The 281,610-nt window shown below is 44.6% G+C and overlaps 15 protein-coding genes and 2 long non-coding RNA genes across 28 annotated transcripts in view; 9 read left to right on the plus strand and 8 right to left on the minus strand.

Annotated features, from left to right (window-relative positions):
- Positions 1-8,538: 8,538 nt before the first annotated feature.
- On the plus strand, positions 8,539-10,602 carry LOC107381474 (uncharacterized). Its single transcript, XR_001572466.3, has 3 exons — positions 8,539-8,650; positions 9,494-9,596; positions 10,043-10,602. It is a non-coding gene; the product is annotated as an uncharacterized lncRNA (long non-coding RNA).
- Positions 10,603-11,167: 565 nt separating this feature from the next.
- On the minus strand, positions 11,168-29,193 carry LOC107381475 (ZP domain-containing protein). The gene is made up of 11 exons (XM_015953169.3): positions 28,166-29,193; positions 27,930-28,047; positions 27,315-27,501; positions 24,645-24,786; positions 24,401-24,556; positions 24,008-24,063; positions 13,303-13,478; positions 12,825-13,225; positions 12,642-12,738; positions 12,174-12,402; positions 11,168-12,083 (listed from the first exon to the last, which is right to left on the minus strand). The coding sequence occupies exons 3-11, from the start codon at positions 27,334-27,336 to the stop codon at positions 11,875-11,877; spliced, it is 1,488 nt and encodes a 495-aa protein (XP_015808655.3). The 5' UTR covers positions 27,337-27,501; positions 27,930-28,047; positions 28,166-29,193; the 3' UTR covers positions 11,168-11,874.
- Positions 29,194-34,672: 5,479 nt separating this feature from the next.
- On the plus strand, positions 34,673-47,269 carry arfgap2 (ADP-ribosylation factor GTPase activating protein 2). Its single transcript, XM_015953171.3, has 16 exons — positions 34,673-34,795; positions 36,371-36,489; positions 36,609-36,681; positions 36,781-36,912; positions 38,929-39,012; positions 40,331-40,436; positions 40,677-40,733; positions 42,380-42,432; positions 42,711-42,847; positions 42,934-43,065; positions 43,146-43,274; positions 43,403-43,555; positions 43,628-43,751; positions 44,120-44,204; positions 46,328-46,452; positions 46,548-47,269. The coding sequence occupies exons 1-16, from the start codon at positions 34,724-34,726 to the stop codon at positions 46,566-46,568; spliced, it is 1,602 nt and encodes a 533-aa protein (XP_015808657.3). The 5' UTR covers positions 34,673-34,723; the 3' UTR covers positions 46,569-47,269.
- pex16 (peroxisomal biogenesis factor 16) lies at positions 47,195-51,958 on the minus strand. Of its 4 annotated transcripts, none has more exons than XM_015953173.3 (11): positions 51,517-51,958; positions 51,100-51,135; positions 50,369-50,445; positions 50,141-50,274; positions 49,780-49,874; positions 49,600-49,680; positions 49,117-49,260; positions 48,641-48,713; positions 48,260-48,379; positions 47,579-47,643; positions 47,195-47,510 (listed from the first exon to the last, which is right to left on the minus strand). In XM_015953173.3, the coding sequence occupies exons 1-11, from the start codon at positions 51,647-51,649 to the stop codon at positions 47,452-47,454; spliced, it is 1,017 nt and encodes a 338-aa protein (XP_015808659.3). In that variant the 5' UTR covers positions 51,650-51,958; the 3' UTR covers positions 47,195-47,451. The 4 variants fall into 4 exon arrangements, with proteins under 4 accessions (XP_015808659.3, XP_015808658.3, XP_054587972.2 ...); XM_015953172.3 differs by having other exon boundaries at positions 49,774-49,874; XM_054731997.2 differs by having other exon boundaries at positions 51,100-51,195.
- Positions 51,959-52,012: 54 nt separating this feature from the next.
- Positions 52,013-81,132, plus strand: cars1 (cysteinyl-tRNA synthetase 1). 2 transcript variants are annotated; one of them, XM_054731994.2, is made up of 23 exons: positions 52,037-52,133; positions 53,366-53,593; positions 56,712-56,803; positions 57,039-57,127; positions 58,650-58,746; positions 58,822-58,920; positions 61,089-61,238; positions 61,808-61,948; positions 62,020-62,108; positions 62,181-62,302; positions 67,143-67,255; positions 67,327-67,455; positions 67,697-67,826; positions 67,913-68,016; positions 68,091-68,188; positions 71,571-71,760; positions 76,567-76,635; positions 76,755-76,836; positions 76,917-76,997; positions 77,348-77,415; positions 77,513-77,572; positions 77,641-77,724; positions 79,927-81,132. In XM_054731994.2, exons 1-23 carry the CDS (start codon positions 52,112-52,114, stop codon positions 80,053-80,055), a joined length of 2,466 nt encoding a protein of 821 aa, XP_054587969.2. In that variant the 5' UTR covers positions 52,037-52,111; the 3' UTR covers positions 80,056-81,132. The 2 variants fall into 2 exon arrangements, with proteins under 2 accessions (XP_054587970.1, XP_054587969.2); XM_054731995.2 differs by lacking the exon at positions 53,366-53,593 and having other exon boundaries at positions 52,013-52,133.
- LOC139071841 (uncharacterized) lies at positions 78,464-78,906 on the minus strand. Its single transcript, XR_011521652.1, has 2 exons — positions 78,814-78,906; positions 78,464-78,691 (listed from the first exon to the last, which is right to left on the minus strand). It is a non-coding gene; the product is annotated as an uncharacterized lncRNA (long non-coding RNA).
- A 1,765-nt stretch (positions 81,133-82,897) lies between the features above and the next one.
- ccnb2 (cyclin B2) lies at positions 82,898-85,157 on the plus strand. Of its 2 annotated transcripts, none has more exons than XM_015953174.3 (8): positions 82,898-83,056; positions 83,160-83,282; positions 83,461-83,724; positions 83,792-83,950; positions 84,025-84,261; positions 84,460-84,600; positions 84,670-84,780; positions 84,855-85,157. In XM_015953174.3, the coding sequence occupies exons 1-8, from the start codon at positions 83,033-83,035 to the stop codon at positions 84,960-84,962; spliced, it is 1,167 nt and encodes a 388-aa protein (XP_015808660.1). In that variant the 5' UTR covers positions 82,898-83,032; the 3' UTR covers positions 84,963-85,157. The 2 variants fall into 2 exon arrangements, with proteins under 2 accessions (XP_015808660.1, XP_015808662.1); XM_015953176.3 differs by having other exon boundaries at positions 83,464-83,724.
- A 1,010-nt stretch (positions 85,158-86,167) lies between these two features.
- Positions 86,168-108,330, plus strand: LOC107381481 (CD82 antigen). 2 transcript variants are annotated; one of them, XM_015953177.3, is made up of 9 exons: positions 86,168-86,331; positions 96,000-96,072; positions 96,641-96,713; positions 97,876-97,997; positions 99,601-99,675; positions 100,050-100,148; positions 103,129-103,299; positions 103,375-103,458; positions 107,423-108,330. In XM_015953177.3, the coding sequence occupies exons 2-9, from the start codon at positions 96,010-96,012 to the stop codon at positions 107,507-107,509; spliced, it is 774 nt and encodes a 257-aa protein (XP_015808663.3). In that variant the 5' UTR covers positions 86,168-86,331; positions 96,000-96,009; the 3' UTR covers positions 107,510-108,330. The 2 variants fall into 2 exon arrangements, with proteins under 2 accessions (XP_015808663.3, XP_070411196.1); XM_070555095.1 differs by lacking the exon at positions 86,168-86,331 and adding an exon at positions 94,695-94,952.
- A 4,158-nt stretch (positions 108,331-112,488) lies between these two features.
- LOC107381482 (tetraspanin-18B) lies at positions 112,489-144,501 on the plus strand. 2 transcript variants are annotated; one of them, XR_008559298.2, is made up of 10 exons: positions 112,489-112,661; positions 126,095-126,166; positions 137,803-137,898; positions 138,122-138,316; positions 139,599-139,673; positions 139,809-139,907; positions 139,976-140,143; positions 140,529-140,612; positions 140,744-140,848; positions 141,039-144,501. XR_008559298.2 is itself a non-coding variant. In XM_054731993.2 (9 exons), the coding sequence occupies exons 3-9, from the start codon at positions 137,836-137,838 to the stop codon at positions 140,789-140,791; spliced, it is 732 nt and encodes a 243-aa protein (XP_054587968.2). In that variant the 5' UTR covers positions 112,489-112,661; positions 126,095-126,166; positions 137,803-137,835; the 3' UTR covers positions 140,792-144,501. The 2 variants fall into 2 exon arrangements, 1 of the variants encoding a protein (XP_054587968.2); XM_054731993.2 differs by having other exon boundaries at positions 140,744-144,501.
- Positions 144,502-144,635: 134 nt separating this feature from the next.
- Positions 144,636-157,871, plus strand: LOC129153102 (uncharacterized). The gene is made up of 4 exons (XM_070554557.1): positions 144,636-145,100; positions 145,695-146,006; positions 157,529-157,570; positions 157,709-157,871. The coding sequence occupies exons 1-4, from the start codon at positions 145,022-145,024 to the stop codon at positions 157,762-157,764; spliced, it is 489 nt and encodes a 162-aa protein (XP_070410658.1). The 5' UTR covers positions 144,636-145,021; the 3' UTR covers positions 157,765-157,871.
- A 2,490-nt stretch (positions 157,872-160,361) lies between these two features.
- Positions 160,362-174,342, minus strand: LOC139071837 (ras-specific guanine nucleotide-releasing factor 1-like). Its single transcript, XM_070555092.1, has 10 exons — positions 171,577-174,342; positions 171,341-171,453; positions 171,142-171,202; positions 170,950-171,056; positions 170,798-170,882; positions 170,523-170,720; positions 165,523-165,627; positions 165,220-165,309; positions 165,055-165,147; positions 160,362-160,576 (listed from the first exon to the last, which is right to left on the minus strand). The coding sequence occupies exons 2-10, from the start codon at positions 171,424-171,426 to the stop codon at positions 160,445-160,447; spliced, it is 957 nt and encodes a 318-aa protein (XP_070411193.1). The 5' UTR covers positions 171,427-171,453; positions 171,577-174,342; the 3' UTR covers positions 160,362-160,444.
- Positions 174,343-174,863: 521 nt separating this feature from the next.
- wdr76 (WD repeat domain 76) lies at positions 174,864-193,343 on the minus strand. Its single transcript, XM_070555083.1, has 15 exons — positions 193,161-193,343; positions 192,892-192,996; positions 192,373-192,462; positions 192,208-192,300; positions 182,712-182,767; positions 182,190-182,307; positions 180,874-180,975; positions 180,693-180,730; positions 180,443-180,596; positions 180,133-180,291; positions 176,154-176,269; positions 175,985-176,083; positions 175,761-175,913; positions 175,631-175,684; positions 174,864-175,551 (listed from the first exon to the last, which is right to left on the minus strand). The coding sequence occupies exons 1-15, from the start codon at positions 193,197-193,199 to the stop codon at positions 175,299-175,301; spliced, it is 1,629 nt and encodes a 542-aa protein (XP_070411184.1). The 5' UTR covers positions 193,200-193,343; the 3' UTR covers positions 174,864-175,298.
- Positions 193,344-196,644: 3,301 nt separating this feature from the next.
- Positions 196,645-231,391, minus strand: LOC139071832 (ras-specific guanine nucleotide-releasing factor 1-like). 2 transcript variants are annotated; one of them, XM_070555061.1, is made up of 27 exons: positions 230,463-231,391; positions 225,741-225,847; positions 222,558-222,705; positions 221,144-221,236; positions 220,372-220,625; positions 220,215-220,294; positions 219,937-220,130; positions 219,392-219,501; positions 211,142-211,260; positions 210,774-210,934; positions 210,562-210,625; positions 209,645-209,787; positions 209,470-209,552; positions 208,590-208,838; positions 207,047-207,420; positions 206,791-206,907; positions 205,813-205,983; positions 204,082-204,188; positions 203,846-203,958; positions 203,647-203,707; positions 203,455-203,561; positions 203,303-203,387; positions 203,028-203,225; positions 200,379-200,458; positions 200,179-200,296; positions 200,034-200,102; positions 196,645-199,466 (listed from the first exon to the last, which is right to left on the minus strand). In XM_070555061.1, the coding sequence occupies exons 1-27, from the start codon at positions 230,853-230,855 to the stop codon at positions 199,374-199,376; spliced, it is 3,891 nt and encodes a 1,296-aa protein (XP_070411162.1). In that variant the 5' UTR covers positions 230,856-231,391; the 3' UTR covers positions 196,645-199,373. The 2 variants fall into 2 exon arrangements, with proteins under 2 accessions (XP_070411162.1, XP_070411161.1); XM_070555060.1 differs by having other exon boundaries at positions 209,645-209,790.
- A 13,864-nt stretch (positions 231,392-245,255) lies between these two features.
- LOC139061622 (retinol dehydrogenase 13-like) lies at positions 245,256-263,835 on the minus strand. Of its 2 annotated transcripts, XM_070555091.1 has the most exons (8): positions 263,561-263,820; positions 262,584-262,724; positions 262,278-262,469; positions 262,005-262,166; positions 261,799-261,915; positions 261,471-261,675; positions 261,273-261,378; positions 245,256-258,532 (listed from the first exon to the last, which is right to left on the minus strand). In XM_070555091.1, exons 1-7 carry the CDS (start codon positions 263,634-263,636, stop codon positions 261,282-261,284), a joined length of 990 nt encoding a protein of 329 aa, XP_070411192.1. In that variant the 5' UTR covers positions 263,637-263,820; the 3' UTR covers positions 245,256-258,532; positions 261,273-261,281. The 2 variants fall into 2 exon arrangements, with proteins under 2 accessions (XP_070411192.1, XP_070411191.1); XM_070555090.1 differs by lacking the exon at positions 245,256-258,532 and having other exon boundaries at positions 261,196-261,378; positions 263,561-263,835.
- A 478-nt stretch (positions 263,836-264,313) lies between these two features.
- tmed3 (transmembrane p24 trafficking protein 3) lies at positions 264,314-266,218 on the plus strand. The gene is made up of 3 exons (XM_070555096.1): positions 264,314-264,555; positions 264,833-265,078; positions 265,503-266,218. The coding sequence occupies exons 1-3, from the start codon at positions 264,412-264,414 to the stop codon at positions 265,734-265,736; spliced, it is 624 nt and encodes a 207-aa protein (XP_070411197.1). The 5' UTR covers positions 264,314-264,411; the 3' UTR covers positions 265,737-266,218.
- Positions 266,219-267,002: 784 nt separating this feature from the next.
- On the plus strand, positions 267,003-271,785 carry LOC139071835 (isocitrate dehydrogenase [NADP], mitochondrial-like). Its single transcript, XM_070555087.1, has 11 exons — positions 267,003-267,455; positions 267,975-268,066; positions 268,194-268,359; positions 269,241-269,401; positions 269,493-269,636; positions 270,268-270,404; positions 270,487-270,638; positions 270,873-270,985; positions 271,078-271,175; positions 271,247-271,339; positions 271,424-271,785. Exons 1-11 carry the CDS (start codon positions 267,347-267,349, stop codon positions 271,503-271,505), a joined length of 1,347 nt encoding a protein of 448 aa, XP_070411188.1. The 5' UTR covers positions 267,003-267,346; the 3' UTR covers positions 271,506-271,785.
- Positions 271,786-273,222: 1,437 nt separating this feature from the next.
- The window catches only part of znf710b (zinc finger protein 710b), a 31,313-nt gene continuing 22,925 nt past the window's right edge, over positions 273,223-281,610 (minus strand). For all 3 annotated transcript variants that reach the window (XM_070555080.1, XM_070555081.1, XM_070555079.1), the window contains exons 2-5: positions 281,195-281,610; positions 278,952-279,143; positions 278,663-278,834; positions 273,223-274,608 (exon numbers count right to left, since the gene is read on the minus strand). The exon at positions 281,195-281,610 is cut by the window's right edge and continues 1,156 nt beyond it. In XM_070555080.1, the coding sequence (XP_070411181.1) occupies positions 274,427-274,608; positions 278,663-278,834; positions 278,952-279,143; positions 281,195-281,610 (962 nt within the window). In that variant the 3' untranslated portion in view covers positions 273,223-274,426. The remainder of the gene's footprint in view (positions 274,609-278,662; positions 278,835-278,951; positions 279,144-281,194) is intronic.

The following is a 281,610-nucleotide window of genomic DNA, read 5'->3' on the forward strand; positions in this document are numbered from 1 at the left end:
GATCGTTGTCGCTGGTTTCATCATCACCCAGTTACCCATCACATTTAGTGAAGTGGACCCAAGCTTTAGCGTGCGTTCTTTCTACCATGCTGCTCTGTTTACAACTCGCTCGCAGCGACCGATGACATAACGCTGTTGTGCATGCACGGCTGTCTAGGCAAGTTCTCGTTGTGAAGGACGGGTACCGAAACGAGGCATCGTTTCAAATGAAGTGAATCGGTGCTCGGTCGGTACTGTCGAATTCGGTCGGTACCTTAAAAAGTACCGAATTCAGTACCCATCCCTACAAAACGAGCTAGGTGCCATGTTTCATGTTTGTTGCAGTTGAGCAGGAAGAAGAAATTAATAGAATTCAGGGAAACTACTGCCACCTACAGGTCTGGCATGACTATGAAAGCGCTTAACAATGCAGTAATGCAGTTACATGTGGATGATTTTTTCTAAAAACGAGGGGGTGTGGACGCTATTTTTTGGGAGGGCTGATATTCGTTTTTAAAAAACCCGGCTGTGTGGACAAGGCCTTAGAAACCAAAACCGTGAAGAGGACAACTTGGTTCTGTTCAGTAAATGAAACCATTAAGAAAACAAAACATCATTTGTTAAATTAGCCTGTTTGTGTAACGAGCAGCTAATGTATCTCGGATCTTGTCGGGTTCCTCAAGGACAAACCTTCTAGCCTCTGGATGAACTTCCACTTTTCTAAAAGTTGGCACCAGTTAACAAATCTAAAGACCAAATTGTGAGAGCTCATCTGTAAATGTTTGGTTTCCAGGATTAGCAAACACGAGTGAAAGAACATGAAAACATTCTTCTCATAGCTGGCTTTTGTTTAGTTTGTTATCTCAGACATCACTAACCAATCAGCAAGAATCGTCTTTAATGTGGTGAGTTTGGACCAAAGCCCATTACTGAACTTTGGTTGTTCTCCAAAATAAACTATCTGACAGTAAAAGAATCATTAAAACCAGCTTTTCACAGCATGGGGCTTGAAACCTGTTTGACTAAGTATAAATATAGTAGATTTAGTGTGAGAGTTGAAAAGGTCAATACACATACACACACACACAGAGGCGGTTTTACCATTAGGCATAGGTAGGCAGCCACCTGGGGCCCCCTTGTGTTGGGAGGCCCCCTAGCCCTGACCGCCGGCACCCCTCTGTTAATGCCACAATATTCTTAATACCAACCGGTGGCCGCAGATGGGATTGGACATGCGCACTTCTCATTACCATAATTGCTGAACCATTCAAGATATCATTAAAATTCCAAAAGTGCTGAAAAGATTAAACATGGGGCTTTTTGTGCATATACAATACATTACGGTAGCCACCGGCATTCCCTGTCTTGAGCGCAACGAATCACAACACAGATTCAGAGACGTGCTGAGTTTGTCATCCAAAATGCTCCATTTTATAACTTTTGAATGGCTGGGAACTTTCTTCAGCTGAATGAAGATAAGACTGAGATCCTCATCTGTGCCCCAGACAAGCTGGTTCCCAAAGTCAGAGACTCTCTTGGTCAGCTTGCTTCCCACACCAAACCTTCCATCAGGAATTTTGGGGTGACCTTTGACCCAGCTCTCACCCTGGATTCTCATGTCAGTTCTCTTGTTCGCTCTTCCTTCTTCCATCTCAGGAACATTGCTAAGCTGAGTCCCATTCTGTCCCGCTCTGAACTTGAGACAGTTATCCACACCTTCATCTCCTCACGCTTAGACTACTGTAACTCTCTTTTCACGTGTCTGAGCAGAACCTCCCTTAACCATCTACAGGTGGTTCAGAACGCCTGTGCTCGGCTTCTGACCAAGTCCTCCAAACACACCCACATCACCCCGCTTCTCCTCCAGCTTCACTGGCTGCCAGTCAACTTCAGGGTTCATTTCAAGGTCCTGGTTCTGGTCTATAGGGCCCTACACGGACAAGCACCATCTTACATTGGTGATCTTCTTAGTCCTCACACCCCCAGCAAGTCCCTGAGGTCCAGTGATCAAAGCCTACTGGTTGTGCAGCACCAGGCTAAAGACCAAAGGTGACAGATCATTTGCTGCTGTGGCCCCCAGACTCTGGAACTCTCTCCCCCTGAGCCTGAGATCAGTGGACTCAGTGGTCTCCTTCAAAAAGCAGCTGAAGACTCACTTGTTCAAGCTGGCTTTTGTATGACCTTCTTCACCACTCTCTCTTTATTCTGCTCTCCCCACCTATTCCACCTTCCTCAGGATCCACTGATTTCCCTCTTTCCTATTCACTCTCTCTCTTTCTTAACATTTTTTCTTTTAAATCGCAACTGCTTATTTTTTCTCATTTTAAATATATTTTTAAACATTTTCTAAATGCTTTTTTATATTTTTACATTTTTTTATATTTTGTTTTTGTTTTTGTGAAGCTCCTCGCGATTTTTATCTTGAGAGGCGCTATAGAAATGATATTTTCTTCTTCTTCTTCTTCTCTATATTTTGCTCTCCCCACCTATTCCACCTTCCTCAGGATCCACTGACTTCCCTCTTTCTTAGTCACTCTCTGTCTTTCTTAACGTTTATTTTTTTTAATCACAATAGTCTATTTTTTGCTCATTTTAAATATATTTTTAACCCTTGTCATCGTCGTCGTCTTCCTCCACGTATCCGGGTCCGGGTCGCAGGGGCAGCATCCCAACTAGGGAGCTCCAGACCGTCCTCTCCCCGGCCACCTCCACCAGCTCCTCTGGCAGGACCCCAAGGCGTTCCCGGACCAGATTGGAGATGTAACCTCTCCAACATGCCCTGGGTCGACCCGGGGGCCTCCTGCCGGCAGGACATGCCCAAAACACCTCCCCAGAGAGGCGTCCAGGAGGCATCCTGACCAGATGCCCAAACCACCTCAACTGACTCCTTTCGATCCGGAGGAGCAGCGGTTCTACTCCGAGTCCCTCCCGAATGTCCGAGCTCCTCACCCTATCTATAAGGCTGAGCCCGGCCACCCTACGGAGGAAACTCATTTCGGCCGCTTGTATCCGCTATCTCGTTCTTTCGGTCATTACCCAAAGCTCATGACCATAGGTGAGGATTGGGACGTAGATTGACCGGTAAATCGAGAGCCTGGCTTTCTGGCTCAGCTCCCTCTTCACCATGACAGATCGGATCAGATCGGCTGCAACTACTAAGCAACTAACCAACCATAGATAACTTCTTTGGATCTAAAAAAAACATTTTAAATTAGCTGACTTACTTTTAAACTTGAAAATTGTCCCAAAGTAGCTGCCGGCTTCTGATCCGCCGTCCTTTTGAAAATACCGCAGTGTATTCTGGGTAATTTTTGGCCAAGGCTAGGCTACAAGACACCTCCTGTGTCCTTGCTCAGCTAGCTAAACGGCTAGCAAACGAAGAACACATGCCTCGGTAGAACATGCACACTGGAACCGATTGGAACACATCTTGGCGGCTCCTGGTGACGTATCTCTTAGGCAACCACGGTGGGGCCAAGACATCAAGGCAAGGCGCCTTGACATTGAGAAACACCCTAATTCTCTGGGCGATGCCATATTAGAAGCCACGTTTCCTTCTACGGGAGCCCATGAGGACAAAATTAATTTACTGATTTGTAGCGAATTGTTACAAAACTTTCACCATTCTTAAATGTTGTTTTACATATTTAACTCTTCACTTGTTGCCAGTTATGAAAGGGAGTCTGATGTGCTCGTTATTTTGCTAACGTTTGCACTCTCCAGAGTTTTTTTGACCCCAATAGGCATCAGTTGGTAAGGTCTTACTCCAACACAAAAATCCTGCTTGTTTGCAGTTATTTAGGTATCTACTGCCCCCTATCGCCAGGAAAAATACACACAGTCACTTTAAGTTTCTCGGGGTTTTGTTCACGAATGAAGGGAAGCTGGAGCGTAAGATCGATAGGCAGATTGGTGCTGCATCTGCACTGATGCAGGAGTTGTATCCTTCTGTTGTGATGAGCCAGAAAGCGAAGCTCTCGATTTACCAGCCGATCTACATTCTTACCCTCACCAGCTTTGAATAGTGACCGAAAGAACGAGATTGTGGCCACAAATGGCCAAAACGAGTTTTCTCTGCAGGGTGGCTGTTCCCCAAGTGGCTGGGGAGAGGAAAGTCTGGGCCTCTCGACTAAAGCCGGGCATACACTGTGCTACTTTTTCACTTTTTTGAGCCGATTTTCCAGTCGTGCGAGAATCCACGAGATTGGGGCGAGTTTTGCGCCGAGCGGTCATGTAGTATACAGGGGGTTACGAGAGGCGATTAACACCACGTGACCAGCTATCGATCGGCAGTCGTGAGGTCGCACGGACTTCTGGCGTGTTTAATATTTCGCTCGTCCCTCGTGAGGGTATCGCACTGTTGAAGCGGCGCTGCGAACAGCTGCGACCCAAAAAGTATCAGAACCGCTCACGGCGCATGCGCAATCCTGCATCAACGCCGCTCGCTCGCTATTTCCCTAATAACACACGTTGTTCATTTTTGTTGCTACACGTTTTTTTACTCACAAAGATTGTCAAGAAAGCATGTTTGTCGTGTTCATGTCAAATTAAACTGATCACTAAACACAGATTTACTTTCTTTATTTCGTTTTCCTCACCCAACCCCCATAAATCCCTGTGTGTCGTCCTGCAGCACTCCCGAAGAACAACAGGCAAAACAAGACAAAAAGTCTGACGTGTTGAGTAAAAACTGCTATTTTTAGCAGATTTTTAGGGCCGACGTGTTGCTACCAGACTTACAGTGTGAGCTGTCAGGTCGCATCCGAGAACTGGGACGTACAGTGTGAGCACATGACTCGTGAGATCTGCCCTGCGAGGAAGTCGTACAGTTTGAGCTGAAGCTGAGTCATATGAGTGAAAAAGTCACACAGTGTACGCCCGGCTTAAGGCTGCTGCCCTTGCAACCTGACTCTGTATAAGAATAAGAGAATGGATGGATGCAGTGGCTCAAAAAGTGGGTATGCAATGTATGCAACGCATAGGGGCGCCAGGCTGGAGGGGGTGCAAAATATTTTTGTCAGCATTTCCTGTGTTTAATAACAGCTGTGTTTCTGTCCGTTTGTGTGTTGGCTAATTTTTTAATTAATAACAGAGAAGCATATGTGATTAGGCGCCCCTCCGTGTCTTAACAACCCCCACCCCCCCATCCACCCCCTAACGCGCAGCTAATTTCTGGTCATTTTTCATGTCACTACATGACCTTTGGGTATGCTACATGTACATACATATGTATATATGTTAATGTCAGAACAATCAGCAGGGCACCACAGGGAATCAAACCCTGTCTCATTGAGAGTACCATTACCAGTGCCTTTTACTTTTATTTTTGACTAGGAAAAGCAAAACCTGCATCAAGAAATCCAGAAATGACCTCAAAATGCAGGAAAAACAAACCTTTACTAATCAGTTTAGGCCTGATTCAAAATGAGTAACTTTTTGTGGTTTGTTACATTGTTTCATTTTTTTATTAGGTGATTTCACTTGAATTCAATTTAGTATTTTTGTTTAGTGGGAATTCACAACTCAAATAATCTCAAAGCACTTTACAAAGCAAACATTCCAGTTGAACCTGCTTATTAAACAGTGCATTGAGTTCAGTTCATGATGCTAATTAGTTAAAAGGTTCCTAACTAATGGCGCTTACACATTAGCATCGGCACGGTCGAGGTTTGGTCGGGCTGCATAGCGCGAGTTCAGTCTCGAACGGGCAGTGTAGTGTTCACAGATGAACTGTATTGATAACTTCATGGAGGTTGGTTTTGTTCTCCATAATTTTCATCGTGGCCATTAGATCACGATGGACGCTGACCGTGTTCCTGCCTTGGGCGAGCGCTGTTTGCAGACAGAGACTTGTCATTTGTTCTTCCGTGATTGAAGTCTCGGCTTTTGTTCGTAGATGAAATTCTTCTCAAGGTTTTCACAAACTGAATTCTTTTCCTGGAGCTGCTTTTTGAAATTGTCCTGCTGAGGGAGACCACAGAAACTCCACAGTTCTGTGAATTGACACATGCTTAACGTTAGAGTCACTAAACCGCATTTTTTTGGTTAAAAGCACCTGCAAACCTCCATTAGCTTTGGTTAGCTTAGTTAGCTTGTACCTGTGAGCAATGGTGGAATGAGATCCTCAAAATTCTGCTCTCAGCTCCACCTCTTTGTCTATTTTTCTATTGTCCAGGAATGTCAAAACGTGTGACGCGGCCAAGTTGGCAGTGACTGTAACCGCCCACTTGGCTCCAAGTCGAAGCCTGAGAAACCTATGGGTGACATCACTGAGGGTTTGTGCATTATTTTAACAGTCAATGGGTACACCTAAGTTCCATATTAGTGTACGTGCCCAAGACTTTAGCTGTGCCAATGACCGGATTCGCTCTCTGCACCTGTTGTTCGTTCCTGTAAAGTGAAACAATGCACTATACAAACACTCCTTCTGCTAAACAGCACAAAGAAGATGCTGTGTTGAACTTGCTTTGTTGTATTATGGGATGGGCTACACAAAAATGTTTGATGAGAAACCCAAGAGAGAAATAGCAACTCTTACAGGAAATCAGCTCAATAATTCACATGACAACACTTTTTACAATAATCGTGACATCGCGCCGGTCAGCCAGAGTTACAGCAACAAAAGCTGCAGCTACAACTTTAACTTTAACAAACACACAAGGTTACACAAAACACAAATAACTTTATAAATCACAACATAAAGACAAACAACCGATGTAATCATATGAATATGTTGATGCCCCATTGGGCACTGAAGAGCGTAACAACTTTACCACCATATTGGATGGGTTCCTGACTCTCCAAACCACAGGTGTTAAACTCCGGTTCTCTAGGTCCACTATCCCACATGTTTTTGTGTTTTCCCTGTTTCAACACAACTGATTTCAATCAGCAGGTGATTAACAGACTTCTGGAGAGCTTGATGAGCTACTACACAGGTGAATCAACTGTGTTGGAACAGGGAAACGACAAAAACATGCAGGATACCGGCCCTTGATGACTGGAGTTTGGCGGTCCTGCTCCAAACCCAACTGGAGTCATTGCAGAGAGAGCAACAATGCCTGCTTTTTGGGCAGCCTATTGTTGGAACAACCGGTATACTACCAAAAACAGATCACATGGGAATGTTATTGACTTTTCTAGCCTACCTTTTGGGATTTTATACTTTAATTTATTCTGTTTAATTAAATAAATATTTTAATTATCATTCCATAAGTTTGATTTTGGGAAAAAGTTGAATAAAATGTGTTTTTAGTTGGTAAACATCTTCCTCAGTAGACATGAATGCCCTCGGGGCAAATGGAGACCCATCCAAGATTGCGACCAGCCACTAGAGCAGCTTCCATAGGCAGCGCCAGTCCACGGGGCGTCTACGTTTATAATGTATGTGGATGTCATGCCTAGCCGAGATTCATCATAGGACTCCTCTTAAAGGTTCCATAAGTAAGAATTCTACTGTGAAATAATCACTAACAGCCTAATGTCTCAATCATGTTGGAAGGAATGCCACAGAAACAGATTTCTTTCTCATTCGGGTGGGGGGTTGTCATGTTTTATGCCTTCTTTGTCAACAATCTGTGAGCCTGTGGGGTTGCTGAGTCTCTTCTGCTACATCAGCATTTGTAGATTTCTGTAGAAAAAAAATGTCTTCGCCTGAAAATAAAACCAATTAGATGTGAAAATTAACTTTATTGACAGTGAAAGGGCATGAATGACTCTTCTGGTCCTTGCTAGTTTATTTTGGACCATTTCCAGTGAATTTTTGTAACATATTTTGTGTCAGCTGTTAATCTTCTGAGCAGTCACTCATGCAACTCTGGATTGTTCCGGCTGCTTTCAGATTCATCTTCCAGTAATTCAGACTTTCATCATCAGCTGGCATCTTTCAGCCTTGTTCTTCACATGGATGAGTCAAGAGCAGTCACAAGACCAGGACCTGTTCGGTCGGAAACATCATCACTGCTTTTGTTATCGGAACTAAAACACAGCTAAGACCATCGTCACCATCTGTTTTTATAAAGCGCTGCTTCCATCAGCAGAGAATGTCTGAAGTGAGAACACATTAAAAAGAAGTGGTTGAAGTCAAGTGATGTCAACATCAGGAAAAAGGAACATGAGAAACTAGAGAAGTACCAGGGCCTCAAAGAAGAACTTGAGAAAGCATGGAGAGTGAAGACATTGGTGGTGCCCGTGGTCATAGGGCCAGTAAGCCCCAGACTGGAGGAGTGGCTAAAGCAAATCCCAGGAAAAACTACTGCAGAACCCTCAAATTCCCAGGCTTCTGGTAGAGGACCCTCCTAGAGTCCACTGAAAAGACACAGACAGGGTATATATACACCAGGCACATGCAGAAGGGGGGGCGGAGGGTGCTTGAGGCCCTGCCCCTTTTGTCCCATGTGCCCAAAGTGCCCTTTTTGAGGTTTAATGATTTTTTTTAAAGAATTTTCTGTTTGTGCCCCCTCAACAATAACAAAAATAATAATTAATAAAATTTCTGTTTAATAAAGTTATATAGCTGGCGTGAGTCACGTGACCATACCGTTTCTTCCTCACGCCAGAGCGCACAGCCGGTCACAACAAGCTGCGAGCACCCACATTTTCTTCATGGCCGAGCGAGCGGTGCAGAGCTTTTAGGACATACATATTGATTGGGAGAAACGGACTAACACCGGTAAGTAGGATGCACACTACTATACACAGTTATTAGATTATTTTGTACATTATTAAGTTGTTTTGTGGCACTAGGTGTGTGTGATATATTACTAGCTGGGTGTGTCTGTGGCTGGGTACCGATTCTGAACCTCAGTAGATTTAGGAGTAACAAAAAACATTCTGTACATAAGTACTTGTACGAAAATATTTTTTCAATCTTAAATATTGGGAATTTGCCAATAAAATGTTGTTGTTGTTAACTAGGTACCGCAAAGTTGCATTCCTATCGCTGCTGCGTGTCACGTGACTGGGGTCTGGCACAGCCCTGCTTCTTGTTTACAGACTCACTTCCTGGTTCGCAGACTAATAAAACTTGAACGAATTTAAAATTTAGCTACCTTTTAAGAAAGGAAATTAGAAAAATACTAAAGGTAACATCCGTCACAAGTTTTGTGTTACAAAATATTATGTCCTTATCTGTAAATTCGGTCCAGCGTTTTAGGGAACATAGTTTTGTTTTAGATTTTAAGGTTTCTCAGCCCTTCTGGTGGGTTTTACAGTTCACTAATACTATGCGTATTCTCAAAATTTTGGAGTTTATATTTGCTCTCTTTTTGAATGCATTGTATTACAAAACATTATGTTTTAAAGATGTACATTTAAAAAAAACTACAGTTTTCACAGCAAAATTATTTTATCTGTACAGTTCTCTGTTTAGTTCAGCATCATGAAGCAAATTTGTGGCCAAATTATATGCAGTTAGTTTTCTGGAAAAGGAATGAAATGTCCCAGTATGTGTATGCATGAGTTTTATATGCATGAAAAAATATTTGTAAATTAATTATGATATATCATTGTGCAGACATGCCTCGTAAGGAGAGGAGGCGGAAGCAGCGACAGAAAGAGCTATGTGAGGCAGCTAAAGGCAGTGGGTCCCTCACCAGCTGGATAAAAAAAGAGTACAGGTAAGTTGCATCACAGCAACAAGTGTAGAAACAATAATATACACAACTGCAATGTTTTGATGCCAGAAAATGTTTTTGTTAGCCTCTTGATCATGGATTAGGTGCAAGACCTGTTAAATGTGAATAACTACATAATTCATTCATACAATAGCTAATTTTGCCTTGTTCTCAGATGGACAGCAAGTGGAGAGTGATAGATCACATGAGGAGATTGAAGACACACACAACTCTTTCTGTTTATATTTCGGTCACATTCTTATTTCTGACATAAACTCCTCTATTATCCACTAATGTTTAGATTTCCATTTATTTACCACAGGTTTCGTCTCAGATATTTCTGTCTTACAGTTCTAAGTATTTTCACCAATTTTTGCCATTTTTTTATTATCTTACATTAATTTTGTAATTGACTAACATTTCTCCTCTGTTGGTTTTACTACCTACAGTCTGAGATCAACACAGCCTTGCCCTCCAGCATCATCAGCAGCGGCAAGAGGAGCAACCCTGCAACAGCTACATTGTACCCCATCATCAGGTAAAATAGGACAGCAATAGATCAGGAGGTGGAGCAGGTTGTCCAGTAATAAGAAGGTTGCAGGTTTGATCCTGACTTTAATCAGAGATTGATGCTGTTGTGTCCTTGGGCAAGACACTTAACCTGCTTTGCCTCCTGGTGGTGGTCGGAGGGACTGGTGGCGCCTGTGCTCAGCAGCTTCGCCTCTGTCAGTGCGCTCCAGAGCAGCTATGGCTACATCATAGCTCATCACCATCAGTGTGTTAATGTGTGTGTGTGAATGACTGATTGTGTTGTAATGTGCCTTGGGGGGTTGTAGAACCCTAAGAAGGCATTATACAATTACAGACCATTTACCAAAACAAGTTACTTTTGCTTTACATTGTCCTTATGGTGTATATAATGATTCGCTTCCATTTTGAATTTCTAATAAATATGATTTGTTATTCAGCCGGGTATACTGTGGTTATGTCATGGTGTTTGGAAAATATTATTCTGTGCACCCCTTTTTAAATTTGAGCACCCGCCCCTTCAAAGGTCTCTGCACAGCCCTGATATACACAGAGGGAAACAATCAGGGAAACAGGTGACAGATGTGAGTAGAGAGATCTGGAGGGAAGGCAGGTGCATACAATAATCTAATTGAGGGGGAAGGAAACAAGCAGGATGACAGAACCTTAACCTATAACACAATGATAAAACTAAACCTAAAGACTGAGGGCCAAAAATAAACAACTAATAACTAGACGGATAAGGAGGACTAAAAAAGATTGATTAGGAATGGGGAATGATAGAAGGACACCTGAGGGAAGTCTACAGAGGGATGGGGATAATAATGGGACACAAGAGGAAAACCTGGAGTGGGAACTGGAGGGGCTGGGGAACAAAGGGATACAGAACATGACACCGAGAATGTGTTTGTCGTCTGTAGATCCTTCTGATTGTCAGAGTAAATATCATTTCATCTTCTGGCCAAATTATCCCATCAATATTAGACACAAACATATCTGAATATGAAAAACAAACTGAGCCACGTAAAAGAAACAAGTGCACCCCACAGTGTCCTAGACATGTTTTATTATAGAATATGAGCAGAAAGCCCATCCCACTTTTCATTTTGAAAATACACCACTTCCCATATAGTAATGAGAATACATCAAAAGGCCGAATAATGGTTCATAACAGGATTAAAACTGAAGGTATTTGTTTTATTGTTACAAAGAAGCTGTCTGCACCTCTGAATATTGCTGAGATCTGGAGCAGCAGAACCGGTCTGAGCAGAACTTTGCTCCCACAGGTTCTAAGGAATAATGAAGGTGTGGAAAAGGTCAGGTGAGGTCTTTAGGCATGCCGCCTTTGCTTTTATCATTGGAAAGTTTACCAGAAAGAGAAAGTGAACTTCACAGGAGATTATCTGATTAGCAGAAACATGTTTAAATAACCCCTGACCCTTGACTCCTGACTCCTCCCCCTCCTAGGTTACATTCAAGGGTTCTCTAAAGTAGATATGTCCAATTTAATGTTCTAACCGGTATTCGTTTGCTGTAAACTACAAATAATCATCGAACGTTAAGTAACTGATCCGACTTTATCAAGAGTAATTATTTGATTTCATTCTTTCATCTAGTTATAAGCCAAGGATTAGCTGAAACCATCACCTGCAGAAATAAAACCACATAACACTAACCCTAACCCAGCTACAGAGAAGAAAGCTGAAGAGGACCTTGGTACTGTGATCCTGTTTGGGTCGGATCAAGAATCCGTTTACTGGTCAACGTCTGAGTCGATGAGAACATTCTGGTCTTCAGACTTCCTCCTCCTCCTGAAGCGGTAAAGAACCACAGCCAACAGTATGAGGGAAACAGCGAAGCCTCCAGCAAACACCAGGGTGGAGAAGCTGACGGAGAACACATTCCTGATCCCCCAGCTCCGGTTAGACGAGCAGGTTTCAGGAGTCGCTGTTGGAGGATTCCCTGAAAAACAACAGGATGCGGTTTAGGATTCTACTCAGTTCATTTGGTTCTGACCCATTTCTGACCCCAACAGGTTGTTCATGTTCTGACCTTCAGCAGATGGGTCCATCCTCGGCTTTCCAGCTGACTTTTCTTCTTTGGGTGGAATGGGCGGAGCTAAGTCCACAAACTGCAGGGGACCCTGGGTAATGTAGTGTCCGGTGGTCTCCTTGCTCAGCCCTCGTCTCCGTCGGCGGGATGGGTTACTCAGACATCCCTGAGAGCATCTGGAAAACGGACTTCCGGGTTCACACAGGATGACGGAGCAAGTGATGTACACCTGCGGGATGTGAGATTTGGTTTGGATCAAACGTAAATAAGTTATTAGTTTTCTTAAGTTTAATCTGATCTGATCTGAATTTGGTCCAATGGTGCCAAAGTCATCCTGGTTCTGGTTCTGCTGGAGGCTGTATCCTGTCACCCATGCTAAACTCCAGTGATCTTATCCAGTGAGGCAGGAACGGCGGATCTTCCATATTTGATTCTTCCGTTTTGGAATTCAGATGATTTCTTGGTTACCTGGTCAAACTCTCCATTGAACTTGAAGGCTTGAAGCTCGAAGTTGAAGGAAGTCTGATTGGACGGGTGGATTTTAACCGTCTCGTCCTTCAGACACCTGGAAGACAACAATTGTTAAAGTGAGCAAACACAAGCAACAGCTTCCTGGGAAGTTCCTCTGAGATTCCGGCGTTCACCACCTACCCGTTTTGGATGAGGTAATAAAAGAGGGAGTTCTTTGGGTTCTCATCAGGAGTTGCTTTACACGATTCAACAAACAGAGATACGCTCGGGAGCTCTGAGTTGGCTTGGATGCCCATGTAGATCGTCTCCATCAGCTTGACCTGCACTGGGTACGCGTCCGACGCCACCTTCTGTGTGAAGTTACCATCACGGAAAATTTCAAACGTGTAACCGAAGCTGCCGAAGTTGGACTCGGTGAAGATGTAGTCGGACTGGTGGAGATTATAGTAGCTGGAGATGGTGACGGTTTTAGGAAACTCACAAGAGAAGTCAATCTGAACAGTCTTTCTCCGGGTGATGACTTCAGTGGGACGCTCGAAGGAGTGGATCTCATTCTTAAAGACGATGTAGTCTCCTTTATCCTGTTTCATGGAAATGAAAACATGAAAAATGTGGAAGAAAGACAAAAACTCTGCCACAAGAACATGCTGGCTCATACCTCCAGTGTGGTTCCACAGGTGCTGAAGGACATGGTGCCCATGATGTAGGTGTCATTAGAAACCAGCGAACAGGACGGGTCTTTAAGTTTGAGGTAGTGTTCATCGATGTCCGGCATGGACGCCTTCTCCAGCATCACCGTCATCTTGTTAGGGGAGCAAGCGACGGTGGCGTTGCCTGTCAATCACAACATCCTGATCGTCGTCTCAGACGGTTTGGTTTCAGAGGACAAAACAGACTAATACGACTGATCCTGGAACATCTAAATGATTCCTGTCTTCCTGGGTCTGGATCTAATGCAGACGCGCTTCCTCCAACACAAAGTCAGTCAGAAAAATCAGGATTTAAACAAACAAAAGGTTTGTTAAAGGGATCGCTGTGTGTGTGTGTGTCTGTGTGTGTGTGTGTGCGTGCGTGCGTGCGTGCGTGCGTGTGTGTGTGTGTGTGTGTGTGTGTGTGTGTGTGTGCGTGCGTGTGTGTGTGTGTGTGTGTGTTGTCATGTTGTGGGGCAAGAGTCTAACCCAAGACATGCAGAATCAGAGTCAGAGTCGGGTTGTTTGAAAAAATAATAATATTTATTGACAAAACGATGAACTAAGAGCGCACTGGAAAACCAGCGGGTGCAGAAACGGGAAGCAGCGTGGCTTAGAGAGACGAGACGTGTGTGGGAGGGGTGAGCCGGGGTAAATCCAGGGAATGAATGTAGAGCGGTTGAGGTGAATGGTGAAATTGGATCCGGACCGGGGTGGTTCTGGAGAGGGAGCGAGAGGTGGAGGAGATTGGGTCGGCACTTGGAGGAGGGTGAACCGGGAGACGAACCAGAGAATAATCCAAAACGGCGTCGGGAAAATCCTGATGGTAATCCAGATGTGAGGTGAGTAAATCCATAAAAAGTATCAATCCAAGTCACGAGAGAAAAACACACTAGAGAAACCAGAGCTAGAGATAAGCGAGGGCTAGAAACTACCAGTCAGTGGCAATCATCCGGCGTCAAGTCATGTCCACCTTCCTCCTTATAAACCGGCCCGCTGATCAACTGATTAGAAACAGCTGTTGCTCCCTCTCCTGAAACCAAGCACTCAGAGATCGTGAGAAGATGAAAAGAGTACTCACCCCGGCTCATGACAGTACCCCCCCCCCCCCCCCCCACCACCACCACCACCAACGGACGCCCCCTGGCGTCCCAGCCGAGGCAGCCTCGAACTCCCGGATGAGGGATGGGTCCTCAATGAACGAACGCGGCTCCCATGACCGCTCTTCGGGAATGTAGCCCTCCCACTCAACGAGGTACTGGACTCCTCTGCCCCGACGACGAGAGTCTAGGATCTTGTTGACCGTGTAGACCAGACCACCCTTGTATAGTCGAGCAGGAGGAGGAGGAGCTGGAGCAGGACAGAGAGGACTGGAGACCACAGGCTTGACCAGCGACACATGAAAAACCGGATGCACACGCAGGGAGAGGGGAAGATCCAGACGAACCGTAGTGGGAGAGGGTACGTCCAAAACCTTGAAGGGGCCAATGAAACGAGGAGATAACTTGCGGGATGAAGCCTTTAAAGGGATGTCCTTAGAAGAAAGCCAGACCCTCTGTCCAGGTGTGTAAACCAGAGCCGGACGCCGCCGGCGGTCTGCCAACTGTTTATTCCTGAGAGCTGTTCGGTCCAGTGCTGCCCTGGTGGAGGCCCAGGCGCGCCTGGCACTGCGGAGGAATTGAGGTACGGAGGAAACAGAGGTTTGCTGGGGAAAAAGTGAAGGTTGGTATCCGAGAGATGACTCAAAAGGTGACTGACCTGTGGTGGAGGATATATGACTATTGTGCGTAGGGTTGTCACGGTATGAAAATTTAACCTCACGGTTATTGTGACTAAAATTATCACGGTTTTCGGTATTATCGCGGTATTTTTTAAGCGGTGTTGCATATGTTCAGAAAGCATTGATAGTCCTGTTCTACACAAACTGAAATAGTTTTGAAAAGGTTTAACAGTGTTTATTAAACCTAAAATAACACAAAGCCTTAGCAAAAGTGCAAATTTTCCACAAGTAAAGGAACAAATAGCTTCTTTTTCTGGAACATGTTACAGTAGTCAGTGCAGGTTTAAATTATACAAATCCAAACATTCAAAACATAAACAATATGTAAACAAATCAAAGAAACACCACTTGTTTTCTCATATACTTGTTTTCTTCATTATCAAAATGAAAATCTAAAACTCCAGTCCACACTTGACTTGAGCACTGTACAAGTCAACCTTAAAAAAATATGTATTTAAAATAAATAGCCACTTTAAACAAATAACTAAAATAACTACTACACTATGTAATCAAATCCAAATGTTCAAGTATAGATGGCATTGAATAAGTAAACAAATCAATGACAAGGAGCTAATTGTATATTTCTCTTCATCAACAAATAAGATGCTTCATCCAGCAACAGGGTGTCCGTGACACGGTTTAAATGCTGGCAGAGGACGCTGCGGCTGCAGTATATAGTGTCTCGTTGCATTCTCCCTCAACCAAAAGTCCTCACATCATGTATTTAAGCTAAAATGCTAATGTTAGCTTACCTTGCACTGGCTGTAGAGACGTGGGTGATGGTCACGCAGATGTGCCATTAGATTCGAAGTGTTGCTGCCTTCTGCAGACACTTGTTTCCTGCACGTTCTGCAAACAGGATAGCCGTCTTCTATTAACTGTCCCTCAGCATTTTTCAGAAATCCAAAATATGCCCATACTTCCGATTTAGTCTTCTTTGAGGGATGATGGATGTCCTGGGCGCTGCCGTCTCCTCCTTCGGCCATTATTTCAGCTTCAAAGTTTTGGTGCCGTTGCAAACTAAAAAGTGCGTGTGCGCGCCGCGGGAACTTCAGCTGAAGCGACGGTGGCTGGTAAGGGTCACCGCGCCGAAACCGCGGCCACGGTAAACCCACCGAGATCATTTAGTTTTTAAAAAAACTGGACGGTTATCTTTATTGTCGACTTTTTTACCGGGGTTTACCGCTATACCGGTTACCGTGACAACCCTAATTGTGCGCATATTCAACCCAAGGAAGGTGAGTACTCCAGGAGGATGGATGAGACGAGCAGACACAGCGCAGCATGGCACCCAGCTCCTGGTTCATCCGCTCACACTGTCCATTGGTCTGGGGGTGATGTCCCGAGGTGAGAGCCACCTTAGCTCCTAGGGCCTCCGCAAATTCCTTCCACACCCTGGAGACAAATTGCGGACCACGGTCGGACAGGATTTCCTCTGGGATGCCATGGAGACAGAGGACGTGCTTTACCAGGAGCTGCGCTGTGTCTGCGGAGGAGGGAAGAGATTTGAGTGGGACCAGGTGACAAGCTTTAGAAAATCGGTCGACAATGGTGAGACTCGTGGTGAAACCTTTAGAACTAGGCAGACCACATACGAAGTCCAAGGCTATGTGAGACCAGGGGCGAGATGGAGTGGGTAGTGGATGGAGAAGACCGGCTGGGAGGTGATGGTCACCCTTTTGTTGTGAGCAGGTATGACAGTCTGAGATATAGCTCTTGGTGTCTTTGAAGATGGAGGGCCACCAGAAGGTCCGTCTTTTGAGTGCCACGGTTCGACCTACTCCTGGATGTAAGGAAAATTTGCCAGTGTGTGCCCAGTGTATTACCTTACTCCGCATGGACTGAGGTATGAACAGCTTCCGTGGAGGACCGTGGTTGGGACCGGGGTCCCTCCTTTGAGCCTCCAAAACCTGGTCTCTGATCTCCCACGTAACACTTCCGAGGATACAGTCAGGAGGTAGAATGGTAGCAGGCTCGGCTTCCTGATCAGGAGCGTATTGTCTGGACAGGGCGTCTGGCTTGGTGTTCTTGTAACCGGGGCGATAAGAGATCTGGAAGTTGAATCGTGAGAATAAAAGGGACCAATGGTGCTGGCGTGGATTTAATTGTTTGGCTTCTTTAAGATAAACCAAGTTCTTGTGGTCGGTCCAGATGATAAATGGGTTCTCCGCCCCCTCCAACCAATGCCTCCATTCCTCAATTGCAAGTTTTACCTCCAGTAATTCACGATCACCCACATCGTAGCGACTTTTAGCTGGGGTAAGGCGCCACGAGAAGAAGGCACATGGGTGGAGGCGTTGATCCTTCTCCGATACTTGAGATAACACAGCACCCACTCCTGTGTCTGAAGCATCCACTTCCAGTGTGAATTGTCGCTGAGGGTCCGGAGGGTGCAGGATGGGGGCGTTGGAGAACTTCTCCTTCAGAGTTCGGAAAGCAGATTTGGCTTTTGAGGACCATACAAAAGGCTTATTTACTGAGGTGAGACTGGTAAGTGGGGCTGCAGTCTGACTATAGTTTCTTATAAATCTACGATAAAAATTAGCAAAGCCCAAAAACCTCTGAAGTTGTTTTCTGGTCGATGGAGTGGGCCATTCCTTTACTGCTTTGACCTTCTCTGGATCTGCCTTCAAACGCCCGCTCTCAATGACGTAACCTAAAAATGTAACTGTGGTGACATGAAACTCGCATTTCTCAGCTTTAACATAAAGTCTGTTTTCGAGGAGACGCTGAAGTACAGCTCTCACGTGTTGGTTGTGCTCTTTCATGGTCTTTAAGAAGATCAAAATGTCATCCAGATAAACTGTAACAAACTTGTTAATAAAATCGACCAGAACCGAGTTCACTAGAGCTTGAAATACAGCGGGAGAGTTTGTTATTCCGAATGGCATTACCAGGTATTCAAAATGTCCCAATGGAGTCTTGAATGCTGTTCTCCACTCGTCCCCCTCCCTCAACCTCACCAGGTAATAGGTGTTCCTGAGATCGAGCCGGCTGAAAATGGCTGTGTCCTGGATAGGTTCAAAAGTGGAGGAGAGTAGAGGCAGTGGATATTTATTGCGAATGGTGATCTGGTTCAAACCTCTATAGTCTACGCAGGGTCTCAGTGTTCCTTCCTTCTTAGGCACAAAAAAGAACCCAGCACCTAGGGGGGAAGAGGAAGGTTGAATGGTTCCTGCGGCAAGACAATCCTGGATATACTTCTCCATGCTCTCCCTCTCAGGCTTGGAGAGATTATAGAGACGGCTAGATGGTAGTGGAGCCCAGGTAACAAGTTGATGGCGCAATCGAAGGGCCTGTGTGGAGGCAGAGAAGCGCGATCTTTACTAAATACCAGCTTGAGGTTGTGGTAGATCTGAGGGACAGAAGATAGATCAAGATCAATATCCTCCATAGGAGGAGCAGGAGGACTGCGTGTGAGCAAGGTGGCAGATTTTAAACATGTTTGGGAACATTCAGGACTCCATCCTAAAATCTTGTTGTCTCTCCAGTCCAGGATGGGGTTGTGGCGAACCAACCACGAATGTCCCAAAACTAGTGGTGACTGGGGAGAGGGAAACACATAAAAACTCAATGTCTCTGAGTGATTTCCTGACACCAACAGGCGGATGGGTACGGTCTGGTGGGTGATTGTGGACAGACCTCGGTTATCCAGTGAGGAGACAGATAGTGGTTTAGACAACCTGGTAGTGGGAATCCTCCACTTTGTCACCAGCTGATGGTCTAAAAGCAAGGGCGTCAGTTTGTTTTCAGAATTGCTGGGGACAATAACCATACACTTGAGTGGGGTTTAAAAATTGCTGGGGACAATAAAGTAGGCTAGCACAGGGGTCGGCAATCCGCGGCTCTGGAGCCGCATGCGGCTCTTCCATCCATCTGATGCAACTCTCTGTGCTTGTAAAATAATAAATGGATATTTAAATAAAATGCTTTATATTTTACTGCATTAATTTTACATCTGTATGCCAATTCTAAATGTAGATTGTCTGCGTAAACCTGAACAGGTCCAACCCGGTCTGCGGTGGTTGACCGGTCACGCTTGTGCGTAATCATATGGGCACTTTATGAGCTGAAGAGGATGTGAGATTCTGGGCTTCTCCTCAGACGGCTCCTGGATGTGTCGCCACATTGGAGCCAGGAACAAGCACTATTCAGCCAAAGTTTCATAATCAGGGAACATTTTCTAAGTGACAAGTCTCTCTGAGAGACAGGGTTTGGAAAACACTCGCTTCAGTGGGAGGAATCTTCCCGCATGCGCACTGCATGGTTCTCTGCGTGGCTCTAGGGTTAATCAAGTTTAATTGTTTCTCTTTGCAACAATCTTCACAAGAAGGCAAAACAGTTAAACGGCAGGTTTCAGATATTTCCATTTGACTGTTTATTTTGACAGATGAACTCAAGGATGTTGCTTGGTTTGAAAAAATTACCCCGACGCACACGGATGCTCATGGATGAGCTGACATTTTAATCGTTAACGCACACGCGGAGGTAAAATATTCCCATCAGAACATCAGAGCTCTTTATACTGGACACTGTGTTCAGCGCGGCTCGGAGCGCCCCCGGTGGACAGTGAGCTGAAGATCTGAGGTTCCAGCGCAGTGCAGAACCACGCGCATGCGATGATTTCCTCCCACTGAAGCGTTCTGGAAACCCGGTCTCTCTGAGGGATGTGTCACTTGGAAAATGTTCTTTTTATGAAATTATGAAACTTTGGCTGAACAGCGCTTGTTCCCGTCTAGTTCCGCATGAAGCGTAGAGACATTTGATCACGCACAAAGTTTATGTGGAGCAGAAGCGGTCGGGCCACGGCAGATGAAACGTTCCTAGCCTACATGAAGTGAAACTGTCTAATTGTAACATTAATATGTTACTGGACACGCTGGTCTGGTTGTTTAGACCAGTGTTTGAAGTGGAAAACACACACACACCAATTAAAATATAAAATAATGCTGATAGCGTGGACTAGAAGACAGGTGATGGTTTACGTATTTAAATGATGATCAGGCTGCTGTAAAATGTAATCTCCATCCACATCCAGACACAATTATCCTCTATTCTTTCTCTATTTGCTCTGCTCTTGTCTGGGCTGACGTAGCTGACGGTGCGCGCGCGCCTAACTAGCGGCTGATGCACATTTTACGCATTTGGAGAGGTGGACTGGATGCTGTGCGTTTACTGGAAGATGGTCCACTTAACGCACGGGTGTAGACTACATATTAATGACAAATGAATGAAAATTAAATTGTGAGTTTTTACTTCATATTTTAGTAATAAAAATGACGGGGGAACACATTTATGACATCTTTTTAAACGAAATTTTCTAGCGTGACCTGCCTGCTTCACTTAAGTCACTGCTTATTAAGGTCCGTCCAAAATTACCGTGGGAAACGGGTAATAATGGTTCTTTGATGGGAACAGGGTGCCGACCCCTGGATAAGATCTGAGCTGGTAAAACAAAAATCCTCATCAGCAGGCGTTTTTGAAAGTGGGGGGGACACAGCTGCCAATCACAAATTTTGCCGGGGACATGTCCCCGGCGTCCCCGGTTAAAATGACGCCTATGTCTAAAAGGGACTGCTCACATCCAGAGTCCAGGAGAGCCTCGATAGATATCTGTCTAGAGTCATTTATCAACATACAAGGGAAAGAACACCGAGAGCTAGCATAGTCTGAATTTCCACCCACCAGTAGTCCCGGCTTTACCGGTGGGCTCCCCCTTTTGACAGAGCGGGGCAATTGCTTCGAAAATGTCCAGACATTCCACAGTACAAGCACAGACCTGACCTGATCCGATGCTCTCTCTCCTCCCGAGAAAGACGAGTTCTCCCCGTCTGCATAGGTTCCTCTGCTGATGGTGAGTCCATTTGTACCCGCCCTCTGGCTCCTAACGCTCTCTCATGCGAAGAGGGAACCATGGGCGTCGACTCACGTCTTCTCAGCTCACTGTGCCGTTTGTCGATGGAAGTTGCCAGCCGAATGAGCTCCTCCAGAGAAGTGGGTTCCTGGCATAAAGCCAGCTGGTCTCAAACTCGGTCATTTAGGGGCTCGGTAATTGCTCCAATGAGGGCGTCCTCATTCCAAGTGGTCCGAGCTGCTAGGATCCTGAATTCCAACGCCAAGTCCGCCACCGCTCTCCTGCCTTGTGATAGAAGCCATAATTCTTTCTAATGTCAGATACAGACTCAAAACTCCCCAAAGTCATTTTTAAATCAGACAAAAAATCACAGAAAGGACCATCCAAAAAAGAGTGATTATGGCTTTTTGCCTCGCCCAACGTAGGGCTCTTCCTCTCAATAATCCTACTATGTAGGAGATTTTAGCAGAGTCTGAGGAAAAAGCTGTAGGGCAACGTTGGAACGCTAGTTGGCACTGTAATAAAAAACTGTGGCATTCCTCAAACTCACCATCGAAAGTGACGGATGGCGGTGATGGAGCAACATGGAAGTGGGTCTCGTTCCAGGACCTTGCTGCTTCCGGTCCAGGACTACCGGTGGCAACCTGACCTGCTGCTGAAGGTTCCGCTGAAGGGGGTGGCTGATGTGTGTGGGACAAGGTTTCTTGAATGTGCCGAACCATATTTTCTAAGTGCTGATAACGTTGGTTAGCTGCAGTAAATTGTTCCATAAGTAAAGGGAGAGTTTGTTCCTGCTGAGATAAGCGGTGTGAGATGTTTGAGAGAACTGATTCCGCGGGGTTAGTGTTTTGGCCGGATGATTCTGTCATGTTGTGGGGCAAGAGTCTAACCCAAGACATGCAGAATCAGAGTCAGAGTCGGGTTGTTTGAAAAAATAATAATATTTATTGACAAAACGATGAACTAAGAGCGCACTGGAAAACCAGCGGGTGCAGAAACGGGAAGCAGCATGGCTTAGAGAGACGAGACGTGTGTGGGAAGGGTGAGCTGGGGTAAATCCAGAGAATGAATGTAGAGCGGTTGAGGTGAATGGTGAAATTGGATCTGGACCGGGGTGGTTCTGGAGAGGGAGCGAGAGGTGGAGGAGATCAGGTCGGCACTTGGAGGAGGGTGAACCGGGAGACGAACCAGAGAATAATCCAAAACGGCGTCGGGAAAATCCTGATGGTAATCCAGATGTGAGGTGAGTAAATCCATAAAAAGTATCAATCCAAGTCACGAGAGAAAAACACACTAGAGAAACCAGAGCTAGAGATAAGCGAGGGCTAGAAACTACCAGTCAGTGGCAATCATCCGGCGTCGAGTCATGTCCGCCTTCCTCCTTATAAACCGGCTCGCTGATCAGCTGATTGGAAACAGCGGTTGCTCCCTCTCCTGAAACCAAGCACTCAGAGATCGTGAGAAGATGAGAAGAGTACTCACCCCGGCTCATGACGTGTGTGTGTGTGTGTGTGTGTGTGTGTGTGTGTGTGTGTGTGTGTGTGTGTGTGTGTGTGTGTGTGTGTGTGTGTGTGTCTGTGTCTGTGTCTGTGTGTGTGTGTGTGTGTGTGTGTGTGTGTGTGTGTGTGTGTGTGTGTGTGTGTGTGTGTGTGTGTGTGTGTGTGTGTGACAAACACTACACAGATGTTAATTATTATCACAGGTCAACTCTTTTAAAGAGGATTTCTGAAATGTTAAAAAATGATGTTTTATACTCATGTTAAGACATTATATACTTTTGAAATTTAAGATTTTCAAATAAAGTTAAGTTACTAATTTACTTACTTCAACTTTTCAAATTTTGAAAAGTTTCAGGTTTAGGATTAAAATCAAGGTTCATAGCAGAAATTAGAATTTAACCCTCCCACTGTCCTAATGGGTGTGACCCCGTGAGGAAGGTTGACCATTGAGCAGGGTTGATGATTTATCCCATGTGGCATGGGTGAGGAGTGAGCACCACCTCACCCCTGCCACGTCGACCTCGAGGGATAAACCATCAATCCTGCTCAATGGTTAACTTTCCTCGCGGGGTCACACCCATTAGGACAGTGGGAGGGTTAAAATGTCCTAAAATAAAAGAAAATATCCATCAATCCTCTTCCGCTTATCTGGAGTCGGGTCGCGGGGGGCAGCAGCCTAAGCAGGGATGCCCAGACTTCCCTCTCCCCAGCCACTTGGGCCAGCTCCTCCGGGTATATCCCAAGGCATTCCCTGGACAGCCGATACTCCAGCATGTCCTGTGTCTTCCTTTAGGTCTCCTCCCGGTTGGACGTTCCTGGTAAACCTCACAGGGAGGCATCCTGACCAGATGCCCGAGCCATCTCAACTGTCTCTTCTCAATGTGGAGGAGCAGCGGGTCTACTCCGAGCCTCTCCCGGATGACCGAGTTTCTCACCCTATCCCTAAGGGAGAACCCAGCCTCCTGGAGGAGAAAACTCATTTTTGGCAGCTTGTATCCGCGATCTCATTCTTTCGGTCACTACCCAAAGCTCGTGGCCATAATGGTAGGAACGTAGATCGACCAGTAAATCAAGAGCTTTGCCTTCCGGCTCAGCTCTCTCTTCACTACAACAGATTGGTACAACGCCCGCATCACTGCAGACGCAGCACCAATCCAGCTGTCTCGCGCTCCATCTTTTCTTCACTCGTGAGCAAGACCCAGAGAAACATGAACTCCTCCACTTGAGGCAGGACCTCGTCCCTGACCCGGAGAAGGCCTTCTACCCTTTTCCAACTCAAGATTATGGTCTCGGGTTTAGAGGAATCAGCTTCTCTAAAAAATATTTAAATGAATTATTTCCATCATCCATCCATCCATCCATCCATCCACACAATCGTGCTCTAAAGAATGTAGCATCAGTTTACATCAAATCCAAACTGTTCGGGGTTCATTTCACGAAAACACAATTTAACTGTTTAAACATTGTTAACTAAACCTAAAACAAACTAGTTTATATTAATGTCTATGGTTTGTTTACAGATTGTAAAAAAGGTAACAAACCTTGGGTGCTAATTGCACGGGTCACCATGACAACGACACATCTCATCTCTGATTGGCTGCAGGATACAAATGAACAAACAAGTAACAACCACAAAAAACATGGAGACAATAAACGAAATAACAGATTTTAACATTTTGTCTGGAGCTGATGCTGAAATTTGAAATTTGAGTAAAGAGAACTTAAATGAAAAATCTCATTAGTCAGAGCATCATGTTTGACTTGAAACTGTCCTGATTAGATTCAGTTGCTTTGAGGTTTCTTTGCGCATTTGAAGGAAGGAAAAAAGTCATGAAGACGCTTTTTTACTGTAAATTTTGCGGAGCCTGTACAAACAAAAGAAAGGAGGAAATAAAAGTGTTTGTTTTGCTGGTTCTGGTAGAGAAAAACCTCACGTTTGTGTTGTTTCAGCTGTGAAGCAGACTGGTACCAGTCTCTTCAGGTCACGCCGCTGTGGAGTCCAGCTAAGAATCACCTCGGCCTTCCCAGTCAAGTCAGTGCTGAACTCCCGGGTCATGTTCCCAGGTCCGCTCACCTGGAAGCTTCGGATCCTTCAAACAAGTCAAATCAGACAGAACCAAACGGAGGGATGTGTGTTTAGCTACAAAACAACACCAGATAGAAGTTAGCGGTCCGTACTGGGAGTTCTGGGCCTGAGCCTGGGCGTAGAGCTGGAACGTCTGGCCCGGAGAGGCATGAAGAACCTCTCTGTGTGATGGGGTTCTGGACAGGAACATGGGCAGCATAGAACCGGCTACACAGGTCGAGATGGGAGGAAGAACTGGAACATAAGCAATAAAAAAAACCTTAATCTGCTTTTTGTCTTTAGTTTGGATTTGTAATAAAAACTCAGACATGAATCTGCATGTCAGAGTTAATATTTGATTTTAAATGTCTTTAATTTTTGGTTACTATTTGGATTATATTTGTGTTAATCATAGTTTAGTTTTTAGTTATTTCCTAGCTTTTCAATACATATATAAAAAATAAATACATTCTCATTTCACCCTCCGCGGGTGGTCTCCTCGTTCCAAGCTCGGATCTTCTACCAGAAGCCTGGAAGCTTAAGGGTTCCTCAGTATCTTAGGTGTTCCTAGAGCTGCACTTTTCTGGACTGGGATGTCTGATGTTTTTCCGGGTATCTGCTTTAGCCACTCCTCCAGTCTGGGGCTTACTGCCCCAAGTGCTTCGATGACCACGGGCAAACTGATGTCTTCACTCTCCAGGCTTTCTCAGGTTCTTCTTTGGGGCCCTGGTACTTCTCTAGTTTCTCGTGCTCCTTTTTCCTGATGTTGCATCACTTGGTTTAGCCACATCAACCACAACGGCTGTACTCAGTTGTTTGTCTACCACCACAATGTTCGGTTGGTTCACCATCACCATTTTGTCAGCCTGGATCTGGAAGTCCCGCAGGAGCTTGGCTCTCGTTTTCAACCACCTTAGGAGGTGTTACCCACTTTGACCTTGGGGCTTCCAGTCCATACTCTGCATAGATGTTTCTGTACACGGTGCCAGCCCCTTAGTTGTGGCGTTCCACGTATGCTTTCCCTGCCAGCATCTTACACCCTGCAGTTATGTGGTGGATTGTCTCAGGGGCCTACACCTTGGGTCTTGTCTGGTGTGATAGATCTTGGCCTCTGTTGCTCTGGTGTTCAGGACCTGTTCCTCTGCAGACATATTCAGTGCCTCTGTGCTGTCCTTCAGACCAGCTCTTTCTAGCCGTTGGTAGGATTTCTTGATATCCGCCACTTTAATTATCTGTCGGTGGTACATCCCTTGTGGTAGTGGTAGTGTGCAGTCTCAGTGTGCTGGATTTTAGATGGAACCCTCCATGCATGGTTAGGAGCTTCCGTGTCTTGACATCTGTGGTCTGTATTTCTTCCTTTGGCCAGCTTATTGTTCCAGCAGGATATCTGTAGCTGTGGGTTGCCCAGGTCTTGTCCTTGCCATTGAGCTGACTTCTTAGGACTCGCCTTACTTGTTGTAGGTATATGGCTGTGGCTCCTTTCCTTGCGGCTTCATCAAAGTTGCATTGTTCCTTCTAGGAGTGAGACCCCTTCTGAGTGGACTATCTTCCCTTTCTTTGTCACCACTTCTCAAGTCTGAATGACATTCTGACATCAGTGCTGTAGATCCTGGTGGTGTGGATCACTGAGTCGATTTCTCGTTCACTCTTAGGGTACAGCTTTATGTCATCCATGTACAGGAGGTGGCTGATTGTGGTGCTATTCTTGAGTCGGTATCCATAGCCAGTCTTGTTGATTATTTGGCAGAGGGGGTTTAGACCTAGAACAGCAGTGGGGACAGGGCGTCTCCTTGGTATACGGCACATTTGATGTAGATTGTGCAGTTGGCCTCAAGAGTGGTTTTCCACGGCCCCACTGAGTTTACAACGAAGGCTCTCAGAGTTCTGTTGATGTTGTACAGCTCCAAGCATTCAATGTTTATGTATTTAGCAGACTCTTTTGTCCAGAGCGACTTACAAGTGATAATCGGCATGTTGCCCTTGAGGCTAACAACAACAATAACAACAACTTGACATCAATCATGGAGAGGAGGGAACAAAGGAGTGGACGGTAGAGAGGGGGGTAGGGTGCAGGGAAGGTGCTGGTTAAGAAGATGCTCTCTGAAGAGCAGGGTCTTCTAGCCTAGTGAACTAGACCAAATTCTAATAAATAATAAATTTATTTAGTCTGGCTTGCCAGGCTAGGGTCTTCAGGAGTTTCTTGAAAATTGAAAAGGAAGCCGCAGTTCTGGTAGTGCTTGGAAGGTCATTCCACATTTGTGGAACGATGCATGAGAAGAGTCTGGATTGTCCTGAGCGTGGTGTAGGCACTGCTAGCCGACGATCCTGTGATGACCGGAGCGGCCGGGCCGAGACGTAAGCCTTTGCAAGAGGATTCAGGTAGATGGGAGCCGTACCGTCTCGGACTTTGTATGCTACTGTTAGCAATTTGAATTTGATGCGTGCTGCTAGCAATGGTAGCCAGTGGAGCTCAATGAACAGAGGGGTGACGTGTGCTCTTTTTGGCTGATTGAAGACCAGACGCGCCACTGCGTTCTGGACCATTTGAAGAGGTCTCACAGTACAGGCTGGAAGACCAGTTAGAAAGGCAATGAGTCAACGATCCATGAATGCAGCATTGAGTCATAGGCTTTCTTGTAATAAATCCAGGCCGTACACAGGTTAGTGTGTTGGACTTTGCACTATATACTGTGTGTGTGTGTGTGTGTGCGTGTGCGTGTGCGTGTGCGTGTGCGTGTGTGTGTGTGTGTGTGTGTGTGCGTGTGCGTGCCTAAAGGACTCACCTTCAACAGAGAACTGCAGCATTACGCTACAGAGAGGAGGTGAGTTGGTGTTGAAGGTTCCTCGGGACGCAGACGTTCCGTCTGAGTAGGTCAGAGAGATGTTTGATGAGGGAAAGTCCTCCAGGAGCAGCTCGAACACATGCACCCCACTTTGGACTGTCCCTGCGTTTCCTAACGTGCACGCAGACTGAGAGGAAGCAAGACATTTAAAATGTTAAAATAATCTGTATAAGTACATAAACTTAGTCCAGATCCTTAATCACACTGACAAAAGTTAATATTTCAAATAAATTATACATTCTGGAGACACTGGGGAGGAAAACATTTCTACTTTATTCATAAGTTCCATTTTAAAGGTTTCGCTCCTATTGGAAAGGTTTGCAACTTTTATTTATAATAATTAAGTTTTTGTCTGTTATTCAATAATGTAATTTTACTGATGAAAGTTTAATTTCATATTTTAACTGATTTTCTTCTGTCTGAGTTTATTTTTCTCCAAAAACGTATGAATAATAAAGTGACTGGAAGCAAACAGGAAGACAAGCCTCTCTCCTGCAGAAAGGAAACGTCTCCGTGATAGAGGGGAAGTCATTTTCTCTGTAGATGTTTCATCACCTGGTCCAGGGTGAAGTTGGCAGGAACTGAAGCTTCTGAAGTGAAGCGACATCTCACCACGTCTCCATCCGGATCATGAGCCAGAAGACGAATTCTGGTGAAACAGTTCTGGGGAATCCTGGAGTCGAAGATCGGTTTAATAATGCTGCTCAAAAATCCGTTGTCTGGGTATTTTAACACAAACGTTTGTTTTAAATGGACATGCAAATAAATCTGAACAGCGGTGACTTTCGTACCGTAGAGAAGGCACTGTTGTGGATACAGGACAGCTGTTCAGGTTGAGGGAATCAGATCGGGTTCCCAGATCCAGGTCTACCCGACTGGTCCAGCTGGTTTTTCCTTCTACGTTGGACGTCCAGCAGCATCCCGACTCCCTCGGAACAACCAGGACCAGAAACACAACTGTCAATAAATGTTAATGTTATATCAACAAGCCAATTTTCTTGTTTCAGAAGATTTTTTAAAGTATATTTAAAACAAGAAAAAGTTTCTTAAATATTAAATATGAAAAATTAAGTAATCAGGTAGTTCAGTAGTAAAATTTGAAGGAGATTAAACTTCAGGAGGAATCTGTCTAAACTGGGTCCACATCCGAACCTCTGATCCAGATGTAGACCTGCTTGTAACGTGTGAAATGAGTCAATGTTGCCATGGAAACATTTATTCTTGTGTTGCAGACAGTAGAAAGGGTGTAAGCCTCAGTGTGGGGTTTGTTCCTGTTGGACCCCGCAGAAATGAACCGGACTGGTTTTTGTGCAGCCTGGACTCTCCAACACCTACAAGAACCCTATAAAGCAGAGGTAGGCAATCCCGGTCTTGGAATGCTGCTATCCAGCATGTTTTAGTGTTGTCCCTGTTCCAGCAGACCTGGTTTAAATCAGTAGGTGATTAGCATGCTTCTGCAGAGCCCGATAACTTGTTAAACGGGTGAATCAACATTAAATTAGGTGTTGGAGCTCAAACATGGTGAATAGCAGCAGCACTCCGGGACCAGGATTGCCTTCCTCTGTTGAAAAGTTTTCTGGTTCTCACTTAACAAATGTTTCAATTAAATTCCTATTCATCTTCATTGTGTTAATTTCATTATTTCCTCTCATTTTATACATTTATTAAACAGCAATGAAGAAGCATCAGATTTCAAAAATAATACAGAAATGTTCTGTAGGCCTGGGGCTGCAAACAACGTTAGAGGAGCATGCTGCCATCTCCTGTTTTAACTTTTGTAACCCCAGTCCTTTTGTGGACAATGTAAAGTCAATTTAACCCTCCCACTGTCCTAATGGGTGTGACCCCGCGAGGAAAGTTGACTACTGAGCAGGATTGATGGTTTATCCCTTGGGTCCATGTGGCAGGAGTGAGCACCACCTCACCACCCCTGCCACGTGGACCTCAAGGGATTAACCATCAATCCTGCTCAGTGGTCAACTTTCCTCGCGGGGTCACACCCGTTAGGACAGTGGACGGGTTAAATGGAACTTAGTGTAGCAGCCAATCCAATTTCAAGGGTGGAATGTGCTACCCCAGGCAGGGCCGGCGCCTGGGGCGCCATCTGATGGTCAGGGCGCAAAATAAAAATTTTTTAAAAATACACAAATGTATTAAATTTATGTTTGTAATATGAAATGCACCCTGTACATATTCAAAATTTCCCTCTGAAATGACATGAAATTAAAACATCAATATTTAAATTCAAATGATCTGGCCTGCATGACGAGCTCCCGCTTGGGCCCCCGCTCCGATGCTTTTGACCGTTTAGGGTGCCGTAGATCACGTGCGTGGGTAGCACTGTAGAAGGACATGGTGTTGTCGTCGTGTTTAAACTTTTGATATCTTTTGCGATGAATAGAACACCCAAGCCATCGGGATGAGCATTCCGAAAGCCAAGGAAGGAGGAAGAAAAAAAACAGGCCCAAAGCAGAGGTATGTAGACTTTATAAATTTAGGGGTCCCCAGGCCACTCCCTGGATACGCCCCTGTTCCTTTTCAATCCCTTTCTTTTTTGATTTATTGTTTTTTTTTATTTGACTCTTTTCCTGTCCTCTTGTCTCTCATCTTCCTGCATCTCCTCTCCATCCTCCAGAAAAACTGATTCCTGGCTTCCTACGTTTTCACCTCATGAGTTACTTTTGAACTACGCAGATCAACGGGACCTACCGACCACAGACCGCGCCAGTGAGCTGAAGTCACCGGAGCACGGGTGATGAGCCCGCAGCAGCAGAGCACGTCATGCATGAATGGAAGACAGAAAGTACCAGAGAACACGAGTGGACATAAACGATTGTGTGGCGTCATATTTAGAATTGTTACTGTGGCCGTGTGGAGGATGCAGCTGCCTGGTGTGCATCAGCAAACAGCGCTCTGCTGCTCAAAAGAATACCTGTAACGCTGAGAGTCCATAAAAATAACGCAATATAGGCAGAAACAGGATCTTTTTCAGTTTCCTCCTGCTGTTGAGGGCTTCTAGGGGAGCCTGTCATCCTTTCTGGGCAGCCAGGCTCCCCTTAGCTCCCCCGTAATTCGAACCTGCATGGGATATGACAGAAACTGTGTTTGGAGCCAAAGCTGGTGTGATTTCTGTTTGGTGCTGATGCGAAAGATCGGAATGTTCCTCTGAAGCTCAGTCACAAATGATTCATCAGACACGTAACAATGAGGAAATGTTTGTCGCCTTTTATTCTCTTTGTTGTTTTTAATGCTCCACTTGGTTTAAACTTTCTTTTTATAACGTCAGACACGAACAGCAGCGATGACGCTTGCCACAAAAGCACCAGAAAATAAAAGTTCATCGTTTAAATCACATTCAACTTTATTAATTCTATTCTATTTTAGGGTTCCAAAAAACTGCGTCAAGTTTTCAATACAATCATCATTATTCATTTATATAATCACCTTCTTAAAACTATTTTAATGTGTTAAACTTCTAAATGACCGCCAGATCATTCATTTCTTTTTAAACGATGTTTTTGAGTCAACTTGTATCCATCGTCTTCAGAAATGTTAAACGTTCACTTTTATGGCTTCTTGTCTGACCTCTGACCTCCACGGTCATCAACAGGATAGATTTTTAATCTTTATGTGTCCCAAAGTAAATAAAAACAAATTTCATTCCCAGTTTATGTTTTTTTTTTATTTAATCTCAGTAATTCATGTTTTTGTGTTTATTTATTATTTTGTAATTTTTAGAAATAAAAAACACAGAAGCATAAAAAAATCACACTCAGGGATAAATATTCGACAATCAAATTGGTTTAGAAATAAAATAAATGTAAAAATAATACGTTGATTTCTTTTATGTATTTCTTTTGTTTGAATTTCAATTGAGATTTTATTCAAATAAATAGAGATAAATATTCTATTCTGTTAGAATTAAACTGATCTGATAGATTTTAACTTTCAGCCATTTTAACAGGGAATTAAAGTAGCTTTCCGGAGTTTTCTCCTTTCAGAAATTGTGTATGAGTTTTCAGAAATCCGTAAAAGTGATTATCTCATCGTGTACTGTGATATAATGTAAGCAATACGTCTTTCATTTATTTACAATTTTTTGCTAAGCACGCCCCCTACCCCACAGAGCTCCGTGCAATAGGAAACTGAGCGCAGACCAGAACTAACCAATAGCGTTAGACTACCGCTGAGATGCTTCAAATTTAAGGAATACCTCGGCTGATGCAGAGTTGGTGAACTTTTCACGGACAAGTAAGTCTTTAAAATATAAATATATGAAAACACAGCATGACATGAGAATTATACTTGTAAAACGTGTTTTAGCTCTGTTTGTCAGCTACAGAAGGACATAAATAAACAGGAAACGTGAAGTCGCCATCTCAATAAAACGGGTCGACAGACTTTTTGTGTGATATGCTTGTCAGCCACTAGATGGTGCCATCGGATAAAAGAAATACTCCAGAAAAATACTTTAAGTTATTCGTTAAATTAAAAGCATCTTAATTCCGTCAAATAAAAAATAAAGTGACTTTGGATCAGAACCAGTCAGGCCCGACCAAAACCAGAAAACATTCTGCTGAATGACGAGTTTTATTAAGTTAATGCAGATTAATTCTTGTTTCAGAAACATCAGATTCGGCTGAGATCCTGAGTTCTGTCTCCGTGACTTGGACTGACCTCAGCGTGAATGTGGTTCTATTGGGTTGAACGGTTTCTGTTGTGAGTCCTTCAGACTGGCACCACCGGCCCTGATCCGAGTTGTCCCAGTCCATTTGCAGAACTTCTGATTGGACAAAGTCTGAACACGTTCCTCCTTCACAGAAAAACGACGTCTGGTTCTGACAGTCGCTTCTGCCGTTCTGTCTGTGATAGAAGGTCACCTGCAGGGTCAAAACACATCAGAACCCAAACCAGAACTCATGATCCAGACTTTCTAAAGGTCTGAGGGAGGTTTTAGAGAAAGTGTTTCCTATCTGATCTTTGACCTTTAAATAATCCAGTCAGACAATGGCTCCTAACTCAAGGGATGAGCAGAGTTGAGTCAATTTAAAACATCTGAAATTATTTAATGAAGATGTTAACATAAATGATAACACCAATATAAAAAACATATAATAAAATAACAGAAGACGTTCATAAACATTGAATGTAGGTTTATGGATGTTAGAGGTTATAATGTTTCTATTTCTCTGCACTGAGGTTGTTCAAACAGCTTTCAATAACATTCATTCATCATAAATCTCTCCACAGAACTCTGTTTAAATATGACCAGACCATTTAAAGCAGGTTTACATGTGGCTATTCTATAAAATTCCATAAAATCAGTAAAATATGGTTAAAAACAACAGAAATGTAGTCGTGGTCCTGGTTTTGGTTCTGGTCTGATGGTTCAACTAGAATAGTCACATGTAATCCTGCTTTAAATGGTCTGGTCATATTTAAACAGAGTTCTGTGGAGAGATTTATGATGAATGAATGTTAGACTGACTGCTGATATTTAAATGTTTCCACCTGATCAAGAAGACGTTAGGATTGGAATGATATAAACAGTGATCCATTGAGTTTGTCTTGGAAACATCCTCCTTTATTCCTAATTTCCACTAACAGATTAAGAATTTCTTGAGATCAGATCGAGGTTATTTTGGTTTCAGTTGTGTTATAATTTTCTTACGAATGTTTTTTCACTTAGAACTCTTTTAAGTTGAAAATTTGCTTCCTGTAAATCACAGAAAGTTCTAACAGCAGCTTTGGGTGACTAGCAGCCTTGTAACACGCCAAGAATCTCTCCTCCAGACTGGTTTGGTCTGCTTCTTCTAAAATCATGATTTTCAGCTCCTACAATCCTGTTTCTGAACATCGGGTTCAGGTATTAGACAGTAAAACTGTTGTTTCTGTCTTTTGCTTGATTCCATTTTAGTAAAATAAATATTCATTCCAGGTATGAAGTTGTTTAAATTCATACCTTCAATGTTCCATCTGAGTTCTTCTGTAGAGGCATGACACTGATGCTGTCTCCATAAAAGCTCAGAGTCCAGCTTCGCCCCAGCAGAGAGGACAGCAGCAGGAGGATGACACCTGCCTCCATGATGGCTCCTGGTCGCTTCACAACAAACTGCTCTGCTGCTGCTGCAGAAGGAGGAGGAGGTTCTCTCCTCCAGCAGGTTAAACCAGATCTGAGCTCACGCTGAACTGTGAGGTAATGACGTCTCTGACTCGTTTCAATTATATTCTGAGAAAATGAAAAGAATATAAATGATCAAAGCAGTGGAACATCACACATAACAAACTGAATAGAAATTTGAATTCAATTCAAATTCAAAGATACTTTATTAATCCCAGAGGGAAATTAGAGTAAAAGGAAATTTGTATTGTTGCATTTATTCCAACTACAACTTTTGAACAACATTCTGCAACACGAAGTTCAAAGTTAAATACAAAATAATTAAAATAATTAGACAAAATACTTAAAGAGCAAGACCAGAGTATTACTCCACTCCCACTTCCTGTTTGAAAAATGCAGCAAATACTGTTGCCTAGCAGACCGAGAGGGCGGAGCTGCTAACAAATACACACACAGGCTCACAATGACATTGTGACATCATATGGTACCAGCTAATGTCCTAGGGTACCTCTTAGCCAGTAGTGATGGCAGAATTAAATTCAAATGCAGTGCAGAGTTTTTACCTGACTACGGCACAACACTGACAGTTTTAGGCAGAAAGTTTAAATTTCAACTAAAATGCACTTATGTGCAAAACTATTGACTACACGTGTCTGCAGCACGATTAGACACACATTTATATAGTTTATCAGGAAAAAAAAGTTGATTTGGGGGTGACTTGCTATTTAAAAGGCAAAGTAAAAAAATTATAATGATAAAATGATAAATGGCCCGCACTTGTAAAGCGTCTTTCAGAATAAAAGCACTTTACACTACAGTGTATCATTCAACAATTCACACACACACATTAACAGCTGCCCTGGGGCGCACTGACACTGACAAATGTTAAAAAACAATTTTAGTTGTGTAGCTTTATTTTACCAAATAAATCGTTGTAGTCATCATCATGGGAGCCTTTTGGTCATTTTGGTATCTCTCACCTGACCCTGAGTGAAAGCTCTAATCTGATTGGTTGAAGAGGGAAAGGTGGCACAGTTGTTTAACTGTGAATAATTTAGATTTTTTTTTCATGTACATTAAAACACACCATTTTGTACTGCGTGCGCAGGTATTTCCCGTTAATCAAATTATCTTTTTAATTTTTTTTAAAAAGCTTTCGCTTTTTCGAGCTCCCACTAACCGACGTTCCGTAGTGACGTCAGCTTATGGAAAGTGTCATTTCGGCAAGATGGCAACGGAACCAAATAAGACCGAAATTCTTACAATTTTCAAAAGATTGAGATCAATTCCTACGAACAAGGTACCCAAATATGAGGCTGTTGGTTGTGATGTGTCTTCGTGGAGTTATGTTTTTACCTGGCATTCGTTTGTTAGCTTGATATGTTTATGTAGGGACTGTTAGCACCGACTGCTAACTGGAGCTAACAGCTGCTAGCCTGCCGGTGCGGCAGGAAAACCAAAGGCCACGTAAACGGTTCGTGTTTGCTGGGGGGAGACGAAAGATTAAAGCAACGGTGCTTTCGAGGAACCGAACCAGTATTATTTAATAGAGCAAATTCACGATTAAATATCAATTATGTAATTCATCGAATCACGTTAAATTATGGAAGGTTCACTGACTTGTTTGTTGGTAGATTATACTTGAAATACGTGTCAGTTCTCAGTGTTATTTCATCAGACATTCTACCCAGTTCGGCGCTAATAAAGTCGTTTTTATGTGTTGATTTAGGTGTAACGTGATTCCACTCGTGTTAACTGCCTGCTTGGGAAGATTTTGGCTTCATCAAGTTTAACTGTTTAAGTTTTACCAGCGAAAGCTTCACAGATCTGAGAACTGCCACATAAAAATGTCTCAAGTCACCCAAATTTGTTTGACTGCAAATAAAATCACCTAACACATTATTAAAAATAAGTAATTGTACCAAGATAATTACTGGCTTAACGTTAGAACAGTCGATCTACGTTCCTACCCTCACCTATGGTGACGAGCTTTGGTAGTGAATAAAAGAACAGATCACGAGTACTAGGCTCTCCCTTAGAGATAGGGTGAGAGGCTCGGTCGTCCAGGAGGGGCTCGGAGTAGATCCGCTGCTCGGGCGTCTGGTTAGGGTGCCTCCTGGACTCCTCCACGGTGAGGTTTTCCAGTCACATCCAACAAGGAGGAGACCTAAAGGGAGACCAGGACACGCTGGAGGGATTATGTCTTTCGGCTGGTCAGGGAATGCCGTGGGATATTCTCTGGAGGATCTAGAGCAAGTGGCTGGGGATAGGGAAGTCTGGGCCTCTCAACTTAAGCTGCTGCCCCCGCGACCCGACTCCAGATAAGCAGAAGAAAATGGATGGATGGAACTTTATAACAGGTCTTCATTTATAAAGTCTCACATCCTTCCTGATATTATAAATACAGATTTTAATGTAAGCAATTAAAGTCACGATTCTGATGTATTTTCTCAGTTTATTGTTTTTCATGTAGAAGTGGTAACTTTCAATTGTCATTAATATTTCAAAAAAAGTAGACTGGAAATTAACCCAAACATTTATTTGCTTTTTAGTCTATAAATGAAATTTGATGCAGTGAAATAAATGAAGCCAGGATTTGACCGATGCTTTGTTTTAAACTCAGCGAGTGAGATAAATGAGCTCAGGCTTAAATAATTAATTTAAGAACCAGCTGTATTTTAGCTGAGCAGTAGTGAGACGCTTGAAACGTTTTTTTTATTTTCAGTGTACGCTCCACGACCTCATTATGCTAGACCTGGTCAGGCCTCATTTCACCATCAGAACTACTTTAATTCTTAGGCTCGTGAATCCAAAAAGGTGTTTGAATTGTTCTGCATAGTGTCTGGTCCACGTTGACGTGATGATGTGTGTGCAGGTGTGTTTTGACTGTGCTGCCAAAAACCCGAGCTGGGCAAGCATCTCGTACGGTGTGTTTCTGTGCATTGACTGCTCTGGCATCCACCGCTCACTGGGGGTTCACCTCAGCTTCATCAGGTGAGCCTCAGAGATCTTCGTGACGACCAGAGCTGTCGCCTTGTTTCGCAGGTTTAGCTCGACCTCCCATCAGCGTTCCCCTGATCGCAGGTGGTAAATTATTTCTTGTTTCTCTTCAGATCCACTGAGTTGGACTCAAACTGGAACTGGTTTCAGCTCAGATGTATGCAGGTTGGCGGCAACAGCAATGCAGTAAGTTATCATCTGACGGTGTTTATTAGAGTCAGCTGTGATTTGGTGTTCAGGGTCAGCCCGACACAAAGCGATAACAAATTCTGTTTCTGTCTGAAGACGGCCTTCTTCCGCCAACATGGCTGCTCCACAAATGACACCAATGCTAAGTATAACAGCCGTGCTGCCCAGATGTACAGAGAGAAGATTCGGCAGCTGGCCAACGCCGCTTTGTCTAAATACGGCACAGACGTGAGTTCTGAGTGAATGGGAGGGTTTGGAGAAGTAATGGAGACACACAAGGTTGATATTAGCTAAAGAGACACGAGTAAGACGGGGTATCAGGTGGTTGACAGCAGGATGTTTAAATCTGTAGAGCTTATTTAGTTCAGAATGAAAAATGTGGAAGTCTAAGATTTTAAAGCAGTTAATGACTTTATACAGATAAACCAAACTAGTGAATAAACTTTATTTATAAAGCACCCACGACAGGACACACAAAAGAGTAAATCAGACGGCCCCTTCTGGTTAACTCAGTTTAATAATCGGCGCCTTCTAGAGTCCTGAAACCCCCCAAGGCGCTTTACAACACAATCAGTCATTCACCCACACATTCACACACTGGTGGGGATGAGCTACAATGTAGCCACAGCTGCCCTGGGGCGCACTGACAGAGGCGAGGCTGCCGAGCACTGGCGCCACCGGTCCCTCCGACCACCATCAGCAGGCAACGTGGGTTAAGTGTCTTGCCCAAGGACACAACGACAGCGACAGACTGAGCGGGGCTCGAACCTGCAACCTTCCGATTACGGGGCGAGCACTTAACTCCTGTGCCACCATCGCCCCAATAATAAACTTGGAATTACGTCTTTGGTATGTTCTTATTGTGTTGCTTTTCTAACTGCATTGTTGGTTCTTTTTTAAAACACAGAAAAGGTTTCTTTTTTACCTTGCTGACAGTTTCGTTCGCGGCTGCAAAATTCCTCAGAGCTGACGCTGATGGTGGCGTTAGTCATCAGAACATCATGTCACCGAGCAAACATGATAACGGAAGAGATCATAAACAAGAGGACAAACACGTACAACACGCTTTAAAGACCTGCAGATACCCGACATGGGCAATAAACGAAGGAAAAAACAAACAACAACAGAAAGAAAAGAACAACCAAAGCAAAGAACCAAAAACCCAGAAAGACAAGAACCAAAACCAATGATAACACTACCATACATCAAAGGCATAACAGAAAAAATAATAACAGCAACGATGAAAAAACACAACATAAACACACCAACAAAACCATACACAACAGTTAGAAACAGACTAGTACACCCAAAAGATAAGATACCAGCTGGACTTAAATGTGGAGTCGTTTACAAAATCCCATTCAAACTCTGCAATAAAACATACGCAGGAGAAACCGGACGCCAACTCAACACACGAACAATAGAACATAGAAAGAAGTGCGAGAAAGAAACAAGTCGAAAACACACGAGCAGCATAACAAGAAGCAGAAAGCACAATAAAGAAGTCAGCCGTAACAGATCACTGCACAAGAGAAAACCATGTAACGGACTGGGACGACACAAGGATCATAAACAGCGAACAACAAAAATACAAAAGATGAATAAAGGAAGCTATCGAGATAAGGAGACGTGGATGTGGGACCATGAACAGAGATGATGGAGTTTACACATTGGATCGTGCATGGGACTGCATCATCAGAGAGGGGAGAGCGGGTAAACGGAGTAGGAATTGACGCCACCATCAGCGTCAGCTCTGACGATGTTTTGCAGTCGGCAAACGAAACTGTCAGCAAGGTAAAGAGAAACCTTTCCTGTGTTTTAAAAAATAACCAACAATGCAGTTGGAATTACATCATCATAAAAACATGCGGCACCACCTGTGTGTGCACGTCTGTCTATTAAACACAAGATTCTTAAATCATCTGGATCAGCCGTGTCACACATTCAGCCTGGTTGATCACTTTGTAGAACTTTAGAACACAGAAGTTAAATTTGTTGCTTCCGGCTGGTTTCCGGACTCTCCTGTTATTCCTGGTGACCTCATCCTTCCTAAGGCTCAAAGGTGTGACTGGTTGTGTCTGAAGTTCAGAGTTCATAGGGTTTTTAGAATTAGAATGAAACAACCAGAGCAGGAGTAAAGGCTTCTACAATAAAATCGGTTCAAAAGAAAATACTTCAAACTCCCAGGTTACATTAATACCAGATTAATACCTGAATAATAAGCTCCTCCTGTCTCCGTTTCAGATGTGGATCGACTCCTCTGCAGGAGGAACTCCTGCTCCTGAGAAGAAAGAGGCTGACTTTTTTGCAGAACACACACAAGCTCAGGTTGGTTTAGTGACCAGGGCTCTCATTTATCAATCGTACTTTCGAACAGATCTGCGCTTATTTCGTGCGTGGGAACGATTTTACGCATTGTGTGGTATTTACCAATTTGTAGGAACACCATCTAGTGGTAGAACAGGGGAAGAGCAGTACTGAAGGTCTCCATCATCCACGCGTGTCCCTCATCCACAAATTATATTTACCCTGTATGTAGTTATGTCGGTGGAAAAACGGCTACTTCACATAAATGGTGCTAAAATCAACAAAAGACACACGGGACCCACGGGAATCTGACATTATCTCATGGCTGTTCTGTGTTAGTGGAGGATTTAACAAAGTGTGCTCTCTGGAGGGAACATAAATTATTTCCCGGAACTGCGCTGCTCTGGGTGGCTGCATGTTGGAGTAGCTCTGTTGACTATATGTAAGTTTTGCCTTTTCTTGGGCATTTTTTCTTCTAGTTTCTCAAGAAAAACTGTATTTTTTTGGACACTTTACTTTTCTGTTTCTGGTGTTGTGAAGCTTAGAGGATTTTTACTGCTATTTTTTTAGCTTTTTTTTCACTTTTTGAGCATTTGTTATGATGCGTAACCATGGCAACAAGCTGGTTTACAATCGGGAGCAGCTGATTAACATTGGAAAGGCTGAAATAATACCTCAACTGAAGCCACAAATCCCAAATGAGCTAAAACCCAAGAAGCGTGGGTGCAGAGCGGGAGCAAAATGGAGACAGAGAAAGAGGAAATTCAAACCATCTCTTCCATCGATCATAATGGGCAATGTGAGATCACTGGACAACAAGATGGAGGAACTCCAAGCCCTTTCAAGGACTCAGCCAGAGTTTCGGCAGTTTCGGAACCGCTGGAGGAGATAATGCAAAGAAGGATTCTCCAGAGAATCAAGAAAATGATGGACAACCCTGAGCATTCTCTTCACAAGACTGTCCGACAACGGAAGAGTGTCTTCAGTCAGAGGCTTCTTCAGTTTGGCTGCAACACTGACCGCTACTGGAGATCCTTCCTGCCAACAGCCATCGTAATATACAATAACTCTTTGATGACTTGATTATTATTATTATTATTATACTGAGCTACTACAGCAATCAATTTCCCTCTCTTAATAAAGTATTTATGAATTGAATTGAATATAAATATTAATATAGATTTATGTTCTATAATTGTTTCTTACTGTGTGTGATGGTGGAAAGTGGTCGTCGTCTCTGCTGTGGGTCAGCTGAGTTTCAATAAACTCATTAAAAAGTCTAAACTGATGTTTTTCTCCTAACTGAACATGTGAAGACTTAAATTAGTTATTTTTTTAGGATGCTATTGATTGGAACATGGCTCCATCCTCTGTGAGCGAGCAGAACGGCGCCACCCTGACCCAACAGCTGACGGACACAACGCCTAAAAGTCTGGATGACAACCGTAAGCAGAACCAAGCACTTAGTTAACTGTTATAAATGTAATCTATAGAAAGACACAGATTCCCCAAACATCTGATCTGAGTCAGTCTACTTAATCTGTCTGAATGTGTTGTTGTGTGCCTGATCGGGTAAAAGTCTGGATTTTGGCAAACTCTGTTCTGGGTTTTTAATTTAAAAAAAGGATTCATGAGAGCAAACGGAGTTGTGATACTAACAGGTTTGTTTTTTCATCTGGTCGTAGAACCAGAGGAAGGGCCGAGCATCGATGGTCTGAGTACGTCCCCTAAAGCCTCCATCGGTGAGTAGTCCCCACAACGGTTCTGGGCTCTTTAATGCAACTGATCTGGGACTGCTGGAGACCGGTGGGACACAACAGAAGGAAACAGGAACAGCTTTAGTTCAAATGATGCTGAATTGGTTCATTCAACAAAACAAGTCTCACGGGTCACATGGGGCTGATGATGTCATCACAAGCAAAGGTCATTCATGTAACGTTTCTCGTTGCCTTTTAGGCTCAAAAGTTTCTCAATTAACTTTATTCACAACACACTCTCACGTTTGTCTGCTTTCCGAGCCGGGGACAAAACCGAAAGACAGCAGGAGCGGACTGGTGACTCCAGAACCCAAAGCGGGACGGAACCTAGAACCCTGGAAAACAGTTTGAAAACTTCCTCTGAATGTTGTTCATGGTTTGTCTCCAGCTGTCGCAGCCCAGTCGGGTTCCGGCTCTCTGAGACCCGGTCGGGTTCCTACTCTTTGAGACCCGGTCGGGTTCTGGCTTAGACCCGGTCCGGTTCCGGCTCTTTTGAGATCTGGTCGGGTTCCGGCTCTGAGACCCGGTCGGGTTCCTACTCTTTGAGACCCGGTCGGGTTCTGGCTCTTATGGGCCATTCCCATCTGTACCGGGTCGGCCCGGGCCGGGTAGCCCCAGTCGGCCCCAGCCTGGCCCGGTTGATTCCACACATCCTTGTTTTAAGCCCATGTGGGCTGATTCTACCCACCGATCAGAGGCTTGCTCTAATGGAAGGTGTGAATATGCTGTCAGCAGTGGGTGTGTTGGCCCTGGTCGGCCTGAAGCAGTACCCCTGGAGAAGAGGGCTGAGAATGAGCCTTGGTTGGCCCGGAAAAATACCAGGCCACCCAGATATGTAAACAACCTACGCTACCCGGCCCGGGCCGATCCGGTACAGGTGGGAATGGCCCATTTGAGACCCGGTCGGGTTTCTGCTCTCTGAGACCCGGTCGGTTTCCGGCTCTCTGAGACCCAGTCGGGTTCCGGCTCTCTGAGACCCGGTCGGTTTCCGGCTCTCTGAGACCCGGTCGGGTTCTGGATTTCAGATGTTCTTGAAGTTTTGATCCATAATAAAACAGGAAGTTTGTAACTTTGTAACTGAACCCACATCCTGACACTAGTTGATGCAGGAGTTTAAATCTTGTTGAAGTGAATGTTGAGTCACCACCTCCTCCTCCTCCTGTGTTTGGGCTGGTGGGTTCTGATTGGCCCGTCCTGTAGAGGACTCCATGCGTCTGTCGTCTCGGGATGGACGGATGTCTTCAGGTGAAAGCAGCTGCCTGTCTGAGGTCTCCCGCTGTGCTGGTTGTGTGTTTGTGATGGTGCCTGATGTTTAACCTCACGCTCGTATGGATCTGCAGAGACACGGAGGGTAGATTTGTTCCTGCAGCTTTTCTAGAGTCTGAATAACCTGCTTCTGACCAACAGGAACAAAGAGCTTCATTACAGGAGTGATGATTAGATGGAACAATGTTCTCGGACTGATGAAAGGTTCTTGATGTCTGAGCTTCTTGAGTTGCTTTGTTGTTTTGGTGCCTGCTGTCTGGCTTTGATGAGAATGAATCTTTCTGCTTCAGTTTAACTCTGAATGAGGTTTTAACATCAGAACCAGCCGGTGGAACAGTTCTAACGGAGTTCCTCTTGGGTTCCAGATGTAAAGACTTCCATCATCGGGAAGAAGAAACCCATGGCTGCTAAAAAAGGGGTGAGTTTGTCTGAAGGAGCCCAAACCCAGCTGCAGGTTCTCAGAATTCTGAAACTTAAAGTAGAACAGATAAAACGTCAAAGAGTCTGGTTCTGATCCAGTCCTCATCTTTCTGGTCTGGAGAGGTTTTTGATCCTTGACCTGATTTCAGCTCTGGTACCAGAACGTTTTCTGGAGGATTAAAACCTCGTAAATGTTTCAGAAGCTGCTCTGACTATAAGCAGAACCCAGTTGGCTGCTGGTTCTGGTTAAATGAATCCGTGTCCCTGTCGGTGCAGCTTGGTGCTAAGAAAGGCCTCGGAGCCCAGAAGGTGAGCAGTAAAAGCTTCTCAGAGGTGGAGAAACAAGCACAAGTGGCTGAGAAGCTGAGAGAGGAGCAGGTGACCGAAGCAAAGAAACAAGCTGAAGAATCCATGTAAGCATCAGAATTCCTGTTCGTTCTTCTGCTCCGGGTTCCGTCTGACGCCTCAGCGCCGTGACCTGAACTCGCTCTCGTTCCAGAGTGGTCTCCATGCGTCTGGCCTACAAGGAGCTGGAGATCGACAGGAAAATGGAGGAGAAGAAGCTCCAGAACCTGGAAGGGAAGAAGAGGGAGCAGGCTGAGCGTCTGGGAATGGGCTTCGGCTGCAGGAGGTAAGATCTCCACCCAGGTGTTCCTCCACACAGGTGAGGCGTCGACTCCTTACCTGAGACTGTTCCTCTTCCTGTTTCAGCGTCGTGTCACACTCTGTGATGTCAGAGATGCAGGTGATCGAGCAGGAAACACCTGTGGGAGTCAGGTCCTCATCTCGCTCCAAACTGGACATGTTTGATGAGCCCGGTTTTACTTCTGGACCTCCAAAGTACGCGTCACTCATTCAGCCAATCAGAATCCGGCAGCTTTAGGATTAAACCAGGAACTGCAGAAGAACCAGAGTTCTGGTTCCTCAGAGCAGCAGGGACCGTTATGACCCCGAGTCTCATGTTTCAGGTACAAGGACAACCCGTTCACGGTGGGGGACAGTTTTGGATCCAGGTGGGACACCGACGGAGGGACCAGTTCTTTCACCACCTCCTGGGCTCTGGAGAAGGAGGAGCCCAAAGAGGAGGTCACCATCTCTAGCATTCAGCCAATCGGAGAGAGGTACAATTTCAGTCAGGCTGTCGGACTCTCCAGACCCGGTCCAGTTCTGATCCTGGTTTTGTGTGATTTCAGGCTTCCCAGCAGGAGAAAGGCTGAGGTGTCTCCGGTCTCCGAGTCCAGTGAAGCCCGGGAGAAGTTCGCCAACGCCAAGGCCATCTCCTCCGACATGTTCTTTGGTCGGGAGAGCAGTGCCGAGGTGAGCGAATAGAAACGCCCAGAACCAAATACCGGGTCCAGTTTGGATCCATCAGAACTTTATGGGACAGAAATCTGAACCTCTGAAAACCTGCAGCTAAAACTCAAAGAGTTCTGGCCCGACAAACCGTCCAGTCAGGACTGATGACATCATTCTGTAAACGTGCTTCTAGTTAAATATTTCACCATGAATTCTAAATGACATTTTTAAAGAAAACCAGTTCAACAGGATTTAATATTCTTTATTCTGTTGCTTTTATTAGCAGCTTCCTGTTTGAACCTGGTAACACATCCAGATTTAGTCGTTATTAAAATGTGTTCCTGAGTTCTGCTGCTCTGTTCTGGTTCTGACCCGGTTCTTTCCATCAGTACGAAGCAAAGACGAAGCTGGAGAGTCTGTCTGGCAACACTTCCATCAGCTCAGCTGATCTGTTCGGAGACGGCAGCGACAAAGGTAACGCCCCCCACCCCGCCCGCCCACGGGTTCAGACTCACAGAAAAACTTTGTTTTGTCAGAATAAATAACGTGTTTAATGTTTAACCTGAACTTCTTCCTGTTTCATGTAAATAACTGAAGATTAAAGTGTTTAATATTTGATCTTCAAATTATTTATTAACCAACCGTTTATATTGACTTATTACAGAAACGCAATAAAAACAGAAAATTATGAAAACGTTTTTAGATTTTCACATCAAATTAGCTCAAATTCTAAAGTGTTAACCTTAAACTTACCAAAGTGTTGCTTACTGACCAAAGCTGCCTCTTTGATGAGGCAAGAGCAGCTTTCTCTGTCAAGTCGAGCTCGCTGCAGAACCACAAAGGCGGAGCTGCACCAGAGTCAGCCCCGCCCATTCCATCAGAGTCAGCCCCGCCCATTCCATCAGAGTCAGCCCCGCCCATTCCATCAGAGTCAGCCCAATTCCTTCCAGTTGTCAGACTTAATAGCATTCTGGAACCAAAGAGGGTGTTATAGCTAACATCATCTAAAATGCAAGATTGAGGACGGAGTTGAGGTTTCATATAATTAAAAATCTAACTTTTGGAACTTTTTATCATGTTATATTGTCATTTCCTCATAAGAAACATGCAAAAGCCATTTTTGGCCTCATTCAAGCATTTTCCTCCCATCTCAGCTTCAGTTTGGTCTCCTCCCCCGAAGATCTTGGTTCTCAAATCTGGATATTCTGTGAATTTTCTGACAAATTATTTCTGAAATGACTTCTACTGAGACACCGTCGGAAAAACCATACATCCCATCTACAAAGACACACTGGATGCCACAATTACTTGTAACACCACTTGCTTTTTACCAGATGTGGTGGTGAAGTGGTTATGGAGTCAGATAGACATGCAGTTTTGTGCAGGTTTGCCTCCCAGTAGCGGCGCAAACTTTTTTCTTCCTTTCTAGCTACACTTGCCAGTACTATGTTTTTAACCATTTATTGGTATACCGTTTAAAGTATAATGACTAATGTGTTTGTTTGTTTTATTTATTAGTTTATTTAGCCAGTGTGAGTCCATTTGTGAGCAGAGTTTCAACTAAAATGCTGTTTAGGAACGACCAAATTCAAAGAACTTTTAGAGACATAAATATTTTGCAGAAAATAAACATTACAACTAAAATATAAACAAATTAAATGTTTCACCTGGCTAAATAGATTGCTGCCGACCCCACCGAGAGTCGAACCAGCATCAGCAGAGGGGAAAGCAAAACTTTACGATCTCGCCACTGGACTACCAGAACCCACACGATAGCCTGAAATGCTGTTGTAGGCCCGTTTTGTTGGAGCGGCTGTGGGGAGATATTTGCTAAAAGAAACTTTCATTTCAGGATATATTCAGGCTTTGTCATGTAGCAAGTTATTTTTATCTTGTTTAACTGGAGCATAGAACGTAGCATTAACATTTGTAACCAGTAACAGCCGTAATTCATGTGGGTCAGGTTAGTTTGCGATAAAAAAACAAACAAAAAACAAAAACAGAAGAAGTCAGTGGGCTAGGCTGTTTGCGTGAATGGGCGGGGCTGACTCTGGTGCAGCTCCGCCTTTGTGGTTCTGCAGCGAGCACCCTCTAGGGTGCCCCTAGTGGTTGATCGGTGTTTATCGTACCATTTCGTTTTTCAGTAATCAGACGTTTACTCACGAATCAACAGATTTGTTCTCACTGCGCTCCGACGCAGCCCTGAACTGAAATTACAAAGTTATTAAGTTTCTTATAGATGAGTTAGAATCTGTATCAGCAGCTCAGAGCTGGACCGGTATCGGCCTTCCCATTCAGCATCAGTGCATCTCTAAAAAATATGCACTGAAATGTAATTTTTTGTTTCCAGACTTCATTCTGTTTCCTAAAGCTGAGTTTTTTTTTTATTTAAAGACGAGGAAGTTTTAGATCTTTTCCAACTCGTGTTTCTTTCTGATGATCTTTTACCCAAAAATCAGAACTGAGCCGTTGCGGGAAAAAATAGCCAAAAATTGACCTGAAATCTGAGACGTGAAACTAAGAAAAAGGCTGAATGTGACTTTCTGGTGGTTTAAACGTAACTAAAATTTCCTTTTTTGTCCTCGTCGTCTTCTCAGGGAGGGGGGTGGGTTTCGACAGCGTCCTCCCGTCCGGCCCGGACATAACGCAGTTCAAACAGGGAGTGAAGACTGTCGCGGGAAAGATGGCCGTCATCGCCAACGGCGTGATGAACACGATTCAGGTGAGTGCGATTCAGCATCAGGTCCGGTTCCGACGGAGGGGACGTTTTGGGTGAGAACCGAGACATGTTGTTTACACTCTTGTTGTTTTTCTCAGGACCGTTACGGGTCGTATTGAGTGGCGCCGACGCCCGAGCAGAACCATCAGCCTGCTGACTGACGTGAGGAGACTGGACGAGGAGCTGCATGGAGACAGGAAGTGTCCTGTCCTCTGTCCTCCACTAGAGACAGTTTTACAGAAGTGACAGTATTTCCTCGTTCACCCTCATTAGCTGAATCCGGATTTTATTTTCATAAAACAAAACATCAAAGGGTAAAAACCTTTTGTAAAAGCAGAGTTTTGTGGTTTTGTTTGCTGCGTTTCGGTCTCAGATTTTCAAAACAAAAGTTTATTCTTTCTTCGTGAATTCTGATGCATTTAATCAAATGTTCTTTTCTTCTGTGACATTAAAACAAAGTGTAGTTTATAATGAGAACATCATGTTTGGGTTCTGATGTTTCTGTTCATGCTTCAACTGGGACTCAGGCGGGTTTGAACCCAAACGGACTCCTGATAGACAGAACCAGCTGACGCCGCTCGTCTAACACGACTATGCATCTGCAGCTCTGAATCTCGGCTCCGCTGCAGCCTCGCCTCACTGAGAAGAAATCAGAACAACGTGACCCAAACGGACCCGTCTCAGACGTGATTTTCATTTTGTCCCGCCTGTTTTTGTCCCAACGAGCCACCAGACATGTGCAGAATGAAAGGATGGAAATATTTATTGTAGGCGACCAAAAAAGAACCTGTTGAGTATGTTAATAAAGCTCAAAACGCTCCATGGAGTTCTCACTGCCTCCCAACACACACGCACACACACACACGGAGGACCACGACGACGAGTCGCAGGATTATAAAAATAATGAATGTGAGAAAAATCTCTGGTAAGAAAAGTCTCTCAGAGCTGCCGTCGGGTTTCCGAGGAGCAGCCGGGTCCAGACAGATCCGGTTTGTCACCAGTTCAGCCCCAGTTATAGAAGTAGATCTTCTGCCAGGTGGGGAGATAGTCCATCAGAGGACCTGGAACCAGAACATGGGTCAGGGTTCTGCTGAACATTCAAACGTAAGATTAAAACACCAGAACTTACGGGCCACGAGTCCGATTCCTGGAATGTGATCCGCCAGAAGTTTCAACAGGAATAGGATTTTCTCCCTGAGGAAAAACCCAGAATGTTAAAAGGATCAAACCGAGACCTCCGGTTCTGGGCGACTTTGGATCAGTTCTGCTGCTCCAGTTGTTATCAACGTTTATTCAGAATAAACTTGAGTCCAGTTCACCAGCAGAACCAGAACTTTTACACTTTAGGTTAAAGATCCAGAACTTTCAGAGTTCTGGAGATGAAAACCTGACCAGAGGAATTCAGATCAGTCTAAAGTTTGTTTATTTGATGAAACAATGTCAGACTTTGAAACAACAGTTTGGATTTTTTTTTTTTTTTTTACTTCTTCATGATTCCTGGATCCAAACTGACAAACTCGTGGTTCTGAGTTTCAGTGAGCCCAAAGATGCTCGGATCAACCAGGCCAGTCCTACAATCAGAGGCTCGGTGACAAGTTCTATCCTTCAGTTGTTGCTATGGTAACCGATGGTCCGAAACAGGAAGTTCGTACCCTAAAGAGGGAATTCTCGATGAAAGCCTGAAACTTCCTACAAATGAGCTCCAGCCGTTTCGCCTGAAAATGGATCCGGAGCACCTGGTTAAGTCCAGAGATGCCGAGAACCTGTTCTACCTGCTTTGGGTCAGAACCCCGAGGTCAGTGATACTTACTCAGAGTATTTATCATAGAAAGGTGAACGCAGCAGGTAATACAGCAGCAGGAAGCCCCGCCTCCTCATCTCAGCCTGCTCCCACCGGGTTTGGAATCTGGCGTCACTGAGAACGGCGAAGCTGGAAGGAACGGGTCGGATATAAAATTAAAAAAAAACATTTCCATGTATTTTAAAGTAAACAGGTGATTCCCACAAAACTGGGTTAACATCCTGACTGGAATCTCGTGGCACATGGGAGCTGAAATATCCTGATTAAGTTGTTTTAAAATCTAAAACAGACTTTTCTAAACTAACGTTTCTCAAATGTCACAACAGACATATTTATTTAGTAAATCAGGTTTTTGTTTAATTCTGAATCCAGTAAACGGGGTTAGCTCACCTGGACAGTTCCAGGAATCCAGAGACGAGCCACGGCTTCCAGGACTGTTTCCCACAGAGTCCCAGACAAAGGACTGCAGTCAGGAAGACCCAATTTAAGGAAAACCGGTGTTAAATGTCTACTAAACTTTAATTTTTGTGTTTTTAATTTAAAATATTTAGTTTTATAAAAGACAAAATGGAATCGTCATTTAAAGAATTTCACCCTAACTGGTTGTGATGTTCTGAGAAAATGTGTTTGAAATCAGAATAAAAGGAGATTAAATCTACAAAACAGACAGTAAAATGCTGATTCAGCATCTACAGGTAAAAAAAAACCTGATTAAAAGCCTGTTACTGTCTGTGAAACACTTGAAGAAAGCCGGACCACGGCGCCCCCTTCTGGCTGGAGCCATTTAAATTCTGAGTAACACGTCAGGAGGAAACATTCCCATCCGGGAGAACGTTCTGGAGCAGGATCAACATCTGGAAGGATACGGTGAACGAGAGGCCGGCTGATGTACACGGACTCGGCCACAGTCTCCTGGAGGCCCAGTTCTGTTGGTGTACTGTTCTCTGCCAAACTGCTCCTCCTGTTCCTCTGGACCGGAGCTCCCCACAGACGGTTCTGGAGAGACGGTGCTGACCCAGTGAATGGAGACAGAAGGAGGTTAATCTGACGGTTCTTCCCACTTTCTGCCAAACTTCAGATCTGTGGGAAAGCTCAGTTTCTTTAGATTTTACATCCATGAAGAAAATATGAAGATCTGAGGAGGATCGGGACTTCCGGACCAGATCGGGAGGTTTACAGGACACTTTAACAGCAAAAATTTGTTTTTGTTTATTTTAATAAAATAAAATAAAAAATAAACACGAAATAAGTAGAACTTCCTTTTGTGACTTAAAAATCCTTTTGTTCTGGATAATAGCCGACCAGCTTAAACCTTCTAGGATGATTAAACTTAAAATCTGATTTCTCACCGCTGCCAAGTGGCCTGATGACTCGCCCTGACCTTTGACCCACGAAGCAAGAGTCCTCCTGCTGCTCACTGTTACTTTCAGCTGTGCAGAAAACACTTATTCATACATCCGTCATTGTTAAGACTCAACGGATACAGACAGGTCCTTTATTATTAAAAAAAAGGCTGATATAACCTTCACCAACACATTCTGCACTCCTGTCCAGAGGGATTATGGGAGGTGAAGTCCCGAGGCCAGATTTATACACCAGAAGAAGAACGAGGCGGAAAACTGTCCTGAGAAAAAAGGAAACGGAGAGATTTAGCAGCTACTGGAATGTTTTATCAGTCCTTAAAAGACTTTTACAGCAGGGTTGGGGCTTAAAGCATCCCGACATACTAAATGGAGAAACCCATCAGCTGATTCAGCAAAAAGGCTAAAACTCAAGATGTTTCCAGAGAGGACAAACATTCATGTTTCTCCTGATCAGAACAAACCGTCCTCATGAGCCTGAAATGAAGTCAAAAATGTTCTTTACTGTGACAGAAAAGGGGGGGCATACTTAAAAATCTGAATGAGTCCAATCACCAGCCAACGGCCGACTTCCCCCCACAGCTTGAAGGCTCCCATTTCCAGGAAAACCTGCACGTACTCGAGCACCGACAGCCAGTTTAGTAGTCTCTGCTGAGACAGGGACTAGAGACACACATGGTTGGAGGGGGCTTTAAATCGTCCTAAACTCTGGTAAGATCAGGATTTATTCCACAACTGGACGTGTTTCTAGGCTAACCTTGGTGAGGGAACATCTCAGTCCTCGGCGCAGGATGCTGTCATTAAACAGCACCAGCAGGTTGGAGGCAGAATACACTGAAAATGACAAAACCAGGACAAAAATTAGAGACACGATCACAACCATCCCAGGACAAAGCTGTGAAATGTAATGGTCACCCCCTCACCTGGGACATCAGAATAGTTTGTTCTTTGTGATTTTCTTGGTTTTTGCTGCAGCTTCTGAAGCTTAGCTGATTACTTTTATTTCCTTGATGAGACTAGATTTAAAAGTCCTTTAGCCGGGTGATATTTTACCTGGTAACTGGGAACACAAACCCTCCCAGACTTTTATTCAAAAGCTTAAAAGCAGACTTGTGAGCTCCGTTCATTAAACGTGACCAAATCCAGCAAATATGACAGCAGAAGCGTGACCCAGATCCTGGTAACAGACTCACATTTATTCATCAGAACCAGTCAGAACCAGGTAGTCTGATGCTTTATGTCTGGTACCAGAGCCTTTTATGGCTCACAGCTACACTGATACTTCAATCCAGAATAAACAATGACTTTGCTTTTTTTTTGTTCAGATGAAAAGAAAAAAAATCACAACAAATGTTTTTCACAATTTGGAATTTTCAGACATTTTTAAAGTTTGGGCCTTTAAAAAAAGGGATTTACCACCTGAAGCAACAGTTTGCTGATGAGACAAATGATAAAAAGCAGGAAGAATGACTGAATCGTTTTACTCACCAAGTTCAGAAATCTCATGAGAATCTGCAAACCGCCCTGGAATACAGAAAGGTGTAAACATTGAAGCAGCTGCGTGCAGGACTAAACCTGCTGTTTCTGAAAGGAAAATGAAACTCAGCTCTGGGTAGGGTCACAGTTCAAGGTTACATCAACAATACGCTGAGCCACTAATTTATTTGTTTTTTATATTCAGGAGAGACAGGTAAACATTTTGTTTTTATTGTGTGGTTTTTATTGTATTATTTACTTAACAACCTAACAAGAAGCAATGGCGACGCGCAGATTCATTAGAACATCAAACCTAAGGAGAAGTCCAGTTATGTCTGCTTGGAAGGAAAATACAAACAAACGAGGACTAGACTGGAGCTTTCCGATCGAAACTGGACACATCTTAATCTTTTTTATGAGCAGACTTACCTGCGATCAGGTAGGAGACTGTCCTCACGGTGCTCTCCAGATGTGCAGTGGCAGCTGGATTCCTCCTCACATAGTCCGTGTAGCGCTCATATAGACGACTCGCAGCGTCTATGTACTCCTTAAAATGAGACATGTCAGCTCTAGCTGAAGCATTAAGTCCTCATTTAGTTACCAACGTTCATAAATTATCCACAACCAGTTAATGAGCTCAGCTCGACTTGTTTTTGAAAAGTAAACAAACTTCCGCTTCCTCTACTTCTTCTTTTTTAGGAATTCACGACTCTTTCCGTTCTGAAAAGGTTTACTGCCCCTTGTTGGATTTAATACTCAACTACATCCGTTCTCGAGTTTATATTAGTTAAATAAAGTTCTAATATTTTCATCAAAAAACTTAATTTTGATTTATCAAACTTTCAAAAATATTTGAAGAATAATTTCAGCTTTTCCACCTACATTTTTGTGGTGACCGTAAAGCACACATACACAACAGACGAACGCTGCCCTTTAAAATCAAAAGCAAAGGTACGCGTGCTAGTTCCGGTCCGGGCGGGCACGTTATTGTTGCATCAGCATCCTCTCATTTAACACAGTGGTCATGTCGAGCTCAGGAGAGACAGGTAAACATTTTGTTTTTATTGTGTGGTTTTTATTTTATTATATATTTAGTTAACAACCTAACAAGTAGCAATGGCGTTTCCGTTATATGTTGAACTGTCACAAGAAATTAGCGCCAGCTACATCTGTTAGCGAGCAGCTAAAGGCAGTTCTGATGACAAACCAAAGTCCCTTCAACTATTAGACGATTCTAGATTCAAGCTTATGGGGTTTAATCTTCAAAGCACAGATGACTCGGGAGTTATACGACCTTTTAACATGTGAGGACAGTTTTAATATCGGCATATTTAGTTTAACAAAAAAATGAAGCAAATATGTGATGCGCTTATTTATTGATGACCATGTTTATATTACGGTATTACATGTATATATTATATTACGGTGGAAGAAGAGTAAAAAAACGAAAAAAAAATATACACAGCCATACAGATGACTAAATAGTTTGTTTTATTTTATTTTCAATTATAAAAGAATGTCTTTTAGCCTGCATCCTTATTGCATCCTGATAAATCAGAATAACAATTTCATCCTTTTTGTCTCTTTGTGTTAGATTATCTTTTATTTTCCTTTTAGGTTTTGTTTTCCATGTTTTTCTTTCATTTTCTTCTTTAGTTGTTAGTTTCTGTTTGACTCATCTCAGGTGTGGCAGAAAATGCCATCAGTTTGTTTCAGTTTCATTCTGAGTAGTGGTCCTGGATGGTTGTGTTTGCAGCATCATTTTCCTTATTGTGCATAGTTATTTGTGCATAGTTGTGTGATCTTTATTTTATCAGAGCTTTTTTGCTGGTCATTTAGTGTCACATCATTTTACCTGTTCTAGTGATTAATTTTGTTTAGTTTCTCCTTCCAGGTTAAATTAGAGGCTGGTTTGAAGCTTGTATTGGTTAGATTCGTCAGGACAGTCGCGTTTATTCTGCAGGTTTCACCCAGAAGTCTTCTTCTTGCTGCTGTCAGTCCGATCAGTCCATTAACTACCTTCTGAGTACCTCAAAGGAACCAAACTGAATGAAAAAGCAGCCGGATTCCAAACTGAAGTATATAAAAAAACCTTCAGCAAGGTTGGAGAACTTTTCTTCTCTAGCTCTCCAGCGTTTCGAAAGCTTGAACCAGGATCTTTGCTCTATATAAACTTATCGATTCCAGGTTTTTAGTTGGGTTGTGTTAGTTATTATCAACAGCATGTTGCTGCTTGGTCGGTAACGATTTGCGAACGTTTGCCCTCTTGTTTCTGCAGCCTTTGAGTTTGGCTTCTTGCTGCAGATAAATGAGGAGGCTGCACTGACAGCAGCCCTGAACGACTACCTCTCCTCACGCAGCTACCTGGCTGGGTTTGGTCCCTCCCAGGCCGACCTGAAAGTCTTTAAGCTCCTCCCCCGGCCCCCCGATCCGCAGCACCTTCACGCTCTGCGCTGGTACAGACACATAGCTGCCCTGCAGCAGGACGACACCACAGAGAGCAGCAGTGAGTAGACGGTTTCCGGCATGAACAGAAGACTGAAGGCCTTCTGAAGCTCATCAGCAGGCATTTTTGCTATTTATTCTTGCAGCAGTTTGTGTGTGAGGCGCCTGTGGCTGAACTCCTGGAAGGATCCGTTCATCACTGCTTAAACAACATAACAGAACACTAAACAAACTGCACTCCTGTGTTGGTTTTAGCTGCAACGCGTAGCTTCAGATCTCAGAAAAGCTGCAGCAAACATTTCTGGATGTTTTTGTGTCTCTTCTCTGCAGCCCAGAGCAGACTGATTAAACCTGCAGAAGTAAATGACAAAATGTAAGAAATCAGTGATTGGATGGTGATTTTTACAAACCAGTATAAATATTGCTAACTGGTAAAGCAGCCCAGTTCTGTGTTCCTTCCCAGCAGTCGGACTTTCCTGTCTTTTTTTAAAGTGACTCAGAGACAAAGTTTTTCTTTGGACTTTTGCTGCTTTTTCTCTGTTTCAGTTTGTGTTTGTGAACATCTTCAGAGGAGAAACCACTTGGTTTGTCTGATACACTTTATGATCTCAGATCTTTTAAAGTGTGTTTCTCTGGAGAGGTCTGGATTAAAAATGGTCCTAATCCTGGTACTGAGGGCTGATCCTGAGCTCTTGTACAGCTCTGGGGTCTCATTTCTCAAACATTGTGTAGAATCCTTACTAAAACCGTACTTAAGCTCTGCAAAAAAATTTACTCACGCCAAGTAGGTTTGTGATCTATCAAACATGGAGTACGCACAGCTGCACGCAATCTCCACTTCATAAATCGGAGACTAACGAGAATGTTTCTCAGCTGCATTTTAGTCACATCCCGCCCTCACCACACCCACTTACTGCCATAAATGGTCAATGCAAAGTGCCTTGTGGATCTCATGCATATACATAAGGTGGCTGTTGCAGCGCTCCGCCAATGACATGGCGACCGTAGATCAAGGCAGATCAAGGAAGCGCAATTTCACAAGCAGAAGTTGAGGTACCTGTGGGTGAGGTGGAGAAATGAAAGGAAGTGCTTTTGCAAAACAAATAATGAAAATCAACGGAGTGGCACAGCGTTGCTGAAGCCGTCAATGTTGTGAGTTCTTCAGAGAGATCTGTTTCAGATATAAAAAAAATGATCCGATCAGGATTCGATCCCCAGACTCCCGGGTGATAGTCACATGCGCTAACCAGTCAGCCAAACAGAGGTCTCCCCTCTACAAGTAGCCAGGGCGGATAATCAATCGGGTCACATTGACAGGACACACACTGTCACAGACGCATGATATTCTGTGTCAGTCTGTCCCCCTGCTGATATTCTGCATTCCGTATTCTGCGCTTCAGGCTGTGTGTGTGTGCGTGTGGGGGGTCTTGTTCTGTGTGAAAACGAAGCGGTACAAGTGGTAATGCTGCAGGATTTCATCATTTTTATCTTCTCAGCAGCAGCACTGCAGGTGCTCTCCATGTCCAACATGTGTGTAAGCCAGGTCCTTCGTCAACTTAAAGTTGCGCACATTTTTCCGCTAAGTTTTCTTTCACAAATCCCAAAGTTTGCATGGAAAGTTTCTTACGCAGTTTTCCGACCCCGTTATGTGCGTAAGCAAGCTTGATAAAGGAGGCCCCTGATCTGCGGATGATCTAAATGATCTAATCAACAAAAATGTTTTATTTTTTAATTTAATTTTTTCATAAAGCAACTTCCACGATCTTATCAGCAGACCAAGGTGCTGAACACAATCCTAAAACTCACGATAAGAACAAATATAATGTTGTGTATCATTAAAAGAAAGCTAAATAAAAATCTTAAAAATATTAAAAGAACGCTGAATAAAAAAAGGAAACTAATATAGAAACGTGTTAAACCAGCTGAAAAACAACAAAAGATCACGGCAGAAATGCGATCACACACAAAATTTAAATGTCCAATTAACATAATTACTCAGATTCAGAAAATAAACAGCTGAACATTAAAGATCTGTTTATTTTGGCGTAAATTCATGTTTAGTGATGGTGAGTTCGTGGAACAGGAAAATGTTTTTTTTTTATAATGCTGATTTGCAACAGTGCACTTATAGTAAAACAATCTGATTATTGAGTATCATACTGGCCAATTCAGGTCACCAGCTTCCTGAACAACCTCAGTTTGGAGAAATAGAGATGAGGTCTAACCTGACTAATGAGCTGATTGCTTGTCTGAGTGGAGTGTTTAGTGTTTCTCTTGTATTAAAACAAGTGTGATCAGAAAACTGGAAGGGGATTAGAGCCACTCAAATGGAAAAAAAGAGGGAATTCTACCTTTAATAATCCTCAGAAAAAAAGGTCAATTCTTTCTTTTCTTTTTTTTTCTTTTCAGTGGCCCTAATCCCCTTCTGTAGTAAACAATCGTAACAGTTGGTGTAAACTTAATTTTATAAACTTGTACACCAAAATAAACGTGATAATGTCTTTTCTTTTAAGCGCCTCGTGATTTTTTATCTTGAGAGGTGCTATAGAAATGATATTTTCTTCTTCTTCTGTGGGTCTTTGCAGCAGCAGTTAGCTTCTGAGTTAGCTAACGTAGCACACAAATGGCACAAAAAGCTTATAAAGTAAAAATTTCTATAAACTGATATGAAACCTTTAATTTTCCTAACCTTTTCATTGTGACTAGTATTTAGTTTGCTAGTTTGATCAGAACTGATCTTTGTTTCTCTAAACTGAGGTTGCTCAAGGAGCAATAACAATTACGTTATTTTATATTTACATTCTTCTTCTAATTGGTGTTGTCTTTAGTTCCAGTCGAAGCATCCGTGTTTAGTGTTTGGGCTGCTCTCCATCTCGCTTAGTGGTTCAGTCCACAGCATGGCGGCCATTTTTGTTCTGGTTTCTGCAGAGGGTTATGCATGTGTTATGTTATATTGATAATCTCTAAAGAAACCAACTTCAAACGATCTGAACCATTCCTTGAACTCTGACCTTTGAAGAATCAACCCAACTCTTAGTTTTGATATTATATCGGTGTAAAACGGTTTCATTTAGACTCGTGATTTTTTTTTTGTGAGATTAAATGCTGTGATTTCAGGTGTTGGAAAGCATGAAACAGCTGGTTTATGAATTAAAGTCTACGTTTTTTGTTGTTCCCAGTGAAGGGGAAGCGGGTTCAGCCTGCTTGGGCTCCACCAGCAGGATCCGAAGTTCCTCAGCTGAGACTCTACAACAGCCTGACCAGAGCAAAGGTACGTCCAGGTCTCTGCTGCAGTAGGAGAGGAGCTGATGTTAGTTTAAATAATGCTGTGGTGATTTACTGGCCACTGCGATGGAGACTAGGAAAGCATTAGGACTGGATCAGGGGTGCTGGTTTTGATCCGGAGAATGTGACTCTGTATCCTGTTGAAAAGAGCTGGAAGCCCCGCTCACTCCCCATCGCAGGTTGATAACAAAAGCGTTAAACGGTACTGTTTCTGGTTCCAGGAGCTGTTTGTTCCTCAGACGGGGAACACAGTGACGTGGTACTGCTGCGGCCCGACCGTTTACGACGCCTCCCACATGGGACACGCCAGGTAAACCTTCTAACCTGTCAGCCTCCAGATCGGCACACCAGGGCCCTCATTTATCAAATGCACTTATGAACAGATCTGTGTGCATTTCGTGTGTAGGAAAGATTTAACGCATTGTGTGGTATTTACCAGTTTGTACTTGTGCATGAAAATGTTCCTAAATAAAAGAACAGCTCTGACCATGCGTAGGAACAGCACCTAGTGGTAGAACAGGGGAACTGCAGCACTGAAGGTCTCAGTCGTCCGCATGCTCCTCATCCACAAATTATATTTTCCATCCATCCATCCATCCATCGTCTGAACCCGCTTTGTCCATGCAGGGTCGCGGGGGGGGGGGGGGGGGGGGGGGGGGGGATCTCCAGCGGTCAATGGGCAATCAGACAGGGTACACCCTGGACAGAGAGCCAGTCCATCGCAGCAAATTATATTTTCCCAGTATGTAATTATGTTAGTGGAAAAACAGCTTTTTGACATACTTGGTGCTAAAACCAATAAAAGACACACGTGACAGACGGGAATCTGACATTATATCATGGCTGATCTGTGTTATTGGTGGATTTAACAGAACGTTCTCTCGAGAGGGAACGTGTTCTATGTGAGCGCTCTGATCTCAAAGGAAATCCTTCTGTTATGCTGGGATTTGGGACCCTTGAACTACAATAACCACCCAGAACCTCCTCTGCTCCCCAATCATACACACTGTGTTGCCTAGGTAACCAGACTGAATTGGGCCATTCCCGTCTGTACCGGGTCGACCCGGGCCGGGTAGCCCCAGTCGGCCCCAGTCGGCCCCAGCCTGGCCCGGTTGATTCCACACATCCTTGTCTTAAGCCCATGTGGGCTGATTCTACCCACCAATCAGAGGCTTGCTCTAATGGAAGGTGTGAATTTGCTGTCAGCAGTGGGTGTGTTGGCCCTGGTCGGCCTGAAGCAGACCCCCTCAAGAAGAGGGCTGAGAATGAGCCTTGGTTGGCCCGGAAAAATACCAGGCCACCCAGATATGTAAACAACCTACGCTACCCGGCCCGGGCCGACCCGGTACAGATTGGAATGGCCCAAATGACAGCTCAGAAGATGCTGCACTCTCAGACAACATTTCCAAATGAAACTAACGCCACACAGACCGACTCCTTAAATGTAAAGAAAAACCCATTACTCTACGATTTATCAAATCCGTTTTTCATTTATTTCTGACGGGAACTTCTCTGTCCTGAACGTGTTTATAACGTCTGCAACTTAAAGAACAGGGAATCCCCTCACAAGCTGAGGACGTAGCGTGACCAAATATGGTTAATTGAGAGCGTTTCTGTATGTAAACGACTGATTGGACACAAGCACCCGAGTATGCACAGGTGGGATTTATCATCAGACGATTGCAGAGGAACGTGCTTACGAGAGGCCACCGCATGTCTTTGGACTGTTCGTACACACATTCTAAATTTTGGCTGTAGAAGGGAATATGGGACAGTTTCTGCAAACGTTTGATAAATGAGGGCCCTGATCTCAAATCTGCTGCTATGTCCAGGTCCTACATTTCCTTTGACATCCTGCGGAGGATCCTAAGGGACTACTTCAAATACGACGTCCTTTACTGCATGAACATCACAGATATCGATGATAAGGTGAGTTCCATTCAGCCAGATGTGCAGCAGCTGCCTGCTTCTGTTTGGTGTTTTAACGCCTTTAGTCTGCTTCAGATCATCAAAAGAGCTCGACAGAACCACCTTCTGCACCAGTACAAGGAGAAGAACCCGCCAGCTGGTCAGATTCTCCAGGATGTTCTGAGTGCCCAAAAGGTGAGTCATCAGAAGTAGGAGACCCAAACATCTAGCAGCGTCCTCATCAGATTGTTTTTAGATAAAGATCAAGATCCTAATCAGGATATGGGTCCCTTTCTGCTGCCGTGTTTGTTGTATTCAGTGTTGGGAGTAACAGTGTTCAAGTATAACGACGTTACTAATGGCTATTTTTTCTTATTAGAAATGAAGACATCAACGGCTATGTTGTTGGTATAGAAATGTTTTTTTAGATATCCATAATAACAACGGCACTAGTCAGAATTAAGTTTGAGGTATCTCAGAATCCCTAAAAACCCAGCATGGCCTTTTTAACATTTATTAGGCAGACTAGATATGTATTCCAGATATCTGTTCTTCTAGTAGAAATGATCATTCTAGATATCCATAAGAACATTCCGTAGGAATGCACTTTTTAGATATCTGAAATGTTCTTTCTAGATGGTGAGCATTATTCAGTTAAAAAAACTCTTTTACGTTATAGATAATGAAGATAGATGTTACAGATGTTAAAGATGTTACAGCTGTTATGGATGTTACAGATGTTATAGGTGTTACAGGTGTTACAGATTTTACAGATGTTGTAGATGTTACAGCTGTTACAGATGTTATAGATGATACAGGTGTTACAGATGTTACATGTTGTTATAGATGTTACAGATGTTACAGATTTTACAGATATTGTAGATGTTACTGCTGTTACAGATGTTATAGATGTTACATGTGTTACATATGTTACAGATGTTGTTATAGATGTTACAGATTTTACAGATGATGTAGATGTTACCGCTGTTACAGATGTTATAGATGTTACAGGTGTTACAATGTTACATGTGTTACAGTTGTTACAGATGTTGTTATAGATGTTACAGATGCTATAGATGTTACAGGTGTTACAGATTTTACAGATGCTGTAGATGTTATAGATGTTACAGATGTTATAGGTGTTACAGATGTTACAGGTGTTACAGATTTTACAGATGTTGTAGATGTTACCGCTGTTACAGATGTTATAGATGTTACATGTGTTACATATGTTACAGATGTTGTTATAGATGTTACAGATTTTACAGATGATGTAGATGTTACCGCTGTTACAGATGTTATAGATGTTACAGGTGTTACAATGTTACATGTGTTACAGTTGTTACAGATGTTGTTATAGATGTTACAGATGCTATAGATGTTACAGGTGTTACAGATTTTACAGATGTTGTAGATGTTATAGGTGTTACAGATGTTACAGGTGTTACAGATTTTACAGATGTTGTAGATGTTACCGCTGTTACAGATGTTATAGATGTTACATGTGTTACATATGTTACAGATGTTGTTATAGATGTTACAGCTGTTACAGGTGTTACAGATGTTACATGTGTTACAGATTTTATAGATGTTACAGCTGTAACAGGTGTTACACCTGTTACAGATTATGCGTTACAGAACATTAACCCTCCCACTGTCTTCATGGGTGACCCTGCGAGGAAAGTTGACCATTGAGCAGGATTGATGGTCTATCCCTTGAGGTCCATGTGGCAGGAGTGAGGTGGTGCTCACTCCTCACCCCTGCCACATGGACCTCAAGGGATAAACCATAATTCCTGCTCAATGGTCATCTTTCCTCACAGGGTCACACCCATTAGGATGGGGGGGGGGGGGGGGGGGGGGGGGTTAAAGTAGTATCACATTTACTTTTTATAGGTAACTAATTACTTTTACTTTGTGGTAACTGAGTTACAAACTCAATTACTTTTGGAAAAAGTAATTTATAACTATAACTATACTTTTTTTAACATAAGATGCCCAAAACTGGTTGTGTTTAGTCTTCTTTTTAATAAACGTCCAAGAGGGTTTGTGCTCCGGTTAGCAGGTACAATTTCAGTTGTTTTATCTGCATCAGCGTCCTTCCTGCTGCAGGACCAAGTTCTACCTGGAATTACAATGGGTGTTCACAAATTACAGTTAGACTGAATGAATGTAGGATAAGAGGCTCTGCTGCCTCTGAAGGGTCAACGGTCATTTTCTCCTTCAGCTGATGGAGTTGGTACCCAGCGCCCCGCTCCCACCAGCGGAAACTCAGAGTCATTCACACATCAGAAGATTCCAAACTGAATCTGTTTACCTGGGAAGCCAAAATGATTTTCTGATGAGGATTTCTTGTTTTCCAGCCATTTCAGGAGCAGCTGGCGTATACCACAGACCCTGATAAGAAGCAGATGCTGGAGCGTCTGGACGCCGCCGTAACCACAGCGCTGCAGCCTCTGCAGGCGGCTGTGAAGAGCAAAGCAGCAGATGATGTGCTGCAACCTCTGGCTCAGGTGAGACCGAGCTACCTGGTTCAGTCACGGGCATCTGAACCTCAGGGGTGTTCAATTCCGGGCCTGGAGGTCCGGTATCCAGCCCATTTTAGTTTTACCTCTGTTTCAACACACCTGATTGCAGTCACCAGGTGATTAACAGGCATCAGCAGAGCCTGATGAGCTGCTGCACAGGGGATTCAAATGTGTTGGAGCTGAGAAACAACTAAAATGTGATCCAGGACCGGAATTGAATACCCCTGCTCTATCTTCTAGAAACACTTGAAGAGCCTGCTCTTCAGAGAGCATCACCTATTCTTCTCCTTCGCTGCTCCCCTCTCTGTGTGCGCTGCTTCCCAAAGATGGCCTCTTTCATTGCTTTAGCTTCTTGTGGAAGGCAGAGTCCACTGACGGGATTAGATTCAGAGCTGCACAAAGGGGAGGGTTTCACATGAATCACACCTTCAGGAATGAAACCAGAACTGCAGAAACACCAGCGACCCTCAGGACGATCGAGGAAACAAATTAGTCTGAGTCAGAAGTTCACTCACAGATCTGTAAACTACCCAATGTTTTCTTCGTTTTTCCAGGTGTTGTTGGAGAATTCCAAGGATTTGCTGTCCGACTGGCTGGACAAACAGTTTGGAAGTCAAGTCGCAGAGAATTCCATCTTCTCCGTCCTTCCAAAGTTTTGGGAGGGAGAGTTCCATAAGGACATGGAGGCCCTGAACGTGAGGAGGAACCACAGATGAATTGAACACTTGTTAGTTTGTTCTGCATCATCTGAGTCTGTGTCCTCCAGGTTCTTCCTCCTGATGTTCTGACTCGAGTCAGTGAGTACATCCCTGAAATAGTGGAGTTTGTGGACAAGATCGTCTCAAATGGCTACGGGTGAGGAGGCTTCTTCCTGTTGCTCCTGGATTATTCGTGGTGGGGTTTCTGTTTGACGTGTTTACCTTACAGGTATGAGTCCAACGGTTCGGTTTACTTCGACACCCAGAAGTTTGATTCCAGTCCTCAGCACTCGTACGCGAAACTGGTCCCGGAGGCAGTCGGGGATCAGAAAGCTCTGCAGGAGGGAGAAGGTTCGTGTTTATGTCTCGGAAAATCAGAGGGAGCATTTAAACAGTTCTCTTATTTATAAAGCAACACTGAATATGTTTTCTGCTTCTCCCTCCTACTGGTTTTAAGCAGTATTACAACTGTCATAAACAACCCTGCCACAGCCTGCTGTAGCTAGCCTTAACAACGAGCTAACGCTAACATGAGTCAACCAATACTAAAATAAGCCATGAATTATAAAGATCACACTACTGGAAAAAATGATCACTTCCAAGTCTAGTAACAACAAAGCCAGGTCACCATCAGTTCATGATTTCATAGCCTCCTTCAGCTCCCTCAAAGGAGTGTAGACCGCATTGATGTTCGCTCTGGTTTTATCTTTCTGCTTTGACTCCAAAGACAGTAGTTTGTTGCCTTTGCTACCAGGCTCAAAGAAGAGTCAAGTTTTTAAAGTTAAGAATTTATTACTAACACTTTTAAAAATGACAATTTAGAAATGACAATTTTTGAACAGACAATTTTATATTAAAACTTGTTTTAAAGGCAAACCCTCACTGAAAGAAATCTTCTGATATTCATTCACGCATCAAAAAACTCACATTTTCATTTTAGCTTTCATTCAGTCACAGGTTTGCCTTTAAAACAAGTTTTAATATCAAATTGTCTGTTCAAAAATTGTCATTTATAAATTGTCATTTTTAAAAGTGTTAGTAATAAATTCTTAACTTTAAAAACTTGACTCTTCTTTTAAATGTAACACAGAATGGTGTATATATTTTTGGTTATTGAAAAAGCAAAGATTCCTTAAACTTCTGATTAAATAAATAAACTTTTGCTATTAAATGTTATTATCTTAAATCAAACATTAATCTTTGGATTAAATATAGACCAAGCTCGTTGGCATATGAACTTCTATCGAATATATATCCTAGATATTTATATATAATAGAAGCTTCATTGTTAACTCGTTGGATCTTTTCCCAGAATCTAACAAAACTGATAGCAAACGGTGTTGATTCTAGCATGTAGTTAAACACGCTACATAAATGTAAAAATTTATCTTCTTCTTGTGCTTTTCATTGACAGTAGGCAAACTGAAATAGCTAACTGCTACCTTTTATATTAGCTACTGGCACAGGAAACAGCTATTGCCATAAAGCCTCCCACTAGTGTCTGTACCTGATCCACAAGTCTGTTAAGTGCAGTTTCTGATCAGCAGAAGGGAATAGAGTGCTGTCCAGTTTGAAGCTGAAACCAGTTTAAAGCAATAGCTTAAAGACCAAGTTCACTGAGAAACCATTTTTTACTTTAAATTTTTGAAATATGATTGAGTTTAACATGCAGGCCTGCATTAGTTGAACGTAGAAAGAACAAAAGTAGACAGGATAACATTTGAATTAAAAAAGCTAGTCGATTCACTTCACATTGAAAAATTGGCATCCAAAGACTCACCCATATTGGCTCACGACAGAGATGAAAACTGTTCATTTGGCTTCCAGGAGACAGTAGAGCACGTCTTGGCTAGTAGAAGCTAACTGTTAGCATTAGCAACTCCACAACATGGCAGAACTCCTAAACGCTGTCTCTGTGTTTGCAACCTTGAACCGGGCAAGTTGGTGGTTGAGTTCCTCTGCCAGCGTTAGATCACCCCCCACGGCTTCCATACCAGTCCTGTAGTTGGTCATATGCTGGACATCCATCCACACCTGTTTACTGTTATAACTGTCCAGATGTTTCTCGATCTTCCTCTTATAATCCGACTTGGTCTCTCGGATGTCCTTCTGTAGATTGGCGCGGGCCGTGCTGTAGCGGGCCTTATCACCTGATCTGAAGGCAGTATTCCTCTCCCTCAGCAGCCTCTGGACTTCCTTTGTCATCCCGGGCTTCTGACTGGCGTAAACGCGAATGCGTTTATATTTTGTGACGATGACTGTGCAGTTCTTAATGTAACACATTACACACACCGTCACTAAACACTTCCAGGTCAGGGTGTTCAAAAATGTCCCAGTTGGTCCTACTGAAACAGTCCCGCAGCTGTTGAGAGGCTCCATCTGACCAATATTTGACTGTCCTTGTGGTGTTTGGGGCAGATTTCCTTAGTGGTATGTAGGCTGGGATTAAGAGCAGTGATGTGCAGCACAAGTGTGATAGTTGTGTAGCCCTGTTAGTGTAAACTTTGTCCAATGTGTTTACTCCTCTGGTGGCACACATGACATGCTGATGGAGTTTAGGGAGCACAGGTTTTAAATCCACATGGTTGAAGTCCCCAGCAACAACATGCACGGCATCGGGGTGCTTGGACAGGTGACTGCTAATGCTATGGTGCAAGAGTTTCAAGGCCGAGTTAGCATTAGCATCCGGTGCTATGTACACGGTAGAGCCCTGCACTGAAGCCCTCGGGTCGGGCTTCGGGCCAACGACTGTGTAATTACCTCGGGCACGGGCCGGGCTGGGCTGGGCGCCTTCATTTTTAATCGAATTCATTTAAAAAAAAACTGAAACACTTGAACGCAGCAGCACCCGTTAGCTCAGTTAAGGTCTGTGTGGTTTATAAACGCGCCTATATAAACAAATTCTCAAACTGCTGATTGAAACATGTGCCCCTATTCTAATATGCCATTTTATGTCCACTTTGATGTCAGAAACCATTCATTTATTCTCATGAAAACGGCAGCATTCTGTTTTTCTGTGAATAAATTCGCTCTGCAGTTAAAAAAAATACAGCAGTCATTGCTGTTTTTTTTCCAACTGAAGAGCGCATTTTCAGAGCGGCAGATTAAATTTACAAATGCAATAATAATTGGGGGAGTTTATTTAATCTTACCGGAGTTGCTGGTTCTATCATGGCGTTGTGCAGTGTAGCCTGCTAGCTGGATAGCAGAGTCCAGGATAGGGTTGTCATGGTGTGAAAATTTAACCTCACGGTTATTGTGACCAAAATTATCACGGTTTTCGGTATTATCGCGGTATTTTTTTTAAACGTGTTACTTTTTCAGACAATTAAATAAACCCTGTATATGAGGAAAATATTGTCCTCAGTTTGTGTCTAAATGTTGCCTAAATTGTGTTATTTTGTAATTATGTTGTTTATTTGTTTACATTTTTCCCTTTAGTCTCTAAAATACCAATATTTGCCCATAACTTCTTATTTTTTGTCTGTTTGATGTCCTCTTTTTAAAAATATTAGATCAGATGATACTCAGTACTCAAGTAGCCTTATAATCAGATACTTTTTTACCCTTACTTGAGTAATAAACCCTACATCAGGAAAATATTGTCCTCGGTTTGTGTTCCGGTGAGCTTTGCAGATTTGGGAAAATGTCATCAGGCAGTAATCATTGTTAAATTCATAATTATTCTCGGAGAGAGACCAACTCTTATCTGCCCCTGGGAGTCCCATAATGCATAGCGTCATTTCAACATGGGGGTGTCCGCGACACGGTTTATATGCAGGTAGCAGCGCTGCGGCTGCTTTATATAGCGACTCGTTGCATTCTCCCTCAACCCAAATCCTCGGATCACGCATTTTAGCTAAAACGTTAACGTTAGCTTGCCTTGCGTTGACTGTAGAGTTGTGGGTGATGGTCATGCAGATGTGTCATGAGATTTGAAGCGTTGCTGCCTTTCACAGACACTTTTTCTGCACGTGCTGCAAACAGGATAGCCGTCTTCTATCAACTGTCCCTCGGCATTCTTCAAATATCCAAAAGATGCCCGTACTTCCGACTTTGTCTTCTTTGAGGGATAATAAATGTCCTCCTGAGTGCTGCCGTCTCCTCCTTTGGCCATTATTTCAGCTTTAGCTTCAAGAAAGTTTTGGTCGTAAACAACAAAGTGCGCATGTGCCGCCGGCAACTTCAGCAGATGATACGGTGGCTGGTAAGGGTCACCGCGCCTACACCGCAGCCACAGTAACCCACCAAGATTTTTTTTTTTTTTTTAAACAAGACTGTTATTATTATTGTCAACTTTTTCACCGGGGTTTACCGCTACACCAGTTACCATGACAACCCTAGTCCAGGATCAATGAGTGAAGCCAGGATTCAGTGATCAACGTAACACAACTGTTCTTTACGATGTTATTAGAAACCACTTGCAGCCGCAGTTCATCGATCTTGTTGACGAGAGATCTGGCATTGGTGAGACAATTACTGGGGAGCGGTGGTTTAACCGGCTGTCGATGTAACCTCACTAGCATGCCGGCCCTGCAGCCTCGCTTTTGTTTTCTCTCCCTACGCCGCCCTCTTCGCCTGCCCGCGGTAATGGTGACCCACGGAGAGCCGGGACTCCTCGCTATGTCTGCCGGGATGTCATGGGAGGGAAGAAAATGCTGAAACACTTCTTTCGCTGCATACTCTCTGATGTTGAAGAATTCCTGTCGGCTGTAAATGTCGTTGGCTCGACAAAATGTGTATGAAACAAGTAGTAGTACTAGCACACACGTACAAACAAAACACTGGAATGAAGAGCGCCGAGCCGCTGTGTCTGTGAGCACCACCATCTTGTTGACCAAAACATACAAGATAAAAATGAAACCGTTGGACACAAAGACAAAGGACCATTCTCAAATACAATAAGTACAAGCAGTCAAAACGGACTTTAAACAATCTTTAAGTACTCGGAAGCACATTGATCAGAAACGTTTGATTGTGAAAGCAGACGGTAGATTTTATCTTCAGTTAAAGAAACAAACACGTCCTGTTTGTTTCCAAGTATCAGCTTCATGTTTCTAGTGTTTTTATCTGGTTATCTGGTATTATTATTCTGAGCTACTACAGCAATCAATTTCCCTCTGGGATTAATAAAGTATTTTTAATTGAATTGAATTCTGGAACGTTTATGTTGTTGGCCCTGGTCCTGCAGGAGACCTGAGCATCTCTGCAGACCGGCTGAATGAAAAGAAATCCCAGAACGATTTTGCTCTGTGGAAATCCTCGAAGCCCGGAGAGCCGTCGTGGGACTCTCCTTGGGGAAAAGTGAGCCGTCTGACGTGAATGGGCTCTGCTTCAATCTGAGTCTCTGACCCTAATCATGGTTCTTCTCCTAGGGTCGACCCGGGTGGCACATCGAGTGTTCCGCCATGGCTGGTTCTATCCTGGGGGAGTCGATGGACATCCACGGAGGGGGGTTTGATCTGCGATTCCCTCACCACGACAACGAGCTGGCTCAGTCTGAGGTCCGATTTATCAAAGTTCGGTTCCGAAGACCCGATTCAGACCCTCGTCTCTTTTATGTTTTGCTTCTAAAGGTTTAGACTTTCCTGTTCAGGATCAAGAGATGAAACTCGATAAAATAAAAATCTGAAACGTTCCAAAATAAGATCCATCAGAACATCTAGAAAACCAGTTTAACCGCTCACATGAAAGTCTGACCGGGTCAGGAGTTCTGGTCTCATCTCAGCTGCTTTTATGTTTCAGGCTTACTTTGAGAATAATTTCTGGGTCCGGTACTTCCTGCACACGGGTCACCTGACCATCGCCGGCTGCAAGATGTCCAAGTCTCTGAAGAACTTCATCACGATTAAAGATGCTCTGTCCAAAAACTCGGGTGAGTCAGCTGATTGGTGAACGTGTTAATATTCCAGAACCAGACCGGGAAAAAAACTGAAAACTGATGATGAAAACTTCCTGCAGCTCGTCAGCTCCGTCTGGCCTTCCTGATGCATTCCTGGAAGGACACCCTGGACTATTCCTCCAACACCATGGACTCAGCCGTCCAGTACGAGAAGTTCATGAACGTAGGTGTCGATGAGACGAGCGTCGCTCCTCACTTCCTCCTCAGAGGATCTTATGGATTCTTTCTGTTTGACAGGAATTTTTCCTCAACGTGAAAGACATCCTGCGTGCTCCCACGGACCTTCCCGGGCGTTTTGAGAGATGGGAGGCCGATGAGCTGGAGCTGAACAGCAGGTGAGCCGCCGAAAGTAAACATTACACCTAAACATTCTTCTTTAGCTTAAAGTGTCTTTAAACTTCTTTAGTTACAGAAATATTCATAAAAACATCCGAAGCAAGTTGTGTATAATCTGTATTTAAAGGGACTTTACAGAGTTTTGAATTTTTATGCTCGTGATTGCCCCCTCAGACCAAAAGCGTAACGGCAGCTTCAATAGTAGGCTCGTGCACGAGGCGCGCATGCTGTACGTTCACACTCCTTAATGAAAATAACAGCTGAGACAGTCCTGTGTGTGTGTGTGTGTGTGTGGGGGGGGGGGGGGGGCCTGGAGGACAGGAGAACACGCAGCTAATTAAATAATTTGGTTCTGTACCTTTCTCTTCAGCACAGCCGACAAAGGTTTATGATGGGTCAGTCCTCCTGCATGCTCAGATCATTCCCTTCCCTTGCTTGAAAAATTGTTCCCAAATGAAAGTTGAACCCACATCTTTTTTATCTGTGAATTCAATGCCGTTCAGCGAGTCTCAAATACAAATTTGGGCATCTTACTGTAAAAAAAAAATACCATTAATGTAAAAAAAGAAACTCTAAATAAACTGTTCACATCCGGAATCAAACCCAGGTCTTCTGCATGGGAGTCTGACGTCTCACTAGGTGAGCTAAAGCACCAGTGACATCTTTTGTATCTGTAACATTTATATCCTTGATGACGGCTGAAACAACGTTCAAAGAACGGTTCGGAGCAAAAATGGCTATTTTGTTGCTAATTTGCAGGAAATATCTAGAAGAAAGTTCTACAAAAAGTAGCTAAGGGTCCTCAGAAATGTAGGTTCATCACTAGGCGTTAGGAACAGCGACAACGTGGCACTACCTCTCTGCTGCTAAAGCTACGGATAGCAAATGCTACGGGCGATGCCTGAGCGTGAACGCGCATGAAGCAGCCTGCTCGACCCGAGCATCTCTCTTTTTCTGTGATTTTACAGAAAAACAGGCAATCACAGTAAAAATGCCAGGGCTCATTCAGGACCAGGGCATTGCAGGAGAACGTATGAAGAAGACATTTATTATTTCTATACATGTTTTGGCTGTCAAACTTCCATAATGCCCCTTTAAATAAAGCACACATCAGTGGTATTCGTTACATATGTCGTTATTAAAAATATATATATTTTATTCCATAAAATCTGCATATATTCAGCATTTCTTCTTATTTTTTATCTTTAGAATCTTTTGTTTCTATTTAATTTTTTTCTTGTTTATTCTTTATTTTTTACTCTCCTTTGTTGCTCCTGTACTGAATGTTATTGCTGCTGTGACACCAAGCCTTCCCCACTGACGGACAATTAAGGGATTTTCTATTTTATTTCTATTCTGTTCTTTTATCTGTAATCCATCCTGTTTTAAAGTGGGTTTATTTATCTGCACAGGCCAACAGCATAAATAAAAAATAGTATTTCTCTTAAAAGAAAATGCAATATCTCACCTATTAACTTTCATGCTTTGGAGCAGGAAAGGTTAATAAAACCAAAATAATTCAATCCCAGTTTTCTCCACTCTGATTTCCTGTGATGCTCACCTGTTCCAGCCGGACCTGCACCTGTGGGGTTGGGCTCTGAGCTGAGGAAGGAGTTCATCAGTGAGAAACAGTTGCTCACACAGGTTTGTGCTGCTGGACATGGAGAGCATCTGGACCACGCAGTTGTGTCGGAAAGGTGGATAAAAGCTGCAGCAACCAGAGTCATAGTGACTTGAGCGTGTCACTAAACTGGAGTTAAATCATCTCTGTCTGGAAGTTAGTCGGTGCACTTTCTATGTCAGCAGCAAACATTACTGAGCTGTTAGAATCCATTTCTGGGCTTCTAAGTCGGCTAACTGCTGGGTAAACGTGGCGCTGAGTAAGAGGAGTGTTCTCAGTTTGTCCGAGGCAGAGGAGGTAACGCTGCAGACACTGATGCTAGTAGCATGGACGCTAATGACTGTAAAGACATACCGGTTTCTCCCCTTGAAGCATCAACATGTTCCATCTTTGTTGAAACTCCTTCCTTCTGCATCAATCTCTCTCTTCCTGGACATTTTGGGATGGTGTGTGGACAGTTATTTTCACTTGTTGCATTAATTAAACATGGAAGTGGATACACTGCAACCTAGTGGCGAGTCACTGCGCTGCAAACACAATCGCCATGCATTATGGGAAATGCAGTTTATAGCCAATGTGCGCTTTGAATCGGCATAGACCTATTTTAAGACACTTGAATCTCTCGCGGGCCACATAAAATGATGTGGCGGGCCACATCTGGCCCGCGGGCCTTGTGTCTGACACATGTGCTTAGAGTTACTAGAGACCTCTGCAAATGTATTGATTAAACATGTGAACCACACGTTTATAAGGAAGGTTTTTAGCTCATGACATTCCAGAATTCCTAGCTGTTCAGGCTTCAGACTCCACCAGACAAGAAGAATAATGAAACAATTTAAATAACCTCGTGAGTTTTGACAAAGTTGTTTGAAACTCTTATTGTGAAGGATTACAGGAAGTTGAGTTTTACAGTGGGAGTGGTCAAAGAACTGAAACTCTGTTTAACTCATTCACTGCCAATGATGACAAAAGTTGTCATTTGCATTTTTTTATACTGTGTGGGCGTCGGAACGAGCCCCGCACCGTGTGAACAAACATCTCAGCTCTAAAGCCGATCTTCATCCGCATACGTCACACATCACCTGATCAGGAAGCAGAAAATCCATGTGTTAGGAGATCGTTTTGGGCCGCTGCTGTAAAAAGTGAGGCGCGAACCGGAAAAGCTTTTGCCGATCACAATTCAACAAAGGATTATGAAACAATGGATAACGTTCGAAATGCGCAGATTCTTGCTGATGTAAGAGGTGAGTCTCCGCTTTGTTTTGGTTGTTTTGGCGTCGACATCATCCTAGCACACATCGTTCTGTCACTCTTAAAAAAACAGTAAAAACGGTGAGAAACGCTGGCAGTGAATGAGTTAATAAAATGTCTTATTTTTTCATATTTAAGTCAGTGAAAACACACCCAGAACCTTCAGTAACCATAGTAAAAAACATTTTTTAAATATTTTTTACATTTATTTTGACACTCACCCTTTTGTTTTCCACTCGGTGGCTAACACGTCTTTATTGCTCTGAGGTTGTGTCAGAAGCAGCTAATTATGGATCTGTTTGCTAAATGTGATTTTATACCAACAACAAAAAAAAAAGAAAAATGTAAGACATGAGGATCGTTAGTTGAGATATGACTGTTCTATAATCAGAGCTGCTGATTTGTGTGTTTGTGCACACCACTTAATCCCCGACTGCCTCCGTTTGTGTTAGAACAGGTGAACATCTCCATCTCCATGGTGTTTAGAGTCAGGTGTTTGTGTGTTACAGTTTCTACGACAGGAAGTCTGCCATCCACCAGGCGCTGTGTGACAACGTGGACACTCGCGCCGCCATGGAGGAGATGAGGGTTCTGGTCGGACAGAGCAACACGTACATTGCTAGCAGGAAGAACGCCAAGCTGAGGCCCAACCGCCTACTGCTGGAGAGCATCGCCACATACCTCACCAACATGCTGAAGGTCAGCAACACACACACTCACATACTCACCTTCGGTTTGGCGTTTCAGGGAATCAGTTTCTTTCATTCTTCAAACTTTAAGAACAAAAGTTGTATCCGCCATTTTATCTCAAAATACTGTTTAGTTTATTTGTAAAATTTTCCTTTGGTGTTCCATCCATCCGTTTTCGGTCACTTATCCGAGGATCGGGTCTCGGGGGCAGCAGCCTAAGCAGGGAGGCCCAGACTTCCCTCTCCCCAGCCACTTGGGTCAGCTCCTCCGAGGGAATCCTAAGGCGTTCCCTGGCCAGCAGTGAGACACAAGTCTCGTTCTTTCTGTCACTACCCAAAGCTCGTGACCATAGGTGAGGGTAGGAACGTAGATCGACCGGAAAATCGAGAGCTTTGCCTTCTGGCTCAGCTCTCTCTTCACCGAGACAGACCGGTACAACGCCCGCATCACCGCAGACGCAGCACTAATCCGCCTCTCGATCTCACGCTACATTTTTCCCTCAGTCGTGAAGAAGACCCTGAGATACTTCTCCATTTGAGGTAGGACCTCATCCCTGACCCGGAGAGGGCATTCTACTCTTTTGCAACTCAAGACCATGGTCTCAGATTTAGAGGAGCTGATTCTCATCCCAGCTGCTTCACACTTGGCTGCAAACTGCTCCGGTAAGAGCCGAAGATCACGTTCAATCAATCAATCAATCAAAGCTTTATTTATAAAGCGCCTTCCGCAACCCTGTCAGGAAGCCCAAGGCGCTGAACATTCTCTTCTCCAAAAAAAATTCAGATCTAATCTAATAATAGTTTCTTAGAGTTACTTTTTGCCTCAAATGTCTGAGAATAAGTGATCAAAGCTTCCAATTCTCATTATTTCTTCACTGTGCTTTAAGGGGCTCAGCATGTACGCAGATATCTGAAACCACAGAACCTTGTCTGTGGTAAAGCCTTCATTGTGTTTATCATGGACCTGTCTAATTACTGGAAAACCTGCTTTTGACCTCTTCATATCAGACTCCGGGCCAAGACATGAAAGAATGACTCAGAAACAACAAAGACTCTGTTGAGTATCTCTGAACACGTTTAATTCACGAGTTTACCGCATTTTCTCCTCGGTGCTCGCTCACGCTTGTTTTGGTGGTTCGGGCGCGCTCCACACACGCTCCGGATCTGCGATAAAGTCCCGCCTCTGTTTGATTGACAGCAACAGGCAGATTTCTCCACGGTTTCTTTTATAAAATTGAAACTCGAAACAGGAAACTGTCAATAATGCGGGACATGAGTCTCAATTAGCGGGACACGTGAAAAGTAATGAAAATGCAGGACTGTCCCGCACAAAGCGGGATATGTGGTCACCCTACTATAAACAGTGTTAGTAAGAAAGATGAAAAAAATCACGAGGCGCTTCACACAAAAAAATTAATATAGGATCAGTGTTGGGAGTAATGCGGTACAGAAGTAATTAATTACTGTAATGCATTGCTTTTTGCTGTAATGTGGTAATGTAAGGCATTACAGGGAAAGAAAATGGTAATATTTACTCGGTACAATTGTCAGTAACGCGGTAATTACAATGCATTTTAAACCCAGAATCAAGATGCGTTTCTTAAAAATTCAAATTGCGGGAAACCCGAAAAAAGATCCAGTATCCACATATATGACGTCATTTATGGACTCAGCTTTGCAGGCAGAGAGAATGTTGCGGTACCGGCTCAAATACTCCAGCTGCATCCTGCGCGCGGCCACAGTAACATTCACAAAATCGCTCCACTAAAACAAAATAATTCACCTGCGATCGTTCATATCAGCGCATGTTCTCTGGTACTCTGTACTTTTCTGACGTGCTTTGCCTCATCTGAGTTAATCTGGGCCCCGGTGATTTTAACTCATTGCTGCTGGAGCGCCGTGCATGTGAAGATCCCTTTGGCTGATAGTTAGAAAGTAGGAAGTCTAGGAAACAGTTTTTTCTGGAAGACGGAGAAAACATGCAGCATGCAGGGAGGTTAGAGAGATAAAGGGCAGGAAATAATTCAAATAAAATCAAGAAAACAAAACCAAGTGCTTGAAAAGACAAAAAGTAGTTAGATTTATCCCCAATACTCATTTTTACCAGTGAAAAGCAATAATATAAAAGCATTTAATATTTATACATGTGATAGAATCAGATCACCCCAGAAGTCAGTCCCACATCCAGGGCCGTATCAAGGCATTTGGGGACCAAGGCTAAATATACTTGGAGCCCCCACCACCTCACTCCCTGCTCAGTTAATCTAAGATGGCAGCGTGCTGAGAGTACAGATTGTTGTTGCTTTTATTTAATAAACAATCCTTCTAAAGATCTGTTTTTAACAGCAATCCTAGCTCAGACACCACATCACCTTCCACCGGATGTGTCATGAGTTCACCAGGCATCAGATTACCAAACTCATACTGAAGTTGTTTGGTTGAAAATAACTTAGAGTAATGCAAAAGTAGTGTAATGCCTTACATTTTAAAATCAGTAATATTGTAATGTAATGAATTACTTTAAAATGAGGGTAACAAGTAATAAATAATGTATTACAGTTTTGAAGTAACTTGCCCAACACTGTATAGGATTATAAAGAATTATGGGAATATAAGATTTTTTAAATTATTAAAAATATATTTAAAATGAGAAAATATACAAATAGTGACTCAAATTTTTAAGGAAGAGCAAGAGAGAAAATTAGTAGGAAAGAAGGAAATCGGTGAATCCTTGGAAAGGCGGAATAAGTCAAAAGAGCAGAATAAGGAGAGGGTGATGAAGGTCACCCAAAGGTCAGCCTGAACAGTTGAGTCTTCAGCTGCTTTTTAAAGGAGACCACTGAGTCCACTGATCTCAGGCTCAGGGGGAGAGAGGCCCAGAGTCTGGGGGCCACAGCAGCAGATGATCTGTCACCTTTGGTCTTTAGCCTGGTGCTGCACAACCAGTAGGCTTTGATCACTGGACCTCAGGGACCTGCTGGGGGTGTAGGGACTAAGAAGATCACCAATGTAAGATGGTGCTCGTCCATGTAAGGCCCTATAGACCAGAACCAGGATCTTGAAATGAACCCTGAAGTTGACTGGCAGCCAGTGAAGCTGGAGGAGAAGCGGGGTGATGTGGGTGTGTTTGGAGGACTTGGTCAGAAGCCGAGCACAGGCGTTCTGAACCATCTGTAGACGGTTCAGGGAGGTTCTGCTCAGACACGTGAAAAGAGAGTTATGTTCCTGAGATGGAAGAAGGAAGAGCGAACAAGAGAACTGATATGAGAATCCAGGGTGAGAGCTGGGTCAAAGGTCACGCCAAGATTCCTGACAGAGGGTTAGGTGTGAGAAGCAAGCTGACCAAGAGAGTCTGACTTTGGGATCCAGCTTGTCTGGGGCACAGATAGCTCACTGCCTTCCCCTCCTGAGGTACCGGATGGTGAACCAGAATCTCCTCGAAGCCGTACGGCTCACCGAACTCCTCCCACGCCCGGGTTTTTGCCTCCGTGACCACCCGAGCCGCATTCCGCTGGGCCTGCCGGTACCCATCAGCTGCCTCTGGAGTCCCGATAGGGGTGATGTCGAGCTGAAAAAGAAGTCCTAACTAGGGATGCACCATCGGTATCGGTGCCGATACCAATACCAGTATCTGTATCGGTAAAAGTTAACCGGTACCAATGCAGTTGCTTGAAAATGGTTTCACTGTAACTTGTCATTTCTGTTCACCTAATATTTTAGTTTTGTGATGATTTCCATTCATATATTTTACTTTTTATCCACCTCACAGTCTTTTCCCGTTGAAAGCAGAGAAGAAAATAAAATCTGTATTCCAAATCATTGCATTTTTTTGTGTGGTGGAAGTATCGTATCGGTAATCAGCATCGACGAGTACTCAGATCCAAGTATCGGTATCGTATCGGTTTGGAAAAAAGAGGTATCGGTGCATCCCTACCCCTAACCATTGGTGTCCACCAGCAGGTTTGTGGATTGCCACCATGACAGGCACCGACGACCTTTAGGCCGCAGCTCGGCCACCTTGACAATGGAAGCATGGAACATGGCCATTTAGCGTTACCCGAACTTATTGTTATGGCTCAGAGCCATTTGTGTTTTTCCCTGTGTGTGTGTGAGAGAGGAGATGCAGCACCTGGCTCCAATCTCACTAGATTGCCTCCCGGTTAGATCCTCCCAGCTGATCCTGATGACCAGCAGCATAAAAGTCAGCCAGCCCTCAGTTCAGGGAGCGGCAGGCCAGGGAGGTTCTCTCTGGTCTGTTGTCTCCTCAGCAGCTTTTGGTTTTAAGTTTTATGTAACAACTTTGAGAGCTTAACTCTCTGTGTTTAACCGTTCGCCTTTTAGGGGTAAAGGATACTTTACCCCTTCGCTTGCTTTTATTAAGACATCACTCAGTAAAAGGGAAATCGTGATGGTCTTTCGTGGTGTTTTTGTATTAATTTGGTTAATATGAGAGTTTAGTTGTTACTCGTTTTGCGTTGCTGCTGATGTGTCTTGTTAATCTGTGTTTTGAGTTTATATTTATGTAAATAAATGTTGTTTTGTTACGTTTACCACGAGAACATGCGTCCTCATTGTTACCCCCGGCTCCCTAGACAGCCTGGGACGTAACACTTATAATTGTGTTTATTCTAATTTCAGATAGTTCTTTTTAATAAAGAAATGTTTTCTCTGTGGCCATCTCTGATGAACTGGTTTATTTAAATGAAAGTATGAAGTTTGAAAATAAAAATGTAAAGAAAACTAAAATAATTGAAGCCACAGCTTGTTTTGCTCGTTGTTTATGACGTCTGAATTAAAATCTGGTTTTAATGTTCAGATCTTTGGTGCAGTCGAAGGATCGGAGTCCATCGGTTTCCCAGTGGGAGGTCAAGGTCACGGTATGGATGTAAGTGTGTGTGTGTGTGTGTGTGTGGGGGGGGGGGGGGGGGGGGGGGGGGGGTTTGTGCCACAGATTTGCCTAAAGCAGATGTTACAGATCTTCCTGTTTTGGTCCGGTTTCTGCAGCTGGAGAGCACAGTGATGCCATACCTCGGCGTCCTGTCCAACTTCAGAGAGGATGTCAGGAAGATTGCCCGCGAGCAGAAAGGTGAGAAGGAATCTCCGCGCGCCTCTGTGAGGTCAGAAACGTGCGCTCCGATATCTGAACAGTTTGAGTTTTATCTCCAGTGACGGAGCTGCTGAAGCTCTGCGACGTCGTTCGAGATGATACGCTACCGGAGCTGGGGGTCCGACTGGAAGATCACGAAGGTAAGAGGTTTCAGAAATTATTAAAAACAAATGAAACGCACCAAATTTTACACTTTTAACAGTTGATTAAACATGCAGGACTGTTCGATGCTGTGCACGTTTCCATTAGAGTACCAGAGACGTTTCTGGTTTAAAACCATCAAATTTATTAGATTCAGAGATTGATTCTGATTGCTGTCTTGAGTCTGTTAGTAAAATATCTCCGGAGTTTTTCTTTGGGAAACCTTTAAAAGTCCAATGAACTGCAAACTAGCATCCAAAGTACGTCTGACTCCTCGGATCAGGACATTTGCACGGCACCGTAAACGAGTGGCTCAGGTAGAATAAATGAAAATGTGTGATTGTTGCAGGTCAGCCCACCGTGGTTAAGCTGGTTGACAGAGACACGCTGCTGAGGGAGAGAGAGGAGAAGAAGAAGGTGAGGAACTGTGATTAAACTCACAGGAAGCGCTGAAACTGAGCGCATTGGTTCTGCTTCAGCTGGATCTTTAAGGCAACATTTTTCATTTTCTCAGGTGGAAGAAGAGAAGAAGAGAAAGAAGGAAGAAGCTGCCAGGAAGAGACAAGAGCAAGAGGTGAGTCTTTCCATCCGTTTAGCTCTGGACGTCTTCGCTCTCACTTTACCAAACTTCATTCTTTTCAGACGGCCAAACTCAACAAGATGAGGATCGCTCCGTCTGACATGTTTCGCTCTGAAACGGACAAATATTCCAGATTCGATGAGACGGTAAAACTTTCATAAGATCTAAACAACATAACTTTACTGTTTTGTTTGTGTTTGTGTTTTCTCCGGCTGATAATAAAAGATTTCAGCTGCAACAAAACTCAGCTCAGCGGTTATTAAACCAGCAACCTCTGACACACGTCGCTCTGTCCTTATTAAAGAGCAAGTCACCCCCTACCAGAGTATTCCTCCACCCCCACTTCCTGTTTGAAAAATGCAACAAATGCTGTTGCCTAGCAGACCGAGGGGGTGGAGCCGCTAACAAATACACACACACACAGGCTCACAGTGACACTGGCTGTGTCTCAATTCAGGGTCTGCATCCTTCGAAGGACCCAGCCTACTCTGCCGACGTGGGCTGGGTCCTCCGTCGGCCGAGTAGACGGATGTTAACGGCTGTGAATTTAGACAGGCCTAGCCTTCATGAATTCCCGCCACTCCCTCGGCGAACGTCTCGTCGCCTGGAACCGTGGAACCGCTGAGCAGAAGGGAGAAGCAACTTTAAACGATGGAGCTCGAAGTTTTATTTAGCTTTTTAATAATTTCCTTGACTGTTGGAGAGCTAATTCAGAGAAAATACTTTCGACAAGCTGAGCCTGAGCAAAGATGTGATAATAGTTTTTAATACTTTCTAAGGGTCTTAATTTGACCAAAACCGATTTATCACCTTTTAAGACTTTTCAAGACCCAGCGGATACCCTCTAGTAAACAATTCACATTTGTAAACAAAAATAAAATTCAAGAGTTTAATGCAGAACTGATTTTATTTAGATATTTCTTTTATATGTACATGTTTAATCTTTATTAACCATTTTTTTCTAGCAAAGTAAAAAGCTGTCAAAGTTCTCCCTTCTCTCCTGTGCCCTCTGCTGCTCTGCCTCCCTCTGCAGCCTCATGTCCTCCCTGATCAGCTCCAGAAGCTGGTCATCGCTGTCACCTTCCCCTGGATGCCCATTTTCTCCAGAATAGTCTTAAAAAACATGTAAGAAAAACAACAGGAAGAGAAAAGAGGACAACGGGTTATTCCTTTCGTGTTTTCGCAGAAAAAAAATAAACTCAAACGAGTTTTTAAAATATGAGATGTTATTGTACCTCCATGCCACAGCCGCCGAATACTTTGCTCCAGTGATCATGTGGTCCATCTCCGCCCTAAGCTTAATAAATTCCCTGGTTTTCTCGTATGTCCCCAAAATACAAACTCCTATTAACATCAGGGGGAAAACGTAGAGGGAGAAGTACGACACCGAGCGGCCGAACATACGAGCCGAGACCGCAATACAAGCACTTTTACTGTAACATTTCTAACTAAAATAACGTTCATGTATCAGAAAAAGTCCTTAACCTAACAGTTTTCAAGTTTATACTGACATTTATGTGCGCAATCCTCTCCGACAGCTCCCGCTTCACTGTACGCCATTGTTTTTTAAAGTTCTGCCATCCGGCCCGCAAGGCATCTTGGGAAATGTAAACCATTGAAGGATACACCGGACCCATCCTTCATTCAGGCGAAAAGAAGGCCGGATTCGTCGACCGCATTTGAAGGAGTCTTCGAATTGGGACAGGCCTAGTCGCGGCGCTGTGACGTAACCGGCCGACAAATGCGGCCGGCGAAGGATGCAGACCCTGAATTGAGACACAGCCTGTGACATCATACGGTACCAGCTAACATTCTAGGGTACCTTTTAGCCAATAACGATGGCAGATTTAAATTCAAATGCAGTGCAGAGTTTTTACCTGACAACGGCACAACACTGACAGTTTTAAGCAGAAAATTAAAATTTTAACTAAAATGTATTAAACTATTATTAAAATGTGCAAAACTATTAACGACATGTGTCTGCAGCACGATTAGACACGCATTTATATAGTTTATCAGGAAAAAAAGTAGATTTGGGGGTGACTTGCTCTTTAACAACTTTATTAACCCGTTCATGCTAAAAACAGGAAATACCAGATAAAATTTTACTTGTGTAATTTTTAATAAGAAAAATCCCTGAAATATTAATATCCTCCACCAGGGGGCAGAATACGTGTGTTGCATTTGGTACAGCAGGTTTTACAGGATCGTACCAGTCCTGGTAATGAGGTAGAAGTCTTAGCTAAGCTTAGTTAACTAATCCGAGTAAAAGTGAAACTAACTGAGAGATTTTGAACATCTGTGTTTTGTTCTTTGAGAAGCTGTCCGTAACATCCTCTTCTCCACAGGGTTTCCCCACTCACGATGCTGATGGGAAGGAGATCAGTAAAGGGCAAGCCAAGAAGCTGCGTAAGCTCTACGAGGCACAGGAGAAGCTGCACAACGAGTATCTCCAGACCAACCAAAACAGGAACTGAGCGTGGTCCAGATTAAAGCTGCTGCTGCTGGTGGTGCTGTGCTGTCTCCTGTTCATCTGATTTTGTTATAATCTGCTTTATAAACATGTTTTCTTAGAGAGGAGGGCAGAAACCACACATATAAAGGACTTCCTGTGTTTGAAGTTTTTCAGACTGACTTACAGCTTCAGCCAGATCCATTTCTGTTTCATTTAACCAGGAAAGGAAGATTACAGGAAAATCTCAGGAAGGATGAATTATCGATATCACTCATTTGTTTTTTTGATTGTAGAAAAAACTGAAATCTCGATCCAGGTTTGATTTCTTTGTATTTTGATTAAAAAAATGTTCTGAATGTTCCTCAGAGTGGAAATGGCCTTTAAACCAACATTCGTCTGAAAGTTTTTTGGTACTAGAACTGGTACCAAGATCAAAATCAAGGCAAAGTTCAAAGAAAGCCTCCTTCAGAAACTCCTGATCTAGAACCGCTTTAGTTCAGAAATGTCTTGCTGCTGGAAGGAAAAATGGAGAGAAAAGAAGACCAGAGCAGGCGTTATAGCCTGGAAGGTAATTTTCAGAACATTTGGATCCATTTAGTTTTATTTTCAGCTTCAGTTGCTCCTCGACAGAAATCACAACTTTTTTTTATATTTTGTGAAAATTTTCGACGCAAATATTTAATTTTAACGTCCTTTTTTTTTGGCACTTTATCATTTATAAAATCACCTCCACTTGGAGCACTTTCACTCAACCCAAACTGATAAAACTCATCAACATCAGTGACGGATTCATTTACATCCATTTTTCCTTTACTGGGTTTATATCCAACAGGCCGATGCTGCCAACAACCAGCCACAGATTAAACAGCTGCAGATTTAATTTGGCTGTGAAATATTTGATGTTTCAGTGAGGATTTTGATAAAAGAATAAAGCGACTCAGAAGTGTGAGCTTGTTGGACAAATATGAGCCAACGTGTTTTCTGATCACAGCAAGAAAAGCGTTTTTTCATTCACTCATATTTTGTATTTTTGTACGGTTTTATTGCTTCATTGTGATGCACCTGCAGATTTCATTCAGAATAAATGATTTTAATGAAATGTCTGTTTAATTTCAGTGGTCAACATAAAAACAGCTGGAGCACATGTGCACAGTATATTTACGAGGTTTTATTTTACTTATTAAAGAGCAAGTCACCCCCTACCAGAGTATTACTCCACTCCCATTCTCTGTTTGAAAAATGCATCAAATGCTGTTGCCCAGCAGACCCAGAGGGCAGCGTCGCTAACAAATACACACACACAGGCTCATGACATTGTGACATCATATGGTACCAGCTAACGTCCTAGGGTACCTCTTAGCCAATAGCGATGGCAGATTTAAATTCAAATGCAGTGCAGAGTTTTTACCTGACAACGGCACAACACTGACAGTTTTAAGCCGGGCGTACACTGCGACTCTTTCAATTTTTTGAGCCGATTTTCCACTCGTGCGAGAATCCACAAGATCAGGGCGAGTTTTGCACTGAGTGTCGTGTAGTGTACAGGGGGTTACAAGAGGCGATTAACCCCACGTGACCAGCTACTGATCAGCAATCGTGAGCTCGCACGGACTTCTGGAGTGTTTGATATTTTGCTCGTTCCTCGTGAGGGTATCGCACTGTTGAAGCAGCGCGGGGAGCGGCTGCGACCCAAAAAGTACCAGAACCGCTGACGGCGCATGCGCAATCATGCTTCAACACTGCTCGCCCGCTATTTCCCTAATAACACACGTTGTTCGTTTTTATTTCTACACGGTTGTTTTTTTACTGTGGCAGTGTGAGTGTCCTGTCACAGTGTCCCGATTGATCATGCGCCCTGGCTACTTGTCCAAGGGGATGTCCCTTTGGCTGACTGGTTAGAGCGTATCTCACCCGAGAGTCTGGGGATCCCGCCTGGGCCCTCATTTCTCCACCTTGCCACATTACTCACAATGATTGTCAAGAACGCGTGTTTGTCGTGTTCATGTCAAATTAAACTGATCACAAAACAGATTTACTTTCTTTATTTCATTTTCCTCATCCAACCCCCATGAATCTTGCGTGTCCTCCTGCAGCACTCCCAAAGGACAACAGGCGAAACAAGACAAAGAAGTCTGATGTGTTGTGTAAAAACTGCTATTTTTAGCATATTTTTAGGTCTGACGTGTTGCTACCAGACTTACAGTGTGAACAGTCAGATCACATCCGAGAACTGGGTCGTACAGTGTGAGCACATGACTCGTGAGATCTGCCCTGCGAGGAAGTTGTACAGTTTGAGCTGAAGATGAGTGCTACGGTCGCACAGTGTCCGCCCAGCTTTAGGCAGAAAATTTAAATTTTAACTAAAATGCACTAAAGTGCTAAACTATTGACTACACGTGTCTGCAGCACGATTAGACACGCATTTGTGTAGTTTATCAGGAAAAAAAAAGTAGATTTGAGGGTGACTTGCTCTTTAAGCACAAAGTCCTGTTATCAACACTTGTCAAACCAGGGTTATTTTGGTATTTTTAGAGATGCACGAAACTGAAACAGATTGTGTCTTTGCTCGTAAAAATAGTTCCAAGTTTACATTTTTGAGCTCAAAAATCGCTAAATTCGTTTAATGTATTTTAAAAAGATTTAAAGTACAGATTTGAACGACAATAGTAGTAGAGAACAATGTGTCATTAACTTTTAAAAATATTGATAGTAATATTTAACTAATCAGATGTTGTAGTGGACGTTCTTCTAAAATTATTAAAAACAATGAATATTTTAGAGACTGATCTGAAATGTGACCTCAGATTATCAGCCAGTCAGCAGCCTCCTCCTCCCAGCTGTATCCAATCAGAAGCGCCGGAGCGCTATTTGAATGCCGCATGTCTGTGTTGTTTATTTGAAGTCACTCGTCGTGATTAGGCTGTGCTTAACGGTGAACAGAATCGTTAAGTTTTTTATTATAAGTCAATATTTCTTGTTTCCGCCGTAGACGTTCAAAAATGTCTGTGGAGCTTCGAGCTGCGGTGAGTCTACAGTTTATTAGCAGTTAGCATCTCCAGCTAGCCGCGAGTTAGCTTGTTTTTAAACCTTTTCAACGTGTTTCTGTTTGTTCGTTCGTGTCTGCAGCTGCTGCCAGCCACAGAAAACCCTCTGAAGATGGGTAAAAGCTCCACGGCGGCTCCGAGGAGGGCTGCTCTGGGAGAACTAACCAACTTTACCGGAGCTAACCGCAAACCACACAACGCTAAGGTAGCTCAACACCGTAGCTCGGAGTATACTCTCATGACTTTAAGGGTTTTGTTTTAAAGTTTTTTTATTGTCTTTTTAACACAAATCCAATGTTTACCCATTAATCACGTAACTTGTTTTTCTACTCAGTTTGCTGCTGTTTATTTTCTCCTAAGCTTTGAACTCTACATTTCCACAGAAGAAAGGAGCATCACAGAAACCAGCTGGTTCCCAGGAAGTGAAGCTGGCTCCGGATCAGGCTGCTGTGGTCCAGATCCCAGCAGCGACAGAAATGCTCCCTTCACTTACAGAGGAGCCAGCTGACCTGAAGGAGGAAAAGCTATGCCAGGCATTCTCACAGGTTCTGCTCATGGTGCAGGATGTGGATGAGGAGGATGGACACCTGCCTCAGCTCTGCTCTGAATATGTCAAGGACATCTACAACTACCTGCACGTTCTGGAGGTAACTTCCTGTTGTTGCCCAGTTGCTCCAGGTGTTGGCTCAGTTGTGACGTAGCTGTGCTCCTCAGGTGCAACAGGCTGTACGAGCTAACTACATGCAGGGATATGACATCAATGAGCGCATGAGGGCGCTCCTCATCGATTGGCTGGTCCAGGTCCACTCCAGGTTCCAGCTGCTACAGGAGACTCTGTACCTTACCGTGGCTATTCTAGACAGGTTCCTCCAGGTAATGCCTGCTGAATCATCTCCACCTGCTTCTGAGCTTAGCTGGATGTGAAAGCTTCGGCTGCGGTTCTGCAGGTCCAACCGGTCTCTCGCAGGAAGCTGCAGCTGGTCGGCGTCACTTCCATGCTGCTGGCCTGTAAATATGAGGAGATGTACACGCCAGAGGTGGGAGACTTTGCCTACATCACTGACAACGCCTTCAGTAGGGCTCAGATTCTGGACATGGAGCAGCTGGTTCTGAGGGGCATCAACTTCCAGCTGGGACGCCCGCTGCCGTTACACTTCCTCAGGCGGGCTTCCAAAGTGGCCAGTGTGAGTTTGATGTGCGAGACTGGAATTCATTTATTCAGGTTTTCCTTCCAAGCAACCAGACTTTCTAACCTTTAAAGGTCCTGATCAGCAATTCTTCAGGTTTTCTGAAGGTCTTTGGAAGTGAAATCTGAAGATGTTTTGTTTGGACCCAGGTGTTCTGAAGTCTTGATTTTAAAATCTGAACTGTTTTTGTGTCAGACTGATCTAGAGAAACACACTTTGGCCAAGTATCTGATGGAGCTGACCCTCTTGGACTACCAGCTAGTCCACTACCGGCCTTCTGAGATCGCTGCTGCCTCCCTGTGCCTTTCCCAGCTGCTGATGGATGTACTGCCATGGGTGAGTTCTACTTCCTGTTTGGTTCGGCTGTTTCAGGTCAGTTGTCTAAATGGATCTCCTCATCCTCAGTCGCCCACACAGCAGCACTACTCAACCTACGACGAGGCCCACCTGAAGCCAATCATGCAACACATCGCCAAGAATGTTGTGATGGTGAACGAAGGGAAAACAAAGTTCCTGGTGAGTCCCAGAAGAATTAAGCCCCTCCCCCTCTAACATGGTCATATAAAGGAAACTGTTGGATGTTCCTGCAGGCGGTGAAGAACAAGTACTCGAGCAGCAAGCTGATGAAGATCAGCCTCATTCCTCAGCTGAAGTCTCCAGTCCTAAAGAAAATGGCTGCTGCTTTGATCAACAATTAAGACTTTTATTTTGAAACATATTAGATGTTTTACTAGCACTTTATTTTGTCATCTCTCTGAGAGAGGAACACATAACCTTTTCAGACTTGTTCACAGCTTTTGCGTTCCTAAAGAAGTGAATTTCCAATGGAGTGTGTTTGTTCCCGTAACTGAAAGTGGAGAAGTTTTTAATAAAATGTTGTTTTTTTTATATAATTTTACTTGTGTATTTAATTACGTACGTTCAAGTGCTTGGAAAATTGTTTTTTATTTTTTATTTTTTTTCTTGGTACAATTTTGGCTCCTGACTTGAAATGTGTTCAGTCAGAATCTTTTTCATTAGTGTGAAATGGTGACTGAGTGTTTAACTGCTGACCGACTGATCTCATAACTCAGGCTGACGTGAGTTTGTGGGGATGAGTCGGACTCTGACATCAGCAGTCACGATGCGATGCCTCAGGTGAAACCAGTCGTTTGAAGAATTGTGACGTTTAGCTGCAGAATGACTTCATTTACAGGCTAAATGCAGTTGACTCACTGAATGTGTTGCTGCAGTCTGAGTAGGAGCTTTGTGCCCTGCAGACGGACCCTGACCTCATCACCACCCCCAACCGGGCCATCGGCTCAGAACACAACTCTAATACTGTTGCCTTCAGTCAGCGGATCTGGAGAAAATGTATTTAAATAATAGAAATTAAATGCTGATTGTAATTCCTGTGCCTGTTTCTTTAGGTCTTGCTTTCTTTTATTTATTTTTTGACCACATAAATGAAACAATTTCTTTGGGGGGAGTTTTACATTAAACTCGAATGTAAACACGTGCTGAGTGGGTGTAAAAGTCTCAGCCTAAAGATGGATAACTGATAAGATTCAGCAGGACTCACATCCTGGAATCTCATAGATACGTGTATATAAATGTTTATATATATATATATATATATATACGTCTATGCTGGAATCCTACCAAGTAGGAAAAATGAATCAAGAAAACTAATAATAGGGCGTGTGATTACACGTGATTATGCATAGCACGAATAGCAGCAGGTGGCCAAATACTTTAGCACAAGAATTTTTCCTGAATTAATCATGGCTCAGAAGTTCTGGTGTGTTTTTGTGCCATAAATCAACTCCCAACTTTGACTTATGTTTTCATTTCGCGCTCTTTAATCTGAAACCTAAACAACTTCCGGTTAGACTCGTGGGTTCGGACCGTGTACTTCCGCTCTCAGCCACGTGGGGGCAGCACACCTGAGCCCTCTCAGACATCCATGTATCCGCTCCCTGCATCAGTCTGCTGCTGAGTCGCCTCTGCTGCTTCGTCGTTCCTTCGCGCCGGTGGTCACAGAGCCAACACTGACCCGTACAAGCCTCGTCTGTCCGCAGAACCCACGTGAGTAACCCCCATAGACTGTACGGTAACCCCCCAGACACGCGAACGAAACCGGTTCGTCCGCCGCTGTGAGCTCGAGGCGCGCGTGGCCGTTCGGGTGATCAGGTTCGGACTGATCAGCAACCAAGCGCTGGTTTGGTCGGTTAACCGGAGAAACGAGCTCGTTTTTGTGGTTTCCTGGTTGTTTTGGATAGAAGCGGCTGCTGGTGGGTCAGAACTTTGCTCGAGGTTCTATAAAACTCCCGAAAAGGTTCTAGAACTTCCTCAGAGCTCGGGTTCGTACTGCAGAACAAAGTATGGCACGGCAGGAACCGAAAGCAGCTCGTCTCTGGAACCACTGAAGTTCTGATTATCCGGGTTTACAGTCTTTCCCCGAACAGATAGTGGGTCCAAATAATCCAACATGTATGGTTCTGCTGCCAAACATCCGAACCGGTCCGTCAGTTCTTCTAATGTTCCTGATGGTTCTGGACTTAATTTGGTCTCCTGGAATCAATCAGCGGATTTATTCTCAGTCACACTTTTTAATGTCTGAACTCAAGATGCTGCTGGGTCCTGAAAGGGCTCCAGCTGGTTCTGGTTCTGGTTTGTGTGGAACAGAAAACAAGTTCTTTTATGTTTAGAATGTTTGTTACAGAAGATTTTAACAGTCTTAGAAAGTTCTGCTGAAGGTTCTTAGTCCTCCAGAACATGCTGGTTTAGTGGACCCTCAGAGAGAACCAGAGCCCAGTTCTGGGTTCAAGGCCCGATACCGATTTCATTTGGGCCAATTTCTTAGCACTAAAATGATTCTGGAAGGAAAACGTGTTTGCTGGAGGAGCTGCGGAAGCTCCTGTGAATTAGTGATGGAGACTTTATTATTATTATTATTATTATTATTGATGTTTATTCGTGTTGCCTAGCAACGGTGCACTGGACCATAAAACAAGATAAAATCAGATATTTGAATTTCAGTCTGAATGGTTCTGACCATCAGCTGATTTTGGTTTCCTATTTAAAACATAAGAACATTTGAAGCTCTCAGCTGCAGTCAGACCCAGAACCGACTAGAACTCAGACCAAAAGGTTCTGGTTCCAGCTGAATTAGATCAATTTGTTGTGTTGTTAAGGTTCTGTTTTAAACCTGGTTCTGCGTGCGTCTGCTGGAATCAGCAGTTGAATCTTCAGCTTCAGAGTTCCTTTATCTGTTCTTAGCTGTAGATCAATTCTGGTTCTGACCCTGGTTCCTGACCCGGATGGTTTTGCTGCTTCAGCCTGCAGCTGCTGAACGGATGGCGGTTCCAGGTCCAAGCCTGAGGCGGTCCTGTTGGTTCTTGTAGTTGGTTTGTGAGTCACACCCAGTTCTCAACCTGCTCGCCCTGTTTGGAGGAATGTCCCTAGAGGGAACTGCGACTCCAACTGGGTTTAACCACCACATCCAGTCTGCAGGAAGTTTAACCTGAGTGGGCGGAGTCTAAACAGGAAGGCAGACTCTCTGGGTTCAGAACTTGGACCTAGTTTGGTTTTTGTCAGCATTTATTTACCTCTTTTGTTTTATTGGGAGAAAATAAAGTTAAATCTTTAATCAGATCATCTAAGGGACCAAGAACCTCAGTCTGAATCCTGGTCCAGTCTGAACCCATCATGTTGATCAGAACCAGCTGGAGTTCTGGACCAGACTGTGAACCCTGACGATGTGTTTTATATGAAGGAACTGTTTCAGAAGCTGAATCCACCCTGGACCGGACTTGTTCTTAGAACCAGGTTCTGATGGTTTGTGTTCCAGCAGGAACCAGTTCACACCTGTAGGTCTCAGCAGTGATGTGTTCAGGTGTCAGAGGAACAACCAGCATTGAAGCTGCTGCTTGTGTTGTGGAAGGCTGCAGGCTTGCGCTGTCTCCCTATACTCCCCACATCGTTGCCAAGGAAACCTGCGCAGCCTTTCAGATCTAAGTGATGTACCTTCCTGTGGTCTAAAACCTGGGATGGATGGCTCCCTTCTCACACCCACTCACTCCCCCCATCTACCTGAATTAATCCTAAAATCAGTAGAATCCGATCAGCTGATCAGTCACTCATCTTCTAGCTTTCAAAAAAAAAACAGTGACAAAACTTTGTTGCTCATCTCTGAGTTGATGATTAATTCACTTAATCAGAGAAGTTTAAAGCAGCAGATCACCTGAGGAACGCCTGAGAAACATGTTCTAATCTGGCTGAGGGCGACTCGTCTTTGTGTGAAAACGTTTTGTCGTGGAGAAAAAGCAACGACTCATGTTTCCTCTTTTGTTGTGACAAAGTTTCTCCTGAAAGCTGCTGTTGTGTGTGTGTGTGTGGGGGGGGATGACAGGTGGGGTGGGGGGTGGAGCTTGAGTTGAACTCAGGTGAGAAAGTTGGGGAAGGATTTTATCTGCAGGTAAAACAAACAAGAAGGAGAGAGAGAGAGAGAGAGAGAGAGAGAGAGAGAGAGAGAGAGAGAGAGAGAGAGAGAGAGAGAGAGAGAGAGAGAGAGAGAGAGAGAGAGAGAGAGAGAGAGAGAGAGAGAGAGAGAGAGAGAGAGAGAGAGAGAGAGAGAGAGAGAGAGAGAGAGAGAGAGAGAGAGAGAGAGAGAGAGAGAGAGAGAGAGAGAGAGAGAGAGAGAGAGAGAGAGAGAGAGAGAGAGAGAGAGAGAGAGAGAGAGAGAGAGAGAGAGAGAGAGAGAGAGAGATGTGTGTAAAACAGAAAGTGTTTGTGTGCGTGTGTCATCGTGAGAACAACAGAGCCGATTGTTCGGTGACGTTTTCTCGGCGTTTTGCTGCCAGACGCCGATTCTGAATGGAGACTCAGAAATGTTTCTGCTACATGTCGAACAAGTCTGAGCTCTCCAGGTGAGATGAAGTCATGAAGTGGGTCGCCTTTAACGTGTTAGGATTAGGTGGTGGTTATGTGATCTGGTGCTCATTAAACTATAGATCTCAAACGTTCCTTTTTTTTTGTTTTGAAAGCCAAAAAGTAAACAACTGTCTCAGTCTGCTGGTTCTGCCCTGGAGGCTCCTCGTTCTCCTCTGGGAGGGCAGAAGAACGAAGACGCTTTAGGAGGTGTGGGTGGAATCACCCACAGTGCCGAATGCGTCACACGGGTTTGGTGAATGTCCTGGAGGGAGGGACGAGGAGCCCAGATGATCTTCTCAGCTCCACACCATACCACACGGTGATGCAGTTGGCCAGGATGCTGTCAGTGGTCCTGTGGTGGACAGTTTTTTGTTAATCTTTAATATTCAGCTGGTATTTTTAAGTTAGGTTTGAAGAAATCAGGTAATTTTTATATAAAGATTTATTTTCAAAAGCTGAATGTGTCATCAGACATGGAACTGTTTTGGATTAACAACATTGGTTTTATATCTTAACAAGCATCGCAGGAAAACAAAACACAAATGGGAATATTCTTCTATTGTTTTTATTTTGATGTCAAATAAATAAAACAGGCTTCAAAATATCATCTCTCAAGAGATCTGTTAGTTTAAATAAACTTTCTTTTAGAATTAGAATTGAAAAAGACCAAAATTAATGTTTTATATCGGTGAAAACTTTAGCAGCTTTCAAAGGAAAGTGATGAAAACCGTAAAGTAAACATTTAAGCTCAAGGTTAGTTAATTTAAACTCTTTTCAGTTTGTCATCATAACACAGATGAAAGCTGACTGTGATGGGGTCGGGAGTGTGTGATGTCAGTGATGTCATCCCTGTAGGGAGCCTAAAGTCACGCCCATCTACTTCCGAACCACGGGTTCTCGGAAGAACGAAAAAATGAATGCAAGTCAACGGGGCTAAACGGGTAGGTTTTGTGTAAAATTACGCCCAGGACTACAAATGCATCACCAAATTGACGTCAGCGAACCAGATGCGGGGAAAACAGAGGTAAAATGGTCGTAAGTTCTGCAAACTTCACACCCTTCCTTCAGGAGGAAAGAACCACCATAAATCTGGCCATGTGGTAAGTAGCAGCTATGCTAGGGGAGAGGAGATTATGTGGTGATGTCATATATGCAACTTGCCGATGTCCGGTTTGTCGTCATGTAGGGCTGCACGATATTAGGAAAACCTGCGATATTTGATAACAGTGATTAATATTGCGATGACGATATTACTTGCGATAAATAACAGCTCAACTCCAGAACAAAAATGATCAAAAACAAAGAAATAAAAAAAAAATCATAAAAATGAGAAAAGCTAAAGATGTGAGGAGAGGGAAAAAGAAAATGAACCAGAAAAGGCAATCAGTGGATCCGGGGAAAAGCTGAATCAGCAAAAAGAGCAAAACAAAGCTAACTCAGGTGTTTGCTAACCATCAAAATTAAGTACCGTCCACCTCGGGGGCGGGCATCTGACCTATGAGAACCCAACCAATTGGCCAAATGGGTGAAGAGCTCTATTTGATTTGTTAAAAAAAAATCATGCTTCCATTTGATTGACAGAACGCATTATGTTTAGTTAACATTTGAGCTGACCATTCATTGCGATATTTTTCTGTTCTTTGCGATATACATATTGTGGATGCTGATATCGCGATAACGATATATTTACGATATATTGTGCTGCCCCATCGTCATGCTAATTATGAACTTTTACAAGCTGGTAAATCTCAAAGCATGTGACTGGCGTGGTCGAGACACCCATCACTAGTTTTCATTTGGAACCAGTTGCCTTTGGTGGTGCGTCAGTCACCCTCATTGGGGGTTTTTAAGACTCACCTTAAGACCCATTTTTTTGTCAAGGCATTTCAGGATTAGCAAATTTTACCTGGTTTCGATGCCACGGCCTCTTAATCTTTTTCTGGATTTTATTTTTTGCTTTTACTCTCCTCTTTTAATTGATTTTATGCTGGTTTTAAAATTGTTATATTTTATTCTGATGGTTTTATGTTTTTATTGTGTTGTGTTCAGCACCTTGGGCATCTGCATTGGTCACAGAAGGGGCTTTATAAAGAAATGAAATGAAATTTAAATAGAAGTATAACATGTGTGTGGTCCAGGGCGTAAGGCAACGCAGATAGAAAATAGCTCTTTTAGCCCCGTTGACTTGCATTTATTTTTTGTTCTTCCGGGTACTAGGGCTGGGCAATAAATCTAAAACTTATCATTAGCGAAATTTCTGACTTTTATTGAGATAATTTTTCCCATGTCTATAAATTTGATAATAAAAAAGATGTGTGTAGGTTGGCAATGTTCCTGACCCTTTAAGATGCTGTAACCTTGGAGTCATGTAAAAATGTGACTCAACGTAATACACGTGGCAGCCCCTTCTAGTGGACAACTCTTGTTTCTGTGCATACCTGTAGTTATCGTCCATTTAGCGTTATCGAGGTGAAATACTCAATATATCCTGATATTGATTTTAGGCCATGTCGCCCAGCCCTACCGGTAACCCATGAGCCAACCGGAAAGGGAGGAGACTAAAGGTTGGTTTATGCTTGACGCGTCCGCGAGGTTCGCACGCCTCCGCGCGGCAAAATTGCGTCATTTTAACAACCACGCCCCTCCACCGCGTCTCCACACGGCCCAAAATTTCCGCAACGCGCACCTAGGAAAATTTCTAACCACGCGGACGGTCGGACACGGAAAAACATGGCGGACTGGCAAGAACTAGTATGGCAGAGGTTCGTAAACACAGACATTTGTATGATTCAGCTGTCAAAGATCACCGTGATCAACATGTTGTTAATAATTCTTGGAGAGAAATAGCTCGCACTGTCAGAAAAGACGAGGACGCTGTTAAAAACTGCTGGAATGCCATGTTGTAAACAGTAATTTTTACTTCTACTATGGTGTAGTGTTGGATGCATGCCATAGAGCTCCATGCTGCCCCCTACAGTTTGGGAGAATATTGGCTCACCGCAGAGACAAGCCGCATGAACCATAAACGTTGCAAGTTGTGAAGCGCGTTCCATCCGCGAGCCGCATCACCGCGCGGAAAGTGAATGCGTCAAGCATAAACCAAGTCTTAGGCTCCCAATAGGAGTGTTCATTTTTTAATATATTCTCTCCAGCTGTGTCCTACCTGTTACCTGCACGTTCAGCTGATGCTGTGCTGTCTCCATGGCTCTTTTCCAGCCATGTGATTGGTTCAGCGCAAAGCAACCCTTAATATGATTGGCTGTTCATCTCTTTTATATGAACTTGTTCTCGTATGTCTATCGAGGAAAGGTTCTTTCAAAACATGTTTTGCTGTTCCATCATCCAGCCATAGTTGCGGCTTTCCGGAAACCTACAATCATTTCTTTTATCTTGTCCTCATTAAGACATAGATAGTTGTCGTGGCAACACGCTGCCATGTTGTCTCACCTCATTCTTGTAGTCTGACTCATCTTTGTTACTGATGAGCACCACCTCAGTGTTGTCAAAGGGGTTGCTGTTGTATGTTGGTGTGCAGTAGTGGGTCAGCAAGGGGACAGTGCTGGTGGCGTTACTGCTGACCTGGACCACCTGTGGTCTCCTGGTCAGGGGGTCAAGCAACCAGATACACAAATATGTTCCCAGTCCTAAAAAGTCCAGTGTATTCTGTTCTGGTGTGTTTTTGTATGTATGGAGTAAAGATCTGATCTGAACGTGGCGGGAAAACAGGTAAACAAAACTGCTCTGTGTTTAAAAAAAGAACTACAGCATGGAATTGAAGATCTGATGTTCTTTAAAAAAATCTCCTCTGATCTGACTGGTGAGATGTTTCCAGTTCACACAGTAAACTCAGCAAACTGGTCACTGTTTCACCAGATAACTCGGATATCACCAAAGATCATCTTTGTAAAGACCCATTAGTTGTCACACACTGGTGAAATTTGTTCTCCGCATTTGATCCATCTCCTGGGGGAGCAGTGAGCTGCTAACACGGCCACCCTCGGCAGGAGCCGTTAGGTGGTTTATACCCCCAATCAAACCCTTTAATGCTGAGTGTCAAGTAGGGAATTGGGTCCCATTTTTAAAGTCTTTCGTATGACCCGATCGTGGATTTGAACCAACGATCTCCCAGTCTCAGGGGGACACTCACACCACTAGGCCACTGAGCTTTTGACCACTGTTCTTCAAGCTGTTAAACATGCACAGAACTGACAAGGACTAGGACTACAGCTGGGTGTAAGAGCGGATGGATGTGTGAGCTGAGTCACTGTCTACTTATTTATCGTATACTCTTGTATGACTAAAAGTGTCGGGCTCTCCTGGTTGATGTGTGGTGTGTGTGTGTGTGTGCTTGCTTTGAGCTGATCGTTGGGTCTCTAGAGTACCTTTACAGCAGCCTGCCTGACGGTCCGGGTGGTTCTTCTGGACTGACCTGTGGACGGTGGAGACGTCGTCTCCATCGTGTTGACATGTGGTTTGAGTCAGACTCCTGTTTGTAGTTATGTTGTTTCTCAGACTTCAGTGGAGGCAGAAGCTGACAAGCTCATGAACAGAAACTCAGTTTTATCTGGAGAGAAACTTCACTGTCTTACGTCACTGAGCAGCTGAGCTGAGTGTCGTCGCTGGCTGGTACCGCAGACGCAGGAGGAGAAGGAGGAGCGATGGGGTGAAGGAGGTGCGAGGAGTCTTGGTTTGAGGCCTGGTAAACGCTGCAGAGCACCAGCAACTCCAGTTACATCCTGGTCCTTTTGGACCTGCAGAACTGCTGCTAAACATGAAAACTGAACCGGGTTACAGGCTGGCCGAGGGTCAAAGTTCAGCTACGGTTGAACTAAAGAACTGATCGGTTTTCCTCCATCCAGCAGCTTTTTGTGATTTCCTGGTTCTGCCTCAGTTCTGTTGGCTCCAAATGCGCTCATGAAGGGTCTGAGCTCCTGGTTCTAATTAGAACTGGAGCATTTTTCTGTTCAGACATCAGGATCCTTCTGATGGTCTTCAGGTTCTAATAAACCGATTATGGCCAGATCATAAGTAATTAGCTCTGACTTAATAACAGTGAACCTGAGGTTATTGTGTTGCTAACGGAGACGGCTGGTGAAGGTCACAGCGGTCAGACGACCCGGTTCTGATGTGAATTGGGTCAGAAGTGCTGGTTTTGTGCCTTTGTGTGGAGCAGCAGCTGTTTTATGACAGTTTAACTCAAACCTCGTGTTGCCGCAGCAATGCTCCAATCTGTTTCACCACCTTTTTTCACTTATTTCCCTTTATGGTAGAAGTTTTGTCACGTTTGCAACCTCCAGAACCAGAGCTCCGGGAGTCTGGAAGGATCCAAATCTGCTTTGAAGGCCTAACTGGAGACATTTGGGTTTTCATCAGGAATTCCCTCTTAGAGGGCACAGAGCAAACTATCTAACAGACTTATATGAAACCTCTGAATCAGCTGTTGACCAGGAAATGTGATGACATTTCTGTGTCTCATTTTCTGATAAAGTGACAGTAATTCCCAAAGTCGTAGCGATATTCTGATGGGATTTCATACGTCGTATTGTGTCTCTACAGCGACACTTGGCTCCTGATCTCTAATGTTGACCTACTCTCTTTATGTCAGCCAGGCCGTACAACCACACAGACACTTTACTGGGATGGAGGGAATAGTCGCTGGAGGCGGCCTCACAGAGAAACATACAAGCACTGAAACCCTGAGTTTATCCTCGTTATAAAATCCCACCAGTGCAAACGGGATGTGGTGGTTGAAAATGCACGGCTAATGGTAAAAGGTGAGAAATGGTGCTTTAAGGACCCGCGCTGTTTACTATGACTTTTGTAATTCTGCTCCTGTTCCAGTGGCGTTTAACAAACACTGATCAGTGACGAGTGTTCACAAGCAACTGCTGTTTTAAAAAGGAGCTTATAAAGCAAAAAAAGAGACAAACTCTGTCCAGGGAAACTGTCTCCCTGGTCTGTGATCCTTTTCCGGTTGAATAACTTTATTGTTCTGATGATGAGATGTCTGACAGTCTTGGCTGGAAAGAAATTATAGTAAAATTGTATTACAAACGCGAGGTTCGATCCAAAATCCAGACTTTTAGTGTAAATGTTCATTTAAGCTGCAGCATTGATGAGTTTGCCCATTTTTGTCATACTTTATGACCCGTCCCTCCATGAATTGGCCCAGTTCTGTAACAGTGACTCGTTCACAGGGATGGGAGAGTGGGTCAACTGCAGAGAGGAACCATCGAGCGAACCTCCATATTTCACCCAGATGCTCATAGATTTATTGGACAGTAAAGCACGTCAGTGCGTGCACGGTGCTGTGTTCAAGTCCAAATGGATTTTCCATCAACACGAGTCATCACACGGGTTATTTAAAAAGACAGAATGTGGGTTTTTTGTTACATTGTTTAAAATCTTTTTTCAGCTTGTTTGTATTTTAGCCTTTGAACAAAACAGGAAGTAGAGACCTGTGTTTGTTAGCAGCATTCTCCTGCTGGGTTTGGTGCTTTAAGGGCAGAGTTTTGGGTCTGAGAGGGAAGGATCAACACTAACATCGCACGTTACATCAGTGTTTAGTGAAGAGATGTTACCAACAGTATTCCTGAGTCCTTTCTGGGTAGCAGGCAGGAGGACCCCCATTCTCTCAGATGGAGCTTGTTCTGGTTTTGTAAGTGTAATCCTGGAGATTTGATCCCCACCCCCCTAGTCCTGATCATGATCCTCCCAACCAGCTTAAGAACAAAGCCCGCTCTTTCTCCAGCATCTGTCACATTCTTCCTCTCAGCTGTTTGTGGTCTGATTGATGTTTGTGTGAATTTGTGTTTTTGCAGAAACCACAAAATGGGGAATGGCTGCCTGAAAGCAAGCAAGTACTTCCTGTTCCTATTCAACCTCATCTTCTTTGTGAGTATTCTACTTCTTGTGTGTGTGTGTGTGTGTGTGTGTGTGTGTGTGTGTGTGTGTGTGTGTGTACTCGCTAGATTAATGTATTTAGCTGATTTACTTTAGTAGTCAACCAAACTGAAGATGGCCGCTACAGCTAATCAACGTTAGCAAACATGAAAAGAACTCCAAACTCACTTTTATGACCAGAATCAGTTTGGTGATGGTGGTGATGATGCCATTTTTCATTTAAATGTTTAATAAAAACTGATACAAAAGAAGGAAATTAAAAAAAAATGGGGGGCTTGTCCGGGATCCCAGTGTAGTTTTAACGAATTCTGAGGGTTTTGTTTTTCATTATGTAATTTCTGGGAACGTTCTGTTTTTCATATTTATTTATTTAAGTTTTTTTTTTTATTTACACTTATAGTTACCCATTGAGCTGTTTTGTTAATATAATTTTGTCTTAAATTCTTAATGACGTTAGAACTAATACATTTTCCTTCCCAGGAGATTCTTCAGCACTCGCCACACATGACGGAAAGATTTCACGCAGATTAACTCAGAGGTATTTCTGTTGTTTTTCCAGCTGTTTGGAACAGCCCTCACCGGCTTTGGACTCTGGCTCCTCCTGGACAATCAGAGCTTCATCGTCGTCCTCAGTAAGTGTCCAATCAGGCCTGACATATGTCTTCGTCTGATACCAAGTGAATCGGTTCCGCTCAGATGTTCCAAATGGACTCGTGGTTCTGTTGAACTGCAGATGTAAAGGTCCATGAAAAATGATAATACACAGATTTCTACTAGGCTAGAGAATGAAGATAGAACAGAACTTTTTTAGCTAGGACAAGCTCCGCCCATTCCGACTCAGACAGATGGACTGTTCTGGAGTTGAATTCTGGGCACGGAGGACAGGATGAGAAAGACGAGCAATGTGAGTGAGACATACAGGCTCTGAGGCATCTGATGAAGACTGGATCTGAACACTGTTAGAGTGTAATGGAGCGGGACCCGGGCAGCTGGCTGGCGTCACTGAAGACGCTTGTCCCCCTCAGCAGGTGTCCTCCATCAGACACTGGGTTCTTTCTGCTCTGCTCAGCATCATCATGCATCACATCATCCTCTTACTCATCACTACACACATTCGCCACACTGCATCGTGGGAGGCCGGACGCCGTGAGTCTGGGGTTTCGTTTGTTTGTGGCCACACGTAGATGACCCATATTCAAGTTCAATGGAACATTTTCAGATCTGAACCAGTGACCCAGTGTGGGTTCTGCCGTGGAGGTAAATCAATCAGCTGGCTGGGGCGTCATGAGAGAGTAAGTCAGACTGTATAATGATAAAAACAAGTCAGAACCACAGCCAAACGAGACCTGGCTTTTATTTATGTCACAAGTTTAACCCCCTTTAGTCTTGACCCCTTGACCCCCAACAGCACGGTTCTGTTCAGAGTAACCTGACAGAGTCGATCTGATCAGGATCGTTCAGCAGTTCTTTATCTGTAGTTTAATTATTCATATGAACCAAACATCCAGTCAAGTCCGGTGCTCCGGTTTTGGGTCTAGAGCTGCAGTTCAGAGACAGAGAATTCCTCACCCTCCCTCCCTCCCTCCCTCCCTCCAGGACAGGGACAGCTATGTGTGTGGCTATCCAGAGTGTTACATAGAGACAGGTTTGCACTCCGGTTGGTCTCAGGAAATCCACCTTTCAGCAGGTAAAATCAAACATGGTTTTGTTTACGAGAACAGAAATCGTCCCAGGTAGTTTTCCAACAGGTTTCCTTCCTGTGTAGTTTCTAACATACGTGTTGTTTCTCCTCAGATGACTCCACAGATGTGAAGATAGCGTGTTACATCCTCATCGGCGTCGGAGCGTTCTCCATGTTTATTGGTTTCCTCGGCTGTGTGGGAGCCATTTATGAGATCCGCTGCCTGCTGGGCCTGGTGAGTGTGGTGGTGGTGGTGGGGATGATGATGATTATGATGATGAGGGTGAGTGTGATGGTGGTGATGATGAGGGTGGTGGTGATAATTAGGATGGTGGTGATGATGATGATGATGATGGAGATGAGGGTGAGTGTGATGAGGGTGAGTGTGATGGTGGTGATGATGATGATGATGGAGATGATGAGGGTGGTGGTGATGATGGTGATGGTGATGACGAGGGTGGTGGTGATGATGGTGATGATGATGACGAGGGTGGTGGTGATGATGGTGATGATGATGACGATAATGATGATGAGGGTGGTAGTGATGATGGTGATGACGAGGGTGGTGGTGAGGGTGGTGGTGATGATGATGGTGATGATGGTGGTAGTGATGGTGATGATGATGACGATAATGATGATGAGGGTGGTGGTGATGATGATGATTATGATGATGAGGGTGAGTGTGATGATGGAGATGATGAGGGTGGTGGTGATGGTGATGATGATGATGATGATGATGGAGATGATGAGGGTGGTGGTGATGATGATAATGATGATGATGAGGGTGGTGGTGATGATGATTATGATTATGATGATGATGGAGATGATGAGGGTGGTGGTGATGATGTTGATGATGATGATGAGGGTGGTGGTGATGGTGGAGATGATGAGGGTGGAGATGATGATGATGATGATGGAGATGATGAGGGTGGTGGTGATGATGATAATGATGATGATGAGGGTGGTGGTGATGATGATTATGATTATGATGATGATGGAGATGATGAGGGTGGTGGTGATGATGTTGATGATGATGATGAGGGTGGTGGTGATGGTGGAGATGATGATGATGATGATGATGATGGAGATGATAATGGAGATGATGAGGGTGGTGGTGATGATGATGATGGAGATGATGAGGGTGGTGATAATTATGATTGTCATGATGGTGGTAGTGATGATGATGATGATGATGAGGGTGGTGGTGATGATGATGAGGGTGGTGGTGATGATGGTGATGACGAGGGTGGTGGTGATAATAATAATGATGGTGATGATGAAGATGGAGGTGATGGTGGTTTTTATTTGTTATTGTATAGTTTGTGGGCCCTTGCTTGGATCAGTGTTGTTTTAAATTCTTTTATGTGTGTACAGCGCTTTGGTTCACCTTCTAGTTGATGAAAACGTGTTACAAGTAAAGATGATGATAGTGGTGAGGATGGTGGTGGTGGTGGAGAAGAGGGTGATGATGATGGAGATGATAATTCACACAAAACAAAAACCCTCCTGCTGGGTTTATTTCTGTCAGCCCCGCCCCTAGACAATATAACCAATCAGCAGCCTGAGCTTTCTTACATGGTTTGTGTTTTCTGGGGGGAGGTTTCTCGGACTGAAACAAAACTGAAAAGATGGGGAAACTACAAATGAACTAAATGGAACAAAAATAGTCTTTATTGTCTGTCAGTGGTCTTATTTGGGTGTAACAGCAGCAAAGTAGATTCACAGATTGACTTTTTGTGTTTTAGAAATCCCAGAACCCAGTGTCTTTGGTTCTGTTGGGCTCCAGTAGGTCGACACGTTTAACAGCTGTTTAACATTTCTGTTTTACTCCTCCTCAGTACTTCACCTGCCTCCTGCTAATCCTCCTCGCTCAGATAGCTGCTGGTGCTCTGATCTACTTCCAGAAGAGTGTGGTGAGTGATGTCACCTCCCCTTAATAAACATTTTCACTTTTTCTTTCCCTAAATTGAATAATTGGAGAAAAAAAACCTAAATTTCCTTGAATAATATTAATAATAGTTCTATAATTAGTATGATAAAAACATGTTTCAACATGTTTAAAACATACTGGAGCCTTGGCTCCCTCTGGTGGTCAGGTGGTGAATTACAGCGTAGCCCTGCCAAAACCTGACAGCCCCACACTCACACAGAGCCAAGGCAAGGGAGGTGTCTTGCTCAAAGGCAGCAGAGTTCAACCTGCTCCACCTCCTGAGACCCTGCTGCCCAGTAGACCAATCTCTATTCTACTGTGTTTTTGTTTTGCTTTTAACAAATGTTTGTGTTTCAGCTGCATGATGGGATGACAAAGATGGTCACCAAGGTGCTGGACAACTATCCAGGAAACAACTCCAAAACCGAGCAGGCCTGGGACTTCATCCAGAAGAACGTGAGTCCATCAAAAACCTGCACCAGGTCTCCGCTTGAGTCTTCGTTCCTCATTCATCACTACTGGCTGATCACTACAGACTAATGATGGGTCCAGCAACACTGACGCACCGGCGCATGTAAACTAGGGATGGGTACCTTTGACATTTGAATCGATCCGGTACTAATTCCCGGTACCTACGAATCGATACCGGTACTTAACGGTACCAATTTTCGATACTTTTGAGTGTTTAATATTTTTAATTCTCTTTTATAATTAGATATATATTTTTCTCAATTTATAACCATATTTGATAAATATCACGATAAATAACATACAACTGTTTGTATTTTAACATCGTCCTTGTAGTTTTATAAGCTGATAATTAAACTGAAGCAAACATCTTTACTATGAACTAAATTTACTGTGTATCTTCATTCCTTTTACCGTTCTTTTTCAATTGATTTTTCCTACTGGGAAGTTAGAATTTCCGAGGAGAAAGCGAACGCACCATTAGCTGATAACAATGGTGGCATAGGAAGCTAACATATCAAGCTAACGTTATCTTAAACAGTTTATTTAACTGCTGGAGCAGATTAAAACGATGACGCCTCACACTTAAATTGTTGTCGCTGGTTTCATCTTCACCCAATCACCCGTCACATTTAGTAAAGTGAAGCCAAACTTTAGAGCGTGTTCATGTTCTTCTAGTCGGAATTTCGGAGTTCTGAGGAGAAAGCGAACGCACCATTAGTGAAACGGAAGCTAACAAATCAAGCTAACGTTATCTTACATTTTATTTACCTACCGGAGCAGATTAAGATGAGGATGTCTCACTTAGATCGTTGTCGCTGGTTTCATCATCACCCAGTTACCCATCACATTTAGTGAAGTGGACCCAAGCTTTAGCGTGCGTTCTTTCTACCATGCTGCTCTGTTTACAACTCGCTCGCAGGGACCAATGACATAACGCTCTTGCGCATGCGCAGCTGTCTAGGCAAGTTCTCGTTGTGAAGGACGGGTACAGAAACGAGGCACCGTTTCAAATGAAGTGAATCGGTGCTCGGTCGGTACTATGGAATTCGGTCGGTACCTTAAAAAGTACCAAATTCGGTACCCATCCCTAAAACAGAGCAGCACCCATGTCGGTTTGCGTATTGCTTAGGAAGTAGTCACGTGACCAATACAGCTGCTGTTTCGCTTGTCAGTGAAGCACCAAACTGTGTTTAAATGGAGGAGCGTCTCAGTCGACTTGACTTGAGCTTTATGTATGTACTTTACAGACAAACGTGCCACCAAAGTGCTTCACAGTCACAGGTAAAAAACACAACACATAAAATCTACAATAAAACAATACAAGCACATAAAACCATAAAAAATGAGAATAAAAATAGCAGCACTGTCACTCAACCCACAGAGTTTAAAGTCAATTCATAACAATGGGTCTTTAGCTTAGATTTAAAAACAGCTAAAGAAGAGGATTGCCAAATATGTAGTGGAAGCTCATTCCAGGGTTTTGGAGCTGCCACAGAAAAAGCTCTGCCCCCCCCAGCTGATCTCTACAGACGGATCACTTCTGACTGGCCGTCTCCAAGTTCAGGTCCCCCACCACCTTCATCACCCACGGTGTCCCACAAGGTTCTGTGCTGGGGCTTCTACTCTTCCTCCTCTATCTGCTTCAGCACATCCTGAGATCTTTTAAAGGAATCTCCTACCATCTTTATGCAGATGACATCTAACTGTACATCTCCTTTAAGCCCCATGAGATGTCTAAGCTGCAGCTGTTACACACCTGCTTAGACTCTATCAAAACCTGGATGGCTGGGTGAAGATAAGACTGAGATCCTCATCTGTGCCCCAGACAAGCTGGATCCCAAAGTCAGAGACTCTCTTGGTCAGCTTGCTTCTCACACCAAACCTTCTGTCAGGAATCTTGGCGTGACCTTTGACCCAGCTCTCACCCTGGATTCTCATGTCAGTTCTCTTGTTCGCTCTTCCTTCTTCCATCTCAGGAACATTGCTAAGCTGAGTCCCATTCTGTCCTGCTCTGAACTTGAGACAGTTCTCCACACCTTCATCTCCTCACTCTTAGACTACTGTAACTCTCTTTTCACGTGTCTGAGCAGAACCTCCCTGAACCGTCTACAGGTGGTTCAGAATGCCTGTGCTCGGCTTCTGACCAAGTCCTCCAAACACACCCACATCACCCCACTTCTCCTCCAGCTTCACTGGCTGCCAGTCAACTTCAGGGTTCATTTCAAGATCCTGGTTCTGGTCTGTAGGGCCTTACATGGACAAGCACCATCTTACATTGGTGATCTTCTTAGTCCCTACATTTCCAGCAGGTCCCTGAGGTCCAGTGACCAAAGCCTACTGGTTGTGCAGCACCAGGCTAAAGACCAAAGGTGACAGATCATTTGCTGCTGTGGCCCCCAGACTCTGGACCTCTCTCCCCCAAACCTGAGATCAGTGGACTCAGTGGTCTCCTTTAAAAAGCAGCTGAAGACTCACCTTTTCAGGTTTTTGCGTGACCATCATCACCCTCTCCTTATTCTGCTCTTGTTCCGCCTTTCCCGGGATCCACTGATTTCCCTCTTTCCTATTCATTCTCTCTCCCTTTCCTTACATTTTTTTCTTTATTCACAATTTTTATTTTTTCTCATTTTAAACATATAAATGTTTTTTTTTGGTAAATCTTTTTTATACTTTCTTTTTTTTTTTTTTGTGAAGCGCCTCATGATATTTATCTTGAGAGGCGCTATAGATAAGATCGTTTTCTTTCTTTGTACAGACTGATCACTACTGACTGCAAGATGGAATGTAGAATAGTAAAGCATACAACCAAATAAATAAATCAAATCAGGAGAATAAACATGTCAGGTGGGACCAATCCAGAAGGCTTTTAATTAGAGGCGGTTGCAGAACATCTGGTTCTAAAGCATCGACCCGCTTGGCCGACACAGTAAAACGTGTTGATCTGATGTTTGTGAACCTGCTGCAGATGGAATGCTGCGGCTGGAATGGGCGCCAGGACTGGTACGGGAACCAGATCGTCGTCAGCAGCTCCCAGCTGCTTTTTCCCTGCTCGTGCCAGAACGTCTCCCTCACCTCTAACGTCTCTGACAGTGGGTTCTGTGAGGCCCAGGCGTCTGACTGGCCCGTCTACGACAGGGTAAGCAACACGTCCTGTTGGCTGCAGCTCAGCCGTGTGGTTCTGTGGTTATTAACGTGTTTGTTTTCGGATCAGGGATGCGCCGCCAGCGTGGAAAACTGGCTCTTCACCAATCTGGGGGTCGTCATGGGAATCTGCATTGCTGTGGCTTTTGTCGAGGTACAGGAATCGTGTTTGTTCAGAAAGGATTGTCATTTCAACTGAATGTTGAAGAATAATGAAATAAAGTAATATCTATTTACGATGGGTCTGAAACAAACAGCTGAGGAAGCTAGAGAACTTTAAAGCTCAACGTATAAATAAAATCAGATTTAACAAAGATTTTTGTTAGATATAATTTTAATGAAGAAAAATATTATTTCTAAATATTCACCTTATTTAAGTAGCTAACAGTGATTAATTATAGAATGCATTTAACACAAATAGAGATTAAAGGGAAAAAACATCAAATCATATCAATTAATGACAAATAAACATTACCACCAGTCAATGATAAAAGGAATGCAAATGATCCTTGACTTTAATTGGATGTATTTACATTATTACTGTAATAATGTTAATTAAAGAGGTGGTCCTTGCATTTTCAGTGGTCTCTAGTAGGAATGAATGCTCTGTAAGTTGCACTCTGGTGGAAAAAAGCTCCTGTTTCATCACAGAGAATAAAGATAAAGGAGAAAGTAGCTTCAGGATTTGGAGTCTTAATCCTGATATTTGGACATCTTGCCTCGGACCGGCTAAAAGCAACGCGACTACTACTGAAATAGTTCTGCCGTTTTGTGGAGTTGCTAATGCTAATAGTTAGCTCATGCTCATTGAGACGTTCTCTGCTGTTCAAGTGCAAGTGTGAGTTACATCAGGCTTTTCAAATCGTTTGTTTAGAGTTTCACCGTCTGTTTTCTATCGGGAGCTAATGCAGGAAAAAGGTTCAGCCTGCATGTTAGCATCAGAGTGACCAAACATTTTCAAATATATTACATAAAAACTAGTTCTCAATGAATGACCTCTTTAATGTACACTGTTCCTCTTGTGCAAATAAATAAATGGAATAAACTGAAAAACTTAATACAGGTGAGACGCTGAAATCACAACATTTGATAGCAATATGTTGTTATACAAAACATATTTAAAAGGCTAAACTTGGTATGGAGGGTTATAGAAAATTAAGCAAATGAACAGGCTAAGGGGTTTCATCCGTTTAAAAGCAGGTTCAGAGATTGAACTGCGCTTGATCGAGATGAGCGCCCTGAGGAACACCTCACCACATTTTGTTTGTTGGGTAATTTTGATATTTCTCCCATATTACCTCAAAGAAAGTTCAGAGCACACACAGAGGGATTAGATTGATAATTTGGTAAATTGTAATCCTGCCAACAACAAACAACAACAAATACTTTGCAAAGGGTGAGAGAAATCAAATACACACCATAGACGGAGGTCAGATTGCTCTCACACCCAGGCAAAGCCTTGGAGCTCCTTTTATTTAGGAAGGCACACCCAGAAGTTACAGATAAACCCACACACACAGTTCTTCAGAACCAGCTGACCGGGGTAACCTAATCAACAGATTGTTGGACCTTCATCTTGTCTCAGGAAGTTACAGATAACAGGAGGGTGATCAAAGAGGTCATTCTTCACCACTCTAAAATGTAAAATAAAATTGATGACCCTCCGTTTAAACAAACACCTACACTGTTACATCAATAACCCTGTGACGTCAAAATCAGTTATATCCATCATTGTTTTTGTTTTGTTTTTTTCTCCAAAGACAAAACCACTTTTAAAAATCTGTACAGTTTTTCTGGTGTTTATTCATTCACGTTCTTATTTTTACAAATACACTTTAACAGCTTGTTTCTTGAAAGAGCAGGTTCATTGAGAAAACTGTTTTTACTTATTATTACTGAAAATGATCCGTCACTCTGACATTGTCATGCAGGCTGAGTGTGAAGATAATCTTCTACCCCTGCTTCCTGCATGAGAAAATAGACAGTGAAACGTATGGTTGGGCATCGATTGGAACCGGGACTAACTCAGTTTTCCCCGGAATCATTTAAAGTGTTTTGTTTCGATTCCTAGTATGCCGACCAGAAGAGGAATCCGCGGCCAATCTCTGTGAAAAAACACGATTTGCACATTCTGATCAATGCCTGTCAGAGTTGATCACACCAGCTGTCTGTCGCTCCTTCTCTGCAGAGATCCTGAGAGCAGCATCACGTTCCCCCTCCCTTCCCTGACACAGCGCAGGCGTGCAGCGGCAAACGCATCCGCCGATCTTTTATGGTGCAAACTTTAATTCCTGCAGCAAAAATTCTGCGCTGAGGAAGCTCGTTAAAACGCATCAGCACAGTGGATTTAATAGAAGTTTTAAGAACAAACTTAGGGCGGTGAGAGGTGAGTTTTTCTCACCGCAGAAACACACTCGTGTGTGTGTGTGTGTGTGTGTGTGTGTGTGTGTGTGTGTGTGTGTGTGTGTGTGTGTGTGTGTGTCAGAAGGCTGAACAATAACCTGTAAAATAATTAAAGTCCTCATGCTAGATCAGCCTCTCCATGGTGGACCACACCAGGTTCTGGCCACTAGGATCCATCCATCCATCCATTTTCTGAACCCGCTTGTCCACGCAGGGTCGCGGGGGCTGGTGCCTATCTCCAGCGGTCAACAGGCAATCAGGCGGGGTACACCCTGGACAGAGAGCCAGTCCATCGCAGGGCAACACAGAGACACACAGGACAAACAATCATGCACACACACACACACACTCACAGACACACACACACACACTCACCTAAGGACAATTTAGACAGACCAATTAACCTAACAGTCATGTTTTTGGACTGTGGGAGGAAGCCGGAGAACCCGGAGAGAACCCACGCATGCACAGGGAGAACATGCAAACTCCATGCAGAAAGATCCCAGGCCGGGAAGCAAACCCAGGACCTTCTTGCTGCAAGGCAACAGCTCTAACCACTGCACTACTGCGCAGCCCGCCACTAGGAGCCGATAAATCAATTAATAAATCAGTTAATAAATCAATATAATAATAATAATAAATCACAACATGCAAAGTTGAGAGATTTTTTCTTTTTTGAAATATTTAGTCTGAGAGCTTTACTGTTTTAAATCTGTTAGATTGTCGCTGACTGCAGCTACATTTAAGTTTCAGTTTCCCTTCTGTCTGCGTCGTTGCTGCAGCATGTAGGTGCAGGTTCTCAGTCATCCTGGACGTGATCATCCTGATGGTTTTGATAGAAAACCGCTGGAATTTTCTGGTTACGTTGAAGACAATTTGCCTCTCATCCCAGACGCTTCAGTTCTCATACTTTGGTTGTGGTCAGAAATACACGGATCTATTTTTCTTTCCTTCTTGAAAATATGTTTCTGTTCCAGATAAAGGTGATGTTATTGTTCAAAGAATAAAATTCATGTTGGAGTTCAGAATATTTCATCAAGTAAGACCTGTGGTTAGCAGGCGCATTAAAACATGATGTTTTTGGAACCTGCCACTCGAAAGAATCGGAATCAGGAATCATTGTGAACTGGAATCAAAATGAGGAATTGGAATGGAAATCCAACCGTAGTCAAACGCCGGTATTTTAAATCCTGGCAGATCTACGTCACACTGTCACTTAATATTCATGGACTCACACATCTCTTGACTTGTGACAGAAATGGCTGTTGTTGGTTTAGCGTCCAGGAAACATCAGAGAATGTCTCAACTAGTTGAAGCTAACCATTAGCATTAGCAACCACACAGCAGAATTCCTTCAGGCTTGTGTTTTTTGTGGAGCCAAAACACCAACGTTAAAACAAAGTTAGTGGTAGAATCATGTTGCAGTTAGCCAATCAGAGGCCAGATGTCCAAATATCAGGAAATAAGAGTCCAAATCCTGCTGTCTGAAGCTGCTTTCTCCTCCGGCTGACTTCTGTGTCCTCAAACAGGCGCACCAGAGCTTTCCCCGCCACTCATTCCTACTAAAACACAGCTACAAATGTATTAATAATATGAGTAAAAATTTACCATTAATTTTTAAAAAGGACACTTTAGATTAATCGTTTTCTAACGCATTGAAAGGGAACTGAGGATTGTGGTTTTTGATTTTCTGTGTTGTTTTGTTTGATTTACAGCTGCTGGGGATGATTCTGTCCATCTGCTTGTGCAGAAACATCGAGAGCGATTACGAGAAAGTATCAAATCCCGGGTTGGCCTATTAAACAGGGAGCAAAAGGAGTGAAACGTCAATTTTTGAAGCCTATATTTGATAAAAATTTGTCCAAATGTAAAAATCTTGTTTTGTTTTTCTAGTTTCCTTTAAGCACTTTAGAAACTTTTATTTGAAACTTTAGATCAGAGTGATGCTGAATTTGATTTATTAATTAGAAGACGAGATTTAAGGAGGAGCCCCTAAAGTAAAACTCTTATTAAAGTGTCTTTGTGCTTTTAGTTTCCTTTTAAATCTGAAGTTTGTGAACGTTTGGGTGCGCTTTCCTTTTCTACGTGAGCAGTTGAGAGGTTTTTACAGCTCTGTGTATATAATTTTTGTGATTATTTGTATAATTTGATTCCAAAAATCTTCCCGTCAGCGTTTTTATTTTTACCTGGTTTCTGTGAATTTTGAAGTCGATTTATGTTTTATTTTTTGAATTTTTATAGAAAATGATGATAAATTAGAGACAATTGTTTCCTCCCAGGTTAAATCTGTTTGTTTTATAAAGTAAGCTGAGAGTTAATCTGATGTTCGCAGCCCAGATTAAATCTTAAATGGATTTTTTTAACACATTAAAATGTATTTTAAAGGGAGAAAACCATTTTGGGAGACGCTTATCTTGGAAATAAATTGAAGCTTTTGAGCCAGGATGTTTTTAAGCTTCCAGTTTTATATTCTATTCCTTCTGTATGAAAACCACTTTTTTAACCTTCTAATGTTTTCTAGATAATTAAAGGTATGTCTGTTGTTGTAAGCTAGAGTCATTAATATGGACTCACTGCATTTATTCTGTTTATTTTGTCAATAAACTGATCTAAACATCTAAAATATTGTTGGGGTTTTTTGGGGTGAAACTTTTAGTTGTTGATTTCAGAACAAAGCAAACAAATGGACCTTTTATAAGAATGCTTTTTTTCTGTAATACTTGTTAAAGCCACAAGAGAGCGATGTTTCTGCCCCGAGAGGCAAATCAAGACATCTTTATTTGTGGAGTGGGAAACCTGTATAGTTACAGCAAAAGCAGACAGCGCAAGATAAAGTGCTTTGAGATTTAATAGAATTTCCATCCTGTCCTGTTCAGGCAGACCGAACCAAAGCTCGTTTCTGCCAGGAAGAAAGGTCATGTGGTCCCATAACAAATATGAACGTAGTAATTCTAAAGACGTGTCTGAATATGATTGTGAGAGCTACCGACCGTGTTTTAAAAACATTTGGCAAATAGACCTGATTCTGATTTATCTGCTGCTCTCACACTCGTGTGTGTGTGTGTGTGTGTGTGTGTGTGTGTGTGTGTGTGTGTGTGTGTGTGTGCATGCATGCGTGAGAGTGCATGCATGTATGTACGTGCGTATGCTTGTTTGTGTGTGTAAATGTGTGTGTGTGCATGCATGTATGTGTGAGTGCATGTGTGCATGCGTGAGAGTGTGTGCATGCATGTACATGTGTGTGCAGTGTGTGTGTGTGTGTGCATGTATGCATGTGTGAGTGTGTGCATGCATGTGCGTGTTTGTGTGTGTAAATGTGCGTGTGTGTGTGTGAGTGTAAGAGTGTGTATGTGTAAGTGTGTGTATGTGCATGCATGTATGTGCGAGTGCATGTGTGTGTGTGTGTGCATGTATGCATGTGTGAGTGTGTGCATGCATGTGCGTGTTTGTGTGTGTAAATGTGCGTGTGTGTGTGAGTGTAAGAGTGTGTATGTGTAAGTGTGTGTATGTGCATGCATGTATGTGTGAGTGCAGTGTGTGTGTGTGTGTGCATGTATGCATGTGTGAGTGTGTGCATGCATGTGCGTGTTTGTGTGTGTAAATGTGCGTGTGTGTGTGAGTGTAAGAGTGTGTATGTGTAAGTGTGTGTATGTGCATGCATGTATGTGTGAGTGCAGTGTGTGTGTGTGTGCATGTATGCATGTGTGAGTGTGTGCATGCATGTGCGTGTTTGTGTGTGTAAATGTGTGTGTGTGTGAGAGTGTAAGAGTGTGTATGTGTAAGTGTGTGTATGTGCATGCATGTATGTGTCAGTGCATGTGTGTGTGTGCATACTTGCTTTTATCTTTACATGTTTAAGTGGACACATTTTAGAGTTAGCCTGTAGTGTGGATATTTGCACATTGAGGGGACATTTTGCTGATTCACACATTGCTAAGCACCCTAAAACTTTTGTTTTAGAGATATGTTGTGAATTAACTTTTAGTTTAGGTTAAGGTTAGGAATATAAACCTGTTGGTAAAGGTTAGGATTAAGGTGATTAGGCCCCTGGTTAGGCATAGTTGAGTGTCTAAAATGAATGAAAGTCAATGGAGGTCCACACAAGCATATAAATACAAGTGTGAGTGTGTTTGTGCATGCATGGGTGTGTGTGTGTGTGTGTGTGTGTGTGTGTGTGTACATATGACTTTTTCACACTTCTTTAATGAGACATTTCGCCTCGTCATGTTCCATTTGGTCCTGTTTCTATCAGAAGCATGAAGACGTTCACACGCCTGTCCGACATGTTGCGGTTCTGTTTTGGAATGTGTTCAGAAACCTGCTGACGTGTTTCGAACTTGGATCAGCATCACCTGAGTTCATAATCAGAACATCTAACTGATGGAGATTAAAACCAACACCTGAATTCAGAAGCGTCTCATAATGTATCTAAATAAAACATTCATCTACAGGTGTTCTGGTACCAGAATCCAGGATAAAAACAAGTCTAAAGTCTGGTCAAGGTCAAACTTCTGGTCTGGATCAGGAGTTCTGGACAGCTTAGGTTCTATCCACAGACCCGGTTCTGCTGTAGAACATCCAGCTGTTAATTATCACACAGAAACAGTATCTTTAGGACTGGTACCGGTTCTGGTCATTAGTTGTATCCCAGATTAGATGTAGTGCAGTTTACAAAGAGGTGATGAAATCAGAAGAACCAGAACCACTGGATGAGCTGAGGCTGGTACTGCTCTTGTTTGTCGGGTTGATCCCAGGCTAGAACTGCTGGATGAGTCACCCGGTTCCCCCTCTGGGATTTAGAACCTGACAGTCTGGATTTCTTCAGCTGGTTTATGAAGCGGCAGGAACAACCTACAGGTTCTCGCTAGGAACATCAGCCAAGCTGGAAACAGAACCGGGATTATTCCGACCCAGAAATCTTCCTCCCCCGTAGAGACATTCATGCTCAAAGCTCATTTTGTTTGAAAGTTGTAATTTTAAATTACAACTTTAATATTTCCTTTGCACTTCCTGACTTCCTCATTTCACTCTGTTTTTTTTTTTTTTTACCGTTCTTCATGTTTGATCGTTTATCCTCACCGGTCCAGTCCTTTTTTTTTTGGCTGTAAAACACTTTACTATTGTTTATTTATTCATTCAAAGTTTTAGAAATAAACTGACAGACATCTGGGAGCAATAAATCGTTCAGAAACATATTTTTTTCCTCATCACTATGGAATTCAGTCTTTTAGAGATGTTATTTATTTATTTATTTTTAATTTACCGTCAAATCAAAAGCAGTTTTCTTCCAATCACAACACCAGAGACCTGAATCTACCCCCCCGTGTGAACAGAGCTGACGTCCTTGATGCCCGATGCTCCTCTGGAGGCTGTCGGGGTTCATACATCAGACGCCCGCAGAGAGGACCCCTGAGACGTCACGTGTGACAGGAGGACGAGCTGAGGTAATGGATGGAGACAGAGCAAGGCTGCATTTCTCTCCAACAAGAAAACACAGGCTTTTACTCTGTTTCATCTCTCCTGCATGTCCTCCTTCAGATGTGGGTGTTGAGCAGAAATCTGCATGCTAACCGGAGGTGGACGGGTGATGTGAGACTGACGGGCCATCATGGCGGGTGACGGTTTCTGTCAGGTTGGAAGCCGTTGGTATGCAGGAAGCGGTTTTCTCTCCTCTCTGAGGTCTGATGCAGCTCTGCCTCTTAATTTAATGACCTTCACACACATTCAGATTTACTGAGTGAAGACCAAGAGTTTAACAGCAGAAACCTCTTGCCACAAACAGAGCAGGTCTGAGTTAAGATGCTGACAAGACTTCACACCCTGATTTTGCCCCCAAAATGACTGAAAAGCAATTTATTGTTGAATCATTATTCTTGTTACACGATTGCCAGGTGTTTCATCACAACCAGTTCTTCTGCATATTAGACTGAGTTCTGCATCACCTTTAGCTTTTCTTCTGTTATCTGATGTCAGAAACAGGAAGGGGAAAGTCTAGTCCTGCCTCCTCACTATAGAAATTCTGTTGTGTTTTACCTCCAGCCTGCAGGCGTCCGCCCTCAGAGCACATGTTTCCTCCCAGCTGTGACCATATCTTTGGGACCTTGCTGTATTATTTAATGAAACACATACACACACGCATACACTCCTCAGCCTCTGGCACTTTTTGTTTGCAGCCTATCAGCCTCCACAGTGGTTGTGGAAGAGAACCAACTTGAGAATGAGTTGGACTGCCTAAAGGGGGCTTTGTGTGGGTGTCATTGAGATCCAATGTCAAGGTCTATCTGGCTGAAAATGTACATTTATCAGATTTAATTCACCTTTTACTGGTGTAGCAGCACCTGCTGACTGCTGGTGTTTTTTTAAACCTTAGTTACTTTGATTGCTGCAGTGCATTATAGGTACACATCTTAGTTTGGGTAATTATTCCAGAAGATCTAAAATTTCATTAGGATGAAACCAGAGCTGAGCTGCCATGTTATTTATTTATTTTATTTTATTATTTTTTTAGGGAAGCTTTATTCACATTGTGACCTTTAACCTTAACAAAAACCTGTACAATCTGAGATTTTGTTTAGTTTTTTTTTTGTTGTCATTTCCATGAGCCTATGCTATAATGCTGGGATATTCAGGAAGATTAGTAACTGTCTGAAATGTTTTCCACTGGTAAAAACTCACAATAACGTTAATTCTAACATCGAACGTTTTGTTGACTGTAGTTTGTGTTGCGCTTTTATTCTGAAAAGTCTAGCGGAAGTTTTGTGTGTACATGTCCGGTTTGTTATGTTTGCGGCTCGTGGCGGTCATCATCAGTCTGACCGAGCCGAGGAGTGAGCTCCGTGAGCCCGCAGACCGAGCTGCTGCTGTTGGGAAAGGTCGGAGGATTTACCCGTTTGTCCGGAAACGCGATTTAAGGCGCAAAAGAAGCAAATTAATCGTTTTAATCCTGAAAATTCGGTAAGTGAACGATTTATTTTCACCAGGAGGCGTTTTATAAAGTTAGTCAGGAACTGTGGAAATATCAGTGAATTTAACTTTAGCGAAATGAAGTGGGTCGAGTTTGAAATGTTTCTAAAAGATAAACTGAAGTGAGAGAATCTGGTTGTAAATGGGGTGAGCTCAGGAGCTCCAATTAGTTTCAGGTGTTTAATTTCTCTGCAGGTGTTTTATGAGCTAAATATTCGACTAGAAAACATGCATAACGTTATATTTATTATTAAAATATCATATTTTATTATCAGTAACTGACTTGTTAAAGGAAATATTAATCATATATAATGTAACAGAGACATTATTTTAACGTTTTTCAGATTTATTGTTTTTCTTAATATAACTGAATTGAGTTCTGTAAAATCTCTGACAGTAGCTCTTGTTTAAATTTACTTGTGATAATTAATGAGCCATTTTTAGTTATTAATCTGATGGTTTGTCATGTAGGTAAACAATCTAAGGATTTATTTATGATAAAGCATTCAAATCAGTCCAGATTTGTGTTACTGTATTTTGTGGTTGTAATTGGGTGATTCTCTGCAGGTCTGAGTTTAATGCAGATAATTGATAATAATAACAATTTACTAGGTTTTCAAAACGAAAGATCAGAAAACACCAATTTTCCGCAAAAATAACTAACAAATCCATAGAAAATCTGTAAAACACAACCAGAACTATGTAAAGAAAAGTAACAAGGGACGTTTTCTCCTTTGGGTTGATCGTGTGATCAACTATGACATTACTCAGATCAAAGAAACTGGAGAAAGTTTAATTCTGGTCCTAGTTTAAAACACGTTGAAGAAACAGGCGAATCAGCAGAAGTGGAATGCAGCCATTGTTAACACACCTGTTTACTACATGCTGGTGGCCTTCTGCTAAAACAACCACATCAGTGTTCAGATGGCCTGGTTCCCTATAGACCCACATCCTGACAGACCAGGTCAATGGGGCCAGCCCCATTTCTGAGTCTGTTCAGGATCAATGAAACCAAATTTCCATAATTATCAGAATCTCAGCAAATCTCACAAACTCAGTTGCATAACAAAAGTTTTAGATTTGAAATAATTATTTATCTGAAACAAACTCCAAAGATCGGCTTTGTTAAACAGACAGTAAGGCATTAAACAGGATTAGACCTTTAGTTTTTCTTATAAGAACTAAAGCCATCTTAATGCAAAAGCAGCGGCGTGTAATGAAATAGAGGCATTTTCCCGGCGTACTCCCTTCCAACTGGGAGCAATTCTGACGCGAACAGGAGCAAAAGCGTTCCACACAGCTGATCCTGTAAGGTCATAAAATCACAGGAGAATTGCAACACCACGTGTGATTTCAGAAGTCCACACAATAAAAAGCAAGGACAAAGACAGCTGTGTGTATCCAAAAAGGTCTGTGGTTTATTTTCTGTTCTGTTTACCTTGACGACAGGGGTTTTAACATGAAAGGACGTATGTTTATCTGCACTTAACTTTTATTTAGAAAATTTCCCGATGTTTTACACTGCTTCGGGCTGACTTCCTGTCTGGTCTGCTCTAAACAGCAGAGCTTGACGTGTTTTTTGGAAGCATAGCGGATAAAAAAATTGTCTCGAAACGCAATAACATCTCTTCACTTCTGGGACGAATCCAAAATGTTATACCTTGCTGCCGGTGGAAAGGAAATCGTCCACTATAATAGCGGCTAATTGTCGTTCTTCTTCCAACTCTTCGAGGGTGCAGACGCTTTTTTCCTCCTCTCCTCCATATCTTATCCTCAAGGCCTTTGTCTGTCTGTGTGTGCTGGGTGCACGGCTGCTTCTGCATTTTTCTGGAAACTGAAATTCACTTAAATGGATCTCATCAGTTGGTCTCTCAACTAGGGCTGGGCGATATGACGATTTTAGACCGTTTTACGATCTACACATCTGACGGTCTGTCATTTTTGAGAGACCGTTTTATCACGATTCACAGCTCTGCTGTTGAATTTCAGCCTCTGAATGAAAATGGAACTTACCTCAGGCGAATGACACGCCTTTGTTTGACCCTTAACCAATCAGAGTGAGTCATAGTAATATATTAGTGCCCCGCTTGTTTTCACTTGTGTGTGAACAAACATGGCTTCGGCCGCGGCTGAGCGACAACGAGGTTTTCGTTCCGAAGACGAACGCAGGGTTTCCTTAGCGCGCGGCGCTAACAACTCAGCGACGTGACATGCCTCGGAGAAAGCGTAAAAACACGTTGGACGCTTCTTCTGAAGCAGGAAAATAACACTTCTTAAGCAGAGCACGACGTCGCCTCGGCTCGTTCACCCTCTGCCGAGCCGGTGTCGGTACCGGACTGAGCTCGGTCACTGGGTCGCTGGAGCTGCCCCGTGACTGCCTGATGGAAAACCAGCGGGTTTCATCAGACTCGTAGTTTCTTGTTTTTGCTGGGACCCCCTGTATTTTACCGCTCCCTCCTGCAGTCTTCCCCCATTAACATTTAAAATGATTCTGTAAACTCTGTGTATCAATAGAAACAATCTCTGCCTCTGCCAGCTGCAGTAAATGTAGTTTCCAAATAATAAGAGGTGCATTCATCTGTGTATCTCCTTTGATCCGCATTAGTGATATTTTCAGCACCAGAACAGTGAAGCAAAGAAAGATTCCTGAGTTTGTTAGTAATTTTATTTATTAGGTGCATCTAACCTGTTCTACTTTTCTCTGAAATGAGATCAAATCAGTGCTTCTATGGGTTGTCTCCAATCTGCACTGGAAAATTTTACTTTATTTAGAGACTTGTTGCAGAAAATATTCAGAATGCGCAGTTTTTTGCTACCACAAGCGGTCTCTGGTCCAGCCGCACATCAGAGCCGTATTTGAGCTTAACTATCCACTACATGAGCAACTGGGAGCTACATAGTATTTTGAACAAGTTAATGTTTGCACAATACGTTTGCAATTGACATGTTTGCACTTTAAATATGTTTACGATTTTAATTTATGTTAAGTTACTTGAAAAACGAGAAAAACTGATTTTTGTAATTGTTTCTCTCAGGGCTTTTATCATCTCTGGTGTGAGTTTAAATATAAGTGTGTTAGCACTGTGTTGATTATCCTTAATATGAATAAATGTTTGTTTATTCAATGTTTCTCTTCTTTAATACGCAATTGAAGTTATGCTATCCATGGATAAAAAATCGTGATAAAATTGAAATCGTGATAAAATATTGGAAAAATCGTGATATTCTATTTTTGCCATATCGCCCAGCCCTACTCTCAACGTGATTGATAAAATTTTTTCAACGATGAGAACGGGAGAAGGGGCTCCTGGATGCCCCTCCGCGACAGACCCAGTTGGGCACATCATGGACTCCTGGAAACAGTGGAACTTGATTTGTTTATCTCAGCTGTCTGTGGATGTCTCTGAAGACGTGTGGATATTCGTGGTGTTGGTGTCAGGTTTCCTGCTCATTGGCCTTGGAGGCTACCTGGCTTACCGGAAGATTAACGAGCTGTCGAGGAATATTGGCCTGATCCCGGAGCTCAGAGATGGTTTGCACCGCGCTGTGAATTCACAGACTCACATAATTGTAGATGAATCATAAGCTTGGAACTTTGGCCAAGATTCATTATTGGCACAAAAGATGGATGCCATCAAGGAGAGAGTGGACGAATCAGCACGGATTGGGATAGATTAATGTCCATTATTGGGATTTTGAGAGGTTGAGGACCAACAAACTGTAAGACCGAGAGGAAATTGTCTCTGTCTGGCCCCAAAACAATTTCTAATCGGAATCTGGCGCCCTTGAACCTGCAAGGCTCCAATGAAAACTCCCCCCTCAGAAGATATGTGGAATGTGCCGTCGCTATGGCAACTCAACTCTGTATCCTTTCCCAGCCTGGGCGGGACTGCGGGAAGGCCACTGAAACGTTCCAGGGTCACTGCAACCCTCAATGCTCCCCCCCCCCCCCTATCCACACTGAGGTGACATGCGCTGCTTATCGTGGCTGCAGGAACTGAAGTAGGGATAGTCCCAACCCACCACCCCACCTAGTGGACACTTATGTTGTGTTTTCTGAAGTCTGTTGCATTTCTGTCTGAGGTGTTTTTTTTTGCAGAGCAAAGCTGCCCTCCTGGTGGAGGGTACCTCTGAAGTGCCTTTTTTTTTCCCCCTCCACCTGAACCAATCCTCATGTAACCCTCTTATCTCTATTATACCGGTAGGTAAAAAAAAAATTGTAAGTCGCTTTGGATAAAAGCGTCTGCTAAGCACGTAAACATAAACATAAACATTAAGGTAGAGCGACTCAGGGTTGCGTATGACCACAGTCACCAACTCTTGTCGTGTCTTGCCCATGTATGTCTGATCTCTGAATTGTGTGTACTGAAACTCTAATTTCCCTCTGGGATTAATAAAGTATCTTTGATTTGATTGAAAGTATGTTTAGCGGTCATTTCATGTCGGGTGGAAAGGAGGCTTAAAGCTACATTCATGCTGTAGGCAAAAGCGCATCAAATCAGGTATATTTGAAACTGGAATCCACCTTACAGATCGGTGAGGTTATTTTAAACCAGAAGATTGGAACTTTTTATTGCAGGGATTAGATAACCGCTTCGTAATCACTCAGAGACAACAGAAGAGAGAGAGTCAAGTTTAAAAGTTAAGAATTTTATTACTATCAAATTAAACTAGACTGACTTTAAACACTAGATGTTTGGTGTAACTAAGGTGAATGAGATGGTGAATGGATGACGTGTGATGTTAATCAGAACCAGCAAATCTGAAGAAGCGATTTGTTCTGACAGGAACTGAAGGTGATGTCTTCGCGTTAAGCTTTGGTTAGGAGGTTCATAAACACATGAGACACCATTTGCTGTTCTACATACCCTTCAGGAAGTCCTCTTTAGATCAGGAATGTCGAGGTCGAGCTTGACCTTCTCTGGAACCGAGCCGGTAGGAAAAGCAGCGGTTGCCGACCAGACCAGTCTGTGAGATACTTCCGGGTCACGACAATTTGTTGGCGTCTGGTGAGACCCGAGCTTGGGTCTTGATAGTTCAGCTTTTATTCTGAAAGGAACTGTTTCTGCAGTTGGAACAAAAATGAATTTTCCAGCTTGTCGTTGGTTCTTTCGGTTAAAGAGGAAAGTTACGAATTGGCCACTCCGTTACTTTCTCTGGGACGCTTTGAACTGGCATGACGTGGGCATAGTTTTATACTTCGGATGTTTTGGTTTATGGTCGAATGAAAAGTTAACAGGTTTTACCAAACACCATCAAAACCACGCCTCTGTCAGATCTGGCAGATTCTGATTGGATCAGTGAAAGGAATGTGTTATGTCTTTTTAATGCTACGTGAAATGAGACCTATTGGAACATCTAAAGTCATAGTACCTTTATATTCTATAGGATTATAATAAAGTAATTAATATTTTGATTTCACAGATCGGTCACATCTTATTTGTTGACTAACACTTGGTTGGATTAGCTTTATCAAAATAGAGTTCTTTGATTAATTAAAAGAAGAGTTCATTCTTCATTCTTCTGTTGAGCTGAAAATAAGCAGGTTAGAAGGAAATGCATGAGACCTTGAGAACATATCTCATGCAGACTAGTCCTGTGCAGAGGAGGAGAGAAAACAGTCATTTCATTCTGTTACAAGTGTGAGGCAGTGGCTCATTCGTAGGGGGCGCTGGGGTGCCGCCCTCACTGACTCGAAGGGAGAAAGAAAATCTAAAGTGAATAAGCTACAATAACTATTAATATATTTACTATATTTGTGTCAGATTTGCTTAATTGTGTGTGCCTACATGGAATCTGAATGAATTACTCATAATTTTCATCAGCTTCTTTTCAGATCACAACCTGGTTCTGACAACACTTTGTTACTTCTTGTCCTCTTCTGCTCACGCGGCCGCTTTTGCGTCGAGAACCGTTCACACTGGAGGCTGTTTGCTGTCGCATTTCGGTTATAATGTAAACAACCACACATAAAAATCAGATTTACTTGGAATTGAAAATTTTTGCTTCTTGTAATTGTGTGACCTGGCATGACAACACGAGTGTACTGTTTTCTGCATGTTTATAAGCTCACAACACACAAAGCGACCAATACTGCAGTTGTTCAGACACTCAGCTATACCATCATGCAACACGCCTACAGCACCTGATGCGTCATCTGACAAAAAAAACGATTGAACTGAACCAGCTGATGTTCAGAGGATCAAACCTCGCCACCCCCACCCCCTGCCTTGGTGAGAACTCAAGAGTTCAGGTGCGGGGTCGCTGGGAGGGTGGAGGATCACCATCTGCTTAGTAACTCTGTTATTCTGAGTTTAATCCTGTTAAAAGCAGAGGTTGACCTCAGGAGGGTCAGCAGGCCATCGTTCTGCAGCACGTTGGAGAAGAAACGTCCGCGTTAACGCGTTAATTTAATCAACAGAAACTTGGTTAATGGTCCTCTTCCTCTGGCTGACCGCCCATTAACCCCCAGCTGAATACGGGCCGTTATTGGTCCCTCTAAACAAATCAAATTCTCGTAGAATAATCTTCATTTCAAATTATGTTCTTTAATCTAGATTGGATCTAACTGGTTCTGTTTGAGAGAACTTCAGTAAATTTACTTTTCTGTTCAACATAAGAAAAATCTAACTTCATTTCTTTTTTTTTTTCATTTCCAAGCTGCTGTTTAATTTAAACTTTTATTTTTATCCTTTAGATTTAAACACTCAGAGATTATATATTTTTTTCTTTTCCCCCAAATATATGAGAATATTTAACAGATTTTATTCTTAACTTTAGAGGTATTTTTGTATTTTTTTAAGCAAAATTTAATCTGTTTCAGCTTTTAATCAACTTTTTTTTGAAATCATTAAAATTTCAGTTAACAGTTAAAAGATGTGGTTCACTTGTCTAATCAATACATTTGCAGTGGTCTCTAGTAGGAATGAATGCCTTTTAAGTCGTACTGAGGGAGCAAAAAACACCGGTGCACCATTTCCAGGAACTAGAAGTGTGCCACATCACCGCTGAGCGTCAGGCCCAATCCCAGTACTTGCACCCACACACTTTGATCACGCCTCTTTTGCACCCTTGATCTGCAACAATGTGGACTTGGATGAAGGGTATTACCCACAATCCATTGCTGCCGGAGAAAAGGCTCAAGTGCCTTTTCTGAAAATATGTATTTTCAAATGAAAGTAGTTTATTTTAGGACAAAGCTTGGGCAGTATCCAAATTTAATTATTGCTAGCTTCCTCCTCATTTTACCGTATGTGTACGTTTTTACCGGGACTGATAAATGATGACGTAAGCTAAAGTGGAATTACTAACACTAACACTCATAATATTAACACCTTTAAAATAACGTGGCTTATAAAAAGATTTTTTTGCCTGAAAAACCAGCATGTTTACCTTGTCCGGCTTCAACATAGGACGTTGCGGACCGACTGCGGAAAACCCGCTTTGATGAGCTTGTAGCACTGACATACGGGTACTTTGGGGCTAGTTACGACATCTGAGGAAGGCTGACTGCATATTTTTCTCCAGAAAAGCGTGTCCTCGTCTCCTTTGATAACCGGCTCCAGACAGAAGTCTGCTGTTTCAGCTACAGCTCACTCCTCTGCTGTTCCGACTGTGCCTTTCGCGGTTATCTGTGTTTACCTGCTCTCCTTTTAAGTTTTCTTTGAACCCAAAATACTCCCAAACTGCAGAAGTTGTTGGTAAGATGGAGCGTGAAGTGCCATTTTTCTCTCGGCGCGCCGCCTCTGCGCGGTCACGTGATGACATCACGTTCATAAACTTTATGAAACGTTTCTAAAATTTGGACAAAACGTTTTAAAATATGTTTTTAAAACTTAAATTTAACCACGCATCCATTTCATACATTAAATAAATCGTATTTATCTTTCTTTAATCCTCGTCTCCTACGTGCACTGTTTGATTTTTTTCATGGCAGTATTGGAGCCGACGCCGTTATACGGTGATAATGTAATACCACCCAAGCCTTGTTCATGAGTGTTAAGTGACGGTGGGATGTAGATCTGTCAGGTTTTTCAAATCCTAGAGTTTAACTGTTCAACTTCTATCAGAAGCTAATGCAGGAGATATGTGAAGGAGACTATTTTCATGTTCAGCCTGCATGGAAAACCCAGAGTGACCTCAGAAATAAGATTTTAAACATGAATTTTCAGTGTTCCACACCTTCAAATGTAGTATTTTACTGCTAGAACGAGTTAAAAATATTTTCCTGAATTTTCTCAGGTAAATCACAAAATCTTTTCCATTGCGGGGATTTTCCTCCTTCCTTGTTGTGAGGAATCTCTTCCCTAAACTGTTCATCAGGATGTGTTTGCAGCAGCAGGTGTGTCTAATGAGGAGCTGAATAGATTGTTTCTCCTCTGCAGCAACCACGCTGGGATCCACAAATAAACTCGCTGTCTCATGCAGGAGGGAGACAGATGGACTAGTGTTCCCTTCTTTAAGCCACCCATGGACATCCTCTAGGGCCGACTTGAACTTTGATACGTGGTGAGAGAAAAGATCAGGGACAAAAAGAGGAGAAAGCATCTTCTCACATCACAGGTTTAGCAGATCATTAAATCACACAAATACGTGTATTTCTGCTCAGTTCAACAGGTTTTTATTGTTTTTACCCAGCAGCTGTTTGTCTGAGGTGGTTACCATGGTGACTCGGATGAAACACTGGAAGCAGCTTTAACATTTCAGTTGGTTTTCTTCCATTCGTCCATTTGTTTCTACTTATCCGGAGTCGGGTCATGGGGGCAACAGCCTGAGCCCAGACTTCCCTCTCCCCAGCCACCTGGGCCAGCTCTTCCAGGGGAATCCCAAGGCGTTCCTGCAATCCCTCCAACGTGTCCTGGGTCTTTATTTAGGTCTCCTCCCAGTTGGACGTGCCTGGAAAACCTCACTAGGGAAACATCCAGGAAGCATCCTAATCAAATGCCCAAGCCACCTCAGTTGGCTCCTCTCGATGTGGAGGAGCAGCAAATCTACTCCGAGCCCCTCCTGGGTGACCGAGCTTCTCACCCTATCTCTAAGGAAGAGCCCAGCCACTCATTTTGGCGTCTTGAATCCGCGATCTCGTTCTTTCGGTCACTACCCAAAGCTTGTGACCATAGGTGAGGGTAGGATTGTAGATCAACCGGTAAATCGAGAGCTTCGCCTTCTGACTCAGCTCTCTCTTCACCACGACAGACCGGTACAACGCCCGCATCACTGCAGAAGCAGCACCAATCCGCCTATCGATCTCACGCTCCAGCTTTCCCTCACTCGTGAACAAGACCAGGAGAGACTTAAACTCCTCCATTTGGGGCAGGACCTCATCCCTGACCCAGGGATGATTTTCTTCTTCCTTTTAATTTTCTCATATTTTCTAAATCAAAACAGCTTTGATGTTAGAAGTTTGAGTTTGAGCTGAATTCATGCAGATAGTTTAAAATAACCAAAGAAGTTTGAGTTATTTTAGTTCTGATTGGCTGGAGATTCTTTTTGTGGTGAACTATCAACCAATCACAGCAAATGAAACCGATCATTTAAAAATACTTGTTACATTTTCATTGGACACAAAGACACTTCTCCCTCCTGTTTGGTTTTGGACCTGCAACCCGCTCCTCTACCACATAGAACCAGAACCAAACTGTGGTCTCGCTGACCGAATGACCGATTATTTAAGTTTGATCACTTTTTGGAGCAATGGCGTGTCATTAGCTGAGTCACAGTTTACTTACATCTTTAGTCGGGGTAGATTATGCCAGTGCTCTGTTCCATCACGACTCTGTTCTCTGCATGTTTACCGCTCCTGGAGACAAGAGCTTTGAAGCCATGAGTTAGAAAACAAGAAAAGCGTGAGTCATGAACTGCTGGATGAATCAGCCTCCTCCTCTTTCCCGCGGCAGAGATTGCTGATGGAGCTGCTGCAGCATCCTCAGGGTTTCATCCCATTCATCAGTTGCTATAGAAACGCCTACACATTAGCTAGTCACAGTGTGAACTCAGACACAGCTTTTAAAAAGTTTGAATCATGCTCTGAGAGGTCCGCAAATCTGAGACACAGGGATGAAGTGAGGAACCTGCAGAAGATTGAGTGGATCTTCTCAGTGGGTCACTTTCAGGAGAACCATCAGATCACACTAATACTTACGGTCTATGGATAAACTCCTGGTCCGATCCAGAACCCCTGATCCAGTCTCCATCTTTTTCTGTTTTATTTCCTAATATTAAGACCTTTATAGGTTTCCTGGAGCAACAGTTTTTCAGCTTTGTTTTATTTATCTAATGATGTGATTTAAAATTTTTATATTTATTTTGTTTAGGTTCTGGTATCAGAACACATTCAGAATAATGTTTTAAACCTGTATTCAAACACAAAGATTATTTTAAATAATGAACCAGTTGTAAGCAGGCGTGCGGGGGACGGGGGGGATCTGTCTCCCCCGAGTCAGATCGACCCCGATCCGTCCCCCCCAACTAAGGCCAGAAAGAAAACAAAATCGGAGGTTTAGCGCTTGAAGCTCCTTTTTCCAATTACACTGAATGCAGCATGACGTAAACAAACACCGACTCCAGAGGCGCCAAAGTGGTTGCTGCTAGGATGCAGGATGAAGCGAAAAAGGCAAGCAACGATTACAGCGTTTTTAAAAAAGACCAACTGTTTAAGTAGGCGGGACCGATCTGTCTGTTTATGCGTGTTGGTTCTAGTTTCAGTACGTTGTTGTCAGTGTTGGGACTTACTCGTTATAAACGCCAAAGCCTCATTGCTGACTTTAACAAGTCTCATCTACAAATATGATCCCTCATGAAGTTACTACTTTACACCAGAAGATAGTGGAGATGTGGAACCTTCAGGCTGAGCAAAGTTTGGGAGTGTTTAGAGTTTGAAAATCGCCTCCCGCCGAGAGGCTCCCAGTCGGGGAGAAGAGATGTGCCCAACATGAAGAGCGCAAATATGAGATAAAACGCATAATTGCCCGCAGGTCTGGTCTTTGTTGACTGATCACTTTGTCTGGTAATGACTGACTCTGATTATGAAGTAGAATATTAACTCTGATGAAGAAATTCACTCATCCAGCCGGGAAGATGGACGCTGCTGCAGCATCAGACAGCTGGTGCTGCACGAGAGGTGTGTGGCGTTTACAAGCTCCAAACGTTGGGTTTGATGTTTGTTTAACCTTCTCTGGGACGTGATGGATCTAGAAATGATGGTAAAACACCGCTAACGTGACAGACGTAGCGACAATGTAAAAAAAAAAAAAAGAAGCCGTAAAAAGAGGCAGATGCCGATGTGTATATGGAAGTCAAGTGTGCCACATAATCATAAAAAAAGTAAAATATAAAATTTTAAAAGATTAATTTTAAAAGATTTATATATTTATATATAAATTAAAACTTTCCAAATATAATGGAAATTTATAAATAATGTAAAAATACGAAGGAACATCTGTTGGTCAGGCTGAAAAGTTTGGGAACCACTGCTCTAAGTGATAAGTGAATATTGTTTCTTATTATATTTTATGTGCAGTTTTTTAGGGTTTTTATGTTTTCTGTAAAGATTGGTATGCTGAAAATCATTTAATGTTTTACACCTGAAGTGTACTTGAAAATGTGAAAATTTTTTTTAAATATATATAATAATAAATAAATAAAACATTCCTTAGTGATTCAAAGGGCTTACAGATCACATGGCTAGATCAGTTTCATGCAGCACTTAAAGTATATTTGACTCATTTTACTTTACATCTTTTAGCTTTCACCAGAACATCAATATCAGAAGTCACATCCTGAGTGGCGGCCAACTTCAGGATGTGATTCAAGTTCTTGTGTGAGCCTTGAGCGCAGCTTTGTTTTAGTTATACTCATTACAGAGAAAACTTGCTCACAAAGATGAGTTTATTTTCATTCTACATTGTAAAGTATGAAAATAAAGTTTACACAACCGTCTCGCGGGCCGGACTTTACCCGTTTGCGGGCCGGATATTTGACACCCCTGGTCTAAACTGTCAATGCTACGTAAGAATAAAGGAAGATCATTCCAAAGTCAAGGTGAAACAGCCTGGAAGGAGGGATCACCTCGACTTTTATGTCTGGTCATTGAAACTTCTAGAAGGTTCTGGGTTCGGGTTGGAGCCTGGGGTACCCCAGAGGCGACCGCAACGCACCGTCCTTTTAAATAGAAGCCATTATAGTTATTGAGAGTGGGCACACGGGAAGCGCTGCACCAAAATACAAGAGTCACTTCCCACTTCCTGTTCTCAAGTCCCGCGTGATTTGACTGTTGTGCGGTGCGTCCTGTGTGACCACTTGACTCCTCAGAATCGCGGGCGTGACGTGGCGCGTCCGCCTCTGGTGTGCCCCAGGCTTTCGGCTTAACAGTTCAATAATCTAGGGAGGAGCTTAACCATGTAGAGCCCTGAAAGTTATAGTCAGGATTCTAAAATGAACTCTAAAGTTAACGGTAACCAGTGCAGAGACATTAGAATAGGAGTGATGTGTGCTCTTCTGTTTGCTCCAGTTAGGAGCCTCGCTGCAGAGTTCTGGACCAACTGAAGGCGATCTAGGGCTTTTTTGTTAAAACATGTAAAAAGTCTTTGGTATGTTGTTACTGTGTTGCTTTTCTAACTGCATTGATGGTTCTTTTTTAAAACACAGAAAAGTTTTTTTTTTTTACCTTGCTGCTGACAGTTTCGTTCACGGCTGCAAACTTCCTCAGAGCTGACGCTGATGGTGGCGTCACTTCCTACTTTGTTTATCCGTGGGCAGCAGAGGACGTTGTCGCCCTCTGCTGCCTGCTCTCCCTTCTCCGATGGTGCAGTCCCATGTGCGATCCAATGTGTAAACCCCATCATCTCTGTTTATGGCCCCATCGGAGAGGGGAGAGCGGACTGAAGGCAGAGAGGAAAATTATCTCAGCCTGACCAATCTGACGTCATAACAGCCTTGATAGGCTAGCAACAAACCCCTACGAAGGGATGCAGACAGATGCTGTGAAAACTCGACCCCCCCCCCCCCCAAAACGAACTGTGTGATTTTATTGGTGGTGGGAGGGTAGCTGTGAAGTGCCTTTTTTCCCTCCGCCTGAACCAGTTCCTCTTGTTACCCTCTTATTTCTATTAAGGTAGCGCGACTCGGGTTGCGAATGACCACAGTCACCAATTCTTGTCATGTGTCTTGCCCATGAATGTCTGATCTCTGAATTGTGTGTACTGAAACTCTAATGTCCCTCTGGGATTAATAAAGTATTGATTGATTTATTGATTGATTGTTATCTTCTAGCCAGCTGGTGATAGCTGATGGACACTAGTATTTCAGACAATTTATAGACATACCTGGTTCCTGCTAGTCTCTACAGAAGACTTCTACCTGTCCTGGTTAGTTCTGATAAACTTTGGCTAACAGATCATCTATCTCTCTCTCTCTCTCTCCTACAGCTGATGTGAAGCAGCTGGGACGCTTCAGACCACTGTTGCCTCGTGTCGTGCATCACAGGAGCCATTTTACAGGTATGGTTGGTGGTCAGAGGACAGACGTGATCCATCTCGTTGTTCCTCACCCGTAAATGCTGGTTTGTTTCTCTTTCTTCTGTAAAGTTCTGTGTTTGTTTACTTGATTTATTTTGGGCTTTATTGAATTTGGTGCTCAGATAATTATTTAACATTGTTAGTGAGATCAAACAGAATGATGATTGGTGCCTTTATGAGTGTAAACTCCCTCAGAGGTCAGACTACATAGTCTCATCTAATTAGGTCCAATTAAACAGATTTATTTAGTTGTGATGTGTTCAGATCAGCCGTGTGTGTGTGTGTGTGTGTGTGTGTGTGTGGGGGGGGGGGGGGGGGGGGGGGGGCAGATGGTGAGATCGACTGTTCAGTCCTCAGCGTCTTTCCTCTCATCCCTCTTCTCCCTCCAGCTTCAGATTCAATTTTTAGCATAAAACCTAATTTTCTCTTTAACTGTTTAATTATCCAATCTGATTTATTTTATATCACATTTTATTTCAACACAAAAATATACAAGGAGCATAAAACAATTGGTGACAACAATAAAATCACACAGTTCTTTTGTTTTCCTCCGCTTGTCTGGGTCGCGGGGGCAGGATCTCAAGTAGAGCATCCCAGTCAGCCCTCTTTCCCAGGCCACCTCTCTAACGTGTCCTGGGTCGACTTGGGGGCACTGCTACCGGCAGGACATGCCCGAAAAACCACCCCAGGAAAGTGTGCAGGCGGCATCCCGACAAGATGCCTGAACCACCTCAGCTCAGAGACAGAGTGGTTCAGAGGACTCTTCCTGATTGCAAAACCAAAGAGGCTAAGTACCTAGCTTTGAGGGTTACCGGGGTCCTGCCCTGGAGCCAGGCCTGGGTTTGGGGCCTGTGAGCGAACGCCTGGTGGCTGGCCTTTTACCCATGGGGCCTGGCCGGGTCCAGCCCAAACCGGATGCATGGGCTCATCCAACTGTGGACCCACCACCTGCAGGGATTGGGTAGCTCTGGTCTGATCCACAGACAAGAAAAACCACAGAGTTCAAGAATAAAAACAGATTAAACCACCTTTTTCTGTGTTAAAGGCTGTTGGTGTTTAAACACTAGTAGTTGAGAGGCTGGCTGTTTTTATGTTGGAGCTAAAATCTTATAAACTTGATCAAACATAGAAACTCAGAACATTTTTGTCCTCATCTCAGTAACTTCAACAAAACAAAAACTGTTGAGTAATGATCAATAATACTGTTTTTCTAATTACTTGTTTTTTTTAATGTATTTTATTTTACTTTGTGGTTGTTAACCTACATGTTTATAGAAAAAATAAACAATAAATAAATTGTTAAAAAAGTCAGAATATTAATAATTTTCAAGTTAATCTCTAAGCTAAAGTTTCCCCATAAATCCTATTATTATTATTATTATTGTTGCTGTTGTTGTTGTTATTATTATTAATAACACTTCTACTGTAACAGAAGAACTTGTTCCCTTTAAAATGACCTCAAATCTGAGGATCAATATTTTCCCTGCAGAGTTAAAGCGGGTCGAACAGTCGGACTGCAGATGAATTAAGGTCAGAACCACACAAAACTCATGTAGAACTCTGGTATTAAATACAAGGCTGTGCTAGGGCTGCTCAATTAATGGAATTGTAATCACAATTACGTTCTGAGTTTGGAATGATTATAAAAACAAAACAAGACGATTATTTGCACTTCTCTCTTGCGCTCATCCGACTTGCAAATCAAGCTCACCTCATACAGCGTTGCCAACTTTGTGACTCTGGCAGCATACATGTCAGGACCCGACCCCCAAGGCCCCGCCCAGTTCCCCACACAGGGCCGGCCACCCCCACACCCCGAGCTCCCTGGCCCCCACCCAGACCTACTCAGGGGCAATGCAGCCGCCAGGCAGCAACTCATGGCCACCGCCAAGACCCCCAAGGGGCCCCAGTCACAACCGCCTGTAGTCCACCCCCTGAGGCAACCCAAGCACCTCCAGAGAGGGGCAGCAGCCCCCCAGCCCCAGACACCCCCCAGTGAACCCACCCTCAGGTAACGTCCAGATACTCCAAACTCAGACCCTCCACCCCATCACCAACATCATCCCGCAGGACAATATCAATGACCCCCCATCATCGCTATGTGATGGAACCGATCAAAGGAGCCCAGAGAGATTGACTTGAAGTGGAAGCAGAGGCTATATCAAGTGCAATATGATCTAACAAAATATTTCTATACTGGTTAATGCAAAGAGTATCTCTATTTTTCCAATTCATGAGGATAGTTTTCTTAGCGATGCATGTGGCAGTCAGAACCACGTGAACCAAAGATGTTTCATTCGGGACATCGTCCAGGTTTCCCAGCAAACAAAGAGAGGGGGAAGTTGGGATATGACATTTCAGACACTTTGACAGGTCTTCACATACTCTACCCCAAAGTTCCTGGACAAGTGGACAGGACCACAGTGCATGAATGTAATTGTCAGGAATGTGCAGTGTGTACAGGTGTCAGTTGACACAAACCCCATCCTGAACATCCGATGACCTGTATAGTGTACTCTGTGTAGAATTTTGTACAGAATTAATTTTAAATAGGGTGTCTGATCATTTTAAATGTTTTTAAACAAGTTTGGGACCAGAAATTCTGGTCAAAGCTGACTGATAGATCCACCTCCAATTTTTCAATAGGGATTACTATTCTATCGTCTATTTTGGACAGTGTCTTATATACTTTAGACAGTAGTTTGGGGGGTTTGAGATTATAGAAGTCTAATACTGTGGTGTTTTAATTCTACTTTATTGAGCTAAAAAAAATTTTAACTACAGATTTAATTTGGTGGTATTCTAAAAAAGCTTTTCTTATCTATTCCAAGTTGGGAGACTATTCTATTAAATGGAATGAATTCCAATCCTTCACATGTGTTCCAGGTATAGGATACCTTTATTTTTCCAGTCCGGAAGGTTCATCATTTTGTTATTTTGTAAAATATCAGGATTATTCCAGATAGGTGTGCGTCTGCATGGTACTAGTGAAGACTCTGTCATTTTTAGATACTCCCACCATGCTGTCAGAGAGGTGCTGATACTAATACTTTTGAAGCCTTCATGTTTTCTTATGCTTGAGCTAATAAATGGTAAGTCTGAAAGCTCTATCGTATTGCAAAGTGTCTGTTCTATATCTAACCAGGACTCATCTAGTGGGTTATCTTGCAACCAGGTTGGTATATATTGCAGCCTGTTGGCTAAGAAATAATAATAAAAGTTGGGTAGATCCAGTCCTCCTTTGTCTTTGGTCTTCTGAAGCATTTTTAAGCTAATTCGTGGAGGTTTATCCCGCCGAAGGAATTTAGTGATTGAGAAGTCCAGAGATCTAAACCAGTTAGCTGGTGGCTTTTTTGGGATCATTGGAAAATAAGTAATTTATTCTGGGCAAGACCATCATTTTAATTGTAGCAACCCTCCCCATGAATGATATCGGTAAGGATTTCCATCTTGCAAGATCATCATCCACTTTCTTTAAAAGTGGGATGTAGTTTAGTTTGGTTAGTTCTGCCAACTTGGGAGAGACATTAATTCCCAGGTATGTGATATTCCCTGACTCCTTCCCTGACTCCAACTGGTTATTAAAGGGACTTTACGGAGTTTTGAATTTTTATGCTCACTTTTGCCCCCTCAGGCCAAAAGCGTAACGGCAGCTTCAATAGTAGGCTCGTGCACGAGGCGTGCATGCTGTACGTGCACACTCCTTAATGAAAATAACAGCTGAGACAGTCCCTGGTGTGTGTGTGTGTGTGTGTGTGTGTGTGTGTGTGTGTGTGTCCCGGAGGACAGAGGGCAGGAGAACGTGCAGCTAATTAATTAAATAATTTGGTTCTGTACCTTTCTCTTCAGCACAGCCAACAAAGGTTTATGAAGGGTCAGTCCTCCTGCATGCTCAGATCATTCCCTTCCCTTGCTTGACAAATTGTTCCAAAATGAAAGTTGAACCCACAACTTTTTTATCTGTGAATTCAATGCCGTTCGGCGAGTCTCAAATAAAAAGTTGGGCATCTTACTGTAAAAAAAATATACCATTAATGTAAAAAAAAATCTGAATAAACTATGTTAACATCCAGAATCGAACCCTGGTCTTCTGCACGAGAGTCCGAAGTTTTACTAGGTGAGCTAAAACTCCAGTGACGTCCTTTGTATCTGTAACAGTTATATCCTTGATGACAGCTGAAATAACGTTCAAAGAACGGTTCGGAGCAAAAATAACTATTTTGTTGCTAATTTGCAGGAAATTATCTAGAAGAAAGTTCTACAGAATGTAGCTAAGGGTCCTCAGAAATGTAGCTAGCTTTGTCACTAGGCGTTAGGAACAGCGACAAAGACTAAAGCTACGGATAGCAAATGCTACGGGCTATGCCTGAGCGTAAACGTGCATGAAGCAGCCTGCTCGACCCGAGCAGCTCTCTTTTTCTGTGATTTTACAGAAAAACAGGCAATCACAGTAAAAATGCCAGGGCTCATACAGGACCAGGGCATTGCAGGAGAATGTATGAAGAAGAAATTTATTATTTCTATACATGTTTTGGCTGTCAAACTTCAATAATGCCCCTTTAAGCAAATTGACAAAAGAGAAATTAATTGGTAGAACTGTGGATTTTAACCAGTTTATAGAGTAATCTGAAACTCTTGAAAAAGAGTTTATCAGTTCTATTGAATGGGGGAGAGAGGATTGAGAATTCTGGAGAAAGTGTAAAACATCATCTGCATAAAAACTGATCTTATGTTCTATTTTCTTACACTTTATGCCTTTAATACCTGTTGTTTGCCTAATTGCTGCTGCTAGTGGTTCGATAAAGACAGCAAACAGTGAGGGGGAGAATGGGCATCCCTGCCTGGTCCCCCTCTGAAGACAGAAGCTAGCTGATATTTGGTTGTTTGTCCTGACACATGCTGTTGGTGAATTGTATAATTTGTAGTCAGTTTATGAAGAAGTTCCCAAAACCAAATTTATGTAAATTAGCAAATAAGAACTTCCAGTTAACTCTATCAAAAAGCCTTTTCTGCATCTAGAGATAATATACTAGTTTCTATGTTTCTACTGTAAGAGAAATCTATCAAATTAAGTAATCTACGTGAGTTAGTGGATGACTGTCTACCCTTGACGAAACCAGTTTGGTCAGGGTGTATTATGAAGGGGGTTACCTTCTCTAATCTTTTTGCCAGGGCTTTACAAATTACTTTGAGATCAACATTAATAAGAGAAATTGGGCGATAGCTGGTAGGAAATGCAGGGTCTTTGCCTGGTTTTAACAGGAGACTAATATTGGCTGAGTTCATGTTTGGCTGTAATCTGCCGCTCTCTTCAATTTCTCTCACCATTCTGAAAAATGTTGGAGCCAAAATGATCCAGAATTCTTTGTAGAACTCTGCTGGAAACCCGTCTGGACCTGGAGCTTTCCTATTGGTCATGGATTTAAGGGCTTCCTGGAGCTCAGCTGATGTTAGTGGCGAGTCCAGGACTGTAGCTTGGCTGTCTGATAATTTAGGAAGTGTTATCCTGTTAAGGAACTCATTGATCTTGTTATCTGATGGGTTTATCTGTGGTGAGTACAAAGTTTGGTAAAAGTCTCTGAAAGTGTTGTTTATTCTTTCAGGATCATATACTACATTCCCGGTTGAGTCTTTAACAGCAGATATGGTAGTTTTCTCTTTATTTATTTTTAACTGGTTAGCTAAAAATTTACCTGATTTGTTACGGTGTTCGAAGTTTTCTATTCATAGTCTTTGTGCTAAAAATTGTGTCTTTTTGTCAATAATTCCAGTTCTAATTTAGCTTTACGTAATTTGCTCAGTAACTCTTCTTCTGTGGATGTCTCTAAAGACTTAATGATTTCTTCTAACTCCTGAATATGTTTGTTTTCTTTTTTTTTTCTTATGTGATGAGAAAGAGATTGTTTTACCTCTCATCACTGCTTTCCCTGCCTCCCAGAGAACAGTTGCTGATGTTCTAGGCAGGTCATTATGTTCTAAATATAGGCGGGAACATGCGGCAGTGCCTGGCCCAGGCTCAGGGGCCTTGGGTAGACCTTGGCTCTTCTGCTGTCCCGTCACGGGGGAGGGGGATGTCTGGGGGGGGAGGACCCAACCTTACCTGGATGCCCTTTGTCTTATATATTCTGGAAGCTGTGCAAATGCAGGGATGGGAGTAGATATTCTGCCGGGGTGGGGCTGTGTTGGTTCCTTCGGACTCCGTGGAGCTCTGCAGTGCTGCTGCTTTGGGCCCTTGCAAGATGGGCTGGGGTCTCCATGCCCTGGGTGGCATTTTGGCAATGGAGATGCCTATTGGGGCCAATGGGGGAGCTGGCTCCCTGGAGGGCTTAGGCCAACCAGCCATTCCTCCCCATCCCCACACATTTTTCTCCTCCTGCTCCCTCACATCATCACACAAATATGCACATAGGACCTTGGGGGGCAGACAAGTCAGGGATTGCGGGTATGGACCCCATTTCCGCATTCCTGTGGCAGCCTGCCCCCCAATTTTATTTGCACATTAAACACTTCCACCAATGACATTCCACGCAAACACTCACTTAGGGCCTTGGGAGTGAGCACATTCAACGGCACTTGGCAGGGGCTGTGGGGGGAAGAGGGTGGTGTAGTGGCATCAGCTAGCATAGACCAGATGATGCCTGCACTGCCCGCTCACCACAGCCACGAATACACCTCATCTACATGCACCAACACCATATTGGAGCAGGCGGAGGGTGACTTGGGGTCTTGGCACACCTCTGTTGTCGCTTGGCTTCCCGGGGCTGGAGGCAAGGGGGGGATCTGGCCGTCTTGCTGGGGTCTGGGTGGTGGGTCGATTTGCTCGGCGTTGGGCGGGGGAGCCTGCTCATCAGCACCCCAGCAGAAAGGGTCGAACTCTGGGAATCAGTGATGGTTGTACCCTTTGTGCAGCAGTACTGGGACCAGAGTGAATAGGGTGTGTATGGGGAACATGAGTGGGTGTCTGGCGTGCATTAATTAAAAGCTTCTGCTTTGAATTATTTATTTGTTTATTTTTTATTGTGTTTTTGTCTGGCGGAGTCCTCATTTGGTGACAAGGTTGTACGAAATATCTGTGGAAATATATTCCATCAGTGATGGACCATCACTGATGTGTATCTTTATTGATGTGTTCAAAAAATTAACTCTTTTTGTACCTGAAAGGGTTTTTTTAGGTGCTTTAGATGAGCAGTATCAGGCAGAGATGATTTCTAACATTTGAAGCAAACTGATGATTTAATGACTAAATAAGCAGCAGATTTGTGTGAGAGACGAAACGTCCTCTCTGCTGAGACAGGTGGCAGCATGCTGGTTTTAACTGGTAAACACCATCAGGGACCATAAGTGCACAGTTGGTCCTGTTCACACCCCTGCTGACGGACCCACTTACATCAACGGGAGAATCCTGGATCTCTATTAAGGTAGCGCGACTCGGGTTGCGAATGACCACAGTCACCAATTCTTGTCATGTGTCTATGCCTATGTATGTATGTATGTCTAATCTCAGAATTGTGTGTACTGAAACTCTAATTTCCCTCTGGGATTAATAAAGTGTCTTTGAATTGAATTGAATTGAACATGTCATCCTCAGAGGCTGCCAGCGTCCCTCTGAGTGTCATTCTGTCTCACAAGAACAGCCTGTCAGTTTCACGTCCCCACATATTCCAAAAAGATATGTTGCTGACGTGTCATCCAGCAAACAATAAGTGGTAGGAGACTTTTTGGGGGGAAGGATTGGGGAAAAGACAGCCAAACTAAAGCTAGGAGACTAAAGGTGAGTTATAACCAATTTGGAGAGAGTGTAGGTGGCAAGAGGAGACAAAACAGAAAAGTATAAACCAAACAGCAGAAGTTGTCCTAAAACTCACCACCATGTCCACCTTTGTTGTGTTTTTGTGTCACACACAGATTGCCTCACGGGTAGGGCTGGGACGATGATCCATCCGTCCATTTTCGGCCGCTTATCCAGGGTCGGGTCGCGGGGGCACTAGCCCAAGCAGGGATACCCAGACTTCCCTTTCCCCAGTCAATTGGGCCAGCTCCTCCGGGAGAATGCTAAGGACATAGTCTCTCCAGCGTGTCCTGGGTCTTCCTTTAGGTCTTCTCCCGGTTGGACATGCCCGGAAAACCTCGCCAGGGAGGCGTCCAGGAGGCATTCCAACTAGACATGCCTGGCTGCTATGGATACTGTAGCTCCATTAAAATCCAGGTCAACAAAATCCAAGCTGGACCCGTGGCTGAATGAGCGTACTTGTTCTATCAGGCAAAATTGCAGAAGACCGGAGCGTAAATGGGAAAATGATGGGCTTACTGTTTGCTTTGAATGCATGAGATGCATGGTCAAATTATCAATAAGCTGTCCGGGGTGCAAGAAATCGCTTTTTTGCTGGTATTGTTTCTGCTAATGCTAACAAAGTGTTTTGTACAAAACCCTAAATGCCATGTTGTCCCCTGCCGCAACCATTTTCTCCTCTGTCTATACTGGCTTCTGTAATCAAATCCTTCAGTTTTTTTATAGTTAAGGTTGGTAAGATTAGAGCAGCAATTTCTCCTGCTTCCTGTGTTCCAATTCCTGCCATTCTTACCCATGGGCTATTCAACAGCTTTGAACCCATCTCTGTTCCCCTTGGCAAAAGATAATAGCTTCTGTGATGCCATCTGGATCTCCGGGTGATGTGGTACCACCTCGTCTCCTGAAAGATGGGCTTCCTCTGATTGGCCAAAATGTACTGGACATGTTAATGGTAGCTTGACCTCGGCTGAAGTTCCTCGTGCCTTCAAACATGCGGTCATTCAGCCGATTTAGAAAAGCCAGGTCTTGATCTAATTCTCAAATCTCTGACCAATTTCCAAACTACCATTTCTCTTGAAGGTACTTGAAAAAATTGTGCACGAATAGTTACTATTAAGTCTAAATGACCATCAAGTAATGGACATTTTACAGTCTGGGTTTAGACAACATCATAGTACAGAAACTGCTCATCTACGTGTTTTTAATGACATTTTTATAGCTCTGGACTCCGGTTTCCATGTGGTTTTGGTGCTTCTTGATCTATCAGCAGCTTTTGATACGATCGATCATAACATCCTGATCTCCAGACTACACACATGGGCTGGCATTTCAGGTTTGGCCCTTGATTGGTTCCGGTCTTACTTTTCTAGCAGGACCATCAGGGTCATGCAGGACAACTACTCATCACAGTCCGCCTCCCTTCCCTGGGGGGTCTCACAAGGATCTGTTTTCCCTATATATTCTTCCGTTAGGAGCCATTCTCAGAATGCAGGCAGTTTCATATCATCTATACGCGGACGACTGCCAAATCTATTTTTCACTTAAACCCACCGACTCCACTAAGCCTCTGTTTGATTGTCTCCATGATGGGAAGGAATGGTTGGCAGAAAACGTCCTCTATCTAAATGACTCTAAAACAGAGGTCATTGCTTTGAGGCCCGACACAGCTAGAGCGACCCAGTCACCTGACCTCCACTCTCTCTCTCCTCATATAACATCCTCTGCTTCAAACCTGGGAGTAAAAATAGACCCGGTTATGAAGATGGGCGCTCAGGTCAACAGCGCAATCAAGTCCTGTTTCTACCACCTTAGGCGAGTGTCCGTCTTCTAGAGTCAGTGATTCATGCCTTCATCACATCCCGGCTAGACTACTCCAACTCCTGTTTATACGGCATCAGCAAAGCTACTCTGTCTGGACTTCAACTCGTCCAGAATTCGGCTGCACGGTTTCTGACTGGAGCTGACAGAAGACAGCACATCACACCCATTCTGAAAACACTGCATTGGTTGCCCGTTCAGTTCAGGATTAACTTCAAAATCCTACTACTTGCATTCAAATGTTTGAACAGTCAGGCCCCTCCCATTCTAAGCGAACACCTCCCATTTCTTCCACCTCTCTCATGCTCTTAGGTCTGCAGAAAAACTGCTCCTCACTGTCCCTGAGGCGCGTTTGAGGACTTGCGGGGTAAGGGCTTTTTGTATCTGTGCCCCAAAACTTTGGAATTCACTTCCTCTTCCGGTTAGACAAGCACCCTCGCTTCCCATCTTTAAATCAAGGCTGAAAACACATTACTTCTCCATGGCCTTCGATTCTTAGCATCAACAATTTGTCATACCTCCTTCCACTGTGGTTTTACGATTTTAAATCTGTGGTCTGACTACTTTTAATATTTGTTATTGTTTTTGTTTGGAACCGTTCCTTTGTTGTATTATTTTTTAATTGATTTCATGACGCACCTAATTTATGCTTTAGTTGTTTTATTTTGTACAGCGCTTTGGTTGGTTGTAATGCCATGTTGAAAGCACTTTTTAAAATAAAATGGTATGGTATGGTAGATGCCTGAGCCACCTCGACTGGCTTCTCTCGCTCCGGAGGAGCAGCGGGTCTACTATGAGCCCCTCCTGGATGACCAAGCTTCTCACCCAATCTCTAAGGGAGCGCCCAGCCACCCTGCAGAGAAACCTCATTTCAGCCGCTTATATCCATGATCTCGTTCTGAAAGAAAGGATGATAATCAATTAATCGTATGATAGATGAAAATGAACTCAATTTTTCCAGCCTCGATATATCGGTGTGATCGGACACGTGACCTGCATGTCAACCACACCCCCTTAGCGACATTTTAGGTGTGTGTCTCATGTTGCTAGGGGAAGCCGCAGCTGAAGTGGAAGCAGAATGAGTCAAAAGGAGGGATAAAAAGAAAATGGATGAACGCATTCCTTACGGGAATAAAATTGTGAAGGAGGCTAGAGATCAGTTTTTTCAGAAATTGTCTACAATCAACAACGTGGATCTCTACAAGCTCGAAGGAAACTAACGAAGCTCAGACGTTTCATTGCTGCTGAAAATACATCACTTGAGTAAACGTAGCACTGCTTCAGCATATTTATAATAAAATAAATGTAAAAAGTAGCCAATCACAAACCTCTCACAACTAACACACGTGCTGTGCTGGGTTTTCATTTCTGGGTGGGCCTTAATTAAATGTGTTAGTATCAGGTTACATGCAGCCAGGTACAGAAACGGTACCCACATGCAGAGGTCGCGCCAGACGTTCTTGTTTTCATTTTAACCGACAGAGTTTAAAAAACAGCAATGATCATTTCTTCTCGTCATTTTCACAATGCCAATAATATTGTTTATTGTCAATAGTTTGTAGGCCAATATATCATCCAGCATAATTGGTTGTCGTCCCAGGCCTACTCCCTGGTCTGGTCTGAGCTCATCCTTGCAGACTGACATTTCTAAACTCATCATTAATCATGTGTTAGTTATCTTTGATGGAACTCAAACTGCTGACCAGCTTCACCCATTGCTTCTCTGTCTTTGATGCATTTTGCAACAGATTAGTTTCAGCAAAGTTAAACAATCAGCTGGTTTATGTTCCGGCTTTTTCCAAACAATTCAGAACAAAAAGAAACAATTTGGGACAAAAGCAAAGTTTTTATGTCACTGCGCAGCAAAATCGTGTTTTATTTTATCATCCAGAACGATGACCGTTAACGTTTTCTAAACGCAAAAACATAAAGCAATTAAAGAGATGAAGAAGAGTCAACCGTTGCGTCGGCTAGAAATATTTAAATGTGACACTTTCCTTGCTGTGTGCAGGTGGTGGGCGGAGTCTCGGTGGGAGCTGCAGACATGGAGGGTGACTGCCTTAGCTGTATGAAGTATCTGATGTTTATCTTCAACTTCTTCATCTTTGTGAGTTTGATTGACTTTTCAACATCCAGAGATTTTTTTATTCATTAATCTGATTCATTTCCTGAGATTGAATTCATGTGAAAAACAAATTTGTATTTTTAACTCGGTAAAAGGAAAAAGTTATTAATGTAACTTTATTATCCTTTAGTATCTCTGTGGCTCGGGTCATCTCAGGTGTCACCATTTCCTCACCTGAACCTTTCTCTAACCTGGTCTCTGACAGCTCGGGGGCTCCTTCCTGCTGGGTGTGGGCGCGTGGGTTCTGGTGGACCCGACGGGCTTCAGGGAGATCGTAGCAGTTAACCCTCTGCTGTTCATGGGGGTCTACGTCATCCTGGCCATGGGGGCCATGCTGTTTCTGCTGGGATTCCTAGGATGCTGTGGAGCCATCCGGGAGAACAAATGTCTTCTTCTGTTTGTGAGTCTCAGAATCCTGATCTGGTCCAGAACTCCTGACCCAGGCTCATCTCTTTCTGTTTTCCTCCCAAGCATCCAGACTTTCATCATCATCACTTTGTGTACATATAGCACCTTCCAACTGCCAGAAGGCAAACCAAAGTGCTGTACACACTTAAAAACATCACAGACCCATACAGTGGTCATCAAAAATAGACATAAAAGCAGGAGATAAGAGCAAAGAATGATAATAAAATAAAAACAAGGTAACTAAGTGCAACAAAACTGGATCAAAATGAGCTAAATGATCTTTAAAATATGGCTAGCTCACATGCTGAGGAAACGCCACTGTAAAAAAAAAAGTGCGTCTTCATCCGAATCTTAGAAATCGGCAGTGAGGGTGCTTGACGGACCTTAAGTGGACGACCATTCCATAGGCTGGGGGCCAAAACCGAAAAAGCCCTGCCGCCTCTAGTTGAGCATTTTGCTCTTGGAGCCAGGGGCGTGTCCAGGGAGTGGCCTGGGGTAGCACATGCCACCCTTAGAATCTGATTGGCCATCCCAGGTGCCACCCCACTAAGTTCCAGTTTAAATTGACTTAACATTATCGACAAAAGGCTTGGGTTGTAAACTCCAAAATAGTGTGTGGTTGCATGCACCTTTCACCTTGTTTTCTAGCCCAGGTATGTAGTATTAATATTATTTAATATTTTTTCATATTCACATACATAATATTTAGAGTCCCACTCAACTCCAGTTGGTGGCAGTAATGCAACAAGAAGTGACTTGCCAACCACCACAAAAGTAGAAGATGAAGAGGGAAAAAAATGGTGATTGTGCAATGTGAAACTCAAAAATTCACTAGAAAGTAAATAAATAAATAAACGATTTGTGTAAATGAATAAATAAGCATAACCATTGGTGCCGCCCATGAATAAACAAGTGCCCCACATGGGCCACCCCATTTTAAAAGTCCTGGACACGGCTCTGCTTGGAGCTACTAGTAGGTCATGCTGTGGTGACCTAAGCGCACCGGATGGTTTATACCGGGTGAGCAAGTCAAATATCTTGGAGCGCAGCCCTGCAGAGACTTGAAAACAAAAACAAGTATCTTGATCTCTTAGAGAAACTGGAAGCCTTGCAGATTGGCTAAGACGGGTGTGATGTGTTCTCACTTTTCGATGCTGGTCAGGAATCTCAGACCTTCTGCTAATCTGCTGTTCTCGGCAGACCTGAGATCAGTAAAACTATTTGGACCTATTTTGGTCTCTGAGGTGCCTCGTTGTGTCTCGTTTTTGTCCCAGTTCTTCATGCTGATCCTCTTCATCTTCCTGGCGGAGCTGGCTGCTGCCATCTTGGCATTCCTCTTCAGGGAGCATGTGAGTCATCATCCTGTTCTGGTTCTAACAGCAGGAACTTTTCTCTTTTTAAAATCAGGTTGGGTCTAAAATGGATGAACAGAATCTTCTATCAGGCCACTGACAGTCGTTCTGACCCGTTTTGTGTCCCCACAGTTAACCAGAGAGTATTTCTCCAGAGAGCTGAAACGTCACTACCAAGGTCGGAACAACACGGATGTCTTCACGTCTACGTGGAACGTCATCATGACGACGGTGAGATACCCCGTCTCTGAACCCGACACGTCTGATGAAGTCATCAACACCATTTTCCTCCCTCACAGTTCGACTGCTGTGGCGTGAGCGGACCCGAGGACTTTGATGAGAGCCTCTTCAGGCTCCTCAACCCAAACAAGATGGTTCCGGAGACCTGCTGCCAGTGGAACAGTTACCTTGGAGACGCAGGTGTGGAGCAGTGCATGAGTAGCAGCGCAGCGTTCCAACACAACAAGGTGAGAAGAGCACAGAGTCGTCTTCAAAACACCTGTTGACTCTGTGTGTGTGTGTGTGTGTGTGTGTGTGTGTGTGTGTGTGTGTGTGTGTGTGTGTGTGTGTGTGTGTGTGTGTGTGTGTGTGTGTGTGTGTGTGTGTGTGTGTGTGTGTGTGCGCAGAACAGGTTCTGTCAGACTGGGAGCAGCATACACACACATTCTGAGTCTGATCTCTGCAGTGTGTGACTAAATGTGCGTGTTGCTTTGTTTTATAAACACGACACTGATGTGAGTTAGGCTGCGTTCACAGCTGGACGTGTGTGTGCGTGTGCGTGTGTGTGTGTGTGTGCGTGCGTGCGTGTGTGTGTGCGTGCGTGTGTGTGTGTGTGTGTGTGCGTGTGTGCAGGGCTGCTACTCAGCCATGGTGGAATACTTTGAGGCATACATCTACTCAGCCGGAGCTCTGGCCATCGTAGTTCTTGCTGTCGAAGTAGGAGCTTTTTTTCTCACTTTTACCTTCAAATATGTAACAATTTTTCTTTTTGAAGTGATGAAATGACGGAATGTCTTTTTACTACAAGATTTGCGTCCTCCTCCTGATCCTGTGTCTCGTTCTTCCAGCTCTTCGCCATGGTGTTTGCGATGTGTTTATTCAGAGGCATCCAGTAACCACCTCCTCCTCAGCAGGCGGGATGGAACGGACTGTAAATACGTGATTTCTGCTCTGTAGGTTTTTCTCCCTTTGGTTTTGCAATCAGCATCATTTGGTTCAGCTTAAAGGGGACCTAGGCAGTTTTGGCTTGCTTTCAGCACCCTCTAGTGTCAGTTTGTAGAACCGAAAGCAAAAACCTTGCTGTGCGTTCGTCTTTTTTACACCTTAATCTCACAGCTGAAATGTTTCCCCAACCTTCCTTAGTGTTTACAGAAGCTGTGTTCATGACATAAAACATGCAGGAAACGTGCTGGAACCAGACTGCAGCGCCAGGTATGTCCGCTCCATTTTTTTCCCCAACCGAGCGGCCCGCCACTCTGAAGTTGCAAGTTGAATATTTTGGCCACAGGGGGCAATAGGGGCTGAGTGGCCTTTCGTTAACCCAGTAAAGGGTCATTTTAGAGCATACTGCCTCTATAAAATGATTTAAAAATTTGAAAAAGTTGCAAAGTAAATTTTACTTTTCTAGGTCTGGTTTACTGTTGTCTGCTGTTTCCTTTTAAAGGGACATTTTAGTCATTCTGAGGTGTGGTTCTGTGTAAAAGTTACTAATAACATTGCCATTTTAGATAATTTCACAAACAGCCTATGTTCAGAGAAATGCATCCAACCAGGATTTAAGAGAAAAAAACTCTTTCCTCCATCAACAGTCACATCTCAGGCTGTGGGAGAAACCGCAGATGCTAAAACAATCTTCATCATCGCTGTGTACTTGTGTTTTTAACATCTGGATCTAACTGCAGGAATGTCTCCTCGGTTTTTATTAGTTTCTACAGGAGCAGTTCATCATTAAATCAAATAAATCAGCTGTGTTCACGATCTAAAACATGCAGGAATCATGTCTCTAAAGCCCTTTTCAGATTGACATTCTGGAATATGTGCGGACAATTCAGTCCGGTTTTTAACCAGAACTGTGTTTTCAGACACACGACTTTTGTACCGGAACTTGTCCTTTCGGCTGCCTTCACACAGCAGGGAAAAGTTCCAGATGTCTGAGGGGGAGGGGGTGGGAAGGCTGTATATTGCGTAAACATAGTGCGGCGAGCGTGCATGCATCATTTACCCAAACAAAGCCATTCAGTCAAACATGGCCGACGAAGAGATAGAATTCCTCTCACTGATCTGACTTGTGTTAAGCATAATTCTGCGCACACAAAGACGCATAAGAGACCTGGATGATGAAGCTCAGTGGTTAATAAAGGAATCACGGAAGCGGTGTGAAGCGCCCCGTCGCGCGTCTAGGAGACTGTACCGTAGGAGGCGAGCTGCCATGGTTCGCCGCATGCTACAGGAGCGAGCTATCTAGGTGCACACAGCGTCCCCCGGTTCCCTCCTCCCTGTCTGGAACTCGACCTCACCAGTCTGAAGCAGCCACCCTGTCCGTGACGAGTCCGATCCTGTTACTAGGGGCTTCGTCCGGTTTAATTACGGAAACGTTTATCTGGATGTTTGTATTCAGACACAAAGGTCTTAAGGACAGCGTCCCGAACATTTCCGTTTTGCATGGCCTGTCTGAAGGGGGCTTGAGTTATTGTGATTCAGAAAACTACTCTTGTTTGACAATTTTTGTATTTGTTTAGCTTTATCAGATGAATCATTTCTCTGAGGCTCCAACATGACAAACAGGTTGTAATAAATGCTAACCAGGCATAGCTCATCTATTCTGAGGCGTAAACATGGATTGTCATAAGGTGTGACTGTGAGACTTCAGGGCAGCTAACCGGGTTCCCTGCTCACAAAGGGCAGAGGGGGCTGAGACTTTTCCTTCACCCTGCAAAAAGTAATTTTAGCAACTGTCTCAAAATTATTTTAAAATATGAAAAAGTTGCTTAATGCGCCTTTAATATCTTCGCTTTGGATTTACTGTTAAGTGGTGCAAATAAACTGCTGCGAGAAACCTGACTGAATGCTGCTCGAATAATCGTTTCTACATCAACTGGCCCAGGAATAAGTTGAATAGGGAAGTTGTAAACTCATCGGTGTTGTCAAACAGGTGCTGAAACCCAAGGTTTGCCCTGACAGCCTGGATTACTGTCTTCCCCGTAACCGAAAGGTTGCAGGTTTGAGCCCCGCTCAGTCTGTCGCTGTTGTTGTGTCCTTGGGCAAGACACTTGCCTGCTGGTGGTGGTCGGAGGGACCGGTGGCGCCAGTGCTCGGCAGCCTCGCCTCTGTCGGTGCGTTCCAGGGCAGCCCACCAGTGTGTGAATGTGTGTGTGAATGGGTGAATGACTGTGTTGTAAAGCGCCTTGGGGGTTCCAGGACTCTAGAAGGCGCTACATCAAATACAGACTATTTACCATTTCCCTTTGTCTGAGTTGGGTGGTATTATTGACAGAGCTGCATCAACTCACGTAACACAGATTAAACAGCTGAACTTAGTTTTCGGTTCATCTCGCTCCGCCCTCGTGCCAGTTTGTTCTTTGCTTCATAAAAATAGTAAATTCTGATTTAAAACTGTAAGTTTTCCCCTCTTAGTAAAGCAGTTTTACTACGAATGCTTTTCGTATCAGTCATGATGCACGTTTACTGTCGTTTTCACATCTATCGCGTGCGTCTGCCTGGCTTTTTTTTCTTTTACATTCCTGCTACGTCTCTCACTATTAGCTGTGTTTTCACCATCCTTTCTACACCAAACATGTCTTGAACACTGAAATAAGCTTTGGATCATGTGTGAAGTGTTTACTCTCATAAAGCACACAGACTCCATCATTCCCTCTCTAATATTATGTTTGCCCTCTGTGAGCTCCGCTCCGCTCTGCTCCTCGCCTCCTCTCCCCAGTCAGGAGCCTCCCGACGGGGGCAGTTTTCACTCTCTATACTCTGAAAATTTCAATAGATGCGCCCAAAAGTCAGATTGAAGTTACACATCTCCACTATCTTCTATCATATCACAGAGGGTTAATTTTACAGTTCTCAGTTATAATTGATTTTTAGAATGTGTTTATAATTTATTATTTAATGTACGTACACGAGTGGGATCAAATGAAACATTTAGTTTGAAATTATATTGTGTATTGTTATGTCTGTAATATATTTGTGGTTTTGTAATTGATTTATTGCAATGCCTTGATTTTAGTGAGGTTAGTGCACATCATAGCCATAAATGCTTTGATTCCAATTATTGACCATCGTTTATTTCGGTAGGTTTTCCTCATTTTTGGTTTGGGCCAGGAATTTTCATTTCGGTGCACCTCTAGTAGAGACTGTATATAACTGTTGAACCTGCAGCTGTGATGGATTGTGTCGGCATGGAGGTGTGTTTTTATTAAATGAATCAATGGACTGCTGCAGAAAGACTGATGCGATGTTCTCACACCCACCTTCAAACAGGGGCATAGATGCTTCTGGTAATGTGACTCAGCACAAAGCTGCACATGAGATTAGAATCCAGCTATTATTCAGGCACCTGGTTTTACACCAAATATTTACCACTGAGGAGTTTCTATCTATTGATGTCAAACACAAACAGGTGTCTCCCCCTAGTGGTAGAATGCAGATTAAATGATTTATTCTGTGAAAAATTTGTGTATAAGTGTAGGCACGTGTTTACGTAAGTAAACATGTGTTCAGTGTGTTATTTTGTGTAAATTATCCACATGAATTAGTACAGAACTTCTGCTGGATTAAACCTGTTTCAATAAAATCTGCTGTTTGTGGTTTCATCACCTATTCAGTTCCTTTTATCTTTTATCTAATGCTGTTTTACAGGCAGCTCACAGACTCTCTCTCTCTCTCTCACACACACACTCACACACACACACGCAGGCCAATTAATTGGGTACACCTTCCTAGTACCAGGTTAGACCCCCTTTTGCCTGCAGAACTGTCGTAATCCTTCGTGGCATAGGTTCAACAAGGTACTGGAAACATTCCTCAGATTTTGATCCATATTGACATGATCACGCGGTTGCTGCATATTTGTCGGCTGTACATCCATGATCCGAATCTCCCGTTCCACCACATCCCAAACGTGCTCTATTGGATTGAGACTGACTTGGTCCTTCCTTGTACCTGAACTTCTCTGAAGCATTTTGTTCCAGCAGGTTTCCTGCAGAAATCCAACACTCCAAGCTTGTAAACTGACCCAACTCAGAAAATAAAAGTGATACCGGGCTAGCATCTCTGCAGACCTCTGAGTCCTCCCAGCTCCCAGACTGAATCCAGTTGTCGGGTTGATTCTTTAACAAATGTGGACGAGAGCTTTGGATCAGATCGGGACGGCTGCGCTCTACCTTGGACTGGTTCTGTCACATCTGGTTGGAGAAGGTAAACCTAAACACCCTAAATTCAGTAACTGCAACTTTTACTAAATAATTTCCTGGATACACAATAATATGGATGCACCAAACATTATTTTACAATACCATAAAAGGTAAAAAGAATCTGGTTAATCTTAGAGTCGTACACAGTTTTCTTTATCAAGTAGACATTACAGCTCCAAACAGGAAGTTAGGTTGTTTTTAATGATCTCCTCCATCAGACCCAGTAGAAACATCAGCATCTTTTTAACCTAGCAGCTGTTTGAGCTGAGGCTCATATCCATGGATGTAATTTTGGGGGAGGGGGCCGACATGTCCCCCCCACTTTTTCCAAAGTCAAGTTTTGACCCCTGCACTTTTTACCATCCAAAAACAATATTACGCTATATTAAATTGACACTGGTTGAGCTCTAGAACCAAGCAGAAAACAACCGTTTGTGTTGAAGCCTGTTTCCCATTAGAGCATACTGTAAAGATACCCCCCCCCCCCACTTCTAAAGTGAAAATTATGTCCATGCATATATCCATTATAAACTTGTGTCTCAGTTTAGGGGGGTTGTGTGTGGTTCTGGTCAGTCACCTTCTACTTTTGTGTCTTCAGGCAGTTCTGTGAAGGTGTTCAGTCGACCTGGTCAGCTTGTCACTTTGCCGTGTTCCTACCAATATGAGAGCCGGACCAACATTTCTCAGCTCTCGGTCCAGTGGAGGAGTCCCGCTAACGAGCTGCTGTGTCATTACATTAAGCACAAATCTTTCCAGAACTGCAGCACCGGGTACACCATCCATTACCGACCCGGAAACATCTCACTCATCATCCAGCAAGTCCAGACCAAGGACATCGGAACTCATATCTGCTCTGTCAGCAAACGTCACGAGTTCTCCGACTTCAGCGTGGATCTGGACGGGAGAGCAGGTGGGCGTGGCTGGTGGGTGATATGCGGGGCTTAAAATAAGCCCGTCCTAGTGTTTCTCATAACCAAACAAACCATAAACACATTTTTCTAGGTTCCTCTCAAAGTAAAAATGTCACGGCCCTTGGGGTAGTGCTGTGATTTCTCCAGGAGATAGAGCTGTTCAGTAGTGACATGGCCAGATCTTTTAAAATGGGGTGGCCCAAGTAGCGCACTTCCTTGTGCATGGTTGGCACCAATGGCTATGCTTTTTCTTTTTTACCCCAAGCTTTTTGTGGACAAGTATTTATAGGAAATTCAGTGGGGTGGCCAGTCAGATTCCAAGGGTGGCATGTGCTACCCCAGGCCACCCCCTGGACACGCCCCTGCTGTTCAGGACGTTGGCCTGCTCCTTTTACTACAGAGGAGCAGAGACATCTGCATACCTTGTTTCCAGTGTGCACACTGAGGTTTCATGGAAACCAGTTATTTGTGTCCTGGGCAAAACCACATGCTGGGAAACCTGTGTCAAAACAGCGTTTTTCCCACTGGATTGTGGAGGCACACTCCAGCAAGGGCCTCCAAGCCCCGTCTGGTCTACATGCACCAGGGCTTCTTCCAACACATTCGCTAAATTTTACAAGCGTGATGTGACGGCTCCTGTTTTGGCGCATTCAGTCTTTTAGTGCAGGCACTCATGTAGAGGCCTCTTGCTGATGGGTCACTGGTAGCAATTGTCATTGTAACAGCTGGCTATCCGGGGGTCAGTATTTTTCCCCATAGCGAGACACGAAATGAATGCTAGAATGAAAGAGAACTCAAGGTTATGACTATAAACCCATGTCTCATGAGACCACCCTCCTTGCCGATGAGCGAAGAGGTCAGCTTGTTCTTTGATGAGTGAAGCTATACCAGCCCTATTTGTAGGGTGAGAGTCTGGCTCCTCCTCTCATAGACGTCACCTATGCCAGCTAACTGTGGCTGGCGTAATGATATTTAAGTTTCTGACTAGGTCATGCAGGAGGCGTTCCCGATGGTGAGATACTCACTCATGCTAATCAGACAGTCGGGGTCATAGTGGTAAGTTTGCCTGTGCTGCTAGCCGTAGTTCTGTGTATCCATCTGTCCTCCCATTGTCTTCCACTTATCAGGGGCTGGGTCACGGGAAGAAACTTCAGCACAGAAGTCCAAACCTCCCTCCCCCAGCCATTTGGGCCAGTTTCTTCAGGCAAATCCTAGTGTGTTCCCAAGCCAGCCTAGAAACGTCCTCCAGTGTATCCTCTCTCTGTTTCAGTAGACAAAAATGTATCCTAAACAGAGGATTACAGCTCTTTAGCAGACCCAGGAAAATACAAGCAACTCTGTTGTTATCCTGGGCCAGACATTCTCCGCCGCCACTAGCGTCCAACTGGCTGATACAGTTCCCCTCCAGTTATGGAGCGGGGATCCACGATAGGGTCGCTGACTGGACTTGGGGTTCCGAATGTCCTTGCTTCCCCTGCTGCAGAGGACGATCGCTGGTTTCAGCAGGGGGCGAATCCTAAAGCCCCAACCAGCTCCACTCCAGTCGTGTCAGGTGTCTGGTCCACAGTCGCGCCCAGCTGCGGTGGGGGAGCATGGGGCGCTTGCCACCGCTCTCCTCCCTCCCGCCTGCCACTGACCAACAGGTTTAGAGCCCTGGATCCAGACTCCTCCCGACAGCTCCCGGACCCCACCGCTCCGCAGGATCACCGCTGGAGCCCTCTCAGCCCCTTTCTCTCTCTGGCCGATACAGAGACGCTGATGCACGCTTTCATCACCGGTAGATTTGATTACTGTAATGCCCTGCTATCTGGTCTTCCCAAAAAAAGTACCCCAGGTTTACAACTCCTACAAAATTCAGCTGCTCGTGTCCTGGTGAAGACCAGGAGGCAGGAGCACATTACACTTGTCTTAAACAAGCTGCATTGGCTTCCTGTATGTTTCAGGGTCGATTTTAAGGTTCTTTTAATGGTTTTTAAATGTCTTAATGGTCTTGGGCCTTCTTATCTCTCAGAACTGCTTCATAAATACGAGCCTTCGCGGTCCCTGCGCTCCTCTGGCAGCCATGTCCTCGTCATTCCAAAAGCCAGGACACACTCCCAAGGCGAGGCATCCTTCCAGTTATATGGCCCTCGCCTCTGGAACGGTCTGCCAGAGGACCTCAGGACCGTAGAGAGTGTTCTTGTTTTTAAGGCCAGGCTCAAGACTCACCTTTTTAGTATAGCTTTTAATTGATTTTGATCTATTGTAGCCTGTTTTACCATCTTTTATATATTTTATCAGTGTTTTATTACTTACTCTTTTACTTAAATGACACATTTTCTTAAATATTAATTTTAACTTGTAATAATTATTAGTTTTAACCAGTATTATCAATCTGTTGTACAATATTTTTTTATAAATGTAATTATATGTTTCTACTTGGTTATCTTTTATCAGTGTGTTTTATTTAGATTTTTAATTATCAGCAGTTTATGCTTAATTTGTTTCTTAACTTGTTATCTTAGTCTCATTAGTAAACCAGTGTTTCCTCTGTGGGGGCCGGCTGCCCCGGGGGCAGCGGTGTCCGGGGTGCTTCTCGTGCCCAGGCTACTGCCCCTGATCCTGCTGCTCCCGGTGCAGTTGGCCCGGGAAAGTTGTCTTCTTTGTGGGCAGGGCAGGGCAGGGCAGGGCCGCCCTTCAGGGCAGGGCAGGGCAGGGCCGCCCTGCAGGGCCGCCCTGCAGGGCAGGGCAGGGCCGCCCTTCAGGGCAGGACAGGGCAGGGCCGCCCTGCAGGGCCGCCCTGCAGGGCAGGGCAGGGCCGCCCTGAAGGGCAGGGCAGGGCCGCCCGGCAGGGCAGGGCCGCAGGGCAGAGCCGCCCTGCAGGGCAGGGCCGCAGGGCAGGGCAGGGCAGCCCTGCAGGGCAGGGCAGGGCAGGGCCGCCCTGCAGGGCAGGGCAGGGCAGGGCAGCCCTGCAGGGCAGGGCAGGGCAGGGCAGGGCAGGGCAGGGCAGGGCCGCCCTGCAGGGCAGGGCAGGGCAGGGCAGGGCAGCCCTGCAGGGCAGGGCAGGGCAGGGCAGGGCCGCCCTGCAGGGCAGGGCAGGGCAGGGCCGCCCTGCAGGGCAGGGCAGGGCAGCCCTGTGGGGCAGGGCAGGGCAGGGCAGGGCAGGGCTGCAGGGCAGGGCCGCAGGGCAGGGCAGGGCAGCCCTGCAGGGCAGGGCAGCCCTGCAGGGCAGGGCAGGGCAGGGCCGCCCTGCAGGGCAGGGCAGGGCCGCCCTGCAGGGCAGGGCAGGGCAGCCCTGTGGGGCAGGGCAGGGCAGGGCAGGGCAGGGCTGCAGGGCAGGGCCGCAGGGCAGGGCAGGGCAGCCCTGCAGGGCAGGGCAGGGCAGGGCCGCCCTGCAGGGCAGGGCAGGGCAGGGCAGCCCTGCAGGGCAGGGCAGGGCAGGGCAGGGCAGGGCAGGGCAGGGCCGCCCTGCAGGGCAGGGCAGGGCAGGGCAGGGCAGCCCTGCAGGGCAGGGCAGGGCAGGGCAGGGCCGCCCTGCAGGGCAGGGCAGGGCCGCCCGGCAGGGCAGGGCCGCAGGGCAGGGCCGCCCTGCAGGGCAGGGCCGCAGGGCAGGGCAGGGCAGCCCTGCAGGGCAGGGCAGGGCAGGGCCGCCCTGCAGGGCAGGGCAGGGCAGGGCAGCCCTGCAGGGCAGGGCAGGGCAGGGCAGGGCAGGGCCGCCCTGCAGGGCAGGGCAGGGCAGGGCAGGGCAGCCCTGCAGGGCAGGGCAGGGCAGGGCAGGGCCGCCCTGCAGGGCAGGGCAGGGCCGCCCGGCAGGGCAGGGCCGCAGGGCAGGGCCGCCCTGCAGGGCAGGGCCGCAGGGCAGGGCAGGGCAGCCCTGCAGGGCAGGGCAGGGCAGGGCCGCCCTGCAGGGCAGGGCAGGGCAGGGCAGCCCTGCAGGGCAGGGCAGGGCAGGGCAGGGCCGCCCTGCAGGGCAGGGCAGGGCAGGGCAGCCCTGCAGGGCAGGGCAGGGCAGCCCTGTGGGGCAGGGCAGGGCAGGGCAGGGCAGGGCTGCAGGGCAGGGCCGCAGGGCAGGGCAGGGCAGCCCTGCAGGGCAGGGCAGGGCAGGGCAGGGCAGGGCCGCCCTGCAGGGCAGGGCAGGGCAGGGCAGGGCAGCCCTGCAGGGCAGGGCAGGGCAGGGCAGGGCCGCCCTGCAGGGCAGGGCAGGGCCGCCCGGCAGGGCAGGGCCGCAGGGCAGGGCCGCCCTGCAGGGCAGGGCCGCAGGGCAGGGCAGGGCAGCCCTGCAGGGCAGGGCAGGGCAGGGCCGCCCTGCAGGGCAGGGCAGGGCAGGGCAGCCCTGCAGGGCAGGGCAGGGCAGGGCAGGGCAGGGCCGCCCTGCAGGGCAGGGCAGGGCAGGGCAGGGCAGCCCTGCAGGGCAGGGCAGGGCAGCCCTGTGGGGCAGGGCAGGGCAGGGCAGGGCAGGGCTGCAGGGCAGGGCCGCAGGGCAGGGCAGGGCAGCCCTGCAGGGCAGGGCAGGGCAGGGCCGCCCTGCAGGGCAGGGCAGCCCTGCAGGGCAGGGCAGGGCAGGGCAGGGCAGGGCAGGGCAGGGCCGCCCTGCAGGGCAGGGCAGGGCAGGGCCGCCCTGCAGGGCAGGGCAGGGCAGGGCAGGGCCGCCCTGCAGGGCAGGGCAGGGCCGCCCGGCAGGGCAGGGCCGCAGGGCAGGGCCGCCCTGCAGGGCAGGGCCGCAGGGCAGGGCAGGGCAGCCCTGCAGGGCAGGGCAGGGCAGGGCCGCCCTGCAGGGCAGGGCAGGGCAGGGCAGCCCTGCAGGGCAGGGCAGGGCAGGGCAGGGCAGGGCAGGGCAGGGCAGGGCCGCCCTGCAGGGCAGGGCAGGGCAGGGCAGGGCAGCCCTGCAGGGCAGGGCAGGGCAGGGCAGGGCCGCCCTGCAGGGCAGGGCAGGGCAGCCCTGCAGGGCAGGGCAGGGCAGGGCAGGGCAGGGCCGCCCTGCAGGGCAGGGCAGGGCAGGGCAGGGCAGGGCAGGGCCGCCCTGCAGGGCAGGGCAGGGCAGGGCAGGGCAGGGCCGCCCTGCAGGGCAGGGCAGGGCAGGGCTGCCCTGCAGGGCAGGGCAGGGCCGCCCTGCAGGGCAGGGCAGGGCAGCCCTGCAGGGCAGGGCAGGGCAGGGCAGGGCAGGGCCGCCCTGCAGGGCAGGGCAGGGCAGGGCAGGGCCGCCCTGCAGGGCAGGGCAGGGCAGGGCCGCCCTGCAGGGCAGGGCAGGGCCGCCCTGCAGGGCAGGGCAGGGCAGGGCAGGGCAGGGCAGGGCCGCCCTGCAGGGCAGGGCAGGGCAGGGCAGGGCCGCCCTGCAGGGCAGGGCAGGGCAGGGCAGGGCAGGGCCGCCCTGCAGGGCAGGGCAGGGCCGCCCTGCAGGGCAGGGCAGGGCAGCCCTGCATGGCAGGGCAGGGCAGCAGGGCAGGGCAGGGCAGGGCCGCCCTGCAGGGCAGGGCCGCCCTGCAGGGCAGGGCAGGGCAGGGCAGGGCAGGGCAGGGCAGGGCCGCCCTGCAGGGCAGGGCAGGGCCGCCCTGCAGGGCAGGGCAGGGCAGGGCAGGGCCGCCCTGCAGGGCAGGGCAGGGCAGGGCAGGGCAGGGCCGCCCTGCAGGGCAGGGCAGGGCAGGGCAGGGCAGGGCCGCCCTGCAGGGCAGGGCAGGGCAGGGCCGCCCTGCAGGGCAGGGCAGGGCAGGGCCGCCCTGCAGGGCAGGGCAGGGCAGGGCCGCCCGGCAGGGCAGGGCAGGGCAGGGCCGCCCGGCAGGGCAGGGCCGCCCTGCAGGGCAGGGCAGGGCAGGGCAGGGCAGGGGCGCCCTGCAGGGCAGGGCAGGGCAGGGCCGCCCTGCAGGGCAGGGCAGGGCAGGGCAGCCCTGCATGGCAGGGCAGGGCAGGGCAGGGCAGCCCTGCATGGCAGGGCAGGGCAGGGCAGGGCAGCCCTGCATGGCAGGGCAGGGCAGCAGGGCAGGGCAGGGCAGGGCCGCCCTGCAGGGCAGGGCAGGGCAGGGCCGCCCTGCAGGGCAGGACAGGGCAGGGCAGGGCAGGGCCGCCCTGCAGGGCAGGACAGGGCAGGGCCGCCCTGCAGGGCAGGGCAGGGCAGGGCAGGGCCGCCCGGCAGGGCAGGGCAGGGCAGGGCCGCAGGGCAGGGCCGCCCTGCAGGGCAGGGCCGCAGGGCAGGGCAGGGCAGGGCAGGGCAGCCCTGCAGGGCAGGGCAGGGCAGGGCAGGGCCGCCCGGCAGGGCAGGGCAGGGCAGGGCCGCCCGGCAGGGCAGGGCAGGGCAGGGCCGCAGGGCAGGGCCGCCCTGCAGGGCAGGGCCGCCCTGCAGGGCAGGGCAGGGCAGGGCAGCCCTGCAGGGCAGGGCAGGGCAGGGGCAGGGCCGCCCTGCAGGGCAGGGCAGGGCAGGGCCGCCCTGCAGGGCAGGGCAGGGCAGCCCTGTGGGGCAGGGCAGGGCAGGGCAGGGCAGGGCTGCAGGGCAGGGCCGCAGGGCAGGGCAGGGCAGCCCTGCAGGGCAGGGCAGGGCAGGGCCGCCCTGCAGGGCAGGGCAGGGCAGGGCAGCCCTGCAGGGCAGGGCAGGGCAGGGCAGGGCAGGGCAGGGCAGGGCCACCCTGCAGGGCAGGGCAGGGCAGGGCAGCCCTGCAGGGCAGGGCAGGGCAGGGCAGGGCCGCCCTGCAGGGCAGGGCAGGGCAGCCCTGCAGGGCAGGGCAGGGCAGGGCAGGGCAGGGCAGGGCCGCCCTGCAGGGCAGGGCAGGGCCGCAGGGCAGGGCAGGGCAGGGCAGGGCCGCCCTGCAGGGCAGGGCAGGGCAGGGCAGGGCAGCCCTGCAGGGCAGGGCAGGGCAGGGCAGGGCAGCCCTGCAGGGCAGGGCAGGGCAGGGCAGGGCCGCCCTGCAGGGCAGGGCAGGGCAGCCCTGCAGGGCAGGGCAGGGCAGGGCAGGGCAGGGCCGCCCTGCAGGGCAGGGCAGGGCAGGGCAGGGCCGCCCTGCAGGGCAGGGCAGGGCAGGGCCGCCCTGCAGGGCAGGGCAGGGCCGCCCTGCAGGGCAGGGCAGGGCAGGGCAGGGCAGGGCAGGGCCGCCCTGCAGGGCAGGGCAGGGCAGGGCAGGGCCGCCCTGCAGGGCAGGGCAGGGCAGGGCAGGGCAGGGCAGGGCAGGGCAGGGCAGCCCTGCATGGCAGGGCAGGGCAGCAGGGCAGGGCAGGGCAGGGCCGCCCTGCAGGGCAGGGCCGCCCTGCAGGGCAGGGCAGGGCAGGGCAGGGCCGCCCTGCAGGGCAGGACAGGGCAGGGCAGGGCAGGGCAGGGCAGGGCAGGGCCGCCCTGCAGGGCAGGGCAGGGCAGGGCAGGGCCGCCCTGCAGGGCAGGGCAGGGCAGGGCAGGGCAGGGCCGCCCTGCAGGGCAGGGCAGGGCAGGGCAGGGCAGGGCCGCCCTGCAGGGCAGGGCAGGGCAGGGCCGCCCTGCAGGGCAGGGCAGGGCAGGGCCGCCCTGCAGGGCAGGGCAGGGCAGGGCCGCCCGGCAGGGCAGGGCCGCCCGGCAGGGCAGGGCAGGGCAGGGCCGCCCGGCAGGGCAGGGCCGCCCTGCAGGGCAGGGCAGGGCAGGGCAGGGCAGGGCAGGGGCGCCCTGCAGGGCAGGGCAGGGCAGGGGCGCCCTGCAGGGCAGGGCAGGGCAGGGCCGCCCTGCAGGGCAGGGCAGGGCAGGGCAGCCCTGCATGGCAGGGCAGGGCAGCAGGGCAGGGCAGGGCAGGGCCGCCCTGCAGGGCAGGGCAGGGCAGGGCAGGGCCGCCCTGCAGGGCAGGGCAGGGCAGGGCCGCCCTGCAGGGCAGGACAGGGCAGGGCAGGGCAGGGCCGCCCTGCAGGGCAGGGCAGGGCAGGGCAGGGCCGCCCGGCAGGGCAGGGCAGGGCAGGGCCGCAGGGCAGGGCCGCCCTGCAGGGCAGGGCCGCAGGGCAGGGCAGGGCAGGGCAGGGCAGCCCTGCAGGGCAGGGCAGGGCAGGGCAGGGCCGCCCGGCAGGGCAGGGCAGGGCAGGGCCGCCCGGCAGGGCAGGGCAGGGCAGGGCCGCAGGGCAGGGCCGCCCTGCAGGGCAGGGCCGCCCTGCAGGGCAGGGCAGGGCAGGGCAGCCCTGCAGGGCAGGGCAGGGCAGGGGCAGGGCCGCCCTGCAGGGCAGGGCAGGGCAGGGCCGCCCTGCAGGGCAGGGCAGGGCAGGGCAGGGCAGGGCTGCAGGGCAGGGCCGCAGGGCAGGGCCGCCCTGCAGGGCAGGGCAGGGGCAGGGCCGCCCTGCAGGGCAGGGCAGGGCCGCCCTGCAGGGCAGGGCAGGGCAGGGCAGGGCAGGGCCGCCCTGCAGGGCAGGGCAGGGCAGGGCCGCCCTGCAGGGCAGGGCAGGGCAGGGCAGGGCCGCCCTGCAGGGCAGGGCAGGGCAGGGCCGCCCTGCAGGGCAGGGCAGGGCAGGGCCGCCCTGCAGGGCAGGGCAGGGCAGCGCCGCCCTGCAGGGCAGGGCAGGGCAGGGCAGGGCCGCGCAGCCCTGCAGGGCAGGGCAGGGCAGGGCCGCCCTGCAGGGCAGGGCAGGGCAGGGCAGGGCAGGGCCGGCAGGGCAGGGCAGGGCAGGGCAGGGCAGGGCAGGGCAGGGCAGGGCAGGGCAGGGCAGGGCAGGGCCGGCAGGGCAGGGCAGGGCAGGGCAGGGCCGCCCTGCAGGGCAGGGCAGGGCAGCCCTGCAGGGCAGGGCAGGGCAGGGCCGCCCTGCAGGGCAGGGCAGGGCAGGGCAGGGCAGGGCCGCCCTGCAGGGCAGGGCAGGGCAGGGCAGGGCAGGGCCGCCCTGCAGGGCAGGGCAGGGCAGCCCTGCATGGCAGGGCAGGGCAGCAGGGCAGGGCAGGGCAGGGCAGGGCCGCCCTGCAGGGCAGGGCAGGGCAGGGCCGCCCTGCAGGGCAGGGCAGGGCAGGGCAGGGCAGGGCCGCCCTGCAGGGCAGGGCAGGGCCGCCCTGCAGGGCAGGACAGGGCAGGGCAGGGCAGGGCAGGGCCGCCCTGCAGGGCAGGGCAGGGCCGCCCTGCAGCGCAGGGCAGGGCCGCCCTGCAGGGCAGGGCAGGGCAGGGCAGGGCCGCCCTGCAGGGCAGGGCAGGGCAGGGCCGCCCGGCAGGGCAGGGCAGGGCCGCAGGGCAGGGCCGCCCTGCAGGGCAGGGCCGCAGGGCAGGGCAGGGCAGGGCAGCCCTGCAGGGCAGGGCAGGGCAGGGCAGGGCCGCCCTGCAGGGCAGGGCAGGGCAGGGCCGCCCGGCAGGGCAGGGCAAGGCAGGGCCGCAGGGCAGGGCAGGGCCGCCCTGCAGGGCAGGGCAGGGCCGGGCCGCCCTGCAGGGCAGGGCAGGGCCGGGCCGCCCTGCAGGGCAGGGCAGGGCAGGGCAGCCCTGCAGGGCAGGGCAGGGCAGGGCAGCCCTGCAGGGCAGGGCAGGGCAGGGGCAGGGCCGCCCTGCAGGGCAGGGCAGGGCAGGGCAGGGCCGCCCTGCAGGGCAGGGCAGGGCAGCCCTGCAGGGCAGGGCAGGGCAGCCCTGCAGGGCAGGGCAGGGCAGCCCTGCAGGGCAGGGCAGGGCAGGGCAGGGCCGCCCTGCAGGGCAGGGCAGGGCCGCCCTGCAGGGCAGGGCAGGGCAGGGCCGCCCTGCAGGGCAGGGCAGGGCAGGGGCAGGGCCGCCCTGCAGGGCAGGGCAGGGCAGGGCCGCCCTGCAGGGCAGGGCAGGGCAGGGCAGGGCAGGGCCGCCCTGCAGGGCAGGGCAGGGCAGCCCTGCAGGGCAGGGCAGGGCAGGGCAGGGCAGGGCCGCCCTGCAGGGCAGGGCAGGGCAGGGCAGGGCCGCCCTGCAGGGCAGGGCAGGGCAGCCCTGCAGGGCAGGGCAGGGCAGGGCAGGGCAGGGCCGCCCTGCAGGGCAGGGCAGGGCCGCCCTGCAGGGCAGGGCAGGGCAGGGCAGGGCAGGGCCGCCCTGCAGGGCAGGGCAGGGCAGGGCAGGGCCGCCCTGCAGGGCAGGGCAGGGCAGGGCAGGGCCGCCCTGCAGGGCAGGGCAGGGCAGGGCAGGGCAGGGCAGGGCCGCCCTGCAGGGCAGGGCAGGGCAGGGCCGCCCTGCAGGGCAGGACAGGGCAGGGCCGCCCTGCAGGGCAGGACAGGGCAGGGCAGGGCAGGGCAGGGCAGGGCCGCCCTGCAGGGCAGGGCAGGGCAGGGCAGGGCAGGGCCTCCCTGCAGGGCAGGGCAGGGCAGGGCAGGGCAAGGCAGGGCAGGGCAGGGCCGCCCTGCAGGGCAGGGCAGGGCAGGGCCGCCCTGCAGGGCAGGGCAGGGCAGGGCAGGGCCGCCATGCAGGGCAGGGCAGGGCAGGGCCGCCATGCAGGGCAGGGCAGGGCAGGGCAGGGCCGCCCTGCAGGGCAGGGCAGGGCAGGGCAGGGCCGCCGGGCCGCCCTGCAGGGCAGGGCAGGGCAGGGCAGGGCCGCCGGGCAGGGCAGGGCCGCCCTGCAGGGCAGGGCAGGGCAGGGCCGCCCTGCAGGGCAGGACAGGGCAGGGCCGCCCTGCAGGGCAGGACAGGGCAGGGCAGGGCAGGGCAGGGCCGCCCTGCAGGGCAGGGCAGGGCAGGGCCGCCCTGCAGGGCAGGGCAGGGCCGCCCTGCAGGGCAGGGCAGGGCAGGGCCGCCCTGCAGGGCAGGGCAGGGCAGGGCAGGGCCGCCATGCAGGGCAGGGCAGGGCAGGGCAGGGCCGCCCTGCAGGGCAGGGCCGCCCTGCAGGGCAGGGCAGGGCAGGGCAGGGCCGCCCTGCAGGGCAGGGCAGGGCAGGGCAGGGCAGGGCAGGGCCGCCGGGCCGCCCTGCAGGGCAGGGCAGGGCAGGGCAGGGCCGCCGGGCAGGGCAGGGCCGCCGGGCAGGGCAGGGCAGGGCAGGGCAGGGCAGGGCAGGGCCTCCCTGCAGGGCAGGGCAGGGCAGGGCAGATTCTATAATGTTGTTAGTGATTTAAAAAGTGCTGAAGCGATACAGTGTCACAGCTATCCACATTCCCCAGAGAGTATATTATTTACAAGCTGTGCAGGGTTTCATCACTAGATCCACACTGTCATTGTATACCGTAGGATAAGAGCCAGAGCACCTGTGAACAACCCATTATTGGTTAGGAATATAAACAGATTTTAGAGAAACTGGTTTTAATTTAACTAACCGTGTCGTCTTTCAGTCACGATTTGATGTTTTATCAATAAAAATAAAAAAGAAGTGGCTTTGAACTTTGAGCTTGCTGTCAACAAATTTACACAAAGAAAACAAATAATTTGATGAATCAGTTTTGTTTCTTTAAAAGGGAACATAAGCAAAGCTCACCTTTTACACCCTTATTGCTATCATGTGTACGTTCTCCATAAATACTCCAAACTCGATAAAAATATGTCCATCCATTTTTTTGTCAGTGTTTGGTTTAGGAATTATGTGTCTAAAAAAAGTCATTTCAAAACGTCACCATTTGTGATGTCACAAGGACGAAAATCAGAATTGAATAACCTCTCACTTGCAAGAAACAAACATAACCTGACGAGCCATTTGTTCCCTTTAGAACCCGTCACCTCACCCCCGATGGATGGAGTCGGATCCTCAGGTAAATTCTTTAATTTTATCTCTACATACATTTATTAATGTACAATATTTCATTTTTTAAAGCAAAATGTTTTCATTTTTATCAGCAAAGTCTGACTGAACAAACTAAGTTTAACCAAATTTGAATGTTCCGTTTCAGGTTTCAGCTGGAGCTACATCATTCTTCAGGCTCTGATTTGTTTGTCTGTAGGATAAAACAACTGTAAGACAGGCACTTACCAGCTGTAGTTTAACAACAAAAACGCTGGAACTGTAGGAAAAAGGTTCAACTGAGTCTTGAATAAAAACTGCTGTGATGAAAAGCTCTCTAGTGATTGTGCTCCATTCATAGAATCAGCCCTAACTCGGATAAGCAGTTGCAGTGGTGTGAAAAACTATTTGCCCCCTTCCTGATTTCTTATTCTTTTGCATGTTTCTCACACAAAATGTTTCTGATCATCAAACACATTTAACCATTAGTCAAAGATAACACAAGTAAACACAAAATGCAGTTTTGAAATGATAGTTTTATTTAGGGAGAGAACAACATCCTGTAGCCAAGCATGATTACTGCCACACCTGTTTCAATCAAGAAATCACTCAAATATGAGCTGCCTGACACAGAGAAGTAGACCAAAAGAACCTCAAAAGCTAGACATCATGCCAAGATCCAAAGAAATTCAAGAACAAATGAGAACAAAAGTAAGTGAGATCCATCAGTCTGGTAAAGGTTATAAAGCCATTTCTAAAGCTTTGGGACTCCAGCGAACCACAGTGAGAGCCATTATCCACAAATGGCAACAACATGGGACAGTGGTGAACCTTCCCAGGAGTGGGCGGCTGACCAAAATTACCCCAAGAGCGCAGAGACAACTCCTCCGAGAGATCACAAAAAACTCCAGGACAACTTCTAAAGAACTGCAGGCTTCACTTGCCTCAATTAAGGTCAGTGTTCACGACTCCACCATAAGAAAGAGACTGGGCAAAAATGGCCAGCATGGCAGATTTCCAAGACGCAAACCACTGTTAAGCAAAAAGACATCAGGGCTCGTCTCAATTTTGCTAAGAAATATCTCAGTGATTGCCAAGACTTTTGGGAAAACACCTTGTGGACTGATGAGACAAAAGTTGAACTTTTTGGAAGGTAAATGTCCCGTTATATCGGGCGTAGAAGTAACACAGCATTTCAGACAAAGAACATCATACCAACAGTAAAATATGGTGGTGGCAGTGTGATGGTCTGGGGTTGTTTTGCTGCTTCAGGAACTGGAAGGCTTGCTGTGATAAATGGAACCATGAATTCTACCGTCTACCAAAACATCCTGAAGGAGAACGTCCGGCTATCTGTTCGTCAACTAAAGCTGAAGCGATCTTGGGTGCTGCAGCAGGACAATGACCCAAAACACACCAGCAAATCCACCTCTGAATAGCTGAAGAACAACCAAATGAAGACTTTGGAGTGGCCTAGTCAAAGTCCTGACCTGAATCCTATTGCAATGCTATGGCATGACCTTAAAAAGGCGGTTCATGCTAGAAAACCCTCAAATAAAGCTGAATTACAACAATTCTGCAAAGATGAGTGGGCCAAAATTCCTCCAGAGCGCTGCAAAAGACTCGTAGCAAGTTATTGCAAACGCTTGATTGCAGTTATTGCTGCTAAGGGAGGCCCAACCAGTTATTAGGTTCAGGGGGCAAATACTTTTTCACACAGGGCAATGCAGGTTTGGATATTTTTCTCCCTAAATAATAAAAACCATCATTTCAAAACTGCATTTTGTGTTTACTTGTTATCTTTGACTAACGGTTAAATGTGTTTAATGATCAGAAACATTTTGTGTGACAAACATGCAAAAGAATAAGAAATCAGGAAGGGGGCAACTAGTTTTTCACACCGCTGTGTTTAGATTTACAGGAAACCGATCTGATGTTTTAAATCTCCTCCCATCTGAGAAAACAACAAAACTTTACCTTATTAAACAAGTTCAACAAATTAAATCCGATTTTATGATAAAAGGTGTACTTACTATTTGAGTAGCTTCTTTATCAAACTTTTTTTTTTCAGACTACTTTTTCACATATTAAAGTAAAGCTATTGGACTACAATCCTTGGCTCCTCTACCCTCCTCCAGAGCTGGTGCACATTTCTCCTGTATCCCAGTAATCTGTATTATTTATCACTGATCTCCACAAAAACACAAAATAAATCAATGATTGAATGTCTCACTAAAAGTGAGTTTCCTTTCATTAGGTTTGTTTTAATTGGTGAACCTTTGTTCATTGTTGTGGGTGGTGTTCCCAAAACTCGTGAACAAATCTTTTGGAAACAGTGGTTATACGCATAACCTAACACTCCCTTTCAGTCGATTCACTTGGTACAATGAAGGTACTATGGGACATCAAGAAGCACCCCATAAGCAGCTATCAAACCTGGGCTTAGAACGCAATTTAAGATGCCAATTCAGAACCAGCAGAAAGAAGTTGATGAGCTTCAGAAGAGGCCACAAAAACCAGATGGCAAAACTGCATGAAAGTGTTGGGTTCAGCCCAGCTAGCAGCTGAGCTAACGTCACCAGCGCCCCTGAAGTGACCACACCTTTAGTCGAGTGCGCTCTGACCCTCAGGGCAGGGCAGGGCAGGACAGGGCAGGGCAGGGCCGCCCTGCAGGGCAGGGCAGGGCAGGGCAGGGCCGCCCTGCAGGGCAGGGCAGGGCAGGGCCGCCCTGCAGGGCAGGGCAGGGCAGGGCAGGGCAGGGCCGCCCTGCAGGGCAGGGCAGGGCAGGGCAGGGCAGGGCAGGGCAGGGCAGGGCAGGGCAGGGCAGGGCAGGGCCTATGGTTTTGAACCAGACCGTTCAGCACTTGCAGCAATGATTAAACCCTCAAAAATAATTGTATTTTTGTTAGCTTGGTAGGATAATTACTTCCTTTTGCTTGTGAATGAACCCTCCTATGATGCACCATTTGGGATGATCGTACCTCAGCCCCTTCTGTGAACACTTTCGTCGTGTTGACCGCTTCAGGTCTTCTGTTGCCTTCAAATAAAGGAAAACTTTAGACACAATAAAAAGATCATAAACAACCACAGACCAACATGATTGGACTCTTCTCAATAAAGATGAGTATTTATTTCTACTGATTCTGTTTGAATTCATTTTTGGCTCCAAGTAAAACTTGTTCCCAGCGTAAGATGGATTCCACGAGGACTTCCTCTGGTTTCCGATCCCATTTGTGGTCTTCATGGACAGGATCTGAAGTCTTCAATCCACAACTTACAGACTCTAAAGAGGTTAGCAATTGAGTACGCCGCAGCTGGGATGAGAGTTCACTCTTCCAAACCAGAGGCAATGGTCCTTAACTGGAAAAGAGTGGAATGCTTGTTCCAGGTTAGGAGTGAGCCCGTCTCCAGATGAGGAGTTTACGTGTCATGGCATTTGATTTGCTAGCGATGGTGCAATGATACAAGAGATGGATCGACACATCCGGGCATCTTCACTAATGAAGTCCGCAGTGAAAAAAAATGAACAGAGCAAAATGGCAAAGCTCTTGAGGGGTTTCCGCCAGAAAATGAGTTAAGGCTGGCGGATTTGGCCATGGGGGGTGGGGGTCGCGCGCTCCATCCCGCAGCGCTCCTCTGTGAGAGCGGGGCTGGGTTGCACATGTTCCACTGCTGTTTCTCACCAGTATCAGCTGATAGAGGGCTCTAGTTTCGTTGCGCCATTCGTGTCAGCGGACACGGTAGGGTCGGGGAGGGGGGCGTGGCATGACGCTTAGGCCTGGTGGGCCGCCAGGCTTATAAAGCACTGGGGGAAACCTCGTCTTGATTTACTGGCCCACCAACCTCCAAACCTCATCAATGGTCAAGAAACGAGCAAGATTCTGGAACCAGGTGGCCAGGCTTTAGAGCAGGGAGTCCCAAAGTGTGGTGCGCACACCCCTGGGGGGGCGCGAGCTGTCGCTAGGGGGTGCGCAAGGTGAAAAGTAATGGCTGCGGAGCTCAGAGTCTGTCAAAAGTCACCATTAGTGTAGCCAGAAACTCATTTGTGGGTGGGCTTAAGAAAATGGAAGTGGGCCCAATAAATGTAATTGAAAACAAGTAGTGTGTGTGTGTGTGTGTGTGTGTGTGTGTGTGTGTGTGTGTGTGTGTGTGTCCTCCGCACATGCCCTAGCTCAGGGGTCGGCAACCCGCGGCTCTTCCATCTGATGTGGCTCTCTGTGATTGTAAAATAATGAATGGATATTTAAATAAAATGCTTTATATTTTACTGCATAAATTTTACATCTCTAAGCTAATTCTAAATGTAAAGATTGTCTGCGTAAACCTGAACAGTTCCAACCCGGTCTTACTGTGAGACCGGGTTGACACGTCACGCTTGTGCGTAATCATAGGCGCTTTCTGAGCTGAAGACGATGTGAGATTCTGGGATTCTCCTCAGACGCCACATTGGAGACAGGAACAAGCACAATTCAGCCAAAGTTTCATCATCAGGGAACATTTTCTAAGTGACAAGTCTCTCTGAGAGACCGGGTTTGGAAAACTCTCGCTTCAGTGGAAGGAATCTTCCCGCATGCGCTCTGGTTCTGCAACGCGCTCCAAGCCCCTCTCCACATCTTCAGCTCGCGGTGCACCTTATGTACGCGCTGACAGTGAGCTGCGCTGAGCAATGTCCAGCTCAGATGTTCAGATGGGAATCTTTTCTTGAGTGACGTAGCTACATCTGCGATGTGCGAAACGAATAAAATGTCAGTTTGTCTGCATGCGTCGGGGTAATTCTTTCTATTCTTTCTCCGTCAAAATAAACGGCCACATACGAGAACTGTCCGATCAACACAAGTCCTGCTTTTAACTGTTCTGTTTTCTTGTGAAAATTGTTACAAATTTAACTTGATTAACACCAGAGCCAGGCGGACTGCACCGTTATCTCCGTCACTGTAAATGAGGGAAAAACAAAATGATCGGATCCTTTTCTGACCTTCCCCACCTACAAAGTTTACTTTAATTACAACAGTCAAACGTGACAGAGCCTGGATTTGTATTGTGAACAGTCTAAACATGTTTTAAAAAGAAACGTGTGACAAAAGTGGCACCTGCTCAGTAAAACCATCAACGGTGAAAAATATCAAAATATTGTCGGCAGAGACGGGCTACAACTTCTGGATCCACTTCATATAAATCGTTTTATTGATTATCGTCTTATGAAAGATAACTTTGACGTACACGAGCGACCGGTACCGGCTGCTGTCACCTGTTGTGATTGGTTAAAGCAGCTCTCTGCTGTCTGAGGGTAGGCCCCGCCCACAATGCCGCGGCTGCTGCGGTGTTTTCTTTACTGTGGGAAACGGGTAATAATGGCTCTTTGACGGGAACAGGTTGCCGACCCCTGGTTTAGCGTGACGTCTGATATATATATATATATATATAGCCATGCCCTGATGTGGGGCTGGGGGGTGCGTCAACATGGTCGGAACATAGAAGGGGGTGCGCGGCTAAATAAGTTTGGGAACCACTGCTTTAGAGAAAAGGCGAGAAGCTCCATTATCCAGGGAGAGCTGCAGCTCCTCCACACTGAAAAAAGTTAGAGTACAGTAGTCCCTCCCTGTGACGTGGTTCCCCCACCCGATGGTAAACATAAGGCAACAACAAATAGACATTAATGAAAATCCAATCAGAAAATGGAAAAGACAAACGGAAATAATCAGATATTGGGACAGCGGGATTAGACAAGAAAAGCACCAATAACAGTCAAGCTGGCTGCTGTTTGAACAGTATGCCAGTAACAGTTGGACAATTTATGTCTAAAATGTCCATGGCTGGGAGGAGAAACATTAAATGTGACAATCTGAAAAGTTTTTGCTCGGCGAGTCCACATCCAGGGTCTCTTTTGGTTTTAAAAGTTACAGTGATAGCAGCGAGCTAGTATTGTCACGGTAACCGGTGTAGCGGTACACCCCGGTAAAAAAGTTGACAATAATAATAACCGTCTTGTTTTTTAAAACATATATTATCTCGGTGGGTTACCGTGGCTGCGGTGTAGGCGTGGTGACCCTTAGCCACCGTATCATCTGCTGAAGTTGCCGGCGGCACATACACGCTTTGTTGTTTACAACCAAAACTTTCTTGAATCTAAAGCTGAAATAATGGCCAAAGGAGGAGACGGCAGCGCTCAGGAGGACATTTATTATTCCTCAAAGAAGACAAAGTCGGAAGTACGGGCATCTTTTGGATATTTGAAGAATGCCGAGGGACAGTTTATAGAAGACAGCTATCCTGTTTGCAGCACGTGCAGAAAAAGTGTCTGTGAAAGGCAGCAACGCTTCAAATCTCATGACACATCTGCGTGACCATCACCCACAACCCTACAGTCAACGCAAGGCAAGCTAACGTTAGCATTTTAGCTAAAATACGTGATCCGAGGATTTGGGTTGAGGGAGAATGCAACGAGTCGCTATATAAAGCAGCCGCAGCGCCGCTACCTGCTTATAAACCGTGTCGCGGACACCGCCATGTTGAAATGACGCTATGCATTACGGGACTCCCAGGGGCAGATAAGAGTTGGTCTCTCTCCGAGAATAATTATGAATTTAACAATGATTACTGCCTGATGACATTTTCCCACATCTGCAAAGCTCACTGGAACACAAACCGAGGACAATATTTTCCTGATATAGGGTTTATTACTCGTGTAAGGGTAAAAAAGTATCTGATTAGAAGGCTACTTGAGTACTGAGTATCATCTGGTCTAATTTTTTTTAAATGATGACATCAAACAGACATAAAATAAGAAGTTATGGGCAAATATTGGTATTTTAAAGACTAAAGGGGAAAAACGTAAACAAATAAACAACATAATTACAAAATAACACATTTTAGGCAAAATTTAGACACAAACTGACGACAGTATTTTCCTGATATACAGGATTTATTTAGTTGTCTGAATATGTAACACGTTTAAAAAAATACCGTGATAATACCGAAAACCGTGGTAATTTTGGTCACAATAACCGTGAGGTTAAACTTTCACACCGTGACAACCCTACAGCGAGCAGGACAGGAGTGGACTGCTGAACCTGAACAGAGCGCACAGAGTGGCACATCTGGTTGTTTAATCGTCTTCATGGTGCTGCTATTGCTGTAAAATAATCAGCATTCATGTTTTGAGAGGAAAAACATTCAGGCAGCTCACTTTCGTCAATTAGTTAAGGGGAAAACCAATAAATACACGTAAGCCCCACGGTAAACGAGGGACCACTGTGTGGAGTGTCTGCCTCCTGTTTGATTTCCGGACAGGATTTTATATCCTTTCTGGCTCGTCAGTTGCTCTGGATTCCCGGGAGCAGCTGGATAGTGTCACTGGGAAGAGGCGTGTCTGACTTTTCCTGCTAGAACCGATACCCCTGCAACCAGATCTTGGATAAGCGATGAAATACAATATCCACCTTTAGGTAATTTAGTCACACACAAGTTTAAAGTTTAGGGCTGAGGTGAGTAAAAGAGCCAAACCCACAAGCCTACCTGAAGCAGGTTGATAGAAGACAGAAAAGCTTGGTTCTGTTTGATGTTCTCCAGGCGCTTCAGTTCATACTCAGAAAGCCCTCCGTAACCATTCTGTCAGGCCAAAACGAAAACGTTACACACAAACCTCCAAGCACAAAGACAGAGCAGTGTTTCTGTACTTACAGATGTAGGTTCCACAACACTGTTCTCTGTGTCATCTTCATCCTTTACCTGCTTTTTCTCAGCATTCTTCTCTATGGGGGATTTTGTTTTCTATTGAGAGAAAAATTTGGTGGTGAAAAAAATCAAAAACAACCACATATGGAAAGTCTATTCCACTCCAGTCCTCGAGGGCTGCTATCCAGCATGTTTTAGTTGTTTCATTGCTCCAGCACACCCCATTCAGTGTGTGTTGAAGCTGGAAGCCAACTAAAACATGCTGAAAAGTGGCCTTGACGTGGAGCGAAATCGTCCAGTTTCACGTACTTTCTTTTTGCTATTTTCTGTTATGACCGGAGAGTAACAAAGGCGTTTGGGAGCCGCGGGGCGTCTCAGAGAGGACCGTCGCACTGGTGCCTCGGGAGTCAAGTCCTGCATGACAATTAACAAGAAACCAAACGAGGCTGTGAGCAAAAGAAGCGAACACTACAGCTCCGCTACTCCTTTCAAACTTCAACCGGGTTTCGTTATTCAACTCAAACTTTTAACGGCAACACGCAACAGAACGGTTAAGCTAACAAGCTAGTTTACTGTACCTTCGCTGCGGCTTTTCGTTTCCTTGCTACAGACGACATGTCGGTACACTTAGAAAGTAGCTGTTTCTACTTGCGACCAATTCAAGCAACAGACTTTTGTTTCGCAGCTGCTTCCCCTAATTCTTCTATGGAAACGGTTCGCGCCACGAGGAAGAAAGTTTTGTAACAAGCCCCGCCTTCAACTTTACGAAACACAGTTTCTGGGACCTCATTGGCTAGCAGCTGAACCTTGGAGGCCGTCCAAGACAGAACGTAGCCAATGAGCGTATTATGTTGTTGATTGACAGCAGAACCTTGGGACAGATTTTTGGTTTATTTGTCGCCACCACCTGGCAGAGATGTGCAAATGCAGCTCCAAGAAACATGCTTGATTTATAGAAACGTTAATTTTGAACATAAGACAAAATATTTTTAAAAATTAACTAACATAGTAGAAAAAAAAGATATACCAACAAAAAAGAAGTCTTTGTCCAAAGGGAGTAAGAAAAAGCAAGTGCTTATGCAATCCCACCCCCTTGTCTCACATTACTAATTTACCTTTACAAATTACCATCTATACATACATACATACATACATATTAATATACATATATATGCAGCTACTAATGAGAGAATTTTGTATATATACTTTGTATAGTGATAGTAATAATAATAAGAATGACAATAATAACATCAACAACAGCAAAATAATAATGACAATATCATAGATTCCAGAACCAAAGAGAACCTCCTTTTCATATCCATTAATTATCATATTTTTATACAGTGATTCAAATTTGTTTATATTTGGACACTGTTTGTGTATTTCCTGCAGCCCATTCCACAGCTTCACTCCACATACTGATACACAAAAACTCCTTTTAGTGATTCTTACTCTAGGCATTTTAAAATTTTTAGTCCTTTGTAAATTATATCCTTCATCACTCTGGTTGAAGAGCTTTTGAATATAAGGTGGCAATAAGTCTTACAAGCTTTAAACATGATTTGAGCTGTTTGATAATGAACCCGGTCTTGAAGTTTTATGTATTTTGACTGTAAAACAAAGAATTTGTATGATCCAGAAACCCAACTTTATGAATGACACGTATTACCCTCTTGTGCAATACTGATAGTGGGTGTAGTGCATTTTTATAATTGTTTCCCCAATACAGTAAGTGAAATATGGCAGAACTAATTAACCATACAGAATATGGAGTGATTTACAGTCCAAAGTTGCTTCATTTTATTTATAAGTGCAATGTTTTTTTGCTGCTTTGGTTTGTATGTGTCTAATGTGGGGCTTCCAACTGAGTTTCTTATCTAGTATCACACCCAAAAATTTGATTTCACTTACATTCTCAATTTTTTCATCATCAATCTTTATACATACTTCTGTTTTGTTTTTACAATTGCCAAAAGTCATTACCTTAGTTTTTTCTATCTATCCATCCGTCCATCCATCCATTGTCTGAACCCGCTTTGTCCATGTAGGGTCGAGCGGGGGTGGGGGGCGGTGCTTATCTCCAGCGGTCAATGGGCAATCAGGCGGGGATCCATTTTTTTAGTTTACTTAATTCTTTATTGATAATTTTAATTATTTCATTGGGATCATTTCCAGAGTAGAACAAATTTGTATCATCAGCAAATAAGATCATCTTCAGAGTTTTACAGACTTGAAAAATGTCATATGTATATATATATATATATATATATATATATATATATATATATATATATATAGACAAATTCAGTCTGACTTCAGACTTTTTTACATGAACAAAGCCCCAAAAAAACTCATAAAAACACACAGAAACGTTCAGCCCCCTGAGAAAGAATAGATTTATTGACAAGAGGTAATCAGGGAAGAATACACTCTTATACAAAACTGGAAATACTACTCAAGCTGCGGAAATATACTGAAAGATAAATCATGACACCGGGTATTGCTGACTGCAAACGTCTGATGTGCCCATAAGAGGATAAACGTCCAGGTGCAAAGGTGGGGTTTAAGTTTCAACACACGTACCGTTTATATATCTGAACATGTTGAAGTGGTACATGCCTGCCACTTAAGCTTTAGGTGTGTTTCTTTACAAAGCCTGTAAAAAATACATAGAAATATTTCAAGAAGAAGCACAATAATGCCACTGTATAGCTCCTGCTAGCACAATGGGATCAACAGATTACAAAATGTGTTGCACTCATAAGTGGTTCTCCAGGATTTTGAGTGTCGTACACAGGAGAGTCATTACAGAGCCCGACAATCATGAGGATAATAACACGTTTGTCTTTGTTTGCATGTTAGGAGATGCATCGGCCTGCCTGCACACTTTACTGTACACGGCCAATATTTACGCTTCATTGGCAAGTTAGAACAAAAATAGTTGACATACTTCTGTGGTTCATGATTAAGGCAAAACCCATAATGCACTGGCCAGAGAGGATTAACCATAAACACGGTTTTAAACTGTCTCGACTGCTGAAGCTGGGGATCTAACTTCCAAGTGGCTCAAAACTGGTGTCGTTTGCTACATACTCTGCCTGGTGACTGTACTGTATTTACAACATGGTGCCCACCAGGGGAATAAAGTCAGCAAAGTATTAAAATATAATCACAGTTTCACTAGAATATGTCCAGTCGCTTTTCCCCTTAAATCCTCTGGATTAAACCCATTCCTGTTTGATTTGAGTTCCTTTTTAAGGAAGGAAAGCAAATTGCACTTTAAATGATGAAGAGTTTATAATCCAGGGGCACTCCACTGTGTGTTTTACTTGTTTCCCCTCATCCAACAAGCATCACTCAGTTCCTGTGTTGCATCTTCAGTCTTTATGCAGAAGCTCGCTCATCACCCATCCATTCAAATCAGACATGAGTAGTGCTTTTTTAAAAATAAGCAGAGAGGAGAATGTTGGGAATAAATGTTTGGAAAATTTAAAATAAAAGCAATTTTTTAATCGAAAAGGATAAGATCATTAATTTATAAAGTAAAATGATGAAAAAAATATAAAGTTAAGCTTAATTTTCTAAATCAAACCTGATATCAAATAAAAATGTATTGTGGAAACACATGTATGAGGAATTTTTGAATAAAAAATCCATTTCAAAATATTTAGAGTCAAGTCTAAGTATAAAACGTTACATTTAAATGATGAAATCTAATCATAATTGTGGCAATTTAAAAGAAAATAGTAAACTAAGATGTAAATTCAGCTATGAAACAGAGTAATCCAACTAAAAAGAAATCTATAACTGATCTGTTCACAAGATTATTAAAATGTACCATCCATCCATCCATTTTCATCCGCTTATCCGGAGTCGGGTTGCAGGGGCAGCAGCCTAAGGCGAGAGGCCCAGACTTCCCTCTCCCCAGCCACTTGGGCCAGCTCCTCCGGGGGAATCCCAAGGCGTTCTCTGGCCAGGTGAGAGACATAGTCCCTCCACCGTGTCCTGGGTCTACCTTTAGGTCTCCTCCCGGTTGGACGTGCCCGGAAAACCTCACCAGGGAGGCGTCCAGGAAGCATCCTGACCAGATGCCTGAGCCACCTCAACTGCCTCCTCTCGATGTGGAGGAGCAGCGAATCTACTCCGAGCCCCTCCCAGATGACCGAGCTTCTCACCCTATCTCTAAGGGAGAGCCCAGCCGCTCTGGGCTCATTTCGGCCGCTTGTATCCATGATCTCATTCCTTCAGTAACTACCCAAAGCTCATGACCATAGGTGAGGGTAGGAACGTAGATCGACCGGTAAATCGAGAGCTTCATCTTCTGGCTCAGCTCTCTCTTCACCACGACAGACCGGTACAACGCCCGCATCACTGCAGACGCAGCACCAATCCGCCTATCGATCTCACACTCCAGCTTTCCCTCACTCGTGAACAAGACCCCAAGATATTTAAACTCCTCCACTTGGGGCAGGACCTCATCCCTGACCCGGAGATTTTGAATTCCTAAACTTGACAGGATGTCCAGACAGACTCCTGATTCCTTCTGTCAGCGCTTCTCCTCAGGAACGTCCACACACGACGCTCGCCTCCACCGACTCAGTGACGTAGAAGACAGATTTAATGCGACATGATCGTTCAGACTGCAGTCGCTTTCAAAAGCATCAGATGTGTATCGGAATCAGTACCACATATGAAAGTGACCCGAGTCAGATTTGAAAAAAATGGATCCGTGCCGTCGTAAAAACATCAGATACGAGTCGGATTTGATGCGCTTTTGCCTGCAGTGTGAACGTAGCCCGAGTTAGGCCGGGCCAATCACAGCGCTCTATGTCTGTAGAGAGACGTTGGGCTGTGCACCTTTAGGGCAACGCTACTTTTTTTTTTATGATGATTGCAGAACTGCAATGGAGCAAAACAGCAAAGATGGCAGCGGGCGAGGAATCGTGCTCGTTTACAACGGCTTTGGCATCAAGATTGGTCAATTAAGTCTTGGACTTTTCTTTGAAACGTGAGCAGAGAGAGGTACTTGCTCCATGTCGTCTTCGACAGTGTGCAGCGGACAGTCCCGTTGATTGATTTCAATCGATATAAATATTTTGCATTGTTCATTGGTCTGATTGGTCCTAGCACTGTCTTTGGAAAGACAACTGTAGATTGTGTCTCTATGACTGAGCCGTGTGTGTGTGTGTGTGTGTGTGTGTGTGTGTGCGTGCGTGCGTGCGTGCGTGCGTGCGTGTGTGTGTGTGTGTCGTGGCCAGACAATACACTTACATATGTAGGATGGCGGCCAGGCTAAGAATGTTTGCTACCTGCTTGGAAACTTTGAGCCAGGTCCTCTTGAGGCGGAAGATGGAGCTGCGGTTGAGAGAGGACGTGATCTCCAGCACGGCGTTGTAGTTGTGGAGGCAGCGGCAGATGTCCACCACCGCCACCCACTTCTCTATCACTGCCGAGCGGATGTTCACATCATCCCACTGGAGGATCTCAGAGGCGATCCTGTTGCTGATCTGACAAAAATGAGAACAGATGTAAATTGTTGAGATGCATCCGTCGGCTCTTCTACCCTTTATGAGTAAACGCTCACAACGTTGAAATGCTTGGTGGTCTTCATTATGTACGGAGTTCTCTCGTTCTTGTCGTTCTTCATCCATCCCTGACCGAAAAACTCCCTGTAGAGAAATTTTACATTTCATTTGCAAATCCTGGTTCGTACTTGTGCAAAGGCTGGAGACTCACTCATATGGGATGACTTTGAAGACCAGGTGGTCGAGCATCGTCAGCTGCTCGGCGATTTCCAGGGCCGAGTGGTTCTCAAATGGTTCAGTCCTACTTTCCTCCATGGCCTGAAATCAGAAACACCGAATAATTCTGAAGCAGCAGTAACTGACAGACGGGAATGAGAATGATTGTGTGTGTTTTGCTTCTCACCATCTGTGTGATCCCTTCAATGGTGGCCTGGCTGTCTCCAGGATCCTCCTGGGTGAGAGTCCTGAACACCAACAGGCATTTCATTCAACGGTTTTGGTTCATGAGGTAATAATTGACCTTTTTAATTGAACCTGCACAAATAAAGTTTGATTTATGTCTATTTTTACACTCAGATGGATGTTAATAATGCAAAGCCAACCTGATGATGTTGGCAGCTGCCTTTCTTTCCTGTCTCAGGAGCTCCGGGTCATGCATCACCTCCTCCAGGAAGCCAATTACCCGCATCTTCAGCCCTGTGTTCTTCTCAAAGTCCTGAGGACAGACACAGGAGCAGCCAGGGTGTCATTACACAAGTGTTTGTTGTTTCTCTCCTTCAAAGACACACAGACAGACGGAGGGAAGATGGAGATAGTAAACAAAGAGGGTAAACGATACCTGTGAGTGTTTGGAGACCCAGTGCCGCAGCACATTCAGGATTCTGTTAGTAGCAGCTCTCCGGATGACAAACTCTTTGTCTCCGTTCCTCTGGTCTGTGGGAAAACCTGCAACCAGGTTCAGTCCAGTGTCATTCTAAAAATGTGTGTGTGTGTGTGTGTGTGTGTGTGTGTGTTGGTTGAGGCCCCCTTGTGGCCTTAACTTTGAATTTAAAGAGCAAGTCACCCCCAAATCCACTTCTTTTTTGCTGATTAACTATATAAATGAGTGTCTAACCATGCTGTAGACACATGCAGTCAATCATTTGGCACTTAAGTGCATTTTAGTTAAAATTTAAATATTCTGCCTAAAACTGTCATTGTTGCACAGTTGTCAGGTAAAAACTCTGCATTGCATTTAAATTTAATCTGCCAATGCTATAGGCTAAGAAGTACACTATGACGTCAGCTGGTACATTATGAGGCCACAATGTTGTGTGTGTGTGTGTGTGTAGACTGCCAGACAACAGCATTTTTTGCATTTTTCAAACGGGAAGTGGGAGTGGAGTAAGAGTCTGGTAGGGGGTGACTTGCTCTTTAAAGTAAAAATTTTTCCGCTTTTGTTTTTGGTTCATCACAAACTGAGACCAAATGACTTCCTTTAATTAATGCTGCCATCTCATTATTTTGTTTATAACACTCTTTTTCTAAATAAATCCCTTAATCATCAAAAACTACTGAGATTAGATGACTTATTCACTCAGTTTAAAGACTACTCTTCTTCTTTTTCTTATTATTATTGTTGTTGTCATTATTAAATTTGTTGTCATCTTTATTTCTCACCTTTTCCATTTTAAAGACCTTTTTTCATGTTGCTTTGCATTACTAATTTATTTGAACAATTAAGAAAAATGTATTTGCATGCTGCAAATAAATAAATAAATAATAAGTTCATAAAAGTCCAAGACTATTTTTCCAGACTTGAATACATGCATAACTTTTCATTGTTTTATTTACTTGTTCTCTAACATTACTGTTTATCTTTGATTATGGAGAAAGAAATTATGGAAAAGTAAAACAAAAAGAAAGGATTTCAGAAAGGTAATATGCTTTTTTCCATGCTTTAACTTCCAAAGCCAAGAAATTAATTAATGAAACTGTGTATTTTTGCATGTTTCACTCATTTAGGGCAACAAAGGTGAAAACAACAACAACATTTAGTTTTCCATGTTTAGCACAAGTCTTTCTTTTTATTTTCTGTTTGGTGGTCATTTTGCCTCTAATTCTGGTCCTCCTTCCAATAAAGGCCTGGAGCTTGATGAGCTTGAGTCAAATACAGGCCCGGGCCTGTATTAGAGGATTTACGGTATCTATCATCTATCCATTTATGTCTATATCTATCTATCATCTATCTATTCATGTCTATATCTACTTATATCTACTGTATCTCTATATCTGTCTATCTATCATCTATCTATCTATCTATCTATCTATCTATCTATCTATCATCTATCTATCTATCTATCATCTATCTATCTATCATCTATCTATCTGTCTATCTATCTGTCTATCTATCTGTCTGTCTATCTATCTGTCTATCTATCTATCTATCTATCGAACAATTTCCAAAATTTTCACAAGGCTGGGTTTTACTGAACACTTGTTTAACTCCGTAACATGAAATCAAGGTTAATAATATAACTTGGATCACAAAATCTTCTGTGTTACTAAAACTGGTTGAAGCAAAAGTGAATACAACCTGCAACAAAAACTACTACATCTAGTATTTTGTATGACCACCATGATTTTCATGCACAACACCAAGTCCTCTAGGCATGGAATGAACAAGTTGGCGACATTTTGTATCTTTGTCTCGTCATTCCAGAGTCTAGAGTCCCAGTAGTTGTCATCACTGTTGCCTCGCAGCAAGAAGGTTGCAGGTTCGAAACTCAGCTGCAGCCTTTTTGCATGGAGTTGCATGTTCTCCCCATGCATGCCTGGGTTCCCTCTGGACACTCCGGTTTCCCCCACAGATCACAACATGCCCTATAGATTAACAATTGTAAGTCGCTTTGGATAAAAGCGTATGCCAAATAAATAAACATAAAAATGCCTTGAAAAATTCAATTATCTTTGGGTTAGCATATAGCTAATGTCCCGCTGATCTCCAACCGTGGAGCATGAGCTGATGTTAAAGGCCATGGTGCCCAGCTACAATTGCAGTGGTCTGAGGTTCTGCTTGTAATTTAATAGTCCCAGTCCATATTATATCTCCACAGGCAACCGGCATGACTACAGCCTCGCACAGACGCCAGGCTGTCGTGCGAATTGGCTACCCCGGAGCCCTTCTTAGCTTCTTGGACTAGATGACTCAGCTATTAGCTACATTGGTTAATTTGTTCCAACCCTGTTCCAAACGTAAGACCCCCATCCTCAGCTCCACCTCTTTTCCCATTTTTGAATTGTCTGGGCGTGACAAGACATGTGACACGGTAAAAAAAAAATCAGTGTTGGGAACCTCCTATTTTTGGCTTAAACCTGCCGCTCACGGAACAATGGGTGGGCTATGTCCACATTTTTCATATGTCAATGGTTTTTACGTCATTTTGGAAGGAGTTGGGGCAGACTGGAACAGTAATTCAGAAGGGGAATTTATCACCAACCCAGCGCAGTATTGGTATTTTATTGTGTTTACTGCGTATCAATCAAGAACACTGTTTTTGGTGCTTCAGTGTCATGAACACATTTCACTTGTCCCTTCTTTGGTTTAGTTTGAGATAGATGCCGCCCCCCCCCCCCCCCCCCCATAAGTTGCGCTATAATGACAAATTGGTGATCACACAAACACACTGTACTATTAACCCTCCCACTGTCTTTATGGGTGACCCCACGAGGAAAGCTGACCATTGAGCAGGACTGATTGTTTATCCCTTGAGGTCCACGTGGCAGGGGTGAGGAGGTGCTCACTCCTCACCCCTGCCACGTGGGCTATCCCTCAAGGGATAAACCATCAGTCCTGCTCAATGGTCAGCTTTCCTCGCAGGGTCACACCCATTAGGACAGTGGGAGGGTTAAGACGCTCCTCTATAGAGGTTTTCAGAAAAAATAAGTTAATTTGGGTGTTACTCGCTCTTTAAGCATCTTGCCCAAAAACACAACAGCAGCATTCTCTGGCAGAGCCGGGATCAAGCCTGCAACCTTCCAATTGCTGGACAACCCACTGTACCTCCTGAGCTGCTGCGGCCCATAAAATACGGAGGAAAAAGGAATTTTGTTTAAAGTTGATTAATTAAAACTGTTTTGCAAAGATATTGTTTGGTTGTTTAATGATGCAACACAGCAAAATACAAAAAGAAAAAAAAAAACGTCAATAAGGAAATGTTTCTCTTTTGCATCGGTTACGTAACAAGGTACCGCTGCACATCAAAACAAAACTTTCCGCTCAGATTAAAAAATAGACGCCGGAACTGAAAACTGTCGGACTTTGAGATGGACGATGCTGCTTTGATTTTGTTAAATTAAGTACATTTTTAAATGAGTTGTATCATATCCTGACGTGAAGGTGGGCTTTTACACTGTGACAGAAAAAGATGTGAACACTGGTCTGAAATAAATATTAATCTGAGGACATAAAATGTCTCGTCACCAAAGCTACCTCACTCTACAACAGATGTATAATCCAACACGTCATTTAGCTCAGGTACCCATTTAATGTTGCACAAGTCTCTCTCCGTGGTCTTCAGTTCAGCTGAAGACGTGCACACGTCCTGATGCGTTTCCACCCAACAAGGCGTTCCTGGTGGGGTGGAGGGCGGTGACGGACAGCACCGTGTTCAGGTTCTCCTCGTCCGTGAAGGTGTGCAGGTGTTTGCCGCTCTCGTGGAACACCTGCACCCTCCGAGGCCTCATCATGCTCCCCACCACAAAGCAGTCCTCCTGTTTGGGGTCCCACACGGCCGACAGCTTCGACAGCCAGTGGTCTGTCTGCATGTCGTGTCTGCAAACGCCAAAAAAAAACTCGGGTTGTGTGTTGCTCAAAAATGCAGCCGTGTTACGAGTCGGCCGTGTGGACGTACCTGACGGACTTCAGCAAAGGAGCATTAGAGGATACTAAAGATGTGTCGTATATCCTGTTAAATAAATAAATAAACTTAGGCAGGGGTTGACTAAACAGAACAACTATCAAAACCACTGTGCTTGCTTCACCTGATGTGGTTATCCATGCAGGTGGTGAGGACCCGGTTTCCAGTGGACGGTGAGAAATAAGCGCTTGTGATGCTTAAAGTGTGGCCGGTCAGCTGGGACACTGGCTCGCTTTTGGTCTTCTTCAGGCGCCTGCTGTCATAAATGCCCACTACCCTGCAGAAATATCTACTTAATAACACAACAGTCCAGCTGACAGGAGAGACTAGTGGACTTCTGAGTCGTACCGGCTCTCTGCAACAGCGAAGTACTGCATCTGCAGAGGATGGACACTCACGCAGTGGAGAGTCTTCGGGTCGATGGGGTGGATGGACTCATGAGAGTTTCTGCAAAGGAAATCGTATCCTTACAAATGTCTTATTCATCCAATTAAAATGCAAGCAGCAGTGATTCTACCCTGGAGTCCGTCGATCAACGATGGCTACCTCTCCAAACCAATTCCCCACCACAAGTGTCGAGCAGTCGTCCGACAAGAAGGCAAACGTTTTCAGGACATCATTGATGTTATACACCTGCAGAAATGGACAAACCTGTTACACATACACAGCTGCTAAATAGTATCTGCACCATCAAAATGTTTCTTCTATCTTTGCTTTCTTGCACCTAAAGGTTTTCAAATAACTTCAGCTGAGCCTCCCTGCTAAGGTCTATTCAGGGGTTCTGGGGAGGAGGGTCCATCAGATAATCGAACCTCAGATTCAGGAGGAGCAATGTGGTTTTTGACCTGGCCGTGGAACACCAGCTCTATACCCTTAGGGGGGTCCTGGAAGGTGCGTGGGAGTTCGCCTAACTAATCACGTGTTTTGTGGATTTGGAGAAGGTGTTCAACTGCGTCCCTTAGGAGGATCTGTGGGAGTACGAGGTAGCAGATCTAACTGGCTCTATCACCTAGAGACTCTGGTCCCCTAGACTCACTATATCGGTGTTTGGAACAAGTTAAGGATGGGATGCAATCAAACTTCCTCCAGTTAAACAAAGACAAGACGAGTTATTTTCTTTGGAAACAATCAGGATAAGATGGAGGTTATTACTAAACTTGGCTCCAGAAGGATAAAGACAATGACTCAGGTTAAAAATCTTGGTGTCATGATTGATTCAGACCTGAGCTTCACTGGTCACATGATTAAGGCAATAACTAGATCAGCGTTTTATCATCTTCATCTATGTCCAGACCAGACCTGGGGAAACTCGTTAATGTGTTCATCTCCAGCAGGCTGGACTATTGCAACGGTCTTTTGACTGGTCTTCCCCAAAAAAGCTGTGAAGCAACGGCAGCTTATTCAGAACGCTGCTGCTAGAGTCTTAAGAACCAAGAGAACCGAGCACATCACTCCTGTTCTTAAGCCGGGCGTACACTGTGCGACTTTTCCACTCGTGGCACTCAGCTTCAGCTCAAACTGTACGACTTCCTCGCAGAGCAGATCTCACGAGCCAGGCGCTCACACTGTACGACTGGTAGCAACACGTCGGCCCTAAAAATATGCTAAAAATAGCAGTTTTTACTCAACACGTCAGACTTTTTTGTCTTGTTTTGCCTGTTGTCCTTCGGGAGTGCTGCAGGAGGACACACGGGGATTTATGGGGGTTGGATGAGGAAAACGAAATAAAGAAAGTAAATCTGTGTTTAGTCATCAGTTTAATTTGACATGAACACGACAAACACGTGTAGAAATTAAAACGAACAGCGTGTTTTATTAGGGAAAGAGCGAGTGAGCAGCGTTGATGCAGCATTGCGCATGCGTGTGAGCGGTTCTGATACTTTTTGGGTCGCAGCTGCTCGCAGCGCCGCTTCAACAGTGTGATACCCTCACGAGGGACGAGCAAAATATCAAACACTCCAGAAGTCCGTGCGACCTCACGACTGCTGATCGGCAGCTGGTCACGTGGTGTTAATCGCCTCTTGTAACCCCCTGTACACTACACGACCGCTCGGTGCAAAACTCGCCCCGATGTCGTGGATTCTCGCACGACTGGAAAATTGGCTCAAAAAAGTGAAAAAGTCGCACAGTGTACGCCCAGCTTTAGATCTCTACACTGGTTACCAGTAAACTACAGAATCCATTTCAAAGTGCTTCTACTAGTTTATAAATCACTCATGGCCAGAATACATGTCAGATCTCCTCCAAGTATAGACGCCCAGCAGGGCTCTGAGATCCTTAGGAAACAGTCCGGTGGTAGAACCGGTTCAGAACCAAACAGGGTGAAGCTGCTTTTAGCTACTATGCTGCTCACAGATGGAATCAGCTTCCTCATGACCTAAAAGGTGCCCCAACTCTAGTAACTTATAAATCAAAATTGAAAATCAGCCTATAAATAAATGTTCTTATTCTGCACGTTCTGCACTTTATTTGCTCACCCTTTAACTTTATTTCTTTTTAATTTTTAAATTGTATTTTATGTCACAATGATGTTAATGTCTTTGCTAATGGAAAGCACATTGAATTGCCTCTGTGTATGAAATGTGCTTTATAAATAAAGCTGCCTTGCCCGTCTGACTGGTGTCAGAGCTTGGTCTGATTGTCGGCAGTAAGTTGGGCTCGTTCCTGGTGAGAGCTGGACTCCACCAAGGCTGCCCTTTGTAACAGATTTTGTTCAGAACTTTTATGGACAGGACTAGACACAGCCAAGGTGTTAAGTGGACCCTTTTTGGTGGCCTGAGGATCGTCTCCGCTTTACATTGTTTTTCTCACTATGTTTATTTTTTTTCTCATTTAAAAATTTTTTAATCTTACTTTTTTATCTTTTTGAATATTTACTGGGCCGTGTATATATATACACATAAACACATAAACACATACATTTATTTTTTTTGTGAAGCACCTCGTGATTTTTATCTTGAGAAGCGCTATATAAAAGATTGTTTTTGTTGTCTCCCTTTTTGCAGATGATGTGGTCCTGTTGGCGTCATCAGAACGTGATCTTCAGCTTTCGCTGGAGCGGTTCGCAGCAGAGTGTGAAGCAGCTGGGATGAGAATCAGCTCCTCTAAATCTGAGGCCATGGTCTTGAGTTGGAAAAGAGTAGAATGCCTTCCCCGGGTCAGGGACGAGGTCCTGCCTCAGGTGGAGGAGTTTAAGCTTCTCTGGGTCTTGTTCACGAGTGAGGGAAAAATGGAGCGTGAGATCGATAGGCGGATTGGTACAGAGTCTGCAGTGGTGCGGGCGTTGTACCGGTCTGTTGTAGAGAAGAGAAAGCTTAGCCAGAAGGCGAAGTTCTCGACTTACCGGTCGAGCTACGTTCCTACCCTCACCTATGGTCACGAGCTTTGGGTAGTGACCGAAAGAACAAGATCACAGATACAAGCGGCCAAAATTAGTTTTCTCTGAAGGGAGTCTGGGTTCTCTCTTAGAGATAGGGTGAGAAACTTGGTCATCTGGGAGGGGCGTGGAGTAGACCAGCTGCTCCTCCACAATGAGAGGCTCTGGCATTCTCAGCTGACCAGGGAACGCCTTGGGATTCCCCCAGAGGAGCTGGCCCAAGTGGGTGGGGAGAGGGAAGTCTGGGTCTTTCTGTTTAGACTGCTGTCCCCGCAACCCGACCCCGGATATGTGGAAGAGAATGGATGGATGAAAGAGCTGTTTCTGGTAATGGGTCTCACACCGATGTGGTAAATGTTTTTCATTCAAGCATAAACTACCTCTCTAAGATCAAAGGTCAGCCTTTAGGATCTTCTGCTCCAGAAGAGATTTCATGGTTCCATCATATGCACCAGGTTCTTAAGCAGCACAATAGTCCCAGACCATAACGCTGGCACCAACATGTCTGACTGATGGTGTGTTTAGCCCCACATGAACAGGACACGCACCTTCCAGAAAGTTCTGCTTGGGTCTTGTCAGTCAACAGAATATTCACCCTAAAGTCCAGGGGAGCCTGGCAAATGTGAGATGAGCCTTTTTTTTTTTTGTTTAAACACAGAAGTTTTGTATTTTGTTGTCGAATCGTGACCTCTGACCTTATTTTGAACAAAGCCAGTCCTGAAGTTTACGTTTAGAGATGTTCAGCCACCTTTATTCAGTGAGACAAGTTGCACTGAAGGGATTTCCCAATTCTACGAATCTGACTGCACTCAGGCCTGGGTGCGGCTGGAAAAATGTCTCAGCTTTACAAATAACGTGGTTGACAGTTAAGATGAGGAGTTTGTTTGGCCGTAATTTGGATCATTCAGCAAAACATCTGGTTTAGAAAAATAACTTTGGGACTGTAAATAATGTTTCCTCATTAAACGACACATGAAAACCACGTTTTATATTTACTGGGCCGTCTGATACAGAAAGGCGTTTCATCTGCAACATTTAAATAAGCCAAAAAAAACCCACTAAAGAACCCCGTTAAAATGTTAAGACGACCTAAAGAACGAGATTTTAATGACTGACATACGTCATCAAAGACGGCCTTCTCCACATCCATGCAGCGCAGAGATCCATCATAGCTGAGGGTGAGCAGCTGGCTGGGATGAACGGTGGAGAACGCCATGCAGCCCACTGGACGGGTGTGAGGTTCAAAGAGCAGAATGCCATCATCGCCCCAATCAGCGCCCTGACATAATAGAGGTTAGTTGTGACATCATCATCATCATCATCATAACCAGTGGACCTTCTCTAAAACACTAACATTAAGGTTCTAATCAGGATAATGGTCGTAAGATCTACTTCTGCCATCTAGTGGTGAAAGGCCTGAGATAACTCACCAAATTCCACAATCCCACTTTTCCCAACTTGTCTCCAGCAGCCAGCAGCAGGCTGCTGCTGCAGGGGTGAAAAGCTGCAGAGAAGATCCGATCTTTCACCACCTTTGCCACGCTGTTGGCGGTTATCGTCATCTTCTTCAGAGCGGAGCTGTACCTGTGCTCAGACGTGAGGAACTTCCTGGTCATTTACATGAAACATGGCTAATGATTAATAACCTGAACAGTTAAAATAAAACCAAACTGGTCTTACTTGTTCAGACTGAGTTTGGTCGTTCTCTCTTTTGTGTCCTGATACAGAAAATAAAATATTGAATCATCTGAAGAACAAAAATACATCCGACTTTTAAGTTGATGATCAAAATCTTTGGATTCAACAATTTTGTGAGGAGACACGAGTTGAATCAGGGGTGTAGGACTGTTATAAGTCCTACCTCAGAGCAGAGCTCCAGAAGCTCTGAAGGCAGACTGAAATCTTCTTCCATGTTTATTGCATCCATGAGTAGAGGACCAGCAGGCTTCTTGTCTCGATGAAACTTTAAAGCAAGAAATCGAGTCAAATCAGCAAAAGGAAAAGTACAAAATAAACAAAAAGAGACTAATTACAGATTAGGGCTGCTCAATTAATCGAATTTTAATCACGATTACGATCTGAGTTTTGAACGATTATAAAAAACAAAACAAGCCGATTATTTGCTCCTCCCGCATGCGCTGCCCTGAGTAGCAAATGAAGCGCTCCTCCCACAGTGTTGCCAACTTAGCGACTTTGACGCTATTTCCAACAGCTTTTCAGACCCCCTTCTTGACTTTTTAACTTAAAAATACCTAGCAAACACCTCAGAAACATCTCTGGTAACCCTTAGCTACTTTCTGGATAACTGTCGTCGACGTTTCCTGCAGGTTATCTAAACACTCCGCCTGCCCTCCGGACCGTTCTTCAGGACATTATAGGAAAGGGAATGATGCAGTGATGTGTCAGTCGCTAAAGAAACGGCTCTCAGAGCCGGCTCCCTGTTGGAGTAACCAGAGTGAGTGACACACACCGCACCGGCGGACTCCTGAGCCACTAAAAACGGCTAAATGTGCGCGTGCGGTGCGCTAAATACACGTGCAGCTTGCCCCTGATTGCTGAGACCGGGTTGGGGGGTGGGGGGTGCAGCTGTGGTTGGGACAATTACTACATTAAATGATGGACTTGTAAATAAATAGTTTATAAATAAGGTAGAAATAAGTTCCTCACACTGATAAATAATAACTAATCTCTCTGAGGACACGGTGCTAGTGCACGCTCCTACAGCACCTTGAGACACGACTCAATACATGTTATGCAACATTTTGTGAACATCAATTTATTTGCATTATTTGTTATAAATGCCACTGTGTAATTCTTGCTGTCAGTATTTGCAAGATATTGGTATTTGGGTCTGTACTGGTTAGACTTACATGAGTTAAACCAAGGTCTATAGCCCTTGGGTCATAGACTATGAGCTGTAAGTATATTGGTCGTTTTATACTGGGAATCAGGAGTTATTTTAGTGATCATCTTGTTTCTTATTTATTTTTGTCCTGATTGTGTCCTGAGCAGATTTATGACTGAATAAAAACAAACAAAATCAACATAAATTGAAAAATCGTCCTAAATAATCGTGATCTCAATTTCAGTCACCATAATCATGATTATTATTTTTGCCATAATCGAGCAGCCCTATTACAGATGTGCTTAAAGAAGGCAGGACGTGAGATTTGATACCTCTTCAAAGACCAGCGACCCTCTGGGTTTAGGAGGAAGTGTCCTAACTTCTGCTGCTTTGTTTTGGAGACGCTGGGATTTACGAACTGGCAGCACTTCCTTCACAGAAGGCTGAGACCTGCAACCGCAAATAATTATACAATTGTAGTATTTTAAAAAGGCAGATATTTTAGTATAATAAAAAGGTAAAAGGTGGGTTTAATGACAGCCTCAAGTTTCGGCTTTTTGTTTGGAACTAGTTTGTGTAACGACTCTACTTTGGATCCCATCTGAAAAGCACTTTGGTATCATGATTTATTTTAGCCAACTAGACCAAAGCACACAAATGTGTGAGGATGAGAGCAGCTGTAGGACCAACATGCACTGGGGTGGGCCTATGGTTTTGAACCAGACCGTTCAGCACTTGCAGCAATGATTAAACCCTCAAAAAAAAAAATTTATTTTTGTTAGCTTGGTAGGATAATTAATTCCTTTTGCTTGTGAATGAACCCTCCTATGATGCACCATTTGGGATGATCGTACCTCAGCCCCTTCTGTAAACACTTTCGTCGTGTTGACCGCTTCAGGTCTTCTGTTGCCTTCAAATAAAGGAAAACATTAGACACAATAAAAAGATCATAAACAACCACAGACCAACATGATTGGACTCTTCTCAATAAAGATGAGTATTTATTTCTACTTATTCTGTTTGGATTCATTTTTGGCTCCAAGTAAAACTTGTTCCCAGCGTAAGATGGATTCCACAAGGACTTCCTCTGGTTTCCGATCCCATTTGTGGTCTTCATGGACAGGATCTGAAGTCTTCAATCCACAACTTACAGACTCTAAAGAGGTTAGCAATTGAGTACGCCGCAGCTGGGATGAGAGTTCACTCTTCCAAACCAGAGGCAATGGTCCTTAACTGGAAAAGAGTGGAATGCTTGTTCCAGGTTAGGAGTGAGCCCGTCTCCAGATGAGGAGTTTACGTGTCATGGCATTTGATTTGCTAGCGATGGTGCAATGATACAAGAGATGGATCGACACATCCGGGCATCTTCACTAATGAAGTCCGCAGTGACAAAAAATGAACAGAGCAAAACGGCAAAGCTCTTGAGGGGTTTCCGCCAGAAAACGAGTTAAGGCTGGCGGATTTGGCCATGGGGGGTGGGGGTTGCGCACTCCATCCCGCAGCGCTCCTCTGTGAGAGCGGGGCTGGGTTGCACATGTTCCACTGCTGTTTCTCACCAGTATCAGCTGATGGAAGGCTCTAGTTTTGTTGCGCCATTCGTGTCAGCGGACACGGTAGGGTCGGGGAGGGGGGCGTGGCATGACGCTTAGGCCTGGTGGGCCGCCAGGCTTATAAAGCACTGGGGGAAACCTCGTCTTGATTTACTGGCCCACCAACCTCCAAACCTCATCAATGGTCAAGAAACGAGCAAGATTCTGGAACCAGGTGGCCAGGCTTTAGAGCAGAGATTCCCAAAGTGTGGTGCGCGCACCCCTGGGGGTGCGCGAGGTGAAAAGTAATGGCTGCGGAGCTCAGAGAAGTCTGTCAAAAGTCACCATTAGCGTAGCCAGAAACTCATTTGTGGGTGGGCGTAAGAAAATGTAAGTGGGCCCAATAAATGTAATTGAAAACAAGTATATTTTGCTTGTGTGTGTGTGTGTGTGTGTGTGTGTGTGTGTGTGTGTGTGTGTGTGGTGTGTGGTGTGTGGTGTGTGGTGTGTGTGTGTGTGTGTGTCCTCCGCATATGCCCTAGCTCAGGGGTCGGCAACCCGCGGCTCTGGAGCCGCATGCGCCTCTTCCATCCATCTGATGTGGCTCTCTCTGCTTGTAAAATAATGAATGGATATTTAAATAAAATGCTTTATATTTTACTGCATAAATTTTACATCTGTATGACAATTCTAAATGTAAAGATTGTCTGCGTAAACCTGAACAGGTCGAACCCGGTCTTACTGTGAGACCGGGTTGACGCGTCACGCTTGTGCGTAATCATAGGCGCTTTCTGAGCTGAAGAGGATGTGAGATTCTGGGATTCTCCTCAGACGCCACATTGGAGACAGGAACAAGCACAATTCAGCCAAAGTTTCATAATCAGGGAACATTTTCAAAGTGACAAGTCTCTCTGAGAGACCGGGTTTGGAAAACTCTCGCTTCAGTGGAAGGAATCTTCCCGCATGCGCTCTGGTTCTGCAATGCGCTCCAAGCCCCTCTCCACATCTTCAGCTCGCGGTGCACCTTATGTATGTGCTGACAGTGAGCTGCGCTGAGCAGTGTCCAGCTCAGATGTTCAGAAGGAAATCTTTTCTTGAGTGATTTAGCTACATCTGCGATTTGCGAAACGAATAAAATGTCAGTTAGTCTGCATGCGTCGGGGTAATTCTTTCTATTCTTTCTCCGTCAACATAAACGGCCAAATACGGGAACTGTCCGGTCAACACAACACAAGCCCTGCTTTTAACTGTTCTGTTTTCTTGTGACAATTGTTACAAAGAGATCAAATTTAACTTGATTAACACCAGAGCCAGGCGCACTGCGCCGTTATCTCCGTCACTGTAAATGAGGGAAAAACAAAATGATCAGATCCATTTCTGACCTTCCCCACCTACAAAGTTTACTTTAATTACAACAATCAAACGTGACAGAGCCTGGATTTGTATTCTGAACAGTCTAAAAATGTTTTAAAAAGAAACGTATGACAAAAGTGGCACCTGCTCAGTAAAACCACCAACAGGGTGAAAAATATCAAAATATTGTAGGCAGAGACGGGCTACAACTTCTGGATCCATTTTATATAAATCGTTTTATTGATTATCTTCTTATGAAAGATAGCTTTGACGTACCCGAGCGACCGGTACCGGCTGCTGTCACCTGTTGTGAGCAGCGCTCTGCTGTCTGAGGGTAGGCCCCGCCCACAACGCCGCGGCTGCTGCGGTGTTTTCTTTACTGTGGGAAACGGGTAATAATGGCTCTTTGATGGGAACAGGGTGCCGACCCCTGGTTTAGCGTGATGTCTGATATATATATATATTAGGGCTGGGACTTAAATAAAAAAATTAATCTAATTAATTACAGGCTTTGTAATTAATTAATCTCAATTAATCGCATTTTAATCGTTCAGGAAAGTGCGCTCTCAAAGTAAAACTTTTAATTAAAATTATGAGATAGAGAATCAAACATTAGGCATGGTTATTACCGTAAACTAAAGCTTTTAATAAAAAAATGCATTTTAATTATTCACATGTCACTGTGTGATATGAAACAAAACCCAAATCAACAAAAATTTATAATTACAAATAGAAAACACCTGCAAATGGTTCCTGAGCCTTTAAATAGTCTCTCTGTCTAGTTGAATGACTGAAATAAATTTGACTTTGACCAGATTCTAATTTTTCCAGTTTCACTTGTTTGTATAATTGGGAGTTTTTATTAGCATTTCTACTCATAATGCAGTAAAAACAAATAAATAATAATCCTTCAAAATGACAGTAGAACAGGCACAAATATGATCTAGGACTTAAATGTACTAACTTTTAACACCAGAGCAGGCATGGCATATTCTGAGAATGATCAGGAACACTAACTGATGACTGGAGGTTGATGGGATGATAAAAGATCATGGCGAGGAAATAATGATCTGATGAACAGGTGAGCGGACCTTCCTTACATGGGAAGTTCTTCTGTCACGTTTACCCCGGCTTTCCACAGCAGCCGTCAGCAGCACGTTACTGCAGCAGCACGTCATAGCTGCTGATAGGAACGGCTGTGGTCAACAGAACCTTTTCCACAGGAGCCGTCAGCAGCCGTCAGCAGCGCGAGTCGGCCGCGTCTCAGGAGCAGCATGTCGCGGCCTTTACGCGCCGGTTCTATTTTCTACGCGCGACGCCTCTGAAACGGGTCAAGTTCGACATTTTTGGGGAAGGAAAGACAGGAAATCGGACGCAGAAATGGAGAGAAGCTCCCGAGATTTTCAGAATAAAGAACGTACTGCCTTCCGGTCGCTTTACTTTAAAAAAGGTTACTAACTGTGCGGCCCCGTGAGAAGTTATCACCTAGCTAGCGGTCTCCTTTGTTTTTCAGGTCCGTATTGGCGGACAGAATATAAAAACACAAACATTTTGGAGCCATGTTGTAGTTTTCTCCTGCTTGTTGTTGTGTTTACTGACGAAGTCACTTGTGTGACTTCGTGCCCTGTCGGTGACAGCTGCTCCTCTGCTGCGTCGCGTCTCGTGGGAAGGGCCAAGCAGCAGCTAGACGTGCTGCTGCAGTAACGTGCTGCTGACGGCTCCCGTGGAAACCCGGGGTAAGAAGGGGATGCTGCAGACCGGCAGATTCACGCCTGCTGCAGCGAATCTGGTGTGATCTCCAGCCTGATCACAACTTCCTCGTTCCTCGCTGCCCCTGATACACGTAAGCATCCGCCCCTTAGCTGACGACAGCTTCAACACACCTCGCTGCTTAATGATAGTAATGCATGCGATGTTTAGACAGAGACTCGTCTCAGAAACATAGAATTCTCCGACAGAATTGTTTAGAAAATCATCAGAAAAGTTTCAGAGTGTTTCTGTTTTAACTTAAACTTCTGTTTTCAACTGTAAGACACGTTGTTTGTGATTGTTTACAGAGTAGTGAGAACACGGAACGTTCTCCCAGCGGCAGCCAGGTGCCTCGCTTTTGTCTGACTACTTTCATAAACTACTGTTAGGGCAAAGAATTATTCTGTCTGATGCTTTCAGCGCTGCACAGATGTTACGTAAATGTTAAAAATATAGCTTACCGCAACTTTTGTAAAGTTCCCGGTGCCACCGGGCGGGCAGCCGCAGCAGAGACGATCTCTGAAAAATGTCCGCGACACGGACTCCGTTGTTGTCTGGAAGTTTTTTTTTCCAAGTTAAGAGGCGGACGTGTTTCCTAAATCCTGCATCAGTCCAAGCAAGGCAACTTCTGTTTATTTCGTTTTAGTAGCCATTAGCCACTGTGCATTGTTGTGTGCGTCAGTGATATTCGGTCTACGAGGAAAAAGTGCAATGACAAAGGTTCCGCCGTGCTTGAAATGCAAGCTGCGATTAAATGCGTTAATTTTTTCTAATTAATCGTAATTAAAGCGTTAAAGTCCCGGCCCTAATTATATATATATATATATATATATATATATATATATATATATATATAGCCATGCCCTGATGTGGGGCTGGGGGGTGCGTCAACATGGTCGGGACATAGAAGGGGGTGCGCGGCTAAATAAGTTTGGGAACCACTGCTTTAGAGAAAAGGCGAGAAGCTCCATTATCCAGGGAGAGCTGCAGCTCGTCCACACTGAAAAAAGTTAGAGTACAGTAGTCCCTCCCTGTGACGTGGTTCCCCCACCCGATGGTAAACATAAGGCGACAACAAATAGACATTAATGAAAATCCAATCAGAAAATGGAAAAGCCAAACGGAAATAATCAGATATTGGGACAGCGGGATTAGACCAGAAAAGCACCAATAACAGTCAAGCTGGCTGCTGTTTGAACAGTATGCCAGTAACAGTTGGACAACTTATGTCTAAAATGTCCATGGCTGGGAGGAGAAACATTAAATGTGACAATCTGAAAAGTTTTTGCTTGGCGAGTCCACATCCAGGGTCTCGCTTGGTTTTAAAAGTTACAGTGATAGCTAGGGCTGCAACAACGAATCGATAAATTCGATGAAAATCGATTACTAAAAGCGTTGGCAACGAATTGCGTCATCGATTCGTTGTGTCGCACAACTCTCCCAAAAGCGCCCCCCCCCCCCTCCCGTCCGCCGTTGCGCGCAGAGCAAGTCAGATCAGCGCGAGGGAGAGCCGGCAGATCAGCGCAAGGTTCGTGCTGCTGTGAACCGGTTCCGCCCAAGGCCGGATTAACTGGGCAATTGCCCAGGGCCCACGAACTCTAAAGGGCCCAGGGCACGAGCAAAATACTGTATCTATAATTTCCCGCTTTATGAGGACTATGGTGACCGTACGTTCCGTTTTACCCGAACTTGTCCACTTTTCACTCTCTGTCCGGGCGTCCGGACTGCGGGTTCTTGTATTGATGAAAATGTCCGGCTTTTCATCCAGGAGCAGGGATCGAATTATGGGGGAGCTGTATATCCTACACATCCGGGGAGCCGGAAAAAAGTTTTCTATATTATATCATTTTTGGACTCTTTTGAGCAGAGAACGGCACAGCGCATGGTTGCGCAGCGATCCAGGCAGCTGCTTCCAGCGCACAGTCCATTCTCAAAGTGGCGCAACCAAAAAACTATAATTAGCACACGATCGTTCATGTCTGCACATGTTCTCTATTTTCTGTCTTATTTGTGCCTGAAGCGCGCTACTGTGGAGCTCATCACCTGTGCTGTGGTGATGTCACCTCACGCAGCATCGAAAACGCGCTCTGCGCTTTGCGGTCAGGAGATCCCTTTGATCTGCTCAAAAGTAACTGATGAGGTGAAAAGGTAAGAATCCAGGCAACAGATTTTCTGGAGAATTAAGAGGAGATGCAGGAAGATGAGAGACAGACAGAACAGGAAAATAGTTAAATAAAAACAAGAAAACAAAACAAAGTGTTGAAAAGTAAAATGTAGGTAGATTTATCTCCACTACACCTTTTTACCAGTAAAAAACAATAAGTTATACGCATGTCATATTTATACATCTGATACAATTCAGATCACCTTCAAAACTCAGTCACACACCCAGGGCCGTTTCAAGACATTTTGGGGGCCAAGGCAAAATGCCCCCCCCCCCCCCCCCCCCATAACTGGGCTCCCCAGAAGCCTCTGTGTAATTCATACCCTCTCCAGTAGAGTTAGTTATATGGTGTTTATAAAAGCCCCTCAGGCATTACTGACATGTTCTAATATTATCAGATGAAAAACTAAATTATCAGACATGCTGTCTCATCTGCTTCTTTTCTAAACTTGCAAAAAGTAACAAAACCATTTGAAAGCCACTATTTGTGGATTCTCTGAAAGTTTCCATGGAGTGTGGGACAACTTATTTTTTCATTGATCCTATCGTCTAATCTCACAGCTGAAACAAGCATCCTAAATAATCTGTGCACAGGAAGCTTACCAATGCTGTAGTAAAACAAAAGGTATGATAATTTATTATTAATAAAACCTTGTTGCAGCACTAAAGCAGAAAAATGAGATTTTGCATTAAATATGCAAAATATTTACAAATGAATTGTTTTAGAGCCCTTTTATTGGCAGAATCTGATATTAATTTAGTTCTTACAAAAAATGGGTCCCAGCATGGTTTGTGTGGCGTTGCCATAGAGTGACGTCATAGGCACAGATTCCCTGTCCTCTTGTTTGGAAATGGAAATATGGTCACCCTATATTAAACAAACTGTCCACCCGGGCTTTTGCGCTGCACAGAGACGCTTCGCTGCCTACGACTGAACGTCAGTTGAGAGTCAGTCTCATGCAGACTGACCAATGAAGAGAGGGCCTCAAGTTAAGATGCTCTCCTCATTGGTCAGTCCACACGAGGTGGGTCAAATGTTACTCTGGGTGGGTTACATGTTGTCAGGCATTCAAGTATTGAGTATATTTACTGCATATTACAGTAAAATATTCTGTATGTGACCACATTATGGTGATCCTCGGGTCGTGATGATGGAGCCCTTGAATATTGTTGCCCAGGGTACAACAAAGTGTTAATCTGGCCCTGGTTCCGCCGTCACATTCCCGCAGAAACTGGTTGATCACACCGGGGCCAGACTACTAGCATGTGGTTTTACAACCACAATGTCCTCGGAAGCAAAAACGCTTTTAAAAGGGAAGGAGGAGTCCTAACTGTTGCTGCAGGCGTGTTGTGTGAGAGTGCAGTTATATACTGGTTAATATATTTTTGGGTTCAGTTGCTTTCATGTGGCCTAATGTGAGTCTATTTGGGATCATTGGAATGATCAGCAGCATTTCTTGATGTGACTTTATGGCAGTTGCCCAGGGCATCATCACAAGGAGGATGGCATTCATTTACTTTTGTTTTATTTGGTATTTTTTCAGTCATTTTTGGAAATAGTGATCGATTTTGATTAATTCACAGCCAATGTTTAATTACATTTAAAAATTAGTTGTTTGACATCCCCAATTATAATAAATGTCAACAGATGAGATCAAACAAAACAGATGAGAATTGCCCTTAAGCTGTTTAACTTGGACCAAGCATTTTAGGTCACAGATAGATGTAGCTTAGGATCTCTGTCTATACACCTTATAAGACAATTTAGGTGATGGCATGTTGTTTTTCTGCTATTGAACTGTTTTCTAATAATGTTGTGTTAAATAAAGTGAAGGAAGGAGAGAAATAACGTTTCCCTAGCAGTTTTTAAAAATTTCACCATGTAATCCGATTAATCGTGTCGAGACCCCATCCGATTCATCGATTATCCAAATAATCGTTTGTTGCAGCCCTAGTGATAGCAGCGAGCTAGTATTGTCACGGTAACCGGTGTAGCGGTACACCCCGGTAAAAAAGTTGACAATAATAATAACCGTCTTGTTTTCAAAACATATATTATCTCGGTGTAGGCGCGGTGACCCTTACCAGCCACCGTATCATCTGCTGAAGTTGCCGGCGGCACATGCGCGCTTTGCTGTTTACAACCAAAACTTTCTTGAAGCTAAAGCTGAAATAATGGCCAAAGGAGGAGACGGCAGTGCTCAGGAGGGCATTTATTATCCCTCAAAGAAGACAAAGTCGGAAGTACAGGCATATTTTGGATATTTGAAGAATGCCGAGGGACAGTTGATAGAAGACGGCTGTCCTGTTTGCAGCACATGCAGAAAAAGTGTCTGTGAAAGGCAGCAACGCTTCAAATCTCACGACACATCTGCGTGACCATCACCCACAACTCTACAGTCAACGCAAGGCAAGCTAACGTTAGCATTTTAGCTAAAATACGTGATCCGAGGATTTGGGTTGAGGGAGAATGCAACGAGTCGCTATATAAAGCAGCCGCAGCGCCGCCACCTGCATATAAACCGTGTCGCGGACACCCCCATGTTGAAATGACGCTATGCATTACGGGACTCCCAGGGGCAGATAAGAGTTGGTCTCTCTCCGAGAATAATTATGAATTTAACAATGATTACTGCCTGATGACATTTTCCCACATCTACAAAGCTCACTGGAAGGACACAAACCGAGGACAATATTTTCCTGATATAGGGTTTATTACTCAAGTAAGGGTAAAAAAGTATCTGATTAGAAGGCTACTTGAGTACTGAGTATCATCTGGTCTAATATTTTTAAAATGATGACATCAAACAGACAAAAAATAAGAAGTTATGGGCAAATATTGGTATTTTAAAGACTAAAAGGGAAAAATGTAAACAAATAAACAACATAATTACAAAATAACACATTTTAGGCAAAATTTAGACACAAACTGACGACGGTATTTTCCTGATATACAGGATTTATTTAGTTGTCTGAATATGTAACACGTTTAAAAAAAATACCGTGATAATACCGAAAACCGTGATAATTTTGGTCACAATAACCGTGAGGTTAAACTTTCACACCGTGACAACCCTACAGCGAGCAGGACAGGAGTGGACTGCTGAACCCGAACAAAGCGCACAGAGTGGCACATCTGGTTGTTTAATCGTCTTCATGGTGCTGCTATTGCTGTAAAATAATCAGCATTCATGTTTTGAGAGGAAAAACATTCAGGCAGCTCACTTTCGTCAATTAGTTAAGGGGAAAACTAATAAATACACGTAAGCCCCACGGTAAACGAGGGACCACTGTGTGGAGTGTCTGCCTCCTGTTTGATTTCCTGACAGGATTTTATATCCTTCCCGGCTTGTAAATTTCTCTGGATTCCCCAGGAGCAGCTGGATAGTGTCACTGGGAAGAGGCGTGTCTGACTTTTCCTGCTAGAACCGATACCCCTGCAACCAGATCTTGGATAAGCGATGAAATACAATATCCACCTTTAGGTAATTTAGTCACACACAAGTTTAAAGTTTAGGGCTGAGGTGAGTAAAAGAGCCAAACCCACAAGCCTACCTGGAGCAGGTTGATAGAAGACAGAAAAGCTTGGTTCTGTTTGATGTTCTCCAGGCGCTTCAGTTCATACTCAGAAAGCCCTCCGTAACCATTCTGTCAGGCCAAAACGAAAACATTACACACAAACCTCCAAGCACAAAGACAGAGCAGTGTTTCTGTACTTACAGATGTAGGTTCCACAGCACTGTTCTCGGTTTCATCTTCATCCTTTACCTGCTTTTTCTCAGCGTTCTTTTCTATGGGGGATTTTGTTTTCTATTGAGAGAAAAACTTGGTGGTGAAAAAAAAAATCCAAAACAACCACATATGGAAAGTCTATTCCACTCCAGTCCTTGAGGGCTGCTATCCAGCATGTTTTAGTTGTTTCATTGCTCCAGCACACCCCATTCAGTGGTTACACCACCTGTTCAGGTCCATCAATCTCTGCAGAAGATTATGAATCCCCAGTGATTAAAAGCAGGTGTGTTGGAGCAGAGATGTGTTCCTCTGCACCTGGACACAAGCACACATGTCTGGCTGAACTGAGTCTAAAATGTAGTTTTATCTGCTCCAACACACCTGGTTTGAATCAGTAGGTTCAACATGTAACGCAGCCATTCAATCAGGTGTGTTGAAGCTGGAAGCCAACTAAAACATGCTGAAAAGTGGCCTTGACGTGGAGCGAAATCGTCCAGTTTCACGTACTTTCTTTTTGCTATTTTCTGTTATGACCGGAGAGTAACAGAGGCTTTTGGGAGCCGCGGGGCGTCTCAGAGAGGACCGTCGCACTGGTGCCTCGGGAGTCAAGTCCTGCATGACAATTAACAAGAAACCAAACGAGGCTGTGAGCAAAGGAAGCGAACACTACAGCTCCGCTACCCCTTTCAAACTTCAACCGGGTTTCGTTATTCAACTCAAACTTTTAACGGCAACACGCAACAGAACGGTTAAGCTAACAAGCTAGTTTACTGTACCTTCGCTGCGGCTTTTCGTTTCCTTGCTACAGACGACATGTCGGTACACTTAGAAAGTAGCTGTTTCTACTTGCGACCAATTCAAGCAACAGACTTTTGTTTCGCAGCTGCTTCCCCTAATTCTTCTATGGAAGCGGTTCGCGCCACGAGGAAGAAAGTTTTGTAACAAGCCCCGCCTTCAACTTAACGAAACACAGTTTCTGGGACCTCATTGGCTAGCAGCTGAACCTTGGAGGCCGTCCAAGACAGAACGTAGCCAATGAGCGTATTATGTTGTTGATTGACAGCAGAACCTTGGGACAGAATTTTGGTTTATTTGTCGCCACCACTTGGCAGAGATGTGCAAATGCAGCTCCAAGAAACATTTGCTTGATTGATTGAAACGTTTATTTTGAACATAAGACAAAATATTTTTTTAAATCAACTAACATAGTAGAAAAGAAAAGATATACCAACAAAAAAGAAGTTTTTGTCCAAAGGGAGTAAGAAAAAGCAAGTGCTTATGCAATCCCACCCCCTTGTCTCACATTACTAATTTACCTTTACAAATTACCATCTATACATCTATACATCTATACATACATACATACATACATACATATTAATATACATATATATGCAGCTACTAGTGAGAGAATTTTGTATATATACTTTGTATAGTGATAGTAATAATAATAAGAATGACTATAATAACATCAACAACAGCAAAATAATAATGACAATATCATAGTTTCCAGAACCTCAGAGAACCTCGTTTTCATATCCATTAATTATCATATTTTTATACAGTGATTCAAAGTTGTTTATATTTGGACAATGTTTGTGTATTTCCTGCAGCCCATTCCACAGCTTCACTCCACATACTGATACACAAAAACTCCTTTTAGTGATTCTTACTCTAGGCATTTTAACATTTTTAGTCCTTTGTAAATTATATCCTTCATCACTCTGGTTGAAGAGCTTTTGAATATAAGGTGGCAATAAGTGCTTACAAGCTTTAAACATGATTTGAGCTGTTTGATAATGAACCAGGTCTTGAAGTTTTATGTATTTTGACTGTAAAACAAAGAATTTGTATGATCCAGAAACCCAACTTTATGAATGACACGTATTACCCTCTTGTGCAATACTGATAGTGGGTGTAGTGCATTTTTAAAATTGTTTCCCCAATACAGTAAGTGAAATATGGCAGAACGAATGAACCATACAGAATATGGAGTGATTTACAGTCCAACATTTGCTTCATTTTATTTATAAGTGCAATGTTTTTTTGCTGCTTTGGTTTGTATGTGTCTAATGTGGGGCTTCCAACTGAGTTTCGTATCTAGTATCATACCCAAAAATTTGATTTCATTTACATTCGCAATTTTTTCATCATTAATCTTTATACATACTGCTGTTTTGTTTTTACAATTGCCAAAAGTCATTACCTTAGTTTTTTCTATCCAGCCAACCATCCATTGTCTGAACCCGCTTTGTCCATGTAGGGTCACTTGGGGGGGGGGGGGGGGGGGGGGGCTTATCTCCAGCGGTCAATGGGCAATCAGGCAGGGATCCATTTTTTTAGTTTACTTAATTCTATATTGATAATTTTAATTATTTCATTGGGATCATTTCCAGAGTAGAACAAATTTGTATCATCAGCAAATAAGATCATCTTCAGAGTTTTACAGACTTGAAAAATGTCATATATATATATATATATATATATATATATATATATATATATATAGAGAGAGAGAGAGAGAGAGAGAGAGAGAGAGAGAGAGAGAGAGAGAGAGCAGGTCCTAATACTGACCCCTGGGGGACACCACAGGCAATCCCCACACTTTCTTTTTTTTTACCGTGTCCTGTCTGGCTGTGAAGCAAGCAGAATTGATGTCTGAATGCTGGTAACAAGCCTTACAGATTTACTCTCAGGTGGAGCATCAAAGCGTCTGCTTTTAATGTCACGCCTGATACTTAAAACTTTATTGTTGTTGTTTTTGAATGCTTGGTAATTCCAGCCAGACACGGAGTCAGAGGTGAAAGAGAAAGGAAAAGACAAAAGGTGGGGAGAGAGGGGGGAAGGGGTGGGGGGTGGGGGGTGGGGGGAGTTCCACAACAATAAACAATAATTAACAAGAGTCTGCTTCTAGACCTGCAGAAAGAGAAAGAATAGAAGAAAAAAATGGGACACACAACAATACATCAGGAGCAAGCTATCACCGTGCCAACCTGATGGTGAAATATAAAATCAACATTGTTTAACTGAACAATCACACTATAATAAATCATAGCGCATTTAGTGGCAACGACAGCCTTAAGACATGTGTTGAACGTGCCCAAGCCCATACTTATGAGAGCACCTGTGTGTGTACACGTGCTTGTTTATGTAAGGTTTCTCTATAGGAGCGTCCAATAGAGAGTGTGAGGGACCACAGATCCGCCCCCAAAGATGTGTAGGAGACAGGGGGGGGAGCCCCAAGTCCCAGAGATCCAGGTGCTGCCCCAGAACACAGGAACCCCAAGGAGACTGCAACCAGAAAGGCCCCCGCCCCCCTCGAGAGGCACAGAGGGTCGCCCCGGGGGACAACAACCAGCAGCCGGCAGAGCCCCTGGAGATATCACCAGAAAGCCCACAGGCCCGCCCGCAGCCTCCCACCCCCTAGCCGACCGAGCCCGGGACCCAGCAACCCGGGACCCAGGGGCGACCACCCCCGCCGGGGACCCAGCAGAGCCCAGGGACCCAGACCCCACCAGGCAGCCACCGGGATTGAACAGGCAGATGCCAAAAATCTTAAACCCCCCTGACCCGGGAGCCACAAACACAAACACTCTCTCTCTAGGTTTCCCTTACGTTTTTCCTTAGACACCTTTTATCATCAGTTTTCTGTTTAGTGTTTTATCTAGTCTGCTTTCTCCTTCTAGTTCATTTTGTTCCCTTCCCCATTTTTAGGTCTGGTTTCCTCCTCTGCTCCGTTGTGCTCCTCCTCTGTTTATTGGTCTCACATGTGCACAATTCTCTAATCACCCAGCCCTTGTGAATATAACCCTGTCTTTGTCTCGGTGTGTTTGTTGGCCCAACCCCCCCCCCCACCCACCCACCCACCCCCCACCCCACCCACCCCCTAACTCACAGTGTGACACGTTTTGCCAAAAGAAAACAGAAACTGCCTAGTCCCCCTGTTAAATTCATCAAAGACTCCACGCAGGACATGAGAGATGCTTGACGAGTTTATCTAAGAGATCCACCAGTAAGTAGAGTAAAACAGCCTGTTTAACAAACTATCTTGTTTTAAAACATTGTTAAATTAGTAAAAAGCAAGTTGGGTTAAAAATAAAACTTTTAAAACTTTAAAAAGCAATTTTTTTTCAAACATTACGTCTTTTTTGTTGGAAGCAAATATTTTAAAAGATTCAGTCTGACTTCAGACTTTTTTACATGAACAAAGCAACAAAAAAATGAAAGCCTCACTCATAAAAACACACAGAAATGTTCAGCCCCCTGAGAAAGAATAGCTTTATTAACAAGAGGTAATCAGGAAAGAATACACTCTTATACAAAACTGGAAATACTACTCAAGCTGCGGAAATATACTGAAAGATAAATCATGACACCGGGTATTGCTCACTGCAAACGTCTGATGTGCCCATAAGAGGATAAAGGTCCAGGTGCAAAGGTGGGGTTTAAGTTTCAACACACGTACCGTTTATATATCTGAACACGTTGAAGTGGTACATGCCTGCCACTTAAGCTTTAGGTGTGTTTCTTTACAAAGCCTGTAAAAAATCCATAGAAATATTTCAAGAAGAAGCACAATAATGCCACTGTATAGCTCCTGCTAGCACAATGGGATCAACAGATTACAAAATGTGTTGCACTCATAAGTGGTTCTCCAGGATTTTGAGTGTCGTACACAGGAGAGTCATTACAGAGCCCGACAATCATGAGGATAATAACACGTTTGTCTTTGTTTGCATGTAAGGAGATGCATCGGCCTGCCTGCACACTTTAGTGTACACGGCCAATATTTACGCTTCATTGGCAAGTTAGAACAAAAATAGTTGACATACTTCTGTGGTTCATGATTAAGGCAAAACCCATAATGCACTGGCCAGAGAGGATTAACCATAAACACGGTTTTAAACTGTCTCGACTGTTGAAGCTGGGGATCTAACTTCCAAGTGGCTCAAAACTGGTGTCGTTTGCTACATGCTCTGCCTGGTGACTGTACTGTATTTACAACATGGTGCCCACCAGGGGAATAAAGTCAGCAAAGTATTAAAATATAATCACAGTTTCACTAGAATATGTCCAGTCGCTTTTCCCCTTAAATCCTCTGGATTAAACCCATTCCTGTTTGGTTTGAGTTCCTTTTTAAGGAATGAAAGCAAATTGCACTTTAAATGATGAAGAGTTTATAATCCAGGGGCACTCCACCGTGTGTTTTACTTGTTTCCCCTCATCCAACAAGCATCACTCAGTTCCTGTGTTGCATCTTCAGCCTTTATGCAGAAGCTCCCTCATCAGACATAAGTAGTGCTTTTTTAAAAATATGCAGAGAGGAGAATTTTGGGAATAAATGTTTGGAAAATTTAAAATAAAGCAATTTTTTTAATCGAAAACGATTAGATCATTCATTTATAAAGTAAAATGATGAAAAAAATATAAAGTTAAGCTTAATTTTCTAAATCAAAACAGATATCAAATAAAAATGTATTATGGAAAAACATGTATGAGGAATTTTTGAATAAAAAATCCATTTCAAAATATTTAGAGTCAAGTCTAAGTATAAAACAATACATTTAAATGATGAAATCTAATCATAATTGTGGCAATTTAAAAGAAAATAGTAAACTAAGATGTAAATTCAGCTATGAAACAGAGTAATCCAACTAAAAAGAAATCTATAACTGATCTGTTCACAAGATTATTTAAATGTACCATCCATCCATCCATCCATCCATCCATCCATCCATCCATCCATTTTCATCCGCTTATCCGGAGTCGGGTTGCGGGGGCAGCAGCCTAAGGCGAGAGGCCCAGACTTCCCTCTCCCCAGCCACTTGGGCCAGCTCCTCCAGTGGAATCCCAAGGCGTTCCCTGGCCAGGTGAGAGACATAGTCCCTCCACCGTGTCCTGGGTCTACCTTTAGATCTCCTCCCGGTTGGACGTGCCCGGAAAACCTCACCAGGGAGGCGTCCAGGAAGCATCCTGACCAGATGCCTGAGCCACCTCAACTGCCTCCTCACGATGTGGAGGAGCAGCGAATCTACTCCGAGCCCCTCCCAAATGACCGAGCTTCTCACCCTATCTCTAAGGGAGAGCCCAGCCACTCTTTGGAGAAAACTCATTTTGGCCGCTTGTATCCGCAATCTCGTTCTTTCGGTAACTACCCAAAGCTCATGACCATAGGTGAGGGTAGGAACGTAGATCGATCGGTAAATTGAGAGCTTCACCTTCTGACTCAGCTCTCTCTTCACCACGACAGACCGGTACAAAGCCCGCATCACTGCAGACGCAGCACCAATCCGCCTGTCGATCTCACGCTCCACCTTTCCCTCACTCGTGAACAAGACCCCGAGATCCTTAAACTCCTCCACTTGGGGCAGGACCTCATCCCTGACCCGGAGAAGACATTCTACCCTTTTCCGAATCATGTACCATTTTATATTTAAACAGTTATTTATATTAATTTTATATATTTAGATTTGATTTGAAATAATTATTTTTAACATTCCTTTGAAGTTATGGTTAAATAATTTCCTATGTAAAAAAAATCTAATTTTCTTAAATATGGTGGAAAAGAAGGCATTTAAATGTCCATTTTTATTGGTATGAGGAGATAAACTGGTTAAGATTTTGCTGTTATTTCTTTGACGTGTTACTGAAACCTGCGCCGCATAGATCTGGGATGGAGAAACATCTGAAACATTCAGGATGTACTCCAGTCCCCACCTAGAGTGAACTGTGTTTCCAAACCCTCCATCTGTTTGTTCTGCAGCTTAAAAAATGGAATCTTAAATTGTCATTAAAGACCATAAATAACACATAAATAATCTATATGTCTATATAAATAAAATGTCTCTGGGCTTCTACTGGATTTCTAATAACATTTATACACAAAATAATTCCATCGGAGAGCAAATACTAGAAGGGCATCGCGCACTGCATCTAATACAAATAACGGTGAATGTACATGTTTGTGGACGGAGCGACGCCGATCCTCCTCATGATGATGTTTTGGGTTCGATTCTCAGAGACGCTTCATACAAGCTCTCCTCATCCATCACGGTTTTGCCGTCCAGCAGGTACTTCCCCACCTGCAGCGACACGGAGAACTCGGTTAAAGATCAGAAAGCCTTCATTCATCCCTCAAAAGAGCAAATCTTTAAACCCTTTAACTTCCACACCAAGATTAACATTTTGGTTTATTTGGGGCAATAAGGGAGGCAATAGTAGGGCAAAAAAGTATTTGGCAGCCACCGATTGAGCCACTAAAACATGTGGAGGACAGAAGAGCCTCTTAAAGACGAAGCAGGGCCAGAAGTCTTGCTTGTTTTTAGATGTAAAAACTTATTTTCTGCCTAATTGTGCAAACTGCATAATGTTTTTTGCCCGTTTTTCTAGCAGACTGGTACATCGTGTGCTGTTTGTGATTGTTGGTATGGATGTGTGTTTAATCTCACATGTGTTGCAAATGATTTTCCAAAAGTCTGACTTAGAAATTAAAAAGTGTGTTGGAAATAAAGTTCAGAACCTTGTTTTTGAATGCAAATGTTTGCCACCAACAACAAATTGTGAGTTCTTATTAGATCAATGGAATAATAATTAATAAGTGAGAAATAACGAGGTGTTTTTAGGACATAAAAAAGAAAACGGCGTCTCACCTTTGGCTGAAAATCTATCTTGTAGGCTGTTTGCTGAAACTGTCGAATCTCTCTGATAATATGAGATATCTGGAGGGGAAAATGAAGAATAAGTAACAATAATCGCCTCAGGGACCCGAACAACATTTGATGGAGTCTTTTTCACCATTCTCATCTTGGAGAAGTTGACCAGGTTGTCCTCGGTGTAGTTGGGCGTTCCCTCCTCGATGAAGGCCAGATCCGTCAAGTACATTCCCAAGTAGGGAACGCAAGGAGGGTCACAACTATGGAAAACATGCAGATTATATTAGACTCAGCTGTACAGGTGTGCATATCGAACATGGGTAGAAGAGCATGCATGCTTACTTCTTCAGAGCCTCTCTCAGGTTTTTGAATCGACCCTCTGATGACACCAGTTTTTGTAGCTTATCAATCACACTCTTTGTCTAGGATCAGAGTAAAACAGTTATTGGCATCACCTTTTGTTGAAAAGTCAGTAAAACATTTTTTTTTCCTGTGGGGGAACGTTTCAGCCTGGAAACTTAGACAAACCGTAGCAGTAGCAAAGACTTTGCTCTGCGGATTGGTCTAGCCACGCTCCGTTAGAGCCTCAGCAGGTCTTTCACTGGCTTGGCTAAGGCTACGTTCACACTGCAGGCCTTGATGCTCAATTCGGATTTTTTGAGTAAATCAGATTTTTTTGTGTGGCTGTTCACATTATGAACAACTACAGTCATACACTCAAACTCTCTCCGGTGTGAACGCCTCACGCCACTCGTATGCACAGCAGTCACGCTCGGTGGAGTCGGAACCAGGAGAGGCGGAGTTGTGATGTGAAGAGCTTCACTGTCACGATGGGGAATAGAGGAGTAGGACCCAAAATGCAGATACCCACTACAACATGAGGCAGGAGTACAGTAGATGTAAATGAAAACGCTCCTTTATTAGGATGACGAAAAAGAAATAAAATCCAAAAAGGCAAAATCCAAGAAACCGAACCACAGGTTCAGCATCACACCTGTCAAGTGTCCCGTTTTAGGCCGGAAACTGTTTTAAAAATTGTAAACTACTTTACTCCTTATTCCATCTTCCCGAATCATTATTCACCCAAAATGTTCCGGTATGAAGCTCCTTCATGGAGCCCCCCCCCCCACACACACACACACACACACCCACCCCCATGGAGATGGAGACCAGTGAAACGCTTCGCTCCAGCAGCATCTCTCACTCCCGTTCTCATTGCTCTCCTCCATCCATCCATCCATCCATCCATCCATCCATCCATCCATTTTCATCCGCTTATCCGGAGTCGGGTCGCGGGGGCAGCAGCCTAAGTCGAAAGGCCCAGATTTCCCTCTCCCCAGTCACTTGGGCCAGCTCCTCCGGGGAAATCCCAAGGTGTTCCCTCATCAGGTGAGAGACATAGTACGTCCACCGTGTCCTGGGTCAACCTTTAGGTCTCCTCCTGGTTGGATGTGCCCGGAAAACCTCACCAGGGAGGCGTCCAGGAGGCATCCTGATCAGATGCCTGAGCCACCTCAACTGGCTCCTCTCGATGTGGCGGAGCAGCTAATCTACTCCAAGCCCCTTCCGAATGACCGAGCTTCTCACCCTATCTCTAAGGGAGAGCCCAGCCGCTCTGGACTCATTTCGGCCGCTTGTATCCATGATCTCATTCCTTCAGTAACTACCCAAAGCTCATGACCATAGGTGAGGGTAGGAACGTAGATTGACCGGTAAATCGAGAGCTTCATCTTCTGGCTCAGCTCTCTCTTCACCACGACAGACCGGTACAACGCCCGCATCACTGCAGACGCAGCACCAATCCGCCTATCGATCTCACACTCCAGCTTTCCCTCACTCGTGAACAAGACCCCAAGATATTTAAACTCCTCCACTTGGGGCAGGACCTCATCCCTGACCCGGAGATTTTGAATTCCTAAACTTGACAGGATGTCCAGACAGACTCCTGATTCCTTCTGTCAGCGCTTCTCCTCAGGAACGTCCACACACGACGCTCGCCTCCACCGACTCAGTGACGTAGAAGACAGATTTAATGCGACATGATCGTTCAGACTGCAGTCGCTTTCAAAAGCATCAGATGTGTATCGGAATCAGTACCACATATGAAAGTGACCTGAGTCAGATTTGAAAAAAATGGATCCGTGCCGTCGTAAAAACATCAGATACGAGTCGGATTTGATGCGCTTTTGCCTGCAGTGTGAACGTAGCCCGAGTTAGGCCGGGCCAATCACAGCGCTCTATGTCTGTAGAGAGACGTTGGGCTGTGCACCTTTAGGGCAACGCTACTTTTTTTTTATGATGATTGCAGAACTGCAATGGAGCAAAACAGCAAAGATATGCAGCGGGCGAGGAATCGTGCTCGTTTACAACGGCTTTGGCATCAAGATTGGTCGATTAAGTCTTGGACTTTTCTTTGAAACGTGAGCAGAGAGAGGTACTTGCTCCATGTCGTCTTCGACAGTGTGCAGCGGACAGTCCCGTTGATTGATTTCAATCGATATAAATATTTTGCATTGTTCATTGGTCTGATTGGTCCTAGCACTGTCTTTGGAAAGACAACTGTAGATTGTGTCTCTATGACTGAGCCGTGTGTGTGTGTGTGTGTGTGCACTTGTCTTTATGGGGTTGTGTGGACCAACCCCCGACGGGAGACCAACATTGTGTGGACATTCACCATTGTGTGGACGTTTACCCGGTCCACACAACCAAAATCCTAGAGGAAGCTTCCTTTGTCCCACCTAGAGTTACACATAATTTTTGCACCATTCTGGCTATAGTGGAAGTCAGGGTCCACACAAACAACTCAGAAAACGTAGTCCACACAAACCCATAAAAACACGTGTGTGTGAGTGTTCGTGTGTGCGTGTGTGTGTGTGTGTGTGTGTGTGTGTGTGTGTGTGTGTGTGTGTGTGTGTGTGTGTGAGTGTGTGTCGTGGCCAGACAATACACTTACATATGTAGGATGGCGGCCAGGCTAAGAATGTTTGCTACCTGCTTGGAAACTTTGAGCCAGGTCCTCTTGAGGCGGAAGATGGAGCTGCGGTTGAGAGAGGACGTGATCTCCAGCACGGCGTTGTAGTTGTGGAGGCAGCGGCAGATGTCCGCCACCGCCACCCACTTCTCTATCACTGCCGAGCGGATGTTCACATCATCCCACTGGAGGATCTCAGAGGCGATCCTGTTGCTGATCTGACAAAAATGAGAACAGATGTAAATTGTTGAGATGCATCCGTCGGCTCTTCTACCCTTCATGAGTAAACGCTCACATCGTTGAAATGCTTGGTGGTCTTCATTATGTACGGAGTTCTCTCGTTCTTGTCGTTCTTCATCCATCCCTGACCGAAAAACTCCCTGTAGAGAAATTTTACATTTCATTTGCAAATCCTGGTTCATACTTGTGCAAAGGCTGGAGACTCACTCATATGGGATGACTTTGAAGACCAGGTGGTCGAGCATCGTCAGCTGCTCGGCGATTTCCAGGGCCGAGTGGTTCTCAAATGGTTCAGTCCTACTTTCCTCCATGGCCTGAAATCAGAAACACCGAATAATTCTGAAGCAGCAGTAACTGACAGACGGGAATGAGAATGATTGTGTGTGTTTTGCTTCTCACCATCTGTGTGATCCCTTCAATGGTGGCCTGGCTGTCTCCAGGATCCTCCTGGGTGAGAGTCCTGAACAACAACAGGCATTTCATTCAACGGTTTTGGTTCATGAGGTAATAATTGACCTTTTTAATTGAACCTACACAAATAAAGTTTGATTTATGTCTATTTTTACACTCAGATGGATGTTTATAATGCAAAGCCAACCTGATGATGTTGGCAGCTGCCTTTCTTTCCTGTGTCAGGAGCTCCGGGTCATGCATCACCTCCTCCAGGAAGCCAATTACCCGCATCTTCAGCTCTGTGTTCTTCTCAAAGTCCTGAGGACAGACACAGGAGCAGCCAGGGTGTCATTACACAAGTGTTTGTTGTTTCTCTCCTTCAAAGACACACAGACAGACGGAGGGAAGATGGAGATAGTAAACAAAGAGGGTAAACGATACCTGTGAGTGTTTGGAGACCCAGTGCCGCAGCACATTCAGGACTCTGTTAGTAGCAGCTCTCCGGATGACAAACTCTTTGTCTCCGTTCCTCTGGTCTGTGGGAAAACCTGCAACCAGGTTCAGTCCAGTGTCATTCTTAAAGTGTGTGTGTGTGTGTGTGTGTGTGTGTGTGTGTGTGTGTGTGTGTGTGTGTGTGTGTGTGTGTGTGTGTGTGTGTGTGTGTGTTGGTTGGGGCCGCCTTGTGGCCTTAACTTTTAATTTAAAGAGCAAGTCACCCCCAAATCCACTTCTTTTTTTGCTGATTAACTGTATAAATGAGTGTCTAATCGTGCTGTAGACACATGCAGTCAATCATTTGGCCATTTAAGTGCATTTTAGTTAAAATTTAAATATTCTGCCTAAAACTGTCATTGTTGCACAGTTGTCAGGTAAAAACTCTGCATTTCATTTAAATTTAATCTGCCTTTGCTATAGGCTAAGAAGTACACTATGATGTCAGCTGGTACATTATGAGGTCACAATGTTGTGTGTGTGTGTGTGTGTGTGTGTGTGTGTGTGTGTGTAGACTGCCAGGCAACAGCATTTTTTGCATTTTTCAAACAGGAAGTGGGAGTGGCGTAAGACTGGTAGGGGGTGACTTGCTCTTTAAAGTAAACATTTCTCCACTTTGTTTTTGGTTCATCACAAACTGAGACCAAATGACTTCCTTTAATTAATGCTGCCGTCTCATTATTTTGTTTATAACACTCTTTTTCTAAATAAATCCCTTAATCATCAAAAACTACTGAGATTAGATGACTTATTCACTCAGTTTAAAGACTACTCTTCTTCTTTTTCTTGTTATTATTATTGTTGTTGTCATTATTAAATTTGTTGTCATCTTTATTTCTCACCTTTTCCATTTTAAAGACCTTTTTTAGTGTTGCTTTGCATTACTAATTTCTTTGAACAATTAAAAAAATGTATTTGCATGCTGCAAATAAATAAAAATAATAATAAGTTCATAAAAGTCCAAGACTATTTTTCCAGGTTTGAATAAATGCATAACTTTTCATTGTTTTATTTACCTGTTCTCTAACATTACTGTTTATCTTTGATTAAAGAGAAAGAAATGATGGGAAAGTAAAACAAAAAGAAAGGATTTCAGAAAGGTAATATGCTTTTTTCCATGCTTTAACTTCCAAAGCCAAGAAACTAATTAATGAAACTGTGTATTTTTGCATGTTTCACTCATTTAGGGCAACAAAGGGGAAAACAACAACAACAACATTTAGATTTCCATGTTTAGCACAAGTCTTTCTTTTTATTTTCTGTTTGGTGGCCATTTTGAAGCATTTTTTGGGGGAAAATGATCAATATTCAATATCTTATCTGCTGTAGATAGCTTTCTGAACAGCCTCTGTTTGGAGGAATAGAGTCTATGGCTGATGAGAGTAAAAACACAACCAAATCTCCCAAATTTAACAACCTTATGCTTCTCTGGTATTTTACTAAATGTATCACTGCTGTCAGTTGTATGTCTCGTGTTTCTTTTTGGCCACACACTCCACTGCTTTTAGACTAGCTGTTAGCTTATCAGTCTGTCATGAATGGGACATTTAAGACTCTTTCAACAAAAAATGAGATTATCTTTCCAGAAACGCTTCAGAATAACCCAGAAAATCCCCTTAAAGTTGTGTTTCTGACTGACTGAATGTTTTCAGGCGTCTACCAGGCCCTGATGCTGCTGACCTGTGCTGGCGAGGGACATACGGCGGTACTTCTCCTTCGTTGGCGTGCCTTCGTTTGCTCCAGCTGTAGCAATGGCAAAGGCCGAGGCAGCAGAAAGGGCACTGCGGTTATTATCAAGCTCCCGGCAAGATGACACCACCATGCCGTTGTTGAAGGAAAACAGGGAAAACTCTGCACAGAGAGACGTGACACAGTTTCGCTTGTGTTTTGTGCTAAAGTCGCCATCTTACATGTGAGTGCGTAAAGAACAATCTCATCACGGTGAAGTCTGGGTGCAGAAATAAAAACCCAATCTAACACGGTTTTGACCACTGGAGTGCAGCAGAGAGCTAAAACAGACGCAGAACAGCGTGTCCTGCACCTCTTCTCAGTGTTCTGCCTCTCCACCCTTCCTCCATTACTCACTTCTTCCCCCTGCCTTCCTCCGTTCAGCCGGGGGCGGCACAGAGGAACACGCACATGGTTGCTAAGGTACAAGGTTTCCTTCCACCTACTCACACGAGGCACTGGCTTCCCTTGCATCCAGCAACGTAGGAAGAGAAGACACTGGGGATGAGTTGTGCTTGACTACCTACGAGGTGGATGCTCCCTCGCTGTACAGAACGGGGAGGGCCAGGATGCTGTGGGTGGTTTTTTTCTTTATCAAGACCTTATTTGGCTGTTGCTGTCTGAAGAGGAAAAGTTTCTTAAGAGTCTTCTGAAGCTATTTTTATTCATCACCATCAGTCTGATGGCTTTTGTCCAGTTAGCCTTTGTAAAAATGTTTCATGTTCCAGAAGAAAAATCTTCATTTGAACCTTAATTTAACAATTATTAATTAATCGTATTGGATTTAGCAATTTTCTTGGATTTTACATGGATACCTTTTCATTTTAAACAAGCAAACCAATGTGTGATTAAATTGATCTTAAACAAGCTGCAGCGATGCTTTCATCCCCGTAGACGAGGCTTCGGGGCTTTGGCGGTGGGCTACTGTACCAGAGTTTTTTGATTTGACATTCTTGGGTGTTGACGGTGACTTGGGAGGAGACATTTCTGCTTCCGCCTCATCACTCTGACTCGGATCTTCATCGCATTCCTCTCTCACGGACAAATCTGTGCAGAGACAGCATTTCACAGCTCAACCGAAGTGAGCAGCATCAACATCATTGAAGGAAAACAGATTTGTGAGCAGCAGCTAAATGTTTGGACAGATTTTGGGTAAATCTGAACCCCTAACTTCCTCAGCTCTGACCTTGTTTGTTGAGGACTGACTCTTCAGCTTTGCCCTCAGCTCTTGGCTCTCCCTCGTCGGTGATCTTGCCGGGATTGGTGCTGGACACGTAGAGCTTGTTGATGTCCAGCGTGGTCTTGCTGAAGGGCGACATGGTGGCGTGCATGCTTGCATAGCCGTTGGGAGAGCAGCTGAGAGCAGCGAGGTCCAGGGCTTTACCCCCCGTGATGATGGGGATGTTGAGTGAAAGTTTGCGTCGGCGGTTCGGGGAGGACGTCTTGGTGATGGAGAGGGGAGGAGGGGAGGAGAACTTGCGGCTGGCACGCGGTGAAGTGTGCGACTCGCCGTAGAGGAGTTTGTTGTTCTGACTGCTAGCGAAAAAAAGCTCCAAAGAGCTGCAGGAAAGGAAATATGAGAAAAGGATGAAGTGTTAGAGGAACACGTTTTTTTTTTCTCTTTCATCTTCAAGTGGGGGAGAAGCTCAGCAAGGCACATTAACTGCAGGGCTCCCTGGGAACTCCTGCCTCTTTTATTCAAGTTACTTTGTTTGAGACAGCATCCTCCTTGCACTGAGAGCCACCCCCTCTGAAGGTCTATAAATAGCATGTCAAGTGACAGTGGGGGAGGCACGGGTGCTGCCAACAGCTACTGGCCCAGGGGAGGCTCACCGAGACACGGGGAGAAAGAAAAGGAAGACAAACGGAGATGGAGAGAGGAAGTGGGAGAAAAAGACCGGGCTTCAGTAACGATATCAAACAACAAACAGTGATCAAGAGAGGGAGGGCCCGTGGGAGTGTTGATGTGGATTCCACCACAGCGCAGGCTGCTGGCTGGGAGTGGGCGGATGGGAAGCCTCCGGTTCAACGTGATGCTGGCTGCAGCCATATTGGGTCTCCTTGCTGAAGACTAAATATGGGAGACTGGTGGGGTGGAGGAGGGATGAGGGGGTTTAGGTCATGGAAGTAAAATTAAAAATTAAACAATACCAGGAGACAGGTGATGAGTTTTGACAAAAAGGAGGCGGGAGGAGGAGGAGAAGAGAGCAGGGTGTAAAACACCATCATCAATATTTAATACCATGGAGCTGCTGCAGATGATGGGGGGGACAGGAGAGAGAGGGTGGGGTCCTGCAGCAGAGTAAAGGGTTGCTATGGTGACAGCGCAGTGGAGAGAGGGATGGTCAGACTTGTGGAAAGACAAATAAAAGCAAGAGAAAGGTAAAGGGGAAGGAGGGTATCCAGGAAGAGCCAATTAAACGTGACGGTGGACAGAAGACGTGCTGGTTTGACCTCTCGGCACCTCCTGTCCCATCCCTTCTCACCTGGGCTAGACTCAGACGCATCAGGCTGCTCAGAGTCAGTCCACGTGAGAGCGGAGACACTGAGGGAAGTCCCACCTCTGCCTCACTGCACCATTACGACGCCGCTGCGGCATCCTCAGGTGGACACGGGAGGAAGACACTAACTTTGTTCAGCAGCGGAGGGCACCGCCCCAGCAGCCTGGCACTAACCACCACAACTGTTGTCACATTTATGACACGGCGCACAAACAGGTAGATGCCTACCGCGCAGGGATGGCGCTGATGGGCTTCTTGTAGATGGTGATGAGCTTGTCCAGCACCACGTCAGCGCTGGTGAAGACCCGGTACGAGTGGAGGAAGGTGTTCAGGAAGTCGATGGAGAGGAAGCGCAAGTCGATCAACCTCTCCAACAGGCGCTCCACGCTGGCGTAGCGGATCTGCAGCACCTTGCACGAGTTCATCATCTTACTGAAGCGAATGTCAACGTCGTCACAATACAAGCTGGCGTCTGACCTGGTGGAGGTCAACAGGAAGCGGGGGTGTTACTGGTTCATGCATCTGGGCATGCGGCACACAATAAAATAAATGTATTTCCTGTCCAACTTTGTGTTTGCTCCATCTACAACTCTCTGCATAGATTGTTATGAATCTCAATGATTAAAACAAACTTTAAAACGATTGTTGCTTTTATCGTGTTTCACGCATGTTTACCAGTGGTCACCGGTTTGTGCTTGAAGCCAGTTTTCAGAGATTTGAGTTGGTAGAAACGAATAAATCGCATGGAGGACGATGATAGCACTACTACTTGTTGAGATAATTAATGTGTCTTTCTCTAAGAAAATAATCCTTGAATCCTTCAGAAAATCCATTATCACTGATAAAATTGTTTATTCGTGAAGGAAAGACGTCTCAAATGTAAATGAACACTTGATGATGCGTTGAAATAAATATTTCTGTGTCTAAACTAATTGGTATGTGTAGGGCTGCACAGTGTTGCAGTGGTTAGCGCTGCTGCCCTGCAGCAAGAAGGTGCACATCCCGGCCTCAGGTCTGGGTAGAGAAATGACCTGACTGGTAATAGCACCAAACACTATTGCAATACGTCATGCACGGAGTGTGCACGTTGATGCAGCCAGGCTCTTACTTAATCATCTGTGGGACGGTGACTTTGCTGTTCTCCTCAAAGGCGTTCATCATCAGACCATTACAGCGGATGTTGTCGATGCACTGGAAGGCAGGAGGGCAGACAGAAACATCTGCTGATGCTAAAGGTGTCTGTTGTGTATAAAATAAAAGCACGCAGGAGAAGGAAACCCTACCTGGCTGATGTCACTCGTCCACGCTGACTTCTCCTGTCGGGATGAAGCAACAAGGATGACGGTGTACGGTTGCCCTTCTTTGGGCTCCACTATGATTTTAAAGTCCAGGTGTTCTGTGTCCTGACCGCTTCTCTCACCTTTAGCTGCTAGAAACAATTTCAACAATCTTTATTTGATCAGAAAGTGTCATGGTCTGCGTCATCCCTCGTGTGTCTCCTTGTGTTCCCCAGGCCACTCCAGGTTTTTTCCCCTTAGGTGTTCCCCCAGGTTTCAGCGTCCCTGTGTGTCCCCAACCCCCTCCAGGCTCTCTAGGTTTCACTTGCGTTTTTCCTTGGACCCCTTTTATCATTAGTCTTCTGTTAAGTGTTTTATCTAGTCTGTTTTCTCCCTCTAGTTCATTTTGCTCCCTTTCCCATTTTTAGGTCTGGTTTCCTCCCCTGCGCCATTGTGCTCCTCCTCTGTTTATTAGTCTCACCTGTGCACAATGTCCTAGTCACCCAGCCCTTGTGTATATAACCCTGTCTGCAGTGTGGTTGTCGGTCCATTGTTTGTGTCAGCATTGTCGTGACCCCCGCCCCCCTCTAGGTATTAGGAATTTCTCTAGGTCTCTTGTGTTTTTGGATATTCCCAGGAGTTGATTGTTGGATTTTTGGTTTTTGGCTTCCAGCCCTTTGGATTGACCCCTAAATAAAGGATTTTTACGTTTTCACTACTCCTGCCTTGTGTCATCCTGGGTCTGCATCTTGGGTCCTAACCCCCCTCCCCCCAACTCACAGCATGACAGAAAAAGCAAATAACCAGATATTAGCATATTTTATAAAGCTGGAATGTTCTGTGACTCGGTGAGTGCATCGTGCACAGACTCCACCTACAGTTTTCACATGTTATTTATAACATTTGAGCACATGGTAACTTACATTCATCATCTGTGCCCTCTGGCTCCTCCATCAGGGTGCAGTCTATGAGAGACACCACTCCGTTCTGTGATCGGATTCAGAAGTAAATGTTTTATTGAACTCTTGTCATGAGAGGCAGAATTTGCCAAAACAACTAAATGATCTCAAAATTAAAACATTTTGCTTAAGGATTAGATCTGATGGTGTTCCCAAGCCAGGAGAGGTCTGCTCACCTTAGTGATGTGAAGTTTCCCTCCTGAGCCTCGGGTGCAGATGATGAGATGTTTGGAGAACAGGAAACACTGTCTCTCTCCTTCCTTCTTCAGGGACAGCGAGCCAAGCCGGCCTCTCGTGATTTTCCCCTTTTCACTCATCGGCACCTGGATCAGAGAACCTGAGAGGACAATTTAAAGGGTCAACCGTTAATCCTATTTTCTCTAACTTTAAAATTTGCTAAGTGTCTCATCATCAAGTTGAAGATGATAGAAGCTGTCATTTAGATCTTCAACTTGAGAAACATTTGATCTTAACTACAGTTTCCTGCTTTTGTTTTTGTAAGTTTATTGGGGTATTAACAACTAATCCAAACAGCTTTTGTCACCTTGCCGTACAAACGTTTGACTTGTGTCGAGCAGCACTTCACAACCCTCCACGATCATTCGTTCGATGGCCAAATTCTTCCTGATGTTCTCTGTCTCGCTCACCTCGTCGTGCATAATTCTGGAAAAGAAAAAAAGTTACGCACTTCCGCTTTCATCACAAATTTGTCCAAATGTAATAGCATTCCCTAAATCATGTTCATATTTTTAACCCTCCCACTGTCTTTATGGGTGACCCCACGAGGAAAGTTGACCATTGAGCAGGATTGATGGTTTATCCCTTGGGTCCACGTGGCAGGGGTGAGGTGGTGCCCACTCCTCACCCCTGCCACATGGACCCAAGGGATAAACCATAAACCCTGCTCAATGGTCAACTTTCCTCGGGGGTCACCCCCGTTAGGACAGTGGGAGCTGTAGTGGGTTCTGAAATGCAGATGTAAAGTGGTATGTCTATGCTTATGTAAGCGGGTGATGGGTTGTGCGCATGTGCCGTTAACCTTGAACTGTCGGACTGGAGGGTGGAGTCACTAGACTCTCTGTGTAGACTTTCATTCATTCGCAGGCTGCTGTGGTGTTAACAAGTGAAGCTTCCAAATAAACGGAGACGTGTTCCCGTACTCCAAAGGTATTTTTCGCCTATCTCTTATTTGTCCTGAGACCATGAGCTCGAACCTCTACAGCTCGCCCGTTACATTCGTGGCATCGGTGTTTGGCGACGTTTACCCCCGGGACGTGACTCGTGAGAAGGCTACGCAGGACCATGTTCGGAGGCTCTTTTACCGGTATGGACGAAGACAAGCAGAGCACAGTTTGGACTGAGGATGTGTGTAACATCAAAGTGGAGCTACCCACGCCATTTTGTGGCGACGGTCGTAAACTCTTCGCTACTTGGATTAAACAGTTTGAGGCTGCCGTTCGCGCCCAAACCCGAGGAGCGGGAAGACGGAGCTACACCGCCACTTTGGCTGCTCTTTTGCCCACTAGACTGGACGGGGCCGCTTTCCTTTTGTGGGACAGCCTCCCTGCAGCTACGCAAGGTGACTTTGACCGTGTTAAAATGCAGTTAAATGAGGCATTTGGACAGAAACAGTTCATCTTGTACTTTCAGACCTGTGTTTCTGCTCGGCCTAGGCTGGCTAATGAGAGTTTGGAGATATATGCGCTGATATTTCGAGGCTTGTCACGGAGGCTTTTCCTGAGTATGACGCCAGGGCACAAAATGGAGAAAAGTTTAGGCGTTTTCTCGCCAGTCTGGAACCAGGCCTCCGTGCTAAATGTCACAAACAGTGGGCTACTGATCTAGACGAGGCCCTGATTATTGCTGGACGTTGTGAGCAGACTAGGGTGGCCTTGGGCGTAGGGACGCAGACCGGCAACTTCTCCTCAAATGGCCCGGTGACGGTGGCTGCACTTTCTCCTGCTGGGACTGCTGAGAGGGGCTATGATAATAAGGACACAGAGATTCTCCTTGGTGCTGTGGAGCGTTTATCTGCAAGGATGGAAAAATTACAAATGGATGTGACAGATATGAAGGCACGAAGCCGCGGTGTGGAGGATGACAGACGGGCTCGTCTGTCAGACGTTGGAGCATACATGGACCCGCGTCTTCCGTGTTCGTGCGACTGTGGTGGAGATGGCTGCCGATCCGCTGCTAGGGCACACCAGCCGGAGTTTCACAGAAGGGGGCGCTCTTCCCGAGGAGGACGTTCGGATGGACGCGATGAGGAATGGCTTGCTCCTTCACGGGGATCCAATGGAGGTTCACCAGATGATCCTGCAAACCGCCTGGGAAGCAGGAGCCCCCAGAGACCACGCGCCAGTGAAGGACCACAGTGGAGGAAGAGTGTGAGATTTCTATCACCTTCTCGGCGTTCACCTTCTCCTTCTCCAGCTGGACGGAACCAGGGAAACTACCGATAACTTGTGTTGAGACCCGGACACCAGTTTCTCCCGCTGAGGGTCACAGTGGACGCTCATCAGTTGTGGCTGATGTTGCTTCGATGGACTGCAGACTGATGGGTGAGTCCAAACATACATCCAATGTAAAAGGACTGATTGAGGGGGTGGGTGTTGCTGTTCTACTTGACTCTGGTTCAAATGTTTCACTGATTTCGGAAGACTTCAAGTCGTCGATCCCTGCCCTACGCAAACGTGTACTTGGTGCTGACTACATATTTGCTCATGCTGTGAATGGACAACTCTTGGACTCACTTGGAACAATGACCATTTCAATCTGTTTGAGTGAGATTTACGTAGAACAGACTGTGCATATTGTAAGGGGGGGGGGGGCTACACACAAAGTTCTTTTGGGTCTTGATTTCATGCTTGCATATCAGGCTGTCCTAGATGTGGCCGGGGGGGTTTGTTCGCCTCAAAGGGATTGACATTCCTCTGTTACATGCTGCAGACTTTATCCCAAAATGTTGCAATATAACCATGTCTACAGATGTCATTATTCCGCCATACTGTGAAATGGTTGTTCCCGTGCAGGTGAACCTGTGATGTGCCACCCTGACTTTGCACAACCTTTTGTATTGTACACAGACGCGTCCCAAACTGCAATTGGGGCTGTGCTTGCGCAGACCTTTGAAGGTCTTGAAAGAGTTGTTGCATACGCCAGCCATGCTCTCACTGCAGCGGAGCGCAAGTGGTCCACGTATGACAGAGAACTGTGGGCAATAGTGTGGTCTGTCCGGCACTTTAAACATTACTTAGGCCTACGGCCTTTTACTATTGTTACTGACAACAGACCCTTACTTGGTCTAAGGCGGCTCCCTGTTGACAATGACCATAAAGGCCAGCGTAGTCGCTGGGCCCTTGAGTTGGACCCATACAACTGGGTGATTGTTCATAAGAACGGGGTGCATCATACCAACGCTGACGCTTTATCACGGTGTCCTGTCTTGCCTGTTGCAGTGGCAAGTTCAGGGACACAGACTGCTGATTTTTCTGCCAGCTTGGTGTGCTCTGTTGAGACCCCAGAGGAGCCCCCCCCCACCCCCCCCCCACCCCCCCCCCCAGAATGTGCCAGCCCCTGACATGCCCGGACCTATTGAGCCTGACCAGGTCATGGTTCAATCTCTGTCTCATGATGGCTCTGACATTAAGCAGCTCCAAGAGAGAGACCCAGATATTGTATGTGTTCTAAAATGGCTCAAAGAGGGCCAAAGGCCACCACGAGGGAGAATGAAGGGTGCTGGCCGGGGAGTTAGGATTTTGTGGCATGAGTTTGCCCGGATGGCTCTAGTCGACGGGGTTTTGTGTAGGGTTGTGGCACTGTCAGATGTGGAGCAGACTCAGCAAATTGTCATACCAGTCACCCTGTTCCCGAGGTTTTGCACCATCTGCATGGTGGTCCATTGTCTGCCCACCTCCCGGTCGAACGGACCTTGGCTCGAGCATGCAGCGTGTGCAACTGGCCCAGTATGTATGCTGCCATCCGAGCGTGGTGTGACCAGTGGTATGCATGCCAGAGACGGAAGTCTCCAGTTCCCCATCAGCAAGCCCCTATGAAGTCATCTTTAGTGCAGCGTCCCTTCCAACATGTTGCGGCCGACATACTGGAGTTGCCTATCACTTCAAAAGGCAACCGTTATGTTTTGGTCGTTGAAGACTACTTCACTAAATTCGTCAGTCTCTATGCGGTAACTGACCAAAGAGCCACTACAGTGGCTGAATGCCTCTTTAATAGTTATATCCTTGAGCATGGGGTGATGTAGACTCTTCATACGGACATGGGCAGGCAGTTTGAATCTGAAGTGGTTAGACTGTTATGCGAAATGCTGGGGGTGAAAAAAACACATACCACACCCTATAACCCCAAGTCTGATGGCAAGGTGGAGAGGCTAAATAGAACCCTTCTACTGGCATGTGAGGGTGAGTGGGACTCCTGTCTTTCACAAGTCGCCTTTGCTTACAACACTAGCGATTCACACCTTATTTTCTCACCCACGGGCGAGAAGCTCGTACTCCAGTTGACATGGTACTGGGTCCGACTCTGCAATGTGATCCTGGGCAGGACTCTTCAAATGAGTTTGTTCTATCCCTGCAAAGACGCCTACAGACTGCTTTTCGACAGTGTAGGGACAATAGCATAACTGCCAGTGACAAACAGAACATTCTATGACAGAGGACAGCAACATCATCCATATGAGCCCGGGGACCTACTGTGGTTAAATGATCCGACAGAGAGCCATCGTAAACTGGCTCCCCATTGGAAAGGACCTTACATTGTGCAACAGAGGCTGGACAGGGGCAACTCAGTTGGGGTTACCTATGTGATCAGTAGCCCATTTGGAGATGAGGCTCCCATCCAACTGTACACTATGACCGACTACGGCGCTACTGCCTTCCCGTAACCTTCCCACTGGCGGGCCCGACTCCACCTGTGTGTTTACCATCCCTCGAAGTTCCAGATCTTGCCCTGTCACCAGCTGGTTATGATTCGGGGACCCCTGTTCCCTCACCTGAGTTTGGTGTTAGTACCAGCCCTAGTTTGGAAGGGACCTCTTTTTGAATGGGTAATGCAGTACAGGTTTCTCGTGCAGGACGACGTACCAAACCACCAGCACATTTTGCGGTGGTTCATGAGGTAATATTTTGGGTTTTTATTTTATTTTGTTTTGTACATGTTAGCTGGTATGTTGGGTTTCTGTCATGTAGTGCCATGTTATATTTGAGGCCTTTAAGTTACATCTACTATGTTGTTGTCCATTTCATAGTGTTGTTCACAAATTGGGGACATTTCTTTTGTGTGTGTGTGTGTGGGGGGGGGGGGGGGCTGTAAGCGGGTGATGGGTTGTGCGCATGTGCCGTTAACCTAGACTGTCAGACTGGAGGGTGGAGTCACTAGACTTTCTGTGTGGACCTTCATTCATTCGCAGGCTGCTGTGGTGTTAACAAGTGAAGCTTCCAAATAAACGGAGACGTGTTCCCGTACTCCAAAGGTATTTGTCGCCTATCTCTTATTTGTCCTGAGACCATGAGCTCGAACCTCTACAACTCGTCCGTTACACTTATGATGTGTCAGGCCAGCTATTCTCAGAACAAACTGTTCTTTGGGGCCAGTACAACATTACTAGTGTACAAGGAACACCACGGGCTTTTTAGACACCCCAAACTGCCAAATTCATTAACAAGGTAAAGTGGTTGTAAAGTCTAGGACACTTATAAATAAATAAAATGTAGTTTTTGTCATGACTCCCATCCTTTACCCTCATCTGCCTTATCATTTCCTCCTCATTCAGCTCACCTTGTCCTCTCACCAAGCTCCAGCCAAGCCCTGTTTTCCCCAGCAACCTCTGTCAGCTTCAATCAGCTCCATTCATTCCACCTGCTCCTGTAATAAGCCTCATCCCATACACCTGCTTCCCCTGCTATAAAAGAACCAGCCATCCAGTCAACAGATGCCAGATTATTACAGCCTTGCCAGTAGTTCTCCAGCCATCCACCCTGCCTGATCTTTGCCTCTGGACCTTGTTTTTTGCCTGCCCCCTGCCTTGTATCCTGCCTGCCATTTTGACCTTAGCCTGTCTCCGACTCTGTCTCCAGCCTCGCCCATCTGGTAACTCTGCTTGAAATAAAGACTTTTTTAAATATATTTTTACTGTGTTGGCGTCTTCACGGGTCTTCTGAGTTCAGTTCCTGACAGAATAATCTGGCCCAATTCTGACCCTACGCCAACACAGCACTTGGGAGTATTTTTTTTTCTCTCTTCATTCCTGTCATGGAGTATCTCACGCTCCTGGACTTCATGGAACTAGAGAAGGAGCAGGCGTCACCGTTCTGGGGAACGCGGCTGGCCATCAGGCCATAGCCACGCAGAGGTTCCACTCCTCCGTCCAGGCCTGCTGCGGCCGTCTTGCGCAACAAGTACCTGACAACGCAACAGTGGCAGTCCGGGAGACCTTCTACTAATTCATGGCCTTCACAGACGCAAGGTTTTGTAGCTACGCCGCTCAAGCCTCGAGTCCCTCCGTCCTGTCCACGTCCAGCGGTGGTCCCAGGAGGCGCACCGCGTCCACGTCCAGCGGTGGTCCCTGGAGATGCACCGCGTCCACATCCAGTGGGGGTCCCTGGAGGCGCACCGCATCCACGTCCAGCGGTGGTCCCAGGAGTCTCACCGCATCCACGCTCAGTGGGGTTCCTACTTCCGCCTTTTGAAGAGGACGTCTCCTGCTCTGAAGAGGACGTCTCCTGCTCTGAAGAGGACGTCTCCTGCTCTGAAGAGGACGTCTCCTGCTCTGAAGAGGACGTCTCCTGCTCTGACGAGGACGTCTCTTGCTCTCAAGTTCCCCAGTCTCAAGTTCCCCAGTCTCAAGTCTCCCCTCAAGTCCCAGAGTCTACGTCCCCACTAGTCCCAGAGTCTACGTCCCCACTAGTCCCAGAGTCTACGTCCCCACTAGTCCCAGAGTCTACGCCCCCACTAGTCCCAGAGTCTACGTCCCCACTAGTCCCAGAGTCTACGTCCCCACTAGTCCCAGAGTCTGTGTCCCCTCTTAGTCGTCCTCCTCTAGTGTCCCCTCTTAGTCGTCCTCCTCTAGTGTCCCCTCTTAGTTGTCCTCCTCTCGTGTCCCCTCTTAGTCGTCCTCCTCTAGTGTCCCCTCGTAGTCGTCCTCCTCTAGTGTCCCCTCGTAGTCGTCCTCCTCTAGTGTCTCCTCGTAGTCGTCCTCCTCTAGTGTCTCCTCGTAGTCGTCCTCCTCTTGTGTCTCCTCGTAGTCGTCCTCCTCTAGTGTCTCCTCGTAGTCGTCCTCCTCTAGTGTCTCCTCGTAGTCTTGGTCCAGTGTCCCCTCGTAGTCTTGGTCCAGTGTCCCCTCGTAGTCTTGGTCCAGAGTCCCCTCTTAGTAGTAGTCCAGAGTCCCCTCTTAGTAGTAGTCCAGAGTCCCCTCTTAGTAGTAGTCCAGTGTCCCCTCGTAGTCTTAGTCCAGAGTCCCCTCTTAGTAGTAGTCCAGTTTCCCCTCTTAGTCTTAGTCTTGGTCCAGAGTCCCCTCTTAGTAGTAGTCCAGTTTCCCCTCTTAGTCTTAGTCTTGGTCCAGAGTCCCCTCTTAGCAGTAGCCCAGTTTCCCCTCTTAGTCTTAGTCTTGGTCCAGAGTCCCCTCTTAGTCCTCGTCCACCAGTGTCCTCTATCACCACACTCCTACAGTCCCGGGTCCTGGTTCTCCGTCGCCGGCCCCCCAGACTCCTACAGTCGAGGCTTCTGGTTCCCTGTCGCCGGCCCCCCAGACTCCCACAGTCCTGGCTCCTGGTTCCCCGTCGCCTGCCCCCAGACTCCCACAGTCCAGGCTCCTGGTTCTCCGTCGCCGGCCCCCCAGACTCCCACAGTCCAGGCTCCTGGTTCCCCGTCGCCGGCCCCCCCAGACTCCCACAGTCCAGGCTCCTGGTTCCCCGTCGCCGGTCCCCCAGACTCCCACAGTCCCGGCTCCTAGTTCCCCGCCGCCGGCTCCCCAGGCTCCAACAGTCCAGGCTCCTGGTTCCCCGTCGCCGGCCCCCCAGACTCCCACAGTCCAGGCTCCTGGTTCCCCGTTGCCAGCCCCCCAGGCTCCAACAGTACCGGCTCCTGGTTCTCCGTTGCCGGCCCACCAGGCTCCAACAGTCCCGGCTCCTGGTTCCCCATCGCCGGCCCCCCAGACTCTTCTGGCCCTCCTTCCTGGTCCCCCTCCTCCCGCCCTGCTCCGGCCCTCCTTCCTGGTCCCCCTCCTCCCGCCCTGCTCTGGTTTCCTGTGGGCGTCTGGTATCCACCCTTGAGGGGGGGTTCTGTCATGACTCCCATCCTTTACCCTCATCTGCCTTATCATTCCCTCCTCATTCAGCTCACCTTGTCCTCTCACCAAGCTCCAGCCAAGCCCTGTTTTCCCCAGCAACCTCTGTCAGCTTCAATCAGCTCCATTCATTCCACCTGCTCCTGTAATCAGCCTCATCCCACACACCTGCTTCCCCTGCTATAAAAGAACCAGCCATCCAGTCAACAGATGCCAGATTATTACAGCCTTGCCAGTAGTTCTCCAGCCATCCACCCTGCCTGATCTTTGCCTCTGGACCTTGTTTTTTGCCTGACCCCTGCCTTGTATCCTGCCTGCCATTTTGACCTTAGCCTGTCTCCGACTCTGTCTCCAGCCTCGCCCATCTGGTAACTCTGCTTGAAATAAAGACTTTTTTTATATATATTTTTACTGTGTTGGCATCTTCACGGGTCTTCTGAGTTCAGTTCCTGACAGTTTTAGACTTTTCATTACACTGTAGATCAATCAATCTACCTGGAAAGTTCTTCCAATTTTGACTTGGCGTAGTCCAAGCTGTTCCTCTCCACATGCTCATGAGGCGTGTGGGCCAGCAATTCGTGCAACGTCAGGATGTAACGAGGGATCTGCGTGGGAATGGGGATAAGGTTTACAGGGATTTCTCCACAAATTGGAAGCTAAACATTACTATCTCACTCACTGTGGCTTCCTAGGTAGAGTTTAAGCATTAAAGGACTGATGAGCTAATGGCTTTACAGCTGCCGATCTAAAACTGCTCCAGTCTCCACATTTTTCAGCATTTTTTGAAAACTTGATTTAGAAACTGTCGTATCACCATCAGTTTAGCATTATACAATTAATTTGATAGAAATATTATGAAATTCCTGCTGGAGCTGACCCCTGCATGCACCAAGAGTGCTACACTTTGCTGATGATGGTGATATTTATGCCTCTGAATCATTGCAGCAAACATGGCAGCAATATAAACATTTTTAGAATACATTGTAGCAGCAATACATTTGAGTCTTGGCTGGGTTCAGTAACGAGTAAAACGTTGGTACCTGAAACATGGGGTAGGTGAGAAAGGTCTCCAGCGTCCTCTCCTCACAGTCGGGCTTGGCCTCATACTGTTTCAGCAGTTTATCAAAGTCTCGGTTTTGTTTGCAGTGAGCAAGAATCTGTAGGCTGTACTGGTGGTTCCTCACAAACTCTTGGTAGATGTTCAGCATAGGCAGAAGGATGTCAAACAGGTCAGCTAACAATAGGAAAATAAAATGTACTTTTAGGTTGTATTTGTGCCACAAAGCTGCATCCATCCAAATCACGACACAAGTCTTACCCAGAACCAATGTCGGCCAGCTGGCTATTCTGGCCTTCAGACCCTGGTAGAAGATCTGGTGGAGGAACATGATGGTCTCGCTTAAAGAAAGCACAAAAACACGTGTTGCTTAGATGCTTCCATAGTTCCCAGTCATTCCCCCTTCCCAACCAGCCACCTGTTCAGAAAGATGCTGCTGACATCATCGTGAGTAATGGGTGGCTTCTTGGAGCTGGCTGCCATGCGAAGTGGTCGCAGGAAGTTGTTGACCAGGATGTGGAGCTGCTGGACGTATTCGGCTTCTGCCTCCAGCATGCTGAACACCACCTGGTTCCTCTTCCTCATGCTTTCAGCGTGGGGGGAACGAATGTAGTCCTGGATGATGGTCTTCCACTTTCGTCTGCAAATCCATCCTCTCAGGAAACTCTGCACCTGAGGTGAAAACGACTTTGGTTGTAAATAAACAGGTCCTAATGATTTCTGAGGCTCTGGGCTGTAGGTTAGGTTATTTCTATGCTCATTCTGCAGGTCAAACTATAATCTTAGCTCAAATTAGAGTTTTATTTTGTGTTTTTTTTTTTTCAAAACATAATTTAAATGGAACCCCCATCACACATCATGTTATAATGCAGGGTAATACTTATTGTGATAATATTAGTGTTGGGTAATAATCTTTAACTCTTTTAGCATACATCCACATATTTAGTACATATTACTAGTTGGGAAGATGTGGGGTCAAAAATGTGCAGAAATAATTAAACTAACTATTTAACATTTTGGAATAAGTATCATAAAAATATGCTTTAATATATTTAAATACATTTCTGACGCCCACGCTATCATTTCAGGACCCGAAGTGGCGTTAGGGTTCGATGAACAACCGCAGATTCGTTTTTGAGGTATTAAATAGTGATCTAACAAATAAAATGAAAATCAAAGTCACATCTCACCTTCTTTATTTTCTTTATCTCTGTGTCATCGTCGCTGGGTGGTACTTCTGGGTTGGACTGGATCTTCTCGTTGTCCTTCAGCAGACCACCGATCTAAAATTCATAACAGAACTTTTTTTCTCATTTCAGGAGCATTTTTATCTAAACTGACTCAGAAGTGAGAGAAACTCAAACCTGTCCATAAAAACAAAAATAGTCTTTTTGCAGAAATAACAGTTTTGGTAGTTTTAAGTTTATGGTTGACCTCTTTTATTCTCATCATCAAAATTACACAACTTCAATAACATTTTGCTTAAAAGTAAATGTTCTCACTGTTCTAAATTCCAAATATGAATATAGAATAACAGTTTTCAGCATATTTTTTGCAAGTCATCCCCTACCAGTGTCTTAATCCACTCCCACTTCCTGTTTGAAAAATGCAACAACTGCTGTTGCCTGGAAGACCAAGAGGGGCGGAATCGCTAACAAATACAGGCTCACAAAGACATTGTGACATCATATGGTATCAGCTAACGTCATAGTGTACCTCTTAGCCAATAGCGTTGGCAGATTTAAATTCAAATGCAGTGCAGAGTTTTTTACTTGAAGATGGTGCAACACTGTCAGTTTTAGGCAAAATATTAAAATTTCAACTAAGATGCACTAAAGTGCCAAATTATTGACTACACATGTCTACAGCACGATTAGACACTCATTGATATAGTTTATCAGCAAAAAAAGTTGATTTGGGGGTGACTTGCTCTTTAAACTCAACTGTTGTTTTATAAAATTCACAAATGTTCTATTTTGCCGTTATTGATTCTGTAGTTTTTGTTCTTGACCTAAAATGATTGTAAAATCCTTCATGTAATCTCGGTGATTTATTATTCTTTCGTATTATTCTCTTACATCACGGTTTTATTTTGTTTTATTTATGTTTTATTCAGTTATGTAAACCGCCTTTTGATCCACTTTGCTTTGGTCCATTAGCTGCTTCAAAGAACTGACAGATGCAAAAGAAAAAAACCACCCTGAACCACGTATTGTGTTTGTTATACTCTGTTATATTCACACCTACTGCTCTCACAAATTGTGAAAAACTTTTATCAAAGGACTGAAAATAAACAAAGTCCATTGTGAGTTGAACACTTTAGCCATGAAAGGGAGAGAGTAGCTCATTATTTTGCGGAGCAGGCTCTAGTATCCTTTACAACATCTGATTCATGCATATTGAAAATGCTGGATTCAATGGAAGCGTCCATTAGCACATTAAAGCGAGACCCATTTGATCTGGTTCAGGCTGAATAATGAGGAGACGAAACACTCGGTGTTAGGGTTATCACCAACTCACAACTTTAGGTTTTTAAGCTGAGTCGGGACCTTTGTCCCCGCTGCATCGTTTTCTAAAGACAGGTGAAATCACAAGGTGAGGTACCTCCGATTTTAGCCGCTCTATCTCGATTTCCCCATCCTCTATCTGTTGCCGAAGTTGCTTGGCAACCGTTTTCTCCGTCTCCACTATTTGGATCAGATGGAGGTACTTCTGCATGAGGGTCTCGTGCTCTGTGGCCAGGTTCCTGTAGCTGAGCAGACACAAAGACAGGAGGAAGACATGAACTTCTCAGTAGACTTCTCCGAAGCTAAAGCGGACTTGGGATCAGCACACAGAGGAGGGAACTTTAAAGAAGAAGAAAAAGATAAGATCATTTCTACAGCGCCTCTCAAGACAAAAATCACGAGGCGCTTCACAAAAACAAAAAGTGTAAAAATGTAAAAAAGAATTTAGAAAATGATCAAAAATATATTTAAAATGAGCAAAAATAGACAATTGTGATTAAAAATGTAAAGAAAGAGAGAGAGAGTGAACAGGAAAGAGGGGAATCAGTGGATCCTGAGGAAGGTGGAATAGGTGGGGAGAGCAGAACAAGGAGAGGGCGGTGATAAAGGTCATACAAAAGGTGAACAGGTGAGTTTTCGGCTGCTTTATAAAGGAGACCACTGAGTCCACTGATCTCAGGCTAAGGGAAGGGAATGAATAAGAAAGAGGTAATTAGTGGATCACAGGAAAGGCAAACTTGGTAGAAAGAGCTGAATGAGGAGAGGGTAGTGATGAAGGTTCAACCGAAGATCACGCAGAAGCTGGTCTGGGTGAGTTCTCAGCGGCTTCTTAAAGGAGACCACTGAGAGATCTCAGGCTCAGGGGGAGAGAGCTCCAGAGTCTGGGGGACCAAAGCAGCAAGTGATCTGTCATACAGTTGTGTTTTTATCAGGTGCATCTGAGCATAAATTAGAAAGGAACAGCAGCTCAGGAGGTAGAGCTTGTTGTCCAGAAAATGCTGCTGTTGTGTCCTTGGGCAAGACACTTAACCTGCCTTACCTGCTGGTGGTGGTCGGAGGGATCGGTGGCGCCAGTGCTCGGCAGGCCTCACCTCTGTCTGTGCGCCCCAAGACAGTTGCGGCTACCTCATAGTTCATCCCAACCAGTGTGTGAATGTCTGTGTGAATGGGTGAATGACTGCAGCTCTTTACTCACAGGCGCTACAAAAATACACACTTCAAACATTTTGAGGTTTTGATGTTTCAACTGAACAACATAAACTTAGAAAATAAAGCATGACAGACGCCCGACGTGTCCCTGTACTGTACAATCCGCTGCATCGACAGACTGCTCATCAGCTTCCTTTTGAGTGAGTTCAATCAAACACACAAGTGCACGCCGCTGACATTTAAAGTAACAACAGATTAAGCAAGAGCTTCAACACTGATCTCAGTGATTGCTGGGTTAGAAACTTGACCAGTTTCATATTTGACACCACTCTGCAGCCCTCCATCAGAGCTCTATAGGGGGCGCTCTTTAACTGCTTTAAAGCTGTTAGCTGTAAAGCTAGTGTTTAGCATTTTCAGTTCACTAATCATTATTAAAAAGCCCCAAAACCAGAAAAAAGTAGTTTGCTTTTTCTGTTGGTATCATGGGAAAGTAAGACAGTAATGTTTTGGAGATGAAGCAAAGAGCTAAAACCAAAGTGAACATTGGCACGGCCTACATAGTTTGAGGGAGCTAAAGGAGGCTACACAATCACTGACTGATGGTGACCTGGCTTTGTTGCTACAGGACTTTGTAAGTAATAATAATTTTGGTCAAAAAGTGTGTTTTTTAAATTTATTTATGGTTTATTTTAGTTTTAGTTGGCTCATGTTAGTCTTAGCTTGTTGTTAGCGGTACAGCAGACTTACTCTCCGTTTTGCCCAATTATAGTATTATCCTGCTTAAGTTGCTTAATCCGTCTCAACGGTAATACAACCATGACATCAACACCTCAAGTTAAATTGATGTTTGACTTTATAAATGATAAATGATCCGCACTTGTGTAGCGCCTCTCACAGTAAGGACTCCAAAGCGCTTTACACTACAGTGTACCATACATCCATTCACACACACATTCACACGCTGGTGGGGATGAGCTACGATGTAGCCACAGCTGCCCTGGGGCGCACTGACAGAGGCGAGACTGCCAAGCACAGGCGCCACCGGTCCCTCCGACCACCACCAGCAGGCAACGTGGGTTAGGTGTCTTGCCCAAGGACACAACAGTAGAATTCTCTGTCCGGAGTCGGGTTTGAACCTGCAACCTTCCGATTACCGGACAACCTGCTCTACCTGTTGAGCTACTGCTGCCTTTAAAAAGGCTCATGGGGATTTCTGGAAGGAAATATATGCCAAGTTCATAAAAACGGTTCGTTTGTGAATCTAAAACCATTCTGAGTGAGATTTATCGATGGCTCTCTGAGAGGCTTTTTGCTCTAAGAATGATTCAGAATGTGCACAACATGGAGAGGGCCGGGCTTAAATCCAATGCTGCAGTCAGCCTCTGGGCAGAGCTTGTTAGATTTTGTTTTATATTTTTATTATGTTATTGTTTTAACCAATTCTGGTGTAAATTTGTTGGTGTTTTGTTCTATCATGGTCAGAAACGGTCATGGTTTTCAGTTCCTGTTGGTGCAGAGCAAGCCCACATCATCTGCTTTCCCCCACCATGCTACACAGCTGATGGATTTTCCTGGGCTTTGACAGATGGTGAGCACATAGATGGTTTCTCAGTCTGAAATCAATGGATTCACACCTATTCGGTGACTCCATTTTTTCTATTTGTTAGTTCTCAAAATACTTTCCAAGGATTGCAGCTCAGTCAGATGTTGGTTTATGACAAAGTTTTTTCATTTGCTGTTTGTTTTATAAACCATTACCAAAATATCTACTCTTCTCTCATCTATTCAAAAAACCACACACACACACACACACACACACACACAGTGGACAGCTGATTTCATTACAGTGACATGTGGCGGAGCTCAGCTGGTCCAGTTTTTCTTCCCACAACTTCATCATCTGATTTCTGAAATGTAATATTTTTGTGACCTTGTAAACAAACTTTATTTGATGATCAGATTTTCAGTGGAAATCAACGTAGAAACACTCCAAACAGCCTTTAATCGGAAGGACTGTTATGCTCGACCGATGTCAGCTGATTCCCGCTAAGATGTCAAACACCGCACAAGGTTAAAGGTTGTGTGTGTGTGTGTGTGTGTGTGTGTGTGTGTGTGTGTGTGTGTGTGTTACCTGGCCTGTGTGATGGCAGCCACCCACTCATCACAGTCTTTGACGTCTTCCGTTCGCAGCTCCAGAGCCTTCTGGTTGTCGTGATTGAACGTGACGGTGAAGTAATACTGGGAAGCAAAAATCAAGCAGAGAGTTGGAACATTATCTTAAAAACGCGAAAAGTAAAATCGACCAAATTCGACCACGCAGATCGCTTCAAATAGACCCAAACAAGACCAGTGAGTGAGACAGTCCTGAGGACACGGCTCTTGGGCCTCATGTCTGCAGCCTGGGAACTCGTCTCTGAATTAAATGTAAATCCTGCGTTTTAACCCGTTTTCATTCCCTCAAGAGTTTATGCGAGGAGAATATATTTTCAAAACCTCATGAAATAAAGTCCCCACATAAACAGAGCAGGAATCTGTGCCTCCACAGCTCACAGTTTAAAAACATCAGGTTATGTGAGAGTGAGGCGTCGTAAGTAAACCAACACAAAAACAACAATATTGAATTTTTTATCCTTCCCAAACTGAAGATCATTTGTGACATGGTCCACGTTTCCTGACGAGCAGGACCAGCGTTATTCAACAACGTTCATCCAGTCTCACATCCTGTCAGCTGGTGAGGCTTTTAGGTGCTTACATGTAACTCCTCATCCCCTTTGATTCTCTTCTACAGGTACAGCAGCTGTTGGTAATGAACTGACATGGAGCACGTGTGGAAAAACGAATGCTGATAAACTGATAAACAGTCGATCTTGATTAAGCCTCACAACGATCTGAGATTACGCGTTTTTTTCAGTTCCTGCTAGTGAAGCACAACGCCAAAGCATGCTGTTGCACATTCTGTTGGGCCCCCCTTCAAATGCACTTTTTTTCAGATGCAAATAGGGGTTGCCATGGTAACTGTGGGCTTAAACGTAGCTCGCCTTTCTAAATGGGGAATAAGAACGTTTAAAAAGTAGAACACTCCAAAGAATACAATGAGAATGGAGAGGCAGACAGAGAGAGGGAGGGAGAGAAGGATCTTTTGCGTTTTTATTTTTTTATTTTTTTGAGGAGGACTATAAAAAGCACTGTGGCCCTGCAAAGTGGCAGTTGGCTTGGAATCTATCTGCTACATTGTACGTCTCCTCTCCCTGTCACACACACACACACACACACACACACACACACACACACACACACACACACACACACACACACACACACTCACACATGCATGCACATACACTCATGCACATGCACATAGACACATACACGCATGTGCACACTCATGCACATGTGGACACACGCACACACACACACACGCATGCACACACACTCATGCACATGCACACAGTCACATATGCGCATGCGCACACACACACACATGCACATGTGGACACATGAACACACACACACACATGCATGCACATACACTCATGCACATGCACACAGACACATACACTCATGCGCACACACACACACATTCAGCCACATGTGGACACGCGCGCACACACACACACACACACACACACACACACACACACACACACACACACACACACACACACACACACAGGTAAGACCCCATACATTCTCATCCACCTCTCCTCCAGTGCTCACACACTCAGAGGTCCTGAAACCTGCCCTAATCTGCACACGTAACGGGTTTAATGTCAGGAGTGGAATCGCCTCTGACGACCTCTGCAGTCAGCTCTCTGACTCCCGTGTTTTTATCGGGGGGTGTCTGAATGCCCTCAGGCGCGTGAAGCATTAATTAGTCCATCTGTCCTCGTTTCACCTTTCCTGTCGAGCCTTTCGGTTTTGCAGACTGACAGTGGTGTTTACAGAACCACATCGACTTAAAGACCTGAGATCAGATGCTGTGCAGAGCAGCTCCCACTCATAAGAATGGTTTGGTTATAATTTCTATATCTGCAAATGCAAACAGGATAACAGGATGTCTTCCTGACACGTTTTAAATAAAAGAAACATGTGCTGAAGGGAGGGCTTTGTTATGCTAACGGAGGCTTTCACATTCATTTCATTCACTCTTGAAATAAATTTACTGGAGAGGTCTGCACGAGCAGCTGTTGTCATAGACGCCACTCATATTTCATGCATGACCACAATAAGATTCAGCTACACTACATGTGCTCATCTGCTGATCTGCACAAAGGAGAAGCTTTCATGACTTTTCACTGATATTTTGCACATACTGTTATGCATCAGAAAAAGCAGAAATGTGTGTGAATTTAGCCAAAAATGCCATAAAATTACCACAATTATCTGTTTTCTATAGAAACTTAGTGCGATCACTCATGTGGTCAAGACATATTTGAGCTAAAACACACAGTTTTATTATTCAGTAGCACTGAAGAACTCTTATTTTTCTGTGTGACAGAATAAACGTCGATATAAAACACAGCCAAGTTAAACTTTGTTTCATAAGAGATTGTAATCTTACATAAAACTTTTTATTCTAGTTGTGCTGCCATTCAATCCACAAGGCGCCGTAATCCTGGATTGGAGTTGTTTTATACTTTTTAGAATTCTTTTTAATTTCTTCTTTTGTAATGTTGCATATATGTTCCTGAAAGTAGAGTGCAAATATGGTTATTTTCATGGGATTTCTAAAAGTTATTGTCAAAAATCTAACCTTCTTTTTGTGAAGACAGTGATTTTAGGGGAGATTACATCAACAGTAACGCTTTACAACCCTCTGACCAGCAACTAAATGTAAATATCCCTAAAAAAATTCACAAATCACTGCTGATCACTGTGACATGTGGGGTCCCCCAAGGCACGATTCTGGGACCACAGCTCTTCAATCTCTACATGATCCCCCTGGCTTAGGTCATACACAATAACAGCATTATCATATGCAGATGATGCCCAGATCTACCTGGCTCTATAACCTAGTGACTGTGGTCCCCTAGGCTCACTCTGTCTGTGTTTGGAGGACGTTAATGATTGGATGCAATCAAACTTCCTCCAGCTAAACAAAGTCAAGACTGAAGGTATTGTCTTTGGAAATCAGGATAGGATGGAGGTTACTGCTCAGCTTGGCCCCAGAGGAATAAAGACAAAGATCCAGGTTAGAAATCTTGGTGTCATGTCTGATTCAGACCTGAGCTTCACTGGTCACGTTAAGGCTATAACTAGATTGGTGTGTTATCTGCATCAACTAGCACAACTCAGAGGTCTCATGTCTAGACCAGACAGAGAAACTCATTCATGTGTTCATCTCCAGCAGGCTGGACTATTGCAACGGTCTTTTGACTGGTCTTCCCCCAAAAACGCTGTGAAGCAACTGCAGCGTAATCAGAACGCTGCTGCTAGAATCTTAACAGGAACCAAGAGAACCGAGCACATCACTCCTGTTCTTACGTCTCTACACTGGTTACCAGTAAACTACAGAATTAACTTCAAAGTTCTACTAGTTTATAAATCACTCAAACGGGGCCAGAATACATGTGGGATCTTCTTCCTGTAAATCCTTAGGAAACAGTCAGCTGGTAGAACCGGGTCAGAACCAAACAGGGTGAAGCTGCTTTTAGCTACTATGCTGCTCACAGATGGAATCAGCTTCCTCATGACCTCAAAAGTGCCCCAACTCTAGTAACTTTCATGTATTCATCAGCCTATGAATGACTGATCTCATGCTGCACCTTCTGCACTGTAACTGCTCAGCCTTTAACTTTGTCTTTTTATCTTATTCTTACATCTAATTTTAAATTTTTGCAGTTTTATGCCGTCACATCGATTTTAGTGCTTTATGTTCTTGCTGTCCTTGCTCCTGAAGCACATTGCCTCTGTGCATGAAAGGTGCTACAAATTAAGCTGCCTTGCACAAACACTGGTACGTTTGCATGTTTCCAACATTAATCCCTGCTCTTTATTTTGTTGATAAAATTATTTAATGAAAAGTCTAGTTGTGCAAAAACAAAAGGTTCAGATAAATCTAAAAATGTTTTAATCAAACAAAATAGAAAGTAAGTCATATTAGATGACACCTGCATATTGTTAAATTTGAGGTCTTCCTCCCCTTGTGTTGTGAGGAGGCAGCAGCTGCAGATTCGAGAGGGTGACTCCAGTCGCACCAGCTTTACTGCTTTAGTCCAACTGGTTCCACTGGTTTTTACCTTAAATAAACAGTTTGCATGTTTTATTGCACAGAGACCCAACAACCTAAAAACCAGCTAGATCGTTCGCTGTTTCAACACCCCATGTTAATGAGAGAGCTGTCAAGTGTGTGTGTGTGTGTGTGTGTGTGTGTGTGTGTGTGTGTGTGTGTGTGTGTGTGTGTGTGTGTGTGTGTGTGTGAGGGGGGGGCACAGTTGCCAAGGTAGGATGCTATTAATATCAGGACAAGGAATTAAATCAATGCGTCAAAACGACAAGCAAGCAGAGTTCTCTGCACGTTTGTGTCCAGGACGAAAGCGAAGTTAGTCTGAATGTGACGCAACAGATGATGAGGAAATCATAAAAGATCTAATTGTTCGCAAAGTTTACCAAAAGGTTCATCCTGCGGAGTGTAAACAAATCTGAGCAGAACTGAAGCAATCCGTGTGGATGACGCCATTACGCAGCAGCCCTGGACGTCAAGTGACCACTAATTACATTTGTTTGCGTGATGGTGAGTGGATTAAAAAAAAAGAATGAAAGAGAAACTCCAACTGTGCTGACATTCTGCAGAAAAGCCAGGCGCGTGCGGGAGATGCTTGATGTTTACATCCGCGGAGCTGCAGCGTCTTACCTGCTTCTCCAAGCATTCCTTAGCCGACGGTTTGGGTGACGGCGAGCGGTCACACACGCAGCCCTCCAACAGGTACAGTCCGGAGGGGCGTGAGCTGGAGTCGCTTTCGAAATAAAACAACATGTTCTGCAACAAGGCGAACCACTTCGAGTGCCATTTTGTGTTGTCGGAGCTTTTTTTACTCAGGAATCCGCGCCTGGCCGCGTCCTTCTTCGCCAGAACCGCCAGATAGGTGATGTGTCCATCATTCAGTCTCATCCCCTTCTGCATGTTGGCTGCGAGCGGATCTGCGGGCTCGGCTCCTCCAGAACAGTCACACTTGGCGGGCAGCAGCCCACTCCTGTGTGCCCATCTCCACTCGCACGCGCACGCGCACCAGACGCAGCCGCGCATTCAGCTGCTCTGAGCTCACCGCTGCAGGCATACTACAGGAGCCGCGCTGGAGTCGGAGAAGCCTTCCCAAAGGCTCCTGATGAGGAGCGCGCGGACACGCTCAGCGTCCTGCCCTCACGCACGGGGAGGAAGCGCAGTCATGTGATCTGAGCAGCAGATTTCAGCACCTTGGACAGAGACTTCAGGGGGAGAACACTTTCAAAGCTGCAGGAAAATAAAAGAAATGATCGTTTATTTTAAAGGTGCGAGAATCAGAGTGTAACACCAAACATCATCTGATGGTTAAATCAATAAAAACAAAAAGTAAGCCAGGATGCACCCAGAAATAAACAATCTCTGACTTATTCCCTCCACATAGATGGACTAATGCATCATTTGGATTAAATGGATCAAATTTAAAAGCTTAAAAAGCTTATATTTAGCCTAATTACATTTGTAACTATATAACTTTCAATATAAAATTTATTGAAATGTATTTATAAAATAAAACAATCTGGAAAATAATATAATGTCATTCAATCAATCAATCAATCAATCAATCAATCAATCAATCAATCAATCAATCAAACAAATCAAAGATACTTTATTAATCCCAGAGGGAAATTAGAGTTTCAGTACACACAATTCAGAGGTCAGACATACATGGGCAAGACACAAGAATTGGTGACTGTGGTCATTCGCAACCCTGTGTCGCGCTACCTTAATAGAGATTACATGATTACAGATTAATAGAGGGTTACATGAGGATTGGTTCAGGTGGAGGGAAAAAAGGCACTTCAGTTACCCTCCACCAGGAGGGCAGCTTTGCTATGCAAAAAAATAAAAAACACCTCAGACAGAAATGCAACAGACTTCAGACAACACAACATAAGTGTCCACTAGGTGGGGTGGTGGGTTGGGACTATCCCCACTTCAGTTCCTGCAGCCACGATAAGCAGCGCATGTCACTTCACTGTGGATGGGGGGGAGCATTGATGGTTGGAGGGTTGCAGTGACCCTGGACGCTTCAGCGGCCTTCCCACAGTCCCGCCCAGTCTGGGATAGGAGACAGAGTTGAGTTGCCATAGCGACGGCACATTCCACATATCTTCTGAGGGGGGGAGTTTTCGTTGGAGCCTTGCAGGCTCAAGGGCGCCAGATTCCGATTAGAAGTTGTTTTGGGGCCAGACAGAGATAATTTCCTCTCTGTCTTACAGTTTGTTGGTCCTCAACCTCTCAGAATCCCAATAATGGACATTAATCTATCCCAATCCGTGCTGATTCGTCCACTCCCTCCTTGATGGCATCCATCTTTTGTGTCAAAGAATTAATCTCCGCCAAAGTCCCAAGCTTATGATTCATCTCGACAATTATGCGAGTCTGTGAATTCACAGCGCGGTGCAAACCATCTCTGAGCTCCGGGATCAGGCCAATATTCCTCGACAGCTCATTAATTTTCCGGTAAGCCAGGTAGCCTCCAAGGCCAATGAGCAGGAAATACGACACCAACACCACGAATATCCACACATCTTCAGAGTCCTCCACAGACAGCTGAGATAAACAAATCAGGTTCCACTGTTTCCAGGAGTCCATGATGTGTCCAACTGGGTCTGTCCCGGCGGGGCATCCGGGAGCCCCTTCTCCCGTTCTCATCGTTGAAAAAATCGTATCAATCGTGTTGAGAGACCAACTGACGAGATCCATTATAGTGAATTTACGTTTCCAGAAAAATGCAGAAGCAGCAGATTATTTTCAATCTGGAAAATAATATAATTTCATTAAAATCCTTCAAATTATGGTTAAAATCTTAAATTTATGTGATAAAATTTGAATTATCCAAAAGAAATTAAAATAATGATCATAAACACCTAACTTTCACAATTCAACTATGCATCAGCTAATGCTACAACTATTTATTTATTTATTTATACAAGACAGCTTTATTTATAAAGCACATGTATACACAAAGGCAACTCAATGTGCTTTATAAGAGCAGACAAGACAAACAAACACAAAAATGGCTTACATAAGAATGACATAATGTTAATAAAACTTTGAGAAGAGAACTAAATGTGGTCAGCCATGAATTACTAAGTAAGTGAAAACAAAGATTAAGCTGAAGCTGTCAGGAGACTAAAACTAAGGCAGTAAAAACAATAAAATACAGAAAAACACAGTTTGAAACTGAATTTTAATGCTTCGAATAGGTAAGAGGACTAAACTAGAATTTACAATGAACTGAAAAAAATTAGAGTTACTAATTAGATTTATTTATTTAATTACAAAAAATTGTAAGAAAGAAATAAAATTGGCCCTTGCCAGCTGCAGAACTTCCACCAGGGGACAGCGGGCATGCTGGAAAATCCTGGCAGTTCATCTGCTTTAAGGCCAGAAGTGATTAGATGTGACTGAGATGTCAACAGTCTCCAAAGGGTTACAAGAAACTAAACAATGGAGAATTACAACCCCAAGATTCCACAGGAGTTGAACCCACAACCTTGCTGCTGCAGCTCCACCTGCTGCGCCAGTGAGCGGCTGTGTTTCCAATAAAAAACCCAAAATAGTGTTTTGCGACGCCGTGCCTCTAAATCAGTCAATCTCAGAGGGGATCTGTGTGTTTGATTCCACCGGCGGTAGGACGTATTATGTGAGGATTAAAGCGGTGGATCGTAAACTTTTCATGACCTCCTCTGAAAGTCTCTGATCCCTGAAACGTTCCGGTCCAAACATTAGAAATAGGTATTAAAACAAAGCTTAGCCGAGATCATTCGGCTTCTGTTTCAGTCAGGTGAAGAGGCGAAGACAACGTTGTGCGACTCTGAAAGCTTCAGATCTCAGGATTAAAGACGTCTGCTTCACCGAGCTGCGCCGCTGTCCTCGGCTCCTTCTTTTGACTTGTTTAGGTCTTTTTTATTTCTTCTGCCTCGTGGCCTGAGATGATGTCATCAGCTCAGGCCACTGGGCTTTTCGTCCTTGTGCTCTGTCCTGTCCAGCTTGTCTTTTACACACACACACACACACACACACACACACACACACACACACACACACACACACACACACACACACACACACAGTTGACAAAAGCCTCTGTCCGCTGCTGGTGCATTTACATTTCTAAGAGAGATGCTCATTAGAACTGGCCCATAATTAATCCTGGATTAGCATATTAGGGTAAGGACAAACACAGTAGTTTACTTCATCACAGAGGGATCAGTGTGTGTGTGTGTGTGTGTGTGATCTTTCATTTTAAACCAGAGAGGACTCTCCACCTTTAAGGGTCCTGATCCTGTTTTTCTTTCTTTGGCCACCAGATGCAGCGAGGAGAAGCAGGAAGCCGCCTGCTGCAGCACAGACCCAGCTGTAGCTTTAAGCCCACAGACGCATTAGAAGGCCGATTTCCCGCTATGATGCTGAGATCTGTCCATCCATACCATAATCAGCCCCGCAGACAAGCGCGGTAATGAGGTGGTGATTCTGCGCCAGGGCTGGCTCTGGTAGTAAGGATTATTTTCATGGTTTCCTGTAATAGACGGTTTAAAAATGGAAAGTGACGCAGAGGACCGTCGAGACGGAGCTGTGGTGACATTTCAGAAAAGGTCATGAAGTGGATTCAAACCCATGAAACTCTGGCCAATCCGGGGGGGGGTATTTTCTGGGTTTCCAGGTTGTCATGATTTTCATCATCACAGAAGGGATGAAAAACAGAGTCTATGGATGGTGCTGATGATGATTAGAGGCTGATTTAGACTCCACAGGTGTGACACTTTCATTAGCCCAGCTTGTTTTACCTGACCCCGACGTTCTACACACAGTTTTTAGACCTCTACAGCAGTGGTTCCCTAAGTTTTCAGCTCAGACCCAAACATGTCAAATGTGAATGACTAAAAACAACAACAGGAGACAAACATGACTTCTGTCCTCTTCTAACAATGATTTTATTCCTTTTAATAACTGCTTCTTTATGCCGTGTGTGCACAATAACAGCTCCAGGTCAGAAATCCTTCTGAACTGTTTTTTTCAGTCTTTGTTGTTTACTTTCTTTTTCTTCAGCAGCAACGTGTTAAATACTGAAACGCTGACGAATTTGGTTACGATCTACACAACCTTTCTGGTTTTGATCATTATTATTATTTTGTCTTTATTTTTTCCAGACTGTTAAAGGATCTCTTTACCCATTTCTCTGAGCCCTGAGGGTCAGTCTGCACTGCCCATGCTCTGCCTGCAGGTGGCGCTCCAGCTGTTACACCTGTCGTCACTGCTGCACCACTCCCACTCGGTCTTTGTTTGTATTTTAGTGTGTGAAAGTTTATGTTTTTATCATTTCTGGTTGATGAGGACAGCTGGATGTCCCTCTGTGGACAAGTCCGTTGTCTCCTCCCCCTCTCTGACCTGCAGTGCTCCCCCATCGGTCCTCAGATCTGCAGTCCTCCCCTCTGAGATGCCAACCAACACCTTTCCTTGCAGAACTTCCAAGCTTCGTCTCAGATCCAACCTCATCATCCTCATCACTAAATATTCTGGATCGCCGTTGAGTTTTTTACCCTCAAATTATGACTAATTTCCATTTTTATCTTGTTACTTCAATTATTGTGTCAAGACCATTCAATAGAGCTCCTAAAAATGGACAAAATCAGACATTCTTCAACGTTTCAGCATGAAGCCGAAAGAATCCAGCTGAAAGACCGAACCTGTCCTTCTGCCGGAACAGCGTCCGCATCTCAAACAGGTGTCTTTCCCTCGCCCGGTCCTCTCCCGCGTCAAACGCCTGGCCCAAAGCTTAATGCTAATGCCATGCAAATGCCACCTTGCAGGCCTGATGGGGAGGCATATTAATGAGAGATGAAGCGTCCTGATCGGACGGACGACAGCGCCGTCCTTGATGAGCAGGCTGCTTCATCATAGTAGAGGTCAGTGGAGGCGCCACTCAGGACTTTAGGTAACGTTGTGGTGCAACGCAGGACGCATGAGTGTAATCAAAAACATGCCCGCTTTTTTATAACACACACACACACACACACACACACACACACACACACACACACACACACACAGTGTTAACGAAGTAGGGAGACTCTTGCAGACGTTCATTACTGTTATGTAGTCAGTGAAGCATCTGCAGCTGATTTGGGATCAGCGTGAAGAAACGAGGATTCTTAGTAATGTACGTAAAAGTCAGAGCACGAGGTCAGCTGCTGGGCAGGATGGACCGCTGCAGCCCTGCAAGATGCACAGAAAGTCTAACTGATCACTCACTTGTCCTCAATAAAACTTTCGGAGTAGATTTTTGCAACGTGACTGCTTGTGTGCATCTTTAGGAGGTGGAGCAGAACTCAGAGTCTGAAACAAACCATTCCTTCTCTCAGCTATCTGGACGTTTCTCCAATCAGTTGTTATGTTTGTGTCCTGAGAAGAGGATTGAGGAAGGGAGGGAGGATGGCAGTGGCGGCTAGGCCGCCGCCCTTCCTGATTTGAAGAGAAAAAATGTAAAATGTAAATAAAACTACAATATATTTACTGTAAATGTGTCACTTTTGCTTAATTGTGTGTGCCTACATGGAATCTGAATTATGTACACATCATTTTGCCCAGAAGTAAATTTCCTCCATTTAATTAGAGCTGAAATCATATCTGTAGCTGTTGCAGTAAAATGTGTTTTTGTTCTTGTTTTAATGGGATTATAATGTTTAAAACAGGATGTCTAGATCATCCTCTATTCGGTGTTAGTGCCATGGTTTCATGTAATTTCACATTCATTTGCTTGTAAACATTTCTAATAAAAACAATACAAAGTTTGTTCTTTGTTTACAAAACGTTTAATTTAATTACTCGCAATCTGTCGTTTGATTTGACTGATGGCCAAATAATCTGTCTATAAGGGATTCATATGTTTTATTTAGATCAACTGGATGGAAAATCGAGAACTCTTTCCTTTTGTATCTGGCTGTCGAGATTAAGGATTTTTCTGCCCTCTACCGGACAAAAGCTGTTAATACAGGCAGCGTTCATAAAGCTCAACAAGACATAACTTCCTGTATATTCCTTCAAAATAAATTACCACTTAAACTTTCTACGGCTTTGAAAACGAGCGTTAACAGCATATTGGGAAGCCAAACTACTTAACTACTACAATTCAATAACGCTGTTAATTATCTGTGTTCAACTAGATTAAGTCAACAAGGTAAAGCAGGAACTATAGGGCTTAGGTAGAGCTTGTTTTTACCTTTTCTGTGAACAAGTTTCGGCTAACATCCTTAGCCTTCCGCAGAGCTTCGCCCATGTTAGTGGCGTCACTTCCGTCTCCGTTTCATCGGCAACGCTCTGCAGAAGGCTACAGATGTTAGCTGAAACTTGTCAACAAAAAACGGTAAAAACAAGCTCTATTTGTGTATAGCGAAGAACCAGAAAAAATATTCAGATAAGGAACACAGGAGGAATGTTAGCATCTAGCTAACAGCACTAAAAGGTCATCAGAGCACACGCCCTCTGGCGGCCACAAGGCGAAAATAAATCCACGGTAGATTTTAGGGATTTTACTCTTAATAAATTACTAACAGGTAATAATAAACAATAAAAAATAATAATATTACTAATTTAGTTACAAATATTTACCAGCATAAGTTCATAGTTTCTAATCAAACATGGCAGGTATAAAATATTAGTGATTAGTTCAAAGACCAATAAATACTGCATCAAACACAGACAGATGCCGACTTTGATTTATTTTTTAAAATAAAGGTCCATATTTATTTTTAAACAGGAATGATTTAAAAATAATGTATGAACTACTCTAAATATAAATAAAAAACAAATACAACAAAAGTAACCAGTAAAAGACTAAAAATGCAGAAAATCTGTCGTTTGATTTCATTGATGGTCACATGCTCTGTCTATACGAGATTTATGTTTTGTGTAGGTCAGCTGGATGGAAACTACACCTAATCAACACACGTTAATACAGTTTACATTTTAACCATTAATACATTGATTTTTTTCAATTATATATTTTGTTTTCAACAGAAGAAGCATTAATGTATTTGGATATCACAACAAATGTATAAACTACAACTCAGTCAATCAATCAATCAATCAATCAATCAATCAAAGTATGTAGTTTATTTTGTAAATCAGCTTTTGAACAAACAAATAAGCAAATCCCAACATCAGAGCAGGGTGTTTCTTCCACTCTCCTCAGTAGAAATCCCCCCTGCAGCCACTAGAGGGCACTGTTTTTAACGATTAGACTCAGCTGCCGAGCTCACATTAAAGTCATGCATTATTCTGAATGTGTTACTAACATGTTTATTATGTTTAGTAAGTGGGAAAAAAAACATTTTCCAGTAGAGATTTCCTTCATAAACAAAAGCTGCAGAAACATTCGGAACAACAAACTTTCCACAACGACGAGTTTGCAGTTTAAAAGTCTGGTTCGGTCTGGAGGAGGAATCTTTACGTGTGGAAAAACCTTCCAAATATGTGGGGACATTCCATTGGAGTTCATCCCGGGGAGGATTCCAAACTCCAGGAGGGAAGTAGTGTGCGTGTGTGTGTGTGTGTGTGTGTGTGTGTGTGTGTGTGTGTGTGTGTGTGTGTGTGTGTGTGTGTGACTACTCTGGTGTGATTTTATTGTCTAAATTCAAATCTTTCACACACACACAACAATGGGGCTTTGTCCAAATAGGTGAGGAGAAAACTCCGCCCTCTTTGGTAAACTCTCATTAAAATCATGATTCAGAGTTCAAACAGGTCACAGATGGTCAGACTTTACTTGACCAAACTGACATTTGAACATTTTCCATAAAGTCACACCTTTTGTTCGTTTGTCCCAAATATTCACCCACCAGCTGATTGTTGATCATTCTGTTGTCTTTTTCCACACAAACTATTTAATTACAAACACAAGTGACACATCAAAAGGTTTGTATTTGTACTTTTTCAGCCGCCGTGTCTGTCGCTGCTGTGGGACCGCCTCCAGAGTGCAGACGTCTGACTCTCAGTGCGTTAGCAGCGTTCACACACGTGTGAGTGGAGGACCGGTGGGAATGTGTCTGCTCTAATCCCAGTGACGGACACGAGATGTTTTAGTAAATCTCCTCTGGTCCAATGAGCGGCCCAAATAGCTGACGTTCCCACCGGATGCCCGGATCTGGATGAAGAGGAGCCGATTCCTGTTTGCTTTGCTGCAGATTTTTGCGCCGACGAGAGGAACTCAACTAAAATAATCATCAACAATGCCGGCAGAGATAGCAGGCGTCACAAAAAATCAAGAGCAGATTGTGAAGCCGTGTGGAAGAAGAGCAGATTTAATCCGGTGGAAAAGTACCACAGGAGTGGAGATTTTACAGAAGTTATGAAAGATTTTTCTTTCCATCCAACATCCAAACAGTCGTTTTAGGGAAGTTTCTGTTTTACCGTCGACCACTTTGCCTCTTTAGGAAAAACCTTTCCCGTGGTTGGTTCTAACTAGAAGTCTCTTTGAGATTACGTTTGTGAGGATGACCCCTGACTCGAGGAGCTGATGGGAATCAGGAGCTGAAAAGTCCTGAGCAGCGCAGCGTGAGCTAAGCCAGACAGACAACTGACTCAGCACCTCCCTTGTTATCCATGTGTTCATTCAACAGTCACGTTATCGCAGTTGGCAGGATGACGCCTCGGGGGCCCAAGCACCACTCCACCCAGCCCCCCGGTCCTAACTATCCTTGTGGACACCCCTGATCCTCTTTCTGCTCTGCTCCTTTTGTGTTTCTGCTCCTAAAAACACCTGCAGGACTGACAAATATCTCAGAAAAACTGAGGAAAGGGAGAGATTACGACAACAAATAGGATTCAACCTGCTCAGTTTTGTCTTTTATTTGGATTTGGTGTGATTTTAGATGTTGGCTGTTCAAAAAGTAAAACAGCTGCCTTAAATACATCTTCAGAAAAGTGAAATATCAATATTATACTGTTAGTTTGCTTTTTCTGAAGCCTCAGATATCTAATCTTATCTTAGATATTACACACACACACACAGGCTCTGGAGCCTAAAGGTTTATGTTGACGTTCCGTAACCAGGAAGTCCGGGTCTCAGGTCAGAACAACGTTTGTGGGATTATAACATTTTCACAGGTTTTTATGTCAAAGACTCTTCGATTCTTCCTTTTCTGTGATGTCAAAGATATCTAAAACAATTATTGGTTTCCTTCCAATAAATAAATGGTTGCTGAAATAACTAGAAAAGAGCAACAATTACTGTATATATTTGAAATAAATTACGGAATGAAAATCAGATCTTGCTTTGAATCATGGTTCACTGGAATAATAAAAGAAATGTGGGGATGCCGATGTCGGCGTTAAAATGCAACATCTGAAGTTATTGGTGTCTGTTTTTATTCTTGTAATGACACAACTTTAACGTTCTAAGCACGAATTACACATCAAACTACTTATTTCACTCAAAATGTGCAAATGGGGCAGATCCAAGGTTTCTTTGGGGGTATTTTTGTTGGTTTGGTGCAACTGACTCAAGATAAATTGAAGTAGTTATTTAACACAGATTAAGTATGAAAGACTTAATGTCGTCATCGTCGTCTTCCTCCGCGTATCCGGGACCGGGTCGCAGGGGCAGCATCCCAACTAGGGAGCTCCAGACCGTCCTCACCCCGGCCACCTCCACCAGCTCCTCCGGCAGGACCCCAAGGCGTTCCCGGACCAGATTGGAGATGTAACCTCTCCAACGTGTCCTGGGTCGACCCGGGGGCCTCCTGCCGGCAGGACATGCCCGAAACACCTCCCCAGGGAGGCGTCCAGGAGGCATCCTGACCAGATGCCCAAACCACCTCAACTGACTCCTTTCGATCCAGAGGAGCAGCGGTTCTACTCCGAGTCCCTCCCGAATGTCCGAGCTCCTCACCCTATCTCTAAGGCTGAGCCCGGCCACCCTACGGAGGAAACTCGTTTCGGCCGCTTGTATCTGCAATCTCGTTCTTTCGGTCATTACCCAAAGCTCATGACCATAGGTGAGGTTTGGGACGTAGATCGACCGGTAAATCGAGAGCCTGGCTTTCTGGCTCAGCTCCCTCTTCACCACGACAGATCGGCTCAGCGTCCGCATCACTGCAGACGCCGACCCAATCCGCCTGTCGATCTCCCGATCCCTCCTACCCTCACTCGTGAACAAGACCCCAAGGAGATGATGTCAGTGAACTAAAATGATTTAGCTTTTCTTTTCGATGACCCCGCATAGATTGGTAGCATTTATGTCGGTATTGACAATCAAAGGTTGCCAAAGCCGATATCAAACATCTCAAGCAAAATGGACAAAAATCAGCGTGCCCCTAGAGAAGATGGGAGCTTAAAAACCAAGTAGCCAAGATCAAGCTGTTTGAGCCACAGTGGACATAAATCCATAATGAGCAAGGAGGACGGTGACATTTAAAGCATCTCATGAAGGACAGTGACAGGAAGTCACTAAAATGCTCATGAACGAGTCACAAAGCTATGAGAAGATTGTCATTTGGAATGATCAGCTGCTGGAAAACATGGAGGAGATTCGGTTTTGTTCTGTGACTGTTTTACTTTCGACCTTCTGGGGTGAAATGTGCTGCTCAGCATCAGAAACTTTGTTCTGAGTCCTCCTTGGGTCGTCCAACAGGATAGAGCCAAAAACAGAACGGTTAAGGTGTGGAACACATGAAAATAGTCTCCTACGCCTATCTCCTGCATCAGCTTCTGATAGAAAAGAGACGGTGAAACTCTAGGATTGGATCATCCTCACAGATCTACGTCACACTGTCACTTAGCATTCATGGACTCACCCATCTTGACTCACGACGGGGAAGGCTGTTGTTGGTTTAGTGTCCGGGAAACAGCAGAGAATATCTCAGTTAGTAGAAGCTAACCGTTAGCATTAGCAACTCCACCACACAGCATAACTCCTCCGGGCTTGTGTTACTTGTGGAGATAAGACATCAACGTTGCAGAGCGAACAGAGTCAGAGGTAGAGCCCTGTTGCTGTTATCCAATCAGAGGAGAGATGTCCAAATACCAGGAAATAAAACTCCAAATCCAGCCGAGTCCCGACACTCGCGTTTCCACACCTGCGCCCTTCAACTGCGTGATCACATCCAGGGGTGTGAGTGCATAGGGTGTCCCGATTCTCCAGAGCAGAAGGTGACCACGCCCCTTTTGCATCCTTGACCTGCACTTGGGCCAAGAGTATTACCCACAATTCATTGCTGCATGGAAATTTTGAGATGTGCCCTGTGTGAAAAATGTGTCTTCAATTGAAAGAAGTTGATTTTAGAACGGTTGATATTATTCATGCTGCCCTGGCCCCCAGACTCTGGACCTCTCTCCCCTGAGCCTGAGATCAGTGGACTCAGTGGTCTCCTTTAAAAAGCAGCTGAAGACTCACTTGTTCACGCTGGCTTTGGTGTGACCTTCATCACCCTCTCCTTGTTCTGCTCTCCCCACCTATTCCACCTTTCTCAGGATCCACTGATTTCCCTCTTTCCTGTTCTCTCTCTCTTTCTTTACATTTTTTTTATCACAATTATCTATTTTTTGCTCATTTTAAATAGATTTTTAACTATTTTCTAAATCCTTTTTATATTTTTACATTTTGTTTTTGTGAATTGCCTCGTGATTTTTATCTTGAGAGGCGCTGTAGAAAAGATCTTTCTTCTTCTGAATGTTTCAGACTAAGATTTAATGTGGAAAGCAACGAATGCCAATTTTGTCAAATATTTGTTTGAAAGTTGTTAATAAAGTTTTTAAAACCGTAGCCCATCAGCGACCAGCATCCCTGCTTGCGCCGTGGTCGATGATGCTCGTTGTCCCATTTGGGCACACTTGTGTACTTCACACTTGAACCCTACTGTGCACTTCCTCCAAGTGCTCTTCACAGAAGACCACGGGAATTGGGCCTGAAGCTCAGCTGTGATGTGGATCATTTCTAGTTCCTGGAAATGGTGCACCGGTGTTTTTCTTCCCCAGAGTACGACTTATAAGGCCTTCATTCCTACTAGAGACCACTGATATGTTAAATAAACGAATGTCCCATACCTTTAAGGCTTTGTCTGAGGTGATATACTAGGATCCCTGTCCTAAAGCATGCAGCCTAAACAGCAGTTTACACAGGAGGAGTGGCTCAGTACACCTGTCGACAGGTGCAGAAGTCTCACTCCGTTACAGAAAGTGTTTGATAGTCTCAAAAACCTCAGACTTTAAGTCCAGTTATGGATCTGTGCTTTTGAAGTGACTGACGTCTGCAGCTGGACTGTGTGTGAGAGGCAGAACCTCTGAGTCAGCGTAGCGGCTGTGACTCAGCTCTGCAGGCCCAGGCTCATCCACAGGTCTTCACGACCCGCGGAGAGGCTCCGTTCCTCTTTAGACCCACCAATGCAGCCGATCTGCATTCTCACGCCTGCCTGAGGCCAACGATGTTTACGTTGGTGCTCCTGAACACGATGAACTGAGACACAGAGGGTGAAAAGAGAGAGACAGGAGGGGGAAAGGACAGGATTAGGGAGGTGGAGACAGACACCTGCATACCGGGAGGGCAGACGAGTAAAGTCTCCCTTCTCACACACATTCCCAGTGAGACTTTATGAGACGTTCTGAGGGAGGAAACAGGCGCCTTTGCTGGGGGGGGGGTTAGGAGAAGTACATGCTGCTACCTGCACCAACCGACGCCACATACGCTGCAGTTCAGCTGCTTTCCTAGAAACCCGTAAGCTTCCCCTTTCTCTGATCGCGCCACTCTCAGTGCTTCACAGTGAAAAGTGAATCATGGTCACTTCTCTGTCTTTACACTTTCAGCAACCTTTCGGGCACAAAGCAGGCATCGTCTCAGCTACGCAACGTCAGTGGCTTCGCCGGCATGTTTTGTTTGCTGTTATTGAAAAGTTCTCTGCGACATTAAAAGGAAGTGGTGAGCTTTAGAGGAGGTATGAGGGAAAACTGCTTGTGCGTGCACGTGAAAGAGGAGTTATTTCCTCTCTGGGCCTGAGGAGAGCAGCTGGTGGACGGAGGCCTCGCTTCCTAAGAGCAGGTAAATACCAGCGAAGCTGACAGGTATGTGCATATTGGAATGTACTTCTCAGCCACACCTGTGGAGAACACACCCTCCAAACATCGAGCTCTCATATCCCACTGGCTGATCTCCCCAGCGACTGACAACTGCAAAAAAAAAAAAAGATAAAAACTTTTTGGCTCAAGTCATCATAATCGCAGGGGTAGGTGTGGCGAGTTCTGAAAACGGACCAATGGCAGCAGAGACGTGTCTACGAGCCAGGCGGGGCTCCAGGGAAATAAAACTCATCAATGGGGTGTGTCTAAAAACTCTGTCAGCAGTCAGCCAGTTCAGCGCCACTTCTGTTGGAGCCGATCTTGACTGGTTAGAGCACCGCCAGCCTTCCGTGGGATCTGAGGTGGTGGGCATCTTCGTTGGCCGGATGGTGGAAAAGAGACAACGTGACTCGTCTGAACTCAGGAGCATCCTTCCCAGAGCGGGGATTAGAGGGCAGCTTTATTCAGCTCCTGGCTGGGGTTTGGTGGGGAAATGTGTAAAGCCCCTTTCTGGAGGTGATGGAGCGTAAGGAGGTGCTGTTGTGGTTCTGTGGTCGCTCACATCTCCTTATCACTTTTCCAGCCCAGCTATTGATTCTGTATCCGTTGGACGGAGAACTGATAAGGGCATGTGTGTGACATAACCTACAGGTCCAGGAGATCCGACGGCTGTTTGTGGGCAGCAGTAAGGTCACTGCTGATTGGATTCAGTGCTGTTAAGAGTGTCTGTATTTTAAACAGATTCATAGGAAGTACTGCGTCTCGAGCTACGTTCAGCTTTCAAATGGTCACCTGTTGTAGGATTTCATGCTAATTAAGACTTTACAAAACTAGGGAATACTAATATCCCAAACCAGAAGAGTAACAGCCTGACATGATGCAGCACGGCCGATCTGTTAAGAGGATGGAAACCGGGAGATCAACCCGTGAAAAGGTGAGTTCATGGTTGTGCCATTTTGTCAGCTGAAAACTTGAGATTCGGATGCTTTAACGTAACTCTGCTAGGAGGTTGCGGCAAAGCAGATGCAGATAAGATGTTCTGTAAACGGGATCGGCTTCAGGACAAACTGGAACCCTGGAGGAGCCAAAGATGCAGACATCTAAACGCCTGCACAAAAACAATGTTATCGAGACTGTTTAGTCCTGGAAAGACATTTTTTTAAAACAAGCAATTCACATTTCTCCCTGATGTAAGGATTTTCAAACTGCTTTGTTCTTTTAGTAAAACTGAGTTTTGAATAAGAAGCTCAGATTTGAGTCCTGCTGTACCATCATTTGCTGATTTTCTTCACTTTAAGGAAACTTTTAAAAAATAAATCTGATTACAAAGTGAAAAATTGTTACTCTTTTCTAAAAATAACAAAAAGAAAGCCACTTTTACAAATATTTATTGCCAAGCACATTATAGTAGTGAGTTTTGCTCAGCTGACACACACACGCATGCAAACACACACACACACCACAGTTTTCTTTGAAACTCCTAAAGTGAGCGTGACCAAACATTCTCTTCATTATACGACAAACTTCACCAGGGGGCGCTGACGAGTCTTACAAGTGCTTCCTGATAGCGCTGCGTCCAGGTCAAAGTTCACTTCCTATATGCAAACCATTCAACCTGTTTTTGTGAGTAGGACCTGGCTGCAGACATCAGCTGGTGTGTCGAGAACAAGATGGCGTGTCATTACTTTTACCGGAAAATCGACGAGCGAAAGACCTCGGCAGGAAGTTGGTCTTTTTTTGGCGGCCGCTACGTTGTTTTTGTTTCAACCATACTCGGCGGGTTTCAGTTGAGGAAAGGTAAGGGTAAGGATGATAGATAAAGAAAGAAGGATAAGGATGAAATTAACTAATTGTTGCAATCGTTCTTAGTTCTTAAATGTAGGCACTGTAGCTTTTAAAGCTTTACCAGAGAATTACTGCAAAGGCACCGTGTTTCTTAGCTAATTGTATCAATATTAACACGCAGTCTTAAAACGAATGCAGGGAGATCACAAGCTAGCTAACACAAAAGATACATAAATAAAGCTATCAGCAATTGTAGCTTAGCTTTAACTTAGCTATTTGATTTTTCTGGTCTCCCTGTTTGTTAAAACAGTTAAAGTAATAATATTAACTTTATATATAATTTAGATATGATATAAAGACCACGATTTCTAATACTGACTTGACTGAAACGTTATTAATGCCCTTTTTTAATTAAAAAGCGTAGATTTTCAGAGATTTGTAAGTGGTTTCAATCACTAGTTTTCATACGAGGCTAAAGTTAGCTTCCGATTCGGGAAATGGCTAAAGGGCTAATACACCCAATTTTTCTCCTCTGACCATTTTTATTCTGCTCTAGCTCAAAACCTACAATACATACACTCTTCAAACCTATTTTAGATTATTCTGGGCTTGTAGGAATGCATAAAACATAGTTTGTGATTTGTGAAACCTTCCTCTGGTTTGTGAAACTTCAAAAAAGACAGATTTATCAATTTATTTTTCAGCATCTGGCCCACACTGGAACTGGTCCTGTGCACCCAGAAATAAAATGTATTTTCTGGACAAGCTTAGCTTTCAATATCTCTAAATATTTTTCAGTTATTGTGTGTGGTGTGCTGGGTCATTCTACTGTGGTTGCACAAATCAGGTGTCCTGCAACAGGTACAATAACTTTGAAATAGTAGCCGCTTCTCTAATTAATGCCGCCCTCCTTCTGATTCTGTTTCAGAATAATCCTATCCTTATAAAAAATAGATATTTTTGTCGACTGACTGCTTTCATCGGGTTTGGTTTATATTAATATTACCGGATTTAAGCACATTTAGCTGCAAATCATTCAGGAGTTGCAGGCCTTAAATATAGATCTAAAATGAATATCGGACTTCTTCAAGTGACACTGACAAAACTCCTTACATGTGCTTGTATTCTTCATTTGCTAATAAGATGTATTTTTATCTAAATTACAGGACAATCGAGGCTTTGAAAAATGGAACCCAGGCAGTGATTTCAGATGGGGAAATCAAGGTAATGTTTAATTATAATAAATTAAGACTCTAAAATTGGACATAGGATAATGTAATCCCTTGTTTTCTGTGGTAATGTTGCTTATTTTTAACTCTTGTCTCTACTCAGACTCTGTATAAGGATCTCTGCAGCGGTAGAGTGAAGTCTGGCCTCATGTATCTGGCACAATCCAGGTGTCTCGCTTAAATTAAAGCAAAGACTAAAGCCACTGATGTTCCACTTTGCTGATGCACAGGTAAATGTATACTGACTTACAATAAGCTGCATCACATTTATTTATGTGGATGCATGGTCAGTGGGCCACCTGGGTCCGTTGTCTAATGCTGAGAGGAACGTTTTGTTCATTATTATGTTAATGTGTTTTATACGTTGACGAGCTGACAGAGCGGATTGGTTCATGCTCAGGAATAGATAAACTAATAAAGAAGAGAGAGTTCCAGTTTCTGGACTTGGTGTTTGATGTCCTTGTTCCAGAGGTACAACGCAGTCTTCAGCAGTTGTTGGTATAAAAGTTACTTTTCGACATTTGACAGTGTATGAAGTAATCCTTAACAGAGTTTGGTGGCAGGAGAATCTCGTCTCTGCTTTTTGCGGATGATGTGGTCCTCCTAGCTTCACCCAGCTCTGACCTTCAGCTCTTGCTGGATAGGTTCACGGCCGAGTGTGAAGCAGCTGGGATGAGGGTCAGCACCTCCAAATCCATGGTTCTCGACCGGAAAAGGGTGGCTTGCCAACTCCGGGTCGGGGGAGAGGTCCTACCTCAAGTGGAGGAGTTTAAGTATCTCGGGGTCTTGTTCACGAGTGAGGGTAGGAGGGATCGGGAGATCGACAGGCGGATTGGTTCAGCTTCTGCAGTGATGCGGACGCTGAACCAATCTGTCGTGGTGAAGAGGGAGCTGAGCCAGAAAGCCAGGCTCTCGATTTACCGGTCGATCTACGTCCCAATCCTCACCTATGGTCATGAGCTTTGGGTAATGACCGAAAGAACGAGATTGCGGATACAAGCGGCCGAAATGAGTTTCCTCCGTAGGGTGGCCGGGCTCAGCCTTAGAGATAGGGTGAGGAGCTCGGACATTCGGGAGGGACTCGGAGTAGAACCGCTGCTCCTCTGGATCGAAAGGAGCCAGTTGAGGTGGTTTGGGCATCTGGTCAGGATGCCTCCTGGACGCCTCCCCAGGGAGGTGTTTTGGGCATGTCCTGCCGGCAGGAGGCCCCCGGGTCGACCCAGGACACGTTGGAGAGGTTACATCTCCAATCTGGTCCGGGAACGCCTTGGGGTCCTGCCGGAGGAGCTGGTGGAGGTGGCCGGGGAGAGGACGGTCTAGAGCTCCCTAGTTGGGATGCTGCCCCCACGACCTGGACCCGGACAAGCGGAGGAAGACGACGACGTTGAAGTAATCCTGCATGTTTTTCAGGTAACAATAAAAGTGTTGGAAAAATGGGAGGGGATGAATCGATATGCAGCTGAGAAAGCCATGCTTCAGCAAATTCATTTGTACCCAAAATAAAATGGTTGTGAAATCAAGTGTTTCTTTGGTTTTATTGTCTTTCACTCAAAATAAATACCAACTAGCTAAATAGTTATCAGCTGTAGTAGTTAAATTCTGTTGCAATGAGCTGCTGTGATACACAGTAGGACAGTGTTATGGATATTTAATAACTAATTTTTGTTGCTGGTGAGAGAGGAGTGTTGCTGAAATGTTTTTCACTGCTTCTGGGAGTTCTGTACTTTAGCAATTGGTGTAGGTCAAAAGTTCATCTTGGGCTTAACAATAAAACTGAATATTTAGCCAGTACTATTTTGTTTGCACATTTTGAAAAGTCTTAGTTTAACGTGTTCTCATTTTATCCATATGTTTTTTAATTCACTTTACAGCCTTTTATTGTGTGTGTGTATATATACATATATGTGTGTGTGTGTGTATATATATATATGTATACGTATGTATGTATGTGCTACTGTCATAAAAAATTCCCTGTCTGAAGAACAAAGGGATTTAATATTCAATTTTCATGCAACGCAGGTAACGTTACTTAAGTTTGCCGGTCCAGATCTGAAGAGAAAAAAAAAATCCGAAATAAAAAGCTTTATCCGGTAAGTTTTGTTTTTTAAAAAACTACTTCCAGTGAAAGTAATGACTTCTGGTTAAGGTAATGACCCACTGTGTAATTTTTCTCTTAAATGTGTACAAATCGAAGAGAAAAACGACACGGTATGGTTTTGACAAATCCAAACTACTTTTGTGCTTTGTCAATAAAGCGTATTCAAGAAAAAAAAACTACTTCCGGCAAAGGTAATGACCCGAAAAAAAACTACTTCCGGCAAAGGTAATGACTTCCGGTGAAGGTAATGACACTTGTTTTTCCGGATACGTCATTTCCTGTCACGGCAAGGACGCCAGCTGATGTCTGCAGCCAGATGCTCTTGGTTTTTGTGAGTAGGACCTGGCTGCAGACATCAGCTGGTGTGTCGAGAACAAGATGGCGTGTCATTACTTTTACCGGAAAATCGACGAGCGAAAGACCTCGGCAGGAAGTTGGTCTTTTTTTGGCGGCCGCTACGTTGTTTTTGTTTCAACCATACTCGGCGGGTTTCAGTTGAGGAAAGGTAAGGGTAAGGATGATAGATAAAGAAAGAAGGATAAGGATGAAATTAACTAATTGTTGCAATCGTTCTTAGTTCTTAAATGTAGGCACTGTAGCTTTTAAAGCTTTACCAGAGAATTACTGCAAAGGCACCGTGTTTCTTAGCTAATTGTATCAATATTAACACGCAGTCTTAAAACGAATGCAGGGAGATCACAAGCTAGCTAACACAAAAGATACATAAATAAAGCTATCAGCAATTGTAGCTTAGCTTTAACTTAGCTATTTGATTTTTCTGGTCTCCCTGTTTGTTAAAACAGTTAAAGTAATAATATTAACTTTATATATAATTTAGATATGATATAAAGACCACGATTTCTAATACTGACTTGACTGAAACGTTATTAATGCCCTTTTTTAATTAAAAAGCGTAGATTTTCAGAGATTTGTAAGTGGTTTCAATCACTAGTTTTCATACGAGGCTAAAGTTAGCTTCCGATTCGGGAAATGGCTAAAGGGCTAATACACCCAATTTTTCTCCTCTGACCATTTTTATTCTGCTCTAGCTCAAAACCTACAATACATACACTCTTCAAACCTATTTTAGATTATTCTGGGCTTGTAGGAATGCATAAAACATAGTTTGTGATTTGTGAAACCTTCCTCTGGTTTGTGAAACTTCAAAAAAGACAGATTTATCAATTTATTTTTCAGCATCTGGCCCACACTGGAACTGGTCCTGTGCACCCAGAAATAAAATGTATTTTCTGGACAAGCTTAGCTTTCAATATCTCTAAATATTTTTCAGTTATTGTGTGTGGTGTGCTGGGTCATTCTACTGTGGTTGCACAAATCAGGTGTCCTGCAACAGGTACAATAACTTTGAAATAGTAGCCGCTTCTCTAATTAATGCCGCCCTCCTTCTGATTCTGTTTCAGAATAATCCTATCCTTATAAAAAATAGATATTTTTGTCGACTGACTGCTTTCATCGGGTTTGGTTTATATTAATATTACCGGATTTAAGCACATTTAGCTGCAAATCATTCAGGAGTTGCAGGCCTTAAATATAGATCTAAAATGAATATCGGACTTCTTCAAGTGACACTGACAAAACTCCTTACATGTGCTTGTATTCTTCATTTGCTAATAAGATGTATTTTTATCTAAATTACAGGACAATCGAGGCTTTGAAAAATGGAACCCAGGCAGTGATTTCAGATGGGGAAATCAAGGTAATGTTTAATTATAATAAATTAAGACTCTAAAATTGGACATAGGATAATGTAATCCCTTGTTTTCTGTGGTAATGTTGCTTATTTTTAACTCTTGTCTCTACTCAGACTCTGTATAAGGATCTCTGCAGCGGTAGAGTGAAGTCTGGCCTCATGTATCTGGCACAATCCAGGTGTCTCGCTTAAATTAAAGCAAAGACTAAAGCCACTGATGTTCCACTTTGCTGATGCACAGGTAAATGTATACTGACTTACAATAAGCTGCATCACATTTATTTATGTGGATGCATGGTCAGTGGGCCACCTGGGTCCGTTGTCTAATGCTGAGAGGAACGTTTTGTTCATTATTATGTTAATGTGTTTTATACGTTGACGAGCTGACAGAGCGGATTGGTTCATGCTCAGGAATAGATAAACTAATAAAGAAGAGAGAGTTCCAGTTTCTGGACTTGGTGTTTGATGTCCTTGTTCCAGAGGTACAACGCAGTCTTCAGCAGTTGTTGGTATAAAAGTTACTTTTCGACATTTGACAGTGTATGAAGTAATCCTTAACAGAGTTTGGTGGCAGGAGAATCTCGTCTCTGCTTTTTGCGGATGATGTGGTCCTCCTAGCTTCACCCAGCTCTGACCTTCAGCTCTTGCTGGATAGGTTCACGGCCGAGTGTGAAGCAGCTGGGATGAGGGTCAGCACCTCCAAATCCATGGTTCTCGACCGGAAAAGGGTGGCTTGCCAACTCCGGGTCGGGGGAGAGGTCCTACCTCAAGTGGAGGAGTTTAAGTATCTCGGGGTCTTGTTCACGAGTGAGGGTAGGAGGGATCGGGAGATCGACAGGCGGATTGGTTCAGCTTCTGCAGTGATGCGGACGCTGAACCAATCTGTCGTGGTGAAGAGGGAGCTGAGCCAGAAAGCCAGGCTCTCGATTTACCGGTCGATCTACGTCCCAATCCTCACCTATGGTCATGAGCTTTGGGTAATGACCGAAAGAACGAGATTGCGGATACAAGCGGCCGAAATGAGTTTCCTCCGTAGGGTGGCCGGGCTCAGCCTTAGAGATAGGGTGAGGAGCTCGGACATTCGGGAGGGACTCGGAGTAGAACCGCTGCTCCTCTGGATCGAAAGGAGCCAGTTGAGGTGGTTTGGGCATCTGGTCAGGATGCCTCCTGGACGCCTCCCCAGGGAGGTGTTTTGGGCATGTCCTGCCGGCAGGAGGCCCCCGGGTCGACCCAGGACACGTTGGAGAGGTTACATCTCCAATCTGGTCCGGGAACGCCTTGGGGTCCTGCCGGAGGAGCTGGTGGAGGTGGCCGGGGAGAGGACGGTCTAGAGCTCCCTAGTTGGGATGCTGCCCCCACGACCTGGACCCGGACAAGCGGAGGAAGACGACGACGTTGAAGTAATCCTGCATGTTTTTCAGGTAACAATAAAAGTGTTGGAAAAATGGGAGGGGATGAATCGATATGCAGCTGAGAAAGCCATGCTTCAGCAAATTCATTTGTACCCAAAATAAAATGGTTGTGAAATCAAGTGTTTCTTTGGTTTTATTGTCTTTCACTCAAAATAAATACCAACTAGCTAAATAGTTATCAGCTGTAGTAGTTAAATTCTGTTGCAATGAGCTGCTGTGATACACAGTAGGACAGTGTTATGGATATTTAATAACTAATTTTTGTTGCTGGTGAGAGAGGAGTGTTGCTGAAATGTTTTTCACTGCTTCTGGGAGTTCTGTACTTTAGCAATTGGTGTAGGTCAAAAGTTCATCTTGGGCTTAACAATAAAACTGAATATTTAGCCAGTACTATTTTGTTTGCACATTTTGAAAAGTCTTAGTTTAACGTGTTCTCATTTTATCCATATGTTTTTTAATTCACTTTACAGCCTTTTATTGTGTGTGTGTATATATACATATATGTGTGTGTGTGTGTATATATATATATGTATACGTATGTATGTATGTGCTACTGTCATAAAAAATTCCCTGTCTGAAGAACAAAGGGATTTAATATTCAATTTTCATGCAACGCAGGTAACGTTACTTAAGTTTGCCGGTCCAGATCTGAAGAGAAAAAAAAAATCCGAAATAAAAAGCTTTATCCGGTAAGTTTTGTTTTTTAAAAAACTACTTCCAGTGAAAGTAATGACTTCTGGTTAAGGTAATGACCCACTGTGTAATTTTTCTCTTAAATGTGTACAAATCGAAGAGAAAAACGACACGGTATGGTTTTGACAAATCCAAACTACTTTTGTGCTTTGTCAATAAAGCGTATTCAAGAAAAAAAAACTACTTCCGGCAAAGGTAATGACCCGAAAAAAAACTACTTCCGGCAAAGGTAATGACTTCCGGTGAAGGTAATGACACTTGTTTTTCCGGATACGTCATTTCCTGTCACGGCAAGGACGCCAGCTGATGTCTGCAGCCAGATGCTCTTGGTTTTTGTGAGTAGGACCTGGCTGCAGACATCAGCTGGTGTGTCGAGAACAAGATGGCGTGTCATTACTTTTACCGGAAAATCGACGAGCGAAAGACCTCGGCAGGAAGTTGGTCTTTTTTTGGCGGCCGCTACGTTGTTTTTGTTTCAACCATACTCGGCGGGTTTCAGTTGAGGAAAGGTAAGGGTAAGGATGATAGATAAAGAAAGAAGGATAAGGATGAAATTAACTAATTGTTGCAATCGTTCTTAGTTCTTAAATGTAGGCACTGTAGCTTTTAAAGCTTTACCAGAGAATTACTGCAAAGGCACCGTGTTTCTTAGCTAATTGTATCAATATTAACACGCAGTCTTAAAACGAATGCAGGGAGATCACAAGCTAGCTAACACAAAAGATACATAAATAAAGCTATCAGCAATTGTAGCTTAGCTTTAACTTAGCTATTTGATTTTTCTGGTCTCCCTGTTTGTTAAAACAGTTAAAGTAATAATATTAACTTTATATATAATTTAGATATGATATAAAGACCACGATTTCTAATACTGACTTGACTGAAACGTTATTAATGCCCTTTTTTAATTAAAAAGCGTAGATTTTCAGAGATTTGTAAGTGGTTTCAATCACTAGTTTTCATACGAGGCTAAAGTTAGCTTCCGATTCGGGAAATGGCTAAAGGGCTAATACACCCAATTTTTCTCCTCTGACCATTTTTATTCTGCTCTAGCTCAAAACCTACAATACATACACTCTTCAAACCTATTTTAGATTATTCTGGGCTTGTAGGAATGCATAAAACATAGTTTGTGATTTGTGAAACCTTCCTCTGGTTTGTGAAACTTCAAAAAAGACAGATTTATCAATTTATTTTTCAGCATCTGGCCCACACTGGAACTGGTCCTGTGCACCCAGAAATAAAATGTATTTTCTGGACAAGCTTAGCTTTCAATATCTCTAAATATTTTTCAGTTATTGTGTGTGGTGTGCTGGGTCATTCTACTGTGGTTGCACAAATCAGGTGTCCTGCAACAGGTACAATAACTTTGAAATAGTAGCCGCTTCTCTAATTAATGCCGCCCTCCTTCTGATTCTGTTTCAGAATAATCCTATCCTTATAAAAAATAGATATTTTTGTCGACTGACTGCTTTCATCGGGTTTGGTTTATATTAATATTACCGGATTTAAGCACATTTAGCTGCAAATCATTCAGGAGTTGCAGGCCTTAAATATAGATCTAAAATGAATATCGGACTTCTTCAAGTGACACTGACAAAACTCCTTACATGTGCTTGTATTCTTCATTTGCTAATAAGATGTATTTTTATCTAAATTACAGGACAATCGAGGCTTTGAAAAATGGAACCCAGGCAGTGATTTCAGATGGGGAAATCAAGGTAATGTTTAATTATAATAAATTAAGACTCTAAAATTGGACATAGGATAATGTAATCCCTTGTTTTCTGTGGTAATGTTGCTTATTTTTAACTCTTGTCTCTACTCAGACTCTGTATAAGGATCTCTGCAGCGGTAGAGTGAAGTCTGGCCTCATGTATCTGGCACAATCCAGGTGTCTCGCTTAAATTAAAGCAAAGACTAAAGCCACTGATGTTCCACTTTGCTGATGCACAGGTAAATGTATACTGACTTACAATAAGCTGCATCACATTTATTTATGTGGATGCATGGTCAGTGGGCCACCTGGGTCCGTTGTCTAATGCTGAGAGGAACGTTTTGTTCATTATTATGTTAATGTGTTTTATACGTTGACGAGCTGACAGAGCGGATTGGTTCATGCTCAGGAATAGATAAACTAATAAAGAAGAGAGAGTTCCAGTTTCTGGACTTGGTGTTTGATGTCCTTGTTCCAGAGGTACAACGCAGTCTTCAGCAGTTGTTGGTATAAAAGTTACTTTTCGACATTTGACAGTGTATGAAGTAATCCTTAACAGAGTTTGGTGGCAGGAGAATCTCGTCTCTGCTTTTTGCGGATGATGTGGTCCTCCTAGCTTCACCCAGCTCTGACCTTCAGCTCTTGCTGGATAGGTTCACGGCCGAGTGTGAAGCAGCTGGGATGAGGGTCAGCACCTCCAAATCCATGGTTCTCGACCGGAAAAGGGTGGCTTGCCAACTCCGGGTCGGGGGAGAGGTCCTACCTCAAGTGGAGGAGTTTAAGTATCTCGGGGTCTTGTTCACGAGTGAGGGTAGGAGGGATCGGGAGATCGACAGGCGGATTGGTTCAGCTTCTGCAGTGATGCGGACGCTGAACCAATCTGTCGTGGTGAAGAGGGAGCTGAGCCAGAAAGCCAGGCTCTCGATTTACCGGTCGATCTACGTCCCAATCCTCACCTATGGTCATGAGCTTTGGGTAATGACCGAAAGAACGAGATTGCGGATACAAGCGGCCGAAATGAGTTTCCTCCGTAGGGTGGCCGGGCTCAGCCTTAGAGATAGGGTGAGGAGCTCGGACATTCGGGAGGGACTCGGAGTAGAACCGCTGCTCCTCTGGATCGAAAGGAGCCAGTTGAGGTGGTTTGGGCATCTGGTCAGGATGCCTCCTGGACGCCTCCCCAGGGAGGTGTTTTGGGCATGTCCTGCCGGCAGGAGGCCCCCGGGTCGACCCAGGACACGTTGGAGAGGTTACATCTCCAATCTGGTCCGGGAACGCCTTGGGGTCCTGCCGGAGGAGCTGGTGGAGGTGGCCGGGGAGAGGACGGTCTAGAGCTCCCTAGTTGGGATGCTGCCCCCACGACCTGGACCCGGACAAGCGGAGGAAGACGACGACGTTGAAGTAATCCTGCATGTTTTTCAGGTAACAATAAAAGTGTTGGAAAAATGGGAGGGGATGAATCGATATGCAGCTGAGAAAGCCATGCTTCAGCAAATTCATTTGTACCCAAAATAAAATGGTTGTGAAATCAAGTGTTTCTTTGGTTTTATTGTCTTTCACTCAAAATAAATACCAACTAGCTAAATAGTTATCAGCTGTAGTAGTTAAATTCTGTTGCAATGAGCTGCTGTGATACACAGTAGGACAGTGTTATGGATATTTAATAACTAATTTTTGTTGCTGGTGAGAGAGGAGTGTTGCTGAAATGTTTTTCACTGCTTCTGGGAGTTCTGTACTTTAGCAATTGGTGTAGGTCAAAAGTTCATCTTGGGCTTAACAATAAAACTGAATATTTAGCCAGTACTATTTTGTTTGCACATTTTGAAAAGTCTTAGTTTAACGTGTTCTCATTTTATCCATATGTTTTTTAATTCACTTTACAGCCTTTTATTGTGTGTGTGTATATATACATATATGTGTGTGTGTGTGTATATATATATATGTATACGTATGTATGTATGTGCTACTGTCATAAAAAATTCCCTGTCTGAAGAACAAAGGGATTTAATATTCAATTTTCATGCAACGCAGGTAACGTTACTTAAGTTTGCCGGTCCAGATCTGAAGAGAAAAAAAAAATCCGAAATAAAAAGCTTTATCCGGTAAGTTTTGTTTTTTAAAAAACTACTTCCAGTGAAAGTAATGACTTCTGGTTAAGGTAATGACCCACTGTGTAATTTTTCTCTTAAATGTGTACAAATCGAAGAGAAAAACGACACGGTATGGTTTTGACAAATCCAAACTACTTTTGTGCTTTGTCAATAAAGCGTATTCAAGAAAAAAAAACTACTTCCGGCAAAGGTAATGACCCGAAAAAAAACTACTTCCGGCAAAGGTAATGACTTCCGGTGAAGGTAATGACACTTGTTTTTCCGGATACGTCATTTCCTGTCACGGCAAGGACGCCAGCTGATGTCTGCAGCCAGATGCTCTTGGTTTTTGTGCACGAGATAATGGCTGTGTCTCAATTCAGGGTCTGCATCCTACCTCGGCCGGATTCGTCGGCCGGTTACGTCACAGCGCCGCGACTCGGCCTGTCCCAATTCGAAGACTCCTTCAAATGCGGTCGACGAATGCGGCCTTCTTTTCGCCTGAATGAAGGATGGGTCGGGTGTATCCTTCAATAGGTAGCATTTCCCAAGATGCCTTGCGGGCCGGCCGGCAGAAAAACTTAAAAACAATGGCGGACAGTGAAGCGGGAGCTGTCGGAGAGGATTGCGCATATACATGTAAGTATAAACTTGAAAACTGTCAGTTTAAGGACTTTTTGTGATACATGAACGTTATTTTAGTTAGAAATGTTACAGTAAAAGTGCTTGTATTGCGGTCTCGGCTCGTATGTTCGGCCGCGCTCGGTGTCGTACTTCTCCCGCTACGTTTCCCCCTGATTTTAATAGAAGTTTGTATTTTAGGAACAAAAGAGAAAACCAGGGAATTTATTAAGCTTAGGACGGAGATGGACCACATGATCACCGGAGCAAAGTATTCGGCGGCTGTGGCATGGAGGTACAATAACATCTCATATTTTAAAAACTCGTTTGAGTTTTTTTTTCTGCGAAAACATGAAAGGAATAACCCGTTGTCCTCTTTTCTCTTCCTGTTTCTTTTCTTACATGTTTGTTAAGACTATTCTGGAGAAAATGGGCATCCAGGGGAAGGTGCCAGCGATGAGCTTCTGGAGCTGATCTGGGAGGACATGAGGCTGCAGAGCAGCAGAGAGCACAGGAGAGAAGGAAGAACTTTGACAGCTTTTTACTTTGCTAGAAAAAAATGGTCAAGGAAGATTAAACATGTACATGTAAAAGAAATATCTAAATAAAATCAGTTCTGCATTAAACTCTTGAATTTTATTTTTGTTTACAAATGAGAATTGTTTACTAGAAGGTATCCGCTGGGTCTTGAAAAGTCTTAAAAGGTGATAAATCGGGTTTGGTCAAATTAAGACCCTTAGAAAGTATTAAAAACTATTATCACATCTTTGCTCAGGCTCAGCTAGTCTAAAGTATTTTCTCTGAATTAGCTCTCCAACAGTCAAGGAAATGATTAACCCCCAGAGACCCACGGTTGTAATATTACAACATCAGATTTAAGTCTACAAGAATAAACCTTCCCCATTTTTTTTTTCTTTTTAAAACCACATTTACATTGCTAATAGGTCCTATTGTTCAGTTCTGCAACACTATTGGCTGTTAAAATGTGTAAATAGGCCCGTTTATCTGGCCTCCTAGAACATGTGAAAGGTTAAAAAAATATTTTGCAGTTGTTTTCTAAATTTGGGTTTCTGGGGGTTAAAAAGCTAAATAAAACGTCGAGCTCCATCGTTTAAAGTTCCTTCTCCCTTCTGCCCAGCGGTTCCACGGTTGCTAGGCGACGGAACGTTCGCCGAGGGAGTTCATGAAGGCTAGGCCTGTCCAAATTCACAGCCGTTAACATCCGGTCTACCCGGCCGACGGAGGACGCAGCCCACGTCGGCCGGGTGGGCTGGGTCCTTCGAAGGATGCAGACCCTGAATTGAGACACAGCCAAAGAGTTTATAATAGTGATTAATATGAGACAGGCTGCATGCTTAAAGCTCTGTTTGCACTTGAGTAAATGTTAATAAAAATAGCTTTTAAAGCCCGTAAATTGTCTGGTGTTTAAATTTAAAAATTACTAATATATTAGGGTTGTCACGGTGTGAAAGTTTAACCTCACGGTTATTGTGACCAAAATTATCACGGTTTTCGGTATTATCTCGGTATTTTTTTAAACGTGTTACATTTTCAGACAATTAAATAAATCCTGTATGTCAGGAAAATATTGTCCTCAGTTTGTGTCTAAATTTTGCCTAAAATGTGTTATTTTGTAATTATGTTGTTTATTTGTTTACATTTTTCCCCTTTAGTCTTTAAAATACCAATATTTGCCCATAACTTCTTATTTTATGTCTGTTTGATGTCATCATTAAAAAATATTAGATCAGATGATACTCAGTACTCAAGTAGCCTTCTAATCAGATACTTTTTGTAACGGTATGAAATGACCGTTTCCCACCAAAAGTCATTTCCCCCTCTCCTCTGACACAGAACTAGTCTGCATGAGATATGGCCTCGAGGTCTCATGCATTCGTTATAAACTGCTCACCGCATCACACCATTCTCCGTCTCATTCACCCTAGTTACACCACACATTTAGTGTTAAAGTTAGTCTAGTTTCATTTGTTTAGTAATAAATTTTTAAACTTTTAAACTTGACTCTCTCTCTTCTGTTGTCTCTGAGTGAATATGAAGTTGTTATCTAATCCCTGCAATAAAAAGTTCCAATCTTCTGGTTAAAATAACCCAACAGATCCATAAGGTTGATTTCATATTTTCTATGGAATCCTACGTCTTATGGCTTATTAAATAACATGTAATTTAAATCATTAAATGTTTTACCCTTACTTGAGTAATGAACCCTATATCAGGAAAATATTGTCCTTGGTTTGTGTTCCAGTGAGATTTGCAGATGTGGGAAAATGTCATCAGGCAGTAATCATTGTTAAATTCATAATTATTCTCGGAGAGAGACCAACTCTTATCCGCCCCTGGGAGCCCCGTAATGCATAGCGTCATTTCAACATGGGGGTGTCCGCGACACGGTTTATATGCAGGTAGCGGCGCTGCGGCTGCTTCATATAGCAACTCGTTGCATTCTCCCTCAACCCAAATCCTCGGATCACGCAGTTTAGCTAAAACGCTAACGTTAGCTTGCCTTGCGTTGACTGTAGAGTTGTGGGTGATGTTCACGCAGATGTGTCATGAGATTTGAAGCGTTGCTGCCTTTCACAGACACTTTTTCTGCACGTGCTGCAAACAGGATAGCCGTCTTCTATAAACTGTCCCTTGGCATTCTTCAAATATCCAAAATATGCCCGTACTTCCCACTTTGTCTTCTTTGAGGGATAATAAATGTCCTCCTGAGCGCTGCCGTCTCCTCCTTTGGCCATTATTTCAGCTTTAGCTTCAAGAAAGTTTTGGTTGTAAACAACAAAATGCGCATGTGCCGCCGGCAACTTCAGCAGAGGATACGGTATGGCGCGTTATGGGGGCCAAAATTAAGACTACTGCCCAGCAGCAGGAGGCTATATAAATTCCGAAGCAAACTACTGATCTGATTGATGATAAGCTGGCGCCGGTAACTGAGAGGCTGGTGCTGCTTACTGAGGAATAGCACCTTTACCGGTGTTACTACTAGATACGCTAGGGACTAGCAGCCCTCGGCTGGTCATTGACCGGTTCACACACTCCCTCTGCTGTCTATTAGCATGGATAGGCTAACGTTAGCCTGGACGGGCTGGTGTTAGCATTGGAGAGGCTAGCCATTAGCGTGAATAGGCTGGCCACTAGCTGGATTTCCTACCCCCTTGACGGACCTTAAGCATGGATAGACTGGCATTAGCATAGGAGAGGCTAGCCATTAGCATGTCTCAGAGAGTCACTAGTCAGCTAGTGGCCAGCCTAGGCCACTAATGGCTAGCCTCTCCAATGCTATTGTCAGCCTATCCATGCTAATGGTCCGTCAAGGGGGTAGGAAATCCAGCTAGTGGCCAGCCTATTCACGCTAATGGCTAGCCTCTCCAATGCTAACACCAGCCCGTCCAGGCTAACGCTAGCCTATCCATGCTAATAGACAGCAGAGGGAGTGTGTGAACCTGTCAATGACCAGCCGAGGGCTGCTAGTCCCTAGCGTATCTAGTAGTAACGCCGGTAAAGGTGCTATTTCTCAGTAAGCAGCGCCAGCCTCTCAGTTACGGGCGCCAGCTTATCATTAATCAGGTTGGTAGTTTGCTTCAGAATTTATATAACTTCCTGCTGCTGGGCAGTAGTCTTAATTTTGGCCCCCATACCGCACCATAGATACGGTGGCTGGTAAGGGTCACCGCGCCTACACCGCAGCCACAGTAAACCCACTGAGACAATATAGTTTTTTTAAAAACAAGACGGTTATTATTATTGTCAACTTTTTTACCGGGGTTTACCACTACACCAGTTACCGTGACAACCCTAAAATAAATATAATAAAATATCTACCAGTTTATATAGAGTAGTGCTGTGCATTCTGGCTTATTTTAAACATGGATAGCAGGATAGAAGGATAGCAGCATAGCAAAGATGTTAAAACAAAAGTGATGCAGTCAGAGGAACAAGGCAAAGTGCCAAAACGTTTAAGCCCTTAAAGTAATGCCCTTCAGTGCTTTTTTACATTGTCATAATAAAATAAAGTACTTTGTGTGGTTAGGCCAGTCCAACCATGGAGGCACTGAGGTCCCACAGCCTCTTGGCAGCGGCATCGTCCCGAGCCTGCGGCGCTGGTGTTTTAGGAGCACAGTCGCTGTTTGGAGGAAGAAACACCAATAAAATAATTTATAATAATAATAAAACGACTGTTTTTATTCCATCATTTTCTCAGTCTGTTGAACTTGCCTGTAGTAGAGGCCGCTCTGGTTGGACAGGCTCTCGTCCACAGCACAGTAGATGGTGGTTTGGGCTCCCTCCCGGGGACTTTTGATAATCCACATGAACAGCGAGAATAAGATCCTCTTCCACAAAGCTAAGCTGGAGAACAAATGGCGTCCTAACTCTGTGCGGATGACTCCAGGATGAAGACTGTACACCGTCACACCAGTGCCTAACAAGAGAGGACCGACAAATCCAACGTCTGTCACGATGTCTACCGCTCGGATAAAGGTCTTATTAAATGTGTTTTTATAAACCGTCACATGACAAAAGACGGACATGCACTGGTGAATACCTTGCAGTCTTGCGGCCAATTCTCTAGCAAAGAGAACATTTGCCAACTTGCTTTGGCGGTAGCTCCTTTCTGGTCTGTAGTCTTTATCAAGGTTAATGTCATCAAAGTGTATACGACCTGCAGGAGGTTCAACAGTAAAATATTAGTTAAACAGCTACAGTTTGCAGTTGGAACCACCAGTACTTCAAAAATACATTATATTTCACCTCTCTCATGTGCAAGGCTTGAGACAACGACAATACGACTTGGAGCTGACTTCTTCAGCTGGTCAAGGAGACAGTTGGTGAGGAGAAAATGTCCCAAGTGGTTGACCCCAAACTGCATTTCAAAACCTTCTTCAGTCTTCCACTTAGGACACATCATAATGCCTAAATAAAACAACAGAGACACACGTATTTGCAAAAATTGCCTGTAAATATTTGATTCATCACTCCAAAGGGTGCATCTGGTGGTCCTGCAGAAGAGAAATCTCCACAGACCTGCATTATTAATCAGGATTTCCAAGCGGTCCTCATTCTGCTGAATATCTTTGGCCAGGTCTCGCACCGACTGCAGGGAGGCCAGGTCCAGTTTCTTCACAACAACGTTGCCATTTCCACTCTTCTGACGGATTTCATCAGCTGCAATGTGAGCTCTGGTCATGTCTCTGCAGGCCAAGATTACTCTGGCCCCTGAGGGAAGGAAGAAGGGAAGCACTTTGTTTATGATTATGCATAAGGTGTGCTACTATCTAATTGAATCGCCATCTTTTATTTTCACAAAAGAGGAGTGGAGGACAGCCTCACCCCTCTGAGCCATGTCCAAGGCTGTCTCCTTCCCAATGCCGGTGTTAGCTCCGGTAATCAGGACTGTTTTTCCTTCCAGCCTGGCCTTGCTCCGGCACGATGCCCCGGCCATCCATTGGCGCAAGCCTACCAAACCAAGCCCTGTAAAAACAAACCAACTTTAATGAGCTGTTTTCTTCCATTTACTTGATTTTAAACTATTTTCTGAGTCTGCTAACGCTGCATTAAAGGCTGCCCTGCAACACGTCTTTGTAGAAAAAGTACAATTAAATAAGATCAGAATGTCCACTCCAGACGTTTTAACTTGACTGTTAATAGTCACGATAATTATAGAATAACACTTTTCTGAATACACCACTCCTAGTGAGCGTACTGCTTCGTGGAAAAATGCTGCATTTAGATCATGCATAAATATCTGCAGCTATTTGCAGCAGCAATAATAACAGAGTCATGACTGAACACACAGACTAATTACCAGACTCTGGACCTCTCTCCCCCTGAGCCTGAGATCAGTGGACTCAGTGGTCTCCTTTAAAAAGCAGCTGAAGACTCACTTGTTCAAACTGGCTTTTGTATGACCTTCTTCAACCACTCTCTCTTTATTCTGCTCTCCCCACCTATTCCACCTTCCTCAGGATCCACTGATTTCCCTCTTCTATTCACTCTCTCTCTTTCTTGACATTTTTTTTATCACAATTGCCTATTTTTGCTCATTTTGAATATATTTTTAAACGTTTTTTAAATGCTTTTTTTATATTTTTACATGTTTTGCTTTTGTGAAGCGCATCGTGATTTTTATCTTGAGGTGCTATAGAAATTATACTTTCTTCTTCTTCTACCAGTAACACAAGTTTCAACAGACCACTCTTGTTTAGAGTAAAGGTTAACATCTATTTTAGTGTTCATTTTCAGTAGCAGCCCCCTCACCATTAAAATATAAAAGCCTAAAAAACAAACCGATGTTTAAATGAGTTTACCTGTTACAAAGGCAGCTGTGAAGACAACTGAATGGGTCTTTACAAAGTCCTTCAAAGCCTCTGCGTAGTTTTGCATGTTTTATAGCTGCTAGCTAAACACCAACGAATTGATATTATAAACTTTACTTAAAAAATAACAGTTGAAGTTGCCTTAGTTTAAAAAAAAATAATTTATGTAAAAATCATGGAAACGGGCGTTTAATACGTTAGAACTTTTCTTCAACTTGTTTCGAAACGTTAACCCTTATCCGGAAGTGAAGGACCTGGTTTCCGGGTATTTCAAAATAATAATTTCCCCTTGGAGATTTTTGTTGCAAAAGAAACCTAAAATAGACTTCTGTACTTTGTTAAATATTTTATTTGCTTCTACATAAAATGCCGACATTCGAGTTATTAAATGGCGACATGAAATCTCCTTTTTATCTAATCATTGTTTAATTTAAATCAGTTTTAATAAAAAAACGTTTTATTTTTTAAATTTTTTATGCTTTTAAATTTTACGCTTATTTAAAATGTGAATATAAACGCGCGTTTTCCGTATCTGAAGAGAGACTGGAACAGCAAACTTTCTACCACAGGCCTTATTTTGAAAATTAAACAAGAAGTTCAAACTTTGTCGTCTCGTGGTTTTAATTAATATTATTTTAGATTATTTGCCAGTAAAATAGTTTTGTATTTTTGGGAAATATTTAACTAATTTTCATTTTCTATCTAAGCAGGAAAAAATAGAGTAAACAAACAAAGCCTCTCCCGGAAGTTCTTTTTGCTCGCGCCACGTCAGAGCTACATCTGTTATCCAGAAAGAAACAGAACGGAGTTTTTGAGTTTACCGGTTTAAAAGTACGTTCATCATGCTTTACCTGAGCTTAAGCTGCTTCCTGCTGAATGCATTAGTTGTTCTTGGAACTGAACTCACATTTGAGCTTGCTGACAAAGAAAAACAGTGTTTCTTCGAGGAGCTGGAGAAAAACGTGAAGTTTGACATAGACTTCCAGGTTTGTCCTCTTTCAGCTTCTTGTTTGTTCGTTTTTTTTAGTCTATTTGTGAGATGCCTCTAAAATATTTTGTAACTGTTTTGCAACGTTTATTCTTGGAAAGAAAAACTTAAAAGAAAATTGAAAAGCTCATAATTTTTAATTATCTAGATCCTGCAGGTAATTGTTTAAATAACTAACAACTGTAGTCAGATCAGTTGACTATTACTAGGTTCATAACATGTTAAGTGTATCAATAAGCCATTTTTTTTGTTTAAGCCATTGTTTTTATGCTTAGGTGATTGCAGGAGGTAACTATGATGTGGACTGCTTTGTCACTGATCCCCAAAACAACGTTCTGTATAATGAAAGGAAGAAGCAGTATGACAGCTTCTCTCACACCACAGTCATGAAAGGAGTCTACAAAGTCTGCTTCAGCAATGAATTTTCCACTTTCACTCATAAGACCGTTTACTTGGACTTCCGCCACGGAGAAGAGAAGCCTCTCCTGGAATCCATGGGTGCGAGCACCGCCCTAACTCAGGTAAGTCTGAGCTCACCTGCAGAAGAGACTCTAGTCTAAAACAGGCTTTGCAGCAATAATAATCATCATCATAATAATAAGCAATAGGGTTCATTACAGGAGCAGCAACAACTTTACTTTTGTAGAACTACTTCAGGAATGAGACGGTTTAAATGAAATCCACTGGGTGGAGACAAAGTTGACGGTCTTATGGAGCAATTATTAAAAAATGTTTGCTAATCTTTCAGAATCCCTTCACATACCCCCCAAAATGCAAGCAACATTCCCCAAACTCAGGTTTAGATTTGCATATTTTAAAAGTTGACAGTTTTCATAAAAACCAAATGTCAGAACACAGGATAAACCACAAAACTGGCTTTCAGGTGGAAATTATTTGTAGTTTTTTTTCCTACCACTTCTTCCCTTTATTGTGTTCTGCTTTCAGCTGGAGTCATCCTGCGTTGCCATTCATGAAGTCCTGAAGGTGGTGGCCGAGTCGCAGACGTGGTACAGGCTGAGGGAAGCCCAGGATCGCACAAAAGCAGAGCACCTCCTTGAGCGTGTGACCCTCTGGTCCATGGGAGAGACCGCCTTATTATTTACAATTGGCATCGGTCAGGTGGTTCTGCTCAAGAGCTTCTTCAGTGACAAGAAAGGATCTGTGGTAGCCACCACTTAGTGAGAACACAGTCAGTAGGAAAATGGTTTGTTAAGCACACAGTGTTGGCTCCTGGTTGATCATTCAGTGTCCAGAAAACTTGAATAGCTTTTAAGTATTTTTATCAACCTTAAGATGAAATACTATCACTCACGTATGTTTATAAGAGTTACTGCCTCTCAAGCTTTCATTTATGATCCGTGACTGAGCTAAAACTTCTCTCCACATCCCAGACTGCCTTAAAGTGGAACCAGTATGAGTTTTTGTTTTGACAAGTTCAGCGGAGATTGTGGCACATGCATAAAAAGCAAAAAGGCATCGTTTCTGAATTAGTTTGAATGTTTTTTTATGTCTTTCCTTAATTTGTGTTCAGAGTTGTTACAGGCTGTCAGAGCTGTGTCTTTTATGTCCCCGTTTGTTTTATTTAAATGTTTGCTTTTACTGTTTGATTTGATCCATAGATTGTATTCATTTAACAAGGATAAAACAGAAAGTGACCAGTTTATGCAGCAGATTGTCTATTTTCACTCATCTGATGTCATATTGTTGATAAATTAGATGGAAATCTATTCATCTTTGGGAGAGAATCCCCACAAAAAGGTGTGTTCATTGTAATTTTTAGATAATCAAGCCAGAGTAGAAGCACCAGGATGTTTTTTTAAGATAAAGAGCTGCTATTTATTTGTAGTTATACTTCAAACATTAGAAATGCTATTTTAGGAAATACTATAAATTAATTTATTTTGATGCCAACTTTAAACAAGTTTCTCACACTTAAATTCCTTCATTCTCTGTATATACATCACTTTGTTGTGGCAAGTAAATATACCATAAAAACTGTTTTTCAAAGTAGATATTCATTACCATGTTTAAAAACAGTCATTTTTGTAGAAAAGGATCTAAATCTGTGCAGACGCAAGTCACAAAAAGGCTCTTCGATTCACCTTAAAGAAAATAAAAAACCTGGGTTTGATGGGTTGGTTGCATTTTAGCTTCATTGATCTTGACATAAAATTTCAAACTATTTTCAGTAACAAAAATAAGACATCACTTTTTCTTTAAATATGCCTTCTGTTTCTTCAGGTTTTATGAATGGTGTTTAGAGGAAGTCAGAAAAGGTTTGTGCTCATTTGCACCTAAACATTAAAAATAAAATACTAAATAAAACATTTATACAGGGAAAAACCTTTTCGTCATTTGGTGCTATATAGATTTGAATTTTCAATAAAAATGTATGTGCATGCTAGATAACATTACAAATAAAGATTAACACTTTAAATGAAAAATAAAAACAAGGGAGCCCAAAATATACAGAAAGGATGTAAACGATGAATTGCCTCATGATATATAAATAACCAAAAACACCTTTCCTTACTTATTGTGCAGTTTATGACATGGTAATAATGAAATGTTCTCAATATCTAAATTTCGACTAGTCGGAATGTCACGTCGATTAGGATCAATAAAAGTTATAAAGCGAACAATGCGGTTTGATTCTGTGTGACAACGGCCTGCCATACATGTGCGTCACCAGGTTCTCACTCTTCCGGCCACCGCTGCAGTTCATTCATAAGGAACAAGACTACTGGTCCGGCCACCACGTCGGTCAACGCGATTAATCGAGTATAAACATGGCGGGTTACCTGAAAACTGTCACTGCCCTGTGGAGGAGCGCAGCCGTCCAGCTGTCACCGAACCCCGCCGTGGTTTCACCTGCTGCCGTTCACCAACTCAGAAGCTGTAAGTCCATCTGAAACTTCTATCAGCGTCAGTCAGTCAGGACCGGGAGGAGGAACCACGCTGGTGGAGCCGAGAAACGGGAGCAAGGAGCCGTTTGGCATCCGGCCATGGATGATTCACACATAGCGTCAAGCTAGCAGCCGGTCTAAACATGGTGTTTGATTTATCACCTGACAAAAATTTTAATGAAAAGTCTGAAATCTATCAAATCTCAAAGAAACAAACGCTTTGGTTTATATTTCCCATGTTTTCAAACTTGAGCGGCTGAGTTCACCTGTTACAGGTACAAAAAGGGCTGGACAGGTAATAAATGTTATCAGAGTTCTCATCTAATCCAAAGGCCACAGTGTCTGTCAGCCCAGAACCAGATGCTTATTAAACACGTATTAAATCAACACCACCAGTAAGAGTACATTATAAATGAACCACTGTCTTTTTCGTAAACATTTAGGAGAAAATCCATAAAAGGGGCAAACTTTGACCCAGTTTCCCAACACTTCTCCAACCTTCATGTTTCAGATACAACAAATCGAATCAAAGTGGACCAGCCGGTGGTGGAGATGGATGGAGACGAGATGACTCGCATCATATGGGAGGTCATCAAAGAGAAGGTAGATTTAAAAGGACGACGTAAATCCTGACGGGATGTCTTTTGTGATAAACAAATATTTGCATCTCTTGTGTGAGTTTGCTCAGAGTGTTGTTCCTTCGCAAATAACCACTGGGCATCTTGCATAGCTCATTTTGCCAAATGTGGATGTGGAGCTGAAGTATTTTGATCTGGGTCTGCCCTATCGAGACCAGACGAACGACCAGGTCACCATCGACTCTGCTCTGGCAACTAAGAAGTATAACGTGGCTGTGAAGTGTGCAACAATCACCCCAGATGAGGACAGAGTTGAAGGTGAGTCAGACTCCATGTGTTAGAAGGTGCTGTATGTTGAAAAATACATTTCCACCATTAAAACCATGATGATGACCACAATTTTACATTTCACTGGTCAAATTTTTTTTTCTTTATTTGGTGCAATGACACGGTAGACCGATATATCGGGCTGGCATTGACCGCTTTTTATACATCTGCATCTGCCGATATTTGTCCTTAGTAAAGCCGATTTTAAAGACAGGCACATTCTCGGGCAGCCTGGCGCTGTAACAGAATTTAATTTAAATGTATTTTTACATTCACTGATAACATCTGCATTAGGACTGGGCAATAAAATCGAAAATTTATTGTTATCAAAATTTCGGACACTTTCCCATGTCAATAAATTTGATAATAAAAAATGAAAAGGTGTGTGTCCCTTTAAGAAGCGGTACCACCTTAAGTCGTGTTAAAATGTGACTAATCGTAAACATGTGGCAGCCCCATCTAGTGGACAACTTTTGTTTCTGCGCATACTTGTCATCGTCCATTTATTGTTATCGAGGTGAAATCCTCAATATATCGTGATATCGATTTTAGGCCATATCGCCCAGCCCTAATCTGCATAATAAATACACTAAATTTACTTTATTTAGAGGTCTAACTAACTGAGCTGTGCACCAAGTTACAATTTAACAGTTAAATTCAAACACAGATTCAGCGTTGGAAATTTTATGCATCAACTGATGATATTAGTGACATTTTAGCACGAAAATAAGGTGGAAAATGTCTAGATATCAACCATGAAAATTGGTAGAACATATCTGCAATCAGCTCACCGTATCTCCTACCCATCGGTATTGGCATAAAAAAAACAGTCAGTTGACCAATTCACATCTTTGAGCTTATTCTCCTTTTAGAGTTTAAACTAAAGAAGATGTGGAAGAGTCCCAATGGAACCATCAGGAACATTCTGGGAGGCACGGTTTTCCGCGAGCCAATCCTTTGCAAAAACATTCCTCGTCTTGTTCCTGGTTGGACACAACCCATAACAATTGGGAGACATGCTTTTGGGGACCAGGTATATACTCGTTCCTGCTAGAGACCACTGCAAACGTAAAAAAAAAAAAAAGAGAAAAGTACCACTTTAATACTAATGTCTGGTTTTCCAGTACAGAGCCACAGACTTTGTTGTTGACAGACCTGGCAAGTTTAAGCTTGTGTTTTCGCCAACTGATGGAAGCAAGCAGAAAGAGTGGGAGGTGTACGACTTCACTGCCGGGGGTTGTGGGATGGGAATGTACAACACTGACGAGGTGAGGGGTCTGCATTAAAAATAGATACATAGATGTACAGGGTATCTGCAGGTTTAAGGGAGCCAAATTTAAGACTTTTTAAGACCTTTTTTAAGGCCACTTTGACCAAATTTAAGCTAATTTTTAAAATTAAATTTAAGCTATAATTTCCAGCTATTGCCTGAAACCGGTGCTAACCACGTCGTGAATGTGGGATTAGCCATCCAGTTACCATTAATGTTGCACTTCCCCATGGCGCAAACTCCCACTAGCTTAACCAGCTAATGTGCTCATCTAAAAATAGCCCCGTTTCACAACCAACCGAATGTGTACGGTTCCGCTTACGCCAACATCGTACACAAAAAAATGCTGAACACTAACTAGAAATTCACGAAAATTTTTATAGAAATAAAAGAATCTTGTTTATTGGGTCTTTGGTAATTTAAGACCTTTGGAAACTATTTAAGGATTATTTGTCATTTTTAAGGATTTTTAAGGCCTTAAATTTGGAAAAGCTAATTTAAGACTTTTTAAGGACCTGCAGATACCCTGGATGTATGATCAAGTCTGGTGAAAATTGATCTTGATGTATTCATTCTCTGGATTCTCATGGCTGAAACCCGGATATTGAGTTTGTGTCATCTTCTCCTAGTCCATCAGTGGCTTTGCTCACAGCTGCTTCCAGTACGCCATCCAGAAGAAGTGGCCTCTGTACATGAGCACCAAGAACACCATTCTGAAGGCCTACGACGGCCGTTTTAAAGACATCTTTCAGGAAATCTTTGAGCAGTAAGAAATACCAAACTTGCAGCATTGCACTAAGAAACTTCTACTCCACCGGATTGTGGTTAGTGTGGTTGTTTTCCTTCAGGTCATACAAGTCGGAGTTTGATAATGTGAAGATCTGGTATGAGCACCGACTCATTGACGACATGGTGGCCCAGGTCCTGAAGTCCTCTGGTGGATTTGTTTGGGCCTGCAAAAATTATGATGGTGATGTTCAATCCGATATTCTGGCTCAGGGTAGGTATGAAGGTTGGGTGATGATGTATGTCCAGCTGATATTCGTCAGTCCAACCAATAACGATGGGTGATATATTGGTGCAGGTGATGTTTAGACTTTTTGCCAGCTTGACACGCAGCCATCCACCAACCATAATAGTCAATAACTTCATCTGATTTCCAAACCTTAGCAGGTATGCTAACAACTGGATACTAAAGTCACGCTACTGTATTTTTCGGGTTTGTTGTGTGAAGGTTTCGGCTCTCTGGGTCTCATGACGTCAGTTCTGGTGTGTCCTGACGGTAAGACCATCGAGGCGGAGGCTGCTCATGGGACCGTCACCAGACACTACCGGGAACACCAAATGGTAAGACCCCTCTGCTCAAACACAGCTGGTCTAGAAAAAGCTGCGAGTTTGAGAAGATTAGTTCATAACGATTCTGAATGACCGACTTTCAGGGTAAACCAACCAGTACCAACCCCATCGCTAGCATCTTTGCATGGACCAGAGGACTGGAGCACAGGGGAAAACTGGATGGAAACAGTGCCTTAATAAAGTAGGTGAATCTTTTAAACACACGTTGGTTCGATTTCACATCATATTCATTTAGCTGCTATCCTGCTTCAGGTTTTGTCAGACCTTAGAAAAAGTGTGTGTGGAAACTGTGGAAAGTGGTGTGATGACCAAAGACCTGGCGGGATGCATTCACGGTTTGGCCAAGTCAGTTTTCATTTACGTCCAAGTTACTTTTATTAATCTAATTAGTTCTTAATTTAATCTAATCTGTGTTCTGTGATCCTGTAGCGTCAAGCTGAACAAACATTTTGTCAACACATCTGACTTCTTGGAAGCCATCAAGACCAACCTGGACAAAGCTCTCAAATGATTAACCAGAAGACAATGCTGTTAATGATCAGCTGTAAAATTTCTTTCTTTAAGCCAGTTTTTAACCTTTTGTACTCTTGTATGCACATTTTTAAATGAAAACAAGGTTTTTGACATTTTGTATTTCCAGTTCAGTGCCTGTAATTACTTTTCTAATGCACACAATCTTAATGGCACAAAAAATATTAATTTGAAGCCTCTTCTGGGACCAGTATGTACAAAACGTGTTGTCATGAGCATAAAATAAGGTTTATTTCCAGGTATTAAAGTGCCTAAAGTTGTTGTTTGCGTTTTTATGCTGAGAAAATGCAGCAGCTAAAGGTAAGAGGATAACCAGATGCTGATTTGTCATATTTCACACACTGGTGCCGCTCACCAGATCTCACGTTAGATCCCTGAAGTCAACCAGCTGAGATGGTAGCTACTGTCTTCTACCAGCAGATGTCATAATTACCAAAGCCAGAGTCGTGTGCTGCTCTGGGCCATGTGTTTATATTTTGATTTGTGTTCAAACTCCCAACACGTCTTAATTTAGAACCCTGAGAAGAACCAAAGACGCTGCAGCTTCCAAATGTTCCTCTGGTTCCTCCAACGTCATTTAGGACTCAAAAATTCTGCTGGACACCCAACATTAGCATCTCGTATCCCATTGTTCAGATAAAATGTCAAAGGAAATTAGCAAAGCGCCTTGATCAAAAATGACAAGAAATTAGCATTTAGATTACACCCCCCGCCCTTTAATTTCCTCAGAAGAACCTTCTGGAACTGCTGCCCACCTGATATCTGCAGCTACATTTCTGTGAAGAAAAAAAAAAAGATCAGTGTCATCCAGAAAAACGTTTCCTATTGAAATGAAAAGCATCCATAGTGTCTTCATGAAGTAGAGCAGCAGCATCCTATCCTTTAAAAATGTTCAAGTCCAATCACAAACAGTTCAGAAGGTTCCTTCTGGTTTTTGTGCACGTTTTGACTCACTTTAACCCTCTCCTCTCCTTGGTTTAAATGGTAAAACCAACACATTCTGACTCACTTCTACATCTTTACTGGTCTCTACTGGTCTTCCAGGCTGTACTGTGAGACCTCTTCAAATGGTCCAGAACGCAGCGGCGCGTCTGGTCTTCAATCAGCCAAAAAGAGCACACGTCACCCCTCTGTTCATTGAGCTCCACTGGCTACCGCTAGCAGCACGCATCAAATTCAAATTGCTAACACTAGCATACAAAGTCCGAGACGGTACGGCTCCCATCTACCTGAATCCTCTTGCAAAGGCTTACGTCTCGGCCCGGCCGCTCCGGTCATCACAGGATCGTCGGCTAGCAGTGCCTACACCACACTCAGGACAATCCAGACTCTTCTCATGCATCGTTCCACAAATGTGGAATGACCTTCCAAGCACTACCAGAACAGCGGCTTCCTTTTCAATTTTCAAGAAACTCCTGAAGACCCTGCTCTTCAGAGAGCATCTTAACTTGCACCCTCCCTGCACTCGTCCCCCTCTCTACTGTCCACTCCTTGTTCCCTCCTCTCCATGATTGATGTCAAGTTGTTGTTATTGTTGTTGTTATTGTTGTTGTTAGACTCAAGGGCAACATGCCGATTATCACTTGTAAGTCGCTTTGGACAAAAGCGTCTGCTAAATACATAAACATAAACATCTTTAGGACTCCGTAATAATAAAAACCACCAACAGTCCTCATAGTGAGATTAAAACAGGCATGTTCATTGTTTAAACTAGAGAACCTTTATTAAATTATTCATGGTCAATTTCCTTGATGTCTCTGTTTAAATTTTCCCATCTCAAAAGAAGAAAAGATGAACTAGTTCCTCTGGTTTAGTGTGCATATCAAAGCTGACCTGCATGGCAGGACACGAGGAGCTGAACGTCTGAAGAGCAGGAGGTTCGTCCGAGTTAACATCCACTCAGCAGGACTCTCAAATGACACTTTAAAAATGTTTCCCCTCGATATTTACGTCCAAATATTAGTTTTAGTTCAACTGCTGGTTCTCCAAAGGAACGGCTCGCTCTTCACATCCTGTTTGAGGGGATCTGCACAGGAGAGCACATCTGCTGTGTGATGAGGATAAGAGTTTCATAATATTGCCTTTATTGGGGATTTGAAGATTCTGTCGTTTTTTTTATGCCCCAGCTCTTCTTCCTCACACTACTTTAACAGAAAAACAGTTTCTGTTTTACTTTTCTTTTTAAAAGTGCTTCAAATTGTTCACTCAGTAATTCAAAAACTAGAGCGATATTTTCACTACACGGGATAGATTATTAATGTAAAGCTAAGCCAGGTGGAATAAAAACGGAGGACAAACACGCTGCGTTGTTGCAGAATCATTTGTACAGTGAGCAGGCTTTCACATGCCAGCAGCTATGTGGACGTCACAGCCAGCGTATGGGAGAGTAGAAAATTTGGTAGAAAGTGCCCTGTTAGTAGAAGAAAAGAAGAAGAAAAAAAAACAGCCTGTGCAAAAAGCACAAATGCTTTAAAAATGAGCTTAAAATGGTTGACTTTGCAGAAAGCGGCCGTAATGATGTGAACGGAGGACCGTGGAACTACTTTGTTGTTGGACAGCGAGCTGGAACGCCGCTCTAGCTTGCACGTCGAGTTAAAAATAAAAAGCATACACACTGGCTGTGAATGACGATGACTTGTATCACATTAAATGTAACCGATGGCTCTGGGTAACTGTTAGATACAACAAACAGACGTGACTGTTCATCTGTGAGTCTGTTGAGTTTGTATTTTCCTGTTAAACAAGCTTCAGGTCACAGCAACACTTTTAGTGTTTCTAATGAAGTTCAGACGTCTCCTCTGAAGCGTCCTCCTCAAGGACTCTCATCACTTCCTGTTCTTTAGCAAGGAGGCCAACCAAGTGTCCCAAAACCGTTCAGCTTCAGCTCTGGTCTCTCTGCACTCACGGTGTTGTGTAGCTGCTCGTATCCTTCCCAAAGTTGTAATACTCCTCCATGTCCTCCATGTTTGCTGTAGTGAGTTTGGTGAGGTTTTGGGAGCCACTGTTGTCCATACTGTCTGGTGACGTAAAGCTGAAGTTCTGGCCTTCATACTCGCTCTGACTCTCCATTTCTGGAAGAACTTCTAGAAAATTAAAACAATATTAATTATTTAACCACATATGATCTTTTTATGTCTACATCTTGAAAAAAGTATCACATTTTTGTTAAATTATTTTTGACAAACTGAACCGATGTTGGTCTCAACTTGGACCAAGTTTTTCATTTTAGCCTGATCTAGAATCACTTTCTTTTAGAACAAACAGCAAAAATGTGAGGAATAACTGGTCCAAACTGTCTGAAATGAAGTAAAACTTCTTTGGTGCCACATATATTTCCTTAGCCAACATGGATGATTCAATCAACAAGTAAAGATAATAATTGTGCTTCTGTTTGAAGTTCTCATTCACTCGTATTTTTCTTATGAACTGCTGTGGTCTCTAGTGTGAATGAGTCGTTTTCTGTGGGAAACAGAAGCTCTGGCGTTCCTGTACTTTTCTGGAGTTGCTAATGCTAATGGTTAGCTTCTTCTAGCCAAGACTCACTTTCATGTCTGCAGACTTAAGAGTGGTGTGGAAAAAGGTGACATTAAAGTAAAGTTAAGAAAACACGAGCCTCGAGAAAAACCTATAAAAGTGAATAATTTTATAGATGTATAAATTATATAATATAATTTTGTGTGATTTTGTTAGATTTGACGAACTTTAAGCTCAAATCCACTGAACTGTGAGCGGCGAGCATCACAGTGCAGACGACACCTGACGGACATGCTAGAAGAAGACCCCCAACCCCCCCCCCCCCCCCCCCCCCCCCGAATGATTCTCAAAAAGGGACTGGAACCGGACAGAAGACCCCCCCCCCAAAAAAAAAACTTCAGATTCATACGATTCACGTGTATGCAGTGGCGGCGCCAGGGGGGGGCGCTTTAGCTACCCCTGGATTGGTCATTGCACCCCCAAGTAAATATTAGATTTTTTTTTACACTTTAATTTTAATTTAACGTGTGGATGTGATAATATTTAACATACAAAACAAAAATAATCAGTAAATTATCATAGAGATAGTAAAAACTTAAACCAAAACAGGAAATTGATGTTAACCTTTGACCTCATTTGCCACCTGTGAACGAGTGAAAGGTAGAGCTAGTGGTATAATGGATCGGTTTTTGTTGCCCACATTTCCACGGGTTCAGTCAGAAACGAATGAATCTTTGGAAGCAATCTCAGACCCACAGAAACCTACGGATCTGGATGAAGAGAGTCAACCCTCAACCGCCGCAGCAGTCGAGGGTTTTGCCGCTGGAAATGCTAACGCTAACGTTAGCTAACCTTGCAACACTATAGATGGTTTTCTGCGTGGCTGTATGTGTTTATGATTTCATGGAAAAGTCAGCGATTGTTCACATGTTTATGATGTATATTGATGATTGTTTCAGGTGGTGTTGAGGTTTTGTGCACGCATGTGTATCTGCTAGTGTTGAAGGTGTTTTAGAGAACAATAGGTACGCATGACCACTTCCTTCATAGCACCCTCAATAAAAAGACTGGCTCCTTCATTGCACCTGCAGAAAAACATTTGTAGAGCCGCCACTGCGTGAATGCCATATTTGGCGAGTTTGTCATAAACATGGCGACTGAAGCGAAGTTCACTGCGGCTCTTTCCCCTGTTCTAAATGACTTGAACACATCTTTAAAACAACAAGTAGAGGCGCTAAAGGCCTTTCTTCTAAAGAAAGATGTTTGCGCTGTCGCCAGACGCCATTTTTGACTACAGCCAAAAAACTACAGCGTCGCAGACATCACACACAGCGACGCTCAGTTTCTCATACACAACGAAGGCCGTGTTCAAGATGAGCCAGTTCTGCGCAGATTAGACCAGCGGTGATCGGCGAGCAGCGCATGCCGGTTAGATTTGTGTCCGACTTGATGCCGACTTGCTCTGACGTCACGCATACGTAGGCAACGATAACCTCGTGAGATCAAGGCGGCCGCAGATTTTGGAGCAAGGCGCTGCAGTTGCTCTCCCTCGGCTGCTAAACCTAGGGGATGACGGGAAACGCCTGGCTCTCACCTGATCTAAGATCTGATTGGTTCATATTTTGATCCGAACATCCGGTGGTAGAACATGGAATGTTAGTTGGTCACATGTATTCTGTAGATCATGTAACGTTGATGATGACAACTATATAGGCCATAAAGAGAAATGTGTTTTGTGTTCTATTGTCACGTTTCCTATGAGCACACTGAAGCTACAGCTGATAACCTTTACTTATTATTACAGTCATGTCTTCATATACAATATATGATATCCACAAGCACGTGAGGATGTGTTTCAGCTGCTAACAGGCACCAGAATTAAAATTGAAAATTAAACAAGTGTGAACGCTAACGCGATATCTTCATCCATCGTCACCCGCGAGCTACACATGCAGGAAATTGTGTCCAACTTCAAACGCCGGCTTTCACCCACTCCCCCTGCTGCTTCCGCCTGCTCGTCTGTCTTCCAGGCGAGGCGCTGCTCAACTCGAACACGGCCGAAGACAGCGGCGGAGTTTGCTGCGGCTCTTTCCTCTGTTCTAAATTACTTGAATGTTTTTAAAACCACAACAGGTAGAAGTGCTAAAAGCATTTCTTCAAAAAAAAAAAAAAAAAAAAAAAAAAAAAACGATGTTTGCGCTGTTGCCGGGCGCCTTTTTGTTTTTTACTACAGCTAAAAAACTACAGGGTCGCACGGTACAGTCGGCATTTCCGCCTTTTTTCTGATTGGTTACTTTTGAGCTGCCTAGTCCCGCCCCTCAAGTGCCTCTCTGCCTGTGAGTAACCAGAATTAAACAGAGGACGAGTCTAGCAGGCCAGCCTAGGTTTCTCTGTGTACGAGGACCTCCACCAGCAATCCTTGTGTGAGATCTTTAATGGTAACAAATAGATCCTGTCTTTAAAAATTCTGAAGACCGGAGCACTCAGATGAGCCAACGTTTCGACACTGGACGCGTTTTTGTCAGATGAAGACATGTCCAGTGTCGAAACGTTAATCTCTTTTTTTTTTTTACTCACACCTAATAAACCTTGGCCCACTTGAGTGCTCCAGCCTCCCCATTTTTAACTCTGTGTCCATCGACTGTGCAGCACCTATTTGTGAGTGGATGATGCGCAGAGGGCCCCATTCTTTATCCAGATCCTGTCTTACCTCTGCAGATAGCTTAATGAAAGACCAGAACAAGAATAATCTTAATGTTGTAACATTATTTTTAGGTAGGCGGCATCACACTTTGATCTTGGCTGCCCTCAGACACCGTTAGCTCAAATTCAGAGTAAAAGGGTTTGTCTAACCCCGGCTTTCCACAGCAGCCGTCAGCAGCACGTCATAGCTGCTGATAGGAACGGCTGTGGTCAACAGAACCTTTTCCACTGGAGCCGTCAGCAGCGCGAGTCGGCCGCGTCTCAGGAGCAGCATGTCGCGGCCTTTACGCGCCGGTTCTATTTCCTACGCGCGACGCCTCTGAAACGGGTCAAGTTCGACATTTTTGGGGAAGGAAAGACAGGAAATCGGACGCGGAAATGGAGAGAAGCTCCCGAGATTTTCAGAATAAAGAACATACTGCCTTCCGGTCGCTTTACTTTAAAAAAAGTTACTAACTGTGCGGCCCCGTGAGAAGTTATCACCTAGCTAGCGGTCTCCTTTGTTTTTCAGGTCCGTATTGGCGATTATAAAACAGACAGAATATAAAAACACATTTTGGAGCCATGTTGTAGTTTTCTCCTGCTTGTTGTTGTGTTTACTGACGAAGTCACTCGTGTGACTTCGTGCCCTGTCGGTGACAGCTGCTCCTCTGCTGCGTCGCGTCTCGTGGGAAGGGCCAAGCAGCAGCTAGACGTGCTGCTGCAGTAACGTGCTGCTGACGGCTCCCGTGGAAACCCGGGGTAAGGCAAACAACACGTCTCCAAACTGAAGCCGTGCAGGAAACTTTCCGTAATTCTATAACTTAGACGTTCGACACAGAAACACACTTGAAAGACAATGAAACCATCTCTTATTTGTCCCGTAATATTAACCCAAGGTCGAGTATCGCTCAGAGACAGAATCTGCAAACTTTTTGGTGACTAACGAATACATCTGAGAGGAATAAAATCCGTCCTGACCTTGTCCTTCTGGGGAGACGTCCATCCCATGTTTAACCTTCATGTGCCTGCTGAGGTTTCCCTTCAGGTTGAACTTACTTGTGCAGTAAGGACACTTAAAGGGTTTATTGCCAGCATGAAGGTGCATGTGGCCCAGCAGGTTGTACATTCTGTTGAAAGACTTCCCACACACCTGATCCACAAAGACACAAAGACACTGACATTAACGGTTGTGTCACTTTGATGCACTAGCGGTGTTTTCTTCACCTGCTGGACGTCTCTGCTGCCACACGAGGGCCGAAACACCCACCTTGCACTTAAACGGCTTCACGGGCAGGTGGACGATCATGTGGGTCTTTAGAGTCTGCTTCTGGATGAAGCTCTTGAAGCAGACGTGACACTGAAAGGGTCGGACGCTGTTGTGGATGAGCATGTGCCTCTTGAGGTTGGCAGACAGGGTGAACTCTCTGGAACACACTTCACACTTGTGACCTTTCATCCCCTGCAAAGGGAACACAGGTCAAGGATGCAGGAGGTAGCAACGACTGCTGCCAATCTATTGAAGGCATCCGTAGAAAACAGATTGCTTAATCTTGAAAGAGTGAAACACAGGTGAGGCCTTAAGTTCGCTTGTTGACGGGGCCAGCATTAGGATCTGCTGGAGGTAAACGGGGATTATTAATAAAGAGACCATTTGCTTTCCATGTTTCCCACTCCTCTCCAGTGTTGGACTGATTTTTGAGCTTATAATCAAAAGGAATATTTATAGTCAAAACAGGTCCAAAATTCCCTCCGCCTTTCATCTCTAAACACCTGAAGCCACGCCCCCATGACCTCCATGACCTGCCACAGTGCTTCATATCGGTCTATCTCACAAGTAAGAAAAACAAATTACTGTTGCATAACAAGATTAATGAAAATGACTGGAGTTTGTGATAATGCTCAACAATTTCTTCTTAAACTGAATCACGATCTTTAATTATTGTGTGCGTCATTATCAGTTAGATGCATGCAGGTGGGCGTGATGCAGGACGGAGAAAGTAAAAATCATTAGTTTCGTCCCAGCAGAGGTATCTGGACAGCTGTGGCAGTAAAACAACTAATTCACTGCATTTCTTACTTATTTATATCCTATAAACACATTTTAAACAAGAATAAAAAACGTGATTTAGTGGCGTTTCCTGTTTAAGCAGCAGTCCTCCGTGTTACTGATCACCCCCCGTGGCTTTTTTGTTGCGTCCCACAAGGTGAGACAAGATAATTCCTCACAGGTGGGAAACTAACGTGCCCATGCAAAACCAAAACGATCCCGAGTTTAAATATCCAGAGCCAGCTTGGTGCACAAATAAACAAAACGTTAAATGAATGAATGAATCTTTACGGTAATAGCCGTTAGCTGTGTGACAGACACGTGTTTGTAGGAGCAGATAGATCTAGCAGACTGTCCATCAGCCCACCGTCACTCCAGCAAACAGGTCCACCAGGGGGCGCAGTAAACAACAAGCAAAAGAAAAACAGACTCCTAAGTGTGCACTTATGATTACTCTCCTATAGAAATAACATTTAATCAAGGCTTATCTGAATGTTATCTCTCTAGAGATAAAACCGAAGAAAATACAAGAAAAGACAAAGATGATTTACTTCTGTAAACATGTTTATTACATGCAGAGGAACTGATCATTATAGACGTTTCAATCAGACTCATGATAAAAAGAACACGATGACGATCAAAGTGAAATCTGTAAAAGACGAAACAGTCCAGAGACATATCTAGTCTGATTCTCGTTCTCTTTGCTCTTCAACTGATTTTCTCCTAAAATTGCAAACTACATCTTTCAAACGCAGCCGTAAAGACGTGCAGAGGCGGAGAGTTGGAATGATGGGATGTCAGACGAGTAAAACTTAGTTTATTTTACTTGCAGAAACATCAACGACTCCGGTTTGAATTCCCGATGAGCTCACGCTTAATTTCACTTTCTGTGTTTTCATATTTGATTATTTTCAAGAGAATTGTTCAACCACTGAACACAAATCTATAAATTGTTCAAAAATAAGAAAAAATGCCATCTAAGCTAGATTCTCACCCATCCAGGACACGGCGATCCGAACAGTAAAACATAAAAAGGAAATGCGGACTTTTGTGAACTCCAATAGCCTTTTGGATCGGAGGTGAAACATCTTCCAGTAGCAAAATGTCCTTTTATCCCTGTAATCCTTCTCTAGTAACATATGAAAATATAATTTGTAGACTCGTTTATTTTTGCAACAACAAGATAATTCTCCAAGTTATTTTAGAGGAAAACAATCTTGATTGATTTCAAATATGTTCTTAAAAAAAAGAAGAGGAAGAAAATCCAAAGAAAACATGGAAGAAATTTCCTAAAATTCCAGCAAAAGCCTCAACTGAAACCTGAGATCAGCTTCATCCATTAGTTCATCTATCTCTAAGCTATTGGGAACCACCATGTGTTATTACCATTATTAGTATAGTGATCAGAGTGTCTGTAAACGGAGCTGTCAGGATGTCTGAGTGGGCGTGTCCGGCTACGGTACCTTATGAGTTAGCGAGTGCTGGCGCAGGTGGTGGAGCTGCACAAACTCCAGGCCACACTGGGAACAGGTGTAAGGCCTCGGGCTCTGGTGCTTCAGGAGGTGGTTCTGAAGCTGGCTACGATACGCAAACGATTTGTTGCACTCCGTGCACTGGAAGGTGTGGGGGCCTTGGTGGCTGGTCTGGTGCCGTTTCAGGTGGGCGTAGGTGGGGAACTCCATGCCGCACTGCGAGCAGACATGGCAGCGGCCGCGCTCGTGCTTCACCTCGTGCGCTCGTAGCTCGCTTGGATAGGCGAAGCCACGGCGGCAGAAGCGGCAGCTGTAGGGCTTGACGTCGGTGTGCTGGAGCATGTGCCGCTTCAGGTGGCTGGTCTGGGTGAAGCCCTTCTTGCAGACGGTGCACTTGTGAGGCCGTG

The sequence above is a fragment of the Nothobranchius furzeri genome, chromosome 9 (assembly GCF_043380555.1).
Source record: "Nothobranchius furzeri strain GRZ-AD chromosome 9, NfurGRZ-RIMD1, whole genome shotgun sequence".
NCBI lineage: Eukaryota > Metazoa > Chordata > Actinopteri > Cyprinodontiformes > Nothobranchiidae > Nothobranchius > Nothobranchius furzeri.

Excerpts from the sequence above, each read along its gene's own strand:
- LOC107381482 (XM_054731993.2), top strand. The coding sequence starts at position 137,836 with ATGGAGGGTGACTGCCTTAGCTGTATGAAGTATCTGATGTTTATCTTC. Across the intron at positions 137,899-138,121 it reads TCTTCAACTTCTTCATCTTT|CTCGGGGGCTCCTTCCTGCT; the intron begins GTGAGTTTGATT and ends GGTCTCTGACAG. Across the intron at positions 139,908-139,975 it reads GGAACGTCATCATGACGACG|TTCGACTGCTGTGGCGTGAG; the intron begins GTGAGATACCCC and ends CCTCCCTCACAG.
- LOC139071832 (XM_070555060.1), bottom strand. The coding sequence starts at position 230,855 with ATGCGCGGCTGCGTCTGGTGCGCGTGCGCGTGCGAGTGGAGATGGGCA. Across the intron at positions 207,421-208,589 it reads ATCAGCGCCATCCCTGCGCG|CTCTTTGGAGCTTTTTTTCG; the intron begins GTAGGCATCTAC and ends CCTTTCCTGCAG. Across the intron at positions 203,959-204,081 it reads GGGTCTCCAAACACTCACAG|GACTTTGAGAAGAACACAGA; the intron begins GTATCGTTTACC and ends GTCTGTCCTCAG.
- wdr76 (XM_070555083.1), bottom strand. The coding sequence starts at position 193,199 with ATGTCGTCTGTAGCAAGGAAACGAAAAGCCGCAGCGAAG. Across the intron at positions 182,308-182,711 it reads TGTTTACAGAAGGGGCTGAG|GTCTCAGCCTTCTGTGAAGG; the intron begins GTACGATCATCC and ends TTGCGGTTGCAG. Across the intron at positions 176,084-176,153 it reads GTTGATCGACGGACTCCAGG|AAACTCTCATGAGTCCATCC; the intron begins GTAGAATCACTG and ends TTTCCTTTGCAG.
- ccnb2 (XM_015953174.3), top strand. The coding sequence starts at position 83,033 with ATGTCTGTGGAGCTTCGAGCTGCG. Across the intron at positions 83,057-83,159 it reads CTGTGGAGCTTCGAGCTGCG|CTGCTGCCAGCCACAGAAAA; the intron begins GTGAGTCTACAG and ends TCGTGTCTGCAG. Across the intron at positions 83,951-84,024 it reads TTCTAGACAGGTTCCTCCAG|GTCCAACCGGTCTCTCGCAG; the intron begins GTAATGCCTGCT and ends GCGGTTCTGCAG.
- LOC139071837 (XM_070555092.1), bottom strand. The coding sequence starts at position 171,426 with ATGCGGGTAATTGGCTTCCTGGAGGAGGTGATGCATGACCCGGAGCTC. Across the intron at positions 171,057-171,141 it reads TTGAAGGGATCACACAGATG|GCCATGGAGGAAAGTAGGAC; the intron begins GTGAGAAGCAAA and ends TTCTGATTTCAG. Across the intron at positions 170,883-170,949 it reads TTCAAAGTCATCCCATATGA|GGAGTTTTTCGGTCAGGGAT; the intron begins GTGAGTCTCCAG and ends ATTTCTCTACAG.
- LOC129153102 (XM_070554557.1), top strand. The coding sequence starts at position 145,022 with ATGTGGACGAGAGCTTTGGATCAGATCGGGACGGCTGCGCTCTACCTT. Across the intron at positions 146,007-157,528 it reads GGATCTGGACGGGAGAGCAG|AACCCGTCACCTCACCCCCG; the intron begins GTGGGCGTGGCT and ends TGTTCCCTTTAG. Across the intron at positions 157,571-157,708 it reads GGATGGAGTCGGATCCTCAG|GTTTCAGCTGGAGCTACATC; the intron begins GTAAATTCTTTA and ends GTTCCGTTTCAG.
- LOC107381475 (XM_015953169.3), bottom strand. The coding sequence starts at position 27,336 with ATGCTGCAGTTCTCTGTTGAAG. Across the intron at positions 12,739-12,824 it reads TATTACCTCATCCAAAACGG|GTGTCTGAAGGACGAGACGG; the intron begins GTAGGTGGTGAA and ends GTTGTCTTCCAG. Across the intron at positions 12,403-12,641 it reads TCAATGGAGAGTTTGACCAG|GTGTACATCACTTGCTCCGT; the intron begins GTAACCAAGAAA and ends CACATCCCGCAG.
- cars1 (XM_054731994.2), top strand. The coding sequence starts at position 52,112 with ATGTCGAGCTCAGGAGAGACAG. Across the intron at positions 58,921-61,088 it reads ATGTTCTGAGTGCCCAAAAG|CCATTTCAGGAGCAGCTGGC; the intron begins GTGAGTCATCAG and ends CTTGTTTTCCAG. Across the intron at positions 76,837-76,916 it reads GATTGCCCGCGAGCAGAAAG|TGACGGAGCTGCTGAAGCTC; the intron begins GTGAGAAGGAAT and ends TTTTATCTCCAG.
- arfgap2 (XM_015953171.3), top strand. The coding sequence starts at position 34,724 with ATGGCAACGGAACCAAATAAGACCGAAATTCTTACAATTTTCAAAAGA. Across the intron at positions 36,913-38,928 it reads TGTCTAAATACGGCACAGAC|ATGTGGATCGACTCCTCTGC; the intron begins GTGAGTTCTGAG and ends TCTCCGTTTCAG. Across the intron at positions 43,275-43,402 it reads TTTACTTCTGGACCTCCAAA|GTACAAGGACAACCCGTTCA; the intron begins GTACGCGTCACT and ends CTCATGTTTCAG.
- LOC139071835 (XM_070555087.1), top strand. The coding sequence starts at position 267,347 with ATGGCGGGTTACCTGAAAACTGTCACTGCCCTGTGGAGGAGCGCAGCC. Across the intron at positions 267,456-267,974 it reads CGTTCACCAACTCAGAAGCT|ATACAACAAATCGAATCAAA; the intron begins GTAAGTCCATCT and ends TTCATGTTTCAG. Across the intron at positions 271,340-271,423 it reads TGCATTCACGGTTTGGCCAA|CGTCAAGCTGAACAAACATT; the intron begins GTCAGTTTTCAT and ends GTGATCCTGTAG.
- LOC139061622 (XM_070555091.1), bottom strand. The coding sequence starts at position 263,636 with ATGCAAAACTACGCAGAGGCTTTGAAGGACTTTGTAAAGACCCATTCA. Across the intron at positions 262,470-262,583 it reads CTTGGACATGGCTCAGAGGG|GGGCCAGAGTAATCTTGGCC; the intron begins GTGAGGCTGTCC and ends TCCTTCCCTCAG. Across the intron at positions 261,676-261,798 it reads ATTGGCCGCAAGACTGCAAG|GCACTGGTGTGACGGTGTAC; the intron begins GTATTCACCAGT and ends CTCTCTTGTTAG.
- tmed3 (XM_070555096.1), top strand. The coding sequence starts at position 264,412 with ATGCTTTACCTGAGCTTAAGCTGCTTCCTGCTGAATGCATTAGTTGTT. Across the intron at positions 264,556-264,832 it reads AGTTTGACATAGACTTCCAG|GTGATTGCAGGAGGTAACTA; the intron begins GTTTGTCCTCTT and ends TTTTATGCTTAG. Across the intron at positions 265,079-265,502 it reads CGAGCACCGCCCTAACTCAG|CTGGAGTCATCCTGCGTTGC; the intron begins GTAAGTCTGAGC and ends TTCTGCTTTCAG.
- pex16 (XM_054731996.2), bottom strand. The coding sequence starts at position 51,649 with ATGTCTCATTTTAAGGAGTACATAGACGCTGCGAGTCGTCTATATGAG. Across the intron at positions 48,380-48,640 it reads GGATTCCTGGAACTGTCCAG|CTTCGCCGTTCTCAGTGACG; the intron begins GTGAGCTAACCC and ends CGTTCCTTCCAG. Across the intron at positions 47,511-47,578 it reads AGGAATCGGACTCGTGGCCC|GTCCTCTGATGGACTATCTC; the intron begins GTAAGTTCTGGT and ends TTCTGGTTCCAG.
- LOC107381481 (XM_015953177.3), top strand. The coding sequence starts at position 96,010 with ATGGGGAATGGCTGCCTGAAAGCAAGCAAGTACTTCCTGTTCCTATTC. Across the intron at positions 99,676-100,049 it reads TCTACTTCCAGAAGAGTGTG|CTGCATGATGGGATGACAAA; the intron begins GTGAGTGATGTC and ends TTTGTGTTTCAG. Across the intron at positions 103,300-103,374 it reads ACTGGCCCGTCTACGACAGG|GGATGCGCCGCCAGCGTGGA; the intron begins GTAAGCAACACG and ends TTTTCGGATCAG.